This window comes from Abramis brama (genome assembly GCF_963993115.1).
Source record: "Abramis brama genome assembly, chromosome: 1".
NCBI classification, from domain to species: Eukaryota; Metazoa; Chordata; class Actinopteri; order Cypriniformes; family Leuciscidae; genus Abramis; species Abramis brama.
Genome location: NC_139963.1, coordinates 33,589,746 through 33,857,149, shown reverse-complemented (window position 1 = coordinate 33,857,149; position 267,404 = coordinate 33,589,746). Strand labels below are relative to the sequence as shown.

The 267,404-nt window shown below is 37.5% G+C and overlaps 19 protein-coding genes across 36 annotated transcripts in view; 10 read left to right on the top strand and 9 right to left on the bottom strand.

The window, feature by feature from the left end:
* The first annotated feature begins 1,976 nt into the window (after positions 1–1,976).
* myh11b (myosin, heavy chain 11b, smooth muscle) lies at positions 1,977–18,202 on the top strand. The gene is made up of 42 exons (XM_084117420.1): positions 1,977–2,058; positions 2,659–3,024; positions 3,727–3,883; positions 4,424–4,451; positions 4,815–4,914; positions 5,395–5,421; positions 7,098–7,190; positions 7,279–7,342; positions 7,492–7,590; positions 7,748–7,891; positions 7,974–8,069; positions 8,163–8,281; positions 9,146–9,298; positions 9,392–9,565; positions 9,661–9,834; positions 10,044–10,158; positions 10,327–10,526; positions 10,803–10,924; positions 11,033–11,102; positions 11,195–11,355; positions 11,494–11,602; positions 11,688–11,819; positions 11,929–12,135; positions 12,331–12,468; positions 12,569–12,692; positions 12,773–12,944; positions 13,033–13,245; positions 13,332–13,476; positions 13,737–13,943; positions 14,061–14,165; positions 14,358–14,510; positions 14,638–14,886; positions 14,970–15,182; positions 15,296–15,508; positions 15,659–15,820; positions 15,905–16,033; positions 16,118–16,206; positions 16,291–16,414; positions 16,514–16,722; positions 16,794–16,902; positions 16,988–17,160; positions 17,331–18,202. Exons 2-42 carry the CDS (start codon positions 2,683–2,685, stop codon positions 17,509–17,511), a joined length of 5,994 nt encoding a protein of 1,997 aa, XP_083973546.1. The 5' UTR covers positions 1,977–2,058; positions 2,659–2,682; the 3' UTR covers positions 17,512–18,202.
* Positions 18,203–18,265: 63 nt separating this feature from the next.
* nde1 (nudE neurodevelopment protein 1) lies at positions 18,266–24,369 on the bottom strand. Its single transcript, XM_084117432.1, has 9 exons — positions 24,169–24,369; positions 23,201–23,305; positions 22,862–23,015; positions 21,023–21,171; positions 20,782–20,918; positions 20,419–20,604; positions 20,249–20,334; positions 20,011–20,144; positions 18,266–19,884 (listed from the first exon to the last, which is right to left on the bottom strand). The coding sequence occupies exons 2-9, from the start codon at positions 23,284–23,286 to the stop codon at positions 19,836–19,838; spliced, it is 981 nt and encodes a 326-aa protein (XP_083973558.1). The 5' UTR covers positions 23,287–23,305; positions 24,169–24,369; the 3' UTR covers positions 18,266–19,835.
* A 2,272-nt stretch (positions 24,370–26,641) lies between these two features.
* Positions 26,642–37,864, bottom strand: gspt1l (G1 to S phase transition 1, like). The gene is made up of 15 exons (XM_084094021.1): positions 37,399–37,864; positions 35,839–35,880; positions 32,964–33,209; positions 32,326–32,359; positions 32,155–32,232; positions 31,829–32,009; positions 31,416–31,570; positions 31,151–31,291; positions 29,917–30,010; positions 29,630–29,710; positions 29,363–29,536; positions 28,261–28,350; positions 27,951–28,119; positions 27,123–27,826; positions 26,642–26,728 (listed from the first exon to the last, which is right to left on the bottom strand). Exons 1-14 carry the CDS (start codon positions 37,592–37,594, stop codon positions 27,774–27,776), a joined length of 1,734 nt encoding a protein of 577 aa, XP_083950147.1. The 5' UTR covers positions 37,595–37,864; the 3' UTR covers positions 26,642–26,728; positions 27,123–27,773.
* Positions 37,865–38,272: 408 nt separating this feature from the next.
* pdxdc1 (pyridoxal-dependent decarboxylase domain containing 1) lies at positions 38,273–52,301 on the bottom strand. Of its 6 annotated transcripts, none has more exons than XM_084092618.1 (24): positions 51,903–52,301; positions 51,030–51,103; positions 50,798–50,866; positions 50,552–50,626; positions 49,750–49,899; positions 47,811–48,000; positions 47,584–47,652; positions 46,504–46,582; positions 46,313–46,397; positions 46,169–46,217; positions 45,978–46,079; positions 45,716–45,841; positions 45,555–45,605; positions 44,315–44,359; positions 43,164–43,224; positions 42,699–42,769; positions 42,337–42,442; positions 41,852–42,023; positions 41,465–41,583; positions 41,250–41,371; positions 41,053–41,145; positions 39,943–40,039; positions 39,754–39,852; positions 38,273–39,618 (listed from the first exon to the last, which is right to left on the bottom strand). In XM_084092618.1, the coding sequence occupies exons 1-24, from the start codon at positions 51,921–51,923 to the stop codon at positions 39,389–39,391; spliced, it is 2,355 nt and encodes a 784-aa protein (XP_083948744.1). In that variant the 5' UTR covers positions 51,924–52,301; the 3' UTR covers positions 38,273–39,388. The 6 variants fall into 6 exon arrangements, with proteins under 6 accessions (XP_083948744.1, XP_083948742.1, XP_083948745.1 ...); XM_084092616.1 differs by lacking the exon at positions 44,315–44,359 and adding an exon at positions 44,114–44,194; XM_084092619.1 differs by having other exon boundaries at positions 49,750–49,896; positions 51,903–52,092.
* Positions 52,302–56,261: 3,960 nt separating this feature from the next.
* Positions 56,262–58,564, top strand: mpv17l (MPV17 mitochondrial membrane protein like). The gene is made up of 4 exons (XM_084094443.1): positions 56,262–57,076; positions 57,157–57,227; positions 58,089–58,118; positions 58,246–58,564. Exons 1-4 carry the CDS (start codon positions 56,773–56,775, stop codon positions 58,429–58,431), a joined length of 591 nt encoding a protein of 196 aa, XP_083950569.1. The 5' UTR covers positions 56,262–56,772; the 3' UTR covers positions 58,432–58,564.
* Positions 58,565–62,610: 4,046 nt separating this feature from the next.
* On the top strand, positions 62,611–65,320 carry LOC311089187 (transmembrane protein 238). Its single transcript, XM_084123682.1, has 2 exons — positions 62,611–63,244; positions 63,918–65,320. Exon 1 carries the CDS (start codon positions 62,757–62,759, stop codon positions 63,222–63,224), a length of 468 nt encoding a protein of 155 aa, XP_083979808.1. The 5' UTR covers positions 62,611–62,756; the 3' UTR covers positions 63,225–63,244; positions 63,918–65,320.
* Positions 65,321–66,586: 1,266 nt separating this feature from the next.
* rrn3 (RRN3 homolog, RNA polymerase I transcription factor) lies at positions 66,587–76,143 on the top strand. The gene is made up of 18 exons (XM_084093782.1): positions 66,587–66,708; positions 66,952–67,064; positions 67,158–67,214; positions 67,553–67,642; positions 67,728–67,857; positions 67,960–68,019; positions 69,500–69,563; positions 69,640–69,709; positions 69,795–69,893; positions 70,004–70,096; positions 70,636–70,765; positions 71,497–71,627; positions 71,711–71,841; positions 72,054–72,238; positions 74,297–74,405; positions 74,501–74,653; positions 74,733–74,820; positions 75,216–76,143. The coding sequence occupies exons 2-18, from the start codon at positions 66,969–66,971 to the stop codon at positions 75,366–75,368; spliced, it is 1,839 nt and encodes a 612-aa protein (XP_083949908.1). The 5' UTR covers positions 66,587–66,708; positions 66,952–66,968; the 3' UTR covers positions 75,369–76,143.
* Positions 76,144–76,577: 434 nt separating this feature from the next.
* LOC311069882 (syntaxin-binding protein 4) lies at positions 76,578–120,184 on the bottom strand. 4 transcript variants are annotated; one of them, XM_084093412.1, is made up of 22 exons: positions 119,684–120,184; positions 108,124–108,197; positions 104,400–104,495; positions 100,529–100,598; positions 100,216–100,290; positions 97,296–97,375; positions 96,175–96,295; positions 95,908–96,049; positions 92,581–92,687; positions 92,321–92,462; positions 92,101–92,173; positions 89,258–89,346; positions 87,343–87,439; positions 85,636–85,763; positions 85,164–85,256; positions 83,798–83,863; positions 83,409–83,597; positions 79,754–79,870; positions 79,597–79,646; positions 79,384–79,514; positions 79,112–79,169; positions 76,578–77,890 (listed from the first exon to the last, which is right to left on the bottom strand). In XM_084093412.1, exons 1-22 carry the CDS (start codon positions 119,746–119,748, stop codon positions 77,827–77,829), a joined length of 2,127 nt encoding a protein of 708 aa, XP_083949538.1. In that variant the 5' UTR covers positions 119,749–120,184; the 3' UTR covers positions 76,578–77,826. The 4 variants fall into 4 exon arrangements, with proteins under 4 accessions (XP_083949538.1, XP_083949536.1, XP_083949539.1 ...); XM_084093410.1 differs by having other exon boundaries at positions 96,175–96,298; positions 119,684–119,959; XM_084093413.1 differs by lacking the exon at positions 119,684–120,184 and adding an exon at positions 110,068–110,233 and having other exon boundaries at positions 96,175–96,298.
* A 9,036-nt stretch (positions 120,185–129,220) lies between these two features.
* Positions 129,221–141,977, top strand: ppl (periplakin). The gene is made up of 22 exons (XM_084126787.1): positions 129,221–129,453; positions 131,556–131,655; positions 132,539–132,693; positions 132,833–132,953; positions 133,040–133,159; positions 133,275–133,316; positions 133,446–133,607; positions 133,782–133,889; positions 134,321–134,416; positions 134,503–134,625; positions 134,753–134,899; positions 135,209–135,360; positions 135,437–135,540; positions 135,628–135,785; positions 136,783–136,961; positions 137,063–137,201; positions 137,346–137,539; positions 137,881–138,031; positions 138,124–138,207; positions 138,304–138,420; positions 138,538–138,630; positions 138,940–141,977. Exons 1-22 carry the CDS (start codon positions 129,404–129,406, stop codon positions 141,607–141,609), a joined length of 5,265 nt encoding a protein of 1,754 aa, XP_083982913.1. The 5' UTR covers positions 129,221–129,403; the 3' UTR covers positions 141,610–141,977.
* Positions 141,978–145,598: 3,621 nt separating this feature from the next.
* glyr1 (glyoxylate reductase 1 homolog (Arabidopsis)) lies at positions 145,599–157,687 on the top strand. Of its 4 annotated transcripts, none has more exons than XM_084125738.1 (16): positions 145,599–145,712; positions 146,175–146,211; positions 146,472–146,551; positions 146,658–146,796; positions 150,004–150,114; positions 150,453–150,536; positions 150,869–150,922; positions 152,319–152,369; positions 152,480–152,553; positions 153,089–153,188; positions 153,282–153,392; positions 153,485–153,586; positions 153,665–153,827; positions 153,914–154,093; positions 155,600–155,724; positions 156,137–157,687. In XM_084125738.1, exons 1-16 carry the CDS (start codon positions 145,675–145,677, stop codon positions 156,209–156,211), a joined length of 1,524 nt encoding a protein of 507 aa, XP_083981864.1. In that variant the 5' UTR covers positions 145,599–145,674; the 3' UTR covers positions 156,212–157,687. The 4 variants fall into 4 exon arrangements, with proteins under 4 accessions (XP_083981864.1, XP_083981863.1, XP_083981866.1 ...); XM_084125737.1 differs by having other exon boundaries at positions 153,911–154,093; XM_084125740.1 differs by lacking the exons at positions 150,453–150,536; positions 150,869–150,922.
* Positions 157,688–158,871: 1,184 nt separating this feature from the next.
* Positions 158,872–166,445, top strand: rogdi (rogdi atypical leucine zipper). The gene is made up of 11 exons (XM_084125714.1): positions 158,872–159,087; positions 159,669–159,740; positions 159,836–159,918; positions 160,052–160,106; positions 160,331–160,411; positions 160,490–160,585; positions 161,158–161,256; positions 161,334–161,447; positions 161,555–161,604; positions 162,191–162,317; positions 165,399–166,445. The coding sequence occupies exons 1-11, from the start codon at positions 159,010–159,012 to the stop codon at positions 165,438–165,440; spliced, it is 897 nt and encodes a 298-aa protein (XP_083981840.1). The 5' UTR covers positions 158,872–159,009; the 3' UTR covers positions 165,441–166,445.
* A 64-nt stretch (positions 166,446–166,509) lies between these two features.
* On the bottom strand, positions 166,510–168,452 carry smim22 (small integral membrane protein 22). The gene is made up of 4 exons (XM_084125724.1): positions 168,311–168,452; positions 167,586–167,731; positions 167,439–167,506; positions 166,510–167,336 (listed from the first exon to the last, which is right to left on the bottom strand). The coding sequence occupies exons 2-4, from the start codon at positions 167,710–167,712 to the stop codon at positions 167,289–167,291; spliced, it is 243 nt and encodes an 80-aa protein (XP_083981850.1). The 5' UTR covers positions 167,713–167,731; positions 168,311–168,452; the 3' UTR covers positions 166,510–167,288.
* Positions 168,453–168,850: 398 nt separating this feature from the next.
* On the top strand, positions 168,851–179,209 carry cog1 (component of oligomeric golgi complex 1). Of its 3 annotated transcripts, none has more exons than XM_084135889.1 (14): positions 168,851–169,239; positions 169,692–169,936; positions 170,025–170,206; positions 170,350–170,520; positions 171,161–171,317; positions 171,392–171,602; positions 173,275–174,060; positions 174,242–174,388; positions 174,956–175,117; positions 175,237–175,361; positions 175,560–175,668; positions 175,796–175,905; positions 176,260–176,341; positions 178,521–179,209. In XM_084135889.1, exons 1-14 carry the CDS (start codon positions 168,931–168,933, stop codon positions 178,656–178,658), a joined length of 2,934 nt encoding a protein of 977 aa, XP_083992015.1. In that variant the 5' UTR covers positions 168,851–168,930; the 3' UTR covers positions 178,659–179,209. The 3 variants fall into 3 exon arrangements, with proteins under 3 accessions (XP_083992015.1, XP_083992016.1, XP_083992017.1); XM_084135890.1 differs by lacking the exon at positions 178,521–179,209 and adding an exon at positions 176,493–176,558 and having other exon boundaries at positions 168,862–169,239; XM_084135891.1 differs by having other exon boundaries at positions 168,964–169,126.
* rgs9a (regulator of G protein signaling 9a) lies at positions 179,203–190,746 on the bottom strand. The gene is made up of 17 exons (XM_084135918.1): positions 190,525–190,746; positions 189,114–189,210; positions 188,552–188,602; positions 188,334–188,440; positions 188,198–188,249; positions 187,932–187,990; positions 186,674–186,750; positions 186,422–186,503; positions 186,274–186,333; positions 184,167–184,196; positions 184,014–184,075; positions 183,789–183,902; positions 182,700–182,815; positions 182,076–182,163; positions 181,849–181,987; positions 180,085–180,167; positions 179,203–179,901 (listed from the first exon to the last, which is right to left on the bottom strand). Exons 1-17 carry the CDS (start codon positions 190,588–190,590, stop codon positions 179,745–179,747), a joined length of 1,440 nt encoding a protein of 479 aa, XP_083992044.1. The 5' UTR covers positions 190,591–190,746; the 3' UTR covers positions 179,203–179,744.
* A 4,986-nt stretch (positions 190,747–195,732) lies between these two features.
* On the top strand, positions 195,733–227,954 carry gna13b (guanine nucleotide binding protein (G protein), alpha 13b). Its single transcript, XM_084115932.1, has 4 exons — positions 195,733–196,059; positions 210,449–210,675; positions 218,234–218,284; positions 224,952–227,954. Exons 1-4 carry the CDS (start codon positions 195,777–195,779, stop codon positions 225,522–225,524), a joined length of 1,134 nt encoding a protein of 377 aa, XP_083972058.1. The 5' UTR covers positions 195,733–195,776; the 3' UTR covers positions 225,525–227,954.
* Positions 227,955–229,675: 1,721 nt separating this feature from the next.
* Positions 229,676–240,342, bottom strand: slc16a6b (solute carrier family 16 member 6b). The gene is made up of 6 exons (XM_084115885.1): positions 239,971–240,342; positions 237,978–238,232; positions 236,222–236,365; positions 233,296–233,424; positions 231,995–232,852; positions 229,676–231,698 (listed from the first exon to the last, which is right to left on the bottom strand). Exons 2-6 carry the CDS (start codon positions 238,213–238,215, stop codon positions 231,442–231,444), a joined length of 1,626 nt encoding a protein of 541 aa, XP_083972011.1. The 5' UTR covers positions 238,216–238,232; positions 239,971–240,342; the 3' UTR covers positions 229,676–231,441.
* Positions 240,343–244,635: 4,293 nt separating this feature from the next.
* On the bottom strand, positions 244,636–256,166 carry wipi1 (WD repeat domain, phosphoinositide interacting 1). Of its 2 annotated transcripts, none has more exons than XM_084115899.1 (13): positions 255,793–256,166; positions 254,472–254,554; positions 253,547–253,716; positions 253,270–253,366; positions 253,063–253,160; positions 252,826–252,918; positions 250,416–250,486; positions 250,174–250,281; positions 249,878–250,042; positions 249,677–249,784; positions 247,978–248,108; positions 247,798–247,898; positions 244,636–245,246 (listed from the first exon to the last, which is right to left on the bottom strand). In XM_084115899.1, exons 1-13 carry the CDS (start codon positions 255,876–255,878, stop codon positions 245,196–245,198), a joined length of 1,362 nt encoding a protein of 453 aa, XP_083972025.1. In that variant the 5' UTR covers positions 255,879–256,166; the 3' UTR covers positions 244,636–245,195. The 2 variants fall into 2 exon arrangements, with proteins under 2 accessions (XP_083972025.1, XP_083972026.1); XM_084115900.1 differs by having other exon boundaries at positions 253,547–253,713.
* A 745-nt stretch (positions 256,167–256,911) lies between these two features.
* The window catches only part of LOC311084092 (actin-related protein 2/3 complex subunit 1A), an 11,421-nt gene continuing 928 nt past the window's right edge, over positions 256,912–267,404 (bottom strand). Inside the window, exons 1-10 of one of the 3 annotated variants that reach the window (XM_084115945.1) lie at positions 262,774–262,907; positions 260,072–260,152; positions 259,700–259,804; positions 258,947–259,169; positions 258,728–258,835; positions 258,440–258,646; positions 258,153–258,228; positions 257,682–257,872; positions 257,468–257,558; positions 256,912–257,322 (exon numbers count right to left, since the gene is read on the bottom strand). In XM_084115945.1, coding sequence (XP_083972071.1) covers positions 257,317–257,322; positions 257,468–257,558; positions 257,682–257,872; positions 258,153–258,228; positions 258,440–258,646; positions 258,728–258,835; positions 258,947–259,169; positions 259,700–259,804; positions 260,072–260,135 — 1,071 coding nt within the window. In that variant the 5' untranslated portion in view covers positions 260,136–260,152; positions 262,774–262,907 and the 3' untranslated portion in view covers positions 256,912–257,316. Of the gene's footprint in view, positions 257,323–257,467; positions 257,559–257,681; positions 257,873–258,152; positions 258,229–258,439; positions 258,647–258,727; positions 258,836–258,946; positions 259,170–259,699; positions 259,805–260,071; positions 260,153–260,595; positions 260,741–262,773; positions 262,908–267,404 lie in introns of those variants that run through there. The other 2 variants (XM_084115944.1, XM_084115946.1) reach the window with 2 other exon arrangements.
* prkar1aa (protein kinase, cAMP-dependent, regulatory, type I, alpha (tissue specific extinguisher 1) a) overlaps positions 262,822–267,404 on the top strand; it is a 5,793-nt gene continuing 1,210 nt past the window's right edge. The window contains exons 1-10 of one of the 2 annotated variants that reach the window (XM_084115913.1): positions 262,822–262,944; positions 264,744–264,931; positions 265,041–265,208; positions 265,381–265,472; positions 265,569–265,630; positions 265,712–265,758; positions 266,508–266,666; positions 266,857–266,917; positions 267,095–267,216; positions 267,392–267,404. The exon at positions 267,392–267,404 is cut by the window's right edge and continues 69 nt beyond it. In XM_084115913.1, the coding sequence (XP_083972039.1) occupies positions 264,758–264,931; positions 265,041–265,208; positions 265,381–265,472; positions 265,569–265,630; positions 265,712–265,758; positions 266,508–266,666; positions 266,857–266,917; positions 267,095–267,216; positions 267,392–267,404 (898 nt within the window). In that variant the 5' untranslated portion in view covers positions 262,822–262,944; positions 264,744–264,757. The remainder of the gene's footprint in view (positions 262,945–264,743; positions 264,932–265,040; positions 265,209–265,380; positions 265,473–265,568; positions 265,631–265,711; positions 265,759–266,507; positions 266,667–266,856; positions 266,918–267,094; positions 267,217–267,391) is intronic. The other variant, XM_084115914.1, reaches the window with a different exon arrangement.

Below are 267,404 nucleotides of genomic sequence, written 5' to 3'. Positions count from 1 at the left end.
AATATTTTGTGACCAAAAATGTGAAAAATAGGCCTACATCTAGCCTAAATGGTCGTTCATGACATTCGTTTAACTATAAGCAACCCAGTTTGTCTAGATCTGTATTATTTCCTTTGTATAATGAGCTTAAATATTGCTGCGCAGTCGTGTGATTTAGTCTGCTTGATTAACATTATTACAATGTATTCCTATTTAACTCTGATATGTAGCCTATATATATAAGGTCCTCGAATGTGTTCGAATATTTCACCAGCATCAGCCTTTTCACAGTTTGTATCACTCCGCTTGTCTGTGTTTGCGCAACTTGCATCATTAAGCCAGTAGGTGGTGACAAGTGACTGTCTTTATGAGTGAACAATTGAAATTTAATTTAACTGATTTAATAGTGCCAAAAACATTGATTAACTCAAGAAAGAAACAAGTTGCTGAAACCAAACTTTAATGCTAAAAAGTTTACATCTATGCAAAATAATCATTGAAAGATTTCTCATTTAAGGCCATTCCTGTTTGGAATATGTGATTGTGTATTGTCAACTATAAGCAGAAACATTTTGCATTTCCATTTTCTAATGTGGATCATTCATTTCAACATTTATTCTCATTCTCATGTTTAAGAATCTGTTATCTGCTTGACAAATAATTTATGTATACTGTCCACTGACATGCTTTTAAAGCTATTGTTATCAAAAAATGTTGGCCTTCAAACACCTTAAAATGCACATGTAGGTCTGAGAAATCCAAATTTTCTCGGGGGAGCCCCCGAACCCCCCTAACTACCTCACATTTGAATGTGTGTGTCTGTGTGCTAATATGGGCTGGTGTGGCAACAGTGCCAGGACTGAATTTTTTAACCAGTCTGCCCCCTGCATATACTGTAGGCCTAAAATATACATTATTCTCTGTATCGAATCATGTTATCTTATTACCCACCCCAGCCCCTGATGTTTCGGACTCAGCCCCTGATGTTTTTAAAACCTAGAAACGCCCCTGAATTTAATCAACCTGCTGGGTAAGGTTAACTCAAATGTGTTCTGTCCTATTTAAACAGCGGCTGATACTAGATAGTTAAATAAATAGGCTAAATAGTTCTTAGATCCTTATTCCAATAGTGACTATAGTCTATTTGATTATACTTGACTAGATTAAAAAAAATAGTAGGCCTAGGCCTAAATTAGTTACAAGTAATTTCTAGACAAAGGATATCCTGAACCTACTGTATATAGGCTACTATTAGGCTACTTTTTTTTTTACTTTGACTAATATAAAAGTAGCTAAAAAAAAATACTAGTTAGCAGCATTTTGCTGCCTTCACCGCATGTCGTAATACTGTGACGTCCTACTTGGACTCGGAGCTGTCCACATTCTCGGAATTATGTGTTTATGGCAACACTATCAACTACAAAATTAATATGCAGAGGTCAAATGGTACAGCGATCACATGATACAAGTCAGAGCTCTCAGAAAATTCAGAGTTTACAAGTTTTTTTTATTTTTTCAAGTCGGAATCTCGTATTTATGGTAATTTTGAATGAACGCACCTTGAAAATAGATATTGGTAAGTGTTCGGGTTTAAATGTTAAAACGGCTTGCCGTTCTAGACAACTATGGGTCAAAGAAACTGTTTGAGTTATGAAATTGAACCATAATATACCAATTATAAACATGACCTTGATGAGTTTTATGGCTGACTTTGTCCATTTGATAAGCGCTACAATTACCAGGTATACTCACCAGGTTAAACAGAAATATTTAATAATGACTTAAGTGAAGGCACTTTGACAGAGGCAGATAGTCATTTAGTGTTTAATGACCTTTACAGAATATGCCTTTCAGAGGAAAAGCCTCATCATTTGCATAGGCCAATAGCTCATGTAGTTTATTCAGATAAATTCAGCTGTAGGATGGTCCAAATGACTTGCTCCACCCACCAAAGCTAAGGCTGTCCATAAATTAAGACTCCAAAATTAATAAAGTTCATCCAAGGAACTCATTTTTTGGATACTGCCTGCTCTATGCATACACTGACACTGCAAAACCAAGAAGAGGTTACCATAGCATGTAAGTATCAATTTATTTTATATGTGTGTGAATATATATTACATACTGTATATTTAGTTTTATTCATCTTTTACTTTATCTTCAAAAAAGAAAGGCATATTTTTTAATTGATCAGTACAATTTTACATTTGCCATATTTTAAGTTGGCAGGTTGGAACAGTAGAAATTAGAAAAGAGAAAAAGAGTTTTGTAATGTTTGGGTTATTGAAAATGGCAGAGACCAGTAGAACATCCATAATTTTATTAGATTTAACAGTATAAATATTTTCTAAGAAGATTATAAATGTCTTTGACGTACTGACTGTAAAATGACCTGAAAATTTGTCATGCTAATCAGATACCTAAATACAAAACGGCTAATATAAATTGACACTAGTATGTCAATGGTGTGTGAGGAAGCTTTTACTGGACACACTCCATATAAGGGATGATCATGGGGCATTTATTATCACCTTTATAGCTGTATAGAACAAGTGGACCGTGAGTGGCAAAGATATGGCTGTGTGGTTTGCCTATAAAATGAGGCTATGTTTGCACATCCATCACAGTGTCAAAGGAGCCAATACAGACAGATAAAACACAGTTCTTATTACTCCACAGAATAACTTACAGAAATACTTCAAGATGACCATGCAACCAGACAACGAAGACAGCAGCAAGTTCCTGTTCCTTGACAATGAATTCAAAAACACTGGGGTCGCCCAGGCCGATTGGTCGATTAAAAAGATGGTGTGGATACCGTCAGAAAAGGAAGGTTTTCAGTCAGCCAGCATCAAAGAAGAGACTGAGAATGAGGTGGTGGTTGAGCTCGACAATGGACGGAAGGTGACCGTCAAAAAAGATGACATCCAGAAAATGAATCCACCAAAGTTCAACAAGGTTGAAGACATGGCTGCACTGACCTGCTTGAATGAGGCCTCAGTGCTGCACAACCTCAGGGAGAGGTATTTCTCAGGTCTCATTTATGTAAGTGCATTTAAACTTCACCTTATTCAGTTGGTAGAAACCGCACAAGTTTTTATTCTTGATCGTATCTTTGTCATAAGTGTTTTCAAAATAGGGTACAAGTGAGGGCGTCTGCAGAAAACATCAGTGAAGAGCTATAGACAAATCTAATTTAATGTTTCTCTTTATGTTTCTCTTGCAATAAGTAAATATTTGAATACAAAATATCCAGATTTTCAGTGATATCAGTGTCGCATGATCCTTCAGAAATCATTCTAATAAACAGATTTGGAGCTCAATAAACATTTCTTATTATTATCAATGTTGAAAACAGTAGTGTTGCTCCATATTTTGTGGAAACCGTGATATATGTTTTTTCAGGATTCTTTGATAAATAGAAAGTTGAAATGAACAGCATTTAATTAAAATAGAAATCTTTTGTAGCATTTCTTTATCTTTACTTAACTTTTGATCAAATAAAAGAATGAATTTCTTTAAAAAAATCTTACCGACCCCAAACGGTAGCATATGAGTCTTTATACATGACCATATATGCAGTAGGTGCCTTTATAATTTCATATGTGGCGGTCCCTTTCAAAAAGATTGAAACCCCTGATAGTATGAAACACATTTGTACCAGTTTATATAAAATGTATAAAATATTGCAGCTTCCTGGCATATATCTGGAACATATATTTGATATTTCTATTGTTAACTCTTCAGACGTACTCAGGACTCTTCTGTGTGGTGGTGAACCCCTATAAGATGTTGCCCATCTACTCTGAGAAGATCATTGAGATGTACAAGGGGAAGAAGCGTCATGAGGTTCCTCCCCACATCTATTCCGTTGCTGATAATGCCTATAGAAACATGCTGCAAGGTGACCGCCAGTCTGAACTCACTGAATACAAACAGTTAGTAAAATGAACAGGCTTAATACTAGCAACAATCATTTTGGTCTCTCATCCAAGATACAAACATCATGTTTTTCTTGCCAAACATAATGCTTTCTATGTTGTGTATTTGCACACAGCAATGAAGAATGAAGATGATTCATGTTTTATAGTTATTCAGTCCAGCTCAGGCAGCTGTGTATTGGAGAGCGTGTGTCGGGCTCTGCGTCTCACAGGCTGCGGATTACAGCCATCAAAATTGCCATACATGGGGCCTTTCCCTTTCTCATTGAATTTTTTAACAGCTATTTTTGGAAAGAAGAGCTGAAGTTAATCTCACCCTGTACTCAATTTAGAATATGTAAGATTTTAGAGGTGGGGACCTTCAGTGAACAATTGTGGAGTTTGTGTTTAGACAGCCTGGCCCCTTGTTAATCTCGTTCAGGTTCTTAACTGTGACAATTCATGCATTTCTTGCCCTGTCCTTGTACTGAGTTCAAATGTTTCTGGGGTTTTTTTCTCCACAGAGCGTGAGGACCAGTCTATTCTCTGCACGTGAGTTCTAAATATCCAACATGTTATCTGCTCCATAGAGAGCTAAAATTTTTAGCCATTACTGTGATATTTAGAGGCCTAATAAGACGAGTTCTTTAGTGGTAAAGCATTTAGGCTCATCCACTCATTTTCACTGGCAGCCCATCCATTGTGTATGTGAGGCACCATTCAGTAAAGATGTGATCAGCAGATAGATTTGCAAGAATTTGCAAGCTTGAGTTTGACTGCTCAAATATTACATGGGCCCTAAAATAATAGAGTTATATGCACAATATCATTATATTTGCAAACCAGTCTGATATGTAAATTATTATGCTAATGATTATGTGAAGCATGACAGCATTCTTTATGTATATTTAATAGTGGCGAGTCAGGTGCAGGCAAAACGGAAAATACCAAAAAAGTAATCCAGTACCTCGCTATTGTGGCATCATCACACAAAGGGAAGAGAGACACCGGCTCTGTGAGTTCAAATTTTGTTATCATTTAACCCATTGACATTTAATACTTCATACATTATCTGTTATGATGACAGTATTTTTGCTTATCTTCATTAATGTTGAGAATTTGATATCAGTATTAGAATAATAGTCACATCTTTGTGATTGGATAAAAACTCTTCAGCACTAAACAGGGTGTTTAAATGTTTCATGGTGCAGTACATTAATGCTACTATACAGTATATATATGGGTGGTGGTTTCATTTACAGTTTTGTCCATAATAGATATGCTTCGGCATGTGCTTTGTGATTTTTAGTGGGTGTGCATTTATCAAACAAAACACAACTGTTGGATTCTCTTTTGCAATCACTGGACATCAAAAACACAATAATTAATTGAATTGCTGTCGAGACAATTCCTACAATAATTCCTAGAACCTTCAAACTGGAGTCATACTCTGCACTTTTCCATCTTAACTTGTTTATTATTTGCTTCCATTTAGCAACAAAAAGGATCCCAGTTAGCATATGTGAGTATCTGAGCTTCTTGTCATATACATTTTGGATGTCGGTGTCTTTGTCCTTGTCTTTTTTTACGCGTCAATCAATAAGCATTAAACATAACCAATAACTGAAATGGTATTTTACTTTCATATATAGCACAGAATGCATACAGTTTTAATCGAAATTTTTCCCCATTGCAAATCAGGTTTATTGACAGAATTTCAGCTGTTTGCAATGAACAAATCAAACAAATGTAATTGAAATAGAACACAACAAATAATTCAAGTGGTTTCCCCAAATTCAACTGAAAATGTGACTTTTAATTACTTCTGCAGTCTCAAAATGATTCAACCCCCTGAATAGAGTCCCTCAAAACAGCACAAATTTGCAAAACAGGTGTTGTCTCAAGCACACCTGATGCAATAATCAAGGGCTTCATTAGTTGCACCAGGTGTGCTTGAGCTAAACACATGAAATACCTGAACTGTTTTTTGAGTGTCACGTTTGACTGCATGTTAGAAATATGGCAAGTCAAAAGAATGGTCCAAAAAGTTAAGAGAAGATATCATCACCCTTCACAAACAAGGAACAGGATACAAAAATATAGCGAAGGCACTAAATGTTCTTAGAGGCACAGTTGGAAGCATAGTTTGCAAGTTCAGAGTTAAAGGAAACGTGATTACACTACCTGGACAGGGCAGAAAAAGAAAGCTATCAACGGCTGCAACCAGATTTCTCAGAAGGCAGGTTCAGAAAAGCCCTCGAGTCACTGCAAAAGACCTGCAGCAAGACTTGGTGGCAACAGGCAACAGGTTTCAGCTTGTACAGGAAGACCCGTATTAAACCATATCAGAACTCCAAGATGAAGATGTACACCACAAGAAAAGCACAAGAAAAGTTGGATCCAATTTGGATTCAGATGTTTTGGGATTGTGTTCTGTGGAGCGATGAAACAAAACTTTTCGGCCCTATGGATCAGCTGTATGTCTGGAGGAAGAAGAATGAAGCATGTGCTGAAAAGAACACTGTCTACAGTTCAGCTTGGTGATGCTCTGGGGCTGCTTTGGGAAACCTGCAGCGTGTGGAAGGCAAGATGGATTCATCGAAGTATCAGGAAATCCTAGGAGAAAACGTCACGTCGTCGGTGAGGAAGCTGAAGCTTGGGAGTCATTGGACCTTCCAATGGTAAAATTATTCCAAGCATACCTCAAATTCCACTAAGGCTTGGTTGCAGAAGAAGTCCTGGAATATTCTACAGTGGCCATCATAGTCATCTGACTTGAATCCCATAGAAAATGGATTTGAAGAAGGCGGTCTTCACGAGGAATGGGCTAAAATTCCTCAGAAATGCTGCCAGAAGCTGGTCACTGGTTATACTTCTCGTTTGCAGCAGGTCATAACAGCAAAAGGGTGTTCTGGTAAGTACTAAAGATGCTTGCCATGAAGGGGTTGAACCACTTGAAACATTTGTTGTGTTGAGCTATTTTAATATTTTAGTTTGATTTGTTCATTGCAAAAAGCTGAAAGTCTGTACATTTTGTCAATAAACCTGATTTGCAATGGGGGTTGAATAATTTCAATTACAATTGTACAACATAATATGTAAAGTACATTAGAATAGCTTTTTGGTATATGTTATGCTTAGTAGTTATGCTTGTTTTGACAGCACTGAATGGCAATGAATGACATTTTGTTTGTCCAGGGGGAGCTAGAGAAGCAGCTTCTGCAGGCCAATCCCATTCTGGAGGCATTTGGAAATGCAAAGACCATCAAAAATGATAATTCCTCAAGATTTGTGAGTTAATAGTTCATGGTATTGAATGTTTCTTGATTATCATTATAATCAACATTAGTATAAAAAACTTTTGTTTTTAACTTCTCAGGGTAAATTTATTAAAATCAACTTTGACAACACTGGCTACATCGTTGGAGCAAACATTGAAACCTGTATCCTAATAAGCCCTTCCAATTAATCTTTAACTTTATGAAGAGTTTGATATCAAAATAAATTAGAACAAACATTTCTAAAAATATGCATATTTTACACCATAAATTTAAGCACATTCATTTTCACCTTAATGTCTTAATGAAACCAGACCTCCTGGAAAAGTCTCGGTCTATCCGACAGGCCAAAATCGAAAGATCCTTCCACATCTTCTACTACATGGTGGCTGGAGCCGTGGATAAAATGCGAGGTGAGGACCAAGAATTTCTACTGCCTATTAAATCTTATGTGATTACATTCAAGAATACAGATTTCGGCAAAAAGCAGAAAATGAGTTTGTGACAGTTGGAGTGTTGTCTGCATCATTTCAGACATACTGTACCACTAGCGATCATTCTCTTCCACAGACGAGCTCTTGCTAGAAGACTTTGGTAACTACCGTTTCCTGGTGGCTGGGCACGTGCAGGTACAAAACCAGCAAGATGATGAGATGTTGGTTGAGACTCTGGAGGCCATGGAGGTCCTGGGCTTCAGTGAGGAGGAAAGAATAGGTATTTAACTAAACTTTGCCAATTATAACATTACCTCCAAACTTTTCGTGCTGTTTTACATGAAGTGTTGCGTTTCTTTTAGGCATGTTGAAAGTATGTTCTACTGTGCTGCAGCTAGGGAACATTGAGTTCAAAGCAGAGAAAAACCAGGAGCAGGCCAGCATGCCAGACAACACAGGTAAACAATCACAGGATTAATCTGTAATGTTGCCCTTATCCTTTACCAGGCTGAAACACAATGCTTATATGTTGTGTTAAATGTATCCACCAGCTGCACAGAAAGTGTGCCATCTGCAGGGGATTAATGTGACTGACTTCACCAAAGCCATCCTCACTCCTCGCATTAAAGTAGGGCGAGAGTTGGTACAGAAGGCACAGACCAAAGAACAGGTGCATTACCACACTGTGGCTATGTCTACATTAACCCGGATACATTTGAAAATGGCGTTTCAAAACACTCTCCGCCCACACTAACATTTTCCTAAAGATTCGTGTCCACGCTTATACGTCAGAAAAAGCTTGAATCATTTTACTGTGCATGTGTAAAATGTAATAAAAGCTCACTGAGATGTCACAGAGAGACCAGACATAATAAAGCGGTCTTCTGGCACGATCATATTATTATCAAAGTATCTCACCACTTGTGCATCCAGGTCACACTCAATCGGCATTCCACGTCTGGTCTAAAACACAATTCCACTCATGTTTTGACACAGGACAGCAATTACGAGTACATCTTCTGAACAAAGTAATATTTATCTTAAGCAACACTGCCAGTATTACCATAGTTATAATACATTACTGTTATAGGATCATATGACTAGATATTTTACTTGTTCTGTTTGGGTATTGTAATTATACTATAATAATGTAATATTATACTAGTAATCAAAAATATAGTAACACTTTAGTTTATGGTCCAATTCTCACTATTAACTAGTTGCTTATTAGCATGCATATTACTAGGATATTGCCTGTTTATTAGTACTTATAAAGCACATATTAATGCCTTATTCTGCATGACCATATTCTTCATCCCTTAATCCTACCCAATACCTAAACTTAACAACTACTTAAGCAGTAGTTTGAGGCAAAAGACGTAGTTAATTGTTAATTAATTGTGAGAATTGGACCCTAATCTAAAGTGTGAACAAAAAGACAATTATTTGTGAAATGGTAATACAAAAGAAGATGGACACATTTTTGTAATATATATGTGAATTTATATAATATAATAATATGTCCATTTATCAGGCTGACTTTGCAGTTGAAGCCTTGGCCAAGGCCATGTATGATCGTCTGTTTCGCTGGATCTTGGCACGTGTCAACAAGGCTCTAGATAAGACAAAGCGCCAGGGAGCCTCTTTTCTGGGAATCTTAGACATAGCTGGGTTTGAGATTTTTGAGGTGAGTCTGACATGGTAAAAGTCTTATAAAATCCAAACATGAACTTTCAAAACTTGAGGCTTTCATTCCCCCCACCCCCCCCCTTTCTCCCAGGATAACTCATTTGAGCAGCTGTGCATCAACTACACCAATGAGAAACTGCAACAGCTCTTCAATCACACAATGTTCGTCCTGGAGCAGGAGGAGTACAAGAAGGAAGGCATTGAGTGGAATTTTATTGACTTTGGCCTGGACCTCCAGCCCTGCATTGAGCTCATTGAGAGACCAGTCAGTTTATTAACAACACCATTCATAGATTTTAAGTGTAAGCTAATAATCTTTGATCATCTGTAAAAGTTACTCAGTTGTGTCATTTCTTATAGAACAATCCTCCAGGTATCCTAGCTCTGCTAGACGAGGAGTGCTGGTTTCCGAAGGCAACCGATGTTTCTTTTGTCGAAAAACTCACAAATACCCACTCAAGCCACTGCAAATTCTCCAAACCCAAAAATCTAAAGGAGAAGACTTTCTTTACTGTGCAACACTATGCTGGCAAGGTATTTTTTTTAACAAAAATGAATGCTTTTATTAATCAATTAAATACATCAAAAGTGGCACAGCTCAACTGTTTTCAACATATATCTATCTATCTATCTGAACAGAGCAATTGTAAAGCAGCAGTAGAAGTGCTTAACGTGAGACTATTATGGGAAAAAAAAAATATATAATTATGACTAATCTAATAGTAATGTTTAATTTGAATTAGGTGGATTATAATGGCTCATCTTGGTTGACGAAAAACATGGACCCACTCAATGACAATGTTACAGCCCTACTGAGTAACTCTTCCAGTGCTTTTGTGCAGGATGTCTGGAAGGAGGGTGAGTCTTTGTTGGGAAAAATAGGCCTACTAACATGATTCACATCTGTTTGTCTGTTTAAGCAGAAAGAGAATAATGTATGCTCTATAAAGGAAGCTTTACATTTTCTCACATGATTTTAAATGGTCTAAAATGCATTTTGAAAGAAATCCCTGTGTTCCCATATAGTGGACCGTGTGGTGGGTTTGGAAACCATGGCTAAAATAGCCAAGTCTGATAGCGCAGGTCCTACTGCTTCCAAGTCCAAGAAAGGCATGTTCCGCACTGTAGGACAGCTGTATAAAGAGTCTCTTGGCAAGCTCATGACGACTCTCCATAACACTCAACCAAACTTTGTACGCTGCATCATTCCCAACCACGAAAAAAGGGTATGCCACAGCAAATATCATAATATTGGTATTCAAATCTGTATTTACTGGTACAACTAAATAATGTAGACAAGAGCAGCTTTCAAATGATTTGTGTGTAATATGGGATTCAAACATGGATTATCATCTTTATGCTGAGAGTATGCTTTAAACTAGTAATATATTTAATCCAGTTAAAAGTTTAAAAGTATAGTAAGTAAAAATTAAAGAGAATTTTATATATACAGTAAAAGTAATGGTAAAATAGAGTCTGTTTTTCACTGTTTTTGTCTTAAGGCTGGCAAGATAGATGCCAACCTGGTTCTCGAGCAGCTGCGCTGTAATGGTGTACTGGAAGGGATCCGCATCTGTCGCCAGGGCTTCCCCAATCGCATCGTCTTTCATGAGTTCCGTCAGCGGTGAGTAATTTCTGAAACACATGCTTGATCATTTCAAATATAGAGTTCGTACATTTGGATGTTTCTAATGAAGCAGAATACCAATTAAAATTATTGATAATTTTCTAGCTATGAGGTCCTAGCTGCAGGCGCTATTCCTAAAGGGTTCATGGATGGAAAACAAGCCAGTACCCTTATGGTGAGTTGAGCAAATATCTTCTTATACTGTGCTGAAATTTTTATAACCTATCATACCTTGATGACAACTTCTTCCTACTTTTTAATCATCAGATCAAACATCTAGACTTGGACCCCAACCTGTACCGGATTGGTCTGAGCAAGATATTTTTCCGTACAGGAGTGTTAGCACAGCTGGAGGAAGAACGTGACTTGAAACTGACCATTATCATAATTGCCTTTCAGGCCCAGGCCCGTGGCTTTCTTAGCAGAAAGTGAGTTCTTGTTAAATAATGCACACCATCTACCTTTGAATCTTCTTGCACTGCATTTACTTCAATTGTAGTTACATTGTGGCTAAAGATGTTACAAATAGTGTGAAGTGTGAAGTTTCTAAAATCCCAATTTTACAGGGCATTCAGCAGGAAACAAAAGCAGCTAACAGCCATGAAAGTGATTCAGAGGAACTGCGCTGTTTATCTGACACTTAGGAACTGGCAGTGGTGGAGACTTTTCACTAAAGTGCGTGCAAAACACAACACCACATATCCATGTAAATTTAAATACCATTGTGGTCATTTTGTGATTAATTTACGCTTTCGTTTAGGTCAAACCTCTGCTTCAGGTGACTCGTCAAGACGAGGAGATGAATCAAAAGGAGGAGGAGCTTCAGAGAGCCAAAGAAATTGCCCAGAAGTCTGAAACTGAACTAAAGGAGATCACACAGAAACACAGCCAGGTACAAGAGCAGAAGCATATGTGATCCAAACTCAACTACAATGCAACATTCATTCATCCTGATTCACTATGATTGACTGGAGTGTGTATGTGTATTTTATCTTTAATAGGTGGTGGAGGAGAGGAACCAGCTACAGACCAAGCTCCTGGAGGAGGCGGAGCTGTATGCAGAATCTGAGGAGGTGAGAATACGGCTGGAGGCCAAGAAGCAAGAGCTGGAGGACGTGCTGCATGAGATGGAGGCTCGACTTGAAGAGGAGGAGGAGCGAAGCCAAGTCGTTCAGCAAGAGAAGGCGAATTTGCAACAGCAACTCAAGGTTGAGCAGTGATCAATTATCACAGACTAATGAACAAGTGGAATAACAATAATGAGACTGTAATTTGTCACAAACATAAGATTGTTATAATCTTATTGAAAAATAGTATTTTTTTTTTTTATTTCTATATTTTCTCTCTCATAAGATTTGGGTAAAGAAAATAAGAAACCTGTACTCATCTATTGCTATGTGTAGGATTTAGAGAACCAATTGTCTAAAGAAGAAGATGCCAGACAGAAGCTTCAACTGGAAAGTGGCACTGCGGATGGGAAGATTAAAAAACTTGAGGAAGATCTCTTCATTGTGGAGGATCAAAACAGCAAGTTGCAGAAGGTTTGACCAGATGATAGTTTTATTGGATCATTATACTTGTTTTTTCTTGTGGAAAACGAATATCAGATCTGAGTAATGGCTGCTGCTTCTGTGTAATTAGGAGAAGCAACAGTTGGAGGATCGGTTAGCTGACTTTTGCTCCAACCTTGCTGAGGAGGAAGAAAAATCCAACAATTTGGCAAAGCTGAAGGCTAAACACGAATCTATGATTTCAGATCTTGAAGGTTTTTCATTGTCACTTTGAATCGGTCAAATCAAATAATGTAGTAAACACTGTCAAGCAGTATTCTGTGTGTCTGTACAGTTCGAATGAAGAAGGAAGAAAAGAGTCGACAGGACGTAGAGAAAGCCAAACGTAAACTGGAGACTGAGTATAATGATGTACAGGAACAGCTAAAGGACCTGCAGACCCAGATAGCAGAGTTCAAGACGCAACAAGCCAGAAGTGAAGGGGAAATTCAGGAACTTCGAGCATGGTATATTGCTACATCATAAATGACTGTTTAAAGACATTGCATTACTGCTCATTGTAAATTGTAACCAGACCATCTGTATATTGACCAGCGTGGAAGAAGAATCGGCTCAGAAGAGCAATGCTCTGAAAAAGATACGGGAAATGGAAGGATTTGTCTCAGAGCTTCAAGATGAACTTGATGCTGAACAGGAGGCTTGTAGAAAGTCAGAAAAGGCCAGAAAGGAGCTGGAAGAAGAGCTGTCGGCCTTGAGGACTGAACTGGAGGACACACTAGACACCACAGCAGCGCAACAAGAGCTAAGGTGATTTTCAAATAGTCATTTATTACCTTTTTACCATTTACAAATCAAGATATGATAGACTAGATCTTAGTATCTTTCTTGGACAGGGCTAAAAGAGAGCAGGAGGTGGCCATGCTGAAAAAGTTGATAGAAGATGAAGGCCGAAGCCATGAGGCTCAAGTGCAAGAAATGAAACAAAAACATGCTCAGGCTGTTAATGAACTTAGCCAACAGCTAGAGCAATCCAAACGGGTAAGAAAACTGCTTAACGTTGACATATATTTCTATATATAATTTTAGTTATAAGTATAAGAAAATTGCAGTGCACAGGAACTATAAGAAAATTGCAGTGCACAGGCAATAACTGTTTTGGCACTTTTAACATTGTTAATACAGTTTTCTATCTCATATTGGTTTCTTCATTTGTAAATCCTTTGGATATAAGGGTCTGCAAAATTATTAAAGGTAAATACATTTCTATTTCCGAAACTGAACCTGAACCTGAACCACAGGCCAAGGCCAGTCTGGAGAAGGCGAAACAGGCTCTAGATAAGGAGGTTGTAGATCTGAATGGAGACCTTCGCTCCCTGGGCAATGCAAAGCAGGATGTGGAACAGAAGAAGAAGAAGGTGGAGAACCAGCTTGCTGACCTTCAGACTCGCTTCAATGACAGCGAGAGGAAGAGGGAAGAGCTTGGAGATGCAGTGTCTAAACTGACTGTGCGTTTTACATTCAGACGTATTCTCTGAATAAACACTTTGAAAATATTACTATAGAAACAATGCAAGGTTTCTGTACAGAACTTCCTGATGGATGTCTTTTGTAAAATCTCTCAGATGGAGTATAACAATGTGAATAGCATCCTCAATGAGGCAGAGAGCAAGAACATCAAGCTGAGTAAGGATGTTGCCAGCCTCAACTCACAGCTCAAGGATACACAGGTTGTATAATCTAATTTTTATTTCTATTTTATTGTCAGATAATATATAGCTGCCTTCATATTTTGGGAAAGGGGTCATCATAATTGGGGTTTAAAAAAGCCCCAGATCTAAAGAATTATGACAGCCATCAAGTTGTAATACCTATTTTGAGAAGCACTTGACACTTAATGTTTAGTCTGTCTGCCTATTTAGGAGTTACTTGGTGAGGAGACCCGTCAAAAACTTAATTTCTCCACTCGGCTACGTCAAATGGAGGATGAACGAAACAGTCTGCTGGAACAAATGGAGGAAGAGGCAGAAGCCAGAAGGAACGTGGAGAGACAAGTCTCCAGCCTTAACACGCAGGTCAGTCTTGCATAATTGCAAAGAACACCAAGATAATTTCATAAAGCATCTCTGCATATGGCAATCAGTTGTGCCAAAATAAAAATGTACAAATGAAGGAGTTTAAATAAGTTTGTTTTTACTATAGTTGTCAGATGCAAAGAAGAAGTTGGATGAGTACTCCAGCAATTTCCAAATGCTTGAAGAAAGCAAAAGACGAATACAGAGGGATCTGGAGGCCACAAATGGAGAGTTCGAAGAGAAAACTGCAGCCTATGACAAGCTGGAGAAGAACAAGAATCATCTTCAGCAAGAGTTGGAGGATGTGCTTGTGGACCTGGACAGCCAGAGACAGCTGGTTTCAAATCTAGAGAAGAAACAACGGAAATTTGACCAGGTTTCACTTCTGTGTTTCAACTAATTTGTTCTAAATTCCACAGTAGAATTTCTGCAACTTAATTATTTTTTTTCCTCATTAAGATGCTTTCTGACGAGAAAACCATCTCCAGCAAGTATGCTCAAGAGCGTGATTGTGCAGAGGCAGAGGCACGGGAGAAGGAGACCAAATGTTTGGTCCTGAATCGAGCACTGGAAGAATCCCAGAGTTCCTTAAGAGAATTAGAGAAACTTAATAAGGCACTTCGGACTGAGATGGAAGATCTGATCAGTTCAAAGGATGACGTGGGCAGAAATGTGAGTTGTGATTTATAGTAACATGAAAGTTGGACAGTAGTTCTTAGTCAACTTAGAGATGCTGTTGTCTGAAATTAGATTACTAAAGGTTGCATATAAAAATACAATGAAAGGTCCATGAGCTGGAGAAGGCCAAACGTGGATTGGAGGCTCAAGTGGAAGAGATGACCATTCAGATGGAGGAACTTGAGGATGAATTACAGACTGCAGAGGATGCTAAACTCCATCTGGAAGTCAATATGCAGGCCTTCAAAGTCCAATTTCAAAGAGACCTGCAGGGCAGGGAGGAGCAAAATGAAGAAAAGAGGAAACAACTGCTCAAGCAGGTGAAGATGGAATTCTTTGTTTTGATTTTTGTTGCTCAATGCTTTGTAGATTTTCCTGAATCCGAACTGCATGGTACTTGTTGTAGACTCATCCTCCTCCCCAATCAGCAATAGCAATTATTCTCTTATATTTACCCACTTGGCACGCAGGTACGTGAGCTTGAGACTGAGCTAGAAGATGAGCAGAAGATGAGAACTTCACTGGCAGCTGCCAAGAAGAAACTTGAGGGGGATTTGCAGGACCTTGAAGACCAAGTTGACGCAATCAACAGGGCGAGGGATGAGGCCATTAAACAACTCCGCAAGACTCAGGTCAGAAGGTCAAACCTTCAAATTATTTTAGTTTCCCAAGCCTTTGTCAACATTCATCTATGTTAGTTGTCTTCCCCATGACAGACACAGATAAAAGATTCCCAGAGGGAGCTGGAAGATGCGCGAGCATCCCACAAGGAGGTTCTTTCTGATGCAAGAGAATATGAGAGAAAGGCCAGAGCCATGGAGGCAGAAATCTTACACTTACATGAGGTATACATGATATCAAGTGGTTGATGGAAATGAATATAAATTTAAATATCTTGCCATACAACTGTAATGTCAATGCCTTTGTAGGAACTGGCTACAGCAGAGAGAGCTCGCAAACAAGCTGAACGAGAGAGAGATGAGATAGCAGGGGAGATAGCAAGCGGCTCGTTTGGAAAGTAAGTTGGGAATTAGCATTTGCAAAATGGAAAAATTATGCTTAAACTGGAATCACACCATATGCAATGATTGTCCACTGGTAGATCCGGCATGTCTGATGAGAGACGTCGCCTGGAAGCCAAGATCCAACAGTTGGAAGAGGAGCTTGATGAGGAACAGGCAAATACGGAGACGCTCAGTGAGAGACTGCGGAGAAGTGTGCAGGAGGTAATTGGGTGTTATTGTGCCATTCATCCACTTCGATGCTGTAGTGAATGTGTTCTTTCAAGGTGATACCAGACCACAGATCATTTTATCTATAACTAGGTGGATCAACTGACCAATGAGCTGCAAATTGAACGCTCCAATGCTCAGAGGAACGAGAGTGGCTGGCAGCAGATGGAGAGGCAGAACAAAGAGCTGAGGGCCAAGCTGCTGGAGATGGAGGGACAGGTCAAGTCCAAACAACGGGCCTCTGTAGCTGTCCTAGACACCAAGTTACAACAAATGGAGGATCAACTGGACCATGAGAGCAGGTGAGTTCATCAGTGTTAATATAGATTTGGCTGTAAAGACAGATGGATTTTCAACTAGTTTCTTTCACCAGGGAGAGACAGGCCATTGCCAAGGCCATGCGGCAGAAGGACAAGAAACTAAAGGAACTGATGAATCAGATAGAGGATGAACGAAAACAGATGGAGCAGTATAAGGACCAGGTATGAAGGAGTCATGTAAAGCATTTGAGGTCCTATGTCTTCTTCATGACACTGAAAACTCTGACTGACGTCATCCACATTGTAGGCTGAGAAAGCAAATCTGCGAGCGAGGCAGCTGAAGATACAGGTGGAGGAGAGCGACGAGGAGTCTCAGCGTGCCACTGCTGCTCGCCGTAAACTTCAGAAAGAGCTGAATGAGGCCATCGAGACCAATAATGCCCTGAGCAGAGAAGTGTCTTCACTCAGGAGCAAACTCAGGTTGTTCTGCAGTGACCCCTTTCTGTAATGTATGTGGAGTCAGAATCACATTCTTTGACATCCTCCGTTTTGTGTTCTGCAGTAATGCACATTCAGAGACATAGGGTTGCACGTTTGAAGGAGGTATGTTTGGAGATGTGTGGTTTCTTATCTCTTCATATGTTCCTCAGGCGTGGCAGTGACTCATCTTTCAGCAGTCCATTAAGGCGTAGTGGAGGCGGGAGCTTCAGAAAAGCACGCAGGAGCATGATGGAAACTTCTGAGGGGCCAGAATATCCTTCTGCTACTCCTGTGGGTCAACATGAGGAACCTCAAATGGAGCCAATCAACGGCACCCAGGATGACAACTGAAGAAATCATTCCCAAAGCCTCTCACTATCTTTTTTTTTTTGTGTGTATTTTTGAATGATAATTTAAACTAATTTAATCTTGACTATCTCCTAAAAATTATATTTGGTACTTATGTTCTTCACTCATTCAAACTGACTAACAGTAATGGGGTGTGTGAAACCAGGATTTTACAAGCAACCAGATTTCTATCACTAACAAAATTCATGGTATCGTACCTCCATGGTTTTTGGACATGTACGATAGCGATACCATGTTTCATTAACACTTAGGTACCATAGTATATATCCAAATGCCACAAAGTGATCCAAAAAGTGATACCACACTGTACCATGGTCAGGTCAGGTACATCTTCAATTCACTGCAAGATGGGCTCTTAATAAACTTGTCTCTCTTTGTAGTAGAAAAAATAAATAAAAAAGATTGAAATCTGTGCAACATTCGAACTTTTGCAGTGCTGCTGCTGACAACTAATTGGGGGTATCTGAGTGCAAGTAACAGAGAAAGATTACACATTGTTCATTTACTACTAACATTTTAACAGGCACTGGACGAAAATCATCAAACTTGTCCTTTGAGGGATGCTTTAAAAACGTTATATTTAATCCTCTTAATTTACTGTGTACAAGTTTTTTTCTGCATCTACATTTACTGCTATCTGTGCCTTGCATATTAAACAGGGGGGGAATACCATAACCAAGAGTTCTTTCCGTTCTGTAACAATAACATTTCTTAAAAGAAAGAGTCAAATGATCAGTCCTGTTAACTAGACATTTATTTTGTAGGTTATGGATTAACCAACAAAATGATTTTACAGACAAGCATTGCCCTTGCTGAGGAATGCATGGATATTGCAGATGTTTAGGTTCATTAATAGCAAAGAAAAGTCATGTTGACAATTATACAAGTGGCAACTGTGCATGCCTTGTGCATATAGAGACAAATACAGAATTTGGACAGTAATGATACCTTTACTGAGGTTATTGCTTACATGAGGCCCTGAGATGATGCAATCAAGTGTGCTAAATCTTCCCATCAACCATCATTCTCTATTTCTATAATTGTTCATTAGTACCTCTAGGCAAAGTGGATATGTATAATGTATCAGTTCTTCCTTACATTTCTATTTTTAACATAAAAATATCTGTACCCTTCACTGAAGTATTCATATTGCTTGTTACTCAAATAAACCTACAACTCAAAAATGAGAAAAATGTGAAAACTAAGGGATTAAACTCCTCTCAGAATTCAATTTCTCTTCATCCCCGAATCCCTGAAATATCAGAGAATTAATACATTGGGAAGAATAGCGAGAGAAGCTGCAAGTCCCTTTCAGGCTAGTAAGTTCCCCAATACACAAGTTAACTTTGAGGCAAAGCTTATTATGGCCACAAAATTAAGGCACATTAAATTCACGTTCAGTGCATGATATGATAAGCAATTACTCTCCAGTACTGTAGAGAAAAAGAATTCTTTGAATTCAAAGATGGCACTAACATTTTAAACGAGGAGTTCAATAGCTATTACTAGAAAGAAAAAGGTTTTCATCATGCATAAACACTAACGTTGGTTACTTACATCAGCCCTTATGAGGCAACAATAGCTCACAGCAGCTTCAGCTCACAACATCTCACCCACCTCCTTGTAACATCATTTGCATCTCTAAACACTAAAGACATGACATTCCATTAGTAACAAACTCATATTTCATCAAAATGCTAGATTAAAAAAAATAATAAAAACAGGTATTTCTGCATTAAAAAAAATAAACCAGCAGTCAACATTTCTCCAGTCCAGCGACCAACAATAAGTACGTGCAGTAGATGTTTCACTGGACATTGATCAGTAGTTTAGTGCCAAATATAATGGGGTTGCAGAGGTGAATCTATGGACTCACTTTCAGTCACTTCTCCCAATTTATGGTCCCAAAGAGAACAAATCAAGATTACAGTGCAGATTATACATTTACACAAAACTGCTATAATCATTAGATACCTAAAAACAACACAAACAAAAATAAAAAAACAAACAAACAAGTGTGAAATAAAGAGTTAGTACATCTGCAAAACACAATGCAAATCTCCAACACAATAGCAAAACAACAGGTAAAAGTTTCAGCCCACGGGCCAGAGAGCTGGTGAACAGTTATTATAGACACAATAGCAGGGTTGATATAAGTGTACAAGCAGAACCCTTCTCAGATAGTGGAAGACTTGAGGCATAAGATATGCTTTAGCTCCTGAAAATAAAGCTTTTCCATAGTAATGTATTGGGAATACTGGTTTTCCCAATGACGTGGGAACAAAAGACAAGCTTATGCACTTTATTCAGAGCATTATCTTGGATCCTGTACCAAAGTCCAACCGTTTCACCATCCTGCAACACATAACACAGAAATTAGAAAAATGATTGCAACAAGCCAGATATGGTACAATCTACATAATTCTGGTTGTTTATTGAGATGTTCTGAAATGAATAGTGAGACTATGAGACTCATCATACAGGCCATTTGTGTTGGATGGGATTTCAGAGGTTTCCCGTGAAATGCTTGGTGTACTCTGGCCAATTGCTGCACGGCTGGGTGTTTTCTCAAGGATGTGTAACTCTCTGCATGACGCCAGCTTTGATTCGAGGTTCTGAAACAGGAACAAAACATTCTTATCAAAACTACAGACCCATCTCACCTGAAAGAGTGTGTGTTATTTGGTGATATAATGTTCACAGTTACAGCTGGACTCACCCCGACTTTCCTCAACAACTCTCCAACAATGTTGAGGGCAGATATCCGTGCAGATGTGGTAAGCGGAGTTCCAGTCAGACCTTCAACTGGACATGACAGGAACAATTTTAACTTTAACATTTTAACTCTTAAAAGTTTGAAATGAGTGGCAGTGCAGTGTTTGAGCTCACTTCTGCTGTAGGAAGCTGAGGGTGTGTTGAATGCACTCCCTGAGCCTGGAGGTCTGGAGGGTGTGGCGAGGAGAGATGGGAGGGCAGATCTTGCGGGTGTGGCCTCTGGCTTCTCTGCATCTTTAGAGAGGCTGATCGATGACTTGCGCTCCTGTTTCTCCTGAACAGCCAGCTCCTGTCTTAAATCTGCCCGAGGAGAAAGATAGCAAACAACCAACTCACAAACACTGAATCTGTTAAAACATCTGAGACTGACAAATCAGGTGATTATACTACTGACTATCAAAGAAGTTCATCAGTTAATAGAAGTTCAGCAGTTAAGAGTGAATGGTGTATATACAGACAGGTTTCCATTGAGTTTACCTCTAGCTTCGTCTTTTAATCTCTGTACTGATTCTAGAAGATTCTCTTTTTCGTCAAGCTCACTCTCAAGGAAGGCATTTCTCTCTATAACATGATTCATTCTCTGCTCAAAGTCCTCAAGTGACATTATAGTAGCCCTGTAAGAGCAGGATTTTAGGAATAAATTGTTAAAATCATGAAAATCTTGAATGTATAACCGATTATTATTTTTCTTTTTAACTGGCAAAAGCACCGAACACACCTCTTAGCTCTTTCAAGGTCATCATTAGCCTGCTCTAACTCCCGGATATACTTGTGCAGTTGGTCCTTGATGGCTGTGGTTTCTGCCAGGTCTCCTTCTAGAGACGAGATCTGCCTGACTGCCTCCGAATGTTGCGTTTCATACTTCTCCTGTTAGTAAACAAGACCACACAAGAGGAGATAAAACATTTAATGAGAAAGAAAAATTAACTGTAGTTTTAACAAGACTTTTTGAAGTCTCTCATGCTCACCAAAGCTGCATTTATTTGACCAAAAATGCAGAAAAAAACAATAATATTGTGAAATATTACAATTTAAAACAATGTTACTATTTGAATATATTTTAAAATGGAATTTATTCCAGTGATGTCATAGTTGAATTTTCACTATCATTTCTCCAGTCTTCAATAGCAATAGTTTCCATCTACCTATGTGTATGCTCATTTGGGGATATAGCATTACAAAACAAAATGCTGGATGGAAGCGTCAAGATGCGCATAAATTCTAAAAATGCACATAAAAAAATTACGCGCTCAACATAAACTAGGATGGACATTTACTGAATAAATTCCTTGATGCGCATTAAAAAGTCACGAGACTGCACGATGGGAAGGCATAAATGGACCAACTAGCGGACCGATCTCGTTGCACAGCATCTGAAATGCTGTTTTGGTCATTCTGAAATGCCTGAACAAAGTCTGTCGTCAAAGTGGTTCACAATAACTTACCTGCCAGAAACGTCCACTACGTTCCCAAACAGCATCAGAAAGCAAGATAACATGATTGTGTTTATTGCTTTATATTATTACACTGAGATATAGAATATATTATAGACCTATGTTATATACAGTGGCTTCTTCTACTGTATCAACTTTGATTTTTGTTAGATATATTTATCGCCAGTTTATCAGGAATGAAGATTTTGTTTTATTTGACTTCGCAAATGTTTCATGCAATATTCAAATCTTGCGCATAATTTAAATTCTCAACTTTGGATGGAAACATAGCTATAGTGTCACATGATCCTTCAGAAAACATTCTAATATGATGTCCTTAAATTATCAACATTTGGGGACTTTTATCAGCAAATATTGATATAGGCAATTACTTCAGAGGAATTAACTGGCATGTGATGTAATTTGACTGAAACCCAATCAACAATATGGTTTTACAACCATGTTTCTGCAATAAGCAGCAAGTAAAATCATGAGTGAGCCTCCATGCCCTCCAGACACTGATGCAGAAATAAGCATCAGCTGCTTTCCTCATCCTGAATCGGATCTCTGTCGTTTGTCTGTGAATGTGCGATTGTTTATTCACTAAATACTGGGGAAAAAATAGACAGACATTCTGGATGTACACGCTCTGTCACAGAAGATTTAAATGGCTTTTATCTGTGGTTATAGGCTTATGAAAGAAAGTCAGTTGTAGATAATAAAATTTGTATTCAAATATTACAGATAAAACACAATTAACGTGCTTTATGAGACATCAGTGACATAGCCCCTCCAAAAGGGAAAGAAGAAAGCAATTCAGTTTACAGCGTTTTACTGTTGTTTACATACATGTTTGGGGTAATAGATCAATTTGATTCATTACAAAAACAAGAATAAGTAACAATTTTCCATATAATAATATTTCACTGAGCCACCTTTTGCAAACAATAACAGCTATATCAGGTTTGCAAACTGTTAAGGTGTGACTTGGGAATATTTTCCATGTACCATGGACCCATAATCTTTTAAATCACTCAATGCAGATATTTAAAGAGACTGTCGTTTACCATAAATCTTCTAAAAGAGCAATGCATTAACCATGTGTCTATGATGCTCCACGGTACCTTGTAGTTCTCTAATTCCATGCGTAGTCTGTTGTTGGCTGTAAGGAGCTCGCGGTTACGGACGTCAGACTGCTTCAGCTCTGTCTCCAGCTCCACCTCATAGTCTCGACTCATCTGCTGAAACTCCTGCAGCTCCTCCTGCGTCTCCTCAGCCCTGAACACACAGTCATTCAATAAAATGAGTGTGGGTTGTAAAGCAAAATCTTATACTTGTTTCTATTCGACGTGTTTAGCAGCAAACATGTGCACTGCAAAACTGCCTTGCTTTTCCTAAAGTTACTTTACGTCCGTTGTAGATCAAATTTCAGTTTGAATAAAAAAAAAACAAGACTGATGAACCTCTGCTGGTATTTGGCAGCCTGCTCCTTCCAGTAGTCCCTCTCTTGTTCAACAGATGCAAATGTTGCTGGCTCAGGCTCACTCATTGCTGTTCAGTCAGGTTTACTGGCAAAATAATAACCATCAATATATCAGTATATATATATATATATATATATATATATATATATGATTTACAAATGTATGAAGTTGAAAAAGTTGAAAATGCAATGCAAAAATAATAAATGATAACAATAGCAATAAGACATTAGCACAATCTATGTACATAAACCATGAACAGAGAAGAGACTAGACAAAGCTGTTTTACCACTGAAATAGTTTCCTCTTGTATGAGTCACAGTTTATTGTAATGGTGAGGAAAAACAGAAGAGGAAGGGCGTGACTTGTGATGATTTTGAAAAACTACTAAACTAGAGATATTTCCCCTCAGGCGTACAATTCACTGTTGCTCTACCATTTTTAACAGCAGCAATATGTCAGTATTTAAGGACCTTGTGACTAGACTACCTGAAGACGTCTTAAGGATTTACAACCCAAGCTAAGCTAACGACAAAAAATATATATATATTCTCCAGACGGTGCAATAAAGTGATATGCTTCCTATAAAATTATCAACATGTTAAGATAGAGTTAAGATTCTTAATAGACGTAGAATACATCAACTTCCTCTCAACATGTAAAGACAGCAGTCTTATCTGCTAACTGGCTAACAGCAAACCAGCCACTCAAAGTTTTATTAACTGTCGGTGGATGCATGCGCTGATAGAAGCTAACAGTACTTCGACAACGGATGAAGATGTTGACATGTAAGCTGGATTAAATGGTTGTATATTACAACAACGATATTATTGAGAGTATGGTGACGAGCGTTTTTGATAACTAACACATCTCATACTGAGCCGAACTGATGAAACTATTAACGTTAACGTTACCATTATCAAGAGTCATCACGCTAGCTAGCAACTTACCTTCGGGTAACGTTAATGCTCAAAGTTGCTTTCTTCTAAATATCTATTTCCTGTGAGAAACAATATTGAGCTAAGAATATTTTTCAGATTCTTGAAAATAAAATAACTAAAAAAAATATGTTCTAGCACGTTACACTCGTGACAATAGGATTCTCCCTTCTGTTGTGTAAAAACTCTCAGCTCGTGGTTTGTTTCATGCCTTCTTCTGATTGGCCGATTTGTAATGATGCCATCATTTTGCAAGCCAACGGTTGGTTGTTTGGTTACGTTTTTATAAAGCCTATGGTTTTAAGCGATCCTCCCTTATCTTCGTCGGTCACTAGACGGCGCTAAAAATACTGCACGAAACCTTTAAAATATTTATAACTGACTGTACCGATGAGAAGTTTCATTGTATCGATTTTTTTCCAGACGATTCGTTTCGTGATTCTTTTACGCCATTGCATAATTTACGTCATCACGCGATACCTTAAAGGGATAGTTCACCCAAAAATGAAAATTCTGTCATCATTTACTCACCCCTAAGTTGTTCCAAACCAGTATGAGTTTTTTCTTCAGTTAAGAAGGAATGTTTGTAACCAGACAGTTGATGGCACCCATTGACTTTCATGTAACGTTAAGTCAATGGGTGCCGTCCACTGTTTGATTACCAACATTCTTTAAAAATATCTTCTTTTGTGTTCAGCAGAAGAAAGAAATTCATACAGGTTTGGAACAACATGAGGGTGAGCAACAACCTTTTAATTTTTGGGTGAACTATCCCTTTAAATCACGACATGGCATATAAACTCTTTTTCTTTTTTTACAATAATTGTAATTTAATGTGGCAGTTCAGTTAGTAGCAGCAATGATTCAGCTCTTATAAACAGTTATAATCTTATAATCATAAACTCTTATAATCACCAGTTGCTCTTACAAATGGTTTTCGGTGAATTGTTGATCGCTCAAACCGATTCAGTCGTGTTCGTGAACGAATCCTTTTGTGAACAGGTTAATTGAATAAATTGAAAACACCCCAAAAACAATTTGTTTATGAATCATACATAATTATTAGTACTATTTCCCAAAATTAAGTGAGAACGTAACCTGGAGAAATATAAGTCAGATACACAATAGTCACTATGAACATGGTGACAACCAGCATGTGCTTAACATTATAATTATGTTCAATAATTTAATACATTAAATCATAATCAATCAATAAATGAATTAATGGTAGACAAAAACAGTGCTTCGTGTTTTTAATCTAAAGGTTTTTCCTGGAGCTGACCTACATATTTGTGCTTTTTCTGTGAGGCCCTGAGAGCTGAATTAATTCTGACCTCTGATGCCCTAAGCGGTGAGCATTTGAAGCCATTTTAATCCAGATGTAGGGATTTGCTAGGAACACAACAATAAAAAAAATTAAAAAAACAACGGAAGACACATCTATAGATTGCACACACACACACAAAAATTCTCATTCGACAGGATAAAGATACATGATTTACATGCCATCCCATAAATAAAACAATAATTCTTTCCTAACATCAGCCACAGTTCAGAGTCTCTATGAAATGGTTACACAGGACTGTGCATGAATTCCTTGCTCAAGCAGAGGTCTGCCATGGCTCATTTGGGTCATGGCTGTATGGATCATCTTCTGCTTAATGACCGGCACCCAGACAAGTCCAGTGACCAAAAACATCAGCCCCACAGACAAGAATATAGGTCCTACTAAATAGGGCACATTGCCCACCTGTGTGAAGTACAGCAAGGACAGCGCAGTGCCTGTGCCAAAGAGAAGACTCCCAATGAAGATGGCCAGGGCTGGCTTTTGAAAGTGACTCCATCCACATTTCACTCCTTTGTGAGAAGTCTTTTCAGGGCACGAACCAGCTTCATCAGTCTCAGTCCGGACAGAAGATATGTTGGAGTGCATTTCGATCTACAGAAATGCAAGATCATCTATATGAACTCAGGCTTAGAGCATGAAAACCACAAAGAAAAAACCTACAAATATTGCTTTCATACTAAAATAATGTCATTTCAGTAACTTACCACGCAAGTTGACACAACTAATACTATAAACATCAAAATTAAAAGAAATGAAGTACACTTACTCAGAAAGCTCAAAGGTTATACAGAAGCTCTTGTTCCACTTCTGTCTGTCAGTTACTGTATTTACCCACAAAATACAGTGGAGGGAAAGCCACTCCCTGTGGGTGCGTCAGTATGAACATCTGGAGCAGGACTACACTGCCCTATTTAGGTCTCAGAACAGTTTCACCCACAAATACAAAAAACACACTGCATCTGCTTTAAGCAAATTGCTAAACATAGTTGATAAGCCCCTGTTTTACAAGACATGGGGTTTATACCATCTACAAACACTGAAAATATCATTGCAGCTCACACACGCAAGCTATTTAGAGATATAGGATTTACTCATGTACAGTGCTAAATAATCATTTTAACCATTTTTTTTTTTTTTGCAGAATTAGATGGAATCCAAATCATTTAAAAAAAATAAACACAGATCAACACTTTTTTTTAAAGGGGTGGTTATGATTTCACCTTTCTAACTTTAGTGTGTAATGTTGCTGTTTGAGCATAAACAACATCTGCAAAGTTACGACGCTCAAAGTTAAAAGCAAAGGGAGATATTTGCTTTTAAAGAAATAACTTTTTAAGGATTACAACAAACGGCTGGTAGGGACTACACAACATTCCTCCCGGGTTAGTGACATCACGAACCCTAAAATTTACATAAACCCGCCCCCTAAGCTTTTGAGCTAAACCTTCACATACACACTCTGGGGACATCAAAGACTTATTTTACATCTTGTGAAAAGGGCATTATACCACCCCTTTAAACACAACAAAACTTCACCAAAACATCTTCAATTAACAAGGCCGAGATCAAATATTTCCATCACACTTTTTTAAAAAGAAAACATTCAGGCATATAGCACAAAATATCCTGTGAAGGAAGAGGGGGAACAAAAAATTCAACAATACAAATTTTTCCACAATTTTATATTTTATTGTCATAGAAGATGCTTTAATAATGTGAACACGCTCATGCACTTTGCAAGAACGTTGTGAACAGAAACCAAAATGGGAATAAGCAATGGGAGACGTGTATAACCAAGATTTTAACATTTTGGTTTCAGTTGGTTAATCATTCAAACTTTACTGCTCATAAATCATTTTATGTTAACAAGCAAATCTTGGTCCACATATGGTTACTGTATATGCTGCCATTACATTTCTCTGATGGAAGCAAAAAGAAAAATTATATATATAAAAAAAAAAAAACAATAAAAAAAGTTTGGAAGAGAGCTAGATCTCTTGCCATTTAACGTGTGCAGATTGATGAGGAACAGGTCATGGGGGAGAACCTAAAACAATGGCATCGCTGAGCTCTCAATATGAGAAAGCTGACACGTGGACTTGATTTCATTTTCATTTGCTTAAAAACAGATTTCTTTAAGAGAAGTTTTTTAAGCTGGTCTTCAAGTGGCGAAGGGGAGAAAGAACAGGAGGGCTATGAAGTGTGCTGCGGCCGTAGCAGCATCTACCTCCGCCTCGGTCAGTCGTTTCAGAACCACTAAACGTTCTTTTCAGTCCTTCTCGGCAACAAGTTTTAACACTTTTCCAATGGCAATGGTTTTCCCTGAAATAAAAAAAAAAGTAAATATTCACAGAACAGAAATAAACTACAAATCCGAGTTGAAGGCAAGTAAAAAAAAAAAAAACAAACAAAAAAAAAAACACACTTGGTGAAAATATCCACTCACCTTCATCTCGTAAGGTGAAGCGTCCCATCTGAGGGAAATCTTTGAAGGTCTCAAGGCAGATGGTCCCAGCTGTTCTCAAACGAGCAATGCACACCTGGTCCTGTTTGACGAAGCGGGGTCGTGTTTTGCTCTTGTCCCCCGTCTTTTTGTCTACCAGACAAATTAAGGCCTGTAAAGTGGCCAGAAGTACATTTAAACAACTTTGGTAGAGAACTAGCTGTAAATGAGGGCACTCAACTCAAGTCAGCAGGCTTTCACAAGAGAATTTCCACACAGATATTAAGTCAATGTAAGAATTCTCAATCATTACCGAAATTTGCACTTCTTCAATGCAGGTGTGGATATGAAGAACTGCATTGTAACCTGGGCAGATGATTGACTTGTGTTCAATGATGACTATCTGAAAATGGCAGAGACAGAAGCACAATTATTATGGGGAATTGCAAAGCAAAACGCAAAGAAAAATGGAGCAATCAGAAATACTGTTGATAGAACTAAGGATGGACCAAAATTTCAGTCACCGAAAATTATCGGCCGAAAACGGCATTTTCGGTTTTTAGCCAAAAGAGAAAAAAGGCAGAAAATATATGCCGCCCCTCAGTGTTCAGCGCTCAGGTTTCACTCTCTCGCAGCCTTTTTTGTAACTTGGCGAGCGGCTCCGTTTCCAAAGGCACACAACTTTGAAGCGACTCGGATCAAGTCAGTAAATCTGTACCGGGACCCAGTTTGCTCTGCTCAATGTTCTGCTCCGTGTCTGCGCTCTCTGCTCAGTCGCTTACGGCACAAGGGAACGCTCCACTCATGTACCGCTCACACTCACCGGAAAAGCAATGTCTGCTCAAATAACGTGCCGACATGAAATTTTTCTGTGGTAGACTTGTTTCTGTTTGCAATAGCCGCACTGTGCTGTAACAGTAGGGCTATTGCAAACAGTGGTTTAGCTGTGCTGGGAATCGCTGGTAAAATTATGCTACCCTAAAAAATGTATTTTTAGAATTGGTCAAAAAAAACAAATCTGTTAAAATCTGATTCTGTTGCAAAGAACTGAATGAAGAATAATAATGATATTTTAATATTATTTTAATATATTTTTGGTCTATTTTGGTGTGTTACTTTAAATAAAATGTTTGGCTTGTATTTTTTTTTAAAATTAAGATTCAATAAAAATGATTGAATTGAATTAAATTCTAATATTAATTAAAAAAAATAAATTAAAAAAAATAAGAGATTATTAAGAGTAATTATATTTAAAAAAAAGAAGGTAATTTTGTGTTTCGTTTTCAGCCAAGTGCATCCAGAATTTTCAGTTTTGGCCCATATTTTTCATTTAGGTGCATCCCTAGACAGAACTGAATTTGTATTGAAGCTAAATAATTTCTTTAATTACACAAGTTTAATGAGTTTTCACTGACCTGGGCATCAAAGGTGCGCCCAGTGTGGCAAAGGTTCTCAGCATTGCAGAGGATAAAGCCAGGCAGGATCTCCTCCTCTTCAATGCCTTTGAGTCGCAACTTCAAGTTCTCTCCTGGTCCAGCATCATCGGTTTCGACGTCATCAGAAAGCAGACTCAGCACCTCCACAGTGTGCTGCACACAGATGAGGTAGGCACTGATACGTCATTCAGCCAATTCCTGCCATAAAACCTGACGCTTTAAAGTGTTACGTTACCATACTCTTACCCTGTTGGGCATCATCACAAGTTGCTGAGCTTTACTGATTGATCCCGACTCCAATTTCCCCAATATCACAGTACCCATGTCCTGCAAAAACACACATCCATACATGATATATGAACTTCAAAGCATTTATACAAAGTAGTACAATGCAAAATAATTCATAAATAAATAAATAAATAAAGAAAAAAAAACATTTCACCATTTAACCCCCCAACCCCGTCCCCAAATGTTTATATTTTGTTGTCAAAGAACATCATTTAAAACTTAACACGTTGATGCACTTTACTTGCCTTATATTTGTCTACAATGGGTAACCTGACTGGTCCATCACTTGATCTGTTGAAGTTTGGCAAACTGTCCAGATGTGGAATGAATGGTAACCCTCTGTCCATAGTACACAAACACATTTCACAAAAACAGTGAGACACAATATTCATGCACTTTTTATTGCAGTGTCACATAAATACAAAATTATGTCAAAATGCCCGTCTTGGCGAGTATTCAGTTAAACAATCAGTTTTGGAACGAAAATATTGGAATAATTGGAAAGAAAAATATATATTGGATCAATGTATAAACTCTTAAAGTGACAGCCGCCTAATGCTGAATACTAACCTACTTTTAAACCAACCTGAAAAACTTTAAGCAGTGTTTATTTCATATCTCTATTCTATTACATTTGCTTGTGCTGTTGTTTGCACTTTGTTTATTTGTTCTTATTTTATTACTGACTTTTTACTTGTGGTTTTTTATGAAAATAAAATTTCACACTGAAGAAAAGTAGATTTTTTTTGTATATGCTGTCAATTACTAGCCTAGAAATCTAGACGCACCCTAGCGACAGCAAATTTATTTTGCAGCCAGGGTAGTCTAGCAACTCTCCATTGACTTTCGAGCTGCAAAAACCTAAATTGGGTCAGGCCAATCACATCGTGTATAGAGTAGGCAGGGCGGGCTTAACATAATGACGACAGAGTTGCGACAGTTCCCTGCTACTTGAAAACAAAGAATGGCTGCTGCTGCTGGAGAACAGTCTTTCGAATCGGCTTTGGCCGCGACTCTGGAGGACTTGGAGTTAAGTTTTTCTTTGAGAAAAGAGCAAAGAACGGCACTTAAGTCATTCTTAAAAAAATGAAGATGTGTTCGTAGTTTTGCCGGCCAGATATGGCAAAAGTTGAATCTATCAACTAACGTTAGCTCCGCTGTTGGGAAAACGCTCTGGCTGGTTGAAACGCTGTCCTATTGCATGCAGAGGGAATTTGAAAGACAGACGTTTATCCCGCCCCTCGGATTGAGCCGTGTCTATGGTGAGTTGCCAGACCTAACATCTTGATGTAGGTCTGGCTTGCCAGGCTAGTCAATTACAGTTCTTAGAAGGAAATCAGATTTGGCAAAAATCAGCAGGTCACACTTACACACACACACACACACAAAAAAAACAGAATCGGTCAAGAAAATTTAAATTGGTGCATCTCTACTTCAAAAAAAAAAAAAAGTAGCAATTAGCAAGCTCAGCACACTTACGTATACCAAGGGCAGTAATCCGCCGGCTCCTTTAGGTTGGCCCCAGTAAGTCCCGAACATGGCATAAAATGAATATCTTTCCTGGGGTTAAACCCAACTTTCTTCAAAAATGGTACAAGTTTCTCCTTACATTCTTCGTACCTACGTGCAAACAGTGAATAATATTAATGAACACACTTGGCGCATTTTTTGTTAAAAAATAAAAATAAAAAAATAAAACAAAGTAATATACAACAACTCTGTATATAGATGTCCATTCACTGACCTCTCCAGACTCCAGTTGACTGTTGGGTCATCCATTTTGTTTACAAGTACAATCAAATGCTTTACTCCAGCAGTTTTGGCCAACATGGCATGCTCTCGCGTCTGGCCTCCTTTCTCAAAGCCTGTTTCAAACTCTCCTTTCCTTGCAGAGATTACCTTCAGAGAGAGAAAGTGACAATTAATACAGGGACTGAAGTCAATGGAAAAACAAAAAAACAAACTTTTCTGTTTTCTGAGTGACAGTCAATGCCTTTTGAGTCTGACATCTGTATTCAAACAGCGCCCTCTTCTGTATCATGACCACATCGCCCTGCTCATAGCTCAGGTTTTTCCATGGATTTTCTGAATTGTAGGTAGCATGAGTGGATATTTCTCAGGGCAGTCCTTCAGTGCCTATTCAACATTATGACTCACCAGCACTGCCAAATCGGCCTGTGAAGCACCACCAATCATGTTGGGCACAAAGCTTTTGTGGCCTGGTGCGTCCAGAATGGTAAAGTGCTTTTTCTCCGTTTCGAAGTACGCACGTCCGACTTCCACAGTCTTTCCTTTGTCTCTTTCCTCCTGGTTTGTGTCAAGAGCCCAAGAGAGGTACCTGAGAAAAACATTTACTATGAAAAATAGCTCCACCTCTAGGCACAAAAAGCACTGAAGTGTTACAAGTTTTAGCTATGTTTGGAGGGAATCTGTTTGATTACCCACCCGATGTTCTGGTAAATTAACTCAACTAAGCTAATTACCAAGTTTCCCTGTTCTTCTCCTTGGCTTCTTTTTCATACTTCTCCAGAGTTCGTTTGTCCACCATTCCTGTTAAATACCTGTGGAGGATGGGCAGAAAGCAGGGCTTTCAGAAACAGGGGATGGAAAACCCAACTACTTCTGCTAAAACAGTGTAAAAATCAACAACTCACATGATTTGCCCTCCAATAGTTGACTTGCCAGCATCTGGAGGAATACGAGATAAGAAAAATTCAGTGTGAGGCCAGGACAGATAAAGATAGCCAATTCACAGTTCTCCAAAGACATTTTTAAAAACGTTCCCCATGATGCTTCTGAAATGCATGAACCGAGCTGCCTTGTGTGATTAATAATAAAGTGGTTATATAACAAATCCAACCAATTTAGAGCCAAGTGCAAAAACTATTCCAGCAAGTTACTAGAATTACTCGCTTTAAGAAATTGAAATGGACGCTAAAGACAAAAAGTTAATGCAACAAACCAAATAAATTTTATTAAGTTACTGTGCAATCATGTTTGTTTGTTTTATAATTTACCACTGCTATATTCATGGCACGAAACAAGTGAATAATAGGGGAAAAAAACTAAATATAAACAACAAATAAAAAATTAATTAAAAGGTTTTTAAAGTTTATCGTAGATGTTAAAAAAAGTCAAACTAATTATGGTCTCAATTTATTAAAAATCTTTTCATAAGAATCAACCGAAAAGTAAAGAGGCCTAGAGGAGTTAAAACCTTCACAGTCAATCAAAACAGGACACTAGACTCCAGCATCAATCAATCACGTAAATGCAATATGCAAAAACTAACCGACATGGCCAATAAAGACCACGTTAACATGTTCCTTCTTGGGGGCATTTGGCTGTGTGGGGGCTACTTTAGGTGTTGGCACTTCTTCTTCCTCCATTCCTTCCTCTTGAGGGGAGTCTTCTTCAGCTTGACCCCCGTCTCCTCCAGGGCCTCCTGGCTCTGCCTCAGCCTCACTGGGCTCACTCCCTTTCTGCTCCCAGGTGTCATCTGACGCCATCTCTGCATCACCGTTCTCCATGGGTGGAGCTGAAGTCAAAAACCAACATTATCATTTTACACCAATTGACCACTCACAGTTGGTTGTACGTCAACAACTTCAGCCATTTCCTTTTTGACTAATACTGCAGTTTGATATTAGGATACAATACTTAATACAATGCCACATGTGCAATATGTGGCATTGTGTTAAGTATTGTATCCTAATTCCCTCTCTAACAGGAGATTAGGACCTAAGCCATGGATCAATTTACTAATACACATACGATTTATTTCCCAACTGTTTATGTTCACCTAATATATTACCAATTGTTTAAGTGAATACTCACTAAGCTGGGCATTGACATACATCTGTGTGTATTTGATCATTTAAAGGTCCCGTTCTTCGTGATCCCATGTTTCAAACTTTAGGTAGTGTGTAATGTTGCTGTTAGAGCATAAATAATATCTGTAAAATTATAAAGCTCAAAGTTCAATGCCAAGCGAGATATTTTATTTAACAGAAGTCGCCTACATCGAACGGCCCGTTTGGACTACATCCCTCTACTTCCTTCTTTAATGACGTCAGTAGAACAGTTTTTTGACTAACCTCCGCCCACAGAAATGCTCCCTCAACTCTACCGAAATTCGTTTATGCACTTGCGCACTTCTTATAACTTACTGTGTTTACGGTGTTTACTCTTACGGTGATTTTCTGAAGTAAAACTGACGCTTCATCTTTTATGTGATGTACAATAAACTTTATTAAACTCATCAGTATATGTTTGATCATCATTCAGACAGCAGACTTGTAAGCTATTAATAAATAATGGATACATACAAGCAGATGACAAATACGTTATAATAACCGTAATTAAACTACTAAACTATACCTGTTATACAGCACTCTGACTCTGTAGGCATTATTGTCCGACTCGAAATGAACACCGTTACTGAGAGTTTCTGATATTATCATCATTCCGTGAGATGAAATTGTCCTGAGAGACTGAGCGCGAGCTCATGAAGCTCCGCCCCCTGGGTCGTCCAGCAGCAGCTTATTTGCATTTAAAGGGCACACACTAAAACAGCGCGTTTTTCTGTGCCCCAAAAAATGACAATTTAAACATGCTGTAAAAAATGATCTGTTGGGTATTTTGAGCTGAAACTTCACATACACACTCTGGGGACATCAGAGACTTATTTTACATCTTAATACGAGACCTTTAAGTGCAAAATCGAAGCCCTTGGTCCACTCAGTCTTAGGCTGGCGACGCACTGGCTGCGTGGCGTTTCTGTTGCGTGGCATTTTCTATGTCTTTGCACACCAGAAACGTGTCTGACGCGGCGCTGCTGCTTCTAGCTAACATATGATAAGCCTCATTGGTGATATATTCGGCATATGGGGAGAGAGTTGTGGAAGGCCTATACTTCATGTTAAACAAATATATAGCAGCAAAGACAACGTCGGCAGTAATGACGGCAAAATAGGCTACAGAATATTTCGTTCTGTATTGACAGGTGTATATTTTTATAATATAATATTATAATAATATTATGTAATATTTTTTTTAATTACATTTATATCTGCATTTATGTCAAAACCTAGAGACTTTCAAACATCAAAACGTCACTTAATATGTATTTGTGTCAAAATGACATATAAACATCTTTTCCTATACTATTTAGCCTGGAAACGCTTCCAACATGCTTGCGTGTCGCGTGAAAAATAGGCGTAGGTTCAATTTCTAGCATGCGCGTTTTAAAATGTTAACATGGGAGCCGAAATAAAAACAGACACGCCACGCAGCCAGTGTGTCGCCGGCCTTAGAGCGCACACAGAGAAAGCCGCTTGGGGAACAGTAACTCTTTCGCGCTTAATGCAGTTTGATTCACTTTTCATTAGAGCACGTCCTGCAGTTTAGTAACAGTATAATGCATTTTACGACAATCACTGATTTAGCTGAATTGGATGTTAAGTTTGGGCTTTTAGGGAGGAACGAAAGCTCACCACTATGAAGGAAAGAAATGCAGTAGAATCGCACAGCCCAAGTTTCTTGCTGTCATTACTGTAGGGTTGTTGTCGTTGCAATGTCTCCGCAAGGAGTTTCAAATTTATGATCAGATGCCTGGTAGAACTACCAGACAAGACTGGCCAAAGTAGTGAAAATTTCAGCTGTGCATAGAAAAATTGTCTTGCGGGTTTTGCGTCATCTGATTGACCATCGATGAAACTATTTAAAACGATTATCGGTCGATATTGACCGGCCGCCGATCAATCTAAGCACCCTTAAAACTCACTCTTTGACAGTAGGTGGCGCTGGAATCAAAAAGCAGAAATACTGTGATTCTAAAAGTGCTACGCTACTTTCCATTTCTGATATCCACTTGTCAGAAAAGAAAGGAAGTCAAACCATATTTATAATTTTCCCACACAGGTATTCAGAATTTTTTTAAATCGCTATGGTGTTTATCAAAAAATACAAGACTGCATCATCACTTAGCAAAATACTGTTTGTGCGCACTACCAAATCGTGGATTTGTTACAGCAGCGGCTCTGGGCATGTGACCAAAAGCACAATTCTTATTGGTTGACCAGTTTAGCTGCCGACTCATCTGTATGATTATCATCATTATGAGGATGTGAAAAACAATGTGGTGGTGTCTCTCAGCATTTACTCACCCTCAGGCTCTGATACTTCCACACTGGCATCCGTATCAGGACCTGCAGGAATATAAAATGCTTATTTTTATAGCTGTAATTATACAGAACAGTCCAGTTACTAAGAATACTTATCTAAAAATGGAAATTGCATGTCAACATTAAACACATTTGAGGACAACAAACTGCGCTATGTATGTAATAGTACGTGAACAGCATATCTTCCATTTGTGGTAAGACAGAGACAAGTTATAGCCCCGGTTTCACAGACAGGGCTTAGACTAAACCAGGATTAGTCCTTAGTTCAATTAGGGCATTTAAATAGTTTTTATAAACGTGCCTTGGTGTGCATCTTGAGACAAAACAATGACACTGACATATCTTATGATATGTCAGTGCAAATTGCTTTCAGTTAAAACAGCTTAAACATTTATTTGAGTCTAACTTAAGCCTGGTCTGTGAATCCGGGGGACAGGATCCTAATCCTTCAACAAACTCCCACGTTTTTGCGACAAGATCATGAATTTAAGTAATTCTGTAGCCGGAGTCCCACGGTCAAATTTAATACTCTCAAATCTCTTACAATCCTTTTCATATTGCTTAGAATACTTTAACACCACCCTGTCTCTACAGAGGTTATTTTTATGCAAATAAGCTTGGAAAAGTTAAACAAGCAGAGCAGATCAGATCACCGCGTTTACCTCCATTACACGCTACACTGATCTTTCCAAGAAGACCTCCAGTGTGTACCTTATAAACACACTGTTTTCAAACACAACAGGTAACACGAAGGCTTCAGGTAAGAGTGTGAGTCTTGGTTGTAGTGGCAACATTTAGCTGCTTTGACATCACCTTTTCTGGTAGGTAATACTCTGTATAAAAGTATTTAATCTAAAACTAGGAGGTGAAACACTTCTCGTGTCATAATCTAAGGGGATTAAGGGCAACAATTGACTTTCATTGTTCCACCACAACAGCACAGCGCATAAGGATACATCATGTTTGCAATAAGACAGCATGGGGGGTTGGGGGCAAACCTCACCATTAAACAAACCCCAGCCAAAAGAGACCCCTCCAACAACCAAGCAATGAGAGAATCTGTTTGATTACGAAGCGCCAGGCCTCTGATCATCAGTATTGATTATTGCCATGCTAACAAACGGCATGTTCACGTGTATCAATAAAATGGCAATAACATGACTAAAGCTTCAGCTAACTGGCTAGTTAACCAAAGAACTAACTTACTTGAACACACTTTTAACTCTTTCTTTAAAGCCAGGTATATATTATTATAAGGCTAAAAATGCTTCACAAGCACCTACATACAAAGTCTCCACCCAAACGATTCACTTTCTAGCACGAGCCGCTGTTACAGTGTTATTATCGTGTTAACGAACGCTTATTATTCACGTCAAGCAAGTTTTTCTGATTGTTAACTTCCATATAACACGGTGGCCACGTTTCCGCTTCGAGCCGTTGACGGCAACTCTCATGTAGCATCCATGCTAAGCTCATGCGAACAAGCGTGTGTGAGGCTAACAGCTAAAGCGGTTAACAGACGTGAAAACACCGGGAACTCACCCGCTGACTCCACAGTTTCCGTGGAGCCCTTCGGCAGGAAGGTCGGGATGAATTCTGCGGCGTGCACGTTGGGGACAAACGGCTTGGCGTCCACGTTAAGGGTGGTAGTAAGAGCATTGGAAAGTTGCACGTCGACCTGGGCCTCGCCATCGTCCTCCTGATCCCAGGAATCAGGGGCAGTGTCTATCGCTTCCATCGCCACACAGCTGTTCCACACACGCGCGCTTTAAAGCCACCGACTTGATCACTTTTTTGTCCGGCCTTAGCCGCTGTTAAGGTCACCCCGTGCGTTGTTAAAACTTTCTGTTAGTGGCGTATGGCCTTCCCCCCGTTTGGTTGAAATCAAACAGCCGGTGTCTCTCAGCGAGGGGCGAGAGAAAGGGAGGTTTGACTAAGAGCTCGGAATGAGTCCTCGTGTGCGCTGACGACTCCCCTGACCTCGCGGAGCAACAGCGAGTTGAATTCTGGGAAATGTAGTAGTTTAGCTTCTGGCAAAACACGAAAGGCTTCAGAGCGGTGTCGATGACAAAACTACATGTCCGCATTATGGATGAACCCGACTACCTCTTTTCACTAGCTAATAATCAATTTCCGTTCGCCTTACTTATGAAACTATATTTAAAAATGTATTCGAAGCTTAACTTTAAAGTCACTTTCAGAGGGTTTTAATGTAATAAAACAGCCGTTTTAGCCGATTAAATTATTTATGTAAAAATACCATCACAACTTAAGGGCAGTTAAAAAAATAAAATAAAAAAAACACTCGTATTTTAGCATTTTCTTTATTGTCATTTACATAACTTCTCATTGTAAAATAAAATTGTAATTTTAAAAAAACACTCTTCTTACGTTTGACACAATAAGTCAGTACTCATTTCCCCCAAAGAAAATCCCATTTATTTATTGCACCAGTTAAGACAGAATCATTTTGAAAAAAGATGAGCAGATCTACAATTACATTATTCAGTAAGGAAGCACAGTTACGGAAAGAGCACTTTATGCCCCTCAAAATATGGATGGATGTGATATAACTGTAGTGAATTTCTTCTCACAATATTCATACACTAAATTAAACTACATTTCCCCAATAGCAATGTTTTTTTTTTTTGTGTGCTAAAACCATTAACATTGGTGTAAACAACAAATAAGGATCTTCATTTTAGTACATTATGTGTAGCCTTCATAAACATCCAAAATAAAATGTAACAATTACTCAAAGAGACATCTCTGAAACATTCTTCACAGTGAGAACAGTCTAATAATCATTCAGTGCTGGATGGGTATCAGTTTGATTTGAACTTATTTTAGACATAGCAAATGTTACTCATGTCTCTAAATAGCCTAATGTTCTCCAAGAGAATTATTTCAAGGATAAATAAATATTCTGCTGTTCTGATTAAAGTGTGACATTCTGTACATAAAAGTGCAATAAGGCTATCGTTTGATTAGAAACAGCTGCAAGAAACAGAGTCTTCAAGCATCAACTTTCCATCTTATACGTCTGCCTTTAGAGAGCACAAAGCAAGACCAGCTTTTGGCAAACAAGACATTTTGACATTAATAATCATGACGGTAAGGCCACAATAGCCCTTTCGTTGTGTAAATAATGTGTGGAAACGGATCAGAAAACCTGTCAGACAGGCCTGTAGATGACAAAGATAAGCATTCAAAATCAAAACGCAAGTACTGCCGCCCATAATGGTAGAATATACTGGCAGTGCACATAAAGAACTGTGAGCAAACCCTATAACATATGATTAACCAAACTTTTAAAAAAGTGCAATTGATTATTTACTAACTAATAAGGGATGTGAGATTTAGACATATATTCAGACATTATTTTCATGAAATTCCAGTGTTTTGTTATTTGCATTTAAAGCTGCTTCTTTTCTTAATTTCAAAAGTGGTTTGCTCAAAGGCATCAAGGTCATGGAGGCATATTCCTCTGTTATATAGAGCAAACCTCATGAGCAACCATTTCGGAGTGGTCTTATCTAAGATTGTCTACACTCTCTGTCTCTTGTCCCTCTGGCACACGCTGGTCGGATGAAGCTGTATCCTCTGGTATGTGCGCAGGATCCTCCTGAGGGACCTCCGCCTCCTCCACATCAGTGACCTGCACCTGTGCCGTTTCCCTGAACGATTCTTCGAGCTGGCTGACAGAGCTGGTATCACTGATAGAGTCTGAGCCTGCTCCATGCCGCCGGAAGAGTTTTTGGCCTGTGAATCACATGGTATGATTAACCTGAGAGTTCTGTGAACATCAATGAAAGACCAAATGTGATTTCATTATTTTGTGGACGCAGAGTAATTCAGTGTAATTAGGGTCATACTGATCTTAGCTCAAGATGTTACCTGGAAACCGTTTGGTGCTGGACTTGGGGGAATCAGGGGAAGCTTCTGTATTCATCTGGGCTTTTATGGAATAAACAGGCTCGGTGCTGTCCAGACAACCTATGGAGAAAAAAATAGATACTATACAAACCTGAAAACTACAAGTTCTCTTGACAATTTCATCAGAAAACATTTTTAGCACATATATACCTTCAGCTAGGTTAAAAGTTCTTCCTTTGACAGAGGCCTGAACCGGGGAGAACCAGTTAAGCACAGAGCCCACTAGAGGAATTTGTCGAAGTACGCCCTGAAAAATAAATGGAGAAAAATTGCACATCAACATAATCTCTATTGGAATGATTTAATGTCTATTTAATCAGAAAAGGATTTGATTGAATATATTTTTTTGATTGAATACATGTAATAATTATTAGCATTTATTATTATATTTATTTATTAAACATTAGATAATCAGAATTACAATGTGAGAAGTTGAATTGAATTTCTAAATGTCTATTTGGTTTGTCTCTCTTTTGTTTATTGTACAACACGATGATCATGTTCTCCATCATGATTTGAGAATGATATAAAGAGCATCTTCAACAGAAACAAGAACATTTGACCATCTGAACAAGGAGTCACATGATCAATGTCACATAGGCCCTGTTTACACCTGGTATTAAGATGCAAATACAGGTGTAAACGGGGTCCAAAACGTTTTGAGCTTGTCCACTTTCGACCAATTCTAGAGTTAGCTGAAAATGCATTCGACTGGATTCTTTCGTAGTGTAGACGCTCATGTGGTCGAATGTGTTTGAACAACCACAAAAGATCGTCTGCTCTCCAGCTACTGACCTAATGCGTAAACCTTATGGGAAGCGCGCTAGCCAGACGGGATTTAAACTTTGTTAACTGAAGACCCAAGTTTGGTTTGAAGAAGAACAACGTACCAAGCACAATGTTCTCTCACCATTCCTGATTTCTAACGATCTGAATAAGTCCATAAATTTACCCGCCCATAGACCCTCCCCTTGAAGAAATCAGGACAGAAGTGGTTGAAACTGGACAAAAGAGACGGATTAAAACACCAGGTATAAACAGGAATGTGTCTACTTCTGATCGACCAAAATGCATCTCAATACACGGTGTAAACGGTAATATTGACTTATTTTTCCTAGAAATTAAGCGCAAAAACTTGTAATAAACTTTCTTTGGTTTAACTATTTCAGAATCCTGAAATTTGTTTATTTTCAGCGTTAAAGAAGTTTTTTTGGTCTCAGAATTTTGGACTCCACTGTCTACTTACACATATGCACTCACCTCCTCAATAAGTTTCTCTTCATTTGCTTTCTGAAGCTGCAGCTCAGCTTCCTGAATGCCTCTTCTCACGACCTCAGTCATGTTCTCAAACAACTAGGCACAAACAGATGCTTTATTTCTAATTATTTATCTGATATTCGGTGTCTACTCAAATGATTAAACACCTGTCCAAAAGTAAAAGAAAAAAGAATGCATACCTTTCCACTTTCCTCAATGTCTCTTCCAACAGATCCTATAGTTTCCACCAACTCTGCCACATCCAGGTCTTCAGTTGCCATTCCAATAAATATGCAATTAGTTTCTTCACAGAACTCAGGACCTGGACACAAGACAGCAGTTTTGAGGTCACAGAATTCATGTGAATTTAAAAGCAATGCGACAACTGTCAGTCATGGGACCACTAGTCATTTACCACAAGAGAACTCCAGGTCTGTATCAAGCTCCATCAGTTTATTAAGCAATTCACTGTTGATCTTCTCCACCCTTTGTTGTCTCTTATCTTCATCAAGGTCTGTGTTTCTGGGCTCATACCTGATGAAAAAAACAGAACCTGTCAGGCACTGTGGAAACGTGCAATAAGGAAAGTTTCCTTCTTTCTCTGAACGAGGGAACATCTGATATTAGGGTGAATGTATCCTGTAGCTTGTTCCTGTAACTCATCTGGCAGATTAGGTTATGCTTTCGAACACAAAACTCACTAAATGTATTAAATACAATTTATATAAAAGCGTCTGTCAAATGCATGAATGTAATGTAAAATGTCCTGTAAATTGATTGAGGTTTGACTCCAGAGTCTCACCTCACAACTCCAAGACCAGGCCAGCTCAGGTCCTCAATGTATGAGAGTAAAGCTTGCTGTAGCACCTCGTCCTTGAAGTCCTGTCTGAAGCGTAGGGTGCAGCACAGCACTGGAATCATCTCTCCCAGCTTCTCCACCAGTGCCGCCACATCATTCTCCTGAGTGCCAAGGGCTACACACACATATATCACCATCATTGTTAGCATGAACATGGCAACATGAATTAGGTCTCATTACTAACAAAATAAGCCTGTTAAAAATGTGAGAAATTTTGGGCAAAGAAAACAGCTTTTACTTGCCATGCTCAGAATAAATACATATGCTTGTTTGCCCAGCCATTCAAATGTCTTTAAATAACATTATATAGGCCTATTCTTCTTAGTATAACCCACATAATTATAAGAAAAGCTCCGCCCAGTTTGTCTCCAGTTTCTTAGTCAGTGTGTTAGCATTCCAGATATTTAATTATCTCTCAAATGTCTGACCTGCAGCGGTCATGAGGGGGCTGAAACGAACACATGTGCCCTCATCTTCCAGCTCAACCACATCTACGCCACTGAGGGGAACCTGCTGCGCCAACTGCTCACCCAACTGTCAAATCAGATCAAAGCAGTCGGGTCACTCGTTTGTAAGAAAAGCATCTACGGTGTATATATATGTCGCACTGTATTCTATTATACATGCTCACAGTTTACTTATTTCACAGTTTACTTATTTCACAGCTTACTTATTTCACAGTTTACTTATTTCACAGCTTACTTATTTCACAGTTTACTTATTTCACAGCTTACTTATTTCACAATTGACTTATTTCCTATAATATACTGTTAGTGAGAGAAGCATTTACCCATCTGTTAAGGGCATCAATGATATCTCTCTCTCCTGCAAAATATCCTTCTACTGAGCCGCCACTCGAGGCTGAAAATTAGAGTTTTTGGCTGTTAGAGATATATGTACACACACACACACACACACACCACTATTCAGAAGTTTGAAAGTAGTCCCATCCTTGCTGATTAAAAGGGTAACACTTTATTTAACAGTGTTCTGGTTACATGTTACATGCAGTTACTTTAATAATAATAATAATAATAATACTAATAACTATAAATTATGCATAACTACATGCAACTAACCATAAACCAAACCCTAACCCTATAGTACGTACATGTAGTTAATACAAATTACTCAGTACTTAAATGTATAAATACAGTGTAACAAAGACACCTTAAAGTAAAATGCAACCATACACACAACCTATATATACACATACATTGAACCATATAGACACAACCAAGGAAAGGAAACTTACGAGCACTGTTGTCTTGTGAAAACCTGAACACCACCACGGGAGAATTCAGTTCATCCTCCACCTACAAACATCAGAGAGACACAGAGGGTGGGGACGGGGTCTCAAAACACCTGTGACACATCTGAGCATTTATTACAGGAGGCCTTAATGTCATGCTGTGAGCACTAACATGTTATTGTGACAATTGGTTAAGTATTTAAATGCTGTGAGGCAATGTCATGGAGAGGCTTTTTGTTTGCTAGCTACAGGTTTGACAGGTCGATCCGGACAATGTGGCACGTGACCTAAAGTCATGCATTAGTGCTGCTGGAATGTCTATGTGTTGCTGGAACCTTTGCTACAACTAAGAAAAGCATATAATTAATTAAATTATGCTTAGTTCTTACATGATTAATGGACATTTTCATAAATAAAAGTCTAACCACCACATACGTAAATTAACAGATACATAAAGGATAATAAAGGAAATAAAACCTTAAAAATATCATCCAAGTGACTTTTTTCTGTCTAACAAATAGAAGATTTGTTTTATGAACAAATGACTTCATTGAGCCTCTCAAAAACATTAAATAAATGTTGTAATGTGGTTCCTGTAATAGCTACGTATATAGTCGCATCTAACCTATGATTAACTTTATTCTGAACCAACTCTGACAAACAGAAAATTTGCTCCATCTCTCACAAAGGCCATTTTAAAGAATTCTGCTTATTTCCCATCATGGCTCCAGCATTGATGCCCAACAAGTCATCAGGCTCTGTGAAGTGACATTTCCTAAATGTTGTTTGCACATGCCTGTAGCACTGGCAGGCCTTTACATGAGTAAAAGCCTTTAAACTGAGCACCAGCACTTATGGGTGGACATGGTGAGGGAGGGAACAGTGGAGAAACAGCGCAGGTGAAAGGGAGGAGTGGAGTGGGATCAAGCAAGCAGAGGGTTGGTCCCACCTACAATAGAGAGTATAAGAGAGCCCAGCACGTCCCGCAGCGAGCCCCCGGAGATAGGAGGGACCCGGGAATGAGACACCACATCCTGAAACCAAGGTACCCACGCTCACTAACACACTATGTATACAGAATAAGAGCTGCACACATTGCTGACGGTCACAAACCACATCGCAAACATACATATGAAAAACACTCTGCTCTTTACCATGCGCAAAGCCTCGAGGAGAGACACCTCGCTGTCAAGGATATCCTAATGGTGGTGACACAGAACAGAGGTGTTTGCTTTTAAGGTTTAAGCCTATAGATTCTCTGACTGAAAGGAAAAAGTGGGCCACTGATATAATAGAAGCAAAATTTTAAAAAGCTTCAAATAAAAAGTGTAAATAATATCTACCAATGGTAGCTGATGTATTCATTTTCAGCTGACATATTTTAGCACTGTGATATAGTATGGTTTTAAACGGCAGAAATGTCTGCCAGTGCTGATGATATCATCAACGTTTTAAGAAAAAGGTCACTAGTAAATGAAAAGTTGGGTCATATACTCACTTTCAAGTTATTCCCAACCCGTTCGACTTTCTTTCTTCCGTGGAACACAATAGGTGAATTTTTAAAGCATATCGTGACAGCTCTTTCCCATATAATGAAAGTAAATGGGAACTGGGGCTGTCCAACTCCAAAATGAAAAAAGCACAACAAAAGTATCTTGAAAGTAGTCAACTCGTGTACTATCATTTTATGCCTTTGGAAGCCATGCAACATTGTTATGTTAATTTTATTTATATACAATTATAGCATTTATTAATATTTTAAATTAGCTTTTTAGTTTTAATTTTAGTTTAAGTTTTTAAAAAAGTTTTTGTTTGTCATTTTTATTTTTTATTTTCTGTTTCTAGTACAATACCTTATTTTATTTCAGGTAGTTTGCAAAGCAACATTTCTACTTTTCATTTAAGTGTTTTAAGGTTAAGTGTCTCTTATATTTATAGCTTTATTTCAATTAATTAAAATGATTTTTAGTTTTACGTTTAGTTATCAATAACAACACTGCTATACAATAGCTTTGTGTGACAACAGACCATAAAATAAGTAATTATTCACCAAACATTTTCTGTGAATGCGAATTTGAGCGAAGCTGTCAAGTGAATCTGTTCCTCACAGAAACTATCGTATGGCTTCAGAATATAGGTCACATGGACTACTTTTATGATACTTTTAAATGTAGTGTTTGTTCCATGGAAGAAAAATTAATTTGAGTTTGGAACAACATGGGGCGAGTGAAGACGGAACTATCATTAAATAGATGGAGCAACACCAACTCCGGGTAGAGAAATACTGATACACAGAAGCTTCAAATACTTTTCAATTCACATACTTATTTGTGAGGACTGTGGTGTAACTGTAAAATACTCTGTAGCTGAATGGATCAAGACAAGCTGACCTACCGAGGTTTTTATTGAAGCCAGTGTCTTCAAATGCTCCAAAAGCTGTTGACTCTACAAAGAAAGAAACCCAACAAGGTCAGAGTAAATCTTGCAGTGTTTATAGTACTTTACGCCCACTACAGTGCATGGGATTATCTAAATGAAGTTGGCAGGGTACTCACTAGCTGAGAGGCATGCTTAATCCTCTCAACAATCCCATCATGCCCAAGGTACTGAAGGGACAGCCAGAGAGGCAAAGCCCGAAGCTTCTCCACTGGTTGGCTGGATGTCAGACCTGCTGTGAGAGACTGCCCCCAACCGGCAGGGAGGACAAGACAAACAGCATGAGGTATTTGCACACTGTATGATCACAACTCTGGATTACATTTCCATATGATGTGCTGTATAATGCTAATTGGTACTTATATTAATGGTCCAACTTACCAGGGCCGGATCCTCATGTCTGTAAAGAGTGACAGCGGGCACAGCGGGCAGGCCCAACCACGGGCCTGGAGTCAAAGTCATACTATCACACTTGGTGGCCGCCTTGATAGTGAGAGGGAGAAAATTAGAGCACATTCTTGACAACAGGAAGAAAATGCAGGCATTTGAGTGCTAAAAAACCCACAACATACCGTGACAGTGGAGGAGATCTGACCAAGAGCAAGCGTTGCCAAATTAACCCTGAAAAGAATGCCACAGAAAGTCAATTTAAACAATATCTGTTCATTTACACACACACACACACATATATAAACATATAACCAGCTGATACCAACCCCTCCACATGAAGCCACATGTTGTACTGAACGCAGAGCTCTTTCAGGCGACTGAGTTTGTCTGTGTGACCTGCACCTGGCGTTCCTGAGAGATTAGCTAAACATTAATGATCGCCTGCAAAATTGACTATCAACAAATGCATGCAAAAAACTAAGTTGCTTGAATAAATAAGGTCCTATAGCAAACCGACCAGCATTCGCTATCAACAGCAGTGGAACTTTCCCTGATTCGCGATCATCTTTGATGAGCTTGTCAAGCAATGCAACATCCTGTAAAAAGACAATTTACAGAAAAACACACCATTTTAGCTCATCTTTTATTCATTTTATCAACACGGTCTCATTTCTGAACAAAGAGTTTCAATTCCATTTGTCTTTCTATTTAATGTGTTATATGTCTGCACTGTTTTGCATATGCACTAATCCAAATTCCTTGTTTATCTTTTACTTGATTTAATTTGTTCTTAAATGTACACTATCGTTCAAAAGTTTGGGGATCAGTGAGATTTTTTTTATTCAGCAAGGATACATTAAACTGATTAAAGGTGACAGTAAAGACATTTATAGAGTTACAAAAGATTTCTATTTTAAATAAATGCTGTTCTTTGAACTTTCTATTCATCAAAGAATCCTGATCAAATGCATCACGGCTTCCATAGAAATATTAATCAGCACAACTGTTTTCAACAGTGATAATAATAATAAATGTTTCTTGAGCAGCAAATCGTCATATTAGACTGATTTCTGAAGGATCATGTGACACTGAAGACTGGAGCAATGATGCTGAAAATTCAGCTTTGTCGTCGTCGCAGGAATAAATTACATTTTAAAATATATTAAAATATAATAATAATAATAATAATAAATTTTATTTGTAAGCGCTTTTCTGAGTACTCAAAGACACTTTACATAGAATAGAATCATAAAAGCAGCAGGAACAACATCAAATAGAAAAAAAAAAAAACACTAAAAACACACTGGACTAAGCTAAACATTAAAAGCAATTTTAAAAAGGTGAGTTTTTGTCAGTGATTTGAATGTTGGAAGGTCAGTGCAGTCACGGATTTGTTTGGGGAGAGAGTTCCAGAGGGATGGGGCAGCAACAGAGAAGGCTCTGTCACCCCAGTTCTAAAATCAAATATTTTACTGTTTTTACTGTATTTTTTATTTAAAAAATGCAGATTTCTTTCAAAAAACATTTAGAAAAATCTTACCAAGCCAAAACTTTTTAGTGTATTCCCTTCAGTATTCACCAAAAGACAAATTCTTACCATTTGATGCAAGGAGCCAAACATGGTGTTACAGGGCACAATACAAAGGCTTGACAGAGGAAGTCCTAGCTGAAAAGAAAACACAAAAAAAGTTGTCTAAATCAAAGCACATAGTATCCACCACTACACAAACGCACACACACATTTTTTTTTAATATAGTGTGGTGGTAATGTGAAACATTTCAGATCATGCAGCATAGACAAGTGAAGTGGAGGTGACATTGTACCTGACTGCAGAGATGTTGTCCCAGGCCAGGTCTGCATGCAGCACTTTGGTAAATCACGGGATGTTTGGAGCTCAGCGCTGTAAAGCCTTCTGCAGCGTACTCCTCATAATGAGCATTAATAACTAGCCGGCACACCTTCAGCAGCCCCTCACGATCATCTTCATGGTAATATGCCGAGCCATTTTCATATCTATGAAAAATAATTAATTCAAATATTTTAAAGGGGTCATCGGATGCTCATTTTCCACAAGTTGGTATGATTCTTTAGGGTCTTCATGTAAAGTTTGTAACATACTTTCCTCAAAATTCCTCAATGGTTGTGTAAAACAACACCCTTTTTACCTCCTCAAAAACAACGACCCGTTTCGGTGCATGTCTCTTTAAATGATAATGAGCAACTGCTCACCCCACCCCTCTCTTACATGGGCGGCTGTCGCACAAGACACGTAAAGTGCTGCCTTGGCAGACAGTATACAAATGGCTGAGGGCGGAAATATGCTAATACGGGACAGTTTGTCAGTGGTCGTGGGCGAAGCATGAGCAATATGACATCATATTGCTCAGAAAATCCAAACGTCTTGATTATTGAGAGTGTTTAGATTTGAGCATTTTAAAAAAAGGAGTGAATTCATTTTTTTTCATTGTATGGTGGTTGTGTCCACACACTGCAAATATGCAAACACCATATCAAAGTGAATTTTGCATCCGATGACCCCTTTAATATTTACCAAATCTCAAGATGAATTTCCATTTTCATACTGTACATTACAATGTTTTCATGCCCAAATTCCCTAGTACCAGTTTTTAGTGTTTTATTTATTTTTTATTTAGATGAAATAAGATTTTTCATTTAATCATTGTAAATTGGAAAAAGGTCTCTCGTTCTTGTCTCTCGAAAAAGATCCACACTCGCTCTTGAAGAAATCAAATTTCATTGATTAAAAAAAACATGCGACGTTTCAGCCATTGTCAAGGCCTTCATCTGACATGTCATGAATTTTAGATTTTCGGTTGCACCTCCTCTTTTGTTGGTAGAGCATCTCTTTTTAACATTTTTAATATCATTTATTGGCCATTACAATATATTATAATTATTTGCTGAAAATTTAAAACCATACATTTCTTCAAAAATCACCAAAGCTCAAAGCATGACTTCTGTGTAAAGTGATAATAGGACCACCCTGGAAAAAATAGACTAAAGCCCCCTTTCACACAGAGATTCCGGAAAACACACGGATAATGTGTCCCGGGGTTTGATTTTGGTTCATTCACACTGCCAGTGATTTTCCGGAATCTGTGAGTGCGTTCACACACATCCCGTAAAGATCCGGTAAAGACACGTGGCGTCAGGATGTGGTAACTCCTGTCAGATGTCAATTCTGCTGATAACTAAAGTCAAAGAATCCCCTAAGTCAAAGAAGCCTAAATTGTCCAAAATAAAAGCCTAAATCCAATCTGTTCATCATATAAAGCGATCGAGTCTCTTCAGAAAATTTGGACTAAACCGCTCAATTCATATGGATTAGTTTTACGATCCCTTTATGAACTTTTTGAAGTGTCACAGTGTTAGTTGCGTAGCTGTCAATGGAGGGACAGAAAGCTCTCAGATTTCATCAAAAAGATCTTCATTTGTGTTCCGAAGATGAACGAAAGTCGAGTTTGGAAAGACATGAGGGTGAGTGATTAATTAATTTAATTAATTATTAATGACAGAATTTGAATTCCTGGGTCACTGTTATAATAAAAAGCTTGATGTTTTACCTCCTACTCTTTTTTAAGTGAAAGACACAGCCTATACGATTTGCTAAGATGAACCAAAGATGGATTTATTAATGCTCTTTAACACAAATCTCTATACATCACTTAAATGTGGTTGTATGACGAGGAGAAGAAAATCCACCCGAAACCACATGAGATTACAGAGAGAACTTGAACGCACCTGAAAAGCCTGCAGAGCCAGAGAGTGGTGTCCGACAGGATGCGGGTGGTCAGCTTTCTCAATCTTTCTCGTTCCAGGACAGAGATATATGCGGCCAGACTGTGTCCCAACAGAGCCATGTGTCCCTGCTCTCCGACATACTGCATCCTGCTAAACAGACATTTATAGTTTTATCACACCACACGGAGGGGTTTACATATGCTCTCGGTGCAATATAATGGAGCTGTTCTGTTGTGGCGTCAACAGGTTTGGTTAATGAGTGAAAAAAGCCTTTGAATAACATTACTCTAAGAGACTTTTCTGCCTTGTGTTTTATTTAAAGTTTGTCTGTAAAAAGTCTTTAAGATCATTTTATGTTTTGAAGAAGTCTTATTGCTCACCAATGCTGCATTTATTTCATCCAAAATACTGTAAACAGTGATATTGTAAAATATTATATCGTTTTCCATTTTAATATATATTAAGGTAGAATTTATTCCTGTGATGTCAAAGCTGAATTTTCAGTAATAGAAATCTTTTGTAACACTATAAAAAGTCTTTACTGTCACTTTTGAGAAATTGAATGCATCCTTGCTGAACAAAAGTATTAATTACTTTTATTAATATTGAGCATAGTTTAAGCATTAGTTTAAGAACATAGTTAAGCAACTGAGCAAATATAAATCTTACTGATCCCACACTTTGAAACAGTAGTGTATAAACTGAAAACTGCTATTGTCAAAAACAAGGTACAAATTCCTAAGGAATTTGTTTCTTGGTTTTAGGTCTACAAACCAAACAGCTCCATAATGCTGTGACCTACCGATGACCCTGCTGGTCATCATCTCCATGCATCAGGTTCTGGACTAGCTGGAGTATGCTAACAACATCCTGTCCACTGTCGGAAATATATGCAAAAAGAAAGAAGAAAAGAAAGACTTTGAAATGTTTTGTAAATATAGCTGATATGCACTGGCTTGAAACCCAATGAAATACCTTATAAATACAGAGCAAGACAAGAAACATTATAAATGTAAAATGTGATTTACAGTATTAGAGTCCCACTCACTCTCCTTGTAAGGGTCCAGGAATGTCTTTCCAGCTCAACTTTCTTCTTTCTTCGCCCTGTTCAGATTCCCTGAATAAATCCACACAACATTATGGTTATACAACGGTACTATATGTAAAACAAAACCCTGGACATACTGTCAACATGTCATAAGGATAGCTTTGTAAGGGAACAGCAATTTAAATGTAATAAACAACAATTACTGAAAATATAGTAATGCAAAAGGTCTTACAATTTTCCACTTTCTAAAATCTTCATGGCACCAGAAAGATGGTTCCCCATCTCAGCAAGTGTAGGGTCCATCATCTACAATTACACAATAAAGTGTATATGGTTTCCCGTGAAGGACACTGCATTGAAAAACTGGATAACTTGCTAACTTGATGGCGATGACTGTATATCACATTTCTTGTCACATCAAATAAAATGATTCCTCATGCTTTAACAAAACTCATATTTCACCTGTAGGGCACTTTCACTGCCTGTGAAACAAAATAAAGCATTCAGGCCTATGTCCATTTGTGATAATGGAGCGTTTTTAACATTACAATACAATTAAACACTGACTAAATAATAAAAATACTATTATTAGACTTTTGTGAATTGTGCTAACTTGTATAAAATGAGTCTTATTGGTCTCTTAATTCTAGCTTTCTCTGTTCTACATGTGTAATTCCTGATATACAGGATATGAAAACCTGTCGGATGACAAGGCTCATTCCATTACACGGGAACTCATCTGGTGAGATAATGTCATGCCTCATCCTCCTGCGCATCCTGCTCTAACACAACGCATGAATTTGATTCAGTTTTGAGATATTGAGATACTTTGCACACGAAAGTGGTTTGCAGACCACCATTTTTTTTGTTGAGTTTTGCAGACCACCATCTATTAAAGCCTAAATTTCATTTTCACATCAATAAATAAAAAAGGACGGCGAGTATCAAGCTTTATGCACTAATAGCAAATACTCGATTGAGGCTTTAAATGAATCCAGTAAATCTCCGCATCATCTTCCCTGAGTCAATGACAGTGAATAAGCTTCCTGCACTTTAATCAAATGAGCGAGTCCTTCAGGGAATGATACGCACTGTTCTACATTACCTTCACGGGCGCTTTATCCATGCAATGTTGAAAACCCAGTCGCAGGGACTAGTCCCTGTGCGTTGTCGCTTGCTGTGTATTTTACGGAAGCAAACCCAAAAAACACAAGAATCCACCTCGGGTACCCTTTCTCTTGGTTATTTGGATAGTCAATTGAATTGTGTTACTTCCTGGTGTCATGCCGCTCCACGCTGGCAGCGCTGACGTAGCCTAAACATACGCCCCCTTTACAGTGTACATGAGCTCCTTGGTTTACCCCTTACCCCCAGCGCAAAGACATGTAATGATGCAGTACAGTAGTGTGAGGACTCCGACGCAAATCGGTTCTTTCCAATAGAAAATGTTCGAAAAACCTGATTCAGTTATTCTTGTACATCATCACGTGGTCTCTGACATCACGGCGTGGAAATCACATGCTTTTATGATTACGTTTAAATAAATACATTTAACGTGTCCAAATTCAATTTGTTGTAGCCATGATTGAGCTCATCAAAACTATAGTAATTTAAAACCAAAATATAATTTGCATTCAAATTAATTTACATCTTCTTGGTTGAAAGATTTTTGCCAATTGTTTTATTAAAATACTGTTTACCAAAACCAAACCAGATTCGTGTTAAGAAAAGCATTTGCAGGATTTATTAAATAGTATTTACCAAAAACAAATTTGTGCGTGGATAAAATTGTTGTAAATTCCAAAGAGTTTTATTTGTAAAATTGCTGTTATTTGGGTTTTTAATAACCCATTTTTCATTACGAATAGGTGATGTTTGGAACAGACGGTTCTCTTCTCCGATTTATTCAGACTGATTGGCTGCATCCAAAATTGCATAGTCTTGAGTAGACTTATTTTAAATAAGTACTAATAACTTCACAACCGCTACTATATTGCCAAAAGTATTGGGACACCCCTCCAAATCATTGAATTCAGGTGTTCCAATCACTTCCATGGCCACAGTTGTATAAAATCAAGCACCTAGGCATGCAGACTGCTTCTACAAACATTTGTGAAAGAATTGGCCGCTCTCAGGAACTCAGTGAATTCAAGCGTGGTACCGTGATAGGTTGCCACCTGTGCAATAAGTCCATTCGTGAAATTTCCTCACTACTAAATATTCCACGGTCAACTGTTTTTGGTATTATAACAAAGTGGAAGCAATTGGGAACAACAGCAACTCAGACACGAAGTGGTAAGCCACGTAAAATCCAGAGCCGGACAGTAACGGAGTACATTTACTTGATACAGTACTTAAGTACAATTTTGAGGGATCTGTACTTTACTCGAGTATCATTTTTGGGGAGTACTCATGACTTTACTCAAGTACATTTGAGAGGCAAATATTGTACTCTTTACTCCACTACATTTCTATCCATAACCGTGAGTCCCCATTACTACTTCTAAAAAAAATAACATAATTTGATCGGTGAGTAAAGTAGATGAACTGCTGCGCTTGTGACAGGGCGCATGTTTAACTGAAAGAACGAGCAGAGAGAGAGAGCACCGGTCACGCGCGAAGACACACTCGGTCTCTCTCGCACACTTTCGGTCTCTCTCGCACACTTTCGGTCTCTCTCGCGCACTGTCGCTCGCTCGCGCAGTTCGTTTCGCTTTTGTCCAGTTCGGCGCCTCATACACATGCGACGTGACGGCCCCTGTCACAAGCGCAGCAGTTCATCTACTTTACTCACCGATCAAATAAGTCTTTGGCGGGACAAAAATCCACTTTGGCGGGCGCTAAAACAAGTTCAATGCAGGAAAATTCATGCGTGAATTTAACTGAGTAGTAGGCTATGACCATGCACTCACACAAATGCGGCCACATAAAATTTTAATTCGCACATTCTCAAAAAATGGTCACAGTCAGGAACCCTGTGATTTGATTGATGAAAAAAACAGAGAAACTCACATGTACACACAATTGTTAGCTGAATTTTCTTTTCTGATATTACACATTAATGTAAGCTGAGCATTTGCTTTGATGTTCTTGAGTAGGCTATGCGGTGTGTTTAACACAGTCAGGTTCAAATGTGGGTGCAAAAAATCCATTAAAACTCTAGCAGAGGTTTGTCAGAGCGTTGCCATTGTGCTATTGCCTTGTGGGCAAGTGAGAAATGTTAAATAAAGCAACATGGTAAAAAGATGAAAATGACTTGATTTTACTTTCAATGTACATTCTCCAAGGTATTAACATTAACATTTTTCATAACTCCATGTAGGACGTTTCTGTACATAAATGTAAGCACTGTGGCAGTAGTAATGCAATATTTAGAAAATGTACTCTTGTACTCTTGATACTCAAGTACTTTTGAAAACAAGTACTTCAGTACTTTTACTTAAGTAGACATCTGACTGTAGTACTTTTACTTGTACTTGAGTAAAATTTAGCAAGGGGTATCTGTACTTTTACTCAAGTAATGAAGCTGTGTACTCTGTCCGCCTCTGGTAAAATCACAGAGCGGGGTCAGCATATGCGGAGGCGCACAGTACGCAGAAGTCGCCAACTTTCAGTCAATAGCTACAGACCTCCATTTGGGGATTGCCCCTTCTTTTTGGGGATAACCCCTTCCTGTTCCAACATGACTGCGCACCAGTGCACAAAGCAAGGTCCATAAAGACATGAATGAGCGAGTTTGTTGTGGAGGAACTTGACTGGCCTGCACAGAGTCCTGACCTCACCCCGATAGGGATGAATTAGATCGGAGACAGCGAGCCAGGCCTTCATCAGCCTGACCTCACAAATGCGCTTCTAGAAGAATGGTAAAAAATTCCCATAAACACACTCCTATACCTTGTGGAAAGCTGTCCCAGAAGAGTTGAAGCTGTAGATGCAAAGGGTGGGCTGACTCCATATCAAACCCTACAGATTAAGAATGGGATGTCAGTAAAGTTAATGTGCATGTAAAGGCAGACGTCCCAAAACTTTTGGCAATATAGTGTATATTCTATATAGTATGAATGTGTGTAGTATGAATATAATCCAGACGTAGCCTACTACATTCGCCATGTTGTCATTATTATGTGACCTACCAGCGCCAGTTACGTCACTTCACTGCCATTCATAAATTCTCTCCCGTGGCCCCATGGGATAGTAAAGTGTCAATCGTATGCACCATAGACTGTAAAAAAAGATTTATGCACACTTCAAAATCTTGCCAGAAGTAGGTTATCTGGGTACTTTTGCCAACTCTTTTATGAATACTGTGAATTCAGACATACTTCTTTTGTCACATATACTGTTATACTAGTAGGGAAGTAGGCTATGCGATTTCGGATGCAGCCAATTTTATGAATACTGTGGATTGACCATTTTCACATGGGTTTCTCAGAAGCGGAAGTTGTCAGTTGGGTAAACCTCAATAGCGTTTAATGAGAGACTTCATTAAATATATCATTTGTGCTCCCATTTGCTCAAATAGCAAAAGAAAAACTCCACAATAGTGTTTTTACAACTTTCAAAAAAAGGGAAAAAATAGAGAGACAATCAGAAGAGAGAAAGACGTCAACTTTACCATAGCCGCTGTATTTGAAACACCCTCACAGCAGCGCCATTAACTAGTTTTTTGCAATTTGATGCAAAGGTAATATAGGCCTAATACTAAGTGTAGTGTTATAAATGTAGGCCTACATTTAATTAAAAATATATATATATATAAAAACAAACAAAACACTTTTTACAAAAACGGTTCCATTCGGACATAGGCCTACTTCTTTTGTCACATACTAGCCTACTGTTTTTTGCCTGTACTATATTGTAGGGAAGTATGTGATTTCGACTGCAGCCATTTTTGTAAACCGCTTCAGGTGATTCATTGAAAAGATCCGACACAAACTAACCATCTTGTTCAAGAATCAGAGACATACTGGGATGTGCTTATAACCTGAGACGTTGAGCAAATATTTGAAAATAAACAACATTTTGGGAAGCTTATGCATATTAAGTGCTGCATGATTGTGAAGTTGTAGCCTATAGACCTGTAAATGAGATCATCTCAATGCCAAAAAAAAAAAAAAAAAAAAAACTAGCATGTTTGTCGTTTTATTGACTTTTGTATTTTAGGGTGCCTGTTAAGACCTGGCTAGGGACAACAGATGGAAACTAGCACTTGTAACTAACTCTGGCTTGTTTACAGCAAGTAACTTGTTTGTTGATCAATGAGCATTGTCCCTATCAAATAAATAAATAAAATTAAAAAATAAATGAAATATAAGTTTTCAGTTTTCCTCTAAGGGTGAAATATGTTTACATTTCAAACATTAAAAGTCTCAGTGTATATATAAACATATAAACATCTGGGAACTGGTTTTACTGAGTGTGGGTCGATCTTTATTACATGCAGATCAGGTCAAAGCGCGCCACCGCTGAACACGCGGGAGCGCGCGGGCAGATTAACACAGGATTTGAGCACTAAGTACGGGAAACTGCTGATCACTGTATGAACGCGCGCTGGAACCTTGTCATTTAATTGCTAAATGGATAAATGAACCGCAATTCTTATTTTTGCCTTGCTGACCCTTTTAAAGTAGCCTAAACGAAGATGGACTGAAGCAAAAGTAGCCTTCTCGATTGATCTGTTTTATTTGGCAGTGCTTTGTAATGATCTTCTAATGTTTCTGAAAGATGTTCGCCAAGAGTCACAATTATGAGCTGTCAAACTATTATTCTCTAATTTACCGTGCCTTTTAAATATGTTGAACCAAACTGACTAGAAACAAAAGGGATTAATTGAATATTTGACTTGTACTAAGCAAAAGGTCATTTTATGAGCTTAGCTGCGGCCGTCTGTCAATGTCACGTCACCGTTTTGTTTCGTGCCCTTCGACATCATTTACAAAGGTTACAAAATACAACCGTTTGTCGTTTTGTTGAACATGAGAAAATCTTTTTTCAAACGAGCAAAGGTATTGCCTTGGCTCAGTAATGTGACTCTGTACGGATGCTTGTTCGCCGGAGGGGATTTCGTCCATCAGTGCATCGCGCAGAGAGATGAGATGGACTGGAGACACACGAGAAACGTGGCGATTGTGGCTCTGAGTTTCCACGGTAACTTCAATTACTTCTGGTTACGAGCCTTGGAACATCGTTTCCCTGGAAGATCGGCTGGTATGATTTTCCGCAAACTGCTTTTTGACCAAACTTTTGCTTCACCTTTGGCGACCAGTGTCTTCTACACAGGTAAATAGGCTATACCAACTTTGTCACATATATTGCACATGTTTATTTGTTCTATTTCCCTCAGTTCTTTGTCTTTACAGGTGTGAGTTTCTTGGAGGGCAAAGAGGACATATTTGCTGACTGGCGAGAAAAGTTTTTTAATACATACAAGGTAGGTCCATATATGTCATATTTTACCAGCTAGCCCATCATCAACCTCTTTTACAGAGGATAATTCATTAATGTCTAAATCGAATATGTCCAGTAGTTGAAAAATCCATCTAAGGTTCAACTTTGAGTGTTTGTAGAGCCAAGATTTTCTTCTGGGGGTCCATAAACATGCATTAATTTCTTCTAAAATGTTAAAAGAATGTTTTTTGTTATTAAATATATACATTCTTAAAAATAAAGGTTCTTTATTAGCATCTGTGGATCCATGAAGAACCTTAAACATCCATTGAACCTTTTCGAGTTCTTTAGATTATTAAAATGTTCTTCACATTAAGAAAAAAATTGGTTGTTCATTGAAAGGTTCTTTGGGGAACCATAATTGGTTCTTTTATGGCATTATTGCGAAAAAAACAACCTTTTGGAACCTTTATTTTTAAGAGTGTACATTTCTATATGTGATACAATAACTTATGATTAAGCATTATGTGTTAATGTGTTAAACTCCGGACATAAGTGTCATCTTTAAAAGAGACCAAAGTCTATAAAGGATTAATAAACTAATCATTTTTATTTAAAAAACCTAAGCTTTTAAACTTTACCTAAGTAGCAGCTATACAAAGTAACAGCAAGATTGACCAACATGATATACAAGTTCCACAAAAAAAAAAAAAAAAAAAAAATATATATATATATATATATATATGTATATATGTGTGTGTGTGTGTCATTTCTTGGGTTTGTGTTCAAAAGGGTGGTAAAGTTAACATGTTAATGTTCTAAATTTAGGTAAATACTGAGAATGATACTGAGAACATCTAGCTTTGTATGGCAAATACTCTAAATATGTTTTTGCACATTTCAGACTGGACTAATGTACTGGCCATTCATGCAGGTAAGAGCTACATTCTGTCACCACAAACCATATATACACAGATAATGTGCCATAAATACTTCTTGATACTTTCCATTGTCAATATTCTTATGACTATTCATGTTGAATAATCTGTCTTTTCTTGCAGTTTCTGAATTTTGTTCTGATGCCTCTTTATCTGAGGACAGCGTTTATGGGCTGTTCAGCATTCCTGTGGGCCACGTTCTTATGTTTCTCACGACAGAGTGGGGATGGGACAGCAGCAGTGGCCTTCGCTTGGGTCATGGCTCCCAAAAAACGGCTTCTACCTCGCAGTAACGACGAGGAGAAGTAGAAATACAGAGGCGCACATGAACAGCTTTGTGCCTTTGCGGATGAATAGTTCTGTCCCACAGTACTGTATTGAGGCTGTTTATAAATCTTGTCACTTATGATATTATTAAAAGTGATATTAAATGAACTTATAATTAACGTGTGCACAATTTCATTTATATTTATGCTGAAAAAAAACAAAAAAAACATTTTATTTTGTATAGTTTTACGTTTGATGTGATTCAGTTTGTTTACAGAAGGGAAATTAATTGTGTCTTCATGAATTTCACTGTATGGTGTTGCTGGGTGTTTTAGAGGTGTGCCCTGATTCAGCTCTGACATTAGGTTGCCATTTTACCCAAATACCTTATTAATTTATCAAAAAATAAAAAAATGGACATACTATGTAGTGTTTCATCCAAACATGACTATCTTTCTAAAGACAAACTCATAAGGTGTACATAACATGCACATTTACTCATCAAAAGATTTGTATCTTATTAAAAAAAATCTTTCATGTGATTATATATTGCTTTGTGCGGTTTACAAAATGTATTTTAGTGAATTCAGTGGTTAGATTGTTTGTAGATGAGCTGTAAAGTTTCTGTTTTATGGAAGTGTATGTGTTTAACCGTGCAGAATAGTGAAACGCGACAGCTTAATGTAGATTTTATGAGGTATTGAGGGTGATGCTGGGTAACAGATAAACAGCTTTTCCGGTACTGATTGCCTGTGTTGGATTAGGCAGGATCACACGCTTGCTAATCTTAGAAGGGCAAAAATGTCTGCTGTGTGCTTTCTTTCTGCTATATATGACCTCTGATAACAGTAGACAAAAAATTACGTACATGTAGCATATTAGTTTCAAAAATGCTTTTTTATTTTGGTTTTGAAATGTGTGATATTTTAGACAAATTAAGAAGGATGTTGCCATAGATCAAATACTTTTAGTAATTTCTTACATGCAATTTGCATGAAATGCACTATTTGGTTGCAACATGCATAGTACATGATATTTTTGCACAGGTGTTGGGGGTTACACATTACAAGTATCGTGAGTTATGTAATCAGATTACTTTTTTCAAGTAACTATAAAGTAACTTTTTCAAATAAGTAACGTAAGTTACTTTGTTTTTCCTTTTATTGACTGACACCTGTACAGAAATTGGGAGTAAAGGTACAGAGGTGTTGTGTAAACATGATGGTTATAGATCTAGACTAAATGTGAGCATGCATTGACTCATCTCACTTGCACACAAAAAGATTCAGTATTCCTCAAAATGAATAAAAACGGTGTAATGCAAACTTGCAATAGTAAGCAAACTTGCAATAATTAATTAAATGTGAAATTACACAAATATACATATTTAATCTCATTTTATTAACCAATGTCTTTGCTGCTGACCTTCGATGATCAAATTCAAACATACACAGTAAAAAACGTTGGGTTACACAACACATATTGGGTCACTTGGTAAGTTGTAAGTAACACTATATTGACCTTTAACCTTTAGTTTAAACTGATAATCGTTTGTTTTACTGGCGTTTTCGCATTGTCTAAGTGCATATGAAATAGGTTCACACGCGTGTGGATAGATGATGTGGATTTTTCTGTAAACTTGTCTTTGAAAGATGATCATGAAGAAATTGCCTTTAAAACCCTTTCTGACATCCTTCCATCATCGCCATACCTCACAAATGGAAAACTGGTGTGTCCAACATATGCTGAAATGAAGTGTAGCTTCATTCAGCCTGTAAGTAAAAGCAATACTATCAAATTAGCTTTGATAAATTACACTGCTCTACGGCTCATATGCATCAATTTCTTATTTTCTTCAGTGATTTTGCTTGTTAATGGGATAGTTCACCCAATTTTTTTAAATTCTGTCATTACTTTCATGTCGTTCCAAACCTGTAAGACATTCGTTCATCTTCAGAAGACAAAGGAAGACCTTTTAGATGAAATCTGAGAGCTTTCTGTCCCTCCATTGACAGCCTACGCAACTACCACTTTCAAGCCCCAGAAAGGCAGTAAAGACATCATAAAAGTAATCCATGTGACTCATGGTTTAAACCTCAATTTTATGGACTGACGCGAGTGCTTTGTGGAAAAAAACATAATTCACACAACAAACGTGCTCTCGCATCAACACAACACGCATGCATCGAGGGGCTCTTGTGAACATGCGTTGGAGATTAATATTTTGTAAATAAGGTGGTAAATTATGGTTAAGGGACAGAATATACTCATGCCGCTCCATAAAATTGAGGTTGAACCACTGGAGTAACATGTATTACCTTAATTATGTCTTTGCTACCTCTCTGGGGCTTAAAAGTGGTATTGCGTGACTGTCAATGAAGGGACAGAAAGCTCTCAGATTTCATCTAAAAGATTTTAATTTGTGTTCCGAAGATGAAAGAAAGTCTTACGGGTTCGGAACAACATGAGGCTGAGTGATTAATGACAGAGTATTTGTTTTTGGGTGAACTAACCCTTTAACAGCAGGTGTAATGATGGATTAGAGTGACCATAATTTAATTCAATATAGCACTGATTTGGTGTATCTTTTACGTAATTAAACACTGTTGATGTTGTCACAAGTGCATACCAGCTGAACTTTCTTTATTCTTTTAAGGTTGGAACTAACATGGTGCATTAACTGAAAAGTGAGACAAGCCAGGATCCACACGACATGGGGACAAAGTTTTAGTGAAGTTTTTATCATATTCAGTGGAAGCAGTTGAACAGAAGATTTTATTTCAAGCAATGGATGTGTTTAAAAACATTTATATCAATGACATAAACTATTTAAAGACCTCTGCATCCATTTGGGAGTTTTTGTAGCATGCAAACTTTAATATATCCGGAGGAGTTCCTTCAACACATTGCTGCCTCGTTAAGAACGTTGATCATCATCATTAGGTCCAGTAGCCAACATAATGTATTTGTAGTTTTATTACTTAAGGTATGTTTACAACAACACATCAGTGTATAGTGAAGACTTTTTAATAAAGTTGTGTTTATTTCTTAAAGGATTTAATGTTATGAATTTGTGTATTCTGTCCATATTTGTGTAGGTTTTGAATTTAATGTGTTAAATTTAGTGTTCTTTTTTTATTTGTGTGTGCTGTGTATACATTTTATGTATTTGTACTCTATGTACATTTTTGTGCTGGTGCTGGTATTTAAATATAGGTTTTGAATGTGTACTGTTGCATATATGTTTTGAATTTAAGTACACAATTGATGTATATTTACAATAAATACTAGACTCCACTGTATAGACGTGAATTTGCACTTCTTTCAGCCTGAGGCTTATTCATTTAACTTTTGGTGTGAAAGGGCCTTTTTGCCAAAAAATGTAACTTTTTTTTTGTTATTAGAAAGACAATCAAGCAAGCCCAGCCCAGATGAGAAAAAGTAACGCAAAAGCGCATTACTTTGCAACGTTTGCATAAAAAGTAGGCTAACTAAATAACCCGGTTAGTTTCTTTTTTAGGGAACGCAATATTGTAATGCATTATTTTAAAAAGTAACTTTCTCCAACACTGCTCAGGATTTTGAAAGGATATTTTATTTAAAATTAAGGATTACAGATTTCCCTATCTAAAAGTGTTAAATCTGTTTACGTTTCTTTTTAAGCATTTATTATAGCTGTCTGGGCACAGCAAAACAGGGCTGCATTTCCCAAAAGCATCGGGAGCCCACCAGGCTCATGAAGCATGATGCTTTTTGAAAAGCAGTTGGTATAGCCTCAACTATTAAAAAATAAATAAATGAATAAACACACAAATGTTAAACAAATTAAAGAGATTAAACTAAATTCTGAAACTTTTCACATTGTTTTAGTACTTTAGAATTATTTATAATAATAACAACATATTTTTTTAAATTATTTTATTATATATGGTTATATATAGCCTACATATTATAAATGGTTAATATATAATAACATTTTGACTAAAAATCTGGTATCTTTAAAAAAAAAAAAACACCACTGCCATCCAAAAAAGATCAGAGATGGATTCAGATACTTTATAGTATGCCTTGAAAGTGCTTCAGCATACCTGAAGACAGTCGTCTATATGGAGGAGTGTTGTGTCGTACACTCGGGGCAGCACCGGGCTCGTGTCTAGGTGAGTCTGTGTCTGTGTAGTTAAGACGCACCCACCGCTCTATGCCACTCCCTTCCAGGTGAAGTTGTAACAGAAAGCTCCTTCCTTCGCGCTGCTTACCTATGAAACAAACGAAAACACTTTAAAATCCTTCCAAACGCTTCATTTAGACGGCTGTTCGGCAATTCAACAGTCCCAAACGACCGAAATAACTAAAAAAACAGCTTGGAGATGGAGGCAGCGCCGGGCGGTCTCGGGCGCTGCTCTTGCGCGTTCTGGCTCGCGGTGGCTTTCGACGTATTTGGACTCATCATTTTATTGCTTGGCGTGTTTGGAGATTTGTTTTACTATGACTTTTTGATATATGCAGGCGCCATCATCATTTTCCTGAGTCTCATCTGGTGGGTTTTCTGGTACACGGGTAATATTGAGGTGCCCCCCGAGGAGCTTGAGGATGATGTGGGTTTGCTGAAGAAGGGCAGAGGTTTGACAGGGGTTGTCAGGAGGTTCTCCAGTCGCCTCTCGAGCGGAATCAGAAACTCTTTCAGGAGAAACGAGGGAACCCGAGGTCAAGGGTCAGCTCCCCGTCAAGCAAAGCACAGAAGAGAAGGCGGTCAAGTACCAGTGGCTTTTGCAATGACCTCTCAGGATAATGTGAGCACTGTGTCTGCGGCCGTGACAGAAACACAGGTCATATGAACCATCAGGAATAACTACAGGTTAATACACTTTAATTACGTTTGGTTGTCTGCATTCTATCAGTAATAGACATAATAGACCAACTTCACCAGTTTATCAATTCTTTGTTGAAATTAATTGTTTTAAGCTATACTCACAGTGTTTGTAAATGGTTTATGAATGTGTCATCACTTATTCTTGATTTAATAATTGGCATGGTATGAAAATTGGACATGGCATAGAAAACATGCTAAAGAAATGACATTGAGGAAGTATTTGCATCATAAGTAAGGGCATATCACTCTGTTAAACATTAACCACGAAACCAACAATAGCTCAGTTCAACAGTGGAGACCTGCAATGAAAAATATGACACAGTTATTTTCATATTTAAGACTATTCATATTCGTTCTGCACGATATGAAGACTTATTTATTTGAGTGTGACTGCATACAATGTTGTAAAGAATGTTGAAGGACAATAAAATAATATATAAATGAATAAAGTAGCAAAACAAAGTATTTAAAAACTGTATGAAAAATTTATAAAAGCACAAAAAAGTATTATGTTTTTAAGTGGGTTCAACAAGGATAAATATATTGGTAGACTGTAAGTTTAAATAATATAGAACAAACAAGACACTTTTAGAGCGAGAGAGAGACTTTTTAAATAAAAATGAAAATGCTTGAACATTTTCTTTTTTTCTTTTGACAGGTTACAGAAGAGGATATTCAACCATATGGCATTGAAGCAGAGTTTGGTTTTTCTCTCCTATAGCTGTTGAAACAATCATTTTTTTGACTTTGGTGTTTTTATTGAAAATGTTTACAATTGAATGGCATTTTGTATTATTTGTTGATTTGACTGATTTTGTGTTTTGTACTTTGTACTATACACTGAGATTATGCACTGACAAAAAAATGGCTGTATGACAAAAGAAATACAATTGTGTATTTTCCTACATTTAATTGTGTATTTTGTATCTGGATCTAAAGGTTTCAGCCAACATATGATTGAAATCCAGACCTTTTCTAGTCTCCTGCTTTTATTGAATCTCATACATCTGTACTGTATACAACCTTTGGACAGTGAGAAGTGTTATTAGGTTTGCTTCCTCTTATCTTTGTTTGCTCATACCAATTTCGAATCAGCAGGTGTAAATGAAGCAGATGGGCGGCAGGCAATTTGATCGTTAACTCAACGACGGTCCTCTCTTTTTCACAAGAGTTTACTAGATATTTACGTTCAGCTTTCAGGTGGATTTACAGCTTTATTTCTCAATCTGGACATTATGTTTATTGAGAAAGGTGATTTATTCCTAAACTTCGTTATATTTCTTCCTAAACTTTGACAATTTTAAGATATGCCAGTGCAAGTTGTTTTCAGTTTAAACATGCATTTTAGTCTGGGACTAACTTAAGCCTTGTCTATGAAACCGGGGGTCAATATTGAAATCTAGGGTGAATCTTCCGAAAGAACACGTTCTTGTCCTTGTCGGGTTTCACATTAAATAGAAAAATAAGAAATTATATTTTGTAGCTTTCAAGTGTGACAGTTTTCAAATCCTATATGTGCCAGGGGTCTTCAGTAAGAGGTCCACCAATTATTGTTAGATCTTATACAAATTTTACACATAAAAAATAAATAAATACAACATTAAGGGATAGTTCACCTCTAAATTAAAATTATGTCATTATTTACTCACTTTCATGTCGTTTCAAACCTTTCTATGACTTTCTTCTGTGGAACATAGAAGACATTTTGAGAAATGTCTCAGTAATTTTTTTTTTTTTTTCATACAATGGAAGTAAATGATAATACGATTATATACACGTTATAATATGCCAGGCTAAAAATGCGACACTCTATTTTATGTACTTTCTCCGTTCTTTCTAACAGCTAATGATGATACAGAGGAAGCGTTTATCGAGTTGTTACACTTCAAACCACTAGGTGGCAGAACTTTCATTTCTAGAGCACAACTGAACTAAACAGGGCTACTTCCGTAATAACAATATTACAGCTGTATGAGATCTTCCGGGTGTGTAGAACTCGGCATGGGCTAACATCTGGGGATTCAGATTCTTTATAAACAAAACTCATGTAGAATGTTTTTCAAGAAAAAAGAAAAGAAAAAAAAAAGATAAAAAAAAAAAAAGTTTTAGGGTTTTAAGTTTTAACAGGTTTTAGAACAAGTTTCAGAAATCAAGTTCTTAGGAACATGAATGGACTCTAAGGCATCATTTGGATCACATATTCAAAATATAGCAAATAAATGAAGGAAGGGAACTAATATACTCGATGCTTGGCTGGGACAGATTGGGGAGCTAACTTGGCCTCATTATAGCCTAAGAATATATAGTGCAGTAATAAGATCTTTAAAACCTATAGATTATGCAATGTTTATTATTCAGCATCAGCATCACAGATAATAAAAGGTGGAAAGTATACAATCACAGGCTTTAAGAATTTGCTGTGGGGCTTTTTTATCACCAGTAGCCTAGCGCCCTTACAGATGGAAATGGGAGAAATATCAGTAATATGGATATCAGTAAAAGGACACAAGAATAGTCACCCTGTTAAAGATGTTATTATGAACTGCTGGGAATATGAATTCACAAGTAGCCAGTTTAGGATGGGATGCTAATAATGAGTGATATGATTTCATTATATATGAATTTTTGATTATGAAATTACTCCGACATTGGCAATATCAGCTATACCTCCATGGTTATGTCCAATAACGTTGGTCAATCTACACTTAGGCCTACTGGAAGAAATAAATGACCCTCAGAGAAAGATTTGTTGGTGAAACAATATTTACATCAAGAGTACTCAAATATATACTGACGGCTCAAAAGATCCTGAATCTGGGCATACAGCTGCACCAGTAGGCTAGTAATTCCACAGCTGGACTTTAAAATAGGTGAAAGAACAAATAATTTATTATCTAATGATATTTATAGATGGCAAGAGTTGTGGACACAGGAAGAAACTTAGGCTATGTGAAATAAAAGAAGTAGGAAATGTGAGAGAAGTTTGTGGCAAAATAAGGATGGGATGACACAATAATTTCACGACTTCGTATTGGACACACAGCTTTGAATCAATCACTTTTTAAAACTGGTAAACATAATACAGGATTGTGCAGCAGCATATGGATTACAAACTGTCGAACATGTTCTTCTAAAGTGTGCTGGTTTAAAGAACTTGCTGAACAATAATTCAAAAGCGACTACTGCTTTATTAGAATATCTTAAGAAAACAAATTTGATTAGAAGAATGTACATTTTTATTTATTTTCATTGTCCGTCAACACTTCTCACTGACTCCACCCCAGTAGGTGGCGGAAATGCACCAGAGCTGGTTTGCCAACCGCCATTAAATTCAGAAAAAGAAGAAGAAGAAGAAGAGCTCGGCATGGTTGCGCATGTGATTATTTCGATATCTCACTTATAATGCCGGCTTTATTTATAGCTTGTTTTGAATAAACACTTTTTTTTTGGTAAGTTGTGATCTATTAACTCGCGTGATGTAGTCGTTTTAATAACTATGCGCAGTCTTTAACGATGCTTAAAATCTTCATACAGCGTTTGTCTTTTTATTGATTATATTTACCATTACAATGTGTAACATTACATGGAGGCAGCGGTTATAGTTTACTGAATTATTTGTGAAGTGGATTTTGTTGTCATTTGTCAGGTGTCATTGACTCTAACGTCTTTTTCTTTTATGTTCTCATATTAAGAGTTTTTGCGATACATAATGGAATGTCAGGGCAGAGATTTCCTCAATTCACCTCCTATGAAAACTGTGCGTTTTGGAGGCAATGTTGCCAATACTTTAGCTAAACTACAACAGGCGAGTAGGGCCAGATTATAAATACAATATAAAGCTAATACATATCAGTGTGTGTTAAACATGCCCTGACATGTCTGATGTGACCGTCTACAGGGCGACTCAAGTGACTATGAACTGATAAAACATCAACTCTCAGATCCTGATATTAAGGCAAGTATTGATATTAAGTGCTTAATGGATATTTCAGAGTTCCCATGCTCAATATTGTGTTTAGGTCGATGTTGACTCCATTCAGGTCAGTAATAGTGGCAGTGTTGCAAAGTTCATCAGTTATTAATAAGCAATTTCAAGTTAAAGTGATGTTCAGTTTGTTATTTATTTATTTATTCTCTCGAGCCTTAATGATTCATTGGCGAATCGGTCTGAATCAAAATTATGTTTACAAATCCTAATTTAGTAAGCACAAATGATTGGTGTGGGAATCCTGCAATTTGTTTAAACATGCACATTGGAAATTTGCTTTCTCATTGTTATGTTTCTCATTGTAGGATGCTCAAATTATCAGCTGGTTGCAGGAATTCAGGGTTTGTGTCACTCAACTTGGAAAGGATCATGAGCAATTAATATATGTTGTTTTGGTGAGTGAAACCGCAATATGTCAAATGTGAATCAAAAACAGTCAGGTCACTTTAGCTGTAACATATGACATGTTTCCCCACACAGAAGCTGCCATGGCTCGGTCGCAGTCAGGCCGTCGTGGAAGAATATCTGGCTTTTCTGAGTAATCTGGTGTCGGCCCAGACGGTTTATCTCAGACCCTGTCTCAGAATGGTCGTCTCTAATTTTGCACCAAGTAAGATTATTATTATTATTATTATTATTCTTTGATAATGCTTCACTCCATTCACTATGTTCCGATCACTTAAATCATGTTGTTGTTTTGTCTTTTTTCCAGAGAGAATAAGAATACAAGAGGGAAATGTGGATATTTCAGATTCTGATGACGAAGATGAAAGTTGGTGCATTTCATTATATAACTTCTTGTGGTTTGTGATTTAATTTGTGATATTGACTATTAGGCCTGTCACGATTATTAATTAATCGTGTGGTTGTGGTTATTCTACCTAATCACAATTATTTGAGATAACTGCAATGGTTGTGCAAATTAAATTCCTTTTTGCCATCAAAATAATGAAAATTTAAGCACTTCAAAAATGCCATCAAAAGAACACTGTTATAAAGTACAAAAGATTGTCAAAGGTCTTCCTTCATATGAAATGAAGGCTTGTGTGTTTAATCAGACTGCATTATATTATATTATATTATTAATATTATTAAAAATGTTATATTAATAAAAAAAATAAAAAAAACTTCTTAGGTTTACACTCTAAGTGACATGAACAAAACCGAATTAAATCGTCAATCGCAATTATTTGTATAATTAATTGTCAGCACAAAATTTGTGATCGTAACAGGCCTATTGACTATTGTTTTTGTTGATGTACCGTTTTATTAATATTTTGATTGCACTTTATTTTACAGTCCTGTTTCCCATGTACACATTGTGTACTTATTATAGTAATTGCAATAACTCTGTAATAACCCAGAACCTACACCTAAACCTAACCTTAACCCGTGTACTTAGGCAGAAGTAAGGCAGAGATATTTATATGCGATGCAAAAGACTATGTGCGCTAACCATTAACATGGTAAATACGACTGCTTGAAGAATTCAGACAAATCATATAGGCTATCACAATTGTGTATTTATTTTATCTTTCAGTACGTCTCGTCTCTTTATACCGGACTGTCTGATATCCATATTTAGCTCCGCAAGTGTCATAAAATTAAGCAAGTCTGTTTTTTCGGGAGATTCCTCTGTTTCTCTGACTGAAAATATTACCGTATTGAGACTGTCAATGGAGAGAGTGCTAAAGCTCCTCAGGTCGTATTTCTGATGAAAATCATTTTCTAAATGTGATGTAAACATACTGTCCTATGACTTCAAATAAACACAAACCGACGCGACTGAATTAAGTACGTGTGTCCTCTCTCTTTTGTGAAATACCGGTAAATACCACTTTATTTCTGTGTGACTAATTTGCAGTCTTGACACAAATTAATTCATTATGATCAATGTATCACTTACTATTGTAAAACTGTGGTAAAACATTGATGCTTAGGTTTAAAAACGGCCGCTTTTATCATATCCAGTGATTACTTTCTGATTAGTTTTCTGATAAAACTTCCATTTGTTGGTGAAATGATGGGTTTGTGTGACGTTGTTCCAGAGAGGCGTGTTACGGGCGTGTTTTAGTGAAGCGCTGTGGAGCTTCTGGCCCGACAGTGGAAACGCAGCATGGTTTTGGGCTCGCTGCTACAGGCCCAAGGCTATTAGCCCAGCCCGGCCCGTTGAAAGCCCTGGCTCGCACTGGGCCACTAATCGCCCTTCTACTCCCCTCCATAATTCACTGTTTCTTTTCACATTCACACAGATCTGCCAAGGACCTTTGATCAGTGTCATCAAGCCTTACAGCTGATTACGAGATATGTTCCATCGTAAGTGTCTCACAAAATCCCCCAAAGCTTCTTTTAAATATTTAGCAGTCTCTAATAAACTGCCTCGCTCTTTCAGAACCAGTCGCTTCCTGATGCCAATCCTCTCTGACAAGTTCCCTTTTGTGCAGAAGTCCACCAGAACACTTGTGAGTTATTCACAGCATTTAAATCCAGTACTTGAGTAAATGTGTGAATGTGATTGTACTGAGGCTGTGCTACCTGTCCACACAGGAGTGTTATGTGCACAACCTGTTGAGGGTTTCGGTCTACATCCCTGACCTGAGGAGAGACATCTTAGAGCTCATCATCAGCAAGATGCTCACACTCGATGTAAGCGGCACTGTACTGATGTCTTTGCATCCGTGCAGATGTTTGACTGCTGCGTTTACATTTTTTGTATTCATTTTCTTACAAAAAAGCATGACCTTTTTTACATTTAGGTGAGTGCACCACGGAGTGAGATTGAAGAAGTGGAAAGTGGAGCTCAGCAAGATGCCAGTGGAGCATCGCAGGATGAGTGCCTCTTCAACATGGTGAGTCCAAAACACTAATATATAACACTCACATAAAAGCACAAAAAGCCATACTCAATGAGACTAATTTAAAGTGATAGTTCACCAAGAAATGAAAATGTATCATGTACGTAACCTCATTTTCAGTCGTTTTAAACATGTATGACTGACTTTCCTCTGTGAAATCTTGAAGAATGTTGTGTAGTCACTGTTTTACTTGCAGTGAATGTGAGTGGGAGCTTTCACGCTTAAAAAAGAGGCAAGATTATCGTAAAAGTAGTCTATACCAGAGGTCTTTAACCCTGCTCCTTCAAACACACCTGAACCAGCTACTCAAGCTCTTCAGGATCGCTTGAAAATCACAAGCTGAAGCAGGCTGGATGTAAACTTTGCAGGGCAATGGGTCTCTAGGAGCAGAGGTGAAGACCTCTGGACTGTACATTATTTTGATAGCAACACAGCAGGTTTGATTGAGGGAATGGGCTAACTCATTCATATCATAGTCTTTCTTTTAATGTTTGAATAGTCATAAATCTACTCTTTTGATATGGTTGATTCAGGATGAGGAAGAGGACTCTCCACTGAATTCAACACCTGATGGAGCTGTAATGGTCCATCCCATGGCAGAGAGACTGGACACAATGATGACTGTCCTGCTGGCTTACATTAAAGACATGTGCCATGTTAATGGTCAGGGAATTACCATTTTATTAACTCAATAGTGTTGTTTTTTTAAGAGATGTCAGTCAAGAACAATGTTTAAGCGCAACTCAGTTAGCACATTCAGTCCTTTTTTTTAGGAATGAAAACAAGAAAATCTAACCTTTCAAAAGTTTGGGGTCAGTAAAGGCATTTTTAATCTTACAAAAGATTTTTGTTTCAAACAAATGAACTTTGTATTCATCAAAGAATCCTGAAAAAAATGTATTACGAATTACACAAAAAAATTAAGCAACTATTTTCAACATGGATAATAATAAGAAAAGTTTCTTGAGCATCAAATCATAATATTAGAATGATTTATGAAGGGTCATGTGACACTGAAGACTAGAATAATGATGCTGAAAATTCAGCTTTGCATCGCAGGAATAAAGTACATTGTAATATATATTTAAATAGAAAACACTTGTAATAATATTTTACTGTGTTTGCTGTATTTTTGATTAAATAAATGCAGTACTGGTGAGCATAAGAGACTTGGAGACAAAAACATTAAAAAATCTCCAGCCCAAAACTTTTGAATGGTAATATATGTGTAATTGTGTGAGTCACAATGCAGAATATAAATACATTTAAAGAAGAGTGTTAAAATACACCAGCATTAATATATAACTAATGACATGCATTATTAATATGTTCATTAATATTATACAATTTTCCTATTCATCATTTTTTTCTTTTTTTTGTTCCAATCTCATTAGGCTCTTTAGATATTGAGAAAACCAAAGCTCTGTACAGAGACCTGGTGTGTGTGTTTGATAAGGTGGTGCTTCCCACTCACGCCTCGTGTCACGTGCAGTACTACATCTTCTACCTGTGCAGCTTCCATCTGGTAAGGTCCCACTTCTCTCTCATTCACAAACAATCAAAAAAGCATACCTAGACATCTAAAACTTTTTTTTTTTTTTTTTTCAGGGTTTGGCTGAAGCTTTTTTGGATCACTTATGGAAGCTGTTACAAGGCCCCAACCAGCCCCCCATCCTGAGACAGGCCGCTGCTGGGTACATGGGCAGCTTCATGGCAAGAGCCAAGTTTCTGCCAGTGTCGTAAGTTACTTTATCATGCAGTTTTATCTTATCTAATACATTGGAGTTCAATATTTAATCCTCTTTCTTGGCAGTGGTTTGTTACCTCGATTAAGTAATTAAACATTAATGCCTCTATGTTGGTGTCTGAGAAAGAAAAGGGGTTTGATTGGACATGGGTACCATAATTTGAAACCTACATGTCAAAATAGAGTTTCCTCTCTCTTCCACAGGACAGTCAAGGCCTGTCTGGACCTGTTAGTTCCCTGGCTGCACCTTTACATTGACAGTCAGGACACGGGATCCAAAGCATTCTGTGACATCAATCTCCACGGCCCCTTTTATGCAGCCTGCCAGGCTGTGTTTTACACACTGATCTTCAGGCACAACGTCATTCTGGAGGGCAGTCTGAAGAAAGGTCAGTACATGTGGAATTTAAATCATTTGTAAGTGTTTTTTTCTTCATTAATTTATCAAAAAATGCATGCACAAACTATGACCACTTTTAAGCATGAAATTTATTTTGAATTTCAAATTCATTTAGATATTTTGAGGGTCTTTAAGTCAAAATTGTAGAGTAAAAAAATAACCTGATAACATAATGAAGAAAAAATGCCTCTTCAAAGGGTTAGTTCACCCAAAAATGAAAATTCTGTCATTAATTTACTCACCCTCATGTCGTTCCAAACCCATAAGACTTTCGTTCAACTTTGGAACACAAATTAAAGGGGGTTTCAGTCAATCTCATGTTAATCTTGAGTACCTAGTACTGCATCCTTCATATCTCCAAAAAGTCTTTAGTTTTATTATATTTATAAAAGAAAGATAGGCTGTACCGAGTCTTTCCGGAAAAAACCGAGCGACTGGAGGCGTGCCGTGTTGGCGGAGCTAAAGAATCACGAGCGCTGTGCACTGTCTACTTGCTGTGCTTGCGCGCCGATAGCTAACAACACACAGACATTTGAAGCAGTTTTACTCACCGCCTGCGGTTCCAACGCACGACCGTGAACCTTTATCGTTGGGACTGCTCCATCCTTGAGCATTAGACGATCTGCAAATTCGGCGTTGAACTGTGCCTTGTTTATAAAACAATCATCGTCGAAATGCAGGGAACAAACAAAGAACACTTGCACAACTCCAAACTCCATCCACTGGTCCCTTAATGCTGGGTTCTTTGGGAATCTGTGCAGTGTTGTCTTGCCCTGGCAACCAAAAACACACTTCTTTCTTTGACATTGTGCTAAAGCCGAGCACAGCGCTTTGATGGGCGTACTGCTTTCGCTCTCTCGCTCTGGTCTACCGGGGCGCGCGCGCCCTTCCGGGAGAAGTGCCCTTAGGACCCGTATACACACGCCCATACTCGAAAAAAAACTTTCCGAAACTTGTGACAAACCGGAAGGAGTATTTTTGGCACAGAAATACTCCATCAAACGTACAACTTAATTTTTGAAACTTTGTCCATGGATAGCATGGGAATCCAACTCTTTAACAGTGTAAAAAACTCAGTATGCATGAAATGGCATTTCACCCCCCCTTTAAGATATTTTTGATGAAATCTGAGAGATTTCTGTCCCTCCATTGACAGTCTACGCAACTACCACTTTGCCGCTTCAAAAAGTTCATAAAGAGAACCCGGATTGCACCCGGGTTCAACTGACGTCAGCGGTTGGTTCGTTTGGATGATGTGAACACTGTTTTTTTTCGAACTCGGGTGTGCACCCGTGAACCATACCCAAGTCTGCATAAAAAGGGTGGTCTGGGGTACGGTTCATGTGAACTCTGGTACGGTTCGCAGCTGATGTGAACGCAATCGTACTAAATTGCGGAAGTGAACCGCGATTGATGATGTTTGATTTGATTAAAACTGCTTTTGTGTGTGTTCTCACTCACTTTCCTGACAAGCGTGACTGATGCACTTCAAGCAGAGAGGCCCGAGTTCAGCAGAAATGGACTGCCGCGTTCTTTAGAACATTTATAGTACATTTGTGTGGAAGATAGACGCGAGTGCTGTTGTGCTGACCCTTTGAAAACAAAACCAAGCATTAAAAAATCTTAATATTTTTTATAATCGAATCAAGTGTGAAAGCGCCCTCAAAGATCAAAGTGCTTTCTTTATTAAAGTATTTTAACAAAAGTGCTTCATTGTGACGTTTGTCTGCCAAATCAAACTCGTGTGGTCCAACCAACATGCAGAAAGAAAGGGAAGTGATATAAAGAGGACCCTCTCATGACTGTGTGTCAAGGTCAATAAGTCTCTTAAAATATCAGTCAGTTCAGGTTGTAAAAAATAAAATTATAGTAGAATTAATACAAGCATGTTATTACTTTTTTATTTGCACCACATGATGTTTTGTTTATATATTTAATTGTAAAAAAAAAATATTAGTAAGAATTAACATGAATATGAAGAGTACATATCTAAGACCTTGACAAATGTGTTTGCTTTTCTTTATGCTGAACACTGATCATTCTGCAGGGTTGGCGTATCTTCAGGGTTTGAATCTAGAGCGTATAGTGATGTGTCAGCTCAACCCTCTGAGGGTCTGTCTACCTGCTGTCACCAACATGTTTGCAGCCATCACCAGGTACAGCACGAGAGAGAGAGATCATTCATCAGGTAACAAAGCTTTATGAAATGAATGCATGACAAACGAGGGCAATTTCACCCGTCTGTTGGCAGGAAGTACCAGCTCGTGTTCTGTTACACCATCATTGAGCGGAACAACCGCCACTTGTTGCCAGTGGTGAGGAGTTCAGTGGGCGGCAACTCTGTGTACACGAACACAAACCCCCTGGATACCTTCTTCCCTTTTGATCCATATCTCCTGAAAAGGTATGGAAATCATGTCCATTTCGATCTATCTCAGCGCTGGAATACTAGTTCACTGGATGTTTGTTCATTTTTACAACAGCTCTGGAAAATTCATTGAGCCAATCTACCAGGTGTGGGAGGAGCCATCCGACTGTATGATTCAAGTGCCCAAAAAGGAAGCGAGAAAGGTGACCCTGACCTGCATTCACAGTGGCCACAAAGAGGATTTCATTTGGATACTTAAAATATACAAGTGAAATGGCTTCTCGAACAAGAAAAAATGCAGGGAGGGACTTGATTTTGTTCGTTGGGAATTGATTGGATGGTTATGGCTTGTTATTGTTGTGATGTCATGTGAGTGACAGGTTGTCCCGCCCTCTCGCCAGTAAACACCTTATCAGAGAAGAGATGTTATTTTAATTAAAGATTACGTGGGCGCACAAAATATGTGCACGGATAAATCGTTTATTATAAATGCAGCAATATTCCATAAACTAAAACAAACTAAATGATGGGTGTCAAATAGATTTTTCATGAACTGTTGTCAGAGAATATCTAATAACACTTTGATCTCGTCTCACAGGGGTCTATGGAGGAGGAAGATGACTTTCTGCATGGAGAAACGCCTCATGGAGACTCAATAATGGGCATGACTCCGGGCTCTTATGACTCCAATCTGCACAGTCCGCGGAGTGTGGGCTCGCCCCCCATCTCTTTCCTGCAGCGGCCTTTCTGATCCGCTGCTGTCGTGAACAGCTGGTCGCAGACTTCACGCCACGAGGGGGCGCTCAAGGAATGCTTGTGTTAGCGCAGATCTTTCTCTAGAGCCTTGACACACCAGCATTACTGACCCCAGTGTTTGTCAGTAGTTTTACACTTTAAGACTGCATCATATAATACAAATGTGTTTGTTGCATATTTTAGCTATATTAGTAGTAAAATGAAAGAAACATTGGTTCTCAAGTTTTTTTTCTGTTTTCAGGAGACTCTCGAGACTATTGTAATTAAATTATCACTGAGATAATTAGCAATTTTTTGTAATATTTTCAGCTTGTTCTGAAAGGATTGGAGAGTTTGTAATTAACTGGTGGTGTGTTTCATTGGTAAATGGGCATCACTTCCCATGTTATAAGTTTGAGGTATGACTAAATCGGTGTGTGTTTGTACAAAATATTTTGTAGGAAACTGACCATCACTTAAAGATGGAGTTCTGTTATCTGTTAAAAAGTTATTGGAATTTTTGGACTTGGATATTGTTCTGTACAAATTTCACAACATGCACAGTGAATATGTTCTGAATGTTGTGTTTGTGCAACACTCAAAGAGTTTTGAAATTTGTACTCTGTAAAATAATTAACATGAAATAATGAAGTGGTCATGCTATTTTATTAAAATGTTAGAAATATGTAATTATTGACTGTTTTCCTAAAGGTGTATTACTCTGTTAATTTTTTTATATATAATTTTCTCCCACCAAAAAGTGAGAATAAAGACATTTATAGCGTTACAAATGCTGTTCTTTTGAACTCGCTTTTCATCTAAGAATCTTTAAAAAAAAGAATCAGCAACTGTGATTTATATGTATATATATCTATATTTATATAAATAAAGCATACTGGAAGGTCAAATTCAGTGATGCATCCTTAACAGAAACTGTACAGATGTGCATAGTCATATCTTTAAAAAAAAAAAAAGCAGACCCACACAAGCTGTTGCAGATTACACAAGCATTAAAACTGTGTTCTGTCTGTGTCTGTCGGCATGCAACCCTTGGTTGCTAAATAAAAATGTTAAAATATTTTATCATGAGCCAGCTGTGGCACAACAATGTATACTGGCACATAAGCATGAGTGGATTTAAAAATAACAGACAAACCCTCTAGTATTTTAAGTGTCAAAGCTCTACAGAATTCCACTACATATAATCATACAAAAACACACGTGACGCATTTGTTCTGACTTTAATAAAAACATTACAAGAAAGATATTTAGGCCACACATATGATGCAATCTAGTTAAATCACAGGACTACATGTCAGCATTTGTAGAGCATGTGCTGTTATTAATATCAACAAACCACCTCTATCCTCAGGAAATGAATGATACCAGCTTATTACACATTGATATAGGTGATGGTAGATCCTACACGGCAAGACAAAACAGCCGAATACAGTGAGCTTATGAAAACAGTAACCTGAACCATGTGCATTGTTCAGCTGAATGGATGCATTCGGGGTGGAACGCTGCAATATGACCCCCATTACTCGATTCTAGTGCCATGACAACCAAAATCCCCCTCAGAACTATCAGTACAGTGACGAGGACACTGAGATGGAGCAAATTTACTGTCCATCTCAGAAACAAGCCACGAAGGATCCCCCCTTATGCACTTAACAGACCATACCTGATAGTAGTGCAGTGGATGCTGGGTGACATTGGACCGACCTGTACCGCAAATGCGTCCGAGCACAGACTGGCGCGATCGGCAAATACATGAAGAGGACATCGAAGGGTTTGACGGCAAGATTTACAAGCTTTATGACGGCAAGCGCCCACGTACTTAGAAGCGAGCATGTCTATGTGCGTCTGCATAATAAAAGATTCGGACCAAAAATATAAAATCTTCAAAACGTCATAGCACTTCTCAGAACAGATACAAATAAGCATCATATCAAATGATGAAAAGTGGGGACTGTCCCAAAAATCCCTAAATGAAATGTAATACATGTACTGTATGATATAGCTAACTCTAAAAGAGAGGTCAGCTGCTCAGCCACATGTGTTGAATGGGGAGATATATACGTCTGAATGTTCTCTTTCTCATTCTGAAGAGATCGTCTTCCTAACTCTCCGTGTTTTGCACGGCACACGCTTGAAATCGCATTTGAGCATCTCAAAGTCGCCTCTGCTGTTAATAGTGCCGTTTGTGTTTCAGATTTCAATCCCCTTGGTTGGTTTCTGCCTTTACATTATGACACTGAGTAATGCTACATATTAAATACCGGTAAGTACATGGACTGCTTTAAAAAATGGTTTGATCAGTAGAGCTCAGGCCTCTGATTCCACTCGAACTATGAACTGAAGGAGTAAAAACCACACTGCAGAACTTCACAGTCTCTTATTTTCCACAGTATAGTTTCAGTTTAGCCTTGATGTTCTGAATGAGCCGGGTTTGTCTGTCCGTCCCAGACGCTCTACTGACCTCTCCGCTCCACTGCAGGACCGCCGAGGACAGGAGGCTGTGGCCAGTGAACGAGGCTACAGGAAAAAAGAGAGCATGATTGTAGATTATGTGTGGTATTACGTAAATCTGTAATATTCTACTGTAAATATGATAGTGAATCTGAAAAGTGTTGTTTATGAGTGCATTCTTTTCAGAAGTCATATGCCTATGTCATATTCCCTTCAGAGGACACAACTTTTATTTTTTTTACTGTTAGACTTGAGTGAAGAAAAAGACTAATTTTCAAATTGTCATAAATCAACATTTCAGGAAAATGTTTTGGGGATTTCATACATGTCCCCTGTAGTGGACAACGGGACTTGTCCATGTTTATCAGGCATTTTGAGAGACACAGCAAGTGAATAGGGAAAGAGATTATATATCAATATTCCTATGAAATATTTGATATTATGAAAATGTTGCCAATTATTACTCCCATTATTACACTTCTTTTTTTATTACATGTTGCCCCAAGAAGACATTAGCATAACGTATGAATAAAATCTCATTATTATCATATCAATTCAAGACTATAAAAAAAACCTAGAAGTGAAGGGTCTTTACAGCCTTTTAATTTCCAGAATCTGTGTGTGTTTGCAGGTGCATATTGTTTATTATTACACGGCTCTGTGGTACTAATACTTGATTCTGATTGGTCAATCGCGCCATCCAGCGGTATGTTATCCCCTGATAACAACCGGTAAAAACTGATAACACAGGCTCATCTGGGTAACTGAAGTCAGCGTTTTACGCTTGCTAGGAACGTTTGGTGAGCTAATAAAATATTAAAACACAATATTTTGTGAACAATTATTTATGTCATCCGGGTATCGTGGACTATCGTAGACAGCTGCTGCCATTTTGCGACTATTGGTTTGTACTCTGTACGTTAATGGGTTATAAGATAATACACAGGTAAGATTTTAAAACAGTTTCATCTCAGATCAATATCTCTTATCTCCATAATTATTTATGTGGCGAAATACCGTGTACTAAGTGGTATGACTGTACCGTATCTCTTAAATGTCCCGTCTAGTTTGAACTTGCCACGCTAGTAACTGCTTTCTAAGTGAAAGCTTTGCGTTTAAAGAGCTAATAAAATATTTCAACGCAAGTCAATATTTCGTGTCTAATCACTTATTTATGTGGCAAGTAGCAGTGTGATAAGCGGGATTTGGCCTGAGCTGAACTCAGCTGACAGCAGCAGTTGAAGGGAAAAATGCTGATTGCTTCATAACACAATAACGGCCACTCACTTTGAATCACAGTCCTCTTCGGCCGTCACAACGCATCCCTCTACGTACTGCGGTAATGCTGCAAAACAACCGAACATTTTGTGTGACAACACAGATGTGCCAACAACACAAGATCAAATGAGTTCATTAGAACAAAAAGTCCAGAAACTGTCCCATTCTACCATATGAAGTCACACTGCACTCAAACAGAGTCGGACTGAAAGAGCTTTGAAGCTGCCACTCAGATTAGACGCCCAGAACTGGTGATGATCTAGTGCACATTTCTCACTTACTGTGATCCTCAGTGCAAAGTGAGCAGACACCATCCACAAGCTCTTTGGCCTCAGCTGCGAGCTGGCAGGCGGGGTCGGGGATCGGGGAAGGTGTGTCGGGGCTGTCAGTCGCCGGAGACGCCCGTGCGCTCCTTTAGGATGAGAAGGAAATGTCATGATCACTGATAGGGGGGACTACTGCAACTTTCAATGTGTTTGGCTTGAGAAACGTACCCATTTTCAATCCCAAATAAGCTGGTGTTGGTGAGAACTTTGTGGACATTCTGTAAAAATAGTGCAAATTATAAACTTGGATGTTCCTGAAGGACCACTGATACCTAAATACAACAGATTACAACTGATTTTAAGTCAAAAAGTGGTTTGTTTTTACCTGGGCAAAGCCAAGGAGTTTCTTGTTGGAAATCTCCAGGTGTTTTCGTGTGAGCTCAGACCTTCTCAGCTGGCTGTCAATGACGTTGAACTTTCTGTTCAGATCCATCACATCCTCCTGTGAAAAAAATGGCCTTTAATATCAGTGTTGTTAAAGTGAACTAAGAGGGTGTTTACACAACACCATTTTCCAACTAAAAAAAGAAAACCTTTTATGCGTTTTGGCTGTTCATTTACATGACAGTGGCGTTTTAGGGGCCTGAAATGCAAACGTTCGAAAACAATAGTTTCATTTTTGAAAACAATATCGCTATTTTCTCCGTGAATTTGTGAGAACGGTGACGTCATCCGCATGCATACTACGTTTAGTCTATAGCAGTGGTTCTCAACCTTTTTTGGGCCAGCGCCCCCTATCCAATATCCAGGTCCCTGAACGCCCCCCACCCCCAAACTAATGAGCGAGCAGGAACAAGTGAGAGTTAACAGATGAATTAAGTGCAAAATTGTCATTTATTAATACAACTGAACTAATCTCCACAGTGATGAATCCTAAAACAAGCTATAAGCTGCATTGGCATAGCAATACCAGTGTTTCTCACAGGATTTTTGTTAAATCAGTGGTGAGTGGACCTCTGTCCCTCTAGGGGGGTTCGGGGGCATGCCCCCCTGTAAGAAAATTTTGTGCATTTTAATGTTAAATTCATCAATCTGGTGCACTTTGATAATTCAAAATTAAAAGCTCCAACCCATATTCAGTGTGCAAATTAAACAAAGAAAAATTCAAACCTCTTTTAGTTGTGTCTGTCTACATTACACTACTACATAATAGTAGTTATAATATTAATTCCATAACAGTAATAGCCATATATTGTAAAACAAATGCACTGAAAAATAAAGGACGGTCATTAAAGCGGTAATGTTTGCACTTAGGTTTTATTACGCATATAGGAGAGTATTGCAAGAAGCTGCTTACATTAACCTTACTTTCGAAAAATAAATAAATACAATCATGATTTTTCATGAAAAATTATGTTAGAATTGTAGGCCTAAAATACCTTGGTATCAGCTTGTTTTCATCAATGGTGTGGTATTAATTAATTAATAGTATTAATTCGGTTTGTCATGATTAATTTGTGTTCATAATCAGTAAAAAAAAAAATCTTCTAACAAGAATAAATAATTAAATTATTATTGTATTATCAATTTTTTTTTATATCTTGAAAGTACCCAAGCAGCGTTTCGTGCTCAGATGTGACGGCAGAATGAATACATTACCAAAATGTGATTGCAGAATATATTTAAATTATCCATTAAATTGTCATTTTCTCTTTACTGTCTTGCGAGTTTAACAATAATGCCTGACCAGTAAATATAAACATTTTGGCATTAGGGATTGGAATTAGTTAATGCCTAAAAATGTAAAACCTTATAAATAGAATTTAGTTTAATTAATTTTAAAATTCGTCGCCGGAGTGATTCGTTCTGATTCTCCCTTCGACATCAATCTGTTCGGCATCTTGTCTTACAGCTTCCAAAGTTTGTAACTCCTCGTCTGTGTATTCTGGCTCAAAACTATATGGTTCTGGATCTTGGTTTGATACACAGTAAAATTCCTCTGACAATTCCTCAAAATCAGCCATGATCACGAGTCACGTCTAGCTAGTTAGTCACGTTTGTTTTGTTTACGGAACCATCAACAGGGCGTCTCGTGTGCTGCGCTAATCACTCCGCCCAAGTAACGTTAGCTGTGCTCCTACGCCTAGTGAGAATATAGTTCCCAGTATAAATACGATTAAAAATGGTCTCTGTCTCATATAGCCTTGTTATTTGTACACGCTGTGACTATACAGATCACAACATGTAAATAGGAAAATGTTTGCATTATTTTGTCACTTATTGGGATTAGTATGCTACATTATCCATTTACATCCAGTCTTTGTGCTAAGCTAGGCTAGCGGTGGGTGCGTCAAATAACACTTACAGAACGCACAGAAATGAAAAAGGTATGTATGGACTTATCTAACTCTGGGGGATACTGTGAATAAGCTAAAGTCCCAAAAAGTCGGAGTGTTCCTGGTCTACTGGAAAAATAATAGAGTCGTTGCAAATGTAACAATACATAGCTTAAGCTACATGTCGCAATAAACTGAAAGATTTTAGAATGTTAGGCAGGTAGAAATAATATCAAGTCGTCAAAATACAACTCGTCAGAACTCAGTGAATCACAACAAGCGTATCGGTGAGAACACTCATTTAAACAGCATACACACACCCGAACTTGACTGCACATTTTTTATACTGCGTTCAATCGTAATGCAATAGAAATTAACACAAAAAAACCTGCCTAGTGCCTACCTACAACACTGATGGTATTCTGTGCGTATTCTTTTACGTGCACCATAGACGTGCATGCACACACAATATGACATCACACTCTGTGCATGTTTTACAACATAATTTAACATATACATAGTCCTAACACTTTTTAAATAGCCCACTTAAAGTGTTTATTACAAATAAATTACTAAATGCTTAAAATGAATAAAAGTAAATTAACAAAAATTTGCGTTATACATTTAAACTTGTGAACGCCCCCCATTTACACCTGAACGCCCCCCTTTCAAAAATCTTGCTTCCAACGCCCCCCGGTGTTCTCTGAACGCCCCCGTTGAGAACCACTAGTCTATAGGCATGCGCGAGTACTTGACAACCAATAGCGGACTACAGGACTGTGTTTGTGCTGCTCAAGACACTGAGTTTAGCAAAGAACTGTATTCACCGCTCTGTAGAAAAATGTGTACGTGCACAGGTGCGTAGTATTTCTTGACATCGTCAACTACTGGCCTGCATAATGCAGCGTTTTTAGTCGTTTTCACAGGTCCGTGAGAACGGGGATCATTTTGACAACGTTGTCGCCTGTACGTGAAACTTGCGAAAACGCGAAGGAAAAACGTTTCCATTTTTGGTACATTGTGGTCGTGTATACGTAACCTTAAACTTAAAATTAATTAAAATTAAAGCTGAATTAAAATAAAATATAATTATTAGACAAAAAACTAAAAACTGAAATGTTACATGGCAACTAATGCAAAATACAATTAATTTTAGCTGAAGTATTAAAATGACTAAAACTAAAATATACCTATGGGGATAAAATGGGGATATTTTGGGGATATTTAATTTAATTTTATCAATCAATAAATTACACTAGAAACAAACCTTTTTGTATTATTTTAATTTAATACTGTGAAGCTGCTTTGATACAATCTGTATTGTGAAAAGCGCTATACAAATATACTTGACTTGACTTGACTTAAAAGTAAAATAAAAACAATTTAAAGCTAAACAGAAATGTAAAAAAAAAAAAACAACTAACAAAAATGACAAAATAGCACAAACAAATGACTAAAACAAATTAAAATTAAAATTGAAAATGTAAAAAATAAAAACTAATTTGAAATATTCATAAATGCTATAATAGTGTATAAATAATACTAAAATAACACTGTTTCAAGTGTTCGTCATGAACTGGACTGGACAGTGTTTAATTAGATAACAATCACCTGGCAACTCATTCCAACAAGTTTTCATCTTGTAAATTTCATATGAATAATTTTTCAGAGAACAAAGAGATGTGATGAAAGAGGAACAATTACCTTGGTAGCCTCAAGTCCTCTCTGTTTCTTTCCGGCTACCTGGTTCTTGAGATCTTTGATTTCAGCCTCCAGGAGCTGAATGACCTGCTCGTAGTCTTGTTCGGCACTGTTAGTCTGTCTCTGAACAGCCTCTGCTACCTGGAGCTTACTCTTCAGACACTTATTCTCTTCCACTGTGGCCGTGGCCTTCTGTTTCATCCACGCACATTGAAATAAGGGAACACACAAATTGACGGGTGGACAAATGTTCAGATGCTCATGTTGTGATAGTATATATTTGGTATGCACAGTGTTGATACATTAAATCAGCTCTCTTTATATTTGGATGCCATATTTTGAGACATTTAAGATTAGTCACATAGAAGAAGTTGTTTATTTCCAGGCTTTACCTCAGCCGTCTTCTGCAGTTCCTCCTCCAGAGTCTTCTTACTGTCTTCTGTGTCTTTCAGTAACACCTGAGAGCAATGTCAGGGATATTCATGTCACAAAAGCTTTTTGCACAAATGTTCAGCTCAGTCTTGTACAGAGCCTCGTACATAACACGTGGAAGAAAAACAGATATTGTGGCCAATGAATATTTGATCCCACAACTTTGTGTTTTTTAACTGTGGCCACAATTTACCTAAAATGAGGGAATCAATTAATTTGTGGCAACGATAACTTGTTTTCCCCCTGCATGTCATGTGTGGGACCTCATAGTCTAGCAAAATTTTATGGAAAGTCAACCAGGGTCCAAAATTAACTTTCTGCCACACCAATGATGTGTGAATTAACTACCCCACACACCCTTAACACAATGCACAACTTACACACTCACACAAAATATTCTTTGCATTTCTTCTCTTCTCTAGCTTCTCTCTATTTAGTTGTCAGAAAACCTGGCATTGTTTATTACGAATAGTGTTGACTCCTTGACATATAGCTTTGTTCCTTTCTTGTAAGTCGCTGTGGATAAAACCGTCTTCTAAATGCATAAATGTAAATGTAATGCAAATGTAAATTAAATGTAAATGTGCAATATGTACTGACTAAAAATATTTCTTATAGGTTATGAAACTTTATTTTGTATGGGAGCCCATTTCTGCCACATAAGAAAATAAATCATGTTTTTGTATATCATAATTATGACACTAAAAGTTGAAATTATGACATTCAATCATCATTTAGATTTTCTGTCAATTTCAACTGTCATCATTTCAAAATTTTAAATCAATTTTGACTTTGTATGTCATAATTTGGACTTTATCTCAAATTCGATTTGTCAAAATTCTGACTTTTGTCAATTTCAACTTTTTATGTCATAATTATGACTTTTATCTCATTATTATGATTTAGTCTATCATAATTATGACTTAATTATGACTTTTTGTTTTTTACTATTTATTTTCTGTCTATTCTGATTATTCCATATTCTATATATTTTTTGTTGTTGTTTTGTGGGTTTTGGTGAGGAATATTCCACGTGTTGAAGCATGGAGTTAAACATGATGGTAGGTTTTCCACTGAGGGAAAAGTTGTACGAGCTGCGACAGGTGTTTCTTAAGTGAATCAGTCAAGACTATCATTCTTACAATTTGACTAATTAATTTACTGGACAATTGTCGGTTTATTTACTCACTAAAGCCAATTTTGACTTGAATTTGGCACTTAGCGAGTGTTCATTTTGGACCCTGCAGTCAGCAGTTATAGTCCTATACTTATATTGATTAAAGGAAGCAACACAATCCAGCTACCCCTGTTTATTTCAGTACTCACCTTGAGTTGTTTCATTTGCAGCTGGAGTTGTTTGACTTCCGTCTGAAACTCCTCCAGCTCCTCACTGCTGTAGCTGCACTCTGACTCATAGGTCTGAAAGAGAGAGTGACACTGTTAAAACAACTCTTTCATAAGTGTGTGACCCTACCTCTGGGATCTGAAAGTTAAAAAAACAATAAAATCAGTACCAATTCAGTGCTCATACATCTATGTGAGACAAATCCAAAGGCACAAGGCTACAAAACAGACAAACTCTGACAATCGAAGCGTTTAAGAGCTTCAAAAGACAGCTTTGATGACTTTTCTGAGCGGGAGAAAAGCTCCTTTAAGATCCCTGAGTAAATCTCCCGACATGCTCAGCTTCAGGAGAAAGTGAAGTCTCAAATGTGAGGAGGTGCTCTGAGGATTGTGCCGAAGTTTAGCCCAAATCAAAGTCAAGCACTCCGATACTAAATCCTGCGGGTCTACTTACAGGGGAATGAAAGGCAGAGGTGTCCATCAAACTAGCTGCTTCCTGATACGAGAACATAAAGGGTCCCTGTCCCAGTCCCGCCTCCTCCAGCTTCTCTTGATACACACTGCGGGTGGCTTCCACAAAGTCTTATTAAGGAAAAGGAGGCATATTTAGAAATAGCCAAGAAGTACACTAGAAATATAAAAAGCATGTAAGAAATTTAGATTATAACAATTACAGTATCAAAATCATTAATAATTTTTTTTTGTTTTAAAAAAACTTAAGTCGGTCACAACTGCTACAACTACAACTGAGGCTGCATTTATTTAATAAAAAAAAACAGTAAAAACAGTAATATTGTGGGAAAAAAATTACTTTTTTCCTATTTTAATACATTTTGAAATGTAATTTATTCCTGTGAGGCAAAGCTGAATTTTCAGCATCATTACTCATTGTCAGATATTCAGTGTCACATGATCCTTCAGAAATCATTCTAATATGATGATTTGTGCTGCTTTATATTTTTGTGAAAACTGTGATACACAACCTTTCAAAAATTTGGAAAGTAAGATATAACAAAAGAAAAAGAAAATCACAAGAATAAATTACATTTTAAAATGGAAATTACTTTAAATTGTAATAATATTAACAATATTACTGTGCTTTTGATCAAATAAATGCAGCCTAGTTATTCGAAACTTTTGACCAGTCTGAGTGTAGACTTGAAAATGTGATTTCAGGTCAACATTTGCTTTCTAAACAGAAAAGTGGGTGCCATATAGTCTCTTCTCCTGTCACTCAGCTAAATATATCCAGATTGTTCCTCATAACAGGAGAAAGAGCATCTAGAGGGAATATTTATGTTCAGGTGCCCTTGCTGTACTTCAGTGTACTTCAGTGTTTGCACAGCTGAAGTACAAGAAAACAGGCAGAACTCTAGCTCCACCACACACACTTTGATCAGGATTTGCCGAGGTGACATCTTCCTGCTGAGGAGTTCAGGAGTGAAGCGTAACTCCCTGTCAAGAGCAGCCTGGAAATATACTTAGCTGTCTAAGTTTGTACTAAACCCAAATTTTTTTTCCCTGACAAACTGTCTCTAAAAACTCATTCTAAGTGTTTCAAAGCACAAACTCAAGCCCAATATCCAAATACGGAATGTGATCCCCTTTTCAAAAGGGGTATTTCCGTTCATGTCAAAATGTGATTATTTCCTGTGGTTATTTCAGGAGGATGGTAACCTTACCTTAGGCACGCAAGCCGAACCAGTAATCATTGGCATCCAAAGATGAATACGAGAGAGATTAATATTAAATGTGTTTTTTTAGTTATTTAAGTAATGTTGAAATCCAACGCATTGCGTGCTAAACTCCATCTTTTTTTCCGATAAACTGCAGTAATCCTTTTTTCTTCGTCATGCAACCTGTTTAATTTAGTTATAAGCACTATGGAAGCCAAACACTCTAACAGTGAACAGTGCAAGTAAACTGCCTATCAAGTGGGTCTCATGTGCTCATACTGGTGATTCAAAAGGGAGGAAGTATAAAAAATGGCACCTCAGATCAAAAGGGTTGCTGACCCCTGTTTCGGATTCATCTCCAATATTGAAATATGTGATGAATATGGGGATATAAGTCCACATCAAAATGATTGTGAAAATGAGGAAAATTTCCTGCATCTACAGTAGTTGACTGACTGAGGATCATGTTAAGAATGAGTCTATACCTCCATATGAGACCGTTCCCTGAGGGTCTGTAGTGAGACTCTCTCTGAGCTGCCGTCTCATCTCTTCTGTTAAATCCAGACCCAGGTACGACAGAGCCTGCAAAATGATCAAACGGTCAAAAACCTTCATCGTTATAGTGCTACAAGCCTGTGCTACAAATTATTTTAATTTATTCACTTCAATTTTCCAATATTTTATTATTATTTTACTACAAAACGAGTGCGAAATGTTTCTTTAAAAAAAGAAGAAAAAACGGTAGCACTTCACAATAAGGTTCATTAGTTAACATTAGTTGACTACCTTAGTTAACATGAACTAAGAATGAACAATACTTCTTCAGCATTTATTAATCTTAGTTAATATTAATTTCAACATTTACTAAAACGTTATTAAAATGAAAGGTTGTATTTGTTAACATTAGTAAATGCACTGTGAACTAACATGAAGAAACAATGAACAGCTGTATTTTTATTAACTAACATTGGCAAATATTAATAAATACTGTAACAAATGGATTGCTCATTGTTAGTTCATGTTAGTAATACATTAACTAATGTTAACTAATGAACCGTATTGTAAAGTGTTACCGAAAAAACTATAAAAACAAAAAAGGAAAATAACTATGAACACTTAACCTTAAATAATTAGTATAGTATATTTTAAGAGTTGACAGATAACTATGATTTCAACTGTATAGTATCTAGTCAAGCTTGAAAAGAGTCATGCTACTGCTACATACACAAGATGGCAGTGTGGTAACAGAGGTCAAGTCAGTGGCGTACAATAAATCCAGGCTTATGGTCCATAAGAGTTCAAAAGGCATTAATAAAGCTAATCAGATTAAGGCCGAACCAACAATCTGATACTGCCACAAAAATAAGATATCAGGTTCAAACACCAATGGCAAGAAAACTGTCCTGTACCAGGTAAAATATCTGCTTGTATATATACAGTGCAATGAACAGTATAAAGTCACATAGAAAACTTTGCACCATGTCAAATACCTGTTCGTGCAACACTTAACATAGTGTGCATTGTGCCTTTAGTCCACATTTAAGTGCTCTCGTCCATTGAGACCTAATCCTATTAATGGGCCGGTAGATTAGGGTCAGCCCCAGGATCAGCAGGATTAAATTAAATCTCTGCTAAACAACTGCACCATAACAAAGAGCAGAGACAGATATCTATGAGGAAAGTGACACTGAGATACGAGAGGTTATCTACATAAGCACTCTGTCAGTTGCATCTTTGCACTGAGATACAGGCTCCTTTTGAAGTCAATCCTACAGATTCCAATGGGGGATTAACCCTTTAAATTCACCACATTTTCCTAATCATTACTAAAAGTACAGGTACAAGCATAATGTCATTGCAGTCATGAGTAATGCAAAAATATATATAAAGAGAATTACATTTGCGCTCATACATTTTTCTTAATAAAACATTTATCCCTAAATTAACAGCATTATTTATTTATTTAATGTATTTAAAAAAAATTAAAAAAAACATCCTACCCAAACGTAGTCAACATTTGGCCACGAAAACTGTTTTATGCCAAATGGAGGGGGCAAAACTGAAAGAAATGGCCTTCTGTGGGTTCTGCCCAACCCACCACAGCATACAGGTGCAAAAGCTGTAGCCATAGTGGACCATTTTTACCATAAAATTTTGAGTGATAATACATTAACCTTACAATAACTGTTTTGTAATAACCCTCTGTTGATCTGACTGTCCGTGGGCGGGAGTGTAATCTGTAGTTTTCACGAAAGCCCTGGAATTGTCAAAATACTTTTGGTGACAAATAAATGTGAATTTCTTGGTCCAGGTAACATGGAGAATGAGTAGACATTGTTCATTTACATTGTAACAACAAAAAGAAGGTTGAAAATCACTGTTTGTGTAAACCAGGCTTACCAGATCAAGCTTCTCTGATTTGAGCCGTATGTGGGGGTCCAGCGAGATCTTGGGTTTGGAAACAGTGGCTGGTCTCTGTGCGGTGGAGGCTGAGGGGGAAAAGGGACGTAAAAAACACCAACTTTAAGAGTCATACTCGCATTACAGCATTTAGTGGTGAGAGCTAGTTAGCTGCTTTGGAAAACATGGCCTTAATGTGTTTTTTTTTCATTGTCTAGGAGAACAAATGAATGGGTATTATATTAATACAATAAAGATTATGAACTGTGTGAGGGATTTGAATCTAGGGGGCGAGAGAGATAGCGATAGAGAAAGAGAGGTATTAACGCCAGTGCTTTCAGTGGCGTGTGTATTGTTAAGCAACGCAGGGGATTTAGCTGCCTTCTGACGCTCATGACTGACAGGTTGAGCTCAGACACGTCAGACTCACGCAGACTCAGAAAGGTTCAGTGCTGGTAATTCAGGACCAACACGCACAGCAGGGAGCTCGGACAGGGGGGAGTGGATTTAACAGGTGGAACTGATTGTACACAATCCAGGACAACTAAAACAATCCAGATTAATGGTGCTTCTACGAATGTTCCACCAGAATTGCAAGCATGTGGACAGCCAAATATGTTTGTAGCGTAACTATTAATCGAAGGGATAGTTAATCTAAATATGAATTCTGTCAAATTACCCAAATGTTGTTCAAATGCATATCAATTCCTTTCTTACATAAGGAGAAATTACAAAAGGTGAATTTTTGAAGAATTCTCTGGCCAGTTTTCCTTATCATGAAAGTGAATGGTGAGCTATCAACCTCAAAAATCACAAAAAAACTACAATAAAAGTGACCATTTAACTTGAGCACCATTTTCCCAAGTACTCTCAAACTACATAATATGCATATTATGGCAACATTAGATTTGGGGTCCTAACACAAATCACATTTTGGTCATTTCAGAGCATCATGGAGGGGAAGATTATCACACAAAGCTATTATATGACTTTGGAAGACTTGGGATATAGCATATGATTAATTTAGACAACTGTTATGATGCTTTTTTGCATTTTCACTTCTTGACAGTCCCCAATCACTTTGGGAAAGAGCAGCCTAGATATTCTTCCAAAAATTATTCAAATGATACAGGTTTCAAGTGATATGGGTGGCATCAGAAATTCAACTATCCAGTGTCCAAGCTCAAAATCTGACAACATAAGCACTTAAATCAACTTATATAAATAGTTTCATGTTTAGCCTAGTGTAGTACATTAATTTAACTACATGACAGTCAGCCTTTATGTTAGGTGCAAACCAGTTGTAAACATCAGTTTCCATTGGATAGCAGAAATCTATAACAATCTCCACATCTCTACAAATCACAATTATTAAAGAATGACAAGGAATGAAGATAAGCATGTGTCTGAGTCTGAGCACAATCAGTCTTCCTTTCCAGGAAGGATGCCCAGAAGGGCTTTTGCAGGATTACAGTGCCCATTATTCTCCTAAGATTTTATCAGCTAGTCTGGATAAATGGGTAATTAAGCACTATACACTTCATAGATGTCATGAATGATTAGAACACTGTGCTCGTAAACACACCACCACCCAGGGTTCAAGGGCGAGCCAGGGATAGCCTGACGGACAGGTACGCGTGTGGTGCACATCTCAGTGGGCCTGACATGCATTCATAGTGTGAACGTGAAATACAGTGGTGCCACAATGTATTTGGACACTGAAGCAATACTTTAAAATGTCTGAATGTCAAATGTCAAAATATCAAACAAAAAGGCATTTATTTTAAAGGCAGCACACATTTAAAAAAAAAAAGGTTTCAAATGATAAAACTGATCTCTTGCATCATTAGTTTGCGGATTCCACTGGGTTTGGTATTTTGTATCTAATACACAACCTTCCGATGTTTTGGATATGTCCACAAGTGTCAAAATACTTTTTGGTCCTCTATGCAGAGAAATACAGAGCATTTTGGGGCATTATTTAAGCATACAAAGATCTCAGTGTCTGGAGAAGTGACTTGACATGTTAACATCCACACAGATAGCTTCTTCAAAGTATAATAGCATAAAATGGACCTAAGGGGCTATCTCTGTATGGTTTCTATAACAACTTATCAATTCCATTTTGTGCCCCAAGAAAGGATTACACATTACGCACAGCAAATCAATCTGTATTAGACAGCAGCTACCCAGCTGCTGTGAACTGAGATAAGAGCACAATCTGACTCAACATGAAAGAGGCCTTCTTCCTTTATTTGGTTATGTCTTCTAGAATTTGATTGTGTAATTTCAACACCTCACATACATGCCCGACCCCCGGAGCACAGAGAGATTACTTTGCAACTAGCCGTTGATTAAAATCCAAACACTGCTACTGACTAATCCCCAATCTTTCTCTCTCAAAGTAAATAATTGCATTGCAATAAATCCTGTTTCTCCGTGCACTGGTTCATTTTGGATGCTACTTTCACTAAGACACAAGGTGCAATCTGCAAGGTACAGAAACTAAGAGAGCAACTACTTCCAGTATTCATTCAATTCAATGCATCTTTGTTGAATAAAGATGATTTCTTAAAAATCTTAATGAACCCAAACTTTTTAACATATATCTATATATATTTATATATTAGATATTTTAATGTAAATTTGTTTGCTGTAAAACACTAACATAATATGATATAAATGTTATGAAATTAGAGTACTCCTTTCAAAATGGAAGTATTAGCCTTATGAATAACAAAATCTGCACTGTTCATGTGGGTGATGAGAAAGGGTGGAAACTGGCTGTAAAGCTCATTAATATAGAGTTAAGGGTGTTATGAGCCAACCTTTGAGACATGTACCTGAAACCTGTATGTCTGGAGGGCAGATTTCTGGGGAGGATGAAAGGACTGGAACTGTTTCCTCTTGTCGCATCTATGAGAGGAAAGTTATGAAGCATTGCATGCTTAGTAAAAAGACCATAACAAGGAAATTGTCTGTGTACAATGTACACAACAAGATATTGGTGTCATACTAATTATACAGATACATGACATGATTTGTACATTATTAAACACTCACCTCAGGAGATCGGACATGAACCTTTAACCGGCTGGCGTTGTATCCATTTCCAACGCCCCTCTGAACCCCATTATGCAACAACGGGCTGTTGGAAAAAGGTCCTTTTCCTGGAATGAAGGCAATATCCACCACTTGTTCCTGACTTCAAAGAGAACAGGGACAAAAGAAATAAATTCTATAAAATAAATAAGTACATTGATACTGATTAATTATTAAATATTGTTCAAAAGACGTAAAGCTACATGAACCAGAGCTAATACCTGAATTTCACTTTATTGAGCACACTTTTGGCCTCCTCATATGTGACTCCTATCAACGACTCCTTGTTAACGGCGATAAGCTGATCTCCAGGTCTGAGCCGTCCATCCTATAAGGCCAAAGGAATGAAGATCCTTACTAAATGTTGCTGATCAGTCACAATTCTTGGCAGACGTTCAGTTTGAGAAAGCTGCACCAACAGCATCAGCAGGAACATAACCTACTGCACTACTCATCACCAGGTGGAGACCTCTCTCATGTCTTTACAGAGGACACCACTACAGCAACTCCATCCCCCCAGAGACACTAAAACTACACAACTGTGCCAAAAGTCTTATATTCGAGTGAATCCAATCCGCTTCCAAACCATTTCCACAGCTTGATGGTTTAGGGATGCACTATATCCACTTTATTTTGCAACACAGAAGTAAGCTATGTTCTGTGAATGTGTGAGAGTTCGGATTCATTTGCCACTATAGGTAAATAAATACAACAACTGCAGTTAACAGTGGAACAACTTGCACTACAAACCAGTGTGTTTATAGTTATGACAATCCATTAAAATAAATTTGTTTGCAATTGTTTGTTTGTAAAACCATGTTTGCAATATCAAGTAGCATAACAAGCTGTTTTGTACAGCTAAAATAACTGAAAGTCTTGCACACTCAAGTTACAAATGTCTCCTGCGTTAAAACTAAGGTGGATATCAGAGTCGTATCAATATCGGCGAATAATTGTTACTTTTTAAAGTCCTACTGGTTAGTTAAATCAAATGATTACTCCCTGTATGCTTTTTTGTAGAAAAAAAAATGGTACCCACCCCAAGCTTTTGAACATTTTTACTGGAGGACACAACAAGAATATTGAGTAAGATTAAATACCAATTCAGTTACTTATAGCAGCATTCCTCTCCTAAGTTCTAACTATGAGCAACAATAAAAGTGAGGCTAGTGTTTGGAGACACCAATATATGCAAGTAAACACTAAAACTAAAGGCTAGACAAAGTGATTCTTAAAAAAAAGAAAGAAAGAAGAATTCCAATGACTGGCTACCAAACCAAAAACATGGTAACAATATTTCAGATTGGAAGCTCTGAGTTATGATCATTGATTCTGGCTAAAAGATTCAAAATGGACATGGGACCTTATTTAATAGATGTTACAGATGGCCAAGAATCTGACGCTGAAAATCTAAGCGATATTGAATATCTGAGTTTCAGCACAATAGTCTTGTAGGTGAATAGTACAGCTCCCCTCCCCGTTGTGGAGTTTTATATTCCACAGGGAGGGCGATGCCCTAGACGGGGTGCACCTGACCTCTGCAGTCTGCTGCGACAGCACTGTCCATGTCCAGAACAGCCCAGCGGAGTCTAAACCTATTCTGTGTTTCAGGAAAAGCACTTACTGGGGAAAACAATGTAAAGCAGGGGATAAATTGCTTAGATCATTTCCAGGAGATACCTACTTACTACCTACTACCTACCTACTTTAAGAGGAAACATTTGCACTGGTTCAGGCTATAACGTAGTAGTCTGACATTCTAGGATGTTATCCTCACTTAAATCCTGACACCCTCAGTGATAAAGATGGCTAAATGTGTTGAAGCTTATTGGTAAGGTGTAAAGAGCTGAGTTATCCTTGCATTGGGGGCAAGATTCCCAGAGGTTTATAATCTGTTTTTTTCTCCAGCTCAGAGTAAACACTTCCACGAATTGTGTGACATATGCGGGATATGTCACACAATTCGTGGAAGTGTTTAGTCTGAGCTGGACATCTCATTTGTGTTTGTTGTTCTCGTTGTTGTTCAAAATGAACAAACTTTAAACAATTAGTCAATACATCATCAATCCTTCTTCCAAAACGTGTACTTGTCTTACTCTGATTCACTGTGGTAAGCGAATATATATCAGTTAAGTGTTTATATTTTAGACCTAGCAGGATGGTTTTCAAGGGAAATTGCACACAAAGGAGAGTCTGCAGGCAAAAAGAGAACGCGACAGAGCTCGTAATAAAACAAGAATCAATATTGGCTTGGCTTTTCAGAGATGTCAAGAACTAAGGGATTTGAAATGTTGTAAAAGCAACGCAGAGATAGTAAGGTATTTTATTGAACAGATGGATTGCCATATGTAGCTCTCTAACAGAGTTCATTGTAAAGCATCATCTATTGTGAAGGGTCATTTCACTATGGTTGTTGTAGCGCAGTGCTGAAATTTATTTTCAAGGAAGTACCGTGTCTATTATTATAGCTTAAGTAATGTCTTCAGATAGCCAGCTTGAGATTCTTTCCATCTAAACCTAGAAGTGAATGTTTTATGATCAGTAGGATAAACATATAAATTCACACAGCCACGCAGAGCCAAAGCACAGCCAAGAAATTTGTTCTTCCGCAAAATGTATTTGGTTTTGTTTTTTAGACCTCTAGAGTTGACCTCTAGACTCATTTAACAAGTTAATGAGTTTTCACAGTCTCTTTAGAGATGGCATTAATGCAATTGCTATTAATTATGTATTTAACAACAATATTAAACAAATGAAATGTGGTAACATTTTTTAAAAATTACACTTGTTACAAAATGTATAATGTGTATCTTTAACTACACATCGTCATTTAAATCAGTCAGTGAAAATACTGTTTTAAGTCTCGCGCATTTATAGCTGTATGTGTTTGATTTACGAAACTTGTGTTGCGCATATTCAACGAGACTGAGGTATGATGACATAATATCCTTCAGTAAATGAATGCAATATAAATAACCGTACTTTCATTTAATACACATGTGTATGTAATACACTCATGTGCATTTATAACTATTAAGTCATTAATACTTTAATTAATATATACTGTCATTTTTGAAAGTGCTACACTGAGTGATAAATGTCTGTTGCATTGTTGATTATGAAAATAAACATTTGGTTATATTAGATGTAGATTTAATCTTTTTTTTTTAAAGTAATCATGAGATTTGCACTCAGTCAAAATGCAGGAGCCTCAACTCATTTTCACCACCATTCTTTTATACAAACTTCTTTAATACTGGACTGACATGCAATGACTGGTGGTTAAATTTCCCTCTCCACGTCCTGTGAAGTGATGTATCGATGTTCCCTTATTCCTTATGCCGAAGCGAATTTCACTTACAGTCAAATGGAACCCACCTTATGTTTTCTATTACCTGAAAGTCATTCGTCCGGGAATCAGATCACTCAAAATCTGCAGTGCATATAAATTACTGATCCTTGATCAATGATTTCTGCGTGAAAACACTAACACTTTATGCACAAATACACGCAGGCACACAGTTTGTTAAAGGGAGCCAATCTCTCACCCGATGACAGTCTCCTCCAGACAGCACTTCCTGGATGAAAACTGCAGGGCCATCAGTTCTGTTGGAGCCACCTCCAATGGTAATACCCAGACTGCAGGAGCGAGCGATTGATATCAGCTGAATCACCCCTTCACCTGGGTGACTGAAACCAAACACACACACATACTCAAAATGACTAGTGAAGTACAGCGTGGTACTGAATCAAAATAAACTGTTAAACAGCTCAGTATGTAAACTTTACTAGACTAAATAATTTGTTATCAATACCTTAGGGAGCGTAGCATGGGTCCTGTGTTGTTGTAATTACTCTGAGATCCAGCAGGACTAAGCAATAGAGGACTCTGAGATCTGGACGAAGACCCCGATGATATGCTGTCCAAGTATCTGCCTGCTGTGGCACAAAAAGTGAGATTTGGTTATTATTACAAAATACCTGATCAAACTTGACATAACACTACGTAGTTAGTAATTATGCAAGCTTATATGATAACCACCAGAGGGCAGTGACACAATCCATAAAGGTTTTTTTTTTTTTTTTTTTTTTACAATCCATAAAGTTATCCATTTCAAAAACACTGGCTTGTTTAATCCACAATTTTAATAAAAGTTAATATTGGAACTCTTGAAACGCTGTTTGTCTGAGCTAACTGTTGTATAATGTAGCAAAAACTGAAAAAATTAACAAACGGAAAATTCTCTTCAAAGACTATGTATATAATTCTTTGAGTGAATACAAAGTTTTTTGAGTTTGCAAGTTTTGCCAATCTCAGAAACTTCATTGAAACTTCATTCGTCAAAAACAAACACAAAACGTCCAGACGAAGCCATCTGAGCATAACTCCTGTAAATCTCTCATTTGCACTTTTAAATTAAAGACTCAAATGAAACTCTTTGCTGTGCTTAAAGCAAGTTACATCATTAGAATATTCTACACAGAGGGGAGAGCAGGGATAAGACTGAGCGCACGCTCCGTTCTCAAGAACTTTTCCTGTGAAGCGTCTTTCCTCCGGCAGAAACAGATGTTCAAAATTGCATAATGGACAAATGCGCTGTCTTAAGCCATTTTCAAGGGCTGATTTGTTTCTCCCCCAAACATTATAATTATAATTGACTTGAGCCCCTCAAAAAAAGAGATTGTTTTTTTGAAAACAGTTTGTTTGTCTCCTGTTTTTCATTTATATTTGAGAAAGAGTATGAATGTAGAAGTTAAAATGGTAGCCAGTTGTGAGGATCATATTGCATGAATCAGCATTTCATAACCTTTGTTCCTATGTCAGGAAGTAGTGAGGTTATGAAAGAGAGATATTCTAAACACGAGCACAAAAATGAATGAATAAAAAGGATTTATATTATGTGCATTTCATGTAAACTTGAGAGAATATACATACTTTGCTGAATAGGAGAATTCCTGGTAGATCCTGTGCTTCCGTTCGAGCCATATTTTTCAAGGAGCTCTGCAAATTCTCGACTACACAGAGACAAAAGAAGAAATAATAATGTAACCGTCCAAGAAAAAAAATGTAAACCTTCAAAAACATAATAATAAAAAAAAAATTAGACACCTAAATGACATAACAGTCCTTACTTCAGTAACAGCTTGCACTATTCCAGAATAATAACATGTCAGTTAATTAGTTTAGGACGGAATGTAATTATGTTCACATGTTATCTACACAATCCAAATATGCTCTAAGCAGATACAGGTACTCTCTAGAGGGCTGAATTCAGTGATTAAAATTATTCCACATTATTACTAGAAGGAAAAAGCATGACCAATGTTATAAATCTACTCTAAACGTTTCATTCTGCTGCAAGTAGTCTGATTGACTGCCAATGCCAACATAGGGCTCGACAATAAGGCCAGTAATTTAAAATTGTACTTTTCCTGCCAAAATTTTCATTGGTCCAACCACACAAAAATAATAATAATAATAATAATAATAATTACATTTTACTTTTAGAAATGTATTATTATATGTCCCAGAAAAATATTTTCTTTAGAAAATAGATAGATAGATAGATAGATCATTGTTCTGTTACTGAAAGATAAAGCAATGTAAATGGATTTTGTGATCAGCCTATTGAGTAAAAATAAACATGCTGAGTTCTCTTTAGTTCCCAGGCCATTTTCCACCAGACACCTCTTGAATGTCAGGTATAGGTCAACAGAAATGTCCTGTCACTGAACTCAAACCTTATTCAGTTATGGACATGTGTTCATTACGCACTGGTGCACAGGCTCAGCCACTGGCCTCTTTACCTACATGAAGGTGTCCCTGAGTGATCCCAGATCTTTGCTTGTTTTAACCACAATAAAAAGACTATGTGGGTTCAGAAGAATATATAAACACAGCCAAGCCTTCAATAACTAGACCCATAATTCTTTGCATTCCTCCATATCAGAGCCGAATCATATTTACTATAAGCCTAAAATATCTAGGTGTACTCAAAGTGACAGCTTTCGAAGTGAGTGATACAATGCAAAAAGAGCTTTTTCCTCTTTTTCCTCCGTCCTCAGGACAGGTTATCAGTGCGGATTAAATGGAGGCAGGTCACACAAGGTTGTGATGCATATGGTAAGGAGCTGACTCTAAAAGGCATGAACGCTGTCTCAATAAACCACTGTGTGTACATGCACATTCTAAACCATCTTCCTCATAAATACACACAAACAAAAAGCCCAGAAATGCTGTGCTCAGTCTTTCGGTCCCTGAAGACTTCCAGGTTGTTGATATGCGAGTGAAGGCAGCGGAGGTCTTTGCATGGAGGCAGAGGCGTAATCCCCTCAATGCGCATTGGTTAAGGGCAGAACGCAGATTAAAGCATGGAGACGCAAGGACTCATCTCATCATGGCTTAAAATGTGAGTCTGTTCCCATTCTCCCTCGCACTCGCTCCCTCCATATCTCCATGCATGGTATGGCTTTTTCCTTCATTCATACAATCCCTGGGCTGCCAGTCCAGAGCCATGGGACTGAATCTCCTGCCAATCCAGAGCCATGGGACTGAATCTCCTGCCAATCCAGAGCCATGGGACTAAATCTCCTGCCAATCTGTCTATGTGTAAAGTTCAAAAGTACACTGCGGTCATGCCACTGACTCTCACGGACTCATATTTATTTTGAGATTTGCTAAAGATTACATTCAACAATGTAAAATTTATTAGTGTTTGCACTAATCCGTTCAAAATTTTTTTAAATATCTGTTCAAAAGTTTGGGGTCAGTAAGATTTTTTTAAAGAAATGTATATTTCTATTCGTGAAACATGCATTAAATTGATCAAAAGTGACAGTAAAGCCATTTATAATGTTACAAAAGATTTCTATTTCAAATAAATTAAAAACATTAGAGCATTAAAAATGCTCATGACTGAAAAATGATTGCTCGTTACTAAAAGGCAATAGACCTAATTTAACTGAAGTTTTAGAAAGTGAAAAGTCACTACTAGCATTGCCATACGCAGTGATACTGATTTTCCATTGATAGTTTTTTCTAGTGAGCGAAATGAACAGTATATGGGAGCCATGCGGGCCAGAAACTCGTCTTTGAATAGCTCGCCAAGAGACTCACAGGCACTGCCAAAACTCAGTCAGATCTAGTTTATGAACAAAATTATTCATCTTTCATTGAATTATTTAACATGTCTTCTAAGGGGTGGACATTCAAATGAAATGTACTCAGGTCAGACAACCATAGATCAATATCAGTGGATGAGTGTGTTTAAGTGATGGCAAGTGTTTAGGTTGATTAAACGTCACCAAGTAAGTGGCAGGTTGGCAATGAAATTGACTATCAGCAGTAGAGATGGAAAGAAAAACCAAAAAACATTCCTTTTTTTTCAGTTATTTTTTACATATACACTTCTGTGGGGTCTAAAGGATTTTAAAAATGTTTTTTAAAGAAGTCTCTTATGCTCACCAAGGCTGCCTTTATTTGATATACATTAAAAACAGTAATATTATGAAATATTGTTACAATTTAAAATAACTTATTCCAAAGCTGAATTTTCACTGAATTGCCACGTGACCCTTCAGAAATCACTCTAACATGATGATTTGATGCTTAAGAAACATTTATTATTATCATCAATGTTAAAAACAATTATGCAGGTTAAAACATTTTTTGGGGAAAACCATGATGTGTTTTTTTCAGTATTCTTTGATCATGATTATCAATGTGCTTTGAATCTAATGTTCTTTTTTTCTTTTCTTTTGAAGCAACATTTAAAAGCAACTTTTTAAATGTCTAAATGGACATGAAGTTTGTGATCTTCAGAGCAGATGTTATAATGGATGGCTCAGGGGCTTACCTGGCTTCCTCATCTCTGGCAATGAGAAGGCGCATGTGATTGGTTGAGGATGCTGATCTAAGAATGTCCACCGCTCTACAATCAAAGAACAATATCAGGCATCAAGTGTTTTAAAGGTAATAAAATAATTACAAATGGCTAAAAATTACAATTTTTGCAGTTTGCAGTTTCAGAGGTAAAAGTGAATACAAGCTTAATAAACAGTCCTTGAGGTATTTTAAGACTTAATTTATTTTGAAGTTATCACAGAAAGTACATACATGGAGAATAGAAGAACAAATTAATTAAAAAAATAAGAGAGTGTAGTATGTACCGTTCACTTGTCACGCCAATCAAGCTTTCACCATTCACCTCCAATATTTGGTCTCCAGGCTGCAGGCTTCCTATTGAAACATTTACAAAATAAAAACTATTAAGACCCATAAAATGACTTGACAAATATATTACTATTACATACTACATTATAATATTCTTAATCTTTTTCCATTTCTATCATCAAAAGGTTTTTTTCCTTCTAAAGAAATGTAAACTTCCAGTGTATGTATATTCAGCATAGATTCATTAAATTGATCAAAAGTGACAGTAAAGACATTTATAATATTCCATAAGATTTCAAATAAATTTCAAAACTTTCTAGTCATCAAAGTATCCTGAATAAAATGTAGCAGTTTCAACAAAAATATCAAGCAGCACAACTGTTTTCAACATTGATAATAATAATACATGATTCTTGAGCATTAAATCATTATACTAGAATGATTTCTGAAGGATCATGTGACACTGAAGACTGGAGTAATGATGCTGAAAATTCAGTTTTACCGTCACAGGAATGAATTACATTTGAAAATATATTCAAATAGAAAACAGTTATTTTAAATTGCAATAATATTTGTTTTTACTGTATTTTCTTACCGACCCCAAACTTTTGAAAGATAATATATGTACTCATTGAATATGAAAGATTCAAAAGTACAGGCATTTAAGAACTAAAAACATAAGCAGCTAATGTTGATCACCTAAATAAATGAAATATATACTTTTGTTTTGTCACACTAGGGTACTTGTAAATTTACCATGACTTTAATGTTGTTGACTCTGTTAACTGTGACCATAAACTCAATTTTTGTCAAAACAATAGTGTTTCACAGCTTTAAACAACATAAAAATTGTAAACAGCCCAGAAAAAGTCAAAACTGCATTTTGGTTTAAGAGATGGCCATCATTCAAGTGTTAAATTATTTTATTTTCATAATTTAGCAACTTCTCATGTGTTTTAGCAAATTGTGGCTGCAGAAGAGACAGCATACGGCCCTCAAACCTTTTCATTTCCGTAGGACATATTAAGAACATCTCTCTCAGATGTAGGTCAGGGTTATGTCTTCTACCTTCACTTCAGTGATATCTTGTCAGAGCAAATCAAATCCGGAATGGAACAAGCTGCAAAGTCTCAAAGGGGTCACCTATGTCTTACTTTGTGTCAGAGCACTTTAGCCAAATACCACTTTTCGGGGTATCCGATTTTACAGTCACCCTGGATTATCATCAGTACTGTGAAAATCTGTCTAGATTTCCTCAGAATATCTGTCTCCCAGTTAAATACCAGCATGTTAATAATGTCTTTCCACCAAACCAAAGAGAGCGGCCAGAAAGCTAGCTAAGTTCTCTGAATGGCGAGCTAAAAGCAGTCGTGTGAGACGGCTAAAAACAAGCAAAGACCCCGCAGAGCGCATGCGCCCATATAAGCTCCCACACCCCGTGCTCTGTAGCAGCAGAATGGGAGACAGACTCTAATTCCAGTCCGTCAGGGGCATTAACTCTAAGCACAGGGATGACGCTAAACTCCCCTTCACACGTGAGAGACTTAAGCAGAGGTATACGCAGTGAGACAGACAATCTGTTTCATAGAAATGTAAACAGCTGCACTGACACAGTTTCCTTTCTAAATGTATGCCTTAACTTTTGAATTTCTGTTTCACATTCAAATTCAGATTTTGGTTTAATTGTAAAGCTAATCTCCAATTACAGTAAATGATTTGATTCATAATGACAAGATTGATTCACTTTGTTCATTAGCAAAAGCTGTTGACTATAATGTGGATCAAAGCAATTTAATCAAGCTCGCTGGTCAGAGCAGATTTCAACCTCCCATTGTTGACTAGCCTGAGCCTCACCACCTAGGTTTTGCTGGTAACAATGTGATTATGCTAGTCTAAAAGCTAAACCAGCATGGAAAATTCATGCCTTTCTGAGCTGTTTCTTTTTCAGGTTTTGCACTGTGTCTGAGAGACTATAAATTACACTGTTTAAAACTTTTAGGAGACCATCTGGATAAATGTATAAAGTTCCCCTATTATGCTATTTTAAAGGTTACTAATTCTGTAGGTCTCCTACAAAAGGTTTATATGCATCCAAGGTCAAAAAACACTTGCATTGCTCATCACCTGTTTTCTCACAGTGTCTAAAATAGCTTGATAAAGTAGTGATGTCCGGTTCGTGAACGAATCGTTCTTTTGAACCGGTTCTTTTTAGTGAACCGGTCGAACCAGTACACTAAATCGGACTGAATCGTTCAAAACAGTTTGTGTGTCAGCGCTGATCCACAAGTTACTAAAGTTACTCACTTTTGGACAAGCCTGACACAGTCCCTCTGACTCGAAATAAACAATATCCCGGAGTATATGTCACTGCAGTAACTCCAACAGTTCACTGAACTGAGACACACTGAAGTGATGAGCACGAGCAGCTGATACTGAGCATGCGCGCACTACCGAACGTACAGGTACAGCGGTTCTCGGATCACCAGTACAGAACCGAGAACTGTTTCTTTCGGACACGTTCAACATACTGAGAACTGATGAGTTGAGTATGCGTGCAATTTTTTCAGAGGGACGAAATGCATGTTTCTTAATTGTTGAACATCAATAAGTGTAAAAAATAAAAAAATTATGTTTATCACATAATTACTGTCTTATCTCTGTATTATTGGAAACACAATGAATGGATTGTAAAACTAAACATTTATTATTATACTAAAACATTATTTTCAGGAGCAGCTAATTTAATTTCTAAGTTGATATAAATCTTTGGCAAACTCTTGCCAAGGTTTTAAGGGTGCTTAGTGAATGTTTATAATGTGTTAATCAAAACATAACGTATTAAACATACTGGAGACATGCATCGACTAGTTTCGTTAGTTTTGTCGACTGTACAGTAAGGTTTCAGCAGTTCTCAGCTCAGCACACACAGGCCTACTGCAACAGAGTTTCTCGAGTCAAGACAAGAACTGGTTGCTGCAGAGGTTCTCGAAACACCAGTACAGAACCGAGAACTGTTTCTCTCGGACACGTTCGATATGGAGAACACGATGAGCTGGAGATATTGAGCATGCGTGATAGCACCGTCTCTCAACCGAACTTTCTTTCGGCCAACTGGACTTAAATGAGGGGACGAATTCAGCGAAATGTAAGTTTATTTAATGACAAATAAAATAAAATTGATGAAGACCAGTTTATTCACTTTATATCTTTAAGACATGTGAAACATCCGCGTTTTCTCATCGCCTGTAGGGTTCATTTGCAAAACGTAAATGTAAGAAACTTATCCAAGATGATTATGACGATGATTATACCATGGTCTGGGTGAATACTCGATTCTGATTGGCTGCAGGGTGTCCATTTAAAAGTGATAGAGGACACCTAGTAAAGGAGTTCTGGTGAAACTGTTTACCATTCGAAATTAATAAATAAATGCGCTGGCTACATCAGCTGTGAGTAACCATAGCAACAGGCAGTAAACTGAAGGGTTCTACGAGCTGAGCGGACTATAAATATCTCTGGTTGCTAAATAAACCGTCAGGTGTAAACCAGGGAAACCAAGTTATTGTTTGTAAAAACTTTAGATTTCGATTGTAAAACTAATTAAAGAATAAACTAATGTTTTAAAAATGTGTTATTTGGCAACGCCTCGCCGTCGTCCATTAATACCTGATAATGGACACCTCGAGTCGTCGGGCATTAACCCTTATTACTATTATTTAACTGAAGTTATGATTACAAATGCTTTTATTTGAATGTATTTTTATCCGCCGGGATGATAGAATTGACGTCATTACGTGAGGACGCACTTTAAGGCAAAAAAAAAAAAAAACTTTCAATCTGTGATAAAATATCTTTGAGAAAACTTACCATCACTGGAAGCAAGGCCACCAGGTAAGATCCTCTTGACATAAACGCCATATTCCTCTCCTGTTTGTTCTTTCACACCACCGATCACTTTGATTCCTTTAGAAGAGACAAAGCATCACTCAAAGTAAGACGTTGTAAAATATTATTCTTACATTTATATTGCTGTTGATATTGTATTTATCAATCAAATGTATTATTTATAAATCAAATAATTTAAACAAAACCCAGAAATCATACCACAGTCCCCGACAACAGGATTTTATGGCCATTCTGATTGCATTGCCAGTACTCACTGACAATTTGATTACAGGTGATTGTGAAATGAAAGATCTAAACATTCACTAATGTTACTCTGACAAAACAGACTATGATTCATTCTTTCTCTATCCAAACAAGAGCAGATAAATCAGATCTATCATGTTTACCATGAACATTAGACAGCTTTATCTGATGCATGCTGAAAGAGCTTTAGCTCTAAAGTTTTATTTGTGTTCTGAGAGACTCCAAAAGCCATTTTAATAGTTATAAAGCTTACTTAACTTTGACTTTTTTATGGGAACTGATTATAGACAATTGCTTGATTATAAGACCAATTGCTTAAGAGTGCACTTTGTGATATAACAGACAAAGCTTCAATATTCTGTCTACTGGGTTATGATCTGAACAAAATATTTCAGAGAAATGTTCAAAATTTAATGTACTTTGTATTGTGTGTATTGTGTAAATTGTAACATACAATATTGTCCAAAAGTTTGGGGTTTGTAAGAGTTTTTAAAATTAATACTTCTATTCAGAAAGAATGCGTTAAATTAATCAAAACTGACAGTAAAGGCATTTATTATGATTATATTTCAAATAAATACTGTTGTTTTGAACTTTCTTAATGCAGCCTTAGTGAGCATAAGAGACTTATTTTAAGAAAGGTATAGTACGGTAGTGTACTTTCAGTAGTTTCTCTTTTGCTATTTGAGCAAATGGGAACACAAAAATTATATTTAATGTTTTCTCTCATTCACTGCTACAGAGGTTTACCCAACTATGACGCCTTCCGCTTCTGAGAAACCCGGAAATGTGAAAAGGATCAATATGGTGGAATAAGTCCCACCTTCTAAATAAAATAGCCATTCGCTGATTGGTAAAGTCAGACTCATCGCTCTGGTTTGCTACGGAAACAGTCAGCATTCTGAGACGAGCGCTTAACACTGAATCCATTAAACACACAGGGATTCTGTTTTACTCCATTGAGGTTGAACATAATGAGGTTAAAAGAAGCATTTAGAAAAAAAAGACCACATTTCATGTTGACTGTAAAAAAACTCAGGGTTTATCTAAAAACAATATATTGAATAGAGTCATTTTCTAAATGCCAACATGAAAGGATGGCAGATCCCTTATTTGAGAGACCAACAGCAAATTGGACAGTGTTGTTAGGCCATTAATTGTTGACACAACAGGAATGAGCTTTGACGCCAACAAGGCATGAAAGCCTTTAATGAGATGAGCATCTTTCACACCCAACGTAATCTCGTGAGTATTCGAAAGTATTTCACGTAAAGTGTGGTTTTACCACACGTACAGTTATTTACATTTCCATAGACACTGAAATGTACAATGTTGACATCCTGCCAGCACTAAAACGTTCATTTGCAGGCAGTTCAGAAGCAGAATACACTTCCTTTGATGGACAGTACAGATTCTTTAGATTCGCTTTGGTCACGCGGTTTAGTCACACTCATGGAATAATAAATATCCTCTTTTTGCTTCAGGCTTATCTGTTATTAATAGAAAGACAATGTATTGCCACTAATTGAGTTTTGAGCTGATATTGCATATTAATGGATTCACTTTAAGATGAATCTTTAATGAGAAGAACTGCAACCCGGTTATCCCCAAAACACATGCTAAAACTTAAACTCAAAATTTTTCATATACTCAATAAATGCAAAGTAAGCACTGTGTCCAGAAAAGAACACAGTGTCACACTTTTAAGTCTGTACCTGATAGAATTGCAAAAATGCGTTGTAAAATATTTGATTTAGCGGTGACGTTTTTATTCAGAGCATCACTCCTGAGTCTGTATTCATGAAAATGTCTCCTAAAACAGAATCGTCTAGTAACACAATGGATTGTTGACTGTGCAAGTTGGGATGTAAGAAGGACAGGTTTAAGGAGCTTAGAGCTGCCTTCAAATAATGTTTTTGATCTATTGTGAAGAGGGAGATCAGGCTGCGGTATAAATATAATGAAGACAGCGCAAGACTTAAAAGACTGGAAAACAACCGTACCCTAAACCTATGCCTACGTTTTGCTTCGAGACTTCACCATACGTTTTAAAAGACAACGGTTCTGAAAGGTTTTCTTTTGCAGTGATGCCATAATAGAACCATTTTTGGTTCTTCAAAGAACATTAAACATCTTAAAATAACCATATGAAGAATATTTTAGTAATCTAAAGATCCTTTTTCCACTATAAAGCATCTTTTGTGCAATGGAACAGTTCAATGGATGTTAAAAGTTCTACATGGAACCACAGATGCTAATAAAGAAGAGTCTACAGCCCCTTTCGCACACAGTCTTTACTAGTAAATTACCGTTAAGAGATCACTATCAGAAACTCACGTGCCCCGAAATCGCGAGATGTCGAGGAAAACATTCCACTGTAGGTAAAATTAATTAGATATTACATATAATTTGGTAGTAAACCAAAGTGTGGCACATTCTATTGGTGCAAAGATGAGTATGTGTATTTTGTGCAACAATTGCAATTGCTTTGTATCACTTATTTAGAAGCACCACCATTACTAAATTTACATTGACATTGACATACTGAACAGATATTTAGATGTTTATTTTAAAATGCAAAGTATTGAAAACAATATATTTACTCTGTAAACCCTTGCAATTTTACAACACTATAAGTGTGTCCCATTGGGTAATCAAAAGTTCTACACACACTTGTGGTCTTCATGCCCACTTGGGCCAAATATAGGAAATAAGTCATGTACGTAGACAAGTGGTAAAGTGGGGGTATTTGGACAGGCCCATAAAGTTCTGTCAGAGCGGTTTATGGTAAATAAACGCTGCTTTTAACTGTTTTTCTATGTAAACATGCACTAGACGAACATCTGAACATTGCTCTGCGTCTTGTGCTCGAGACCCTGCCTTCTTTTCCATTCATCAGTGCTTACTTACTACAGTAACTATTATGTGTCTCGTGTTTTTAAGAGCCAAACCACGTTCTGTAAACTGATCCCCTTACAAATGTCACTCAGAAAAAAAGGAAAAAAAAGTAACTAAAATAAATCTAAGGCACTTCTACTCATCCAGGAGGATGAAGAAAACAGCTCAGCGTTTAAAGGTCATTTCCGATGATTGACATCACAGAGTTTACCTGTATTCTGGTACTGATGTGTAAATGGTATCTTACCGGGGAAAAAGTTGGAATGACGTTGACAGCACATTTGTGTATTTACCGAAAAAGTCATTCTGGTAATTTTACGGTAATTTACCAGGATTGCTGTGTGAAAGGGCCTTGAATAAATCTTAGTAATCATTCAGTCTCAATCCACACCATTCTAAGAGTATTTATAATAAAATGCCTTCTGAGGTGGTCTGCACAGACTGAAGACAGTGTTTTAAATTATATCAAGATATGATAGGATATTTAGTAAATTATACAAACACACAAATGTTAAAAGAGAGGAACATCTTGTGAGGCACTTACCTAATCCATTCTCACAGTCTGAAAACTCCATAGAATGCACTGCTCGATCTACTCCATACGGACCCATAAGTGTCCTGTGCAGCACAGAGGAAAAAAAACAACTTAGTAACATAGTGAGACCTGTTCGATTCAGATAAATAATCAAGGTCTTTTTTTAAGAATCAAACTTCTCTCTGAATTCAGTTAAATTTGAAGCAGGTAACATTCAGTTCATATCTGAATACTGTAAACAAAATGTCACTGTACGTGCTGTGCTTGTGGACTGTTATTAGCATCAAGACCAGTTATTTCCAGTGGGGAATCAGTATTAATTATTTAGCATGAATGTCCTGCTTTGGACAGGCTCCTAAAAATTTACTCTTTCAAATGAACTCTGAATCTGTGTATGATTCTGATTTTTGAGAACATAACAGTGATTAAGTTTTTGAGTCACATAACAGGGATTAAGTTTTACCTGCATACTTAAATCATTACGTAAAATGATGTTATTAATTAAAGGAACTCAACCTTGTTGGCAATGGAAACACTGTTACTATGCAATTGAAAGAACAAAATATTGTCTTTTCGTAGGAAATACAGTATATCAGGACACTGACAGGGCTTTATGTTGTTTACCAGCACTACACCAGAAAGATTACAAGCATCCATTCCAGTATTTCCTGCAGGCTCGATGCACTTTCCTTGAAACTGTACTTTAGATTGTCAGAACCTAAGACTTCGTCTGAGGCTCAAATTCAAGCTAAACATAAACAAAGAGTGTCCGCTGTCCCCAACACAGTGCCCTCTAAAACAGCCTTTTAAAATGATAGGGGTACTTTTTAGGGTTGTTAAAGTTAACCTGTGATTTTAATAAAATGGCTATTGCAATCATTTAAATATATTAAATAAATATGCTTAATGCAATAATGTATCACATACATTTTTTTTATATTATTTCTAATTCAAATAATTCAGAAATCCTGAAACTAATTATAGTTATTTTATTCTAATAATAATTCTTGTTTGTTGACAGTAAGAAAACAAAAAAATATGCGCATATAGTTCCAAGAGTTTATATATCAAGAATCGTTAACATAAATGGTAATAATAATAAAAAAAACACTGTCACAGTCACCCTAATACCTTGAGTAAATATTCATAATATTTTAATGATTTCTTTTAGTTTTAGTGTAGGCTAATGAAAATATAAAAGCCAATTATTTAATTTAGCAGACTTCTTGCCTAACATCATGCCTAATCTTATAATTTGCTACTTCTGAGGCACGACTTTGCCAAGTCGTGATTGTGAGCTCATCCTCTTCAAATTTTGACTTGAGGGCGTTCATATCTAATTTTTTTTTACTAGTAAACTAGTACAATCATTTTGATAGCATGTGAAGGCAGCATAAGCATCAAGAAGTTTGATACCAACCTCTGATCAATAGGCAGCTAAAAGCACATAAAGGAAGTTTTATGAATTCCATGAGGCATGATATGCATGGATTTAGTGAGTACGCACAAACACATTATAATCTCCGGGTGATTAGAGCACATTATTAGTACATCCTTTAAAGTGTTTTGAATTCTTCAAAATATAGCGGGCAAATAAATTCAAATATGCCCTTTTCACACTGTAACTACGGTCGGTGCAAATTTGTAGGTTATATAAAAAGAATGGTGAAGAAACCGTCGTTTAACGCATTTTACTCACGTTTCTCATTCTCTCACCAGTTATATTAGTAAGTACGAAACAAGCACGCTTTGTAAGTGACACACCTGAGCACAGCACAGGTAAAACAAAGTACCCAAAAGTCACCGAAACCTTCAGTAGAGGACAAAAGTAGCAGCGCGCTTATGTCGACGGCGCTTCTCTCGAAAACACGCGAGCGCTTATCACTCACTGGAACTAATGAGCTGAAAATAACGAGCTCAACAACCACAAAATGACAAAACAAACGTTTTTACCTGCTAATCATGACTGCTCCCTTGTACATGACCGAAAATGTTGGCATTTTGAAGCGGTTTTTGCGCATCCAGCGACGCGTAGCGTATGCCCATTCCTCTCGTGATCAGCGCCTCGCGGAGGTCCGACACAGCGCGAGCCACATGATTCACTGCTACATGCAGCTCTAATACAGATGATCCTAAACATCACCAACTTTGCCCACAGATTAAATCTTATGCAACGGAAATGGGGGATCGTGTTTTTTATATAGACATTTTAGAGGTAGAGATTTTCTTTTTGGCCATTGTTTAACAGTGACTGAACAGGTGGTTCCCAAACAAATATCCACATTTATGAAAGGACTTTAAAGATTTAACGTGATATAGGCTACAAAGTCTTACTGACATTAAGCTATTTCAATCCATGGGGTCTTTCAAGGACACCGGGCTGAACTCTATTATAGAAATATATTTCTATTATGTAGCCTATTATAAAAATATTATTTATTTTTTTTGCATCAAATTAGACCTGATTTGGGAATTGAAACTGATAAGCTACTTTAATCTATCGATATCTATCCAGAGTCTCCAGACAAAACACAGGGTGAACAAAACAAAATAATCACACTGGGATGAAGTCCATAGTCTAGTGAAGAAGTAGATAAATGTTATACTATTTCTACAATAAACTGTATATAAAAAATATATAAAATAAAAACAAAAAAAATAAATCTAAAATGTGTTGCATGCATCATCTTAGGTGGCAACATCTAAAAATATATCATTAAATCAACCTTACTACATTTGGTTACACCAAGAAACGTCATTGGTAAGAGTCAGGTCAGACAGAAATAGCTCCTTAATGACATATTTTCAGTTTTACAGTATCCTACTGAAGGATGGTTGTGGTTTCTTAACCTCTGATGGTCTGGAATCACACTGCCACTAGTTATTTTATGAGTCATGAAAAAAAAATGGAAAAAAATAGGAAATGCTGATGCTTTGGGGGGGAACAACATTTGTGCAAAAGCAGAAAACTCTAAATCCTTGTCCACTCAGACAGACATATTTAATCTCTCAACCGTTTCCATTTTTAGCAGCGTTATTGTCTATGGTCATCCCATGCGAAGCAAGAGTGCTTTTCTCTCACGTAGCAATCAGATTTATACACGGATACTAGAGGTAAAATTACACAATGGGTGGATTACACTGTCCAAATTTACTCAGCTTTTTGTATTCTTACAATACGTGTAACATTTCCAATGTTAAGTAAGTGGGTTGAAAAAAAACATTCCTCGAAAAGACTAACTGCATGCATAATGTAATGAAGAGACAACCTGTTAAAAGAGATCATTGTCATTTAGTGCTCAACAAACAGTGTTGCTTGCGCCCTAGTTAGAGTCAGAGTGACACTTTGCTTTAAATGCATTGTCACTGTGTAACTCCTCACTGTCATTTACCTCGACACATGTCCGACATGAGCCACAGTCCAAAACAAGGTACACAGGGTTGTTCAAAAAGCTTCTTAGGAGTGTTTGCTTTAGATTTTATGTTGTTTGAGTCATACCTGCACAATACAGAATCTTGGATAATGTTATCAGGGAAAGTGGAAATATGTGCATTTATTGTTATTGTCTTAGTTAATAATGTAAATAATGTATCTGCTGCTGTCCACAATCTGTCAAGTACCATATGACAATCAGTGTGACCAGACTTAAGCTTTCTTGTGCCAAACTCACAGGCTGTAATGATGTAATTTGTGGACTAGCTTTTACACACACAGCCATGATAAGCTTTATTTTCAAAATGATCACACCAAACTACACTGACTTACAGAACTCTCTCATGAGGTTAATATGTCAAGTGTGATTTGCACATTCACATATCAAGTCATGACTGGGCAGAGTACTTCATAGTGCACAATAATCTGCTAGGACAACCTGTCAATCAACCGCGTACAGCAAAGGTCTTCGACCCTGCTCTTGGGGAACCACTGTCCAGCAGAGTTTAGCTCCATCCCTAATCAAACACACCTGAACCAGCTAATCAAGCTTGCCAGGATCACTTGAAAATCACAGGCAAGTCTGCAGATTCAGGTTGGAAATAAACTCTGCAGGACAGGCATCTGCGTACAGGGCCCAATTCATGGTCCCACGAGATCCCTGGGCCCCGACCCTCAACCACCCCTCTTCACAGACACCTTATCCAATGTTAAACTACAAGAGAGTGATTTGGCTAAAAAAAAAACAGAAGAAATGTATGTTTTTGTAGACTATAAAAAAATAAAAAGATAGTAGCCTACACAAATCTTAAGCATTTTTGTGTGCATACAGGTGTGCAATCTGTTTGATTGGTTGTATGGTTGGGTTCCTTGGCATTGATTGATTAGTTGATACAACATTGAAAGTAAATTTCTTTTTAAAGGGTATAGTCCACCCAAAAATGGTTTCTTCAAAAATCATTTACTCACCCTAATGTCACTCCAAAACCATATGACTTTCTTTCTTCTGTGGGACATAAAATAAGATTTTTTGAGAGTTTTTTTTTTTTTTTTTTTTATCCATACAATGGATGTCAATGGGCACCAAACATTCTTCAAAATATCTTCTTTTCTGTACCACAATGGTTTGGAATGACATGAGGGGGAGTAAATGATGACAGAAAATTCATTTTTGAGTGAATTATCCATATTCATGAGTTCACATTTACATATAATTGGATAGGGCAGGGGGTTCCAGTCCTCACACCTCCCCACATTTTGTATGTCTCTCTTATTTGACCCGCTCAGTTGAGGAGTGGGTTCCATTCAACCGTAAGTGTACCGTAAGTGGACTTAAAAGGGTATTTCACCGTCTTAAGATTCCAATCCGAAGTGAGATGCGATAGTTACAATCATTTAGGGTTAAATAAGATAAAAAGACATATTTAATATAACCAAATTATCTAACCATAGCAACATACATATCAATTAGTTTAGGGCTTTTGAATTTGACAGATTAGATTAAGTTACATTTCTTAAGTAAAAAAAAAAAAAAACTGTCATCATTTACTCACCCTCAAGTTTTTCTATGAATCAAACATCTATGAATTTCTTTCTTCTGATGAACACAAAAGAAGATATTTTGAATGTCAGTAACAAGACATTTGACGTCATCCAGTGAATTTCATAGTATTTTTGTCCATACTATGGAAGTCAATGGGACCCATCAACTGTTTGGTGGTTACCCAAATTCTTTCACATTATCTTCGTTTGTGTTCAACAGAAGAAAGAAACTCATACAGGTTTGGAACAACTTGAGGGTGAGTAAATGATGACGGAATTTTCATTTTTGGGTGAACAATCCCTTTAATATTTATATGGCTGTATTATATACATTATTACACCAACATCCAATGAGACAGGCATGATCTCCAATTGCAGTAATTGCAACAGAACATGTCTTTCAAGAAACGGGCTGTAACTCAACAAATGTCTCCATTGTCTTTCGAGACAGAAGGATGCCAATATTAAATGAAAGTATGGTAATTTATAGCCTTATATATTTATTTACAGAAATGTATTATGGCATCAAACCTCCTTTGGTATGCGTGACTTGAGTTTCGTCTGTTTGATGACGTTGCAGGGTGTTCTGGATTAACATATTTTGTTAAGGGATGTGAACTTCAACAGATATCCTGTGCTCAGGGAATAGGGAGCAGTGAACACTGTGTAGGGACCCTGTCAAACTTCATGAGTGATCAAAATCATGAGTATTACTGATGTATTTGTATACTATGTATTATTACGAGGAGTCTGTGACGACTGAAATAGAAGTTTTCATCTCATTTGCTCTAAAAAGGCAAAATGTGCCTACATTTATAAAGCCTGATACTAAAAGGCTATAAATATCCTTTCAGAGCAGCCACTGTGATACAGGAGACAGCTGTTCTTTATTCAAGAATCTGCTATTCCCGAGAATAGCAGAACAGTAAAGCTCAGGCAGAATGGCAGATATTTAGCACTGGAAGGCTTAGCAAAGGCTTGAGACAATTTGAGATGAGCTATTGAAATGTCACCGAGAACAGCCTGAAAAATCCTACATTTTAAAAACTGAAATCATCTTTTATTCATCAGAAAAAACTATTTATGAATATATAACTCACTTATGCTGTGTCTGCAGTGTCTTTCATATAATATTCTACCAGCACTAAAAACACCCTCCAACCACCTCTGATAAACACTGCCTGTCAGGCATTGGCAGATTATATAGCACTACAGTGCAACATGCTCTAACATATTTGACAACACAACAAAACGAGCGAGTAAAAGAGTATGTTGCAGTTGCAGTACTTACATTGTGCTGTAGTTTTTTTCCCATTCAAGCTTTGGATGAAGGTGACTATTAAATTAATGTTGTGAATTTCACTAAATCTTGCTCCGAAGTATCATTTATCTCACCACTCAAGAATCTCAGAAAGCCAACAGTCCAACAAGCTGTAAATCCTATGAATGATGATTCATGACAGATTGTCTGTCCATGTGATTTCTCATGATGCAGAGACTTATTTCATATTGGCTGTTTCTACATTTATTGGCATAGAATGAGTTTTTATGGTGGTTCTAAATCGAATTGTTGATTTAGTATATGTATGTATATACAGGCCAACATGTGTGTATGTATATGTATGTATATATATGTATGTATATATATATATATATATATATATATATATATATATATATTATAATTAGGCTTATACAAATGGATGTCCTCCGAGGGAAAATATTGTTTTCTGTCTTCAATCTGTTCATTCTGATCACAAGTTGTAAGAATTGTAAACAAATAGACTGGCATTATCCACCATGCAATACATGCATATATATTGGTGGAGCAAACAAGTGCCATGATGAAAATCATATACTTGTTTTAGGCACAATGATGGTTGTGGTTAAAATATTTGATAAATGCAATTAATATGTTGTGTGGATAAATGTTTAATGTAAAATAATGCAATTTTATTTTAATTCCAATGATCCGGCAGTTAAAAGTATGATTATTCTACATAGTTAATATTATCCCAAGTAATATGAAAACTGCATGGATAATAATTTGAATGATATATGATATGTCATCTTTGCTTGTTGGCTTATAGTGATTGACTGATGAAATCACACAGTCCTAAAATCCTGAGCTGTGGCGTGAAAGACATCAGACAGGACAAATATAAATGCATTTCACACTTTCAAGAGTCCTCAAAAACAAAATACTTACATAATATAAAACACATTACTTACTAAATAAATACATTAGGATTTCTTGTATTTCTAAATAAATTCTTGGATTTGTTCATAGTTTTGTTAAAAACGTGTTTGTCTTCATTTTAGGATTTAGTTTTCAATAAACTTTAAAATTTCACTTGTTGTAGTTGGATAAATCGTTGTAATTTTTTTAATATTTGTTCGAGCAATGTTTGTTCAAACAATGTTTGAATAACAAATCTATATTATAAAAGAGCATTTACACTCAGAGGACATCGAAAAAGCACATCATGTCAGCCCCTCAAAAGAAAAAAATGCATTCATGTCTCTGTATGCAAATACATTTATGCACCACCACAATACACATACGAACACTATCCCTTCTCCTTCCAGCAGCCATAGCAACTACCCATTGCATCAGAAGTTTAATCACCAAATCTGCACAGTGGGTTGTTATCAGATTATCGGATAATCCAGTCCACATTGAGAAATCACAACAGCGAACCGTTTTTGGCCAGTCCCGCTTCTTGTTTCTCATCTAGGAAAAGCTCAGTAAACGTGCCACCCATTGCAGTAATGAAGAATGGGAAATGAGAGTGGCAGCTTTACTCAGGAGCCAAGTTTCCATGCTGGACCACCGAGTGTGGTGAAATGGGTTAATCTGAAACAGTCTGACAGGCCAGTCTGACCTGTTTACCAACAGCTGCATTCTGGGCCCATGACTGCCCTCCATAGGTAACAAACAGAAACGCATCCCAGAAAATGTCACAACATATCATTATCCACTTTTAATCATGCTTGATGCTGTCAGCATAAAAACAACACTGAATGGGATGAACAATCATGAAGGGATTGTTGAAATTGTTTTTCTCATGTTACGGAAGGACAGAGATTATAATTTAATGAGACGGCTTTGGGCCAACAAGTCTATTAATGGTCTAATTTTTGATCAAATCAGAGAAGAGAAAAATTCACATATTCACAGAATATTTTAAACCGACAAAATCTACAAAAAACAAGGAACTCCCGCACACTATCAGTACTTGCAAATGAGTATCAAAATGAATTGGTCTCACGACCTTCATCAGGCATATACATATTCAAACTCAATCCCATTTAAAATAATCACATGCCCAATCAATGTAAAGATCCATTTGTAACCAATTAGGCTCAGTGACTGAATACATAATTAACACCACATCATCATGACCGAAACGTTGCTAATAAAATTTTGATACTCATTTTTGCAAGTACTGATAGTGTGCGGGAGTTCCTTGTTTTTTGTCGATTTTTTGACCTGCTTATATGGTCTTTTTTCCCCACGCACCATCACCTGCAGGTGTGCGATGGTGCGATGGACATAATATGACAGATAAACTTTTAATGACAATAAGGTGTATGAACTGTCAATATTACGTATAGGTGCACCATAATGTATATGTTCTTTTTCTGGTAAGTACAAAAGCTGACTCTTTGCAAGTCAACTAATGTAAAAACATGCCTGTTTTTTTTTTTCTTTTTATGACTCTATAACAGTGTTGCAAATAGCGTAGAAATCAATAAATCACAACAAAGCTGACGCAACAGACCGGTTAACAAGACCTCATTATTAGGCAGGACTGTGACAAACAAGATAACAAAACAGCAAAGTCGGCAAAATTATGATGTTGATTCAACCATTGATAATGGTTATTAGCGAAAAACATGCAAAAACTAAATCAATAAAAAACAACCATGCAGAAAAAAATTTGCTATAGGATGTGTTGTCAAAGTATAAAATCGAGGCTTTAAAATAATGTTTTAAAAATATAACTGTGTTTTAGGTGTTAGCTGACTGTGTCTGTTGTATAATCAAAGTTTGCATCCAATACAAATGATTCTACTCATTAATTGCACATATTTCATTTGATTACACTGCATTTAAACATCGCACTGAACTCTTAATGACCCCTTATTTGTGTCTAGCTTCATTCATTTATGTATACTGTAGCAGGCACATAGTGTGCTATTATAATGCTGTCGAGCATTTAATCCACAGACATTGACATAAATCACAGATTCCTGCAGTTACGCTGAAAAAGACGCAGGCTGGTAGAGGGAGCCCTTTCCTGTAAAACTTTTATACAGATCCAAAACTTCTATGCTTGCTATGAGATAAATGCTGCAAAAACTTCTCTGAAGCCTCATACATCGTCTGTACAAAGACACGAACCAGAAGCATGATGTTGTACACCACATGCATTGGTTTATATTTGTTTCAAATAAGGAATTCAAAGCCAATAGAAACGCAGTAATGTTCATAGTGTAACATCAGCGCAAATCCACAACGTTGAGATCACGAGGACACAGTGCCCTGTTTGTGAAACACTATATGCACTGATTGATTAAAGGTAAATCTATTGGTATACAAAGTCATCACATTCGTGAGGTTGAGCTGATAGCATCAAACACACTGATAGTATCTTAAAGCCATTAAGGTTAATTTCTTATTAGTGTATAAGAGTTCAGGTGACAGGACATGTGTTTGGGTTTACAGCGCTCACATGGACACAATGCTGAGACTCGGACACCATGTCCATGATCAGATCGACTATTTACACGTACATTTGCTCAAGTAGAAATTCTATTCAAGGTTTTAGCATCGATTTTAGCATAGAATAAGTAGTTATTGATGAAAAAGTGATGAAAAGTGACAAAAATAAATGAAAAAGATCAAAATACAGACTTCTTTTCTTCAAGTTAAAGTACTCATTCAATGTACAATTAAACAACATCAAAAGAGAATAAAATAAAAAAAGACAACTGTAGTATCTTGAGAAAAATAAGCTTGAAAATCAAAGGATGTACTTGCACTTCTGTTATAATATCATGCAGCTTTTGTTATATTTAAAAGAATATATTTTGTTACATTTATATTATTCTTTCTGCAAACAACATGCTTCAGTTGTTCAGACTGTTTCTTCAGGTCATCACTAAAGTACCGGTCACCAAACTCTAAATTTAGCACGTCACTGGGCAGATTCATTCTCAGGTAGGCTACACAACCAGCTATTCCTATATTTCATGGCTATAATATTAAATGAATGTGCCGTCAGTAGAATATTCAAGAATGTTTCCACCTGTCAATCACACACCTGCTATGATGCCTGATACTGGTGATGCAACTACTGACTTTCATTTGAACTTGAAGGCTGCTGACAATCACAAACAGTGTTAAAACCTTTCAGAGTGTGTGTTCACCTTACTTAACCTCTACATTTGGGTAATGCCTTAGATGTAAACAAACAAAAAAAACCCTGCCATATACTGTTCTCAAACTGGGGTCCGGGAACCCCATGAAGGCTCAAGGAGTTGCTTGGGCATCCACGAAAAATCTGAGAGGAAAAAAAAGACAATTTACCTAAATGTAATTTTAGGACTGTAAGTTATCGTGTTAGCTTAAGAAATTGATTAAATATGTTTAATACTGTTCATATGCATTCCAAAACATTTGTTGAAATCATTAGATTAAATCCATTTTTAATCACTAATCTTTTATCAGCCCCGGTTTTTAAATGTAATAAGTCATTTTTAAAAGTTTTAACATTTTACATTATTTTTAGTGGGTAGAAAATATAGGCTACATAGAAAACATTATCCAGATATTGTTTTCATCGTCTCTTTTGCTTTATTACACTGATAATATCAGTTATTTACCACAATTATTTAATTTAGCTATAACAACATATTGGCTTTATTATATAAGGCTTAATATTTTCCGTACAAAAAGAGTTTTCAGTACAAATGAGCCTATATGAAAATATAAATCTGCCTTTATAGCCTATAATAACCGGCTGCAGGTTCTCTCGCAAAGGGATCATTATCTTTGGGGTCCTTGGCATAAAAAAAACCCTGGTCTAAAAGAAGATGAAGATACGTATAACATCATCTGTATAGGCTATATAAACGCAACACGTTTTTGTCAGTAGTAGCCTACTTTTTTGTTTAATTATTACAGGCTATTACAGACATTGCGCACGAACTTGACGCCTCAGTTTTTGAAGAGACTGTCCAAAATATCTATTATCATTACTCAAAAAATGTCAATGCCACAAATCTGTAGCCAACCTAATCTTTGTTAATCCGGGAATATGTTTTAAAATGCTCACGGCTACCTTTACTTTGTGGAAATAGCGAAACCTCGTCGTCAAGAACATAGTGTGAACAGTAGCCTACTGTATGTAGCGTACTACATGCTCTTCATTAATAATGCTGATCTTTACTTGTCACATATACACAGTTAGAAACTTAAGTCGTTGACATGAATACTTGTAAAGTTTAGAGTTTAATTTGATGTCAATGGGAAGGTGGAAAATAATAGAGAGCATGCAAAACTCTAAAACCAAATTCAATTCTTACCAGTAAATGAGCGAAAGTCCATCAAAACGCTCGAGCTGTCTTCCCCCGGGGTTCAGATAGGACATTGCATCCAACTCAAACGTTAAGGTTGAAATAGCCTGCTCTGGAAACGGAATTATATGCTGCCTCCTCCAAATATGACCACCAGACACATCACCGCGATTTCATGTCATGCTTGTGGCTCGCGCATGCAGCTTCGCTCAAGAGTCAGCGTTCATTCAGCATTAAATCAATGATACAGCAACTGCCAGAGGGGAGAGAGAGAGAGAGAGAGAGAGAGAGAGAGAGAGAGAGAGACTCAACTATGCCAGTTTCTAATCTGTAAAACACGTGGTTTTCATGCTGACCTGGTCGTCTGTTACAAAAATCTACATCTTGTCGACAGCCCTCTGGTCACATTACTTTGACTTTGCCAAACTACAGGTAGGCTAATGTATGTGTATGTAGGTTATACTAGGATGTGTGAGTCTCTGGCTGCCTCTCAAGAACCATGAGCTGTCTACCTAGAGAGCATTTTAGGGCATCAGGTAACTAAGCTTTGATTGGTTAATACAGAGATAAACTTTGTCTAGGCCTATGTGCAGTCAAAATGAGGTAAAGCCAATGACCGTTCAGCTTCAGGTAATTGAGATGAATAGTGCGGCTGTTGACCTGTTCTAAGAGATCGCTGCACTGCAGCCTAAACACCAGAAGGGTTTCCAATTTCCTCACATAGACATTTGTTTGTAACACCAATATCTGTCCCTGTAGCGTCATACGTAAGTCAAATCAAAACCTGTCTACATTTGTTCTTTTGGTGCATAACCCATCACTCTTTGTAATTAATTAGAACTCAAAACCAGTAGGCCCTCAGTAAAGGAAACTGCAATACTTTTTACATGCAAGAAGGATCATGGGTATAAAATGAAAAATTATATGATGAAAAAAAAAAAAAAAAATCAACTAGTCCCACATTGTTTTGTGCTTTAGAACTAGTTCTGCCATGAGGCCATTTTCTGTCTTACAGTACACAGTCATTGCTTAGTCACCTTTTGTGTGACAAACTTATAAAGGACACTAACTCCTCCTTCGGCCTACCGGTACATATGAACCAGGGAAGTAAGGAGAGTGATTTGTGTGTGACTGTAAATTCATCAAGTCTTAACGAAATAGGATTTGCTGTCTTTTTTCTTGAGAAACTCTGATATAGTAAAAACCGTTACGCACATTTACCATGGTATTCACTTTCACCTATTGCAGTTATTGTTACTAATGTACAATCATAATAAATTAATAGAGGCCAAGGACTCAAATAGTGTAAAGAAGCTTGAATAAGTTGATATGAATCAAAGCAACACTCCTGGTCAAATTAAAACTCTGTTTGTTGTTGCTCTTTAGAAAAATTTAGTTTAAATTTAAATTTATTATAAATTTATTAACAAAACTAAAATCGGAAAATTTCCCTTTGGCCAACATTGAAAGAATTTTTTACATTCCAGATCAGTGTAATTTGCATGCAGAATTCTGTTCTATGTTCTTTCTCGCATCTATTTGCAAATCGAATTCTGTTTGGCCTTTCTTGCCACTATTTAACCACAGTGGTTAAAAATAAGAGGCTGTTGAATCTGTCTATGAGGAGGACACTGGTGACTGTATCAAGTTACCACTATTTTATTGTAGAAACAATAATTTAGTATGATATGGTATTCTCTTAACTACGGTTTTACCATGTATTGTAAAATACTATTTTAAAAGAGATTGCTATGAGTCTTTTGCTTCAAGTAAAAATTATTCAGTTCTGTTTACTGGCCATCATACATTATCCCAGAATAAGATGGTAAATGATCGCAAAATTGTCTTTAAATTGATCTTATTTAGCTTCAAACAAGCATATTTTTGTATATTTAGTTTTCTAAATGATGGTGCAAAATTTCGAGGTGTTAGTACCTGATGCATCTTTTCCAAGTCTCCCCCTAGTGGTGAAGTTTGGTAACGCAGGGAAGCGCACATCTACAGGCTAATTGCTGAGACAACTTTAGTGAGACGTCAGTGCAGTTAGCCATGTCATCCTCCAGACTCCTGGCATACATACTTTACATTACTTATACTCAGTATTTAAAGTGTGTCACAAGTTGCAGATGACTGGCACTTAATCAGTAAGTTTACACACTGCTGTGCATCATTTCAGCAGGTCTGAGAGTAAGCGATATTGACATCCTGCCTTGGAAAGAAAAGAGTCACTACATGAAGTTCAGTGCCATGGTGACTACAATGCTTGACATACTTTGAATGAGATCATGTGCGGCGTAAAGAGACAGAGAGAGTGACAGAAAGGGTGTGGCAGCGTGTTTTTAGATAACATAGTAGATCAGTGCACATAACTGCCCGTTCACAGTCATTCTGTCAACATTCCTCCTTATCTGAAAGGCAATGTTCCTTGTCCGTCTTAAGCAAGCAGAGAGGAATTACAGCTTTCGACAGCAGACTCCCTAAAGTGACATTTTCAATAACACATCATATTGGTCACAGAACACTTATGGCTTCTTAAAAAGCATGTTTAACACTCTTTCTAAATAAATGAAATGGCTGGGCCCAGGCAGGATTGGCTGGTTTTCTCAGACCCTCCCCGTTGTAGAATGTAGGTGGGGCTGCACCGTCTGTCATCAGACCCAGCCAAGCAGGTTCGTTCTGAATCTCATTCTTGACCTGGGTGTGGTTGTCACCAGTACTATGTGTCAATGCCACTCCATGACTCTTTTATACATACTTGTTACACTGACATAGCCACTTTCACCTGTACATTTTCTAATCAGGCATTTTGACATTCAACAAAGACAAAAACAATAGCAAATTCTGAAGGGATAAATAGAGTGATTAGCCAATGGTGGCTGAAAATTATTGCTCTGTTGAGATTTTCTGCTGGGGATTTGAGGCCATGGCCAGTCTGGTTTGCTGAACTGTGGCTGGGCCATAACAGGATTGCTGCAACACAGCAGTTTTGTGTGTCAAAGGGTCTTTGGGGGGTTTTCAAACTCACTGAGCCTTGGCTTCCTGCTTTGTCCACAGTCTCAGGGAGGATTCAGCCATTCTCTGAGGCTGGACTTGCTCTGTATGCCCGAAAGAGTTCCCCAACAGCATGGAAATGTAGTACTGAGATACCTAAAACACAGTTTAAAGGGGTCATATAATGCCATTTTTGTACAAGCTAATATGATTCTTTAGGGTCTAAATTAAAAGTTTGTAATATACTTTAATTAAAAATTCTCATTAGTATTGTAAGAAAACACTAATTTTACCTGGTCAAAAACAGCTCTGTTTTCAGCACGCCGTTTAAGTGCATGTGTCTTTAAATGATAATGAGCTTTGCTCTCCCCGCCCCTCTGTTCTGTGCGTACACCGTTTTTAATAATAACACAATAACCATAACGCATTGTTCATCATAAATTATGAATTATATTGAGAACATCGTACATAGAAAACATGCCGTAATTAATATAAAGGTTAATAAAATGTTACACTCACTTCTTCTACTGGAGGTTCAGCAGGAACACGAATAGTTGGTACTGATCCTTTTTTCAGGAGCAGCTTCTTAGCAAAACCAGCTTTACTGACCCTCGTTTGTAAAGCAGTCTGGTGTGTGAAATGATTCGCGCAAACATGAAAGCATTGACGTTGATCGTGGGGAATATTCCCTTCAAAAACAAACTCAGCCACTGCGTCTTCAGCGGTTCGGATTTAGGAACATCAAAGTGACTGCTGTGTTCCTTATTACACTCAAGAACAGAACACCACAGACGCCATTCTGCTCATAGACAGTGCTCCAGCGTATCAACAATGACCGCGCCGGTCCACGCGGACTATGATTGACAGCTTGCTCACGAGCGAGGGCGGGTCTGTGTTGAAACGCTGCTGTCAATCAACAATCGTGGGAGGGGCGTCCGACCGTGTGACGTCACAAAATCGAACGGCTTGATTTGAGATAGGGGAAACATATAAGAAGATTTAAAAAAAAAACACTGGATGGATTTTTATCATTTTATGATGGCTGTGTACAGGCACTGCCAACACACATTTCAGTACAATCAACTTGTAAAAGTGCATGTACCATTATATGACCCCTTTAAAGAGAATCTTTAGTTTGTAGTAGAACTTGTACTGGTAACGATAACCCAACGATGCAAAATTATATGATACTATATGATACGATATGATAACAATACGATAACCAAACAAAACTTGAACCCTAAAGGTGCGGTCACATTTACTGTTGCTTGGTGAAATTTCATGGGTGATATCCAGTCATTTCAATTGGAATTTACATGACTGGAAATTTCGCATCAGGTTCAAGTTTTCCCCACGTTAACCAATAAAACTCTACTTGGTTTGAAAGTGACTTCTGTGCTTTGTGCATCACTGCTGACAATGGACAATGTACCTCTTTTGCCCGTTCCAAAAGGTGAATAATGCAGAGAAATAATATGTTTGGAGTGACATTAATCGCAATGTCAATAAATAAGTACGTTTACATGTGCAGTCTCAAAGCTACAGTCTCTATCTGTCCAAGTGTACGTGACACAAAGACTGTTTTAAGGATGAAATACATGCAGAGCGTCACTTCTGTCTCACCTCTAGGTCTGTTCGACCAACTTCACAAACTGAATCATCCAACTGGAACAAATTCAGACAGACTAAAGCATTTACATGGTGAATTACTGTTTTAGCTGAAACAGAACATTTAAAGTAATGACCTTTCTCCTCTCACTGAAACAGCATTTTCAGTGGTTTTGTAAATGTTCCTCTTTGGCCTAAAGAAAGGGAGGATAAGTAATAAGGCTATGAACCCAAGTGTCACCTTTATCTGAAAGAAAAACAGGTGTAATGCAAGATTTTACGACTGTAAAGCGTATCCCCTTCAGAGACAAAAGTTGTAAAGCCATGTTGTCACCAACAATGTCTTAACATACCTCAGCGGATGGTTAGCATATTTGCATCTTATGGTTTCTAGGTGCATTTTTTGGGACATATTGCAAAGAGAAACTGCGCGACACACCTTTAGCGACTAGAAAATGCAGTTGTGTATTTAACAAAGCAGGTGCTGACACTCCTGCCATTGAACCTTAAATCTTCACACCCGGAAAAACCGACACTCCTCTTTCATTAGAAATAAACAGATTGATGAATGTAATTTCTACATTTGTTTTATAAATTTATATGGTAATGTAATATAAGTGACTTGGTTTTTCATGTTTTAATCAAATGTTATACTGGTTTGCCTATTAGTGGAGGATTTTAAGAAATCCTTGATATGAGACTCATGCTTTATTGTTAAACTGTCAGGTAGGGCAGTCTATTTTGGTTGATAGCTCAAAACTACATATTTAAAATACTTTGGTCTCTCCACCCATGTTTGGATAATGCACCTTGCACTGAGAGAAATGCTCAGTGCAATGCAGTACACACCCCATAGTCCATACACATTTATCACAGACTAGACTCTCCCCAGGAGGAGAATGAACGGTCATTTGTACACCCCACCAATAAAAAGTCTACTACACGATGGCTAATTGCACACAAGCTCATCGTTACAACTTTGAATTATGTGTGTTGAGTTCCAAAGCAGGCCCATCCTGGCAGAGGAATGCTAAGAAACCCACAAGGATAAATACACTACGGTATACTTCAAATCTGGCAGCACAGGTCTCGCTGCTGAATTGTGTTCACATAATGTTCCACACATGTCCGTCAAAATCACCTTCACTATGGGTGTGTAAGGGAATTCCGGCTTTTCACCCGTTTCATAAATTCCTGGTTCCAAACCCACTTACAGAGTATCATTACAGTATTATTCATTATCAGCAGTGCATGCAAATATCTATTCATTTGCATAATGTGTGATGACAGATTTATTTCTTGCCCTTTTTAAGAATATGTAGAATATGTAGCAGCTAGAATGTGGCAACAATAATTGAAAATACACTTGATACAAGCACATCTGACAAAGAAGAAACTCTGCAGGTAATGAAAATGACTCTAATATGGTGCAGATCTAAATGTAAATGATAGACAAAAACCCATTCGCACATAAAGATCATTAGGAAGTGTTCTATATAAACACTGTTTGAGAAGTATGGCTACATGTCAAAGTTAATATTTAAGCCCTTGGAATGGACTGTGTTCACTTTTAGCCAGTTTCACACAAGGACTCCACAGTTGTAGCTTATCTTCGGGCATTCCTTTAGAGATGTTATATAATATTGCATCGCAGCTGTATTCATTATATCCATAGTAAGATAGGCTGCTATTACACATTTCATGTCTTCTGCAGTGTCAGGCTTTAGGCTCTTTTTACAGGATACTCAATATTTTTTCACTTACTTTTGCAAAATGTAAAGATCCATTTATCATAAACAATATTATCAAATGAAATATATTGTCACTGTACTGAAAGCAAACCCGATTATTAAAATATTATCTGAAAATGTTTTACTTTGTATCAAGTTGATATACCAAGTTGGTCTATTTTTCCCCAATATTAATAGTTGATGTAAAAAACATTGTTGAGAAACACTGTTAATTAATTTCAGATTTATTTGTAAAGCTCTTTTCAACTTTGTCTGACCCAAAAATACATTATAAAAATAGTTTTCTTTTCTTTTACATTTTACACAGAGCCCCAGCACCCCTTTGCTTCACCCAGACCCCAGCTCACATTAATTGCATACACATTAGTGTTATTTTAGTGACATACTATTGTAGTATTTAATAATATTTTAAATTAGCTTTTGTTTTATATTTTCAGTTTTCATTTTAATTTACGTTTTAGTGATTTTGGTTATGTACTTTTGTCATTTTATTCGTTGGTTTTTAATATTTCTATTTATCTTGAATTTATTTTTAAATGAAATTTTTTGTCATTTTAACTCAAACCTATTCTATTTCAGTTTGTTGCCATGAGGCAACATTTTCATTTAAGTTTAATTTAAGTTTTTTTTTAATCTAATATTTATATTTTATTTCAGCTTTATTTCAGTTAACGAAAAGCAATTTAATAGTTTACATTTGATTTCTGACAGTAATCAACATGTAAGGGATTGTCTGGGTTTGCTATATGTGTAAAGTTCTGTGTCCTAGTTTTTAGTTCATTGCTATGCTTTCTCATTGATTTGTTTATGTTTTAGACTACACCTGTTGTTCATTTACCTGTGTATTTAAGCCCTGTGTTTCTGTCAGTTCTCGTCACGCTTACACCAGTTGTTCTGTTTTCTAGTTCCTAGTTTTCTGAGTGTTTGCAAAGACTATAGATTATTATATCACTTATGAATGGGAGAAACTGCAACGTGCAATATGGCGGAATACGTCGCTTCTAAGTAAAAGAGCCAATCGCTGATTGGTAAAGTCATTAAATCACTGCAGCTGCTGTAAGAGGCTCCGGTTCCCATAGAAACCGGAGACTCGCGATTAGGACTGCACATGCACATCGTCTTGCCTAGCCTGAAAAATAAGCTTTTTTAGCGCTATTTGAGCACAAACAGCTATGGGGCAGTTCATGTCAGATTTTGTTGCTGATTTGAAATATGTTATTTAATTGTGAATTATTTAAATGCCTGAAATAGCTGCCTGGAGGCCTTGCAAATATGGACGCCGAGTGAACAGACTTTCCTTGAAAGGGACTTTGGTGTTTGTTTAATAAACTTTGATACTGCTGCAATTAGATCCTTCTCGCCATCGTTTTTGCAACCAAGTGACAACACACAAGTTCACACTTGTACATGTTTATATGCAAATTATATATAAAGGCTCGAAGCTTCTTTGAGTCTCACGATATTCAGGTAGATATAGCAGCATAAACATTAGCATAAAATATTAAAATATTTGAATTTGGTTTGAGGTCAATGCAGCTGATCAGGGCTGAAGCCTGTTGACACCTGTGGACATGTTGCTATTTGTTTTAGTCTACTGCACTTATTCAGCTAACCCTGTGTAATATTATTCTTGTTTTTCATTCATGTTTAACTGTAATTCGGAGAACCAAAATGCATCCTGGGTCAACTTGAAATTATACGCCCTCAGAAATAATTTGTCCTGTGCTTTGTTTACTTGTTTGTGCTTTATGGTTTACGTGTGATTACACCGCAATCTTCACCTGACACCTGTTGAATTGGTCTTTGAAAAATACATTATTTATACAGCGTGAGGCCTCAGGCATGCTGGAAAATGGAGTAGTAAGAGAGATACTGAACACCAAACTAATATTGCTGTTGCTTTTCCATCTGCTTCCATCCAAAAACTGACAGTAAAAAAAGACACACAAATGCACACACACACACCCCCTGATGACTCACTGTTTAGCCATCCAACAATACCCGGTTCTCATTACTTGTTCCTCCGTTGGCATTAAGAAGGGTCCCCTAGTGACTTCTTAGCATGAGGCCCTGTTCAGAGACAACTGCGATGTTTTAAATCTGTTTCAGATATGTACAATGGCTATAAAAATGAAAACTGCTCTGCAGTTTAACAAGCACATCAGCAATCAGTCTAACAAAAGGTCTGGCTTTTAAAACTCTTCATGAAGCTAAGTCTCACAAAGTAGCTGCATCCCAAACAAAAGTCGGGCTGGTTATGTAAAGTCTCTGTTAAGCTTTAGTAAGATTTTTTATGTCCACCCAGAACTTTATGGCTACAACAAAAGCCATCAATAAATAAGACATGCTAATTTGTACTGTGGTGCATGTGTTCATGTTTTGTTTACATGAGAAGCGAGAGTCAATATAAATGTAAAAAAATTTTTTTTTTTTTGCCCTTTTCTAGCTAAACATTAAATAAGCATCCAAATTAAAGTCGCCATGAAACGGAAGTTGCAATAGTCTTTTCATCCCTATTTTGACGTATATCCGAGTGAAAAATCAGGTCCTCCCTTGAAATCGGGTATCTGTTAGGAACCCAAGCAATCCAACTGGATCAAATTCCTTTTGATAGGTACTCTCTTTAGTTACAATTCCTACAAAATCATGTTATGATGAATGCTGTTTGAACTATGTTATAATGTTAAAATATTATATATAAATTAAAATATTATTAATTTAAAATTTATTTATTTTTTGTAATTCTACCTTTTTTGGCTAAATTAACAAATGTTGAACAGAATTAGTTAATAATTTTGAATATGTTTATGTTAAATGTTAGTTTATGAAACATTGAATAGGCCTCAAGCACACTTCTAATTTTTTATTTTTTTTAAATCATGAGATACCCAAACAAAAGTAATCGTAATTGTTGTGGACTAAGCCTTAGTTAGGCTACACACCCTATGGCCACAATTCTATCCACATAATCACAGTAAACGCTGATGTTGCTTACTTTTCTGAATGAAACAACATAGCCTACTATTGATTAAAAGTTTGCTCTTGAGTCTGTATATTAGCCTATTAAATGTATCCCACGAAAGTACAGAAGTAACAGGGACGACGCCTCTGTTTCGATAGGCTGCAGGTATGTCTCTCAGAAAGGGGCGGACACCAGCCCGTGCTTTAAATGGGCTTGATGTCTTTTAACACGGCTAACCTTGAGAGCTCCTGTTCGTGGGAGGATAGTTGCGGTTTCGTTCATTTGTGGGCGTTGTATGTGAGGTGTAGCTGTCCTGGAAGACGCTCCAGGTAGTTGAACGACAGACACCAGAGTGGGACCCTATCTGAGCCATTTTAACAGCTAGACTGGTGTTGGAGAAACACCGCAACTGTCATCATGTTCAAGAAAAAGACTACAAAGATCAATGCGACCATCACTGAAAAAAGGTCGGTGGCAACCGGATACACTTGTACGTTTTGTTGGGATGAGGACTTTCATTCGCGTCACTGAGGAGTCGTACGGAGCGGCGCGCGCGAGTGTTTTAACTCTGTCGCGTTTCATTGTCTTTGGTTTGTAGTAGCTACATTAGCCACGGTGCACAATATAACCTGAAATTTTAAATATTAATTTCTGCTTTGGGCTTGCTTGACGTGCGGTTACTGTAGTAAAGGGTGTGGCGCTGTAACAGGTTGGATAACTTTTCACTGAGATCCATATTGCTTGACTTGCGTGATTATTCTGTAGCCTACTAAACAAAGTAACGTTAGACTGATGTAAATTGATATTAGAGGAATATACAGTAGTCATTTAAATGTATTATTTATGTTTTATTATTATTGTTATTTATAATGTATTGTTAATATCAATAGGCTATTATTAATATTATTTAACACTAAACAACATTTTTATTTGGCCTATATTATATTTTATATTATATCTTGTTGCATATAGTTCTCAAATTACATCTGTATCAGTAAAGGCTGGAGTCAACATATGTAGGAAATGTTGATTGGTTAAGGGTAAAGGTTTAATCAGAGTGACACTTTCAAGTTCAAACAAGCATAAACTACTGATGGTTTGATAGATGAGTCTAGCCTCGAGCTTTGTTCCTACAGTAGCCTATGTAGGACACTAATATAGTAGGGTAGTTCACTGCAACTATGGAAGATTTTACTCTTGGAATATGGTTTCAGTTTGAGTCAAAATTATTTTATTGGTTACAGATGTACATAAAAAAAAAAAAAAAAAGTTTTCCTAAACGCATAGTTTTCTGTTTAGGTCATCTTTGGGTGTCGTTTGACTGTGCTACGCGTGCAATGGGTCCCTCAGTGTCAAATGTGCCAAGTTTTGTGACTTGTATGTATGCTTTAAACAGAAACAAGGCATGACCTACAGAGATATGGGCCGTTTGCTTGCAGTGAACTATAAAAGGACAAAACCTTAGTCTATTTCATAACACTGTTCTTAAGATACCCGGATTTCAGTGTATGTTTTTGCATTTGTATATTTTGTATATGGGAACACCTCTAGGGAAGGGAAGCGAGCATCAAATAATTACATGCCAGACCCAGAGCTTCTTCTCAAATCAGATTAAATAATTTTCTCTTGACAGCAAAACAATAATAGATAGACCGATAGATAGATAGCTTTGTTTTCCTATTTTGCTTTAATGGTTGTTTTTGATTAAATAAATTACAACAGCATTTGGTAGCATAATCTCTTTCTTTAACAGTCCAGCTATGTTTTGCCACACCTTTTGATGGGTTTCACATACAGATGCATTTATTTGAGGTGACACAGAAAATCTTTTTAACCTTCTTGCATGTATGAATAAAACCAGTTAGACCTGTTTGAGTTTCTAACGCCCTCATTAAAGCCACCTTCTTGTTGTAATTATCATTCTCATTTACATATCTCACTCATAACTCAGTTCTACAGTTGTTGTTGTTGTTTTACAGCTCAAATTAACACAAAACTGTGTTGTGTTTTCTTATTCATGACATTATCATTTTAGTCAGTTTAAGATATTTATAACTGCCATTAACATGCACTAACCTTATTATTAATGATTCATGCTATTGTATGTTCAAATAACATGCCTTGTCCTTAAGGCAAATACAGCCCAAGGTGCGTAATTTGTTTTCTGATCAAGTTTAGTCATGTCCACCGTGCACTGTCACACTGTATTTTTCTAGAATTCATAGAGCTAGGCTGCAGTTATGAACAGCATTTCTGAATTTTTTTTCAGTACGGTTCAGCTGAGACAATATTTTTTGATGGCACCAAGGTTCTCTTAACAGATCTGAAGTCTGTGCCAGATGATGTGGAATGAAAGTGTTTCAAGTCCTGTATTTATTTTCAGAGCATCTCAGCATGACAGATAAGTGAAGGGAGGTGTTATGTTCTACATCCAGAGATTCAACATAACAAATCTACTACATTTGCTGCAGTATTTTGGGAAAATGCAGACCGAAAATTGTACATTTGGCTCACTGTAACTATATCAAACTGCACCAACAAAAACTAATTTCCTTTAATTTCACCTCAGACCAACTGATAATGATTTGGTGAGCCTGATTGACAAGTTGCAGAGGAATGCAGACAAGGTGGAAAAGAACATCATTGAGACAGAACAGAATCTCAATAGGGTAGGTACAGTAAACGGGTCCGTGGATTACAAATAAAAGCCGTTAAGCATGTTAATGTCATCTTTAAATATGTCCATTTAGGGTTATTTGGGTTACAATAGTGGAAAGTTTATGCCAGTGTTACTTTAGTATTATTTCTATACTATTGTAGTATTTATCAGTATCTTGAATTAGCTTTTATTTAAAAAAAAAAAAAAGTTTTCATTTACATTTTTAGTTTAAGTGATTTTTGTTATGTATTTTTGTCATTTAATTCATTTTTGTTTTATATATTTATAAATAATTTTACATAGCTTTAATTCATTATTATTTCAGTTTAAGTTTCAATCATTTTAGTACTTCAACTTAAACTTATTTGATATCAGTTAGTTGCCAAGTCTACATTTTAATTTTCTTTTACGTTTTTAAATTAAGTTTAAGTTTTTCCATCTAATATTTATATTTTATTTTATCCCAGCTTTATTTCAATTAACGATTCAAGAAACAATTTTTAATAGTTTTAGTTTTAGTTAGCATTAACAACACTGGTGTATACCAATGGAAAAATAATCTTTAAAGGAATAGTACACCCAAAATTGTTATTATTTACCCTCATGTAATTCAAAACCTATATGATTTTCTTTCCTTCTGTGTAACACAAAAGAAGATATTTTTAAGAATCTTTAAAAAAAAAATGTCTCTACAGTGAAAGTCAGTGGCGTTCAAAACAACATTGGACCTCATTGACTTTCTTGATATGGAAATCTTATACATTTTCAGAAATATCCTCTTTTGTGTTACACAGATGAAAGTCATACAGGTTTGGAATGACATGAGTGTGAACTATCCCTTTAACTATTGTTAGATAACTATCATAAATTGTGTTGCACATTGACGTTTCTAGGATATCAAGAAGATCAATGAGGGCAAGCCGCCCCTGTACCAGGAGGACACCAACAAGAGGATCCAGAACTCACTGGAGCTACTGAAAGGCCTGGATGATGATGCATCCCAAGCCACCCGTTTGCAGCACCCTCAGGCTGAGATGATTGAGAAGGAGTACGTTTTTATAGCCACCTTCAAACTGAAATATCTGATAGCATCTCATGCTATATGCCATGCAAACAGAATTATATGCTGTGAATGCTTATGCTATGGGATTGTGGATGACTCATTTTTTTTCTCCTCTATGAAAAAGTATGAAACAGCTGCGAGTGCGTGTGATGAAGCTCCGCGATGATCATGATCGCATTTACAACATCACACGATCTGAGCAGGTTCCCACCGTCAACTGGGGAAAGATGATTGATGAGAAACTGGTGTGTATCTAAGCATACCTCTCTCTGTTTCTTTCTTTCGAATAAATGATTTCAAATGATTCATGGTCAAATATTTTTGGATGTAGGCAAATTTGAACAACAAAGGATTCGGACAAGATCTGCCCACCATCGAGAATGAAGTGGAGGAGCACAATATTTTCCACAGTGAAGTGGAGGCGTTGGCGCCGTATATCACTGCAGACCGGGTACATTTATTTAACTGATGGTTTTAAAATGAAATGCAATACAAGACGAATATTTGATTGTTTTGAACAGTCATGCGAGTGGCATCTGTGACTCATTTGCTTACTTGCATAACAGGACGGTTTGGATGGCCAGCAGGCGAAGTACAAGAAACTACTGGTGAGACTTCACTTTCTGGATTTAATTTGCTACCTAGTTATGCACTGAAGTTGTACTAGTAAAAGACTGAGTTAGTTGTCAATTCACATGTCTAAAAACACTGTGGATTTCACCAATTGTCCATTACAGGCGAGCTCCGCAGCACGTCAGAAGAACCTGCTCAGTCTGAGAGATTACATGCAGCGCTGCACCAACGAGCTCTACTGGATGGACCAGCAAGCTGATGAGCGAATCACATATGACTGGAGCGACAACAACCTGGACTACCCTGCCCGAAAGAGGCAGTACGAGGTAAGGCTTGGAAGCCATTTAATGATTGGTATTACAAGTCTAGATGACACTAAGACTTTCGAATATGCTTTCATGATTCAAACCTCCTACAAACTATATGATTATAGTACTGAACTGCTTATAAATAAACTACTTATAAATATTTTTTAACATGCTGCTTGACATCTTCATCAGAACTTCATCAGCAAGTGTCTGGAGTCTAAGGAGAAAACCATCACCCAGCTGAATGAAGATGGAGAGGAATTTATTGAGCAGAACCATCCGGGAAAAAATGTCATTGGGGTAATATTACAAGCCATTCGCTATAATGACTAATTCCCCCCCGATGTCGTTTTTGTAACTGTATATTTTACAGTGTATAACTGTACTGCACTATAAAGTAGTATGCAGTAAAAATAGAATAAGAAAGATTACTCCAATCTAATCTGATATCAGTTTTCACACTCCATTTTCTCTGAGCATAGTTGAGCCAAACAGCATATATATCATAAAGGATGTGATCTTATTTGAAGCACAATAATCTTCATATTTTAAAATAACCACCATAATTGATATGTGGATTAAAGAAGTATTTACTTGCATAAAGCTTCTTGATGTGATCATTTAAAGTATTCTCAAAATGCCAATTGCCAATTTCTATCTAAATAATAAGATGACGCATACTACTGTGGTATAGCCGTAAATGCTTATTCTAAAACATGTCTTGGTTTTAGGCACACATGGATGCCGTGCATGCGGATTGGAAGGAATACCTCAACCTGCTCATCTGTGAAGAGAACCACCTCAAGAACATGGATGACTATCACAAAGTCAGTCTACATTTTACACACTAATTTCCTGTTCCATATTCTATATTGCTATCAGGTGCATTATTCCTTTTTTTTTTAATTTACAGTTCCACAAGGATGCAAGAGACACCAACGATTTGTTGAAGCGCCTGGAGACCGAGATCAACCAGAAGTATAATCCAGAGTTTAAAGACATGTACCAGATGGAGGGGCTCATTGCTGACCTGGATGTAAATATATTGTTTAGTTTGGCACCTATATTGAATTTCTTTTTAATTCATATAATGTGTATGTTAAATGATTAATGAATTAAAAGGTGTCTTCACTATTTAAGGCTGTCTGTGTTTGTATTGCCAGGATCAGGCAAAGGCCATGGGTCATTTTGACGAGCGACTGAAAGGTCTTCAGAAGCGCAGCCTGCAGGTGCTCCCTCTGAAGTACCGCAGGGATACTCCTCAGAAACTGCTTCCTATCGAGGCTCTGTGTGAATACGAGGCTGATGAGGTAAGGAGTTTGAGCTCTCGCTCACTGTATGCATGCAGCTTAGAGCTCCGCTAATACCAGTCGGTGTAACATCAGCTATTATCATGAGTAAGCACAGAAAACCGTTACACTCTGTCTCTGCTCGGGTTTTCGGAGTCCCCCATCTAATGTATTTAAATCCTTAAGACGGCCTTCACCCAAACGATTCATCTCATATAAACCTCTGGAGACGTGTGCAGGGGATTTTGTATGGATTTCACATTCGTGTTTTTTTTTAGCTGCAATATCAAGTTGAAACAGAGCTTACTTTGCTTATTTTGAACGACACAGGGTTCAATTTTGCGAGGGGAGCGGTACACCCTGCTCAGGAACAATGGGCCCAAATGGGATGTGAAGGATGCAAATGGCCGCACCATGAGTGCTCCAGGAGTGTGCTTCATAATCCCGCCAACCGACCCTGAGGCTGTGGCCGTTGCTGACAAGTGGGTATTCCTTGATATCTGTATATGTCATGTGTAAATGTGTCACTTGTGTCTAATATGAAAACATTTTTTGTAGTCTGATAAACCAGCACAAAAGCATCAAACAGAAAGTAGCCAGTAGCAAATCTGCACTACAGGCACGACTGTCAGAGCTAAGGAAGGAGAGTACAGGAGGTCAAGGTTTGTCTCTCACGTTATGATAAACTTAGATGCAAAGCTCTCCTAAAGAGAGTTAAATACTTCATTCATTCTTACCTCCATCCTCAGATAAACAAGAGCAGCAATGCCGTCAGCTGATGGCAGGACTGGATAAAGTGGTCAGTGATCTGGATAAGCAGGAGAAGGCCATTTACTCTCGAGTGCGCCCCCCACTGGAGCAAACGCGTCCTGTTCAAGACAGCTCTGACAGGCTACAGGACATAAAGGTACAAAGTTTGGTGTCTTAATGTTAATTCTGTAGTGGACAACAAGTGTCATGTGTCTGACTAAATGTACTCATTATAAAAAGTACATTCTAATAATATTCATTATCATTATATTTCAGTCACATTAGTATAGTGGTTCTCAATTGTTTTTGGTGATGTCCACTTTTAAAGAATTTTGAAACTTGAGTGCACATTTGATAGTCATAAGGCTCGTTCACACTAAGAACGATAACTAGAAAGTTAACGACATAGGATAAGACGTACTTTTAAAAATCATTTTAAATATAAAAGGATAGCAGAGTCCACTATATCGATTAGCAGCACAGTGAAACAATTTCATTGGAATCGCTTTCAGAATAATTTTTTGTAGCAGATGAACGATAAAAGCAGTGAAAGCCAATCAGAATCCATCCTGGTTTAAGATCTCAAACAGTTAAAGCAACAGACAACAAACTGCAGCATGCACTAAGAAACAACAGAACAATATCATCCGCTGGTGTGGAATCTAATATAGCTATTGTTAAAAGTTATCTTGGTCAAACTTTTAGGGTCCAATTCTCATAATTAACTAACTATTAACTATGACTTTTGCCTCAATAAACTCCAAATTACTGCTTATTAATAGTGAGTGAGGTAGTTGTTAAGTTTAGACATTGGGTAGGATATGGTCATGCAGAATAAGGCATTATCTCATCCTAGTAATATGCATGCTAATAAGAAACTAATAAAACGAATAGTTAAAAGTGAGAATTGGACTCAACTAAAGTGTTACCGTTATCTTTATAGTTATTCTTGGTGGTATTCAAAATAACAGGCATTCAAATCCAATAAAATGTGAAAAATAAACTGCACATACACCTCATTTGTTCTCTTGTCTGTCATCAACACAGTAGACTTGAATGTGTAAAAGTGAGCAAGCATCTGAAATGACCCTGACCCTGTATTTCAGTGGCAAATGGCATTTTGACCTTGCCTTAATCCAGTATTTTCTTCATAGGACATTACTTCTGCTGTTCGCAAGATAGAGCCAGAAAAGTCTGCAAAATTACAGGAGGCTGAGACTTTCCTCAGATCCTCTCCCAAATGTTCAAGTGCACCACAGCTCTACTCCAAGGTGGATGAGACTAACAAAAAATACAACAAGGTCGATTTGCTGTTGAAGTGTGCAGGTGACAAGTAAGTACACCTCTTTTTTTTCTTTTTTTTTACAACGGGATTCAAGAATGTCATGCTAAATGAGAACCTGAATTGTGAGCCTAAAAAATTTACTTTTGTAGACTGCAGAACTCCTATCAGCTGGAGAATTCTCTGCAGAATGGCAAAGCTCTACTGTCCACCTATGAAAACAAACTGGCAAGAGAGGAGGTTGCCCCATCCGACCCCACCTCACTGGAGAAGACCCAGCGCGAGTTGGCGGTAAGCTTCGTAATCCATGCCACTTTTTTTTTCTCATGATCTTTTTTTCCAAGATTCACTAGGATCCGCGGACACCCTGCTATATGATTGATGTTTTTTCCAAGATTCACTCATGATTGATGTCTGATGTATTCTTGTCTCCAGGACATTACATCTGAGCTAAGGAGCAAAAGAGCTATTATCACAGAGTCTGAGCAGAACCTGAGAGATGCCAAGGCCAGCTGCAGCAATATGGCCAGCAAAGTGCAAGAGCATTGCCCTGATATTGAGAGGCAAGAAGCTGATGTTCAGAAACTCAGCAAACGCTTTGACAACCTGAACAGACAGACTGAAGCCAGGTGAGTTCATATTAAACCAAAGTTATTTCAAATGTGAGTGTACTTTAAAAAAAGTCATAAGAATTGAATTCAGATTAGTCTTTAGTATACTGCGTTCTGTGATTTATATTATTTATATTACATCTAAAATGAATAGGATTGTTTTCCCTATTAGTGTTTGTTACACTTTACAGCAATTTGTTAATATTAGTTGTTAAATTTAGTATTATGAACATCATTTAATAATCCATTTTCATTTATACATTTACTATTGTTCACTGTTAATTCATGTTTGTTCATAATACATACATTAATGTTAATTTATACAACTTGAAATTAATAGAATTATTAAAAATTTACAGATCACAAAGTCTGCAAAGAGCCAAAATCGCCTACGCCAACTACCACAATGACTATGACAACCTCAATAGCTGGCTTTCTCGAGTACCAAACTATGAGCCACGTGAAACTGATGACCTCAAACAGATTGATGCAAAACTGAAAAATCAAAGAGTAACTTCTATAGTCATTTCCGTCATTACAATAATTGCACTGTAATATTACAAATTATATTTATTTACCAAAACCATGTTTGAAATGTACAGATTCTGCTCTCTGACATCACAAGAAAGGAATCAGACCTGAACAATGTGTCAAGAAATGCACAGCTTTATCAGCAAGCAGTCAAGGTACGAAAATCTCAGTGTATTACTTACTTGCAGAGAATTATCCTACTATCATGTTTATGCAAAGCTGTGTGAACTCCTTTGTGCCGTGGCTTTCAGGACTATGAAAATGAAGCAGAGCGGTTTAAATCCATCCTTGACCTTGAAGATGGCTTGGTTCCCCAGACATACAAAAGGACCAGACTTGAATCTCCTGCCTTGAAAGTGAATAGAGAGGTGAATATTTTTGAAAAGTAAACAGTTTCCTGGATCAAGTAATTAGAACATTGTATAGTCTTTTTAATGAGAACAGTTTTTCTGACTGTTGAAGTTTAAACATCTTGTGTTCTAAAGGAATCTGCAATTGAGGCTAAATTCACTGAAGTGAATGCTGTGAACAAACAAAGACTGCAGAACCTTGAGTTTGCTCAAAGCCTTCTTAACCAGGTAAAACACATTATCATATGCTATGATATAACAATAGCATGATATAAGCATGGCCTTTTAGTGCTGTCAAATCAGTTACTCGCGATTAATCACATCTAACATAAAAGTTTGTGTTTACATAATATATGTGCGTATTATATAGAGATATAGAGATAAATATATATATATATATATACACACATATACATATATACAAAAAAATATATTATGAAAACAAACTTTTGTGTTATATGCGATTTAATCGATTTGACAGCACTTCTTTGTTTTTTTACTTATTATACACATTCAATATTTTATAATTCTTTATAGCAACCAGAAGTTTCAATAATCAAGCAAGAAGTCCAGACTGTGAGATCATCAGCCCCAGGCGAAGAGCCCTGGAGAATCAAAAAACAGCTTCAGGAAGAAATTCAGCGTAGAGACCAACTGGAAAGGGAAATTCAAAGTGTACAGACTGACATCTATTTACTAGAGGGCCAGAAACCGCAGGATACTATCGTCAAGAAAGAGCTCATCAAGCAGGTGCCTGACCCTCAACTGGATGAAGAATATCACAGGATCCAGCAGAAGCTCTTAGATGAAAGCAGGACCACTCGTGTCTTAGAGAGTGAACTGGACACTCTGCGTATAAAGCTGCGTGGGATTGAGACCGAAATGAAAGAGGGAGCTCAGCAGTATACAGTCAAAGAGGTGCTCCGCATTGAGAAGGACAGGGGACAGGAAGAAGATCTCAGGAGACTAAGAGAAGAGCTAGAGGAAGTCAAGCGGCTAAAGATGGTCAGAGAGAATGAAATCATTCAGATTCAAAAGCAAGTGACTATTCTTGCAGAGGAGAAAAGCAAGGAACAGGAAATAATCACTGAAGAGGAAGTCATTAAGGTTCAAAATGACCCTCGACTTGAGAGTGAGTACAGATTGTTGCTTGAACAGAAACAAAAAGAAATAAACACCCGAAAAGAACTTGAAGATGAGCTTCGATTCCTGCAGGAGAGATTAAGGCGTCTTGAAAAAGAAAAGGCAATGGCTGAGGAAAAGATCTCCATCAAAGAAGTCCTGAAGGTTGAGAAAGATATTGCTTTAGAGAGAGAGGTAGAGAATCTGAGAAGACAGTATGAAGATGAAAAAACAAGGCGCAGCACCTCACTGAGAGAGAAAACAGACCTTACCCGCAAGATTACCAGTCTGGAGGAAGAGAAGTCGAAGGTCATAATTCAGGAGAAAGTCCGTGAGATTGTTCGACCTGATCCGAAGGCAGAAACAGAGGTGGCAAATCTTCGACTTGAACTGGTGGAGCAGCAGAGAAGGTGCAGAGATTCAGAGCAGCAGCTGAGGTCCCTTCAGGATGAACTGACAATGCTAAGAAACAGAGGCCCACAAATTGAATACAAAGAGACAATCAAAGAGGTCGTCAAATACAAGATTGACCCAGAAACAGAAAGAGAACTGGAGAAACTCAGGAATGAAATTGTGGATAAATCCCACCAAACAGAGAAGTTCGAGATGGAGATCCTCCAACTCAAAGAGGAGATTCAAAGATGGAAAGACACCAAGCCTCAGATTCAGACCAAAGAGGTCGTAAATGAGATCATGCAATACAGAGAAGATCCTAAAACCAAGGAGGAGATTGAGAGTCTCAAGCGGAAACTGGCTGAGGAACAGAGGAAACGTTTGGACCTGGAAAACGAAAGGGCTGCAAATGAAGAAAGGATCAGGCTCAAGAAGATCGACTTGTCACAGGTGAGGGAGAAGATTGTCCAGCAAGAAGTTGTGAAGATGGAGAGGGATCCGATCCTGATGTCAGAATGTGACACCTTCACTTTAAATATCAACAATGAGCAGAAACAGAGAGAGATCTTGAAAGAAGAGCTGATAAGGCTGCAGCATCAAAAGGCTGAACTGGAACTCCAGCTTGAGGAGCTGGAACGTGAACGCAGAGCACGCAGAGATGCTGAGCTTGAAATCCAGAGGTTGAGAGTGCGGCTCAATGAACTAGAGATTAGGGACAAGGAAAACAGAGAAAAGGTTACAGTAAAGCAAAAGGTTGTACTCCAGCAGGACCCTCAGCAAGAAAAAGAGCACTCTATCCTTCGTCTTCAGGTTGAAGAGGAGAGGCACAAGCGTATGCTCTTGGAGAAGGAGTACAACGCCTTGTTGCAGCAACAAGAAATACTTGAGCGAACGGAAGTGCGTGAAAAAGTTGTGCGAACCGAAAAAGTCCAAGTCGAGCGAGACCCAGATGCCGAGATGGACATTATAAGGCTGAAGAAAAGCCTTGAAGAAGAGGAAAGGCGACGTCGTGAGCTGGACCAACAGATTATCATCCTAAACTCTAAGCTTTCTGAGGTGGAGTTTACCAATACAAAATCATCTAAAGAAGTCGACTACATTCGCGATGAAAGCAACAAGCTACAGCAGGAGAACCAGCGCCTACAGAACGAATTAAGGAAGCTTCAATCCGAAATCCAGATCACATCAAAAGAAACCAGACACATCACTGAGTCTTCTCCGGCGGAGAATAGCAGGAACCTAGAAATTCGACTGGAATCCTTGCAAAGAGAACTCACTGACCTTAAACGCATCAGAATGGAGAAGGACGAAGAGATTGAAAAGCTTCAGAAGAATCTCTCTGCAATGAGAGTGAAGAGGGAGCAGCGAGAAAGTCACCTCCGCCGTTCAATTGTCGTCATCGATCCAGACACCGGAAAGGAGATGAGGCCTGAGGAGGCTTACAAGCTTGGTCTAATCGAATGGAAAATGTTCGTCAACCTTCAGAGTCAAGAGTGCGACTGGGAGGAGATCACCGTCAAGGGTCCGAATGGCGAGTCTTCTGTTCTCCACGACAGAAAATCAGGCAAGAAGTTTGCCATTGATGAAGCTCTGAGGGCAGGAAACATCACAAACCGTCAGCTGCAACAATATCAGAACAAAGAGATAAGCATCCAGGAGTTCGGTGTCATGCTGTCAGGCAGAGGCATATAAATTGCATCGGAAATCTCTTTTTATTTTCCCTTTCTCAATACAGTATGTATTTATTTAAAAAAAGCATTTTTAAATCAATGCAAGATGGTGTTCCTTTATGGTCATGGTGCTGAATCTGGTTTAATGTTTCTATTACTATTCCTGAAGTGTTTTCATTAAAGATTAGCACTTTGAGGATGTATTACTGAAATCTAGTTCAGTTTCACTGTAATCTGATCTAAGACATGCATATAAAGTGTGCGCCTTAATGATAAATGATAATGTTACAGCCCTATCTCGCTTTTCATGCACTTTTCACTAGTCAGATTAATCTATTCTCCTTTCATGTGTTTGATTTGAGATTAAAACATGAATGAAATGTGAATAAACCTGAGTACTGCGTGTTCTTTCCCTTCATCTTTATCATAAAGCAAGCTCAAACTATCTTTACAATCACTTTTTAGTTCACAAAACCATTGGGTGTCTTTCATCTATGGTTTAAATGATTACCAAACATTACACAATAAATAAGCAGACTGAAAATATTTTGATTACTTAAAATATATCACTCTTAAAAAGAGTAAAAAATTGTTTTGACATTTGTTTTGCAGGAATTTAAAGCCCCCCTGAAGTCAATAATTGTATCCATTCAAACTCATCTTTGATCACCAAAAAGGCATATTTAAAAGTTTTTTTCCTGTGAAAAAAAGTATTCATGCCTTAAAATAGCTTAAATGTAACTACACCCTTGCTTCATTTAGTATACGCCTAACCATGAATGTGCAAATGAGCCCTAAATCCACTCACTCCAGGGTCGTCCACAAGTTGATGTATCAGAATGGTAACGTGTTTTATGTATCATTCTCTATAACACTGGACAGTAACGGTAATTTATATGATTAGCCTTTTACTCGACTATCAAACAGCAAATAATGTGTTGCTGATGTTACACAAACCATGTTCCCGTTCACCATCTCAGAGTTACAGCTGCCTTCTGAAAATCAGCATCCTTCAAATGTTTTGAACACCATAGAACATCAGTGGAGAAAGTATAGTTCATCATAATGTGCAATATACATCATATACACCCGCTATATTGCTAAATGTACATGATTTTTCATATCAACAGAAAAATATACAGGGATAACCTAGCCTCTCTTGAGACTCCCCTGCTTCACAGTAATGAATCTGATGATATGCTAAAGCCCGCCAGCACGATGACGTGATTGGTTACAAGGTAGTTTGTGACGTAAGAAACACCAGCGATTTCAAACCTCTTTGACTGTCTTTTTTCACTGCAGTTTTAAGAAGAAAATACAATGGTGTTGACATGAATTTGCACATGTTTTGTCTTAAAGGGGTGGTATAATACCCCTTTTTACAATACGTAAAATAAGTCTATGTTGTCCCCAGAGTTCAAAATACCCCACAGATAATTTTTACAGCATGTTAAAATTGTCCCTTTTTGAGGGTCAGTAAAAACGCGTTGTTTCGTGTGTGTGTCCCTTTAACACTAGAAGTGCCAGAATTCCATAACTACTAGAACTGCCGCAAGCGGTCATTTTGACCGCTAGATTCCAAACTCTATAGGCTATCTTTAATGATAAATACCCAATTGAGAGATTAATGCATTTATTGTATTAGGATATCTTTTAAAAACAAAACAACACCAAACTGTACATTTAAAAAAGTTTAATTATACATCTATAAATAATAATATCCGGAGATGTCCTGAAAAAAATGACGGAGCAGCCTATGTTTTCATGTTTACACTGTTCGATCGCGCCCGCGCCTTACACACACACACACACACACACCATATTCCACAATTGCAATCTTGACATCGCAGCCTGTTCATTATAGCCATAATAAAATATAATAATAAAATAGTCAACCTAACATATAAAAATTCCACTGCTCTGTTTATATAGTCAGTAGTAGGCCTAGCCTACAATTCGTACCATTTTGCGCATGTGAAGAGGATGATTTTTTCCGTCAATATTGGAACGTGAATGAAGTACAAAGCCTATAATAAAGAATAGTTTCTTTCCAAATACATCGCAAATGTTGAAACATTTTGATTCTAATTAGAGAGTTACGTGAGCCCAACGCCGTTAATTACTTTCACTTTCGCTTGAAAGTAGCTTATTTCATTTTGGCTTGTTTATAACGTTAGTTATTTTTTCATTCTTGTTCTGTTCTGAATATCATTACATTTAAATGATTTGTTGTGGAATATGTTTTGTGTATTTTTTTACCACATTTTATTGTTGTGTATATTGATAATAATACCGCGAAATTCAGTGCGGTCAATATGACCGTCAATGGCCGAAATAGGTAAATATGTTCATTTGTTTTTTTGCCTTATGTGTAATTTATATGAAAAACATTTTAAATGAAAATACAGACACTTTTAGGAAAAGTCAGGTACCAGCAGGATTTTATTTATTTTTTCAACAAAGTGATTGCAGATATAAAATTCAAAACGGTCAAAATGACCGCCATGGCGGTTCTAGTGTTAAATGCAAATGAGCTGCTGCTCCAGGCACAGAGGGCGGAGCTTCAAGAGCTCCTGTGTGTTAGCAGCTCCGATTACCTCACGCAGACATGCACTAAAATGTCAGAAACTGTTCTGCCTTTTATGTTTAAACTGGAGTCGGACAATGATGGAGAGACTCAAGAAGAAGTAACAACATGTAGAATGCAACAGGACGTTTCTGAATGGTTAGTTGATGAATTTATGTTGCTGATGTGGAGTTAACTATCTTCAAGTCATTGATCAGCATATCCTGTCATGATAATCTATAAAACGCTTGTGTGGGAACTGTTGTAAGATGCCTACAGAGTGATATGCTATTGCATTTGTGTTACGTACTGTATTGCATGTGAAAAGACGGATGCGACAGCTTGAGCAGACTCACAAATGTGCTGCACTACAACAACTCTTCCTCTTCTCAACATGGAGCTGGGGGCGGGGTTTATGTAAATTTTAGGGTTAGTGATGTCACGAACCCGGGAAGAATGTTGTTTTTGTCCCTACCAGCCATTCATGTAGTCCTTAAAAAATGCTTCTTCCATTGCTTTGAACTTTGAGCGTTGTAACCCCGCAGATGTTGTTTATGCTTAAACAGCAACATTACACACTAACTAAAGTTAGAAAAGTGAAATCATAATCAACCACCCCTTTAAAGCATATTAAAAACACCACATAGACAATATAAGCAACATTAAAAACATGATTTTCACCACAGGGGGTCTTATAAGCCAGGGTAGTTGATAATCTGCAGTTACAGATAAACAACACAGTGCCATTTCCATGACATCTCAAATTGTATTGTGTTCAGTGCCATTGGGAGTTTCATTTATAGAAATGTTTGGAATAAAATGGCCTCCGTTTTGCTAATGCTAAATTTTTAGCTAGCATTTTATCCTAAATAAACACAAATAACTATTAATTTCACACTTTTTACACAATTTGACAAAATAAAAATAAATATAAAAAAAATATTCACAAGTAATATTTACATTGACTTTCACCACACATTACATCTCAAATGTGTTCTACAAAATTGGCCTACAATAACTTTTAGGGGGAAAAACTTGATTATGTTGGGGGGGGGGGGGGTTATGCAAATATTTAATTTAACATGAATTTGTAAATTTGTAAATTTGAATTTACATGAATCTAGTTTTATTTTCTTAGTTAAAGATTTGAAGAAAAATAAATACCCACACACGGACCAATTCAACTATTTTTGACTAATGTAATAAACTTGACTCGGGAACAAACTTAACAGTTTCCGTTTTCAAAGCTTACCGTTGTAAATTCATATTTCTCTTCAAGATGGTTATCTGAATTCTCATTGGAGAACTTTAAAGTTTGTATAACTTCTCATGTCCAGGACCAGCTGTTCTGAGATAACTGTTACGAATTAAAACAGCTAACGTTATCCCCATCTACACTAATGAGACGAGAGCGCCCTACTTTGTCGGGTCGCTTGTACTGGTAACGTTAGATGGGTGATGGGTGTAGTGGGTGTGTTCATTCCCTGCATTCAGTGCGACGTTTCTAACTAACAGTTTAAGATGGCGACCGTACATCTCAGGATCGGGGATCTGGTTTGGTGAGATAACAAATTTAACTTTTTACAATTTAATTTCACGTCGAAGTTGAATACCTTTTTCGAGCACGTGGAAGACAAATTATCGTGGCTGCGATCAATTTTTTTGTTAAAAATCGAGCATATGGCCCAGTTTATGTGTCGTCAAGCCAAACACTGAAACACCGAGAGAGCTTAGCATGCACGCTAACGATTACTTTCCATGCTCTTTTGGGGAGGAAAACACTTGAACTTAATGTGTTTAACGCTACAGGGGGGTTTCAACTTTCTTTTAACTGTGTTTTTATATGAATACGGAATATAATACAAGTTAAAGTGCAGTTAAGATGGTTGTTTGCTGATGGGTTACGCTATACACTAACGTTAGCTAGCTAGTTTCGAGGCACGATAGCTTTCTTTTAATAAAACTCTCAATCGAGCCACGGTCATTTAAAACACCAATTTCTCCTCTCAATATATTTTCAGGGGTAAGCTTGGACGCTATCCACCTTGGCCAGGAAAGGTGAGACCTGTGCATGTAAACGATTGAGTTGAACTTGTTTTTCCTGTGGTCAGCTGTTGGATGATGCATGTTTAAAACCTAGCTATCTTAAAATAGTTTTTGGTTGCTATTAATCCAACCAAAGCAAAAATGCTCCAAATTAAACGTTCAAATGTGTAAATAAATTATGTTTTATGTAGGCAGATTGAGATACAGTTACTGAATCAGTAGACTATTGTGGATAATGTTTATTTACTAATCCCCAACCATTGTGTTTTCAGGTCGTCAGTCCTCCGAAGGATCTGAAAAAGCCAAGAGGCAAAAAATGTTTCTTTGTCAAGTTCTTTGGGACTGAAGATCAGTGAGTAAAAAAAAAATGATGATAGCCATCACTTCCTCTTGTTTGCAGAGGTTTTGAGAGTTTAAACCAAGCAGATGTTGACTTTTGATATGCGTTGCCATTTTAGCGCCTGGATTAAGGTAGAGCAGCTGAAGCCGTACCACCCCCACAAAGAGGAGATGATCAAGATAAACAAAGGCAAGCGCTTCCAACAGGCTGTTGATGCAGTTGAGGAGTACCTAAAGAAGGCCAAGGGGAAAGATCAGGTTAGTATGTTCACAAATTTAAAGGTAGGGTAGGTAATTTTTTTGGAGAGATTGTTTTGAAAGCATAAGATCCCACCCTCCCTTCAGAGCGCTCTACAAAGCCACACCTCCTCCAAAACACATGAACACGCACAGCAAGGAGCAAACAAAAGTGTCACGAGAGACTGCGTTAAATTACCTCATGTCTCAAAGCATATAACATTACAATAATAATGAACATAAACAACTTAAAGAGCTCTGACCTGTACTGCAAATTCATTTCGGCGTTGATTGTGTTGCCATTGAAACGCATAGATTTGAGTCACAAACCACTCCCGAGTATAACATCACGGGTTTCCGTCTCTTCCAAATTACAGTAGTTATGGTGTGAACTCAGCATAAGCTCGTTGTTTTGGTTCAGGAGGAACTATGGCTGCTGTCTCAGTTGCAGTGCTGCTTGGTGACTGACGTCTGTCTAACTCATAGCATGAAATGCACTGATGACGTGTGATGTCTGCGCAAGGAGGGTGCACGGCGGTATGAAAATACATACAATGACAGGCAAGTAGGGCATCGTATCGGACCGAATACAATGATTGGACGAACATTTTATGGTCCTATGCCTTCCACAGGCGAGATGCAAATCAGTACATATAGACCACTTAACTTAGTGATTGCTATCAGGATGTGAAGAGACTTTCAACCAGCATAACAAAAACTGTTACTGGAACAAATCAACTACCCTGCCTGCAAAGACCTGTTTCCACCTGGTTTTATGATTGGTTTTCAGTGATTCCATCACAACGATTGAGACGCATACTGTTTGCGTATTGAGACGCATACTGTTTGGTATTAAATGCATTTCAAATGTGACCACTGTTCGTATTTCCTCAAGATGCTCCCCTCTTATTTCATCTCACTGTACATCACTTTCACGCGAGCACACGATTACTATTGACTGAACGGCTCGTGTTATGCAGATTACGAGGATCGGGAAAGGATGAAAATAATAAAAAAAGCAGCTACGATTTCAACCGTAATTAACATGTTTTGGTAAATGCAGTGAAATTTGAATTGGTGTGCTTTCTCTCAACACGTCCCACAATGATTACGTATCAGGCGAGTAGGCAGTCTGTTTGAACACTAGGGCTGCAACAAACGATTATTTTTGATAATCGATTAATCTAACGATTATTAGAACGATTAATCGACTAATCGTTGATTTCGCCGACTAATCAGTAAGTTTTAGAACGATTATTCAGCTTTTTCAATTAGTTAAAACACTCTAAAACATTAGTTATACATATTCTAACTATAATATAAAAAAAGAAAATCACTTCAGCTTTTGAAATGGTTGTTTTAATGAACTTTGAGCAACTAAACAGGTCATTCTCTTTAAGTTTTCAGATTTCTGTCCAACTCAAATCACACACAAATGCTCTCTAAGCATTGTTTAAATATTCGGTTCTTTTTCAATAGAAAAAAATCAACAAAAATGAATCAGCTGCAATACAGACAAACTTAATCTGCAAACAATTATTATAAGTTGACATGAGTTAAGTTGATATTATAAAATTGACATGACAATTGATCTAATAGAGACATTCTCATTCACCTTTTAATTTACAGTATGAAAAAGTAACTGACACGATATTCTTCATAACATCTCCTTTTGTAAGTCTTCATGAATATGGAACAAAATACAGGCAAGTGATAAGACTGTAATACCTAATAGTGTTACAATAATAAAAACAGCCCTGATTCCTAAGCTCGATCAAGCTTTATTCTATGCAAAAATAAATCACATTACTGTAATTATATTATTATTGTTCATATTATTGCTATTAGTAGTAGTGTTGCATTCTCTAATAAAGAGATTTACTGCTAGTCATTTAACGTTAGCTCCAGCTGGAGAACATTCACCTCTCACCGGCTCGTCTTGTGCTTTTACATGCATGTTATGCTCCCGTGAAAAGCAAGTTTCCACCTAGCATGTATTGCACACGACAGCATTCTTGGTTTGAAGTTTTGTGAAACTTTCACACACCTTGCTAGTTCGGATTCGTTTAGACATTCTGACATAATTCGCGCTGTGTTTTCTTCTACCGCAATAGCATTTGTAACGGCTGCATTACTCTCTAGCGCTACAGCGCCGTAGCGGTCAAATCGCGATATTGCAGGCCCTTACATTAGGTCACGTGGGATCAAACGACTACTCGACAACAAGATATTTTGTCGACTAATCGTTTCAGCCCTATTGAACACGTTCTATCACATGAGCCTCTACACTACCAAAGCAATCTGGTTGAATTTGTTGAGAGTGGACAATTTTAAAACGTTTTAGACTCATTTATTTAGCACCGCCCACTTGTGATAGGATTAACAAACGCATCTTAATACCAGGTGTCAACAAGGCCTATAAGAACCACATGGTCTGCTGTTTTTGTTTTTAATGGGGTAGTTTGCTCAAAAATTAAAATGATCATTTACTCACCCTCATGTTGTTCCAAACCTTTGACTTTCTTTCATCTGCGGAATGTAAAAGTAGATCTTTCGAGAGATGTATTTTTTTTTGTCCATATAATGGGTGTCAGTGAGCACCAAAAGTGTTTAGTTACCATTACCAACATTTTTGAGAATAACTAAGTTATTCTCAGAAGAAAGAAAGTCATACAGGTTTCGAACAACATGAGGGTGAGTAAATTTTCATTTTTGGGCAAAATGTTACTCTAAAGGGCCTGGTTTCACTTAGTAACAGGACATCAAGACCACGAGACGCATCACTTTTTTTCTTTTTTTTAACACCTGATATTAATGTGCATTTTAAATGTCACCACTTGTGAGCAGATTTCGAGGATCAGATTCACGACTCGCGACACCAGTGTGTAACTGTTAAAAAGCATATCACGGAGACAGTATGATGTTGTTTTCAAATAAAAATGAACAGTATATAAATCTCACTGTAAACAGGATGTTTTGAACAGAATGTTTGTCATTTGTTTAGTCAAGTTCCACTATTAACCATACTATATTATTGGTTTTGTCCAGGATTACCTGTGAATCTGAGCGATCAGATCACAAACCTAAACCTTTATTTAATGTTGTCCACTTGTTATGATTGACACCCAGAATACATTTGTACCAGGTGTAAAAAGGTTCTTTGAAATTGTAGGTAGTAGATGTTTCAGCAATAATTGCTCATGTTGCATAAAACTTTTTGTTTTACAGACACACTCTGATGACAAAAGCAAGTCAGATAAAGGGCGTAAAGCAGCTAAACCAATGAAGATCATTGAAGAGGATGATGAAGACGCCTTTAAGGGTGGCTCGTCGGACAAGGTTGGGAGATAATGCTTTACCATTAAATGGTACTGTGGAGGGCAAGGGTTAGATCATAACCTGACCCTTTTTTTTTTTGGTCAGCTTCACCAAAGTCCTTTGTTAAGGCCATTTGCTGTTGCACCTGCTGTGGAGTCAGGTTACAATTGTATGTTTTGGTATCGGAATTGTCAAGTGGGACCCACCCATTCATTGAGACTGATGTCATCTTTTGCAGTGCGACCAAAGCATCCGCCTTGTCAATTTTGACTGGGTAGAGATGCAACTATTTTATGGCTTTGTTTCATGAGATAAAGCCATTCTGTACACAAGGTGAATGTGTCTCTCTTTCCCTTAAGGAACAGACTGATTCTGACCCAGAGCCATCCTCTGTACAACGGCTGGTCGCTGGAACAGTATCAGGATTCAAATGGGAGAGCAGTGTAGGTTACATTCTCAGTTTGTTTCTGCACTTTTATGGGTTCTTCACATAAAATACCCTTCTTTTTTTTTAGTTAGCAGTAAGACTTATCCACGGTTGGTTGGAGTTAGGTGCAGTCACAGCTGTGAATTTTCATAGCAACTGCACAAACACATCCAATAAGGTTATTTTAAGTCACTTAAATTGAGCTGGTGTGAAAATACCCAAATTTTTTCCTTCACTGTATAGTTGCACCTTCCACCATGTCACTTTAATTAGTTGCAGATTAAACGGCTCTCAGGTCAGTAAGTCTCTTTGGAGAATAGTTTCCAATTTAACTCTCTTCCATTATAGCCAGTAAAGGATGACCCACATTTCCATCACTTTCTGCTCAGCCAGTCTGAGAAGGTAAGGAGACAATTTTACTGGGATGCTAAATGATTTTCTAGTTAGTGCAACCTTACCCCTGTCTCTTGCACATTGCTCACAATGGCTGCTCTAATAATCTCTGAATAATTCCCTCCCCCAAACTGCTTCTGGCAATGCTATTTGGCCAAATCTGCAGCATGGCAGTTGTACTGAATTTGTTACTTATCAGAACAGAGTATGTTGTTGTTGAGCTTATTGGTTGACCCTCTAATCATGAGCTGACGTGTACTTCTTAACCTATTTTTGGCTATGGTTTTGAAGTCATGTGTAAAAGGTCTTTGTCTGGGCTGTGGTCAGGGTCCAAAATGAACACTTGTTATTTTACTACAGAACTCCACATGGCTAAACATTTACACTTCCAATTTGGGGTCAGTACGATTTTTTTTAAATGCTTTCATTTAGCAAGAACACATTAAATTGATCAGAATTGACAGTAAAACATTTAGAATGTCACAGATTTCTTCTCCAAATAAATGCTGTTCTTTTGAACTTTCTATTCATTAAAGAATCCTTAAATTTTAAGAAATGTTTCTTGAGCAGAAAATCATATTATAATGATTTCTGAAGGATCATGTGAAACTGGAGTAATGCTGCTAAAAATTCAGCTTTGCATCACAGGAATAAATTGTTTTAAAATATATTAAAAAAGAAAAGTAATTTTGAATTGTAATCATTTCACAATATTACTGTTTGTGTTATTTTTGCTCAAATAAATACAGCTTTCAGCCAGCAGAAACGCCCGGCCAAGTTACTCTTGTGCTGCTGTTCATGTGCCAGTTATACTAGCAAACTGTTAAAATGACTCTTCCTTTCCTCTTGGCACTTCCTCTTCAGAGGAACATTTCTTTCTTGCTTGTCCTTCTGCCCTTTTGCTTTCAGGCGCCACAGTCAGAACAAATTGATCTTAAATTTATATCTCCAAAAAGGAGACACTGAGATCTTAATTGCCTGAGGCTTTTCTCAAAAAATGTTCATGTAGGCTGTGTCAGCCGTTTTCTTGCCCTGTATAAGTTTCAGTTAAACTGAAACTGAGCATGAAAACTTGATTTTCAGTTCCTAACACTGGCTTTGCTCCTGGCTCTCACATCAGATATGGCAGTATGAGCCGCGTGACATGACAGCAGAGGATAATATAAGTGCAATCCTTACAGGAAGCTGGCAGAGTAATAAATAACATGCACTTAAGATCATTTGTGACTGTTGGGCCAAAGGGTTTCCACCTGGTTTTCCTTCCCTGGCTCTCTACTTGGTGTTTTCACCTTAATTTGTATCTAGGATCCTTTGAGTGCAAGACTTTTTGCTCTTTCTAGAAAATCTGAAATGAATGTTGAATTGACTTTGATTTACAAAAAAAACCCCTCCCCTTTCCTTACAGCCAGCTTCATCAATGGAGCCCATCACCAAGCGTTTAAAGATAATCGAGGAGGTGAGCACTGCCTAGAAATTCACAGCTTGCGGTTTCTTCAATAACCTGATATATTAGCCGGCTAGAATTGCTTAGTAATTGTAGTAATTTTGTGTTTTATTTTTGAAAAGGACACAAGATCAACATCTATTCAAGCAGCAGACAGCACAGCCATCAATGGCAGCATTACTCCTACAGACAAAAGGTAATAAAGAATCATATTTTTAGTGGTCTGAAAATTGGGCCACATTGAAATGAAAAACTTAGAAATTAAGGTTTATTCAGGATTCTGTGCTATTTTAGGCAATTGATTAATTTTCCAATTAATCGTGATCAGTAGCTGCGTTTCCATTACAGGTTTGCGCAAAACTTTTGCGATATTTTCTAAATGTCAATATAAAAAAAACTTTTGCGAAATGGCGGCTTTTCCATTAACCAGGGGTGTGATTCTTCCGGATAAATCCGGAAATCCGGCTTTTCCGAACTGAAAATTATGCTCTTGTAAATCAATGCAAAAAAATCAATGCCAAAAAAAATGTTGTGTTGTGTTTTTTTGCAATTTCTGCTGAGCCGTGTTTTGATTGCATGCAAAAACAAGCGCTCTACGCAACCAGTGTAATTTGATTAACAAACAAATTACTCTAATGAGCAGGTTCATTTTAGAGAAAATACTGTGAAAATATTGTTATACTGATAGTACCTATAATGTTTGTAATGTACTTTATTTGTTTTCACAACAGGATAGGGTTCCTTGGACTAGGACTGATGGGAAGTGGTGTGGTTTCTAATTTGTTGAAGATGGGGCATGTTGTGACCGTTTGGAATCGCACTGCAGAAAAGGTACAAACAGAGGGGTTTAAATATAGTCGCTTTCTGAAGTTACACTAAGTTTGAATGATTTTTCAACTTGTTTTTTGGTTTTTCCTTCTGCAGTGTGATTTGTTCATCCAAGAAGGTGCCAGATTAGGACGAACGCCTGCAGAGGTTGTGTCCATGTGCGACATCACATTTTCCTGCGTATCAGACCCAAAAGCTGCCAGAGATGTAGGTCAATGTTTTGTAAATGGCTCTCTTTGTTTTCAATCTGTCAAGCTGCTTTTCTTTGGATTACATATACAGTGTTATTTCGGTTTCAGCTTGTGTTAGGTCCTAGTGGAGTCCTACAGGGAATCAGACCAGGCAAATGTTACGTGGAGATGTCCACGGTTGATCCAGAAACCATCACAGAGCTCTCACAGGTAACCAACATCATCCAGACGAGTCTGTCGGGATATGAACCGAGGAAGTCTGTAACTAAGGTTCATTTGAATTTGTAGGTCATCACGTCCAGAGGCGGCAGATTCCTAGAAGCCCCAGTTTCGGGCAGCCAGCAACTTTCCAATGACGGTATGCTGGTCATTGTTGCTGCAGGAGACCGTAGTGTTTATGAAGATTGTAGCAGCTGCTTCCAGGCAATGGGGAAGACGTCTTTCTTCATAGGTACTGCCACCTTTCATTTGTGGCGTGTGGCTGTATGAGATTGATGTTATGTGATGATATTAACTTTGTCCTCTCCAACGAAGCAGGGGAAGCAGGAAATGCTGCAAGAATGATGCTGATCCTTAACATGGTTCAAGGCAGTTTCATGGCAACCATCGCAGAGGGATTGACCTTGGCGCAGGCCACAGGACAGTCACAACAAACATTCTTGGATATTCTTTGCCACGGACAAATGGCAAGCACGTTTGTGGACCAGAAATGCCAGAGTAGGTTTACTTGTAAATGTTTCAAAGATTCTACTAAACATAAGTGATTACAATGAAGTATTTTGTTGATCTTTATGCTAGTCATTTATGATAGTAGTTGTCACAGAGTTACTAGTAGTTATAAGTTGTAAGTTGCTGCCTTTGAATCCTCCTGCCTTTAACCATTTTCTGTAACATGGTGCTGCTCGGAGATCGTAACCTTTAGTCAAACTCTGCTATTGCGAAAAAATTTACGAACGTTGCAAAACTTTTAGACTATTAGTAACTATTAGAATCTAGATGCAACACTATGACAATTTAACCTTTGGAACTATTAAAATTAGGCTGTCACTAACGATTATTTTGGTAATCAGTCGATTATTTTGATGATAACTCAAGTAATCACGTCGGCGCCGATAGCCTCGTGGGCAAGTGCGCCGACGTGTAGCGCCGTTGCACTTCGGGCAACCTGAGTTCGAGTCCCGGCTCGTGGACCTTTCCTGTCCCCCCTCTCTCTCTCTCCCCCCTCACTTCCTGTCTAGCTACTGTCCTATGCTAATATAAAAAGAAGGCAAAAATGCCCAAAATAAAATCTTAAAAATCAAGTAATAATTTTTTTATTTGAGGTAATAAAAATACACCCAAGCAAAGACCTAAGCCTTTAAAATGACTTAAACTACATATATAATAGAGGCAATAATAATTGGTTCAAATAAAGAATCAAAAGCAATAGAGCAACACTGTTAAAATACATAAGATGATTGTTAATATGTATATTATGTACATGATGTATTATAACACATGCCTGCAGAGGGCACCAGGGTGATTGTTGTTGTTGCACTTTACCCAGCAGATAATTGTAATTTCCACTTTTAACCACTGTAATTTCTTGAACAAGAATATGTGGACATTAAACATGCAAACTCAGAGCGAAGATTTAATTTTATTTTATTTTGAAATCGTGATGAACATTTAGCATTTTTAGAAAACTATTGGTGTGTTCTCCTGTGTTTGTGTAAGTTTATAAGTGATTTACCTTACAAAATGATGAAATTGCACACATTGCATTCCCAGATGAACATTACAGGCAACCTAAACTCACAGCATATGCAGAAATGCGCATGTAAATGATGACAGTTGATGTGGAGCAGCATTTACTGTGAACGAAGCCGCTCTGAGACGCACGTAATCTACACGCATGTAAATGAATAATAAACCTGCAGGGCGTATTTATTTAATTAAATCCCAGCTTTTGTGAATTCACAATAGCATTATGCTATAGTATGGTTTTTAAATGTTTTTTTATACATCGTGCAGCCTTTGAAAATGGTCTAATAATGCGGTTCATGGATTCTCGTCTGTAGAATGCTCCACTTCTGGTATTTTGGCGGTTACTCGACACGGGTAAATTGCAATCGAGGATTTTTTAAATTTGAGTACTCAAATTGAATTGAGGAATCATGACAGCCCTAATAAAAAATACAAAAAATTACCTTATTAATTTATCATTTGATTGTTTCTTTGCAGATATCTTGCAGGGCAACTTCAAACCTGATTACTACCTGAAACATATTCAGAAAGATCTGAGATTAGCCATTTCAATGGGAGATTCGGTAAATCATCCAACACCAATGGCGGCTGCTGCAAATGAGGTAAGACCACATTTGGTTACTGAATGGATTATTTTGGAGTGTCATCTGTGAATTAATTTATTGGATATTTTATTGTGCTGCTTATTTTCCCTATTTTTACAATTTGATTACCTTTTGTTGTAATCTAACGTTCACAAAGTTCATATTGAAAAGCACCAATAATTTAACAACACGCTTGAATGTAATCATTAGCTAATCTCCTAATGAATATCCTTTTAGCGGTTTATTTTTATATTATTTGGTGTGTAGTAGTAATATTGAATTTAAATTTTTGCTGTTTATCAATATCGACCTTTATCAGCTTATATGTAAATAATCAGTAACATTAAAACCGTAAATGTTTTCTCAAGGGCTAAATGCAATTTCTGCGTATACTTCCATTAAAGTAATGTATTATTTCATACTTCTGCAGGTGTACAAGAGAGCAAAAGCATTGGACCAGTCGGACAATGACATGTCTGCAGTCTACAGAGCTTATATTCACTAATCCTGTAGATGTGCTCTGTGTCCTTGACCACAAACCTCACCTACTTCTTTGTTCCTCTGTCTTTCTCTTCTCTGCTGATGAATTTTGTTGGGCACCAGTGATATGTTTTCCCATGTATAATGGGATCTCTTTAGCAGCCTAATCTGAGCATTGCACTGACTGTAATATTGCTGCACGTACACTCAATGGGAGGTTATTAAACTCCCTGCGAATGATTATTTTTATGATAGACTGTGCAGTGTATTATATCCGCATTTTGTTAAGGCTACTGCATACAATGCAGTGTTGTTTGAAGAGGCTAGGTTTTTATTTATCATTCATATCTTTACAAATTAATTCCCTCGTTGTAATTTTCGATGTTCAGAAATCTGTAAAGTATGAAGTTCTGATCACAAACAGACTTGAGGAGCACGACGAAGATAAAAGCCACTGCATTGCCTTAATACCCATATAAGATAGATGTATTTATTTATTTTATCTCTAAAGATCATCATCATGTCAGGTGCAATTTGGCTGTACATTTTATTTAATTTTTTCTCGTTTTTGGAGGTCCCCTGTTCACTAGTTAATGATTTTTGTTTTTATTGCCTTATCAGAAATGCAGTGTTTTTTTTTAAGTTGGGCGTGTAACAGTAACTCAGAAGATCCTGAAATTATTTTTCATTTACAATGAAGTTAATCCTAAAAATAGATTGAGTCTTGACCGCAATGGAACAACTTGTTTTCCAGCTTGACTACTTTAGGGTCGGATTTGTATCACAGATCTTCAACTGGGCTGTGAAAAAAAAAAAAAAAATTTGACATTTGAAGTTTTTTTATTTTATTTTAACGTTTTTAAATTGGGCTTCTCATATTTTGTCCAAGCCAGTCATCTGGCAAATTGATGTGTTGCCTTTTGATTTTCTTGTAAATTTTAATTTTACCCCTAAATTATGTCTGCATTAGTTTATTTTAAGTTATATTACAAGACATGAATTCAGTGGTGTATAATTTGGTCATTTTGGTATTTTGTTTAAAACTCAAAACAAATACAGGGTGATTAATTTTCTATAAATTGTTGTTCTGCCAAAAAAAAAAAAGACTGATTATGCTTGATTATAGATGAGAATTTTGTGATTTACTAAGGACTCTGTAAGATTAAGACGTTGTATATATCCCCATGAAAGGGTTGGGTTATTCGAACACATGGAATGACATGCTTTCAGTTTGACTCTACTGAATTTATTAAACATGGTGTCTTAATATTGTATGCTGTTCTTTTGTCTTAGCTAATGGGTTTATTTACTGTAAATGGTTTGATTTTTGTGGCTTAAACACAGTTGGTAATGACATACTGACAACTTGATTCCAGTTGTGCAAGGAAGGTATTGGTGTTATAATCGGAGTTATTTATAATTTCATGTAAATGTGAAATTTCTTTTCTTTTTTGTTTGTGCGGTCAACTGAACCCTCTGAATAAACAAACCGAAATTCCAACTTTCATGTCCATATTATGTTGTTTTTTTTTGTTCACGAATAACTCAACAATAATAATACATGCCATATATATATATATATATATATATATATATATATGCATGCAGTAACTGATTACATGTAATCTGGATTACAAAAAATAAGTACTCCTAATCAGGGGTGCGTTTCCCGAAAGCATCGTTAGCCAACTATGGTCGCAAGTTCCCTCGTTACCAATAGAGTTCAATGGACATTGCGATGAACTTGCGACCATTGTTGGCCAACGATGCTTTCGGGAAACGCACCCCAGATTGTTACATTTGAAATATTTTTAATCAGACTAGTTACTTTTTATTTGGTTACATATTATTCACACAATGGCAGTAAATCATTTGTTTTCAATTTAAATATTGCTACATACATTCACAAAGTCTTCTAGTTTTGTAAAATTGTACACAGGCCAGCCACTAGTCATGTGGCCATAATTAACGTTACATGGAAAATTGAGAGGCCACAAAGCATTTGACCACTGGATTTACAGAAATCATTTAACTTTTAAGAAGTGTTTTCTCTCAACATTGTATATCGAATCAACTCCTGACGAGCACATATTAATATTTGAATTATCACTCAGTAAGTCATTTAACCATATATTGCTATGTCTTTGGAAGGCTTTTTTGTTTCAAACACATTTTTATTATAATTGTTTATTTTGATTTTAAATGTATGCAGTTTCTTCACGAACCCCAGTTTGGGAAAACCTGACGTATATGTTTAATGCACTTCTTCATGTTGTTGGGAACAAATAATGGAATATTTTCTTTCTCTTTGTATTTATATATCAACATGGTACAAGATTATCTTGTTCAATTCAATGTGATAAATAAGGTCAAAAGTAATCTAAAATTAATCAAAAACTAGTCCGATTATATTAACTAAAATGTGTAATGTAATGGATTACGTTACGAACTAACGTTACAATTTTTGTCACGCCATTTGGAATCATCAACACTACACAAATATGCAGTAAAACTAAGTGAACAAAAAAATTAAACTGCAATGCCATTACATAGTAATTATGTACTGTTTTTAATTTACAGTAAAATAAATATTCAAGTAGATTTTGAATAAATGGAAAATCCTCCAGGCTCCAACTATGGGCTCCAACCAATCCAATCCTCCCCAATCCGGAAGATTTCAAGGTTACACAAACCGGAAGTTTGGGAGAAAGGAGGCGGTGTCAAAAGCCTAATTGTTTATGTGTGATCGTCTAGCCCGTCACACTAAATAGCTGACTGCTCAGGTCATTTGTAACAGATTTTGGACAGCTTTATTGAATTGTAATGCTCGGAGCAGAGCTATCTTCTATGTCTGAATTAGCGAAAATGACCGCCGCGAGTCAAGCAGAGAGGACTGTGCTGGTGAGAGATTAATTTGTGTTTAAATACCAGATGCATTACAGACATGCGAAGTCGTTATGGTTTTATTATGAACAGCCATACATTCAGCTGTAGATTTATGTGCATATTGCTTTACGATGCAGACTGAGATTGTTGGTAGCGTAGCTCCAGGGACAAAGTTTAAATGCATCCCAGTGTGAATGATTAAACAATCGAAACAGTGATTTGTTCTGCCTTATCATTGCTCTGTTCAGTTTATGTATTGATGTCTGTGTGCTGACCACTGTATAATCTCCCAGCAATGCAACATAGCGAACGATTTTGCAACAGAATTAAAGGGATAATCGCTGTTTACAACCCTTCTGTTGTTGTTTTGCTTAAAACAAATGTTAGACAGAATAGGAGCCTGAGCCACCATTGACTTTCACTGTATAGAGAAAAAAAGATGCAGTGAAAGTGAAGGATGACTGAAGGTTTTAGTCTCCATCGTTCTGCCTAACATCTTTATATTTGAGTTCCACAAAGGAAAGAAAGTCATACATAATGAGGGTGAGTAAAACATGACTTCATGGCTATGTCTTTAAGGCAAGTTGTGTTTCTAGGAGGAGGAATTTACTTGGCTGCTGAAAGAAGAAGTGCATGCGGTGCTGAAACAGCTGCAGGACATTTTGAAGGTATCTTCAGCCAAATAGCTTACGAGAAATTAATTCCGTATTATTGTGCAAAACAAAGTGCATTAATAATAGTGTTTGTGTGATTTTCCCCAAAGGAGGCTTCAAGGCGTTTTTCAGTGCCATCACCAGGTCTGGAAGGACAACTGAAACAAGAGAACTTCATTCTGGGCAGCTCAACGTGAGATCCATTAAATGTGTCCACTCTGCTTGGTTAATGTTAGATTTCAAGAATACAATAATGTATGAATACAGTTTTATGGGAATGTGTACAAATGAGGATTTTTTTTTTATTTATTTATTTTTTTTATTAGGATGGACCAGGTTAAAGGAGTCTTGACGGTACAAGGGGAAGCTCTGACTCAGGCTGTATGTTTAACAACATCATGGAAATGAAATCAGCTTTCAGCCAAAATGGCTCTGTTTTGATTCTGGTATATTAATTGGAGTTTTTAAAATGTGTGAGTCTAAATTCATCAAAAGATCAACTTGATGTCAATCAGTGGAATTGCAAAGACACTTGCAATGCAGTTTAGTTTATTATCTCACCTCAATTGTTATTATATAAAATGGGCAATTTTTTTTCTTTGCAGGATATTAATATCAAAGTCGCTAAAAGCAGTCAAGTCATGCATTTTGCATTCCGAGATGATAAACAGTGGAAATTGCAGCAGGTAATGTTTCTTTCTCCCTTGGTTTGATATTATTCTCTCATAAAAATAGCTGTTGAAACGCATTCTGCCTCTCCTCAGATCCAGGACGCCCGAAACCATGTGAATCAGGCCTTGCAGTTACTAAGCAGCCGTGATGAGAGTTATCACTTTAAAACTGGGGCTGAAGTCAATAAGGTTTGTTTTTTACCAGTAAAAACATCTAGCTGTTGAATTTGCATGTCACTAAATTTAGCTTATTGTTGTCCAGGAACCGGATTCACATCAGTCTTTACAATGGCACGCACTAAATAAAGGTCCTAGATCACATAATTTTTATAACTCACAACTTTCAAAACTTTTTTTTTTTGTCTACTGAATTTTTTTTCGAAAAGACGTTTCGTCAGCTGAACAATCGGTATGTTGTTAAACAACAGAATGAACCACTGACGCACTGTACTTCAATCCCTTACAGCCTTGTTTTCATTCCTGTCTAAAAATATGGCGCTGCCTAAAAATGTTTTTGAGAAAACAAAATATTCATAACTTTATTCTTAAGTTTAAAAAAGACGAAAATAGCAGTTAAGAAGAATTTTATTTCTTGAATCCGGCCCCTGGTCTCCTTAATGTGGTAAACTTTCTCATGAGTAAGTGTTGTGCGCTACAGGTTATTCAGGAATAGGAACATTCTTTCCTTACAAACAGTCTTTAACATTTTCACTGGTATTGTATGCGAAGTACGACTGCACTTGGCATCATTTGTGTTTCAGCTCATGGATGCGATAATGCTTCAGTTGACCCGAGCCCGTAACAGACTCACGACCCCGGCCAGCATGACTCTTCCTGAGCTCGCAGCCAGTGGCCTGATGGTTCGTATGTGGATCTTCATCTATTTAAATGTGGATACTCCATGTGCTGTTATGAACATTTCTTCTGTTCTTTCTAGAAAATGTTCACACCTCCAATGCCTGGGGATGTGATGGTGAACTTCTATATCAATCTCAGTAAACTGTGTCTGACCGTGTATCAACTACATGTGCTGCAGCCTAACAGTACTAAGGTATCAAGCCATCTGAAAATAAGCACTGAATATGAAAACAACTTTTTACAGTCTTGCTTAACATGAATGTCTGTTTTAAAATGCATAATCATTTTGTTTTCTGTTAGAACTTCAAATCAGCAGGAAGTTCAGTAGTGCATAATCCAGGAGCAATGTTGTAAGTGCTTATCACATTTCCTGTTTTCATGCTGCAACACCAGCAGTCAGTCTCATACACAGGGTTCTCACGGGTCCTTGAAAGTTTGTGAAACTGAAAAAAAAAAATCAAGTCACTCTTGAAAGTGCTTTAATTTATTTTGTGCAAGAAGTTTTCTAGAAAAAAATCCATATTATTCCCTCCGGTCGGATGAAAGTGTTATTTCACCAACACTTCGTGGCCTATGCGCACTAGCTTGCTTGATTTACGTTAGTTATGCGCATTTACGCGTTACATTAAGTGTTTCCCACGTGAGGTACTGTGTTGTACGTTGTCATGACATTCACGCGCACACGATACTACTACGATGGAACCTCAACGTTTGTTGTTGAACACAACAAATGTGTCCCCATATTAAGTCCTTAAATTTGAGGGTATTGGACCTGGAAAGTCCTTGAAAGGTTCTTGAATTTGAAGTTAACCAAGGTGTGGGAACCCTGCATACAGTATCATAATTGTAATCATAACAGTGTCATTCTGCTCTTTTTAAACAGTCTGTTTGATGAAGGTTTTACGTCATTTTCTCTTATTTTATTTTCTCCTCAAGCGAATACAACAACACCAAGTTCGAGGTGAGCCACATCCATAAGGTGGAGTGTGTAGTGCCATGGCTGAATGACACACTGGTGTTTTTCACCATTTCCCTGCAGCTCTGTCAGCAGCTCAAAGATAAGGTGGGTGTGGCCTGTTGATACGGGAACAAATATAATCTCACCTGCACTGTCATAACTTAAGAACATCGCATGGTAACAGAATGACATCAGATAGTTATCAGAGACACTTTGGGGAATTGGGGCTGAACAATTATTGCAAAAAGAATAATTGTTGATAATTACCCTGATATTGTAATCACATTTTTAACGATCCTTGTAATTCTATCAAGATTAACAGTAATGGTAATAATAGCAAATAATAATATTAATAGATATATTATCATTTGCTATTATTACTATTACTGTTAAAGATTAAGAATTTTGATAGAATTACTGGGATAGTTAAAAATGACCAACAATGATTTTCAAGAATGTTTTTGAGTGAAATGTGTCTGGTGGTATTTCTTCAGCACTCATTTTAGTATACCAGTGAAGTCAAACATTCAAAACCATTTGAAAGTTTGGGGTCAGAAAAACACAGTATAAACAGTAATATTGTGAATTATTATTACAATTTAAAATGTGTATTTAAAATACAGCACTTAAGGTTTATTGGCAAAATTTACAGACTTTCCGCTGTTTGCACTGAACAAATCAAACAAAAGTAATTGAAATAGCTTAACACGACAAATGTGTCAAGTGGTTTCCCCAAATTCAATTGAAAATGCAACTTTTAATGACTTCCACAGTCTCAAAATTATTCAACCCCTTCATGGCAAGCATCTTTAGTACTTACCAGAACACCCTATTGCTGTTATGACCTGCTGCAAATGAGATGAATAACCAGACACCAGCTTCTGGCAGCGTTTCTGAGGAATCTTAGCCCATTCCTCGTGAGCAATGGCCTCCAGTTCAGTAATATTCTTGGGTTTGCGTGCTGAGACCACCTTCTTCAAATCCCACCAGAGATTTTCTATGGGGTTCAAGTCAGATGACTATGATGGCCACTGTAGAGAATATTCCAGGACTTCTTCTGCAACCAAGCCTTAGTGGAATTTGATGGATGCTTGGGATAATTTTCCTGTTGGAAGGTCCAATGACTCCCAAGCTTCAGCTTCCTCACTGACGGTGTGACGTTTTCTCCTAGGATTTCCTGATACTTCAATGAATCCATCTTGCCTTCCACACGCTGCAGGTTTCCCAAAGCAGCCCCAGAGCATCACCAAGCTGAACTGTAGACAGTGTTCTTTTCAGCACATGCTTCATTCTTCTTCCTCCAGTCATACCGCTGATCCATAGGGCCGAAAAGTTCCGGTTTTGTTTCACAGAACAGAATCCCAAAACTTCTGTGGCTTATTTACATGATTTTGAGCAAATTGGAGCCGACTTTTCTTGTGCTTTTGGATCAGTAGTGGTGTACGTCTTGGAGTTCTGATATGGTTTAATACAGGTCTTCCTGTACAAGCTGAAACCTGTTGCCTGTTGCCACCAAGTCTTGCTGCAGGTCTTTTGCAGTGACTCGAGGATTTTTCTGAACCTGTCTTCTGAGAAATCTGGTTGCAGCCGTTGATAGCTTTCTTTTTCTGCCCTGTCCAGGTAGCATAATCATGTTTCCTTTAACTTTGAACTTGCGAACTATGCTTCTAACAGTGTCTCTAGGAGCATTTAGTCCCTTCGCTATATTTTTGTATCCTGTTCCTTGTTTGTAAAGGGCGACGATATCTTCTCTTAACTTTTTGGACCATTCTTTTGACTTATGCCGAGTTCACACAACAATTTTAGGCCCGATTTTCGCTCGCCGACAGGTTTTGTGAGATCGCCGACAAATGCCCGAAATCATAGGCAAATCGGTGCACGTTCACATGAGTGACAATCATGCAGTGTAAATTATCAAAGACGTGATCTGAAAGATTCGTCTGTGAGATATTTGGCATGCTAAATATCTGGACCTGTCTGCGATTCAAAATCCTTCTGTGTGAATGTGTTCTGACTGAAAACTACATCGGGGATGACCTACAGCCAATGAGAGAGCAAGAAACAGGACAGCAGGATGTTCGGCGAGGAGTTATAGACCAGAATATCAGTATTTTAATAGATATATTTACTATTATATCAAACCGAAACAAAGCACAAACATTTGCTTGACCAGCAGCACAAAATTATTTATTTACCCCCAAATCTCTTTGCAGAACACACAATCCTTGCTCCCCTCATCTCCCCAACCATTTCCTCCTACATAATCTGTTTTTCAAATCAGCCCACAGACAATTTGGATCGCAATCTTCTTGCAGGCTATCATTTTTAATAACAATTTCGGTCTCACGCACGCGTGATCTTGCGTTATTTCTAGTTGTGAAACGTAGTTTGCAGACCAGACAGTTGTCGGCGATTCTTTCTTTCAAGTCATGCGGTGTGAAACTTCCTGTTGCCGATCCATCATGCAGTGTGCACACACCAGCTACTAAATGTTACCCCATATAGTCGTGCAGTGTGAAAAGAACAGTGACCCGACTACTTTGAAAATCGTGCAGTGTGACCTCTGCATTAGACATATTTCTAACATGCAGTCAAACGTGACTCTCAACAAACCTAGCCAGTTCAGGTATTTTATGTGTTCTAGCTCAAGCACACCTGGTGCAACTAATGAAGCCCTTGATTATTGCATCAGGTGTGCTTGAGACAACACCTGGTTTGCAGATTTGTGCTGTTGTGAGGGATTCTATTCAGGGGGGTTGAATCATTTCGATTACAACTGTGTGTGTTAATATATGATGTAATTTTATTCCTGTGATGGTGCAACTGAATTGTCAGCAGCCAAAAGAAATTGAAATCTTTTGTAACATTACAAGTCTTTTACTGAACTTTTTGATCAGTTTAATATATCCTTGCTGAACAACAGTATTAATTGCTTTAAAAAAAATCTTGCTGACCCAAAACTTTGAACAGTAGAGTAAAATGTGGCTCTGTCCAGTTAAAACTCACCGGGTGTTAATGATTGACCTGTGATTCACCATTGAAGTTGATAGATTGATTATAATGCTCAACCGGTGCAAAAAGCAAAGCAAACATTTTGACACAATGGGAGCAGATCTGAATGGAATGCTGTAATCAATACTTATTATTATTATTATCTAATGTTCATTTCTTTCCTTTTATTTGCAGATTTCTGTCTTCTCTAGTTTCTGGAACTACAGACCGTTTTAAGCTATATCTGACCAAAACTCTAGAGTGAATGATAATAAAAATGATATAATTATTATGCTTTAGGATGTACTAGGAACAAAAAAAAATTCTGTGAACGAGTTCCATGAGATCTATTGTGAATTTACTATATGACCGATGTATTCATTTTGTGTGCTTCTTGTTCAGTACGTGTACTGCGGCAGAGATAGTTTGCATAGTTTATGGACTGGATGCATTCATTTGAAACAGGCTCTGTAGATGAAGGTATTTAGTGATGTGTTTTTTGTGTTAATGCAGTATTTGTCATTGTCAGTGTTGACTATTTGTCAGTAATATTGCCTATATTGAAGCTTACCTCATCTAATGTGTTTAGGTTTAGACAATACACAATGCTTTTGTTCTTATTTGTCACAAAGCCTGTGAAAATATTCCAGTTCATTTGTTGAGAGATCCCTTCAAACTCATTTTACCAGTGTTTATTACTTTTAATCCAGGGGCTTGTTTAGCATTATGCATCTAATACCAGGGACTATCATCAATGCAGCAAAGTAAAAAGCATTGAGACCATTATCATATGCTTATAAATGTGCATAAATGACCAACAGTATATTTGCCACTGTGACTCAACTGTAGAATGATTATACTAACACTAAATGACAGATAACGTTGAAAGATGTCAGGGCTTCATATTCCATTAAAACTTCACACATTCCTGAGGTTATCTTATAATCATCATTCTATGATTATGTTGATAGATATTTATCTGATAATGTTCAGGGTTTGTGATTGTTACAGAAAGGGTTTATCCGTGTTGGTAGTTCATTTACTCTACTATCAGCCTTGTTTATTTATTGCCACATTTTTATTTATTTCATGTTAAATGCACTTAATTTGAGTCCTAATTTTTATTTCATTTCATGCATGACAATTTGAATATTGCTTAAGTAAAAACTAAGCTATTTTAATGTGTATATTTCACGCTTAATATGGAATATTCTGTGCAATAAACATACTTTATGAACACTACCTTGCTCTTGCTCTCAAAAAATGATTTCGATTGAATTAATTGACCAATGCTATTGTCTAAAAGTACAGGCAAATGAACATTTTATTTGCTCCATGCCATTGAATTTCACTGAAATTAATCTTTTAAATAGATTTATTTTTGGTTTACAAAGTCTACATTTTATAATAAGGTGGTACATTGTAAAAAAAAAAAAAAAATTACACAACATTCATACTCATTTTTTCCTGGTTAGTTTCCATGAATAAAACATTGCTTAATCTGTTTGCCTCTTCTAAAAGCTTTTAGCAGTAAGGTAAACCATTTTCATTTTTATATATTTTCAGAAAGTGTGTAAGTTCTGTAATGATTACATTTCAGATTTAAAAGTCAAGACTAAACAAATTCACTAAAAACTCAACTCAAGGTGTTGGCTGAGTGGCTGGGATATCTGGGATAACCAGTAACAGCCAGGTTTCAGATTAAAAGATCTTTAAAAACAAGAAAATGTCAATGAAGGCTGTTTGTTAAGGGCTTGCATTCATTTCATCCAGGAATGTTGCTATAAAGTGCTTCAATAATGTGCTTGACTAGAAAGTGGTTCAGGAATCTGTAATGGACAAACGCAATTTCAGTCCTGTGATGTCCTGGGTAAATATTAATAGCATTTTTACACAGTTGGGAAAGGTTTGGCCTTTTATCACCCCTATAAGGAAGCATCTACCTAAAATATTTTCTTCCTCTATAAATTTACATTTTCCAAGTATAAATAATGATTAGGTGGCATTAGTGATATAAAAAGCTATTCACATAATTGTTATTTTGTGAGTGATTTGAATGTAGTGGTTCCCGTCATTTCTGGAAAATCATGGCTCCATTCCCATATTGTCGATGCCGACCTTCTGTCTTCTTGGCTTTAATGTGGAAACAGTAGATGTTACCACAATTGTCATGACATGTATTGTTTCATGAATCTATAGATACGTAATCTGAGATTACACCAGTAGAAATCTGACCTTCTCATCGCAGCAGCAGCAACAACAGCAGCGGATGAGAACCAAAAGAACCAGCAAGAGGACCATGCCTATGAACATTTAACACTGTGTTAATCAATCTTAATTATGTATCATCATTTCACTTTTTTTTTACTTAATTTAACTTGCCTATAAAGATGAAGAAAACTGCAAAGGAGGCAATGTCCCAATCTGACTGAAACATATTCTTTGATTGTAGTCTTGAGACCACATCATTGAACTGGTTCTCAAAATCCTGTTGAATATTCTTGTCCATGACTTCAGTACGAAGATTCCTAAATGGAGGGAACGATATTAATTACATGCTGTTGCCATATATATGCTGAAAACAGAAACTAAGAAAATAAAACCCAGATGCCCATAAACTAGACCAACCTGTTCAATACACAAATGTAGGCTACTCAAATGACATCCTGAATAAACAGGAAGTTGTTTTTTATAGTCTTTCGTACAAAAGAAATTAGATAACCACAACGAGAATATAAACTATATTCTAAACTTTAGAAGAGTGTATTGTGAATTAAGACATTACAAACTAAAATAGAAAATGACATGCTTCTAGTCACGCCATTGTTTAACTCATTTATACGTTTACTCAGTTAAAAAAAGCGACAGATTGAGCTTAAATTCATTCGCTTAACACTTTTATTAATCCTTAAATATTTTATCGCTCGCTTTTGAAGTAGGCAATTAATCTTACAATTACCAATATTATGAAAATCAAAGATCGCACTTCGACCTCAGCTAGATTAATCGTATATAATCTAAAATAATTTATAATCGTCATAATTATCTTATTTCCATTTTCATAAATCGTCTTAATGTAACTTTTAGACCGATTCTCGATCACTCACCTGTTGTTTTGCTCTGTCGTGTTTCCGGGTTAAGGCGCTACACCTGTCTGTCACTGTGCTGCTGCTCAGCCTCTGAAGTTATTTTGCGGAAGTGCGATGCTTGTACAAAACTACACGTTTACACATCTAGCGCCAAAGCAGGGATCTAGCAGCCAAAATAATCCACCAATACACCACTCTACCTCCAGCAACTCAAGAGCCCTTAAAACTCACATTGTTATATATATATATATTTTTTTGTAACATGTCATGACATTTTCTATCGTGCATTCCCCTGGAATTATTATGTATGTTCTAAGCATTAATACAAATAAATAATATATATATATATATATTCTACCTGAAGGGTGATATTTCTATTTATTTATATATTTATTTATTTTATTTATATTTCTATATATATACCGTGTGTGTGTGTGTGTGTGTGTGTGTGTAGTTGTAGCGACCCCTTTAGTGGATGTTTGGTACTACAAAATGCCATGTATGTTGTAGTACCAAACATCCACTAAAGGGGTCGCTGTCTCACTTCATAATGACCTCTGACCCTTTGTTTACGTGGAAGGAGAGCTGTTCGTGCTTCCGGGTTTTATTTCTGCAGTTCTCTGCTCAGTTTTAAAGAGATGGCTACGGTACCGGCCCAGTCTCTTCGGGTTTCAGAAATTAAAGACCCCACCGTTTTATTTGAACGGTACGGTACGGATGAGATCCGTGCGATCGAGAGGAAAGTGCGCGGAGAGATAGAGCATAAGAAGGAGGAACTTCGACAGATGGTCGGTGAACGTTACCGGGATTTGATCGATGCTGCTGACACTATCGGTGAGATGAGACAGTGCTCGGAAAGTGTCGTTCAGTCCATCCAGGACATGTACCGGTACTGTCACAAACTAAAGCAGGCGAAACACGCCCCTCAGTCCAGCGGCAAAGCAGAGGTAAAACTCTCATTCTGGAGTACGGGGACTAAACAAACAGCATGCAGAAAAATTCGCGTTTTTTGTATTATTTATTCTAACTTTATTTATTCAGCTTCGTCAGAGATATTCCCCAATGTTTGGGTGCTGCTTTCCTTTTCTAGTCAATCGATATGGGTCACCGTCAGATACAAATTCAAGATGTCAAATATTTGTTATAAATGTTGTATAAAAAGGTGAAATAATGAAAACTCTATTGAATTGCCACAACTGTCAAAAATAAAATCTTACAGTGTTGACACAATATCCAAGTGATATATATGGATTCGATTTTTGACAGTTGTGGCAATTCAATAGTTTTCATTCGTTCACCGAAAAAAAGACATAACCCCAGTTTCTATCAATATACAATAAATCCCAAAGTCAGAGCTCACTTGTTAAATGCTCATTAGCTGTGTTTTTATTCCTGGCAGGGTCAGAAACAGTCCCAGGAAAAATTCTATACGATGGCGTCACAGATAAAGCTCCTTCTGGAAATCCCTGAGCGGGTCTGGAGCGCAATGGAGTCCTCGCAGTACCTGCAGGCCACACAGCTCTACCTGCTGTGCTGTCACCTTCACAGCCAGCTACACCTGGAGGGCGGAGGGCATCAATACAGCCCCGTCCTCACTCGCTTCCCCATCCTGGTGCGTCAGGTCGCAGCTGCAGGTCATTTCAGGTACACTGTACTACATTATAGGCTGTCAAAATGCATCTTTTAGTTGAGTTATTGCTCTTACCTAAAGCTAGCTGCCTTTTATTTGTAGGTCTACAATCCTATTGGACAGTAAGTCTGTGCTGCGGGGCAGGGCGGTGTCTGATCAAGCGATCGCTGAAGCGCTGGTCTCCACCATGCTCCTGGAGGACAGCTCCCCTCGACAGGCTCTTGCTGATTTCCTGCTGGCTAGGAAAGCATCCATTCAGCAACTGCTCAATCAGCCCCAGCACGGTGAATAACCTTGATGATATGAATAACCTTTTGGCTTATGATAAGTTAAGCTTGTTCTCTTTTATTTGGTTGATTAGAATATATCATTACATTTGCACATGGTTGTTCTTTATACAGATGTGATGCTGCTGTCCCTCTCTTAGGTGCTGGTGTTAAAGCACAGGTTTGTTCTTTGGTGGAGCTGCTGGTCACCACTCTGTATCAGGCGTACGCTGTGTTTTATGTGCCTCCGGAGGGCCAAGTGTCCGATACCGGTTTGGGCTGTGGCCTGCTTTTTACCACCTTGGAGAATGTGACCTCCAACACATCCTCTGGTGAGTTTTCCATTTTACCATTACGTTGGGATGCTTAAGGGGTCAGCAATGTCAGAAATGAATGGGGCAAAAATGCCACCAAAAGAAACAAAAATTACCCCCAAATTCAAGATAAGGGGGTAAAAAATGTCGCTGCACAATAAGCTAAATCTATTACAGCTGCCTTGGTTAAAGTGAAATGTGAAAATGAATGAAAAGTGTTGATTGCGGCATTAAAATTAGATCTGCTCACGTTGCATCAGATTTCTTTTTACATATTTCTTTGCATTGACCATTATAACCAATCACACGTTTCTCTTCTGCTCGAGCTTACGAGTGCAATGGCCAATTAAAGGTGTTTAGATTGGTCTCAGATAAGGAGTTTTGTTCAGTGTGCGCTTGCTCACTGACTGAATTCTGAATTCTTGCAAATCCTGCTATCATCATAAATAAAGTGCAGATACGATGTAATTAAGAGATTCGTTTCACAGTGTAGATGTGTCAGTGATCACAACGGGAGCTTTCGTGATCGTGCAGAACTCGCACTAGAAGTCATAGTGGGGATGTTCTTTGCTCACGTTCTGTATTTCATTTGTTGCCAATTTAAATAACTGTTTGTTTTTCATGCTACTAAAATATTGTGATATTCTGTGAAATCCAGGGAAAGATAAGAAGGTTCTGGACAAGGAGATGAGCACAGGAAGCTGGTTTAAATACCTCCCCCCTTCAGTGATGAACTTCCAGCCTGTCCTTCGGACACTAGCGCAGCCTATACAGAGGGAGCAGCTCAGAGACACTCTGCAGCAGTGGATCGATACGTATGTCCCTTCTACAAATGTTCATTAACATTTCTCAAATGATTAGTTTTATACGGTCAATTTTCTTGTAATAGCTGCAAGGAGGATATCCGCAGTGGAGTCAGCAGCCTTCTGGTCTACGTGAAGAGTCTAAAGGGTCTGGCTGCGATTCGAGATGCCGTGTGGGAACTGCTCAGCAGCGAGTCCATCAGTCAACACTGGAGTACTGTGTGTCTGTCCCTCCTCGAACGACCTCTGGCCTTGTGGGATGACCTTTTGCAGCAGCTCTTCCTGCAGAGACTTCAGGTACTCATAACTGATTTAACCAGTTTAACTGGTCTGATGTGTTTACACCTGCAGTTAACCTGTATTGGGTGATCCCAATGCAGGTATTCAGGTGAGAAAGTTTGCCGTTCTAACCACCAGTGAATAGATTTCAAGAGAAGGGTATCTGACTATATACATAATTCACCATGTCATTATGGTACTACATGTTAATAAGGCACACAAATATATAGATATTAAAAAAACTGTTGCTCTAATTATTAGAATACTATTTTGATAATCTATAAATTTGTGCAGTTTTTTTAGTTCATTCAAAATGAACAAGAAAAACATCTTTCCCAATGTTCCAAGATACATTCATGATTATAATATGCTCTATATATTGTATAAAATATTACAATATTATTATAGTAATTGTATAATATTATTAGTATTGTATTTATGTACACTAGCCTTCAAATTTTGGGGCCAGTAAGATTTTTTTAAATGTTTTTGAAATAATGTTTTTGTATGCTCACCAAGGCTGCATTTATTTGATCAAAAATACAGCGAAAACAGTAATATTGTGAAAAAATTATTACAATTTAAAATAACTGTTTGACAATATTTTAAAATGTTATTTATTCCTGTGATGTCAATGCTGAATTATCAGCATCATTACTCCAGTCTTCAGTGTCACGTGATCCTTCAGAAATCATTCTAATATGATCATTTGCTGCTCAAGAAGCATTTGTTATTATTATTATTATTATTAATGCTTAAAACAGTTGCGCTGCTTAATATTTTTGTGAAAACCGTGATACATTTAATGAACAGAAGAAACAGCATTTATTTTAAATAGAAATCTTTTGTAACTGTGAAAATGTTTTTTCATTTTTGGTCAATTTAAAGTGTATTTACTGAGTACTATTTATTTATTTAAAAAAAAAAAAAATGATTGACTCCCAGACTTTTGAACTGTAGTGTATGTAATGTAAAATAATCTGAAGATGTAATGTAAATAAAAAAATATATATATTAAAGGTGCACTTTGTAATATTTAGGAGGATCTGTTGACAGAAATGCAATATAATCATATACATAACTATGTTTTCAGTGGTGTATAAAGACATTACATAATGAACCGTTATGTTTTTATTACCTTAGAATAAGCAGTTTCTATACACACACACCACGGGTCCCCTTACATGTTAAGTCGCCATTTTGCGCCGTCATGTTTCTACAGTAGCCCTAAACGGGCAAACGCGTTTTGTCACTGTTGTTCTTCGTGCAAAGAAACTAGCTAAAGTCAGCAAATAAAACACTGACACAATGATGAACAAGTAACAATAATATTCGCAATAACATTTCGTTTTACTGAATAATTAAGTAAACATAATTTCTTACTTTATCTTTGTAATGAAACTCATTGCTTAACTGGCTACTCTCTGCTGTTTGCAACTTCTGTTGGTTGCAATTTGCAAACTCACCACTAGATGCTGTTAAAATTTACACACTGCACCTTTAATATACATGTTTTGGAACCCCTTTACACCTGTAATTACCGCTGTCTTGTGATTGAATCACCTGAGATTGAATGTTAATACCATGCCTTGTCATCCAAGGTGCGGTGTCAGTTATCTCTCTAAACCTTGAGTTTATATATACAGGTAACCCGTCTCCTCCTGCACTCATGTACCCTTGATCTCTCTAGGCGATCACGCAGGAGGGCACAGAAGGGATCTCCAGCAGCTCCAGACAGTTCTTGTCTTCAGCCCTGCGGGATCTACAGGGTCAAGCCACAGCTGGGACTTTCAGCCGCGGGGCGCAGTATGAGAGTGACGTTGCAGCTTTCCTGTGGTCCGAGTCTCAAGGCGACCTGCTCAGCGACACAGCCTGGGTGAGTGTAGCACAACGCAGCCCGCAGCAGAAGAGCGGCCTGTCCATGAAGACCCAGGCCCTCACCCCCTGCGTTCAGACCTTCTGCTCCTCCCTGGACTCCAAGCTCAAAGCCAAACTAGATGATCTGCAGCACTACTTGCCCTCGGAGGAAAATGGCAAGGAGCCTTCAAAGACGGTCCCAGTGACGACTAGCTCTCCTATTAACCGCTTTATGGATGCTGGAGCAGTGGAGGACATTCTTAGAGAGCACTGCCTGGCATGCGTGAGGGATGTCCTCGCCAGCGTTCGTGCTGAGCTCACTAATGCCCAGAATCAGACCAGCAGCCCCAGCCATTTAAGTTCAGTGCTCTTTATGGCCAGACTATGCCAGTCAATGGGGGAACTGTGTCCTAGTCTGAAACAGTGCATCCTGGGAAAGCAGGGAGGCATGGATCCGGTGAGCAGAGGCACTCCACGACAAGGCAAGAAGTTGGGCAAAGGAGGCACAGCCAAGGCAGCGGACGTCAGCCCAGCTCAGGCTAAGTGGAGCTGTCTGAAAGAGGAACTTCTTTCCTGCAGCATGGAGGCCTATGGGATCTGGAGCTCGGCACTCACCAGGGTAAGATTATGAAGACAATACGAAACATCCTGAGGACAGAGAATCAACAGACTTCATTCGCCAGCTTGATAATGCTTGATGATAACATTTTTATGCCGAGTACATATTTAAGGCATATATCTTTTAACTTTTTAATGCTTATATTCTTCAATAAAATTGAATAATTCAAAATGCATTCCAGGCACTTGTGGGCAGCTTTGCTGCGACTCTCCATGCAGGAACTGCTGGATCCATCCTGGGTACTGCAACTAATTGGGAGGAACTTGAAATACCGGAAGAAACAGAGTCAGGCAACAGTATAATGTCCAAAATACGCCTTCCTGTGCAGGTAACAGCTACATTTCTCCTTTTATTAATATTATTATTATTATTAACATGAATACTTTAATATATACATTAAGGAGACCAAATGTGGGCTACACAATTTTTATACCTTATTGTATACTGAGTTTTCAAACTTTTCAGTGCCAAATCTGAAATATGATGATCCCTTTTAAGGCATCACCTCTTTAAAAAAAGTAACTTATGTTTTTTCATGTATAGCAACCCATCTAATGAAAGATAAACAAATACAATTTCTTGCACATAAGTGCATATTTATTTATTTATTTGTGGTATTATTAATATGTTCTTATTTTTACAGAATAGAATAATAGCAGTTAATTCTGTTATACAATTTTGTAAATGTTTTATTTAATAATTTGTTTAATTATTTCATAAAGTCCTACATTTTGTATAATACTTGCATTATATTATTTTTTGCGGACTCCCTAGCACCCCCTTGTGGCCCCCTGGATTATGCATTATTGCACAGTGTTTTATGGAATAGAAAGGATGTTTTTATATTAATTGTAAAATAATTGTTTTTCCATTTTTTTTCTCTCTCTCTCTACAGCCATCATGGTATGTTCAGTCGTTACTCTTCCATTTGTGCCTTGAGGTCAATAGGGTTGGAGGTCACGCGTTACCAAAGGTCACTCTGTTGGACATCTTGCGGAGTTGTCTAGACCAGGTGGTGAGTGAGTATGAAAGACTCACTCAGAACACACAGAGCAAGGTGAGACGATCTTATTCTTCCATTCTTGCTTTTTAGTCACTGTTATAATGGAATAATTCCAAAAAGCAAATGTCTGTTGGTGTGTCTCATGCCGTTCTTTCCTCCCTGTCTCTCTCTAGGATGCAGGCCTCCCCATGACCCAGAACAGAGCTTTGCAGCTGTTGTTTGACCTTCGGTATCTCAGTGGCACTCTAGGGTCCCGTCTTGAAGAGGGTAGGAGTTCCCGCTCTCACCAAGACCCAAGGTAACCTCTTCACAAAAGCTAGGGATGGGCACAAGTTTTCAGTAGGAAGTAACAGCAATGATCTGTCATAAAAACACAATCATAGCGTGACTTGCCCTTCCAACTTTAAAACAAAGCACAACCGATTACGCCAAGAATAGCTCATGCCTGAACGGCAGACCTCTTACACTTTTCCTTCATTCTTGCTGTTTGTTAAAGGATCCAGCAGGTCTGTGACTCCCTGGAAAGTCACATTGATCCATTTGACCTGGATGTTTTCACTCCACATCTGAACAGCAACCTGAACCGACTCTCACAAAGGACTTCTGTAAGCATTGCCATTTATCTCCCACTAACCCTGTTTAACACATTTCAGTTTGCCTGTTCTTATTTAGATTGGCATTGTGTTTGTCATCTTTTTTGTATTGAATTTTGTCTAATGTTTCTTTTTTTAGGTGCTTTTAGGATTGTTGACTGGCACAGAGAAGCAGTTTACCTCTAGGACCAACAATATCAACTCTCAGGAACCATACAACATCCTTCCTTTGGCTAGCAGCCAGATCCGGTGAGTATAAAGCTCTTGTCTTGCCCTTCACACTGTTTAACTCATTGTTATATATATGTATGGCTAGTTAATTGCTGTCATGCTGGGTGCTTCATTATCGTACAAGATAATAAAAATATATTTTATGTTAGAAACTTCATATATGCGTTTAGATAAGTAAAATTATACTTGTATATTTTTGCAAATAAAAATATTTTTCAAATTGAATTTCTCATTTATACTTTGTTTTTTATTATATTTTAATGAAATTATTTTCATTAAATATAATAATTTCATCCATTTATTTAGTTTTGAATTCATTATATTTAATTTGGTATATTTAAATATCTAATTATACATTCCTCCCCCCTCAAGGTTTGGTTTGCTGCCACTGAGTATGACAAACTCTCGAAAGACTAATTCAGCCACACATGGAGCAGATGTCACTAGATCACTGGTAGGTTGGTTAAGCATGTGTTATGTAAAATACCTCTATTGGTATGTTTAAAAGAAACATGTTTATTGATGTTTATTGAAAAAAGACTTGGAGTTGGTGTTTTATGTTATCATGCCTTTGCAAATGAGCCACTTTCTACCAATGCTCCCAGTTTTACGTGGCCTAGCAGAAGAGCTGCTGGATCTCAAGGCGATAGGTGACGTTATATTGCGTGGTGCTATTTCATTTTTTGCTGTGAGCTTGCAGTGCATAGTTTTGGATTTACTTGACTAGGACTTGATTCACTCCGATTGCATCAGCTGATATGCTTTGCAAATGAAACACGTGGCATAGCAGCAATCAAATGCAACTGATACAGTGAGGAAAATAAGTATTTGAACACCCTGCTATTTTGCAAGTTCTCCCACTTAGAAATCATGGAGGGGTCTGAAATTGTCATCGTAGGTGCATGTCCACTGTGAGAGACATAATCTAAAAAAAAAAATCCAGAAATCACAATGTATGATTTTTTAACTATTTATTTGTATGATACAGCTGCAAATAAGTATTTGAACACCTGAGAAAATCAATGTTAATATTTGGTACAGTAGCCTTTGTTTGCAATTACAGAGGTCAAACGTTTCCTGTAGTTTTTCACCAGGTTTGCACACACTGCAGGAGGGATTTTGGCCCACTCCTCCACACAGATCTTCTCTAGATCAGTCAGGTTTCTGGGCTGTCGCTGAGAAACACGGAGTTTGAGCTCCCTCCAAAAATTCTCTATTGGGTTTAGGTCTGGAGACTGGCTAGGCCACGCCAGAACCTTGATATGCTTCTTACAGAGCCACTCCTTGGTTATCCTGGCTGTGTGCTTCGGGTCATTGTCATGTTGGAAGACCCAGCCTCGACCCATCTTCAATGCTCTAACTGAGGGAAGGAGGTTGTTCCCCAAAATCTCGCAATACATGGCCCCGGTCATCCTCTCCTTAATACAGTGCAGTCGCCCTGTCCCATGTGCAGAAAAACACCCCCAAAGCATGATGCTACCACCCCCATGCTTCACAGTAGGGATGGTGTTCTTGGGATGGTACTCATCATTCTTCTTCCTCCAAACACGTTTAGTGGAATTATGACCAAAAAGTTCTATTTTGGTCTCATCTGACCACATGACTTTCTCCCATGACTCCTCTGGATCATCCAAATGGTCATTGGCAAACTTAAGACGGGCCTTGACATGTGCTGGGTTAAGCAGGGGAACCTTCCGTGCCATGCATGATTTCAAACCATGACGTCTTAGTGTATTACCAACAGTAACCTTGGAAACGGTGGTCCCAGCTCTTTTCAGGTCATTGACCAGCTCCTCCCGTGTAGTTCTGGGCTGATTTCTCACCTTTCTTAGGATCATTGAGACCCCACGAGGTGAGATCTTGCATGGAGCCCCAGTCCGAGGGAGATTGACAGTCATGTTTAGCTTCTTCCATTTTCTAATGATTGCTCCAACAGTGGACCTTTTTTCACCAAGCTGCTTGGCAATTTCCCCGTAGCCCTTTCCAGCCTTGTGGAGGTGTACAATTTTGTCTCTAGTGTCTTTGGACAGCTCTTTGGTCTTGGCCATGTTAGTAGTTGGATTCTTACTGATTGTATGGGGTGGACAGGTGTCTTTATGCAGCTAACAACCTCAAACAGGTGCATCTAATTTAGGATAATAAATGGAGTGGAGGTGGACATTTTAAAGGCAGACTAACAGGTCTTTGAGGGTCAGAATTCTAGCTGATAGACAGGTGTTCAAATACTTATTTGCAGCTGTATCATACAAATAAATAGTTAAAAAATCATATATTGTGATTTCTGGATTTTTTTTTTTTAGATTGTCTCTCACAGTGGACATGCACCTACGATGACAATTTCAGACCCCTCCATGATTTCCAAGTGGGAGAACTTGCAAAATAGCAGGGTGTTCAAATACTTATTTTCCTCACTGTATATTGAGCACTTGAGTTTAATACCTCTGTATCATAAGCAAACAAGCATTGTGCAGTTACAGATTTCTCCACTGGCTTTAAACCTGCTAAATATTCTGCTTGTGGTGACAATTTTTGGCTCTAAATGTGAAAAACTATTCAAAGCTCTGTACTTGCTATGAGATGCAAATCCATTTTTAAGGCAATTAATATATATATATTATTATTATTATTTTTAGGTGGCTCCCTCCTCTGCTTCTGCTCCACAGGACAGTTTCCGGCCAGGAAATCTCTTCAGGCAGTTAGCAGATCAAGAAGAGGAGTCCGCAGCCCCTTCTCTCTTTAAATTAGGCTGGCTTTCTGGCATGGCCAAATAAACTTTTATAAAGTTGTTTTTTTAACCACATACAACACTATGTATAAATAATATTTAAAATACATTTGGAAATGTAACAACTGTGTCCTGTATTGCTTATTCTTTCAAAATCACATAATATAAAGAGAAATTGCAATGCAAAGCATTAATAAAAAGGGAAAGATTAAATGAACATTACAATTACATCTTTGTATTTATCAAGCACATTATCTATTATTTAGTTACTTTTAATTATTTTATTCTGATTAAATATGTTAAGCACAATATAGTATACATTTAGGTGTAAATGTATAGTTTAGCTCTATATCCTCAGTTAGTTACCCTTATTAAGATGTTGTGTATATTTAATTTAAAAAAATTTTGGTTAGCATAAGAAAAAGTTAAATGGGATTATTATTAATTTTTTTTACTTTTTAAATAATGGTTAGAAATTTTCATAAAAGGGCTTTTGTACGTAGCTTTGTAATTAATTCATTTAAAATAAGAAATGTAAGCTTCTCCAACACTGCGAGCACTGTTACAACCACCATACAATACTGCACCAATGAACATGCTGTCTTTTATTGTTTTACAGTAAGAGATACAGGTATCGCCATGACTACTGCACACATACAAAACATGTTCACACGATAATGGGAAACTGCTATATGAACAGCAATTGAAGGTAATGCAATCTTTGTGTTGGATGAAATATCACTGTGCAAAAACAAATGTGATCTGAAAAAGCAGCTCATTTCACAGCAGTCATCCACGTGTATAATTTAACCTGAGAATACGACATTTTGTTACAGAATTTTAGCCAGCTACAAAAACATATTTGGATGCAGCAATACAAATGATTGGAACTAGCTATTCGGCAGTGATATGTACATAGCTGTCAGGTTTTACTGTTATTTTTATATATTTGGTAGCAATTCTGTGTTGCTTTTAGACTCTTAAGAATTAAACTTTAGAGTCTGTAAGTTTAGCTCGATGTGAGACTTTGTATTGATATGTACATGTAAAAATCATGAAACTTTTTATGGGTCTCTTTTAATTAGTCAGATTATTAAGTAAAGCATTTTCCAGCATGTATCTGTGTCTCTTTCTATTTGCGATCTAGTTTGCTGGCCATCAGTTTTTTAATGTCTATGGGTCCAGCTGCAGCTTCTGCCTTTGCTTTCTCTTCCTGCTCCTTCTGCCAGGTGACGATGGGGCTGATGCTCTCCCTGCGGCTCCTGGCGTTTTGCTGCAGCTGGGTATCACTAAATGGGCGAGAACAGGTCTTTTTATGGCAAAATACTGCTGGTTTGATGACATGTTTTTGAAATGACTGGTGAATTGTTGTGTAGAAATTGCAATAAAGACAATCAGTAGCAGAATTTACTAGCAGAAGAGGATGAATTAAGGGTGAAAACGCATACACACACACACAAAAACTGACTTACGAGAAATTGTGTGGTACTGGTGAAATGGCTTTTTTCTGCATTTCCTTATAAACTGGTGACTTCAGGTAGCGATAAAAGGTATCCTAAATGACAAATGCAGAGTTCAGAAATGTCCAGTGTGCAGCTTTTTTTTAAAAACAAATTCATGCGAAAGTTAAAATTACTAAGTAGAGATGAAGCAGTTACCAGTTTGATGATAAACCATGATAAAATCTCGACAGTCAGTATTACCGTTTCATATTTTAATTATCATTAAACAATACCACGATTTGAAGAGATATAATAATAATCAACGCTTAAAGAGCTCGCTCTTGTTCCACCTGCTGTAGATTTATTTAATGGGTTTTTAATAAGGATTAATCTACATTTAATTCAAAATTTATGCAGTGCAAACTGTTTGATAACTTTATTCAATTTCTGTATATTTCACAGGGCACAGGTAAATTATAGGTTTATGTGAGGATTGTTTTAAGTTCACTTAAATTAAAAATTGCTATTTTTTAAAGCCTAACAAATGCTTAAAAAAATTATAGCTTTCAATTACACTGTTGAATAGCTATAATTAATGTTTAAAATGCCCTTAAACAAGTATTTAAAATATAGGCTACTGTCTTTATGTTGTTTCTACATTAATTTGGTGATTTCTGTGAAATTGTTACATTATAAAATATTAAAACTTATAAAAATGTATATTAAAAACGTGCGTGTTTTTAATTGCGATTAATCGTGATTAATCACAGAAAGAAATGTGTGAATAATCTAGTTATTTATTTTAGTCAATTGGCAGCACTAGTTTTAATATTTATACCACATCTATTATTGATTCCAATCAGGATGTGAAGAGAGTTCCACCCAATATAACAAAAAGTGTTTATAAAAAATTGCCTACCCTACCTTTAAGTTAGCAAGTCTCACTTTACAGTCTATGACACAGATGCAGCATCCAGCGTAGGTTTCGTTTTGTGTGAAAACAAGATGGAAGACAACTCAGCTCAACTCTTATTTACAAAGCCCTTTCGAAACCATTAGAATGGACAACTTTGGACAACCTTTACAACCTAGTCTTGTGGTTTGTGTACAGCCATTCCGGGGAAACAGCAGCTCTATTTCTGATGTTCCATAAGTGCCACCTACTGTCAGGGAGTGGATTTTCATTTTTATTCATCCTGTCTAGCGCTTTTGCTCAAACCAATGAAAATATTTCATGCACTGTTGTAAATTTTAACCAGTTGATGAAAAATAAGCTAATGTGCATTCTAAAAATCCAAACAATTTGGATAATACGGTATCTAGAATTATTCACAGAGCAAATAAAATACCTAATCATTTCTCATTTTACTTATCCTTATTATTAATAATGATTTAAAGGCTAAAGTGCGAGGTTTCTCATTTTATAAAACTTAATTTGAACATGTTAGTAAATAATATGTTATGTCATAAGTCACCCAACCAAGTTCATTTAAAGTCCGACCATCATGGTTAATGTTATTATTTTTTAAACCAAAAATTGTACAGCGCTGGTAATTATTTTATTTATTGTTTGTTGGTTTTCAATATAAAATTTGGTCAAATGATTGTTAGTGTGTGTATCAGTACTTTTTTAACATTTCCAGCACATTTTATCAATACCGTGGTAATATTGATAACGTGATTATTTTTGTCACTATAATCGCAATATGAAATTTCATACCATTTCATCTCTATTACAAAGCATACAGAATGCAAGTGGCCATTACAAAAATAGAGGCGAGAATACAATCGCACCTTTTTCATCAGCATGAAGATGTGGGTCTGAGCACCGTCCAGTACATATCGGTGAGGATGCTCCAGGCCCTTTACTGTAATACCCATTGTCCTGCCATCAATATTGATCCAGCGTGGTGCTCCTGGGGCCAAAAAGGTTCTATAAAAAAATCAGATGCTGAGAAATGGAGGCCTGACATGAAAAATACATGTAAAGCAATAATGTGCAAAAATAATGTGTATCTGACTTGAAAATGTGTTCCGCTTTCTCTGACATAGAAGCTGCTGTGCCCCATTTCAACTCCTCAGCGGCTTCCCAGAAAGCCATATTCTCACCTGCAGTGAAAATGAAAAGAAGAAAAACATATTCAATTACTAATATAAATAGTTTGCCTAAAAAATGGAAATTAATTTTGTTTCACAAACATATAAATTATAATGATATATAATGAAAGTAAATAAGCACTGGAACTGTAAAACTATTAAAACCGTTTGTTAATTGACATAAAGCTGAAATAAAATAAAATATAACTATTACATAAACTTAAAAAAATTCAAATAGATTTAAATGAAAACTAATTAGAATTAAAAAATAATAATAGAAATGACAAAAGCACATAACAAAATGACTAAAATTAAAATGACAACTAAAATATAAAAATAAAAGCTAATTCTAAATACTATAATAGTACATAAATAATACAAAAATGACACCATAAAAGTAATCCTCAAAGGTGTTCTTTTGAGTCTGATGTCTCAGTTGATCCAGTTCACAAAAGTGGTCTAAATCATTTGTTTGACAGATATGATAGATAATGATTTTTTTCTTTATACCAACTATTAGTCAAAGCATTAATTAAATATTCACAAACCACTGAATTCCTTCTTTAGGAAAACCTTGAAGTCTGCACGGCCCCGTGGGTCACTGAGCAACTCATAGAAGCTAAAGGACCAGCGCTCCACTCTCATCTTTGTGGGAACTTCAGCACTGTAAAAAATATAATACACCAAAGTGATATAAAGGTATCACAAATACAAAAATGAAAATTCTGTCATTAATTTACTCACCCTCATGTCATTCCAAACCCGTAAGACTTTCGCTCATCTTCGCAAAGAAGATCTTTTTGATGAAATCTGAGAGCTTTCTGTCCCTCCACTGACAGTCTACGCAACTACCACTTTCAAGCCCCAGAAAGGCTCTAAAGACATCATAAAAGTAATCCATGTGACTCCAGCGGTTCAACCTCAATTTTATAAAGCTCTACAATTCTTTTTAGAAAGCTAAATATCCAACGCGTCTTCACGCAACGTCACGCATGCGTCGTGGTGCTCTCGTGAACCTGAGTAGGAGATTAATATTTTGTAAATAAAGCGGTAAATTATGTTTTTTTGCACAAAAAAGCACTTAAATTGCATCGCTTCATAAAATGTAGGTTAAACCACTGTAGTGACATGGATTACTTTTATGATGTGTTTAGTACCTCTCTGGGGCTTGAAAGTGGTATTTGTGTAGACTGTCAATAGAGGGACAGAAAGCTCTCAGATTTCATCTAAAAGGTCTTCATTTGTGTTCCGAAGATGAATGAATGTCTTACAGGTTTGGAACGACATGAGGGTGAGTAATTAAAGACAGAATATTCATTTTTGGGTGAACTAAACCTTTAATAAACAAAACTGCAACGTCTTGCGGAATAACATTATAGCCGGAGCTTCTTCTCTCTGTTTATGTATATGACTAGGCTACTCTACAGCGGCTGTCGTCCCGCCCGGTCTAAAATAGTCCAAATATGAAGACTTATTATAGGCGTACCGACAAAAACACAGTTTGGAAGATGGATTTATGATGCACTAGCTCATTATATAACTTTTGTAAACATTGAACAAAACAAAGTTATATAGTGTACCTTTAAAGTGAATGAATTTAACTATTATTCGTTTAGAAAGCTCTCAGGGAATCTTACTCTGCCATGTTCAGCTCCCAATAAGCGTCATCATCCGTTTGCCAGGGATTACTAGGGAGGCAGGGGACGAGGAACGGGTCGTGGTTCATAAATGTCGCCATATACTTGACCAGGCTGAATGCAAAGAAAAAGATTATTTAGAAGAAAAGCCCATGAAGCACATTTAGGTGACAACTAAAATTGATAGCGGCAACTGCTCTGTTTTGGTAGGCAATTTTGACTTACGCTCCAAGAGATACTGTAGACTTGACCCTTGACCTCATGATTGCCTGTTGTGTGTAGATGATCTAAAATATACAGATAGAGCCAATTAATCAATATCATTAATTAAAATACAACCAGTTCTCTAAATGTTTGTAAAGAATCAATGTCACTTACGATTCTTCTATAATAATCATAGGTTTTTTTCTGAAAAAGATGGAGAAACAACATCCTGTTACATGTTATGAAATGTTTCCGATAAGACACCACAAGACCACACACAACATGCTATTCTGCCAAACACAGGTGATATACAGTATATGTGTGATGCCTACAAAGTATCTTGCCAAACACAAACAAGCACAAGCAACTACATATAGCCACAGTCTAAATTTCAAGGAAAAATTAAAGGAGCAGTCAATGTAATGGCCTGAAATGATGCTCAGGGTATATAAAAAAGGGAAATACTGTGGCACACTATATATACACACTTGTTCATATAGTATTTCTGAGTGTTTGAATGATATTCAAGGAAGGAAAGGATAGTTTGTGCTCTGTTTGTGTGTGTGTGTGTGTGTATAGGAATCATCTTGAAAACTGAAGACGTATTAGTACAAATCTGCGTGGAAAGGAAAGAGAGAAAAAGAAACAGTCACACCAAGAGATTCACAGTCTTATACACCACATATTATAAAGTTACATAATATTATTATGATTGATCATGACAGATACACAACTGTTCGAAGGTTTGGAGGTTTTTTTTATGTTTTTGAAAGAAGACTCTTATGCTTAACAAGGTTACAATAATACAGTAATACTGTGATATATTATTGGAATTTAAAATATCTCTTTTCTATTTTAATACATTTTTAAATGATTTATTTATTCTTGTGATGGCAAAGCTGAATTTTCAGCATCATTACTCCAGTCTTCAGTGTCATATGATCCTTCAGAAATCATTCTAATACGATGATTTGCTGCTCAATAAACATTTCTTATTATTATCAATAGTTGTGCTGTTTAATATTTGTTGTGAAACTGTGATAATCTTTTTTTCAGGATTCTTTGATTAATAGGAAGTTCAAATGAACAGCATTTTTTGTAACATTATAAATGTATTAATCGTCACTTTGGATAATTTTAATGCACTCTTTCGGAATAAAAGTACTGATTTCTTTAAACGTGTTAATTTCTGTACTTTCTTACTCACCCCAAACTTTTCAACAGTAATGTGACTTATTCAATGACTTTATGCATTTTAAATTAAATTAAAATTCTGTCATCATTTACCAACCCTCATGTTGTTCCAAACCTGTATGAATTTCCTTCTTAAGTGGAACATACAGTAAGAGAAGATATTTTGAGAAATGTCTCATACAAGTCAATAGAGTCCAGTGTTGTTTCCCATTGACTTTTTATTACTTTGACAAAAACAGTTCATTCATTCATTCATTCTTCAAAATAACTTTTGTGTTCCCCAGAAGAAAGAAAGTCATACAAATCTGAAACAACATGAAAGCGATTAAATGATGAATTTAATGAGAATTTTCATTTTTTGGGTGAACTATCCTATTAATACATCAAAGTGTAATATTATATCATTACAATCTATTCACATTCCAACAGGTCCTTTGCTCAGCTTACAATGATAAGCTGCCCTTGTGTATTTCCAACAGGCCCTATGAGGGGAAAGACTCGGTGGGTAAAGGGGATCTCCTCGAAAGATCAGCAGGTCAAAAATCCTCTTAAATCCCAAAGAAGATTGTGAGACAATCTACATGGCCAGCCCAGGACTGAGACAGACACACTGCTAATCGGCTCTATAGTAAGAGCCTTTCAAATCACACTGAGTTCGGTTGTCTTGCCTACGGAGTCCCTCCCATAGTAACATAAGCATTTAAAGGGATAGTTCACCCAACTCACCCTCATGCAGTACCAAAATTGTATGACTATATTTCTCCAGTGGAAAATAAAACAGGATATTTTGAGAATTGTCTCCATGTATTGTTTTGCTTTGTTTTTGTCCACAGAATAGATGTCAATTGGGTCCAATGCCTTTTGGTTCCAAACAGTCAAAATATCTTTTTTATGTTCTACAGATTAAATAAAGTCCTACCGGTCTGAAAATATATGAGTATGAGTAACTGATGACAGAATTTTCATTTTTGGTACCCTTTTAACTTCATAATGGCCATGGTGATGGTTAGCAGAATAATCAAATGACATGCTCTGGATGAGTTAGTGTGGTGACTTTTGAGGGCTCACATGGAAACTCACCAGTTACCTCCTCTGTATTAGGGTCAATATGACGATCCAGGACATCCATAGCACTGTGTGTTTGTGGCTGTAGACACATATAAGAAAAGAAACTGTATCCTCATCATAGTGTCTTCAAAGCAACTGTATACTAGAAGCTTCTGCCAACCACTTACTGGAGGCCTGTGGACAATCCAGTAGGCTCTCTCCTGACAGTCAAACACAACTCTGTCTGCCTTCTGACGCAGCTTCCCAGCCCTTGAAAAACAGAACACAATTAAATCAAGCAAGCACTAATAACATGATAGTCCTAAAGAATCACAGTAAAGGAAGTAAAAGGACAAACCACATGACAGAAATATAGCTGATGGACACTGAAAAGACTGAAGAAGTAGTAACTAAGACAGCAAAAGAGTATAGAAACTCACTGGTACTGCTCTTTAGCTTGCATCACAATAAAATCCCATTTGTGGTTCATCCAATTGTGGAGTTTGTTGTATTCCTCCTGTAAAAATACACAAAAATGTTGCTTTATAATGTCATTAAAGTCGACAGGAAATGGAAATTCACCCTATTCACTTTCTAAATGCATGTTATTGATATTATGTGGTTTATGCGCAACAAACTTCCATATTCTGTAAAACAGGTTGCATGCCTGTAATTTTTAATCAAAATGTCATAACTCAAAGTTACAACGAAGCGACAGACTTCTGACGTATGTAAGACTTCTCCAATAATTAGGTCGTTTAAAGGCACACTATGCAAGATTTGTACCTTAATATAACAGCTCTGAAATCATTTCGATGGTAAACGAAGTCGTAGGGTGAATCATCCCGATAGCAAAGCAGGGGGGGGGACGCCGCTGGCAAAACCAGCAATGCAAGTTTGAGAGGTGGCGCCTCGACAAATCTCGCGAGAATCACGACTTGCTTTACGGCACGACGTCACACACATCAACAACATGTGAAGCAGCCTCTATGGAAGACACTAGCACGCATTTCAGACGTGAATCATGACAGAGTCGACGAAGAAAACGAAGAAAGCGCGGTCGGAAGAGTGCAGAGACGGCTCTGCGTGAGTGGTATTTACGACAGTAACGTTAAATACAAGTACTCCACAGCGACTCTAGGGGTCGCTGTTTGAGAAAAACGGAAACTGCATAGTGTGCCTTTCGTACAATCAACTGCAAGCTCACATTCAGATCTGCCTCCATTCAATCAACAACTGATGAATATAAGTCCCGCCCTAAATTGTTTTCTTTTTCTATAATATGTTTCACTCCAATGTATTTTCTTTGACAATTCTTGTTTTTTTTTTATGAAATATAGCAGTATTTATTATAAATGATTTATCTGTTCACATCATTCTTTTTTTTAATTCATGTGCCCTCGTAATCTTTAATCAAAATAACTTTCCCACCCTCTTGTAGTGACATCTCATCTCTTCTCTGATGATGTTTTTTACACAGCAATAGAAAACCACAACCATCCAACTATTCAATCAACTCCCAATGGACAAAATCAAGTCCTGCCCAACACTTTTTCTTGTTTGAGAAGCAGTTTCACTCGGATGTATACATCACAATAGGGAAGAAAAGACTATCGCAAAGTCTATTTCATGCTGACTTTAAAATGATTTAAAATAATAGCTTCACTTATGAGTAATCAAATGAATATTTTTACGTACCTGTTCATAAGCATCAAGTACTCCCTTTTTTCGAATGTTTCTCTTTGCCAGATAGATTGCTTTAGTGACAGAAAACACTTTTATTAGGAGATGGTGACATACAAGCATGTCTCTTTAAATGGGTAAATGAAAGATCTTTTCATATCCAGAATCATTTTAAATTGTAATTATAAATCGCACTTCATAAAATGTGTTATAAATTCTTTATATGATATGTTTTTTCCTTCTGCAGCCAGATGTTTGTGAATAGGCAGAATATTACAAACCGTAATCAGTGTCCTCAGCTTTCAGTTTCTGCACAGGCCAGAAATAGGGGGTCTAGACAGAGGGAAAAGGTCACCTGATTACTATGCACCACTATTAAAACATTTTTAAAGACACAAGGTCTACTGACACAATTACCTGAAAGCGGTACAAACTGCCATCTGGTTTGAGGACAAGCTTTTTGTGGTCCTGCAGAGGGTAGATGTACCCGAATGCCACTAACATTGTACCAAATGCTTGAGCCTCTGCCAGAGGGCATTCAAGAATATTATTGTGCTCAGTAATGTATTCAAACACATTTAAAGGATATTTTTTCAGACCATTCATTATTCAAAACAATATATTTTCACAGTTACCATCATTGTCCATGTTCATATGTTTGGAGATCCATGCAACAATGTCCTGACCTGTCAGACAAGCAGAAACTATCATGACAACTCTAAAAATAGCACATCAGTGATTTTATAAAGTAATGAAGTGTGAAAATTAAATTAAATTATTACATTACATTACATTACATTACAAACAACTCATTATTAAGCATGTCAGTGTATGTCCCAACACGAAATTGTGATGAAATGAAAATATTTATAACAATTTTCTTGCATTTTGAACATTTGTGTTTTATAAATCTCAAGCTTATTACTATAAGACCCAGTTAAATGTAAGATGAAGTTAAAGTTCCGGCTTGCTAGATTTTTCAACAACCGCTGCAGAGATTAAAGAGCAACTTTGGAGCCTAAAGTAGTAAAGATCTCATCCAATTGAAGTCTGCTGTATATAGCCAGTGCCGTCAGATTATGATCTGGCAGCACATACCTTGTGTCTGTATATAGACCGAAAGGGAATGTACAGTATACAATACATGGTGATCTGTGAACAGTGTTGAGATTCAGCAAGACTCCATTACAAACTCACCAGCGATGGCATGGGGAATGGTTGTAACATTTAGCTTCTGTTCTGATCCCTTCACTCCAGTCGATGGGTCCTGCATCTGAACCACTATGGCCTCCAGCTGTGCAATTCAGGAAGTTTGTTTAATATATGAAAGCTTAATTTTTAATATATAAAGAAGTTAATATATAGATGAAAGTGCTAAAGGACACAAATACAATGCTCAAGAAAGGGCAGTGTCACAACTATATTTAGGAAAATACAGCTGAAGCGGTGAAAATCAGCCGTGACTGTCTGTCACATTTCAGAATGAGTTTAAGTTGTACATGTGGACCCACATACCAAAAGATTTCCTTACAAAATAAATGTACAAATATTTCAAATAATACAAATCCTGCATAATTATAAATATCATTTTTCCAGTAGATGTTGTGCTTTGGCAGGGGTTTCAAAGACGGAAAAAAAAGTGACGCAGTTAAACAATTACCTTTCTTTTTCTCAAGAATTTGCCCGTTTATTTTCCCAAAGTGTGTGGCATTAAATATTTGTTAATAGTTTTCATGCTATAGATGTATAAACCCATAAACTCATACATTTTAAAACTTTTAAAATCAAGTTTATTCATTATAAGTCAGCAGGGAAGGGCCTGTTGACCTAAAAAAAAAACACTGAACCTTTTTGTCTGTGAATCTTGCTGAATAATTTGTCAATATTAAAAAAAATTGTATCGTTATGTTTGATTAATATTCCCTAATGGACATTTTGATATTGCATTTGTAAGCATGTACTGTACATGAGCTCTGCAAGAGTAACAACTAAAATACATTTTTGTTACAGGTAACAGTTAGTCCAGTCTGGCCTTTGTTTGACCTAAAATGAGTTTGACACTTCTGTACTATGGCAACATGCATGACCTTTAAAGTTGAGAGCCGTTCTTAAGGCATGATGCCAGGCTAATTGGATTTGAATCAGAAAGCTCTTTTAGAGCGAATCTCTTCAATGAATAAGATCTCTCCCAGAAGCTAAGAATAAACACAGAATCAAGAAACAACAATAAAATAAAATAAAAAATAGTTATTTGGATATATGATATATATATCATTATATATATATGGATATTTGGATATTCTATGAGAGTTTTTGGTTTCCATTTTAATCATGACACTGTTAGAATCACATATTACAGTTATTATTATATCATTAAAAAAAGAAGTGTTGGAAAGTCAGGTAAATTTATGAATTTATGAAACTCTACCAGGCAGGGCATATTGGGGTAGCCTATATTTGCAACAGCAAACAGAATGAACAATGAGACAAATTGCTAATTATAAAGTATATATGGTCTTTAAAAGTGAGTTAATTGATCAATAATTGATCAATACACTAAATAAATCACCACTTGCTTACTTTGCTTTAAAAAAATAAATAACTTTACCTTTTTAAGGCAGGACATCCGCGGCCGATAATGTTGTGCATGGTCTCGGTCCGATCTTATTGTCATTTTGCAGTCCGCACAAAAATAATTTTAAATACAGAAAACAAATCCTGTTGTCAGCAGCCTTAATGAGAATTTAAGTTCAGGTTTTCTGAGAGTGGTGGACAGTGCAGGTCCCTGCAGCACGCGCACACACAGCAAGCATCAAAAACAGGGACTGGCAAACATAAGAAAGTGACAGCGGCCAATCACAGCGCAGCATTAGAGCATCAGGTCATGCGCTGCTGAAACACACCGACAGGCGGCGACAGAGAGAGACACACACTCATTCGCCACTGTTTCCTATGGGAATGCACTTCATTTCATTTCGTTTTTCCACCAGCAGAAATTGCCGTTTCAGTTACAGTCTGATTAAAGGCCTATAAGAAATTCAGCTGCTATAATTTACATGGAGGACTGTCACTTTATCCCAGTAAGCAGCTTGTCATTGGGAACTGCATCCAGAGCACTAATAGTCCAAGGTGGCCGCCATATCGACCAAAGCAAAGACAGCATCTTTATATGAGTCAAGTTGGATGGGGGCACATATAAGCTCATTTTTATTTTAAGTTAAAGATGCACTCATCAATCCCAGCAATAGGATTTCATATCTGGGCATTTTAATGCCAACAGCATTTATGAATGTGTAACCCACTCCATAAAGTAGCCTAGCTATTTTTAAAAGACTGACATCTAGTCTCCATCTCATGTGAGTGTACACTATTTTAATGATTTTCCCCAAAAGTGCTAAAAGGCATGTTTCATATTTGATACATGAATTACTCAATTCAATCTACTACGTGCCTTCTGTGATAGGTTATACTTTTTTTTAGTAGTAAAAGGCCTTTTAGTATTATTACACTCTTAAGAAAAATGGTCCTAAACAGTACCAAATTAGGGTTCTTCGGCTTGTAACAATCGCAGAACCCTTTTTGGTGCTAAGTAGAACCATTTTTATAAGGTTCCATAAAGAACCATGCTTTGAAAGAGCTATAGGACCTTAATGGTGGTATAAATAACCTTTTCAACAATATTTATTTTCATTAATATTAGTATATTAGTATCTTCATATTATTAATATTACTATTATTACTATTATTTTTATATAGTATTTATTAATATTGTTTTTTAGTCCCCTAACTGCCTGTTCTTATAACTTGTTGCCTCAATTTGCGTTTTACTTTTCTTTCTTTTTTAAACAGCATGTTGTGTCATTTAGGTACTTTTATTTTTTTATTGACATGACAAATTGTAGCAAAAATGACAGTGATCTAATAACAGTTGTTAGCTGAATACATTAATAAATAACAGTTGACGGTGAACACGATACAGATGTAATGAAGACCAAGTTCCAGTGAAATATCTTCACAATCCTCTGATGTCTTTACGTCCTTCATTATGTGTGTATTCTGAGTGGCAGTTTCTCTCTGCAGATGATGAGGTTATGATATGTGACAGCATCTGACAATTGAGTTGTGTCTCTTCCATTTGATTATGTAAAAACAATTATGTTCATGAAGGCCAAAGCAAAAAGTGGACAGTATGAGACCTCTATCATGTTAAAAGGAAAAAGTAACATAAACGCATGAGATAACTTTAATGTTTTTTGTAGCTGGTATGTTTAGGCATAAGGTCATAATATATATATATATATATATATATATATATATATATATATATATATATATATATATATATATATATTTAAATCAAACATTATGGATCATAAATTCCATATCTCTGTTATTACTTTGTGGAGAAGAGAAGATGAGTATCCTTAACTGAACAGAGCTGCTCACACTTACATGTTCAGTTAAACTAAAAAGAGAAAAGGACATGATAGTTAGGAAATGATTGTTACAATTTTTAAAATGATAATTTATAGACATTTTAAGAAAAAAAACATTTACCTGTTGAGAGTATGTTGACAGTCTGTTTAGTAACTGTTATATAGCTGAGCTCCAGAAATTCAGTAATGAGGTGGCTTTGACAGTTAAAGATTTGAAAATGATCCATATTGTTTGATTTTTTTTCTTTTTTTTTCTTCAAGGTCGCATGGAGAGGCGACAGCTGACCGAAGAACGTCAACTGACCACAGGGGTTCCTCAGGGTTCAGTTCTTGGACCCCTCCTCTTCTCCATTTATACCACATCACTGGGACACATCATACAGGCACATGGTTTCTCCTACCATTGCTATACTGATGACACACAGCTCTTCCTCTCATTTCAACCAGATAATCCCACAGTAGCTGCACGGATCTCAAGCTGTCTGGTGGACATCTCGGCATGGATGAAGGAACATCACCTGCAGCTCAACCTGGCAAAGACTGAGCTTCTCGTCCTCCCTGCCAATCCGTCTCTACAGCACGACTTCACTATCCAGCTAGAGTCATCATCAATCACCCCATCAAGGTCGGTCAGAAATCTTGGAGTAATATTGGATGACCAGCTGACCTTCACAGATCACATTTCAAAGACCGCTCGATCATGCCGGTTTGCACTGCACAACATCAGGAAGATCAGGCCTTTCCTAACTGAGCATGCAACACAACTTCTCGTCCAGGCCCTGGTCATCTGGCTGCACTTCCATCATGTGCAACTAAACCTCTACAAATGATTCAGAATGCTGCAACAAAAAAAACAAAACAAAAAAAATCTTCCCTCTTCCTCTAATCCTCCCTTATCGGGCTTATGAGCAATGCCTGAACTTTGTATTTTTGAGCACTTCTTGCGTTGTTTTTGCCTCTTCACGATGACTCGCTTAATTTAGTCATAATTTGTAAGTCGCTTTGGACAAAAGCGTCTGCTAAATGACTAAATGTAGATCTAAATGAAAAAAAGGTGGGAATAAAGAACCCTAAACTCTAACTCAAAATAGAACTGTTACTACATGTAAAGAACTTTTAAAGAACCCTTTTTTTAGAGTGTATAATGTCCACCTTTAGGTTATTGTACATGTGTGTACATTGTAAATGCCCTCAACCATATCACCCTGTCGCCCAAGACTGGTTGCCCACTGAAGGTTGAGCCTGGTCAGTACCTAGATGTACCTAGATGATATCCTAATGCCCCAGTATGATAGGCACACTATATACTGTAACAAGCACTATCTTGGATGAGATGTTAAACCAAGGTCATTAAAAATCCCATGGCATTTCTCGTAAAGAGAAGACCATATTCCCTCCATTGGCCCTAATCAATCATGATCTCTCTATCCCCATCCTTTGAATTGGCTCTATTGCTCTCCACCTATAGCTGGTGTGTGGTGAGCACACTGGCGCCGTTGCTCTTTTAGTGCTGCAGACTGGTGCTGGGTGAGGAGAGACCCCCTTATATGATTGTGAAGTGCTTTGGGTATAGTAGGCCTACATAAGAAAAATCGTTCATTCATTCATTCGTTCATTAATGTGTCTTTTTGCTGTAAAATCTTTAATGATTTTTATAACAAATATCTTTTATACTGTTATTAATAATTCAAGAAGCAAGTATTTTGATTAGAAAAAACATGTTAAAATGTATCAATATGATACATCTTTTGAGGACCGTTTGTGGCTTTGTGGTTCTCTCTCTCAATCATCATTGTGTTGCATTGCATTCAGTGGTGAATGGCACGTGCATATTGGCCCGGGCGGATTGGGTGGCCCGCAGCTTGGGCCCAGGGAATGCGATTTTAATGGAAGGGGCCTGTTAAATTTTTTTTGTATAAGGGGCCCAGGGCTGACTTATACGCCACTGACTGCATTATATGTTTTGCCCCCCACAGTTAAAACTACTGCGATTTGATCATAAAACTAAGTATAATTATTAATTTGCAATTTTCCTCTGATCAACGAGGAGACATGGAAGGCAGTCTTGAACAGGGTTTACTCCTCCTCTCTTTGCACACGTCACAGACTCATACAGTGCAAGGTGGTTCATAGATCCCACTGGTCTAAATCCAGGTTTTGCTCTATTGACCTGGAGTGTGACAGGTGTCATTCTGGTTCAGCAACTTTAATTCATATGTTCTGGTCATGTATGCCCTGCCCTGTTTTCCTTTTGGAAGCAAATGTGTGTCTCATTGTCAGCTATAACCTCTGTGGAAATCCCACTTTGTCCAATTACTGGTTTATGTGAGGTTCTCCGGCCTGGCCACTCTTTGCCTTCTTTTTTCTCAGACTTTGTAGCCTTTTTAACTCTTTTGGCTATAGGCGGTTAATTCAATTGAATTGGAAGAGCCCTCACCCTCTCACACTCGCTGGGTTAGAGATGTTCTTTATTTTCTTTAGGTACTCTCTTCGCAGACTTAGCGTTATTTTTTGTCAAGCTTTGGCAACCCCTTCGTGAACATGTCCAAACGCAGCTTGACCCTGCTTTCTGTGTTTGATTTTGGATCCCACCTGAACCCCACCAATCACCACCAATCACCAGCCTAGAAGATGATGATACTAATTTTGTATTGCCTGGCTAATATACAATTGGGTTTACATGTAGGATTGTATTGGATTGCATTAGTAGTAAGGTTTTTTTTTTGGGACTTCAATATATCTCTTTACCGTTACTTTTTGTCTCCCACTGTTCCTGTTATTTTCTTTTTATATTTTTTGTAATGTATCTTAAAATGTATAAATAAATCTTAAATAAAAAATAATAAAACTAAGCATTTAAACATCATCTTAAGACATATTATTGGGAGCTATAGGCCTTCAGTGACAATAATAGGCCTTCAGTGACAACTGATATTTATATGCGTATATTTTTATGCAAGTAGTCTGCTATAGCCTACTGTTATAAAAAATCTCATTGATTTACATTACAATCTATCAGAATTTCAGCTTGATTTCTGGCTAAATAAATAACAACAACTTCATCATATTTGGTCCATTGAATGAAATTAAAATAAATAAATATAAAAAATAAATATAAAATAAATAAATATAATAAAATAAAAAAGTTCTCACTAGATTGGTTTTATATATGAGATACAACCCTATTTGGGGTATAACGGGGTTAATTTCTACGTGTAAAAGTTTAATTTAAAACAAATTATTACCGAGTGCACCTTTAAGTGGGGGACAACAAACTCGGAACATTTAGCCCCTATATTTCGAAGTTCGAACCCGCCCAAAACTTTCATCCGCGGGCAGAGAATTGGCAACGAAGCCCCGCCCGCCACTAGCACTCAGGCGCGCGCAGTTTCACTCCCTACTGTATCGATGAAGTTGCACAAAGATGGCGGATTTCCTGCCGTCCCGGTCCTTTCTATCCGTTTGTTTTCCAAACTGTCTTCTCAACAGCAGCGAGGCGGAACAACTAAGGAAATCTAAAGAAATTGACCGAGGTCTCATGAAAGACAAACCCTATGTGAAACGGTTAGTCAAGATACTTTTGCTCGGCGCCGGGGAGAGCGGCAAGTCCACTTTCCTCAAGCAGATGCGCATCATACACGGGCAGGACTTCGATCAGCGGGCCAAAGAAGAGTTCAAAACCACCATTTACAGTAATGTTATGAAAGGTAGGAGGCCCGTTTCTCATTCACAGACCTATGCAAAGTGGCGTGTCGGGTTTAAACTTGACTTTGAACGGGGTCGGGAGGGATGAAATGAGGTTTAGCTGTAGCGTTAGCTGAAGTTGCGCTGTAACCTGCCCAGGAGAAACGCCCATGTTATTCTCTCAACTTTTCCCCGCCGCGGTCTTGAGACCAAACAAAGACCTCCGCGGAGGACCTGATTTCTGTCTAAATCGTCTCCTAGCTTGTCGTCTCATTAAACATGTGGATTCAATCTCACGCGTGATTTCCGTGGTGTAGAAAAGCAGGGCTCGGCTTTGAATTTGGTCAGAAATGAACGTTAGCGCTCTAGTTTTTAACGTCTTCACAAAAGAGCTGACTCATTTAATCTCAGCCTTGTACTTTCCAAAAGTACCATACATTTTCGTTTCTGAAATATTATACTCCGTAGTGTCTTCGTTTTTGGCGTTTTACCAGAATCTCGGATCTGTTTAAAGAGCTGCGAAAACTCCCCTCGTGTGTGTGTGTGTGTGTGTGCTAATGTTTTGTCTGTCCGAGTTTTAATGCCATAACTGAAACTGGATTATGTAAAATAAATCGATCCAGTATGTAAAGCCTGGCTTAAATTGTAAATCCGCTCTCTTGTTTGTTGGTATGCTGAGCCCGTCTCATAAATAACAAAGAGACTGGTGTCTACCAAAAGCACACCACTCAACTCATATTCAAAGCCTCTTATTTATTGGCTTCATTGTAGCATTTTTAAACTTTAAATGAAAAGGCGATTTTCAAATATATGTATATATATATTTCTTGTAAAGGACGTGTTTCGGGCATCTGTGAAATGGGTGGAGTCCAGGGCTCTCAGACTAGCACATGATGAGGAGAACATGGGTTAACACACTGGCACTAACCACTCACCAACACCTGTTATGGAAGAAATCCAGCTTTACTATTTCTGACATTTTTTTGTTTTTTTAGAGATACAGACAGTTTGAACCAAGCTAAAGGTGTCAGATGATCCTCAATAAGTGAGTTTGTTATTAACGTTTTTAGGCATGTCTTTTTTTTCTCCCAGTAGTTCTCTTTAGGTTTCTATCTTCAGACTTGCTTTTTGTCTTTCAAAAAAGGGATGTGATAAATCAGTATACCCACCTGGTATAATACGTCGGGGATTTCCAGTGACTATTGCTATGAAAAGATTTTGAGATTTCCTGCACGAGATTAATATGTCACAGCGGTCATCTCATAATTTACAAAGACACCGCAATGACAAATGGTTCAGCTGTGATCTCACGGAGATTCGTCTGTTGCAGTCGCTAACATCATATCCTTCCCTAACTCAACTTAAACAGGAAGCATTTAGTCAAATGGCTGCTTGGATCTAATCCTAAGGCATTCCAGAAAACACAGAAATGTCTCCCTGTAATGACTAGAGACACTTTAACCATCAGTAGCATTTTAATTCCACGTTTCACTTGAGATTCTACTCGCATGTACCTGTGGAGATGTTACGTTTGAAGCAGAGAGGTTTCTCACTGTTTGACAGATCCGATTGGCCAGTGATCGCATCTCTAACACAACTAGTTATGTTTTAGCACTGTGCCCTGATGAAGCGCTAGCCGGTACTGAGTGATGGAGAGGTTTTATGTACACTTCCATTCAAAAGTTTGGGGTCAATACAATTTGTATTTGAAAGAAGTCAATTATGTGCAACCATGCTGCATTTATTTGATCAAAACACAATTTAAAATAACCATTTTCTATTTTTTATACATTTTAAACTGTAATAACTTATTCCTGTGATGTTAAAGCTGAATTTTCAGCATCATTACTCCAGTCTTCAGCGTCACATGATCCTTCAGAAATCATTCTGATATGATGATTTGCTAATGTTGAAAACAGTTTTGCTGCTTAGTATTTTTGTGGAAACTGATTTAAAAAAAATACAAAATACAAAGTCCTTTTTTATGAAATAAAGTATTCATTTGTTAAATTAAATAATAAAGTAAATCATTTGTTCTTACTGATGACAAACTTTTAAACAGTGGTGTATGTCAGTCCAATAGAATCGACTGAAAACATCAGGGCTTTTACAGATGTTCCTCTTTCCCGCTTAGAAAGATCAGAGGGCAGGTGTGAACTACTTTTACTGCACTTATAGAGACAGAAGTGGGCAGGAGGAACCTAGCAAGGTTTTTAATAAACTCTTCTAACTAGCTAAGCTTCCATCCAAAGTTACAAATTTAATTTGCGCAAAATTGAAATATCGCATTAAAATGTTTGCGAAAAAAGCATCGTTTCCATCCAGTAAGTCGAACAGAACAAAGCCATCACTTCCTCATAAACTGGTGCTTAATATCACTAAGAAAAGTAGGAGAAGCCACTGTATATAGCCTAATACTTTTCTAAATTACTTGTGCCTCAGAGCATGCAGATAAAGCAATAAACGTACTTATGTTATTTTGCTTTCGGATGCCTGATGTTTGGGAGCGCAGTCGTGTAAAACAGTTCTGGGTGGGAATTATACAGAACCACTTTGCTCAGGCATTTCAGAATGACCAAAACATCGTCTTTTATGTGCATGTTTTCTTATCGGATAAAAAAAATGTCTCCAATTAAATTGAGCGAATAAGTTTTAAAGCAGGGCTCAGTAGTTTCGGGATTTCTTCGCTGTATTCTCGCTTTTTGCTCGCAGGTTTCTCTCTAGAGCTCCCCCCACAGCTTCAGAATAGATATTTGACAACACTGTTGTAAAAACTCGTTGGCGATTCTGAGACACCATGGCTAGTAGATCAACGACATCAAAGCAGACGGGACATTCTTTAAAACGTCTTCTTCATTCGGGTTCGAACAGCGTGAGGGAGCGCAATAATGACAGCATTTTAGCAGATTTCTTTTGTCCGTAAAGCAATTGTTTACATCGCGAGACCTGATAACGCGATACTTCCTGACGCGGCGGCCGGCGGCTCAACGTTGCAAGTGCGGATTTTCCGCTTACGGGCACCAGGGGGGTGCGAAACCACCACCATTCAACCCGAAATAAGTAATATAACCATTCCAATGACTCCGAAGGTGTTCAGTTAAGGTAAAAAAGTTACTTGGATCACCTTTAAGTGCTTTTTCGGAATTGATGCACATCTTGTCGTTTCCATCCAGCGTTAACCCCAAATGTGCTTAAAAGTAGTTGGATGGAAACATTTTTATTTAATTCTGCTACTCCTTTCTAAAAGATTTCACTTGAGAGAACAGAATAGCAGCCCTGAGCATTCACATTGTGTAACCGGACTGAAACGCCAGCTGTGTCAGTGTAGTTTATCCTGTGAGTTTGTTGGACAGTATGGATGAAATCCTGCCTTCTGTGATTTCTCTCTTAAGCTCTAGCAGGTTGTTTATCTTTTCTAACTCGGGCATGATTCTGTTTATAATCTTGAATAGTTTAGCCCAGCGTGCATTTGTTGCATCCTGCTGTTGTTTATAGAATTCGATGTTAAATTATAGATCTCTAGATCTCATCCAGGCCTCATCTACTTCTAAGCTTCCATTAACATGTGCGGTTATGGGACAGATTTGAAGAGGAGTTTTGTTAGACGTAATCAGTTTTAAGGTGAAAGTGCACATGCATATCGTGAGGTCACATGGACACACCACTTCACAACAGATGTGGGATGTGTCAAAGAGGTTACGCCTCTGAGCGCATCTTTCTACAGTTTCAGTTTCCTGCACAACTGAGTGTCTCTGACGTTCATAACTTTTTTTCCTATCTGCTGCAGTTTGTCTTGTATGAGTAGTTGACAAATTGACATGTCCTGTGATGATGTACGATACTTAATCTAAAACTATTTTAAACATTTTGTTATTTTTTGCATACTCTTTGAGCTCTTTTTAATTGAGGGTAAATGTTAATATATTTATTTTTAGAAATTCATTTGTCACAATGTAAAACCTTTTAAAATAAACTAATGAAGGCAAAACAAATGATTAACCATGATTAAAGACTTTGTAGAAGTTGTAGAGACCAGTTACAGGACCTAAGTCATTTACCTTTACACATTCATATACATTTTAACTAGGGATGCACCAAAATGTTGGCCGCTGAAAATTAATGCCCGAAAATGGCATTTTCGTTTTTTGGCCGAAATAGAAAAAAGGCCAAAAATAAGAGCCGAAAATATCTACTGCCCCGCCCATTTTACAGCAACGCTGGTAAAATGATGCTACATTCTCATTCACTCCTCTGCTCCCACACTGTCTCTCATGCTCTGATAATGATAGCTTGGACTAAGGATGTCAATTTACACAAATTGATCGATGGTCGTTTAAATTAACAATCAATTAATCGTTAGCCTTCAGGGCTCGACATTAAGCCTTTTCATGTGCTTGTCCTGGTCAAAGTATCAAAAGTTAAATCCAGTCATAAATACCATGACTGTTTATCAATCTGTCATCCCTGAACATGCAATATGCATTGCAATAAATACAAAAGGCGGGAAAAATAACACATTCTTTGACTTACCAGTCAAATTTGTTACTAAAACAATATGATTTCCCTTAATGACAAAAAGCAGGATTTCCAGAATATATTCATCCCAGAATATATTTAATGACCTCAAGTTATTTTGAATCTGAATGTATTGTAGTTGACATGAACGCTAAACTCGTGATCGGGTTGATGTGCGCGTTTATGTGTCACAAGCTTCAAATCGGAATACATTTTTTGAGTCTAAATGAATACACTGGTCTAAATAAAGGGCTAGTAGGATTGTAATGTAATATGTAGATTGTGATTGATCATTTAATTGAATTACTTATTTAATAATCAAATATAACAACTAATACAATGTCACCAACGCCGCCTCAGATGCATGCTAGTCAGAATTTGTAACTGTTGTGGATGTGCTCTTCCTGAAACGGCAACTAAACTCAATGAATTCACAACAATTTATTACAGTAGTGTTCTCATTATAATGTTATGTAATATGACAGTTAGTCCCAATCATAGTTGATATTAGTCATGCATTGCTGCATGCGCTGAATGAACACCTGTGAACTGAAGCCCTTTGTTAGCTCTTTATTTAAAGCGGTGCTGTGCAGTTTTGACAAAAATCGCTTTTTGCTCGCTGGTTTCTCTATAGAGCTCCCCCTACAGCTGCTTAATAGATATTTGACAACACTGTCGTAAAAACTCGTTGGCGACTCTCCCCCTTCCCATCTTCTCCCGCTCGTCATGTGCATTTGTTTTCAAAGAAGCCGGCGAACGCACTGAGCCATGTCCACTGAGGTATGTATGATACACAGAAGGCTAGCATATAAATGTATGTGTGCAGTGCCGTAAAGCAATTTGTTACATTGCGAAACCTGATATCACACGCTACTTCCTTCCGGCCCAAAGTTGCAAGGGTGGTTTTTCCGCTCACAGGCGCTAGGCGGAAGCGAGACGGCCACCATTCAACCCGAAAAAAGTCATATAACCATTCCAGTGACTTTGAAGCTGTTCAGTTAAGGTAAATTAAGCTAAAAAATACTGCATAATTCCCCCTTTAACTCAACGAAACGTATCCTATATTAGATTAATCAGTTATATACAAATTAAACATATTACAAATTATATCTGCACAAAATGACATGAATGCACAAGTGAACTTGAACGTTGAAGTTGCATGCTATTCAGAATGTGTAACTTATGTTGATACGCTCTTCCTGGAGCAATGTGCTAAAACGGCAACTAAACCCAAATAATTCACGTTTTATCACAATATTGTTCTCTTTATAATGTTATGTATGTATTAATATGACAGTCTCAATCATAGTTATTATTAGTCGTGCGTTGCTGTTTGAACTGCATGCGCTGAAGCTGAAGATGATCAGCGGCACGCTTTCATACCGCGTTAATTCTTAACCAAATGCATCCTATAAATCGTATATATATATATATAGGCCTACACAAAATAAACACAATATTACAACTTGCATTTGAACAAAACAAAAGGCTGCGAATGCACACGCAAACGTATAGTCATGAAGGTGTAACAACTCTAGCCTTTTAACATAAAATGGTTCCAGGCATAACTCTGCTGCTACATTTTTCCTCGTGTCTGTTTTGCGTTTCGTGGTTGAGCAGCATGCATCCACATGACCTTGCTTAATCGACGATCGATACGTTTTATCGATTCAATTATTTTCATCGATTAATCGTTAGCATCCCTTGGACTATACAGTATTTTGATGATCGCAGACCTGCCAACCTGTACTCATTTTGCGTAGTGGATACGCATTTTGACCTCAAAGTACGCTGGTACGATTTGTCACTCTAAACTACGCAAAAACCTGGTGACGCCTCTGTGTCGCAGTCCTCAGTCCGCGCGGTCCTCAAATCAAGCAACAGCAAAAGAAGAGGAGTTCGACCAATCATAGCTCTGGATTCATTCCCCAAATAGCAAGCGGGGATGATTGACAGATGCGTAAGGCCTATCATTAAAAAGAGACTGAAAATCGACAGCAATAAAGAATCCCGCTCGATCCCCCTTCCACTCCCGCGGCCCGCCGTCTGACTGATTTCATAAGTGAGGACAGTACAGTAGTCACGGTACTTCTAACTCCTGAGAGTAAACAGGCTGGGGTGGATGTGGAAAGTTGAAATATTGTATCGAGTTCTCTGGATTCGATGATCACATGGGAGTGATCGCATGGATTATCTTAAAATACTCTGTTATTCATGGTCACTCAGATAAGAGAAAGACATCATTCAGCCATGCAAATTATAAAATTATTGAAATCCCTATGGCTTAGTGATTATGAAAGTGCTGTGATTTGTGGATGACTGATGAGCGCGAGTCTGGAGAAACGGGCGTTTATTTATTCATTCTCAGTGTTGAGAAACGTAGCCTGTATGCGTTACGTTATTGTGTTAATAATAACTAAAGTACCTAATAATGTTACATATTTATTTTGTATGAAAACTAGCGCGTTAGTTACTTATGGATAAAAAAAGTACCGTTGTATCAGTGCTGCGCGAGCTCTCTCTCACAAAGACGTGCACTCAGAGAGAGAAGATAATAGTATTGAAATTGACGGGTTTTAAGTTTAAATTTTGTTCTTGCGTGTGTGTTTTTTATCTGTCAAAATGTCAAAGCATTTTGAATTATCCATCTGTGTTTTTAAAATTCGTTAAATGACGGACATTTACTGTTAACACAGCCCTCATTATATGTTGGATTCGTCTAACTTATACTTGATATGCTTTTTAAAATAAGTGATTCGTTTTGCTATTATTGGACTCCTGTCTATTCATTGTCAACTGTTTTCTATAAATATGTTTGTATTGGCTAACATTTACTCAGTTAATGCGTGTCCTGTTTAAAATGTGCAGTGTTCAAATGTAAAGACAAATAGAAGCCCTTTTTTTCTGTGGGATTTAGTATCATATTTGGATATTGGAATATTAAATTAAATAGTATTATGTATTGAGTATTAATAAATAAAATAATCTTATATCTTAATCTTAAAAAGTTTACACGCAATGTTCCTATGTTGTTGTTTTTTTTACAGCGCACTTCAGTAAAGTAGGTCAGCTACGTTAATATTGAGGAAGGTCTGTAGTTGAATAAGGTTAGGATAGCTACGTTAATATTCTTTATCGGGTTAATTGCGAGTGAGCTGTAGATGGTAACTGAGGGAGTGACATATGGCGCTTTTCCACTACACTGTAGATGGTAACTGAGGGAGTGACATATGGCGCTTTTCCACTACACAGTACCAGCTCGCCTTGGCTCGACTCGGCTCGACTCGGCTCGGCTCTGTTTGGTTTTCCATTGTGTAAAAGTTGTACCTGTACCTGCTTCCAGGTACTTTTTTTCGTACCACCTCCGGCGAGGTTCTAAGCGGGCTGAGGCGAGCTGAGGCGATACTAAAATGTGACGTGAAAACACGACAGATTGCTGATTGGTCAGAGAGAATCGTCACTATTCACTGCGTCATCATTGCACGCGCCAGACGGAGTATCCTGAATAAAAAAACAGCAAAAACAAAAACATCCAAAAACAGCATACACTCGATTTCCTCCATTGTCCTGTGTGTGTGGGTAGCAGGTGTGTCTCGCGCGTCTCGCGTAAAAGATTAAGTCACGTCAGTTTCCTGCGGCGTCGCTATGACGACCAGGTACTATTGTGGAGGTACTATCTGCAATGGAAAACGGAGCGAAAAGCGAGCCGAGCCGAGCCGAGGCGAGTCGAGTTGAGCTGGTACTGGTAATGGAAAAGCGCCAATAGTGAGTATTTACTTTTTTATACGTGGGTTTGTTGTTTTGGGACACCTAATGGCCCCCCCACAATAGCATCTTCTATGAAAAGCCCAGAAAAATTAAGTGCTCCCAGATTGGGTGTGGCCTTTGCCATTTAAGATAAAATTTTCAATGAATTGTAAATCTTTTTCTGGGTTGTGCAGTTTCATTTTTCCCCCATCAATTTCTACCTAATAGCTGAAAATTAACACAATACAAAAACATGAATAATCCTGTCTAAAATTATAAAATGAAGGTTTCTATTTGTGACCAGTTCAAGGTACGTGCTGCAATAATCATGCTTTGATCTGTTGATGGTATGTCATATTTGCATGTCTCAAAATGTCCATTTCTATCCACAAAACTTGCCAGAAGTCATGGTTTAAGGGGTTATTTAAAAAAAAAATCTTCCGGAGGTGCATGACATGTATTTGTCATTGAATCATTCATTTAAGAGATTTGTTCAAAAACTCAAAACAAATCATTCAGTAATAAAACATTCTCAATTTATACAGAATTGTGCAGTAATTCTAATTAGAGCTGCATGGTTAATCACTAAAGGATCGTGATCTTATTCCTAAATGACAAGGGACAGGGGAGAAACTGCACTGTATGTGTTACATGAGCAGGGTTTTTCCTGGCTCTAAACGAGGCGGAGGTGGTAAAATCCCGATCATGTATTTTAACGGTAAGATAATTAAATTAGTATTTTTCGTAGACCATCATATAGCCTACTGTGTTTCCCACAGTATTTTTGTGGGTGGAGGTCGGTTTGTACATTTTAAAAATAAATTCATTAGTCTGGTGCACTTTGAGTCACCCCAAATCTGCTGTTAAAAATAATCCACCCACCAACCGCCCAAAATATGATATAGATCTGTATCTGATCATCACATTACAATTATTCAAATTCTCAGTGTTAAGCATGATGATATGGCAACATATCACACTGAAGTAGGCTGATTTAAAATGAACATTTATTTAAAATAAAAGTTCCTCTTTTGGCAAAATTACATTTCCTTAATAACCTAAACGGGCTTTACTCCCTTAGAACTTAAATTGTCAATGTTTCATTACATCACTGTTGGAAAACACTCTTTACATTTTTTTTTTTACCTTTATAAAGGGCATTTTTCCTAATTTTATTAAATGTATGCTTCATCTTTCATTTCAAATTCTTCAATTTGATCAATACATTCAATTAGAACGACACTAGGCTGTTAACAATCAAAACGTGGGGAAACACAGTAAGACATTTATATTATTATCAACTATAGGCTATAAATCGCCACTTACATTAAATGAAATAAAATCAGAATCATCCTTGCGTTTTCGATGATTCCTTTGTTATTTTTTTATTTTATTTTTTGATATTGGCGTTTTAATCAGGGCATTTGTCCGGTTGGGCAAGTACAATTCTCTCTCACTTGTCCCTAAAAAAAAACTAAAAAAAACATGTGTCCCGGACAAGCGTTAATGTCAAGCCCTGATATGTTTTCCTTGATTGGTTTTCCCTGAAGAGAATTACGTTGTTGAAAACAGTAAAAGTAAAAGAGTGACGCACGTTCATTGCGTTTCACCGTGATGAGAGTTCCGTGTCTTTATTAAACTCAACACATTATAATGATTTATCTGTCATCCACCCTCGATTAATTGGAATGTTATGTTTTTATTACTTGGCCCGCCCGACCCGCGGATTATGATGATCCGCGCAGTGCTATCGGCAAACTATGCGGTTTGAGAATGGAACCCGCAACCGAACCGTCACGGTGGAAAAAGTGTATCTGAGCATGTGACTGTATGTCCGAGTTTTGTCAAGAGCCGGAGGCGGCACAGAATTTGACGGAGGCGGCCACCTCATAATTCTCTATGCAGGAAAAACCCTGCATGAGTATTTTAGACAGAATGGTTATTTGCTTTCGCTAATGTGTGTCTATGGACTGCTGTTATTGATTGTGCTTTAGGACATGCATATAATAGAGACAGCTCTCTTTACATGCCATTTTGTGCTGCACTAATGGGCTTCTACTTGGACATTACTCACCTTTTAAAGGGCCTTCGGTTAAATACTCTTGACCTGCCGTCACCTCACAATGGAATGTGTGGCGAGAACAATTAAGGTCTTATCCTGTGAAAAGACCCTGGATCGGCTTATAGCTGCACGTGAGGTCTAGAAGGGTGAAGAATATTGTGTGAAGTCCTCCATCAAATGCTTGAGTTATATTGGCAGCGTAACTGATTGTAAACAAATGGTTTAGAAAGAGCAGTTTATTTAAATCTGGGATGGAATAGGCTGGTTGGTTTCTATGCAGAATGGAAGATAACCGCAAAGTAAATCCATTCATTGTTTCAATAACCATTCTTTGTTACCAAGAACTTTTCCACCAAACTCGGAAATACCTGAAAGGTCAAAAGTGCTCTGTCATTGTGAGGGAGAGAGCTGCTAGTGGAAACAGGTTTAGCAGGTTATTTGTTCTATGACTGCTGGGGACGCCAGTTTTTGAAAGACAAAGACAGGTGTGAAAACCAGCTTACAATGGGTCTCTCCTACGCTGATAATCTGAGTATACAAAACTATGACCAACACTACTGATACTCAAACCCTCACCCAGGAGTGATGTAGGTGATGTCTCGTGCTCTTATTTGTTTCTTGGGACAAGTACATCAGTAAAACGTTAATCTTTTTATCTTTGTGTTGATACAAACAGGATTTTCATGTTGTTGCTGTAGGATTACATTACAAAAGGGGACAGATAGCTTTTGAGGGCCCAGCTGAAGTTGTTCTGGTGCTTTATGCCTTTTGTAGGACACATGCGGACCTCTGTGGAGGACATTTTGCTCTTTTGGGACTATCAATTAAGCATAAATTAAGATGAGATTCGAGACCCATTTAGACTGAAAATAATGTACGTATGTGATGTTAATGGCATCTTGAGTGTGTGCTGCAGAACTCATTTATTCCACATATCTGTAGCATAGATTTTAAGGTTCATTGCACTAAATGCATGTTCAGTAATGTAGACGCTTGTGAGCAGAGTCACTGTAGCATGTGCTGATGATGACAGCACAGTTAGTGAGTGACTGGCTAAGGTGAGAGAGCGCAAATGGTAGTGAGCAATGAGCATACACTGAGTTTGACACTTGCGCAGTGCAATTGATATGTGACTCTTGTGTCGCTGTTGTGCTGTTGTATGCGCACTGTCCGCCTTAAATATTGTCTTTTTAAAATGAAATTGTTCTTGCTTTCTGTGTATTTCTGCAGCCCTAGGTCATTAGCAATGCTAAATCCGATATTCACATGTTTACTACTAGGGGTGCGCCAAAATATCGATATGGCGATATCTCGCGATATTTTCTCCCGCGATCGATTCTCGTTAGGGCGGGCGTACACGGTGCGAGTTCGGACACTCGGGAGGTCGTGAGATCAGTTTAACTGATAATCGCGTCAAAGCAGCTGGTACAAGGCACGACTGTCCTGCATGAATTTTATCCCGAGCCGGCAGCAATCACGTGGGCTTTCGCGCTAAACCGTCATGTTGCGAATGGGAGAGAGCGAGAGAGAAAAGTGTGTGTGTGTGACAGTGACCGTGTATGCGCACGCTGTATGGTTGCTGCCACTGAGGTATAGCCCCATCGACGTGGTTGTGTATGATTTGGCAATAGGGGACAGCTGGTGAAAAAACATGTTTAAAAATTATCGGGAGGTCGGGAGGTGCTCGGCTCGGCTTGTAATTCCTCTCACACGCTACGATCCGCGACCATGCGAGCATCACCGATTCCACTCGATTTCTCCCGAGTGAAAAAAATCATCTGCAGCAAAACAAAAATAGTGTCTGTGACTGTTTTGTTGCAACTGATAAGAGACAAGTTGTTTTTGTTGTTGTGTTTCATCCAAAAACGAAATGGAGATTCATTTTCCTAATTAAAAAAAAAAATCTTTTTATTTCTTAAAACATGATATATTGTGAGTTATTACTGATAATATATCGATTATCGCCATATTGTGATATTATCGGTATCGTGAACAATGTATCGCGTATCGTATCGTATCGTGAAGTACTCAGTGATTCCCAGCCCTATTTACTACATTGAAACTATGTATTTGTTGTTCTCTTGAATGCTTCATGTGCAGGAATGTGTGAGAATCATACTTTTTTTGTTGTTGTTCACATAGGCCTAGAGATCACAACTAACAAAATAACATGATTTACTATGTTACTAGGTTGTGACAGTGTTGATTGCTGCTGTCTATTTATTTTATTTTTATTATTTGAATGAATTAATAAAATTGCTTTGAATAAATTATTTAATAAATCACTCACAAGTACTTCACCTATTTCTTTACTGGATGAATCAGCGTTTTTGATCAAATCTCTTGAATCAAACCTCACCTCACGATCCGATTCGATTCCTATTCTTGGAGTCACAATCCTCTACTAGGCCTAAGTTATCACGTTACTTAACCACTTGCTTAACCAACACAAAATAGGTGTTGTTTTAAAGCTTAAAGCATGAAAAAAACCAACTTCTTTACATGATCTGGAAAATCATTGTACATAACACATAGACTTGTCATATATTGTTGAAAAGGTCTCAACTAGCAGAATACAACTAGGTAAAAAACGCTAATAAAGCAGACTGCGCCATTATGTACAGAACGTACATGCACTCAAGTCAGCATTATCGTGTTTATATTGTTTCATGTTGAGAAAAACAAAAATATCCACATGCTCGAGTGAGAAAACTTAAAGGAAGCATCAATCATTTTGCTATCAGAAGATATCATCTCGGATCACGATTCCCTCGGGGTACAGCTGCGCTTACCTGCTGTCGTTAATGCGTGATGAGCAGCTGCTTCCTCAGTCGACTGGTGTTTGGATTTCATGTGATTTCTCATTGTGGTGGTGATATTATGATAACTCGGTTTCATTAATAAATTTGATTAAAAGTAATTCCATTTTGCAATATCATTTTCATCCAAGTAATTGCAAACTTCGTGAGGCTGACGACGACATTATGTGATCAAATACGATTCACTTGTTAAACACGCTCTACAGCGCCACCCAGTGCATTTAATTATAACTGCGAAAATATATCGGCCTTGGTAATGTATCGGTCGACCACTAGCATTAATACTATTAGAATACGTAACTACGCACGCTGGCTATGTTTCCTTGTGTGTCTGCTGCAATTGTTTTGCACATGAGCTGTTCACACCTTGCTTAAGCCATATGCGCTCTAATGGTGACCTTACTTAATAGACCATTGATAAGTTTTAGCGATTAAATTATCGACAACTAGTCGTGCAGCTCTATTAATCGTGTAGTCAGTGTGAAGTTATGAATTTCCTTGTAGCTGTGTGAAGTTACTCAAAGGCTCTGCATTTCATTTTTATCCTGAGATGTATGTATGTATGCATGCATGTATTAGGCTTGCTGTGTTAGTCTGTGTTACTGGTGTTACGTTTCAGTTGGACAACAGATGCTACAATTATAAACTGAAAGGGTCTGCTCTGCTTCATACATCACGGGGTGCAGCGTCGCAGCATAGTGAAGCGGGAGTCATATTTCAATTATTATGTGACCAGAGTAAGGAGAGATGAGATGACTGACAGGACGATGGTGGAGGATTTGGTGTGCAACAGGTCTTTGAGTGTTATTACAAAAAAATCTCATCTTGCAAAATGTGTGGTCAGTTCCACTGCACCCTCTATACAGAGTAGTCATCGCAAATTCGAAAAGTGAGTTCACATTCGCAGCTCCCTGATGTCGGCATGTTATAGGCCTATAGACAGAGTACACATGATCGTGAATTCAAAAGCGACAGTGAAAAATTAGCGCGTATTCATAAGCACCCCCCACTAATGGGCTACTGCACAGTTATAATGCATCCTTTCATACAGACCCATTGTCTTGTATTGTGGTAAATAAATGATAAACCTTTGATGAAATTTGAAAAAAATGATACAATTATCCAAGTGTTTAGGGTCTAATGTTGTTTGCTTCGTTAAACTTGAAAACAGCATCATATTGAACTTTGTCAGTACACAGCATCATACAATGGAGAGCCACTCATAATATTCCCTTTTTTCCATTGTTCCTCCTATTGCTGTCATCACAGGTGTTCGAGTGCTTGTGGATGCCAGAGAAAAGCTGCATATCCCGTGGGGAGACCCTACAAACCAGGCACATGGAGACACCATGATGGCTTTTGACACACGGTCAGCCATGGGGTCACAGGGGATGGTGGAGACCAGAGTGTTCCTGCAGTACCTGCCATCGATCCGTTCCCTCTGGGTTGACAGCGGCATACAGAACGCATATGACCGGCGCAGGGAATTTCAGCTGGTGAGCTTTTGGTGATCTCAATGTGAAGTCATAATGCATTTCACTTCTGTAATGTGTGATTGAGTGAAACTGTATATTTAGCAGGAAATGGGTTCTGTTCGGGACAATTGTTGTCGGCATGCGAGTCGAGTGCACTAACAATGACGCTAAACACCGCATTCTCTAGCCGTCGTCATCCGTTACGCAAGCAATCCAGGAGTAGATTTCTGCAGAAGCGCAACAAAATAATGCTTGACGAAAAATAAAGCGCAGTGATGAATGAACAAGAGTTTCTTGTCAGTTGCCAACAGCACAGCAGCTCCAGACAAACAATGACACTCAAACCCAGTGTTACTCACGTGTGGACACGAATCAAAGCAACCTCCGTGTCTATTTTCAGGCCTTCCCGCTTCTCTCTCTCTCCAGCGCTGGAAAGCTTTTCTAATGATAAAGCGGGTCCTAAAGCTCTTGCCCAGTCATAGCCCATCATTTTCCAGTGATTTCTTCTGAGATTTTCTCTTTGTATTTTGTCTCATCTCTATTTCTGCAGTCTTTCTTCAAAAAAGACTCTCTTGCTTGTTCTCTCTCCTCCACTGTCATACGCTCCCTAATGCTGAAGATTGGCTACACAGGTTTGTTGTTGTTTGTTCGTGTGTCGGTCTGACTAACTTCCAAACAGCGTTTATCAAATATCACTTTCCCCACCTATAAACTAACATCATGCTAGTTATTATGCTTTTTTGTGTGTGCAAATGTTACTTTAGGTCATAGCCACCTACTTTGCACTACAGAGAGTCTGTGGGATTTTTTTGCCATTTGACAAGTCTTGGACAAAAATACGTTGAGACTTTAGACCCCATCTAAAAGTTTTGCAGCTTGCCTTGCCAAGATGGCGTGTGCGTACATCTAGGAGGATGTGTAAACCACATCATTGTTGTGCTCAGGCCTGGCTGCTGTGAGCTGTTTTTCATCAGTCTGCTTCTGACGTCATCAGATTTTCTGCCCTAGGACTTGTTTATCTAACGTAGATTAAAGATTGCTATTCCTGTTTTTTTTTTTTTTTTTTTTTTTACTTGGGTAGCATATCAGTCTAGTTTGATAATGTTTGGTTTTCCCCTATAAATCTCAAACGATTTCTCATTAGGCCCTGACATAAGCAAGTGCCATCTTAGCACATAACTTCAGACTTCTCTAAATGCTCTCAGTTCCTAATGCGTTGCTTCCCCATTTTTAAATGTTGATTTCACCAAAGGACTTCACACCCAGTAACCAACTCCTATTATTATGAATTGTAGCGGTTACAAAGAACGAGAGATTGCAGATATAGACTGATCCACATTGATAATTAAAATTGATAAGTAAAATTGATGTGAAAAATTTGGGGCTGTTGCACTTATACATCATATGATTGCGATCATCCATGCAACATGAACGTCATGTTTTTATGTCTCTCTTCTGGTGCTGTAGTACTTTGTGCTGCCCTAATGCTAAACAAAGTTTAACATGCATTGAAAGTGCAAATTGTATGATTCCAAGTTCATGAATGGCTCTTTAAGTTGCATGTATGTCAAACATTCTGTGTAAGTGACCTGTAAAACTTGACATTTTAATTGCTGCTAGTTAATTATTTGTACGGCAATTAATTGTTAGCCGAAAGGGCATGACTATGACAGCCCAAGGCGGCTGTATTATTGTGATTAAACGTGAAACGTGGTTTTTCCCTGTGCATAAGTTATGATGTAGTTTTTTCATTTTAGAAATCACTGGTGTCATGCACAGAGAGTTTGCTTTTTTTGCTGGAGGATAAAGGTGGTCTTTGTCCATTTCCAGTGATCCTCTCAGCATGGGCATGTTGGGACTTTAGCAGAGCAGCGGATGCATGCTGGTTAGGACAAGAAACAACACAACATTGACACTGTGTACTGCGGCCCAGATCTGTGGAACTGATAACAGGGTAGATCTGCTCTTCACCAAGCTCAGGAATCTCCGTTTTCATTGAGCAAAGGCTGGTCAAATGCAAATCCTTGCATTACCGCTGAGGTTTCCATACAGTTCGCCTGTTAAGTAGGCAGCCTCTGCCACAGGCTCTGGTGATTTGCATTCAGCCTGTGTGAGTGAAGGCAACAAAACAAAACACTTTTGTGCTCTGTAATCCACTAACCACGTGTGTCGAGTGCAAAACATTATCAGGCTTCCTGCTTTCACAACTCTGTCCCTCCAGCCTCTGGGGGTTATGGTATGCACCCAACATGAAACAAAACAAAACTTGTTCTAGATTCCTGCAGCCAAGATCTCTTCGCCTCTGGCTCCTCCTCGCTCCACCCCTCCTCTTATTTCTAGGCATTGCATAATCCTAATCCACTGCTGTTCTGCTCTCACTACCCCTGTACACGGCACTCTGATCCGTCTTCTTTTGGTAAAAAGCCAGCACATAGTTTATAACGGTCAGATTCAGTTCGGTGAATCATTACACCAGGGTTCACCAATCTCGGTCCTGGAGGGCCGCTGTCCTGCAGAGTTTAGCTCCAACCCCAATTAAACACACCTGAACCAGCTAATCAAGGTCTCACTAGGCATACTAGAAACTTTCAAACAGGTGTGTTGGAGCTGGTTGGAGCTAAACTCTGCAGGACAGCGGCCCTCCAGGACCGAGATTGGTGAACCCTGCATTACACGGTTTATTTATAGTCTTTGAGCATCTGTGTGAGTCGGTGAGGTTCATTCAAACCCCACTCACTGAAGGCTTAATCTGATTTAGGTAATACTTGCAAGACAGTGCATTTTCAAAATGATCACTGCCTGGTCAATTTAGATGATCATGCTGCAATATAAAACGAAACCGTCTTCAGCACTGCTCATCTCAGCTCCGATTACCGCGGGATCCATGATGTCTGCAGATTAAAGGCACCAGAAGAGATGTTTAGATAGGAGACATCCACCCAAGTGTGCTTTCTCTCCCGTTTTCCCAAATACTGCTTTCTGTGCTCTGCCCACCCCATATAGGGACAGCTGGAAACTTGTAGGGTTGGAAAGGAGCATGAAAGAGTTTTGTGTCCATTTCTGTAGTACTCTGGACTAGTGTAAGTGTGATTGTTGGATGAAGAGGGCTCTGTGGAGGCTGACCTGCCTGAACTCTCAGGCTTGCCTATCTTTCCCCTTCCCTTCGTCCCAGCCTAAGATTACCAGGATCTATAAGAAGGATTGCATGATCCATGAAGGAATGTTGAGCTGTGATTTAAAATGAAGACCCTCGTGCATGCCTGCAAATCTGAGGCCTGGGGAAGGAGATATTGTGCTGACCCTGTTGCTCATTATTTTTCTATTTATTTATTTAATACAGATAACCATTAGGCTATTTTATTAATCATCTTGTCTGGCAATTATCTTGACATTTAGGTTGTCCAATATATTTGACTTTCACTAATGCTGTTAATTTGTACACTATTCCTTTAAGTTACTCATTTCTTATAATATTTATATCTTCCATACATTCCATACATACTCCCCAACATTTGTGGAACAAGTGTGGATAAAATGAAATAAAATTGAATAAGACATAAAAGAGAAATACATATACTGTTATGCATAATTAAAAATAAACATAATTTATATTATTATTTAAGTCTATTTCCATATTTTCTATATATATTTGAGCTGGGCAATACATCGAATATTAGCAATTCTATAATTGGGGAATATTGTGTATATTGTGAAAACAACATTATCAGCTCAGCTCTTTTTTTGCTTGTCGCATTTGTGTAGAAGTAGCATTTTATTATTACATTCAGAAATTATGTGCAATGCAGATAAATAAAACCATGTTTACAAAAGTTAGAAGCACTATAAACGTATTTTAATTCCCCTTACTCAACAATAAATCAATTAAATGTAACTATATTCAGAACAGAAGAGGAATGAACAATATAAATTATAGTGGCATTCATCATAAACATTTATTATAAATGCCATGCCTTAACCAACTGAAACTGTGGGAAATGCGCTATACAAATAAACTTGGACTTGTGTGGCTCTCTCATTCGGCACAAATCCCAATGTGTATGCTTTGCGCATGTTTTGCGTTCTTGACATTAATCGTAATATATTGTATTATAATCATTTAAGTCGCCTTGGAAATGTTAATCATAGCGCGTTTCAGATGATTAAAAAAATCCCGGAAAATACAGTATATCATTTATTTATTATATCTGTATTTACCATATCGGAATCGGCTGATATGTTCATTTTTGATATCGTTATCGGCCCAATAAAAGAATTTGGACAATATCTTAAAGCCGATAAATAATGGATTATTTTCTTCAGCTGAGACGCATTAGATGTGCACTGTTCGCCATGATGGTTTTGAGTTGTTTAAGAAAATTATTGGAATTACTTATAGTTAAACAAATACAGTTAAGTGCAACACAAGTCTGTCATATAGGCTATACAAAATAAGAACATTATAATTGTGTGCTTGGGACATGGATTTTAATGGTGAGACTTTTGTTTTTGTAATCAGTCTCTCAAAAATTATATGAAAACTTGGATTTAGATTTATCTGGCAATGTATCGGTTATTGGCTTTCAAATATAAATAATTTTTGGTCATTGGTATCACCAAAATTTTCATATCGATGCATCCCTATTTTTTTATGAATATTTGTTTGCATATACATTTTATGTAATATGTTATATACATTATCAAGTGACTTTGCGTTCAAAAAATTGTGTATGTATGTGTGTTGATTATAGATAATATACAGATAGTATATACAGATTGCAGTGAACCAACAGTGCTCAGTGGGCTTTGCTTCAGGTGTTGCTGAGTTAACAGGACTTCCTTTTTAGCATTTCTCAGAAACTGATATCCTGGCCTGCTCTGAGTGTGTTGTTCCTGTGTGCCCACACCCTTCATTGAAGATGAACAGCACAGTGTGGCTTCATGCCCAGCTGGGGGAGGATTACTAGGGGTTTTCTTAAGACATACATAATCCCCTCTCTACTGAAAGCCACCTCAAAAGACCTGCGTGTACCTCTTGTAGACCTCAGCTAACCCCAATATGCAAATAGATGCTGTCATATTTTGAAATGGTATTTTATGTAGGAAATGAGGAAGACTTTTTTTTCCGACTGCTCCCTTTGAGCTTTGCTCTACAGCTCCATCATACGCTGAGAAAGATGAGGATGATGTTAAGAAGGAAGCTGAACAACAGAACTCCTTCCTGCTGTCCTGTCAGCATGCCAAACTGTTGAAATTGCAAGCGGCTAATTGGTCCATTATACATCTGAGTGTCACGGAACATTAACTCAAGCCCTGTTGCTGTTTCCTGGGCAGCTTGTTCCTGTTACTCACAATTCTCATTTTCCAAACCAGAGTGCGCATTGGTGTTTTCTTCCTTAAAGGGATAGTTCACCCAAAAATGAAAATTAGCCCATGATTTACTCCCCCTGAAGCCACTCTAGGTGTATATGACATTCTTGTTTCAGACAAATACAATCGGGGTTATATTAAAAAATGTCCTGGCTCTTCCTCATTTCAAACTTCATGGACTAAGATAACTAACTTCCGGCAGACGGACGTACGCATCGATTTACGGCGAAAGACTAACCCTTGAACTTAACTCACAACGTAATGATGAACGCGGTTGCACAGCCCTGTTTGTTTGAACCGTGAGAGGCGTCAAAGCTTACGCTACTCCTACATCATACGTCATAAATGTATTATTTATGGTGGATAAAAACATAGGTAGATATGTATGTTATTTTTTTATTTCTTGGTTTGTGGAGATAAACAGATTAAGATGATCAGCCAACCGGATGATTATTAACGAGTACTGGAGAAGGGATATGATTAAATAAGCGTCTGCTTCTTCTTACTCCTTTTCGGACATGTATAGGTTAATATTGTTTTGCTTTCTGTTTCGAGTTTTTCTTTTTTTTTTGGTCCATTTAGCTTTTATTGCATTTATTATTATTATTATTATTATTGTTTCTTTTACATGTTCGAAATAAAGCCATTCATTTATTCATACATCAAGTGTTACTCTTTTGGTGCAAGTCGACTTGCTTACGGCCGTCTGCCGGAAGCTAGTTATTTTAGTCGATAAAGTTTTAAATATGGATATTTTTCTTACACAAACGCATCGCTTCACTTCAGAAGGCCTTTATTAACCCCTGCAGAGCCGTTTCGAGCACTTTTATCATGAATATATGCACTTTGATGGACTTCCAAAGACAAACAGCCATTCATTCTCATTATCAAGCTTGGAAGAGCCAGGACATTTTTTAATATAACTCCGATTGTATTCGTCTGAAAGAAGAATGTCATATACACCTAGGATGGCTTCAGGGTGAGTATATCATGGGCTAATTTTCATTTTTGGGTGAACTATCCCTTTAAGGCCCAGATATACTTCAAGCAAAATCAGAGAACAAACTGGTGTGTCATTTCAAACAAAATCAGAGCAAAACGAAGTTCATTTGGAGTTCATTTCTGGAGTTGGTGTACCATACTGAGACCAGATGTCACAAATTGATGACTAAAGCTGTAAGTGGTTCTGGTACAGCCCTGAGTCACCATTATGAACTCTTAAAAATGTAAATAAGCTTGCTACAACATCAATATCATGAATGATTAGTTCTTTCCAAATAAAGCTAATCAGTTAACTGGTGAAAAGGTTTTCATATCGCTATATATATATATATGTATATATATATATATATATATATATATATATATATATATATATATATATATATATATATATATATATATATATAGCAGAAAACCAAAATATCGCAATGTCAGTTTTTTCCAATATTGTGCTGCCCTCACGCTTACTGTCTGTATGGAGGTACTGGCCGCACATTTTACAAGATAAGATATTTCTCAATGACGCTTAATATCTGTTGCACACCAAATCCTCCGCCATCGGCTTGTCCGTCATCTCTCCTTACTCTTGTCACGCAATAAGTGAAATCTGACTCCTGCTTCACTGTGCTGCGCTCTGCATCTCATGCTGTATGGAGCAGAGCAGATGCTTTTAAGTTAATAATTGTAGCGTCTGTTGTCCAACTGAACTAAATGGTTTTAATTTCTACAAGTAAGCAACATGACATTGGGGCGGTGCTGCCATGGCAAAGTAATGTAATCGGTGTACGTCCGAACATGGCGTAACACCGACTACCTCAGCAAGCCTCTTCTCCATGGGAGCCAATAAAAGATTACAGTAAAATTGTCTGTGATTGTAATTCTGTGATTACTGACATCCTGTCAGAGGGTTTTCATGAGTCACATCCGTCTGTTCTGATGTTAAATGAGGCCCTCATTTCTTTAAGTGCATATCTCTGCACATTTTACACTTTCGCTGATTGACAGGTTTATTTGACAACATTTTACTATAATAACCTTTTTGTCACGAGCACGTAAGTTCATCTAGATCAATCTAATTATGAAGAAATGAACCTCAGTTAACTTTCTGTGCAAACTGATTGTATGACTCATTTGTGCTCAGCTGTTTTCATTGTCAGTTTATAGTTCTTTGGTAACCTGACTGATTCTCTCTGCTTTTTGTCGTTCTCAGGGTGAATCGGTGAAATATTTCTTGGATAACTTGGACAAACTCGGAACACCGGTAAGCATATGTAGCTGTATGTCATCATTCTGTCCGTGTACATGTTTTTTACAGACCTGATATTTATGATTAATAGTGTTTCTAAGTAATTTAGTATGCTTTAGGGTGCCTTTAATTTTTCGTGGTGGGTAATCAACAATCAATGCACTCATTTTAGATTGAGTTCTGTTGAATGGGTTTAAACACAGTCAAATTTGTTAATGGAGCTGACTCTTATTGAAAGTGGAAAGCACTAACAAATTAGCCAACGCGTGTAACAAACAAAAGGTCTTTTCACATGGCTTTCAACCCCGGGTAAAGGAATTTTTCACACTTGAAATTTAGAAGCTGGGTTAGCACCACTTTTTACCTAGTGTTATGAAACCTGCTCTGGAGCACCGGTTTTGCGGTGTTCGTCCAGGCAGTGACACTTGACACAACAAATGTGCAAATAAGGTTGTTAACCCAGGGTTTAGGAATATACAGTATAAAACGGCAGCGTATGAATACCGAGGATTAATTAAATCCTTGTAAATTATATGCAATGTAAAACATTGAAGCAAAATAACCCAGGATTTCATTTACATGGGGTGTGCAATGACCCAGGGTGAAACATTTTAAGTTTGTAAAGCTTTAAAGTTGCATTCATGTTTGTAAATGGCAGTTTAATTTCCGTTGAAATGTGCGGGCATACGTTCCATATGGGCCTGGAAATGTATTGGATAAATATTGACAATAGTTCCAGAATAGAAATTAGGAACCTTGTCTTATGGAGTACTTATGATGGAGTTTGTCCAGTGCATATTAAATAAACATCTCAGCCTGTACTTACATTCATTAGACTGATCCATTTCATATTGAATGATTAAGTGCAGTACAGAAACAGCTAGCATTGCTAAAGAGCTCTTTTATATTGTCAGTCAAAGCAGTCTTAGATGAATCACTTTATACGGCAGAGCATGAAGGAAATGGGCAATGGCTGAAGATAATGTCAGAAAGATGAATGCCCGTCTGTGTTTTCTCACAACGCTGTGGGCCTTGACAGGGTTTCCCTGCTCACCAGCCAGCACATACAGAGAGAAGTGAAACTAGCTCTGCTGACATCAAAGGTCACGTGTCAACCCTTTCTCACAATACTTCCTATAGCAACTTTTTCGCATAACATTTTTCCCTGAGAAATCGCCAGTCTTCAGTTTTAAGTCCTTTGAAAGAATCAGTGGAGAAGGCACTGCGTGATTAAGGATGACCTGAGGGTTTTCATACTCTGATGATCACACTGATGAAGAAGGATGAAATGTGCTGTAGGTTTTCTTATCAATCAACACTGGCCATCAGAAATAGAAAATAAGCACAATCCTACTTTCAGTAGTAATACCAAAGAAATTTTATGATTCTCTTTACCAAATTGGGCAAAAAAAACTAATCAGACTTGCTGACTGACTCAGTTTGATGGAAAAAAGCAGTCTTTACACTCATTTTTTTAATAGGCCTACACTACTACTATTGTTCCATATTCAAACCATGATGACAGCACTCAGGTACTGAATTGAGTCGATATAGTTTTATTTTTTTATTTTATTTAGTACTAGAACTTTTTCAGAACCCTAGTTATTTATATCCCTATATTTATTCCCACTTCCTTTGCATGTTATATGTGGAGTGTGTTGACGAATTCGTTTTTTGAAGATCATTTGAGACTGCAGCTGTCACAGCATCAGCGTCTGGCTGATGCACGAGGGCTCAGTGCAGTTCCCTTTGCGTCATGTGACTTGCCGCCTGCCGCTCGTGTTCTTGCTCTCAGTACTAAACGGATGTTTGTGGTTTTGTGCTCTTTCTAGACGCTGCTGACTGCAGTAAATGTGATGATTATTATCTCAGCTTTGACTCCAGACAGCTCTGTTCTTGAACTAAAGATCAGATAACCTGTTTTAAATTCACAGCTTATGAAAACGGTCACAGTGGTTCTTATTGTTTAAAGCACTAATACCACGTGTGGAAGAGAGACTGAAAGGACCATTCACATATCTTACTTTCATTATTATGCTCCTTGACATCGTGCTGTCGTTCGGTCTCGCTTCTCATGTCTGGCACACTAAATTTCTGTTCGGGGGAATAAGGAAGCAGAGTTGAATGCGCTCTGGTCCGGGCGGCGCGCCTCAGACTGACTACTCTTCACTCGGCCACGTCACGGCAATGTGGACCCACTTCTGCAATCACACCATCAACAAACAGGAAGAGGAAATACTGCACGCTTCCGAGTGTGCTCAGAGAGGGAAATGGCCGCTTGACTCTGTTGGAAAGTATGTGTTTGTTTCAGTTACATTCATCCTTCTTGGGTGGATGAAGTGTGGGAGTCAAATGTTTGGGGAAAGACAGACCTCAGCGGCCCAGACGCATAAATATTTAGGAAGAGATGAGGAAGAAGGGTTACCTTGGGCAACAAAATGCAGGCATGCAGAGTATGTGTCAGGGAGAGGTGTGTTTGGTTGAACATTAGTTTGAATCTCTCAATGGAAAAAGCAATTCATCTTCATATGACTAGAAATCCTCATTTCACATCTTAAAGTAGGGCTGTGCGATATCATGATTTTTGATAGTGGACGATTAAATGTCTCTACGATCTGCTTTTGAAGAAATATCGTAGTATCGTGCTACAGTGCATTCTATCAGTTGCAGTTCTGCCCCCTTCGTCCCAACATACTGTACAATGCGACTTACATTCACATCACGTTAACGCAGAGGTAGTTACACTCACGGGAATTCACAAAAATTCACAAAAATTCATTATTTGCATGTGCTTTAAAGCCTTGCCGGTTAAATATTTCTTTTGCGTGCTGATGCGCTGTTCTAAGATGCGCTTTTCTGAGCGCATACACCCGATGCACTTAAAAGCCTGCCAAACAGCGCCTGGTAACTGGACTAAGTTATCTTTTGAGTCTTATTGCGCTAATACTGTCAAATACACACAAGATTTACATAAACACAGTATGTATAAAGTGAAAGCAAACATTTCAGAGAAAATCGGGTGCGTGTCATATGCGTGTATAGTAGGTGCGTGCCGGTCTTAAAGTGACAGTAGCCTAATAGTAAACATGCTGCACCTTGTCCTTTAAGGGATAGTTCACCCAAAAATAAAAATTCTGTCATTATTTACTCTAATGTTGTTCCAAACCTGTATTCATTTGTTTTCTTGTGCTGAACACAAAAGAAGATATTTTAAAGAATAAGGGTAACCAAACAGTTGCTGTTCCCCATTGACTTCCATAGTAGGAAAGAATATACTATGGAAGTCACTGGGGACCAACAACTGTTTGGTTACCCTTATTCTTTAAAATAACTTTTATTTTCAACAGAAGAAATAAACTTATTTGGGTTTAAAACAACTTGAGAGAGTAAATTATGACAATTTTCATTTTGGGGGGAACTATCCTTTTAATGTTAATAAAACAACAAAAAACAAAGAGAAAACAACTCCCTGCTGTTGACTGAGAACCTCAATAGTAGCTTTAATAAGAATCAATGTATAATTTATGCAGTGAAGTCTATGTAGTGTTTTATTTTTATATTTGTTCATTTAATTTCTTTCTGGTTGCTGCTGTTAAATACACCTACTGTAGCTGAAATGTGTATCTTTGTTCTTATCTTTTAATAACAAAGAAAATAATGAGTCAGATGTATGTCTGCCATTTTTTTTTTATCTTATATTTTGTTACCTTGTAAGGCTTTGTTTTTAAAACGGGGACATTAGTTTGGCTGTAATGCTCAGTTACTTGCAAAATAGTAAAACCAACATGAAAAAGAATCGTGATTAGAATCGTGAGTTTCCTGAAGAAAAAAAAAAAAAAGGTGATATAATATTTTTGTTATATAGCCCACCCCTATCTTAAATCATTGTTAGATGCAGCTTAATCAGCTTAATGTTGACCGCATCTACAGCATGCTGATGATAATCGGTTTAAGTGCGATTACATGGAAATTGCGATTAATCGTGCAGCCCTACAAATAACGCAACTTTTCCATGGGTTCAGCGTCCAGACATGAGTACCGCCATGTTGGATGCCGTATCCATTCAAGGCAGACGTCTTTGATGTTATCCTGTCTGGAATTTCAGAAATGTTTCTCAGGTTTTATGTGCTAGCACTGAGCATGGTTTCTCTTATCGACTTGATATGTCTTGCGTTTACTTAGTGTAGAGTTTCAGCTGATGCATTTTGTGTGCATTTGCCCTCACACTCTGTATTGGCCAGTGCTTTGATCCAGATTCACCTTTTTGCTAATGTTGTCCCCCACCAACCCCCAACTCTGGTATGCCAACAATGTGGAGAATGAGCCATGGGCTGGCCGTAATAGTTGTTTGCTTTTTTTGTCCTGGTTGTCCTGTCCCCACAGTTTGAGTTTTATGTACCACTGATTTATTGTAGTGTTTTATCTACAAGGTTTTTTTTTTCCTGTAAGGAAAACCATGATGAGATCACACAATGGAGTCCACAAGTCTGAGATCACATTCCTTTATTTTAATAAACAATGTTTGATTTATGAAAATGTTAACATTAGCATAGCAATTTTACCAGTAAAAAAAAATATCATGAATGTCTCTACAATTTTGTAAACTATTTGTTTCGTCACTAAATAAAGGATAAAGTTCACATTATAGTCAGGGTCACAAATTTAAATGGTTACCTAGAAATTGTGCAGAGTATTAAATATTTATTCTCATTTTATGTCAAAACTTTTATTTAGTTAAACTTTTTTGTGATTTTATGATTTTTTATTTTCAATCAATAAACAACACATATCATACAGAGAGAGCATTCGGATGAGAATAGAAATAAAATACACATATGCCCAGAACACAACACACTTAACAAACACTGGCAGCAAACTCATATTGACTGAGAATATTCAAAGAAGTTCTTATGGGCAGAGGCTATATTCATCCAGGTGTTTACAGTGGTTGTCTTTGCCTTATTGATCTTTGCAGTTGTACACTCAAGGCAAACAATGTAATGAAATGAGACTATCCAAAATTGCTTTAAGTTTGTATCTGGGGTTATCCACTGCTGTAAAATAGCTTTTTTTTGCAGCTGTGAACCCTGCCATCAACACTTTTTTGTCACGTAAAGAAAATTGGTACTTTGAATCATCATTCAATAATAGTAAACAGGGGTCCAAATCCAAATATAGACCTGTAAGATCACGTAACATAACAATCACATACTTCCAGAATAGTTGAATCATTGGACAGTCCCAAAACATATGTAGAAATGTACCAGTGGCGTCAGTGTTACAGAAACTGCAGTATGGATTGGGTATAAGTTTCATGCGATATCGCTTGTAAGGTGTGTAGTAGAAACGATGGATAGTCTTAAAATGAACAAGTACATGACTAAGGTTTTTAGAAGTAAGGCCAAGGTTTGACCACACTGTTTCCCAGTCTGGGTGGAATCCTAACCAAGAAAGTTCCAAATCCCACGTTGATAGTATCTTTAAAGGCTTATGAACACTACTGAGTGAAGAATTATAGATTACTGTGACCGCCCCTCTGGGATCTTTGACAGGATCAATCCAGCTAAACATTGGGTGGTCAGTCAAAACAGAATTCCATGGCACGCCATAAGCTTTCATAGCAGATCGCAACCTCAGGTGCAAGAAAAAAGAAAAGCCAGGTAGGCTGTATTCTGCTTGGATATCCTGGAATGTGCGCAAACCGGTCCCGTCAAAAATATTGGAAAAAGTCAAAACCCCTTTAGACGACCACAAAGGGTAAACAAAATGTTGTTGATCAGATAAGAAGTGAGCATTGTTCCATAGAGGAGATTTCTTTGAATGGCCTATTTATTTAGTTAAACTTAATAGTAATTTCCATGTTTAAATGGAAATAAATATCCCAGTGTAGTCTCAGAGTTTTGGACCCCCGCTGTATCTGTATTTCTATAAACGCTATTTCTACCTCTTAAATTCTTTAATTTCTCTCTAATTAAATTAAATTCTCTTTAATTTCAGTAAAAGACGTTTAAGAATTTACAGTTGCTACCGAATTGTTAAGAGAAGGTGTGTATGCAGTACTATTAGGGAAAATATCAAATTGGGTTAATGTCTTTTTAATTGAACATAATTATTTTCTCTAGTAGTTTAATTTAAGACTGGAATAGACTACTCAAGTTTTGCCTAGATTTTTGCCCCAATTCGCAGTCTGTAGTCAACACTAGTTGCCCAAAGTCAGAGCTAGTCTGCAGATTTTGGCCTGTCAGAATTGGCAGATTTGACAGAAAAGTGCAGAAAATGTCCAGATTTTCTCTAACCATTTACAAAGTTTAAATGTATGAAAGTGTTTGATACTAGTGTTTTAAAATCTTTTCACACTGTACACAGTGTAGTGTATTCCAGACTTCAAATGGTATCTATCGGATGTGTGGTATGCAAACTGCTGTCGCATGCTGTGATTTAATAACATATCGTCCACCACATGCAAATCTCATTCCACCATGTTTCAAGTGCCTGTGCTTGGAACTCACCAGTTTTACACCACAATCTTTTTATCATGAACATCAAGAATAGAATAACATGCATTTTTTTTATTTGATGCCCCGTTAAATTTTGCTTTGAATCTTCTGTATTGTCCCTTCACGTTATCCCTGATTAATGGTTGATGGTCTCTCTCTCTCTCTCTCTCTCTCTCTCTCTACAGGAGTATCTACCATCACAGCAAGACATCCTGCTGGCACGTAAGCCCACCAAGGGCATTCACGAGTACGACTTTGAGATCAAGAATGTGCCCTTCAAGATGGTGGACGTGGGCGGCCAACGGTCGGAGCGCCGCAGGTGGTTCGAGTGCTTTGACAGCGTCACCTCGATCCTCTTCCTTGTCTCGTCAAGCGAGTTCGACCAGGTGCTGATGGAGGACCGGCTGACCAACCGTCTCATGGAGTCACTCAACATCTTCGAGACCATAGTCAACAACCGCGTCTTCAGCAACGTTTCCATCATCCTCTTCCTCAACAAGACAGATTTGCTTGAGGAGAAGGTCAAAACGGTGGCCATCAAGGACTACTTCCCCGAGTACACAGGGGAGCCGCACAGCCTGGAGGACGTGCAGAAGTTCCTGGTGGATTGTTTCCGGAACAAGCGGCGAGACCAGCAGCAGAAGCCCCTCTACCACCACTTCACCACCGCCATTAACACAGAGAACATTCGCCTGGTCTTCCGTGACGTCAAGGACACCATCTTGCACGACAACCTCAAACAGCTCATGCTGCAGTGATGTTTGTCCAACCGTTTCCTTTCAGATCTCCCCAAAATAACCCTCTTCTGCTCAGATGTTTGTACTCCACACAGTAACCTTTCTGAATAGCTCTGACGTGCTTTTATGCGAGGAAGACGACGCGGCCTAGCCTAGCGGTCTGTCACGAGCACGGGACGGCGGGTAGTTATTCTCTTAAAGAGTAAGCTTAGAGAAGAGAGTGCATTACACTCACACTTGTCCTGCCGAGAGAAGCTGTACGTGTCATTGAGCGGCACCCTCTCGCCGAAAGGTGCCAAACGCAATGCGTTCCTCCCTCAAAAAGTGGAAGAAAGCAGGAAGAGATTCTAGCACTGTCTTTGATCTGTTACCTTTGAGCCTTTTATTACTGACCAAATAGCAAGATGAGATGCAAATGCTGTTTTAACCTTTTAACAGGAACTATGTTCTGAGCCTTTCTGTCGACACCTGCCTGGCCTTAATTTTCCCCCTCCTCGTTTTGATTGGTGTTTTTAACGTGTAGATGTCTAATCAATTGTAAAATTTTAGAATCAGTTTTTTTTATATATATATAGATCTATGAATATATTTACAGATAAACTTCTTAAGTTATGTTTCAAAACGTTTACACTCTGATTTTCCTCTGCTGATGGACAACGCTCACAATTCATACCACTTGATAAACTGAACTTATACTGTGGTTAGCCACGCTAGGCGAGCTGATAGATACAGTATGCATACAGCATGAACTCAGGGCTGAATGTAGACCACTTTTAACTGTTCGCCTTCAGGAACATCCACTAATTGTAGCTCTCCATCAGTGGCTAGAAATCACGTTTCCTTGCTGGCCTGCAGACATCCTCCTCCGCTCTGCCCTCGCTAGAGTCTGGAACAACTTCTTTATCCATCAGGGAACAAAAAAAAAAAAAAAGGTGTCTTGTTAATTTATTTGCTTTGTTTTAAATCCACAACCAAACTATACTGGCTTTTCGGTCAGACCCCGCTAACAAAAGCGTCTGTATTCACAAGTGCCGCGTGTTTAAGGTACCAATAATTCGAACAACTTTCCTCAAAAGGGATAGATCTTGCGACGTGAACCTCGTTCCCTCAATGGTTGTGTGTAGCTACCTTGTATAGTGCCATGTCCGCCCTGAATACTACCGTTGTAGTAAGTATTTTATGTAAATAGTCTGTACCTCACCCTCCTCACTCTTTTCTAACAGATTTGTAACCTACACTGAAATGTATAGCTGTATTTGCCACAGAGATACTGACTCCCTGCCCGCAGTTCGCCCCATTCGAGGCTGCTCTTTTGGCTGCTTCCTCTTAGTGTTTGCGCCGAATGATGCCCTGTATGCGTCGTCTGTGCATTCAGATGGCTGTAGACGGGCACAGCAGTAGAGGACTCTTTGTCTGGTGTCGAATTCTGCCTTACGCCCCTGGCTCGAGTCCCGGGAGGCTCGTGAAAAGCAAGTATTACGTCTTCACGCTCCACTGTACAGTAGTGTCCTGTGTCTTCTAGTGCCATTCACTGCCCCCCGATGCCAGCAAATTGGGCATTGCGGAGCTTTTGTTGTCGTCTTAGTATCCGACTTTCTCTTAAACACAACATGTTACAAGCACAAGATTTTGACTGATTCGAACGAGTTTGTGTCATTTGAGAATGCTGAATAACCTCTAGTATTTTCTGCCTAGTTCTAGCATGCCGAGTCTTAAAACGTTGTATTATCTGCCTTTGAACTTAATAAAGCAAGTGTTACGCACTTGCCAGAACCCAGAGGAATGGCTGAGGACGTTTACGAGTCCCACGACTTCCTGTGTGCGAGAGCCCTGAGGTTGAACCCAAATGCTTTTGCAAATGACGTCACTGTCTGATGTAGCTTTGACAGATTTGACAGGAGCAGGACAAAAGCCGTCACCGACTGACATACACAATGCCTCTATCAGAGCGCATCGGTTTCTGTCGTCTCCTGACAGTTGACCGGTTTAAAGGAAGGGCGATGCTGCAGATAGATACACTACTTTAGCTGTGTTCCTCCTCCGTACACTGTGATGTGTGAGAGAGATAAACGTTTTCTCTGCTCTTCCTGTAAGAATTGTCTTTCTCACTGTAGCTTTTCTCCTAAACACGATTTCTGATCGGAGGTGGCTGATTTGCCCTTTTCAGTTTTGCCCAGGATTATTGTAATTATGCAAGACTTATGCCTGCCACAAAGGATTCTTAGTGCCTCCAGTTTGATGCCTCAGACATTTCTGGTCCTTTTTTGTACTTAGGTTTTTTGAATTTTGATGAATGTGGATGCTTATGAGTCCTCATCAAAAATAATTCATTCTAAAGATTGACTGTTGTGCTCAGTACTGAATATAGACCTGCTTTTCGTTGTACAGTCTAACCTATGCTTCCTCATTCTTCATCATTGACTCAATAAAATCATTTTGCAAAAACTGTCATTTGATGTATTTATTTATATGAAGTTCCTAAACGCAAGTTAGGGAGGAGTGAGCCCATCTAATCTTTCAATCAACAGCCTGAGTATATAAGCAGCTGCTTGCCTCTCTCCAGCATCAGCTGTTCCAGTATCCCTCCACCTCCCCAAACTCCACCTTCATCTCAGGTACCTTGCCCTTCAATTATCATATCCTATACATTTAGCCACTGGGGGGGTATATCAGAGCTCGAGTTGAAGCTGCTTCATCGAGCCGCTCTTCAGTGGACAGCAAGCCAAATAAGTTTAACCTAATATCTTAAAGATTTTATGGGCAAACAAACTCGTTAATTGGCTCAGAATAACTACGTTTGAGCAATTCTGCAGCTTAATTTCTACAAATATTTCTTAAATCGACAATGGTGAAAGTGCAATTCCACTTTGTGAACACTAGGTTGTGGTGTTACACCAAATGTAGCCAGGGTTTCAGTCTCTACTTCATTTAAAATGCATGACTTTACAAATGATCAAATTTACACTCGTAATATTATAAATACAATTGGATTTTTCACGCTGTTCTTAAAAGAATGTTTCAGATTTTATATAAATAAGCTTAATTTATATTAAATCTTAAACATCCTTTTAAGAATAGCATGAATAAGCATAATATAATTAGAAATTTGTCATGTTATTGCTACATAAAATAATTTGTGCAGAAACAGATTGTGCGCCCTAATGGACTACTAGTCTGTGGTGAGAGGCATTCCAGAGGATGAAAAACGGAAATGTTTAAATGCATTTCAAATGTTTAATTTTATTTTTATCTGCAGTTAGTGCCAATTCATGTCGAATATAATGCAGGCGAACTAAAAACGGTCGTGTCTGTGCCTTATATTTCGCTTTTGTTTAGACGACATATTCAAGTACATAGCCAGCAGTGTAGCTACTACATCAAAACAATAGTTTGACCTAGCTTTAAATTATGAATCTCTTTTAGCTTGGGACAGTTTCCACACACATACTGCAGGCACTGCTGTTGCCACCTCACTGCACTCCTCCGCAGAGTGCATGTGCTGTGCTTATCTTCTGCTGCAGCGGAGCAAGATGACTCGGCTGTTTGTCCAGTGTCATGTGACTGCTTCAAGGCCACTCTGTGCTTATGTGGTGTTTCCCAATAAGGATAAACTTGTGTAGTGGCAATCAAACAAAAATGACTGAGCAGGACTCCATTATACAGGGTTCCAGAGTAATTTCCAGGTCTGGATAAGTATGGAGAAATGTTTCTAGACTGCTGCCCCTATAAAGTTTTCTAAAATATATAATTAAGAATTTCAAACAGTGTTTTCATAGCAAAAGTTTAGTACACAGTTGAATACATTCAAGGCGCGTATTTTCACAGCGAATGTGCGTGTGCCACTCAAAGCAGCAAACAATCATCTAAATCAGTCTTTACTTGGCCGTTTGGTGATCATTCAACATCAAAACACGATTACAGTATCAAACTGATGTGTCAGAGGTGAATAAATGCAGGTTATAAAGCGTTTGAGGTTTCTTCTCATCTTGTAAACGCATGTCATCGCTTTGAGAAAACCAATGGAAAAAAAACTGAAAATAAGAATATTTACAGGTGACTACTATATACCAAAAATAATGCTGTATAATCCATTTATGTTAAAAATGGTCTGAAAAATCTATGGAAAGGTTTGTAAATTTGAGTCTGGAAAAGTATGGAAAGGAAAATCCTGATTATAAAAATCATTGTGTTTATTATACATTAAACAAATTGTCATTGCAATATTCAGAAGTGCAGCATCTCACAAGGCAGAAGTCTGCATTACATTAAAAAAAGATTTGAACAAATCAAAGAAAAAAGGCCCACAACATGTGCCTTCTCATCAAAAGTACAAAACCCAAATAAACAGTCTTTAAATACATGTATGACAAATAAAGTTTACAGAACATAAGAGGTACATAAGAGTTCAAGTCATTAAGTGCGTTTAATGGAATTTACCTACAGACTCCTCTCATATGCTAGAATATATGTAATTCTTTTTGCAGTGTTTTATGTGTTTGGGGCCAGTTCTCACAGAACACACTCCACTGCGTTTCTCGTTACGGATGTCTCTGAGCTGCATTAATTTCATCTGTTTACGTGTCTCGAGACTGTTCTTTTTCATTCTTCCGTGCCACATCTTGTTTGGTTTTTTTGCGTTCCACTATGCTGCTTTTAAAGTCGACAAGACAGAAGTTGTGATAGTGTTTTCTTCAATATTGTGACGTATATTTGAGTGAAACGGCTTCCTGAACAAGAAAAAATGTAGGGCGGGAATTAATTTTGTCCATCAGGAATTGATTGGATCGTTGTGATGTCACGTGAGTGACAGGTCGTCCCGCCCTCGTGCCATGTCATCAGAGAAGAGATGATTTGATCAAAGATTACCATAAAGATAATTATAATACTGCAATATTCCATTAAAAATGATTTGCCAATCACCATTTCATGGTGACTATAACTAGACTGACATTTTTGACTGTTGCACCGCCTCATGTGGCTTTTTCAGCGTCTCGTCAAGTTATAAATTAACTTTTTAAAAACGCATCTCGAGAGACACCGAATCTCATGCTTTTAAACGCAAGAACAAGTTCCATGTGAACGGCCCCTTTAGTTTCCCGTTTCAAGTCGCAGAATTCTTGGACAAGGCACAGACTACAAATTACAGCGGTAACATGACATTCTTTCACCATAACTTATAAGAAACTCTTGAATGTGTTTCTAAGTAGACAGCATCTCTGAGCAGGAATTCAGAGGCCATAATTGATCCCTCATTCAACATGTTCTGACTGATGATGAGTTACTTTTGATGGAAGGTTACATCACATTCTGCATCATCTATTATAGTGAATGTTTGGGAATAAGTGGTGCAAATCATCAAAGCTGCATTAAACAAGAGACCCAAGCACCCTGAAACACTAGACAGCTTCGTACCTGTCTCACCTTTAACTTTAAATGAGGTTTATTCAACCTAATGCAATATAAATACGCATCATGGCCTCATTGTAAGCAGCAAAACAGCCTGAGGTTTCATTTTTTTTAGATGTTAAAGCTGAGAACTGAGCGTTGTGATGATTTTTGGCCAATATAATTATGAAATAAATAGTCGGCTTCGCACTTAGCAGACTTTGGTAAATGACAGTTAGAGAATTGAACGCTTTATAGGTTTAATTCTTACCCTGTCTAAAAGTGTGTGGAGACTAGTATGCGTACTACCACAGTATGAATGGAAAGGAGTCTTGTTCCCTGTTTCAATAAATAATATCGAGTAACACATAAAATGTAAACTTGTTTCGGGGGTTATGATTGGGTGTTCAGCAGAAGTGCAATGAAGAGTGATTAAACATTTGATTTGTGACTGTTTTACCCTGTTGGAACAGGGTTTCTGTGTATTGCAACCTTTGGGACGACATTCAAGTGGAGGATAAGGAGCATGTTTACTCTTGAGGTGAGGCAGTTTTCATACTGGCCAAGGTTTGCCCTTCGCAGGACTGTTGTCTGTCTCCATGTCCATTTCTACAAAGTCAGCAGTGCCATCATCACTTCCCTGTGAGGTAGAGTCTCTGTCTGGTGTTTGCTGGTCATTTCTCCTCCTCCCAAGGCAGAATCCGGATTTGGCTGGACGCACCAGTCCAAGAAACAGAGCCCCAACTCCCATTCCAGCCGCGCAGGAGTAAAAGGCTGATCCGTAATTGTCAGTCGTGTCTACCAGAAAACCTGAAACACCAAGATTAACATAAATGTGTGGTGGAGGCTAATCTTTGTAAACAAAAAAGACCGGTGTAGTGTTAATCTTCTTACATTAGTAAAATGACCATGTCAGATTTTTCATTTTATTAATCTAAAATTTAATTGAGCAAACAATTTAATCAACAATAATTTGGATACCCCTTTATTTTCCATGCGTGTACAAATATCTAGCTGCTTTTATATTTTAGTAAGGGGTCCCATCATATTTTCATCTATTTTATAAACCCCTGTTCTGTTTGCTAGTCGACAGAAGCTGTTTTTACCTCCTAGAGGTGGACCGGCCAGTCCTGCGAAGCTCTGGATGCAGACATAGACGCCAACAGCCGATGACATCCTCTGAATGCCAATCACGTCATCTTCAGCCAGCATGGGGATGTGGCTGGAGGCCACGGTGCCCAGCAGGAAGCCATAGAAACAGGAGCAGGACATGAGCCCCCAGAACTCAGTGACAAAGGTGAAGATGACCAGCACCGGACACAGCAGCACTGTGCAAAACAGCAGGATGTAGATCTTGCGAACGGGCCTGCGATTAAGGACCCAACCCATGGACAGACGACCTAGAATCTCGGCCACGGCCATTGCCGAGAGCATGTAGGTGGCGCTGTCACGTGGCACGCCTCGGCTCACGCTCAGCTCAATGATGTAGAGCTGCGGAGCGAAGAAGCCCAGCGTGGCGAACAGGCCAAACAGTGCGTAGCAGTTGAAGCTGGCGTCCCTGAGCACGGAGAAGTCCAACAGCTTGGGCCTGGAGACCCCTGAGGTCTCAGTTAGCACCGGTAGCTCGTCTTCAACGTTTTCTCCTTCCTCTTTTTTCCTAAGTGCTTCTTTCTCTGCAGAGTCCCGCTCTGTAGATTCCAGGCCAGACAGGTTGATCTGAGAGGAGGTGACGGACTGGACCCCTGAGTCCACAGAGCCAATAGAGGTGTGTGTGAATTCGTTCTCCAGGTCATATTTGGATTCAGGTTCTTTAAGGGGGGATGTGGAACCCTCTGGTGTGGCAGGTTCGGGTTTAATGACTATTGGCTTCAGCAGAGCCCCACAGACAATGATTGAGGCCTGCATAACCCCAATCATGATCAAGCAGTAACGCCAGCCGATCTGCTCCTTCAGTGCATTCAGAGCTGCAGCATGAATTCAGATAAAGACAAGTTTTTCAGCAGGTCGAAAAAACATTGGGCTTTCTCTGAAAAATAATCTCTTTTATGACTATTCAAATGTATTTGACTCCCAAATAGGCTTTTATCATGTTACGTACATGCTTGGCTAATCTGTAAAATTCAAAAGAAGTTTGCAAGTGCTTGTAAAAGTTGCCTGTGCCTAAATATTAATATTCTGTCATTATTTACTTATGACTTTCTTTCTTCTGTGGAACATAGAAGATATTTTGATATTTAAGTCCAATATTCCAATATCCAACAGCTGAACCATTTTTCTAAATATCTTCTTTTTGTGTTCTGCAGAAGAAAGTCATTCATATGAAAAACATGAGGGTGAGAAAATAACACAATTTCTATTTTGTGTGAACTACCCAGACGAATCTGTTGCACAACCCTGTCGATCATACCTGGCGCGAGGGCTAGCAGGGAGAAGCATTCTCCAGTGGAGGCTATGGATGTGACGAGGGAGCGCCGCTTGCTGAAGTACTGCGACAGGATGGTGACTGTAGGCAGGAAGGTAAGGCAGTAGCCCAGGCCTGTAAATAAAATGGAAAGAGGGAGATGACAGCCACTGGTCTCTTCAACACAACGGGCTCAGGTACGCAAAGAACCAGGCCGCTCTCTTCCGTGGGACAAACTTGACAAAGGGCTGAAAGAAAACTGTATTTAAAAGAGACAAAAAAAGAGACAAGGAGAAGATCGGCAAAGTTAGGATCAACTAATAGTGGCAGGAAGGGAGTATTTTGAATTTTGGGGAAAGCTAGCAGTGCATCTTTAGAAAAATCTGGAAAAACAAAAGGAGGTCACACTTTAGTTTAGGGTCTAAATCTCACTAGTAACTACGACTTTTGCCACAATAAACTCATAATTACTACTTATTAATAGTTAGTAAGGTAGTTAACTTTAGGTATCAGGTAAGATTAAAGGGACACTCCACCCATTTGCATTAAGCTTTGCATTGTTAGAAACCCAGTCATACTATTGAATGGTCGTGCAACACTCTCTCATTTTCCCCTGAGACGGGAGAAATCCGTTATTTACCTCTTACACTTCCTCCCACAATGACGCAAAAATAGTCATTTTGCGTCATTGTAGGAGGAAGTGTAAGAGGGGGGGATTTCTGTTGAGACTACAGACACTCGTTCCTCATCTTTCCCAGGGGCGGGACCCGCTCACGCTACAGACCTATTACAGATCAGTGGGTGGGACTTTACTCTCTGAAACTGAAAGCAATATCCTCCATCTTGTTTGAAGCTAAGCTAACAGGCGCTGTGGAGACAGATGTAAAGTTATGACAATAGCGGAGGAGAGTGCTCAATATGATATAGAAGAAGAGGATTTCGGAAGTCTGATGCTTGAATCAGGTGTTTGTGGCTACCTTTACAAGCCGCATTATAGCGAAGAGCAGCCGAGGCAGAAGACCTGCCTGCCGCGGACGAGGAGCCCGGACTGGCTCGAGTTAGGGCGGACTGGTGGCGCCGGTGATCTCACTATGCAACTACGAACACAGAGATAGAGTCCGTCTGCGGCAAAGAATTTCAACGATGACAATTTCTCCTGGACGAAATCTCTGAATCAGACGAGGACACGGACGTTTGTGTTGTGAACTATCCTTGTTTCGCACCGCATATGTTCTGACTGAACATCCCGGTACCATGCAATAATTCACCTTTTCGAAAGAAATACAAACGAGGAGTAATGCACTAATGAGTTCGCCAACTAACTAGACATTTTGTGTGAAATGAATTTCAAGCTCTGGTGGTAGCTAGCCTTGTAGACGGAAGAGTGATTTCTCTTATAGGCAGATATGCGCTGTTCTGGATTAGTGGGAGTGGCTTGCGGAGCTGTGCAATGTGGTGCATTGTGGGAGTTGTTGTCTTTCATACAAATGCGTCCTGAAGTTATTTTTTGTCTTTCCTCGGTCACGAAGGCACCAAATTCAAAATTTATTTTACATTTCGACTACATATATGACCCACTTTAAATAAAAAACAATGTTCAAATGGGTGGAATGCCCCTTTAAGGGATGTAGAATATGGTCATGCAGAATAAGGCATTAATATGTTCTTTATAAGTACTAATAAACAGCCAATATCCTAGTTAAAAGTGAGAACTGAACCCTAAACTAAAGTGTTACCCAAAAGGATTATGTGGTTATAATTTTCAAATTTTGTTTATAGAAAACATCAGCCCTTTGGAACAATAAATGAAAGAGGGACATGTGGACTGATCGGCTAGAGTGTGAATATGTTATTTAGTGAAAATGAAATATTCAAACATCTTGGCCTGGTTTCACAGACATGGCTTACATTAAGCCAGGATTAGACCTCAGTTCAGTTAGGACATCTAAGTAAACATGCCTTGGGAAAAAAACATTGGTGATCTTGAGACAAAACAATGGAATTGACATAATTTAAGATATATCAATGCAAGTTTCTTTCAGTTAAAACAGTTTTAAAAAATGCAGTGTTATATCGGGGTGTTTAAAATGTGCATTGTGAGATATTTAAATTAATTACTGTCTATAGCTTTATTTAAAGAAGGAAATTTGAAACAAGACAATTTCACTTTGGGACAATGTGCTTGAATCTCATTAACGTCAATTTGTGTTACCGCATGAACGTCAACGCATGAAAACACTCCACCCAAAAAACGCTATATAAATTCATCATGTTATATAAGGGTGTGTGTTACTAAAGGTGTCATGGATAATAAGTCATATACCAGACAGCACTGCTTGAATTCCCTATCTGTGCCTTTGAAAAAAAGATGTTTGCTAGGAAAATACAGTAATATAGTAATAATTTTTTTATATATAATTTAGTGGTATTACAGAAAATACTGTTCAAAAGTTTGGGGTTGGTAAGATGTATCAATGTTTTTGAAAGAAGGCTCTTATTCTCCCCAAGACTGCATTTATTTTATTAAAAAAAATACAGTAAAAACAGTAATATTGTAAAATACTATGTTTCTATTTAAATATTATTTGCTAATTTAATTAATTCCTGTGATGGCAAAGCTGAATTTTCAGCAGCCATTACTCTTCAAACAAAAAGAAGGAAACAATTGAATTACAAATGCAATGTATGGAAAATATGTCTCTTCTTTAAAATAAAAATTAAAACATAATCAGTTTTCACAATGTCATGCCACGCCACCCTGAGGAAAAAAAAATTCAGTAACACGCCGCATTGGCAATAAAATAACGCAATGCAAAATTTCTTAAAATACTGAATAAATTCATCTTCATTTACTTTACATATTTTGTTATGGAACAATTAGGGTCCCAAAATATGTATCGCACATATAAACTCACACAGCAGGTGAATTTACCTGCAACGACTCCCATGGTGATGTACATCTCAGTTATGGTTTTGGTGAAGGCCGTTGTAATTGTGCCCAGGCTAATCAGGAACCCACCGAGCATGACGACAGGCCGATAGCCAAAGCGGTTGCTCATCACTGTGGAAAGAGGAGCTGTGGGAAAGATGATGCCAATTACAAACACGTTTGAGAAACAACACAGTGGATCTATGCACTTCCTTAAATTATCCATTTATGGTGGTGTCATTTTTACAGCAAAGGCATAAGACAGTATCACTAGCAGCCGCAGGTTTTGCTTTGGTTCACTCTCAGACTGCTTCATCTTTTGAAGCCCTTTCAGCAGGAAAAAATGTGAATCTGTCCACTGAGTCATGAAATGGTGGCGCTGCTTTGTCACTGGGCAAAGTGAGTGAATCTCTATTCAGCCATCACAACAGTCGGCATTTCTTTCACAGCACAGTTCGACTCACTCTCAGCACAAATGTCAAGATGAAAAGATTTGCTTGGAAGTCAGGATCTGTTTGACAGGTTCACACTGAAAGACCACAATATCTGATATGTTTTAAAGGGACAGTTCACCTTATTATGAAAAGTCTGTCATCATTTACTAACCATTATGTCGTTTTAAACCTGTTTGACTTGACTAATTCTTTGGAATATAAAAGAAGATATTTTGAAGAATGTTGGTAACCAAACAGTTTTGGAGTCCACTGACATCCATGGTGGGACAAAAAAACAGAGACATTTCTCAAAATATCTTCTTTTGGAATGAAAGGGTGAGTAAATGATTACAGAATTTTCATTTTTGAGTGAACTATCTCTTTAAGGCATGGGAGAAATACAAGGAAATCACAGATCTAATGACACAGCTTGTTTCTTCATTTCAGTTTGTACCCACCTCTTTTGAGATATGCCTGGTATTTTTATAATGACCTATTTCCCCTTCAACTTCCCTAAACTAAAACTGAGTTCTGTGGTCGCTGTAGAATAAAACCTGCATTGATGATCAAACAAAAAAAAAATAGTACACAATGGCTTCTGCTGATGTCTGAAAAGTGTTCACCAGAAAACAATCTTCTTGTACGAGGCTTTTGGTCATACCTAGGATATCCAGATCAACCAAAGGAGGGAGAGCATTTTCACATTTGGCTCCGAAACTCTGGAATAGTCTTCCTGATACTGTTCGTTGCTCGGACTCGCTCTCCCAGTTTAAAACTAGATTAAAGACGCATCTTTTCGGCCAGGCATTCATATAATATTGTTAATCTTACAGTTCAAACTACAATCCGGCCTCTAGTTCATAAATGCCAGAGGAGAACTGGCCCCCGACTGAGCCTGGGTTCTCCCAAGGTTTTTTTTTTTCTCCATTAGGTCACCTGATGGAGTTTTAGGACACCATTAGGCCACTTGATGGAGTTTTTTTCGGTTCCTTGCCACTGTTGCCTTTGGCTTGCTCAGTTGGGGATATTTTGGGGATATTTAATTTTATTCTATCAATCAATAAATTCCACTAGAAACAAACCTTGTTGTATTATTTTATTTTAATTTAATACTGTGAAGCTGCTTTGATACAATCTGTATTGTGAAAAGTGCTATACAAATATACTTGATTTGATTTGATTTATTATCATACATTAAGGTATTTTTCACTTGTAAAGCTCAGCCTACCATTTGTGCAAACACCATTTGTGTTGTGAAAACAAACACTGTGAGGTACAACCAGCGCTATCGTACTGTATCTTTAAATGTCTCTTGACTGAATTACCTGTGAAGGCCATGACAAAGACACAGATGGAGACGACCCAAGACACTCTGCTGTTGGTTTCATTGAAGTCTCTCATGAGGTCCTGGAGGAAAATCCCAAAAATCTTGATGATGCCGTAAGTGAAAACCTCCACGAAGAAGAAGGTCACAGCCACCATCCAGCCCCAGCCTCCATCTGGCACCTCAGCGTACACATTAGGGCTTGTGCATCCCTTCAGGGCTGACATCAATCCTGTCATGATGGACACTGACGTTTCTATAAATGTAAGCAAAGTGACAGTACAGAGAGTTTTAGATAGGATGTATTTCCACACCGGCTCTGATGGCGTCCCCGTGTCAACTTAACAGCGGGCTTTGTTTGCAAGCTTGTCTTTAATCTGCCTTGTCAGCTGGATTATTTTACCTTTCAAGGTGCTATAAATCCATATGCATAAAATCCTTATGTAACTACTGTTGGGATATTATAGAAAAAAGGGAGTGCCAGAGTCAAGCAACACTTTACACTTTCATATATATATTTAGGCTATATTGCGAATAATCGCATCTAACAAAAGTTTGTTTATATAATATGTTTATACATATTATTATATATATAAGTGTGTGTGCATGTGTGCGTATATATATATATATATATATATATATATATACACACAGTAGTCAACATTTGAAGTGGATCAAAACCTTTCATCAAAGTTATACATGGATTTTGAACAATACCCGTTCTTGCCTTAGGACAACTTTGATGAACTTTTTTGATCCACTTCAAGTGTTGACTACTGCATATGTATATATATATGATAAAAGTCTATTTGATTTGATATATATATATAATAGCGCTATAACTCCATTGCGCTATTATTGGATATGATCGGTTAGGGTGAATCCGGCCAATCGTGGAACAGCTGTGTCGTCATCAGAGCTCATGCAGCCCCTCTTGAGAAGCTGCGCCGGCTGAGTCAACCGTCTGCTCTCGAATCTCTCTCACGGTACTTTGATGCCATACGTCACAGTGACGTGGCGTCAGCGCTGTCTCAAGTCAGACAAAACTTTCTAACCGGCATGCACTGCTTCAAGTCAGCTGCCGATCGGTCTCCGCAGCGCTGCATGAAGTCAAGTGGTGCTCACTGCAGAGCCAAATGACATACAGCTCCACCTCTCTGGACTTCAAACGGGTGGAGCGATAGAGTTATGGGTAAGGTTAGGGTGTGGTTGGAACTTCTAGCTCCATCCATTACGCCCAAATTACATCCAGAGAGGGGGATTTACCCATGGCTCTGCAGTGTGTAGCCTCTCCATGAAGTCGAATAAGCCTATCGATGGCGTTAATGGGAAGGCTAATGAAAAAGTAAGCAACTAACTCAGTTATATATATATATACTTATATATCACTGCTTTGTCAAAATCAAACTTGAAAACATGATGAATGTGTGTTTTTTTTTGTGAGCAATCAGTTTGGGAAATTAAAGGTACATCTTCGTGTCTGTGACCTTGTGAACAAGCTTGATGACTGCTAAAAATAAGCTGACTATTAAAAAAAAAAAGCTGAACTTCAGTTCACAAATAATATATATTGTATAAAATTGTTACTGGCTTTAGTGATTATTTTGGAATAAATGCAAAAAAATGCATAATAACACTAATTTGGTGACATTTATACTTGGTTTTAATAAATAGAACATTACATAGTTAGTGTAAAATACAAAACAGAATTGTATTTAGTCTCTCTTTTTTATGTAAAGTTTATTTAACCAGGAAAATTAAATGTAAAAGGGACATACCTTTACATTTGATATATATATATCTGACATAGGCATTATTCATTTAATTAAGTCAATAAATGACCTAGCTTACTATCATAAAATAGTACATCATGTGACGCAATAAGTAACGTAACTTTATCATGCAATAAGGGCATCTGTCCTTAGACGCGCTAGAAAAAAATGGCATTCAAATGCTATAACTTGTTACTTTGAGTATAAATCGTTTTAACTTACCGAGACGTTGAAGAAAGTGCGGAAAATTCGGGATGTTGAAAGAAAACAAAAAACCAACAGCTCTAGCTGGCTTCTTTGTAAAAGTGTTAACCAGAGATCATCGTTTCTGCCCTGAGCATCCGCAGTCACTCATGTGGAGAGCGCGAGGCGTTAGTAAGTCACAACCGAGTGACATATATTTAACTATATCGTTTCCTAGTTTATGTTCGACTACATTAACAACTTATAAATACTGCTATTATACTAGATCAAGTATTATCTGCCAGCTCTCTGTCTCTGTTTCCTCTCACTGAAGCTTGGCAGATTTTATACCGGCTGAAGCCGGTATTCGAGCTCGTGCGCGACTGCGACTGCACTGAATCGTGAACGCGCATTGGACTTGGTGAACTGGCTGGATGGATGTGCTCAAATTATGATATCTCTCCTATCTGTTTAAACAGAGAAACAAATCCTTACAAGATCTGGAGCTCATATGTCTGAAGAGTCAATATATCACAGCACTTAATTAAATCATTTGTTATTTGACCGCAACATCACCAGCCTTCTGTAAAATGAAATATAATTATATGAAAATACAAGTATTTCAAAATGAGTTTTAGTTAATAATATAAATCATCGTATGAACAGCATTTTGAATAATCAAGACTATGTGAGGAATCTGAGGATCATGACAGGACTGAGCGTGACCGTAGTGATCTAAATGCACGAGCATGCGCATGCGAGAGCTGTGGGGAGGCAATTCTCGTGCACGTGAAGCATGATAGGAGCCGGCCGGGTAAAACAGGTTTATTCCAGTTCTGTCTCCGGCATGAGCTTACTCATTAAAGCTTGCGTTATCAGCGTGTGCGTTTTAATGGCACCATGTAAATACGGACGGAAATGTCAATATTTGTTAAACACCCTTCAAGGAGATCCCTTAAAACTCCGACATTTTGGTTATTTTTTACATTGCCGGCTGTGACGTCACATGCACATCCTTCACAGACACCCGGGTGACGTGCATCTAGGAAACTTGTAATAATGCAAACCTTGATGAATGCATGGATTTTTTACAGTCTGTGATGAATACACATGAATAAACATGAATACACAACTATAACACAAAGCCGTCGTCACATTTAAAACAGGCTTTGCTGTTGCGATATTCTGATAACTTTTTTTAGGATTGCTTTACGTAGTTTGTGAGATGAAGGGTTCATGGATGCTGGCTTAATAATACATAAAATATTCTATATAGGCCTATTGGGGTCCAAACGTCTGAGACCACCAATTTAATATACATATTTTGGATTTTATAAGCACAACAGTTCTTAAAAAGTAAAAAGATAATAAAAAAATAAAATAAAAAGGGAAAAAAATCTTTTTATGTCCCCTTTTTTGCTTCAACTCAACAAATTTGTCTAAAACCTGACGATCATGAGGTCTCCAGACTCCAGCATGATTTGAGATCACCCCAAAAGCATCTTGAGCTTCAATAAAAGGAAAATCTGACAAATCTCACATGTATGTTGAGGCTGAATTGGCATATTTGACTAGAACTAGTGCATAATCTGAAATATTTTTTCATTTTTTTTTTTTTTTAAATCCTTACATTTCTATCTTATTTCCAATTACATTTCTAAAAATTTAAATTAAATCTAAATAATTTCTCTATGCATTTATCAGTAGATTATGCATTTATCTTTCCAGGCGGCCTTACAGAGGCTGTCATTGAGAGATAAGTAACCAACTGACTTTGTTACCTAAGAATGGCTTGCGTCATTCCCTTTAGTAATTAGGTGTTGAAAGCTTGTGTTGTGTTCAGCACACAAAACAGAGGCATGTGCATCAGATTTTTAAACTGCAGCTGATATGGTGAGGAATATAGGAATCCATCACTTATCGAAGACAAAAGGATAACTCCAAATCGTGTTTTTCTAATTTACTATTATTTTGTTTGTATTTCTTTTTTATTTTATTAATGTTTTTGAGATTGTTTTTCACAGAAGCCTTAGTAATAATTAACATCATAAGATGTTGTTACACAGTAGATTTAACCATAACAAGAGTTCATATGATCATTAAATGCTGACTTAGAATGTCTAGTTAAATTATACACTGTGTACCGTCAGACTTTAACAAACAAGATTACAGGGCAACGCTCTGTCCTCACAATGAATAGCTGACCATCATTTTAGCTTTACTACAATGTAAGGGTGAAAGTAGAGCACTGAGTTGCATCTAAATATTCGTCGTTAATGAGTAACGATAATTCCTTAAAGTGTCCTTGTGAAAAAATGTAAAAGTTGCTGTTTATGTGTTACAATTATCATTCGGTAACTTGAAGGAGATATCCGGTATGCGTTTGTCTATGCCAAGCCCTGCATTGAAGCAGAAGACGCAATAATATGTTCAGTACCCTGGACAGCTCATTTATCACACACTTCAGGCCCATTTTTTTTTAATTCACATTTTCCTATGCAAATAATTGTTGTTTGGAATGCTCAAAAACTTGGGAATGTGTTCATTTCAGGGCTTTTAGGTAAATACTTTAAGAGTTTATCATCAATACCATTCTGAGAATCTGCATTTTTATCTTCTTGGAGGCATCAAAAGGGTCCAGATATTCAAAGCACCTTGTCTTATTGGTGAATTTATGTTTGTTGCTGTCCTCTCCCCCTTCCAGATGTGCGTTGCTTCAATTCAAATTTGCATTTGTTAATATATTTGCTAACTGACTGTAGGCTTTATTTGACTCTATAGCCCAACCCTACACTGGGACGTAATATAATACTCACAGCTGGGAAAGCTAAAAAGAAACAGAAACAAAAACAATGTCACTATAAAGCATGTTCATTGTAGTGTTTTAGGTGTATGTACAAAGTGTAATTTATGGATTTATTCTAAATGAGCCATTTTTAGAATCTGTTTTAACTTAATTGAGGCAGAAACAGCACAATACATTTTTGTTTGATGGCACATTCTTTGTTTTACACTGTAAGATATTATAAGAGGACTTTTAAGTTATAACAGTCAGAACACTGCTCAGTATCACTTTACAATAAGTATTAACAAATTCCATTTGTTAACATTAGTTAACATGAGCTAACAATGAACAATACTTCTATAGAATTTATTAATCTTAGTTAATGTTAATTTCAACATTTAATAATAAATTATTAAAATCAAAAGTTGTATCTATTACTATTATGTAATGCCCCTGATCTAACATGAATTAAAAATGCTAAAGCTAACATTAGTATATACTGTAATGTATGTAATACAATCTGAACAGCTCAGTTAGTTAATGCTAATGCATTAACCTATGTTAACTATGGGGCCTTATTGTCAAGTGTTACCCTGCTCAGCTGCGCATGTGTAGATCATATCATTTCAGGCTGCGTACAAAATGTACCTACGTGTCACGTTGAAACAGTTCTTTTCCATCTGTTTGTCCTTCTCTGGCATGAGCAGGTCTTTATTACATTTATCAGCTCTGTTGTTCACTCTGACCTTTAACCTCATCTGCTGCATGGAGTCTCTGTTGTCACAACACCAGTCCTGTCTCAATGCCATGCCCTGTATTTGAGCTCTGTACATCAATTATGCTGGGCCTAACTTTCAGGACACATAGAATTACATAACCTAACCTATAAACTATTATTAGTATCCCATTCATATCCTTTTGCAAGCAAGTGCAGAGAATAATAGGCAACATAACATGACCTCAGAAGTTGAACACATGAGCACTGTGGGACAACAGAGTTATTTTGACGGGATTGTGGCCAAAGCTCAACATGTTCTTTTGCCTTTCAAAACAAATATTGATCAGTGAAGTACAGCTGATTTCTCACACTACCGAAGTGCTCCAGTTTCTAAGGTTTTCCATCTCTTCTCTTATACTCTTGCTGAAATATACAACGGTAGCCTTAATGATCTCATATTTGTACAAACTTATATATCATTTTGTAGTGTTACCGACTAGGAAATGCTTTGTTTACACTGTAAAAGAAAGACATGGCAAACTCACACTTATATGTTTTAGTATGAAGGATCTCAAGATCTCTGTGGGCCATACCATCAAATTTAGATTGTAAAGAGAAAAGCCTCTTAAGCAATTTGTGAAATGCATTTCTATTCAAACCTTTTTTACAATTCATCTTTAAAATCAACTGTTAGATAGACAAAGACAATCTAATGCGACCTATGGCACAAATACTTATACAATACTGTATATGACGTTAGTCAGAAATGTTCATGGTGTCCTCAGTCTTTTTCCAGTATCATTCGATTTTTATCAGGTTGACTGGTGATAAATCAAAGACATGTCAAGTCAGGTCAGTAAGATATAATTATAAAAACATAAAGTTTGTGAAAGAAGTCTCTCCAAGGCTAAAACTAATATTGTGAAATAATACTGCAATTTAAATGAACTATTTGAATATATTTTATAATGTAATTTTATTTTCTTTGATGTCAAAGCTGAATTTTCAGCATCATTACTCCAGTCTTCAGTGTCACATGATCCTTCAGAAATCATTTTAATATGATGATTTTCTGCTCAAGAAACATTTCTTATTATATATCAATGTTGAAAACAGTTGTGCTGCTTAATATTTTGTGGAATATTTCAAATGTCTTTACTGTTAATTTCAAAATAGAGAAAAAAACACAGGAGACAAGAGGTGCTTTGCATAATTTCATTCCTAATATATTTCCTACATATTCATATCTTTTTTTGTCTTTTGGTCTTGAGCGATCCAGCAAAATACTTTGCACTTTTACAAGTAAAATTATAGGCACATACATACAAAACATCCCGCTGTATTAGTATCCAGGATGGTAACATGTAAACATATTAAGTATCAATACAGCAAAACACATATATATAAAAAAAAGTAATTCCTCTTCTCTTATGATTCAATATGATGGTGTTATAAATTAAAAGAATAAAATGCTACAGTATTACGACTGAATTAATACAATGTGTTACATAACTAGAACAATATGTGGTTATATTTCAGTCATGCACCTCATTTATAACACACCCTTCAGGGGATTGAGTGACAACGACCCAAATCCCTGATCAACTCAATTTAAGATATTAGCATTTCAACCGCTCCGTTAATAATTTAGCACCCTGAAGTTAGTTTGTTGGTTTTTATCATTATTATCATTGTTTGTCCTTGCTCATGCACTGAGGGTCCTCCATTGACAGTTGCGGCCTCCGCCTGTTCTCTACCCTCTCACGGTCGTCTCCCCTTGCCTCGCCCAGATCCGTCACGGCACCAATTTATCTACCGGAAACCAGAACAGAGCTTTATTGTTCCCTCAGCCATGGGTGTGTTATAGACAGATACAGATCTCAACAGGAGCTAGCTGAGAACATGTTTGACCCATATCAGTTAGTCACAATGACACTCGGAAGGTATATGAAAGCAATAGCAATGGCATCTGAATATGTAAGTTCAAATTGATATCTTATAAATGATAAAATCCTTCTGACATCAGAGTCCTGAGCTCCTCCGTTTAAACCAATATCATTAAACTCTCTGAAAGACTATAGTTCCTGATCTATCAAAACGAGACATGAAGTGTTAGCAGTAACAAGGCCTGCTGGACAACAATAAGTGCTCCACCATGTGGAGTTAAGTGAGCACTGCATCAATGTAAATCATTATTAACATCTCCACTTGATCTTGAGTTTGTTCGCATCATAAAATATCTTCGTTAAAATCCAATTAATCCATTGAGATTTGTTCAGAATATAAGGTGTAAAATGTTTATACTCCTGTATGTTGTGTGTGTGTGTGTGTGTGTGTGCGTGTGTGTGCATAGACAAAAATGTGTTTGACGTCATGAAATTTAGACTGAAATAGAAAAAGAGTTCTCATAGTTATATAATGAAGCAATGGCCAGGAATCAAAACAAATAACTAGGGTGGATTCAATGCATTCATATCTTGGTCCTGTCTGTGCACAAACAAACGAATCAGTCAACCAACTTCTGCTCACGTCCATGTATATAAGATCAGAGACATCATAAAACAGCAACAGCTGGTTTAGTGTCAGAAAATGTACATATAAAGTGAAACACATTTGGATGATTTGTCACTGCCTTTGTTTTTAAATTATGATTAGATTTGTTACATACAGTATACACCACCGTTCAAAAGTTTGGAGTTGGTACGTTTTTTTAAATGCTTTTCAAAAAAGTCTCTTATGCTCACCAAGGCTGTATTTATTTGATCAAAAGTACAGTAAAACAGTACTATTGTGAAATATTATTACAATTTAAAATAAAAAAAAATATTTTTATATATTTTAAAATGTAATTTATTCCTGTGATGACAACGCTGTATTTTCAACATCATTACTTACTACTTACTAGTTTTCAATGTCACATATTTTGATAAAGTTAATAGACGGCATTCATTTAAAATAACAATCGTTTATAACATTATGTATTCACTGTCACTTTTAATTAATTTAATGCATCCTTGCTGAATAAAAGTATTCATTTCTTTAAGAAATAAAAAAAATCGTACTGACCCTTAACATTTGAATGGTATTTCATTACATACTATTTACTATGCTTAAAGGTACACTATGTAACTTTTGTTTTTGTTCAATACATCATCAATCCTTCTTCCAAAACATGTTCTTGTCTTTCCCTGATTCTCTATGGTAAGCCTATTATAAGTGTTTAGACAGGCGGGTAAATTGTGGGTGTCACTCGTTCGTGCCTGTCTCATCATATCCGTAAATAGAGGAAAGTTCCTTCAGTTCCTTTGAAGCGCGTATGGCAGGGATGGGCAACTTCGGTCCTGGAGGGCCACTGTCCTACAGAGTTTAGCTCCAACCCTGAAAAAATCACCTGCCTGTAATTTTCTAGTAATCCTGAGGACCTTGATTAGCTTGTTCAGGTGTGTTTGATTAGGGTTGAAGCTAAACTCTGTGGGACAGTGGCCCTCCAGGACCGAAGTTGCCCATCTCTGGTGCATGGTGTGCGAGTGGTATAGCTTAGCTCTCACAACGAGCGAAAGGTTGAGATGGAGCAGCTAAATCTCGAACCTCTGGAGAATCACCCGTTTTTTAAAATGCACAAAATAGAGGAGAGTCTCCAGGCAAAAAGAGAACGCGACAGAGCTCGTAATAAAACAAGAATCGATATTGGCTTGACTTTTCAGAGATGGCGAGAACTGAGGGATTTGAAATGTTGTAAAAGCAACATGGAGATGCTGTTTTATTACTCAACAGGTAAGATGTTTTATTAAACAGATAGATTGCCATATGTAGCTCTCTAACATCCTTTCTATCCAAACTGTATATTATATCTCTTAAGCCAAGTAGTGAATGTTTTATGATCAGTAGGATAACCATATTCATCCGCAGTGTACAAGCACAACCAAAACAATGTTCTTCTGCAAAATGCATGCAGTTTTGTTTTTAATCGCTAGAGGGCCATACGTTACATAGTGTACCTTTAAGTGTCCCACTTTGCCTGTATTCACCCTGAACTTAGGCTAAATACATTAATGTAGCATTACTTCAGTCTAAATACAGAGTAATACCACTGAAATATATACTAAATTATTTCATTTTTCAAAGAAATAATGTCTGGAGTGATATTTGTCATTTATGTTGTGTAAGAAACAACATATTCAGCTTCTGATGTGACTAAACTGCAACATTTGGTCCTCATCAGACCTGAAGAGGCTGGTGTTGGTTTGGTTACAGATAATAAATCACACTTAGTTTGAATGCTTGTGGACAGAGGGACAAGACAACCCCATACACTGGAATGCAACACCGGCGCTTTGACTTGGAGAGGTTAGCGAATGCTCACGGGAGGAAATTCTGTTTCGTCGTCCAGGCACACAGGCCCTGCTGCGAACTCATGCTCGGGAATCACCTCGCCCTTCTTAGCTCCCCCATCCTCGGAGTACCCTGAGAAGAACACAGTTGGGTGATCATGAAAATGAGTTCAAATGTGAATGAATGCGTGTGTTTAAGGGTGTTGTGGTACCTGTGAGAGTAGCTGTAACGGGTCCAGAGGTGGGGATGGCCACGGTGGCAGCATATGACTGGCATGCTTGCGGCGGCTCTGTGAGTTCAGATTTCTCTGTCTCCTCCCACTCCTTATCTGATCCAAACAACCTGGGGGTTAAAGGCGACATCAGTACAAATAAGGTCTGCGCTTATAAAGAGACTTTCATGCTTTGTTCTACGATATAAATTGCACAGTCATACCTCAAACATGAATTTTGAAACTGCTGTGCTTTACAAAAATATGTAAGTTGCTAACTACCACATCGAGGCCTCTTGTTCGTAAATGGATTGAATGAATTGGGTCACCTCATTCATAACCGACGATTTGCTGAGTCAGTGACTGAACGAGAGTGTGCATGTCGGCATGCGAGTCATTCACAGCAATGAAAGAAAAGGGGTGGAAGAATTAGGAATTTGTAAAACTTACCACTTACCACTAACTAAGAAACTATTAATTAATTTAGACCTATTTTTTGTTGTTTTTTATATCTTGATTAATTATGCCCCACATATGACTGGAGGGAGAAAAATTATATATCTATATATATATATTTTGTTATTTTAGTATTATTTATGCACCATATATTATTTACTATAGCTTATTTTTAACTATTTTATATTATTTTACTATATGAAATTTTAAAATTTTCAGTTTAAGTTTTAGTAATGTTGTTATGTGCTGTCATTTTTATATATATATATATATATATATATATATATATATATATATATTTCTATTGGAATTTAATTATTTTTATTTAAGATTTAGTTTTAGTAATTCTAATACTATTTTCAACTTCAGTTAGTTGCCATGGTTAATTTTAGGTTTTATAAGTTTAAGTTTTTAACTAAAATTAAAATTTTATTTCAGCTTTATTTCAATTGACCTAAAACAATTTGTAATCCTTTTAGTTGTAGTTTTAGCTAACTGTCGTTTTTTGGAGAAAAACACTTATGCATCTTAATACACACCCTTTCTGTAGAATCTCAGTAGAATTGAAGGCAGGCAAATTTTAATAAGACTTGTTTTGTTTGTGCTTTTCAATGAATCACTTGAGTCAGACTCAATGACAAGCTCATAATGCACAAAAAGACTCTACTTGTTGATTCTCGTCATCCACTGGCATAATGATGTAAAATGCAGAAAAGGTCAACGAATCTTAAAGGAATAGTTCACTTAAAAATTAAAAAAACATTTACTCACTCTCAAGTAGTTTCAAACCTGTATGAATTTCTTTCTTCTGCTGAACACAAAATAAGTTATTTTGAAGAATGTCGGTAACAAAACAGTTGATGGACCCCATTGACTTCCATTGTATTCTTTTCCTACTATGGAAGTCAATGGTGTCCATCAACTGTTTTGTTACCGACATTCTTCAAAATAACTTATTTTGTGTTCAGCAGAAGAAAGAAATTCATACAGGTTTGAAACTACTTGAGGGTGAGTTATTGATGATAGAATGTTCATTTTTAAAACTATTCCTTTAACCATTTTGAGTGAACAGATTTAAAAGTTTGAAGCCTTTTGAACTCGTCCAGTTGCCTGAGCACTTACAATGGAATCCAGCATGAAAGTATGTATAGCACAAAAACAATTTTTATTTAATTTTTTTTATGTGCTATATTTAATAACATACCACACAGCTCATTTGTTTAAAAAAAGAGTGAAAACTCACCTGTGCTTCTGCACCAGAGTGCACTCACCCCCATCTTGAGGGTCAATGTTATAGATGAATAGCTGCCCATCAGAGGAGGCCACAAGCAAACGTGGAAGTTTCTGGATTCTGATTGGTCAAGTGAAACTCTTGAATGAGTTTTTTTCCTCAGTAAATACTGTTACTCATTCTAGATTGCTGTGTAATGACTGCAGGACTCACATTGCCAGGGCACAGACATTCTTCTGACCGGCCATCTGGAGACGGACGGTTGCGAAGGCTCGGTCTTGACTCATCATGCCTGACACCTGTGCTGGGAGGTAGCTACTGGCTGCTGTGAACATCTTACCTACATATGTTGACCAAGAGGGAGCTTCCTCCTCCCCGCTGCAAGTAAAAAACATCCACAAAAACATGGATGAGCACAAACACAAACACTGACAAAGTTTAGATTTGTCAGTAAAAAAAAAAAGAGATCCTGACTCAATTACACTGGTAGCAAGGAGCTTTTTCAGTACCTTGGGCTGTGCTGTTCAAGCTTGAAAATGTGCACCGTCTCTGTATTGCTTGAGGCACAGAGGAACTGAGCATCCGGGCTGAAGGAAAGGGAGCTGATGTTGACATACCTTTGGGGACACAAACACACAAAGGTCAAAAGCATACACAAAACAGACTCACACTTCAACTCTCTTTCTGTATGATTAAAGTATCTTCAGTGTTCACTGTGAGATCTGAATCATCATTATCATCATCATTGTACCTTTTCATCCCCCGCCGGAACTCAAACAAGCGCAGTCCCTCTGGAATAGAGAAGACTCGAATCACTGTGCCCTGGGACGGGAGAAAAGAAGTGGACAGATGCTCAGAGCTGTGTGTCTACGTTTGTGTGTAAGGTATGACTATGTGAATAAACACGTCTGGGTTGCATTTCACCCCGTAAATAGAAAGAAAAAACACCACAAAACAAGACATTATATTTTGCCTATAGAATACAAAACATATTTTAGGACAATTAGAATTGTTTTTCATTGTGATATTTTATTTCTATGGAGCCCCTAAAGGGACATAGTGGAGGAAAAATTATGACGTGGATGGAAAAATTATTCCAATGCCTTTGCGTTCCCTCGCATATTTTTGAGTTCCTCCGAGAAACTTTTGTGAGTGAATGCAAAAGCATTGAAATATTTTTTCCCTCTCATCTCATTTTTGTCCCTTTAGGTGCTCCGTATATTTCACAATACAGCAAATCTGGACATATGGGGTCATATGATGCGATTTCTTGTTTTCCTTTTTCTTTAGTGTGTTATGTAGCTGTTTGTGCAAGTATAAGATCTGCAGAGTTACAAAGCTCAAAGTGTCAAACCTAACGAGATATTCTTTAAAAGTTAAGGCTCAGCCACGCCTTCCTAAAGCGCTTTGTTCAAACACACCCCCACAAATCTACGTCAGTATGTTTCATAACACCACCCAAATGTGTACAAAGAAAGAAGGTGTAACTTTTATTCTCGCTGTATTATTGTTGCCGCCGGCGCCGCCATGTCGTGGAGACACTGTTTTTCGTGACTACTTTGTTTGGCCTTCCAAAAGAGGACACAATTAGAAAACAGTGCTTAAGCTTTATTTTCAACACTGTTCCAGAACAGTGTCATTATCATTAATCACCTGTCATTACTGCTCTGGGAGCTGATGTTCCAAATATGGTAAGGGGCGTGACATTTCCATCACGCGCTTAAGGTTTTTGGGCCAATCACAATGCACTGGATCGCTGGCCAATCAGAGCACAACGCGCTTTTCAGAACAATGAGCTTTGTAAAAATCGACGAGTTTCAGAAAGGCGGAGGAGCAATAATAGAGGAGCAATAATAATGCACAGTATGTGTAAAATAATGACTTTTTTAACCTAAAACAGTGTAAACACATTGCATTAAACCAAATACACAAAATAATGGTCTTTTTTAGAACCATCATAGACCCTTTACTTAACAGCTCTAAAATACTTTATCGGGTAGAAATTCTGAGTAAAAAAAAAAAAAATTATCCTTAATTCTTGTCCAATAAATCACGAACAACTGGAGATATCTGGGGCCTTCAAATATTGTTGTGGAGTCAAAAAGATTAAAATAATGTAAATATAATTAAATATTACATTTCAAAATAAACAAATATTATAATTACAACAAAATATTATAATATAATGTTTTTTTTATTTAAATCAGCATAAAAGCCTTATAACATATACAACCCTAAAAAACATAAAAAAATGACATAACATCATATTTCTTTTTTGCATAATGAAATTTTTGCATATGAAAATAAAATAAAAAATGCTTTATGTTAATGACAATGTGGGGTGTGCTAAACTGACATGAAAATAATCACAATGCAAAAAATCGTAATGCTACCAAAAACAGGCAAAATATAATTTCGGCATCACTTTACAATAAGTTTCCATTTATTAACATTACTTAACTACATTAGTTAACATGAACTAACAATGAAAAATACTTCTACAGCATTTATTAATCTTAGTTAATATTAATTTCAACATTTATTGATACATTATTAAAATCAAAAGTTGTATGTTAAGATCATGTAATGGTCCTGAGCTAACATAAACTAACAATGAACAGTTGTTTTTATTAACTAACATCAACAAAGAATAATAAATACTGTAACAAATGTATTGCTCATTGTTAGTTAAAGTTAGTTATAACATGGTCTGGGTGAATACTCGATTCTGATTGGCTGCAGGGTGTCCATTAAAAAGTGATAGAGGACACCTAGTAAATAAACCGTCAGGCGTAACCAGGGAAACCAAGTTATTGTTTGTAAAAACTTTAGATTTCGATTGTAAAACTAATTAAAATATAAACTAATGTTTTAAAAATGTGTTATTTGGCAAGTGACCATGGTATAAGCGGGTTAATGCCCTTCGAGGTGTCCATTGTCAGGTATTAATGGACTTCGGCGGAGGCAACCGGTTCACGCCTCGCCTTCGTCCATTAATACCTGACAATGGACACCTCGAAGGGCATTAACCCTTACATAATACATAATCTAATGTTAACTAATACAACTTTATTGTAAAGTTTTTTTGACCCAGACGTGTTCTAAACGATTTTGTGAGGTTCACTAACAGGCTGTGTTTCTGTATAACAGTGGAGCTTTACCCTTTCAGAAGCACTGGCCAGTTTGGTGCCGGAGGCATTGAAGGTGATGGCGGCCAGTGGACTGTCATGAGCTGGAATCATGGTCACAGTGCTCTGAGCAGACAAAGACACACACACACACAACAAAGACAAAGATTTATACAGTGCATCAGGACTGAAGAGCAGGCATTTGTCTCATGTATAGCAAAGGAACTGCCAAAATGAGCAGCTAAACAGCTTCTTGGCCTGCGTTTTTACCAGATTGTTGGCATCATAGACAATAATTTCTCCGATGGTGTCACTGCCTGGATATGCCAGGAAAGAGTTGGAATGGTTGATGGAGAGAGCACAGAGACCTACAGAAACACACGAGCGGGTTAATATTTATACAGATTTACACAGACAGTTAAAAATTATTAGTCTAGATTAACTGTTTTTGTTTGATTTGTTTTTCAATTCCCTTACCTGATGGGTTGGATGGTGTGTTGAGAAGGGTTTTCAGGAGTTTCATGTCTTTTATATTGTGGATATAAATGGATTCCTCCAGACAGACAACCAGTCTCTGCCACGAAAAAAGAAAAAAACACACACGCATAAAAACAAATTACATATTTACTAACAAACCAAACCACATTTTCAAGTTTAACGACGAAAGAGCACAGAAAGGCAATCATCTTGTCCAGAAGCTTTATAATTTATAAGTGGCAGGTGCCTCGCTCCAGCACAGCTGTGTTGTATTTACCTGTCTGTTGAGACGCACTGCCAGAATGTTGTTCGAGTAACTGTAGTTGCAAATCTCTGTGCCCTTTTTGAAGTGGTAGACGTTCATGCGACGTGGCATGGACTGACTCACCACCACAACCAGGCTGCTGGAGAAAAGCCTTTCCACGATATACACGTCTGGAGTTTCTGCTGAAGGGCAGAAGAGAAAAGGACACATTAGCAGCAACATAAACTAAAAAAGACACATGTAGTTGAGGTACATCTTTTTAAGGATGATTTAAATATCAAATTTAAACACAGTCATTGTGTACACTTAATAATCAGTGTAAATGTGTGTTTTTTGCAGCTTGACCCACTTTATTTTGTTCCAAAGAAATACAAAAATATACAGGTTGTCAGTGATATGAGGCTAAAGTATTATTTTCATTTCTTTTTTTTTACCATTACATTATCGTAAATAAGTCCCCTATGATTTTCCAAGTTTACCTTTTATTTTACACACATCAGCAAAACAGGCTGTTTCTCTGTCTTTAGCTTTTTACCTGCCATCTTTGTTGTGGGCTGCAGATACAATATCAAACACATAAGGCATTGCCATCATGTAACATAAATCAAAACAGACAAGGACAACTTTACACCCTCTAGGGTGAGTTTATCACAACATCAATACTGACAACACAGCCGCAGGTCACAGAGACAAACATTCTCCAAAAACATTTGTAAAGTCAAATAACTTCTCATATCTTTCTCAACAAAATACAGAGGAAATGAGATGGCATTTTCAATGTATTTGTTAAGTGACTCGTTAGAAAGTGACTACACCCTTTGATAACTTCATTATATTGCACATGATGGTTCCTCCTATTGCACTGTAGTTTTGGCAGACAGTCATACTTGCCATTTATATCAAGTTTACACAAAAAAAGAATGGGAAAATATCTCACTACTCTCATGAATGCAGTCCAGTTTGTCCACAGAGGTCACAGAGAATAGTTTGTATCCAGTTTTGGTGCCCACAGCCAAAGACCTGGAAAAACAATAAGATATGATGCTGTATCAAATCTGTTAAATGAATACATCCATTATTTGGAAGTCATTTTCACTTACTAATTACACTGTGTACATGCAATTTATTATGTATAAACAGCTTAATACGGTGAAATATAATATAAAATATAATTAGATAGATTTTCTTGAAGGAAAACACAGATGCAATGGCCAACACTGAAACTACCACTTAATTTTTAAGTGGCAAGCTAAGTCCTTTTAAAATCCTAATACAACACAGGTCCTGACTCAAGATAGAAACATCTGTGTGGATTGCAATCGTTTGGCTTACATATAAACAGAAGAGTTGATGTCTGTTACATTAACTGGGATCTACTTTTAAGGGGCGGGGGAAAGCCCACATCTGTTTTGCAGGCCCTTCATTCCTCTAGAAAAAGCTGTTCACCTCAGATCCTGTGCTTAGCATGTCCTTTTCTACTTTTATTGGAGAACATAGGTATGTCTCCACCATCACTGACCCCAAGACAAAACCTTGTGTTTACAGCAGGACTGTCTGACACGTGTTGGTAATAATTACCACTGTGACTGGTATACCTTATATATACAAAATAACAAAATTCAGATTTTTCTAATACATGTGTGTTTTGCCCTAAGAGAGATTGCTGACTACAATCTCAAAGGGGAGATATATCAGATCACCTGACTCTCAGTATCATGTTTTCTGTTTGATTTGCTGTGCTTGACTTTTCAGACAAGAAACCAGTGTGATCAATCAACCACTAGAAAAGAGGACACGAGCGGCTCATTTAGTCAGGAGACTGTGGACTGATCAATGCAATCTCACAATACTGCAAATGCTGCTTTGAGAAAACGTGAAAAAGGAACAACATTCAGTTTCTTCTCTATAAAATCATGTATAGGCTACAAGATTCATAATCATATATCTAATCTATAAGTAATATTAGTGGATTTTTGTTGTGTTTTGTTTGTTAGTTCAATCCCATTTAAAGCACTTCTGCTCAAAAAACATTGTACAACCATTGAAAAACAGTGCTGAAACAACACTAAGCTCATCTCTCATATTATGCATACAAAACACCGTTATAACATAGTGACTGGCTTTTTTATGGATGTGTAATAATCAAAACAGACAGTAAATAGCGGACAATCCTTTAAGCAGAGGTGACATTCCCTCTTGTAAGGTAACCCGCTGTTAATAGCATCATAGAAACATCCGATTCGGCAGATGATGCTTACGTGGAGTCCTGGTTGAAGGAGACGCAGCACGGCCCCGGCCCCGGCCCCGGCCCGCCAGGACCGTCGGCTCCCTCCTCGATCTCCATCCCGATCCCGATTCCCAACGACCTCCTTCCCTCCCTCCGCCCTGGATCGGAGGCCTGGGATCGGTTGGACCTCTTGGAAAGATAGTGGCAAAGCGGAGACCTACTGAAGAAAAAACTGTAAGGTCCGAATAAAGTGGAAGACAAATATACTCCAACGCTTCAGCTATGCTTCTGCCTCACATTAATGAATTAAAACGCAAGTTTTTGTACATTTACGACTTCTAGCGGAGCAAAGGGAATGAAGCAAAACAAAACCAGCTGATAGTTGTTGCGTCACATCAACATCACATACTAGTGGTTGAAGGAAAATGCGCTGTGTTGTCGTCCGGCTGAACGCTGATTGGTCGAGTGAACTAAGATAGACGCTGATTGGCGGTAAGTGCGGAATTAAGTCAAAGGGGGAGTGGTTTGGCTTTGCAGTGTTACATTTGTCCAATTTTCACGAATACATCCATGAAAGAGTCACTCACTCACAGCCTTTTATTCTTGCTCTGTCGCGCAATATTTATTAGTCCTAGGAAGCCCGACTCATTTCTGCGAATCGCTTCTTTCCAACAGTTTATTGACTGATTTTAAACCGATTCGATCACGTGATCATTCACATCCTGGCCTGGCATATTTTCGGTTAAGTTTGATCAAAAATGGTTTATTGAAATGTAATGTGTTCCAGTTTGTTGCAGCCGTTATTCAGTAAATAAAATACATGAAAACATACATAAACATTATACAAAGTTTATTATAATGTTATAAAGCGCTATATAAATTCCTCATTCATTCATTCATTCTATCTCTCGGTTAAAAAGTTTTTTTTTTTCATGTTTTATTAAAATACTATTTATTTAAAATAAAAAGTGTTGATACAATCAATTAATTGTCTGCTATTAAACTGACTTTTCACTCCTTCGTCCAGTACTCTTACACTCATCAGTTCATCAGTCATTTGCATAGTAGTCTTTTGCATCTAACAAACGTTTGCAGTTGATGACGTGCTGTAGCTAGCAAGAGTTCCAACACAGAGAGAGAAAAGACAAAATCACCCAACGTTTTTAATAGTAATTTTTGTATTTTCACAAATCATTAAACAACAAAAACTGAAATGCAGAATCTGTGTTCTTTCTTTAGCAGCACACATGGAATAGAAAATGAAATGTGTATGTACATGTTTATGATGTCATTTCATACAAAGTTAATTCTCTTTTTGGTGCTAAACGGTCATTTATTTTTGCACTGTTTAGATTAATTAATACTGCACAAACGCTATTGAACAACAACGAGGTTGGGATCAGCCATCACGCCACAGTACATCATTATATCAATAGGCTATAATTACTGTAAGTATTGTAGTTAATGCAAAAAAAGTGTCTGAGAAAACAAACAAATAAAAAAAGATGGTCCCAGATTATTATTGTTTTCTGCTCTCTCCAGATCCCATGCTGTTTCAGTGCTAAAAATAACATTAAAGAGGAAAAGTCATTATTAATATAAGTACAGACAATGCTTAAACAATATAGATTAAACAGTAATATTAAATTTTGATTAAATTTTTTAAATTAATATTTAAATTTTATTGTTTCGTGACAATACAATACCTTGAAATCCCAGACAACCATGGCACCATCTAAAGACACACTGCTGAATTTCTCCACCTTGGCCTTCAGCCCTTCCAGAATACATAGTTGGCTACAATAGAAACAAAGTCTTAGCAAACTGCAATTAAATTTCTCTAAAATGTTAGCATAATGCAAAAGATGTTGAAATTAGACCAAAATCTTGTGTGCTTGCAGACGTCAAGCCTTCTATTACGTGATGCTGTTCTGATGCAGACTGCCCAACTCAGTGTCTTCCTCATCAGTCGCTCTTTTGTCCAGATTACGGAAATGCTGCATGGCAGACATGTTGCCCTTGGAGCTCTGCTTGGGAATGTCCACTTTCTTCACAAACTCTAAGCATCCAGGACCCTTGTATGAGAACTGATAAGGGCAACAGTCGTGGCCCTAAGATCAACCACACACATATACACAAATGTTATTTGATCAAAAATACAGTAAAAACAGCAATATTGTGATTTTTTTTTTTTTTTTTTTACAATTTAAAATAACCGATGTAGCCTATATTTAAATCTGTTTTAAAATTTATTTTATTCCTTTGAATGCAAAGCTGAATTTTCAGCATCATTACTCCAGTCTTCAGTGTCACATGATCCTTCAGAAATCATTCTAATATGATGATTTGATGCTCAAGAAACATTTCTTATTATCATCATTATTGTCTTACCGCAGCTACAATCTGAGTCTCACTGACATACAGCAAGCTCAGCAATGGAAGATGTCTTGTTGTCAGCTGAGTAACCCTGCAATGCACAAAATTTCATATGTGGGCAATCTAAAAGTGAATGCTAAAGATCATGCTGTGCATATTATTATTTCAGGCAGTGTTTTTAATACTGTGGATGCATAGAATTCAAGGATATTGAGCATCAAATTATTTTAGTTTGCTTTTCTGTGTATGCATGAAAATGGAGTTTTACTAAGCTAATTGTTATATGTAAATCTTGGTATTACTCTTTTCCCTGTGAGGCGTCTGCTACACTGATGGCGCTGTTGTGGCTAACCCAGGCTAGAGCATCACCAGATGGAGAGAAACAGACACTGTGCACCCAGCCTCCACACTCCTTATACTCCAGAAGCACCTCCCCAAAGGGCATTTTGGATCCCCATGGTGTTGGTCCAGGCCTGTCCTCAATGTCTTTGATATATGCAGAAAAAATTCTATGACAACAAAAAAGACTTATGTTACAAAAAAAAAAAACATTGCGCAGTCTGAATATAATATCATCGCAATAATCAAACCTGCAGTTGAGATCAGCAGAGCCAGCTGCCAGCAGCATGTTGTTGGGATGCCAGTCTAGACTCAGAACGGTGGAGTTAATGGGTTTCTTGATATGCTTACTCAGCCACCTATAGAGGCAATCATGAACATGAGAGCTTATTAAAGCTAGATGAGAGATAATGCATAATAGTCATAGATATATTATAAGCAACAAAAGATATTATACAATCAAGTCTCACCAGTCATTTTCTTTTTCAAAGTAGCACACTGAAATAAGTTTGGCTCCACTTCCAAGAGCAAACTTGTTCTCAAGAGGTGACCACTTGACACATGTGGCAGCTCGATTGATGCGAACCAGCACCAATGTTGGCTTCCAAACCCCATCCTTAAGTGTCCACACATAGGCATTCCTATCGGAGGCACATGTCACTATACGGTTGGACTCTGGGGCCCAATCAATCCCTAAAAGTGAAATCAATTGTTAGTTATGTTCATTTATTATTAAAATCTATATATTAAAAGATTTTAGTGCAACATATTTTATTGTGCGGTTTTAGTAACTGGCAAACTGAAATAGTATCAATTCATTTAGTTTCTAAATGCATGTTATTGATCTTATTGTGAACTATCCATGCGTATGTTTCATTTTTTAAAATTAGTTTTGACCTTGTCCTTCATTCAAAATGTCATAACTTGATCTTAAACCACGCCCCTTTCGTACAATCCACTGCATCCTATTTTTTTTCTTTATCGATAATCTGTTTCGCTGGGATGTACATCATAATATGGAAGAAAAGATCTGTCACTACTTCCATTTCATTGCAACTTTCAAAAAATGCAGAACTCAAACATATAGGCTTGCACCGTTTACAGTGGTTTAGTTCATGCCCTTCATTGGAGCGCCGAGATAATGTGTGTTTTATGGGTCAGTTTCACAGTATCGGATTCGGCAGGTTAATGACTAATGTGGCAGCTATTCTCGTTTGTCTTACCTGTGATTCGCCCACTGTGCTCTGTCAGCACATGAATCTTAATCCATTCCTTTCCTTTCTTCTGGTAAATGTGCACATCATTGGTGTTGGGGCTAAGGGCGATTTCTAATAAAAACAATATTATTAGGATTTGGATTTTTTATACACATAAAATAAACCTGAAAAAATTATATTTTGGAATTTCTTGTAAACAAAAATCCACGTGTAAAGCAACAATATTACAGTAAGTTCATAGCAAAATGCTGCGTACAAATGGAAAAGTGCATGCTTTTCTCCCAAAGACAAGATATTCCTCTGAGTATTTTAATGGATCAAAATGGAACTGCAGGCTGCAACATTAAGCATTTAAAATGTAAACTAGTTTGCTCTTACGTGTTCGGTCTTTGTTCCAGGCATGACAGGACAGAGGCTCCAATCCAAAGCTATAGAGGGACATGTTTCAACAACGAGGCCCTGGAATGCACCACAGGTGTTAGAAAGAGTATGCAATCATAAGAATGTGACTACAAAAGGAAGGCAGAGTGTTGTTGGTTTGGATTACTCAATTCCTCAAATACCCAAATCTTCTTGTTTTAATTTTTCAAAAATATTATAATTTCTCCTCTGAGCCAATAGTCACTTTCAACATATTCATTCAGATGGTACATTGTTACATTTTCCACGATCTAGAATCCTCACCAAAACACAACATTTACACAATTTCAATTTATTTAAATTAATTTTACAGACATGTTACAGTGTTCAGTACTGGAAAAGAGCCACTCTTCATCCAATTCCCATTAAAAATGCCAGTTAAGTTATGGTACACTGGTATGACTGAGCAGTGATTACAGATTTGCACAGCAAACAACATAACCTTACCCTACCTGACTTTGGACAATTGACTATGCCCTCACCTTTCTCTTTTCCTCTCTTTTGCTAGATAGTGTTATGTCCTCTATCCTTGAGCTGGAGAGCTTTAGGAAGGCTATGTTCGTGGACTCTGGGCAGTCGACACGAATGAGATTGAGCAGTGGCAGGAAGGGCTGCAGAGGCAGCAGGGAGGAGATAAGAGAGGGTGTGTTTTTATGTTCTGATATAGGCACCTGGCCTGTGCAGTCTTATCCTCAGCATTAAAGTCACCATGAAATCAAAATAGACAACTCATATTTTTTATGGAATATTGCAGTGTTTATTATAAATTATTTTTTTTATTTTTTTTAAATGCATGTTTCCTTGAAATCTTTAATCAAAATAATTTCCGCTCCCTGTTGCAAAAACATCTCTGATGACCTGTTTACATGACATCACAACAATAGCAATAATAATTTAAAAAAAGTGTATTATGATTGTCAAAACATTTTAGTAACTAAACAATTTTATTAGGTTTAGTGACAACATGCTACAATGTTTACATGGTACAATTTCTGGTAAGCTACGTTTTTTTAATATTGCTTGACACAAATTTCACAATTTCAATTCAATTCTTGTGATTTGATTCAATATTGACTCATTTGGATAAATATTACTTAGCCTAAACAAGATAGGCGTTAATTTTTCTCAAGAAAAAACAACAAAAACTCTCACCTATGCTGTAAACATAGAGAGCCCTATCAGCTGGTAGTATTTAAGGTTAAAAATAACTCGTTTTTTATTATAATAACAACTTTATTTAATGATATAAGTAAAAATATAATATATATTTTTAAAATAATAGTAGTAATAATAGTAGTACATTTTAGTAGTGCACATAGGCCTATTTAGCAAAATACTTTCTATAGCTCTTTTTTTCTAGCCAACTAACGTACTATAGTATTATAGTCTATATTGTAATTATATGTATATATTATATGCCTATATTATGGTCATTACATGGCTTTCCTGAGGTAAAATAGTGACCTGTTTTAGTGACCTCTTTCCGCGGTTGAAAAACACTGATTGATCGATATTATGTATGAGGAATATACATTTCGGTAAGTTGTAGCCTACTGTATCTTTCAACATTGTTCATTTGTGTCTATTTAGCCTACTATTAGCTAGTAGAGATGATCGGTTCACGTGCCGCTTGAACTGAGGCGCGGATTTGTCACATCACATTTACAAGCGCCAAAACGATATTGTTTGAATTTCGTAATAGAATTGACAGAATCTGAGAGCTGAATTGTTTTTTATATTGTAAATAACCTGCTCTGTCTTGTCTGTCGGTCTGGAGCCCCTAAAGCAGGGTTCCTCAAACTCGGTCCTGGAGGGCCACTGTCCTGCACAGTTTAGCTCCAACCCTGATCAAACACATCTGTGAGTTTCTAGTGATCCTGAAGACATTGATTAGCTTGCTCCGGTGTGTTTGATCAGTGTTGGAGCTAAACTCTGCAGGACAGCGGCCCTCCAGGACCGAGTTTGAGGAACCCTGCCCTAAAGGGACGTGGTGGTGGAAATATTTTTAAGTTGGGAGAATTTTTTTTTTTTCAAATCTTTTGCGTTCCCACGCAAAACCTGTTTTGAGCTCGGACAGACACTTCCTGTTTAATGTCCCGCTGGCAGTGTTTCAGAGCTCCGTACGTTAATGGGGCGTCTCATAGTGTTTGAACTTGGACTCAAATATAAAGAAATGCGGTCAGTGCTTAACTCAAGGAGTTCAGTGAACCTGTGGACCTCATTACCAGTGATGATGTGCTAAGTGAAGTGGTTTAGTTGAAGTCAAGAATGCATTCATGTAGGCCTATTTTAAGGGGGAGTAATGTACGTTAGGCCTAACGTTAATAATATTAGTCAACCATTCAGATGCACATATCGGTCGACCTAATCCTAATATTGCGGGGATTACGTGCCCCCTCAATGTCAGTGGTGGTTATGACCCTGGTTGAATAAGGACAACGCAGGCTTGGGTTTATGCACAGACCATTTAACCTTTTCAGCTGTCATCAGATCCAAATCACACAGGGTCACAGTGTTTTTTTTGTTTAAATGTCACTGCCGGATGACTGTAAGATATGATTTAAACTCTTAGCGCGTGTAGCACATTATGTGCAGCGGAATGTAATAAACTAGCTGGTTGATAAACTCGATCTCATCGAAATACAAAAACAAGCACTTGCCCTTTAAGGTTGTGAGGAGTAACGGGTTTCCCAGATCGAGGCGCATTGACGTCAATCGTTGTTTGTGATTGGTCATAACCTTTTCCGGTGAGGCATCCATCCATCCAAGGACTGTGGGAAAGCCAGTGTAAAAGAGTAAAACACGTCGACAAACTCAACGAAGCGTCTCAGGTATGAATATTTAAAGGTGGAGGTCTTCGCTGTAACGTTTGTTGATATCGATGTGTGAGTCGACCGGCTCGTAGAGAGAGGTTACTGTAATGCCGTCGGCTTCCGTTGTTGTGAAAATGTAGCTTGCAAGATGGCGTATTTTGCTGCTTGACAAAACTGGTTACAGATAACACAGATCTGCAGGGTTACGCTGTTTAACTTTTAAACACGCGCTAAATGGCGTGTACTTGCATCGGCATGTGTTTTCTGCGCTAAAATGATGTTATGTTCACATGAGCGAATAGCATTATATTGTGAGATGCCTGTGGGGATGTGAACTGCGCATTTTATGAGCTCAGGCGCCCGGACAGGGACCAGGGACCACCGCATACCTGACAAAATGCAACACTTTCTGATTATTTACATGGTAGCTGAGAGACATAGCTGACTGTTTTTGTTTTTACTGGATTTTCTAGTCTAGATATGTAGCATGTGCGAAGTTTGGGAGCCATGTTAGCCGTTTAACTTGTTTCACTTTGACAGCACCTCCTCTGAAAGTGTTTTAATGGATTATTGGTTTGCAGCAATATGTCTATTTATTAGCACTGGTAGTTTGTTTTTTAGGTTATGATCACGAGGTCACATGGTCAAGGAAGACCTGGTAATATAAGGGAATTTTAAAATGTCAACTGTTAGGCCAGGATAAGTCATGGAATTGAATAAAATCTTGATCATTTAAATTTGTTTTAAGGTATTTTATTCAGTTGGAATTTCATCAGTTGGGAAATTCTCTTTGTGAGTCCAATCTTTTCAAAAATATTTTTTATATCCCATAATTGCAGATGACTGGAAATGTTAAATGGTTAAAATATGTGGGAATATTGTAACACTGTAACACATGGTTGCGATTTGAATTCACAGAATTATTTACTTGTACTGTTGACAGGATTGTTGGAGATGATTTTAACCAGAGGAATATCTACACATGATCTGATAACGAGAGCACACTTGTGTGTGTGTGTGGCCTGGTAAACCCTACATTATGGGGACAAACTTTGTGTCCCCACAAATATGTTAATATCTGAAATCCTTGTCCTTGTGGGGACATTTTTGGTCCCCATGACAAAAAACTAAGTGATGCTTTTTGAAAATGTAAAAATGCAGAAAGTTTTCATTGATTGGTAGGTTTAGGGTTAGTGTAATGGGATAGAATATACAGTTTGTACAGTATAAAAATCAATATGTCTATGGAAAGTCACCATAAAACATGAAAACGCAGTGTGTGTGTGTTTAAAGAAGATACAGAATCCAGAATGCTTGACAACTGTATGCAGCTCATACCATGACTTATCCATACAAATATATTAGATGCATGATTTTAAGAATTTCCATAACAATGTGGTATGCACAGGAGAAAATATTTGCCTTCATGTCTTTAGTCAAAATCTGACAATTTGCTTCTCCCTGGAATGACATTCCTTCTATGATGACGTTAGTTTGAAGGAATTTCGAGAACGTCCTTTAACCATCTCCCTCCACGTGTCAGTCGGCTACAAGCTCGAGATGGTGAGGAGGTGTGCTAAAATCAAGTCCCGCCCTCTGTATGTCACAAGTTGTTGTTTGTCACAACAGTTGTTTGCAACTTCTGGTTCATGAGGACTTCACAATGAAATTAATGAATTGCACTCATGGCATTACACTACTCTGATAACTCTTCACATTTCACTATAAAACTAGTTGGTCTAATGACATTTAGCTAAGGTTTGGATTTGCTCCGGATTTCTTGGGTTTCATAAGCTGATGTGAATTGCATGTTTCAGGTCAGCAGGTCACCATGGCGTCCAGCAGTACGAGCAGTGAAGAAGAGAGGAGCTTGCGGGAGTGTGAGCGCTACGTGCAGAAGCACAACATCCAGCAGCTGCTGAAGGAATGCATTGTGCAGCTGTGCACCGTCAGGCCTGAGAGGCCCATGCTTTTCCTCAAAGAGTGCTTCGAGAGGCTTGAGAAGGTTAGTCGTTTTCTTTGGAGTAAAACCACATAGGCTTAGACTCTTTACAGATGTTCTTTACTCTTGAAAAGTGAGTTTCAGTGCCGTGAACAAAGTTTATGTCTATCAGGAGGAAGCTAAACAGATCAGCAACCAGCAGAAGTCGAGCTCTCGCTCAGACTCCCGAGAAGATGAGGTCTCTCCTCCCATGAATCCTGTAGTTAAGGGCCGACGGCGCCGCGGTGCCATCAGCGCAGAGGTCTACACTGAGGAAGATGCAGCTTCCTATGTCAGAAAGGTAACTAGCTTCTTACTTTTTCCTAGAAATTTGTATTTGAAATCAGAACTTGTTGCATTTACATGTCATTCTTTCAAAATTTACGTCATTCTTTCAAATTAATATTATTGGCATGCTGAATTCTACTTTCCCTGCAGTTGCTGTTTACTTAGAAAACTTTCTGTTTTTACAGGTCATTCCTAAAGACTACAAAACTATGGCTGCCCTTGCTAAAGCGATTGAAAAGAATGTGCTTTTTGCCCATCTTGATGACAACGAAAGAAGGTAACAAATTTAGTTTTTGAATAGTAGATTGAATTATTTAGTTTAACTAATAAAGTATTTCATTTACTGAAAACAACTTATTTTTACTCTTCACAGTGACATATTTGACGCTATGTTCTCAGTCACCTACATTGCAGGAGAGACTGTCATTCAACAAGGTTAGGCTTCTTTTGAGGAGGAGCTGATTGTGTAAAAATGGAAAGAACATTTAGACTAATATATTGTGCTTCTAATTTCAGGGGATGAGGGTGACAATTTTTATGTTATTGATCAAGGTGAAATGGATGTAAGTGAAATTCTAAATTGATGTTGAATACATGTTTTTTAAATTGTATAGAGTTATTAAAGTGCCCCTATTATGCTTTTTCAAATATTACCTTTCATGTAGTGTGTAATATAGCTGTTTGTGAATGTAAAAGGTCTGCAAAATTTTAAAGATCAAAGTTCACAACAAATAAAGTTATTGTAAAGATTTTGATTCTGAACTGCCGAAACGTGTCGTCAGTCTCACTTCCTGTTACAAATCCATGTTACAATGTAACACATTTGCATAATGCCAGCCTATGATCTTCATTAGCTGCCTGCGAACAACGTCTAATTAGTACTTTGACGTGCCATCAAACTGTAGTTGTAGCTGAAGCCTGGAAGAGTTTGGTTCATGTTGTTCATGCACTTCAAAGGATGAGGATTCAGGCTCAAATTGACACGGTAAAACCAACACCATGATTACTGTTTGTATCACTGTATATACAAGTGCTGAGGAAGCCTCCAGAGCTGAAGTTCAGATATGGTAATAGGCGTTTTGTTTCTGAGGGTTTAGAAAGCCTGAATCTTTGAACAAACCGTTTTCAGACTCTTTGAGAAATTAGGTAATGTGCAATGTATATTATGAGAAAATAAAGTGTTTGACCTTTGGTGCTATTGTAGGAGACCTCCAAAACACAGTTAGGATCCTTTAAATTAGCATAACAGGGGCTCTTTAACATTTGGAATGATAATGACTGAGATATTCATAAGCACTGTTGTTTTTGATAGGTGTACGTCAACAACGAGTGGGTGACCAGTATTGGAGAGGGTGGCAGTTTTGGTGAGCTGGCTTTAATCTACGGCACTCCCAGAGCTGCCACTGTCAGAGCAAAAACTAACGTCAAGCTGTGGGGAATTGACAGAGACAGCTACAGGAGAATACTCATGGTTAGTACACTATTTAACTGATAATTGCATGGTATGATATTATACAAACAACTTCTACTTTTTAATTTTGAAGTGTTTTGTGATTTATATATTTTTTTTATCATTTGTTATTTTTACCGGTCTTGTATTTTATAAAATGGCCACATTTTCTTTCTCCTGCTTAACTTTTTTTTTTTTATTCTGTGTTTAGGGAAGTACTCTAAGAAAGAGAAAAATGTATGAGGAATTCCTTAGCAAGGTCTCCATTTTGGGTGAGTTTAATGCATTTCTTTTTAGGTTATGTATATTTGCAGGCTTGTTTTCATAGTAAACTGTGTAAAAAACAAAACATAGCATTTGCTTTTTGTGGTAGTGTAATGCAGCTCAATAATGCTATAAGCAAATCTTGTGAAGTGCTCAGTGATGACATTCTAACATCCTGTGAGCAGAGTCTCTGGATAAATGGGAACGGTTGACGGTTGCTGACGCTCTCGAGACAGTCCAGTTTGAAGATGGCCAGAAGATTGTTGTGCAGGGTCAACCGGGAGATGAGTTTTTCATTATCCTTGAGGTAGCTTTCCATGCTCTTTTTTTACACTGTTCTCATCAACAAGTCTTTGTTAATTAGAGTCATGTGGTTTTGTATACTTTTTTTTATCTTCACATTTATGCACAATTACAAGCACAAGTAAATAATGAGATCGTCATGGGAGAATAGATGTATTGATTTAGACTTGTGTCTTCAGGGCTCGGCAGCAG

Coding starts and splice junctions, on each gene's coding strand:
- gna13b (XM_084115932.1), top strand. CDS start 195,777: ATGGCGGATTTCCTGCCGTCCCGGTCCTTTCTATCCGTTTGTTTTCCA. Junction 210,676..218,233: donor GGCGCAGGGAATTTCAGCTG/GTGAGCTTTTGG, acceptor TGTCGTTCTCAG/GGTGAATCGGTGAAATATTT. Junction 218,285..224,951: donor TGGACAAACTCGGAACACCG/GTAAGCATATGT, acceptor CTCTCTCTACAG/GAGTATCTACCATCACAGCA.
- smim22 (XM_084125724.1), bottom strand. CDS start 167,712: ATGGACAAGAATATTCAACAGGATTTTGAGAACCAGTTCAATGATGTG. Junction 167,507..167,585: donor AGTTTTCTTCATCTTTATAG/GCAAGTTAAATT, acceptor AAATGTTCATAG/GCATGGTCCTCTTGCTGGTT. Junction 167,337..167,438: donor GCTGCTGCTGCGATGAGAAG/GTCAGATTTCTA, acceptor TCCACATTAAAG/CCAAGAAGACAGAAGGTCGG.
- pdxdc1 (XM_084092616.1), bottom strand. CDS start 51,923: ATGGATAAAGCGCCCGTGAAG. Junction 46,398..46,503: donor GCTGTTGATAGCGAATGCTG/GTCGGTTTGCTA, acceptor CTAATCTCTCAG/GAACGCCAGGTGCAGGTCAC. Junction 46,218..46,312: donor ATGTGGCTTCATGTGGAGGG/GTTGGTATCAGC, acceptor CATTCTTTTCAG/GGTTAATTTGGCAACGCTTG.
- mpv17l (XM_084094443.1), top strand. CDS start 56,773: ATGAGAAAATCTTTTTTCAAACGAGCAAAGGTATTGCCTTGGCTCAGT. Junction 57,228..58,088: donor AGTTTTTTAATACATACAAG/GTAGGTCCATAT, acceptor TGCACATTTCAG/ACTGGACTAATGTACTGGCC. Junction 58,119..58,245: donor TGTACTGGCCATTCATGCAG/GTAAGAGCTACA, acceptor CTTTTCTTGCAG/TTTCTGAATTTTGTTCTGAT.
- rogdi (XM_084125714.1), top strand. CDS start 159,010: ATGCTCGGAGCAGAGCTATCTTCTATGTCTGAATTAGCGAAAATGACC. Junction 159,741..159,835: donor AGCTGCAGGACATTTTGAAG/GTATCTTCAGCC, acceptor TTTTCCCCAAAG/GAGGCTTCAAGGCGTTTTTC. Junction 161,605..162,190: donor CATAATCCAGGAGCAATGTT/GTAAGTGCTTAT, acceptor TTTCTCCTCAAG/CGAATACAACAACACCAAGT.
- LOC311069882 (XM_084093413.1), bottom strand. CDS start 110,135: ATGCGCAAAAACCGCTTCAAAATGCCAACATTTTCGGTCATGTACAAG. Junction 79,647..79,753: donor AACTCCTTGGCTTTGCCCAG/GTAAAAACAAAC, acceptor CTATTTTTACAG/AATGTCCACAAAGTTCTCAC. Junction 79,170..79,383: donor ACTTTGCACTGAGGATCACA/GTAAGTGAGAAA, acceptor GTTGTTTTGCAG/CATTACCGCAGTACGTAGAG.
- rrn3 (XM_084093782.1), top strand. CDS start 66,969: ATGGAATGTCAGGGCAGAGATTTCCTCAATTCACCTCCTATGAAAACT. Junction 69,564..69,639: donor ATTACGAGATATGTTCCATC/GTAAGTGTCTCA, acceptor TCGCTCTTTCAG/AACCAGTCGCTTCCTGATGC. Junction 69,710..69,794: donor AGAAGTCCACCAGAACACTT/GTGAGTTATTCA, acceptor CTGTCCACACAG/GAGTGTTATGTGCACAACCT.
- myh11b (XM_084117420.1), top strand. CDS start 2,683: ATGACCATGCAACCAGACAACGAAGACAGCAGCAAGTTCCTGTTCCTT. Junction 11,356..11,493: donor CGTGGCTTTCTTAGCAGAAA/GTGAGTTCTTGT, acceptor CCAATTTTACAG/GGCATTCAGCAGGAAACAAA. Junction 12,469..12,568: donor AAAACAGCAAGTTGCAGAAG/GTTTGACCAGAT, acceptor CTGTGTAATTAG/GAGAAGCAACAGTTGGAGGA.
- glyr1 (XM_084125737.1), top strand. CDS start 145,675: ATGGCGACCGTACATCTCAGGATCGGGGATCTGGTTTG. Junction 150,923..152,318: donor TGCTCAGCCAGTCTGAGAAG/GTAAGGAGACAA, acceptor CTTTCCTTACAG/CCAGCTTCATCAATGGAGCC. Junction 155,725..156,136: donor TGGCGGCTGCTGCAAATGAG/GTAAGACCACAT, acceptor ATACTTCTGCAG/GTGTACAAGAGAGCAAAAGC.
- rgs9a (XM_084135918.1), bottom strand. CDS start 190,590: ATGACAATAAGATCGGACCGAGACCATGCACAACATTATCGGCCGCGG. Junction 188,603..189,113: donor CATTCCCCATGCCATCGCTG/GTGAGTTTGTAA, acceptor CTTGTCTGACAG/GTCAGGACATTGTTGCATGG. Junction 187,991..188,197: donor AGCTGAGGACACTGATTACG/GTTTGTAATATT, acceptor CTGTCACTAAAG/CAATCTATCTGGCAAAGAGA.
- ppl (XM_084126787.1), top strand. CDS start 129,404: ATGTTCAAGAAAAAGACTACAAAGATCAATGCGACCATCACTGAAAAA. Junction 133,160..133,274: donor CGTATATCACTGCAGACCGG/GTACATTTATTT, acceptor CTTGCATAACAG/GACGGTTTGGATGGCCAGCA. Junction 138,631..138,939: donor CTCAAAGCCTTCTTAACCAG/GTAAAACACATT, acceptor AATTCTTTATAG/CAACCAGAAGTTTCAATAAT.
- nde1 (XM_084117432.1), bottom strand. CDS start 23,286: ATGAGTGAGCCTGAGCCAGCAACATTTGCATCTGTTGAACAAGAGAGG. Junction 23,016..23,200: donor GCTGCCAAATACCAGCAGAG/GTTCATCAGTCT, acceptor CTGTGTGTTCAG/GGCTGAGGAGACGCAGGAGG. Junction 20,145..20,248: donor AGTTGTTGAGGAAAGTCGGG/GTGAGTCCAGCT, acceptor TTCCTGTTTCAG/AACCTCGAATCAAAGCTGGC.
- wipi1 (XM_084115899.1), bottom strand. CDS start 255,878: ATGGAGATCGAGGAGGGAGCCGACGGTCCTGGCGGGCCGGGGCCGGGG. Junction 250,043..250,173: donor CTTGAACAGCACAGCCCAAG/GTACTGAAAAAG, acceptor TTTTACTTGCAG/CGGGGAGGAGGAAGCTCCCT. Junction 248,109..249,676: donor ACTCTGGTGCAGAAGCACAG/GTGAGTTTTCAC, acceptor TTTAACCCCCAG/GTTGTTTGGATCAGATAAGG.
- cog1 (XM_084135889.1), top strand. CDS start 168,931: ATGGCTACGGTACCGGCCCAGTCTCTTCGGGTTTCAGAAATTAAAGAC. Junction 169,240..169,691: donor AGTCCAGCGGCAAAGCAGAG/GTAAAACTCTCA, acceptor TATTCCTGGCAG/GGTCAGAAACAGTCCCAGGA. Junction 170,521..171,160: donor GACCTCCAACACATCCTCTG/GTGAGTTTTCCA, acceptor TGTGAAATCCAG/GGAAAGATAAGAAGGTTCTG.
- slc16a6b (XM_084115885.1), bottom strand. CDS start 238,215: ATGACAGGATTGATGTCAGCCCTGAAGGGATGCACAAGCCCTAATGTG. Junction 233,425..236,221: donor CACCATGGGAGTCGTTGCAG/GTAAATTCACCT, acceptor TTTTATTTACAG/GCCTGGGCTACTGCCTTACC. Junction 232,853..233,295: donor CCTGCTAGCCCTCGCGCCAG/GTATGATCGACA, acceptor TTCATGCTGCAG/CTCTGAATGCACTGAAGGAG.
- LOC311089187 (XM_084123682.1), top strand. CDS start 62,757: ATGGAGGCAGCGCCGGGCGGTCTCGGGCGCTGCTCTTGCGCGTTCTGG.
- gspt1l (XM_084094021.1), bottom strand. CDS start 37,594: ATGGAAGCGATAGACACTGCCCCTGATTCCTGGGATCAGGAGGACGAT. Junction 29,711..29,916: donor CCATTGTAGACAAATATAAG/GCAAGTAAAGTG, acceptor GTGTTTTTGCAG/GACATGGGTACTGTGATATT. Junction 28,351..29,362: donor GGCGCACCTTTGATGCCCAG/GTCAGTGAAAAC, acceptor TGCCATTTTCAG/ATAGTCATCATTGAACACAA.